The sequence below is a fragment of the Anolis sagrei genome, chromosome 2 (genome assembly GCF_037176765.1).
Source record: "Anolis sagrei isolate rAnoSag1 chromosome 2, rAnoSag1.mat, whole genome shotgun sequence".
Taxonomy (NCBI): Eukaryota; Metazoa; Chordata; class Lepidosauria; order Squamata; family Dactyloidae; genus Anolis; species Anolis sagrei.
The window spans coordinates 177,263,374-177,535,121 of NC_090022.1; the positions used below are offsets into that span (position 1 = coordinate 177,263,374).

At 43.1% G+C, this 271,748-nt stretch overlaps 2 protein-coding genes and 1 pseudogene across 9 annotated transcripts; 1 reads left to right on the forward strand and 2 right to left on the reverse strand.

The window, feature by feature from the left end:
• Positions 1-5,433: 5,433 nt before the first annotated feature.
• On the forward strand, positions 5,434-215,529 carry ATP2B3 (ATPase plasma membrane Ca2+ transporting 3). Of its 8 annotated transcripts, XM_060763174.2 has the most exons (24): positions 5,434-5,762; positions 78,390-78,554; positions 80,482-80,776; positions 125,396-125,593; positions 126,629-126,886; positions 127,445-127,570; positions 128,863-128,988; positions 144,543-144,581; positions 148,412-148,453; positions 156,008-156,172; positions 159,205-159,419; positions 163,176-163,418; positions 165,217-165,458; positions 169,029-169,263; positions 172,498-172,677; positions 174,029-174,116; positions 174,400-174,506; positions 178,085-178,276; positions 183,987-184,200; positions 184,363-184,574; positions 186,491-186,598; positions 188,396-188,578; positions 198,023-198,176; positions 214,456-214,567. In XM_060763174.2, exons 3-24 carry the CDS (start codon positions 80,572-80,574, stop codon positions 214,479-214,481), a joined length of 3,558 nt encoding a protein of 1,185 aa, XP_060619157.2. In that variant the 5' UTR covers positions 5,434-5,762; positions 78,390-78,554; positions 80,482-80,571; the 3' UTR covers positions 214,482-214,567. The 8 variants fall into 8 exon arrangements, with proteins under 8 accessions (XP_060619157.2, XP_060619152.2, XP_060619160.2 ...); XM_060763169.2 differs by lacking the exon at positions 198,023-198,176 and having other exon boundaries at positions 5,435-5,762; positions 214,456-215,529; XM_060763177.2 differs by lacking the exon at positions 144,543-144,581 and having other exon boundaries at positions 5,435-5,762; positions 198,023-198,136; positions 214,456-215,529.
• LOC132769522 (U2 spliceosomal RNA) lies at positions 120,812-120,941 on the reverse strand (annotated as a pseudogene).
• Positions 215,530-226,568: 11,039 nt separating the features above from the next.
• On the reverse strand, positions 226,569-233,768 carry CCNQ (cyclin Q). Its single transcript, XM_067464201.1, has 5 exons — positions 233,655-233,768; positions 231,838-232,021; positions 231,044-231,176; positions 229,787-230,014; positions 226,569-228,585 (listed from the first exon to the last, which is right to left on the reverse strand). Exons 1-5 carry the CDS (start codon positions 233,740-233,742, stop codon positions 228,496-228,498), a joined length of 723 nt encoding a protein of 240 aa, XP_067320302.1. The 5' UTR covers positions 233,743-233,768; the 3' UTR covers positions 226,569-228,495.
• Positions 233,769-271,748: the final 37,980 nt, after the last annotated feature.

The following is a 271,748-nucleotide window of genomic DNA, read 5'->3' on the forward strand; positions in this document are numbered from 1 at the left end:
TTCTTGAGTTCAGAGTAGAGCAAATGCTTTGGGAGACGATGGTCAGGCATCTGGACAACGTAGCCAGTCCAGCGGAGTTGATGGCGGAGGACCATCACTTCAATGCTGCTGGTCTTTGCTTCTTCCAGCATGCTGACATTTGTCCACTCGCCTTCCCAAGAGATTTGCAGGATTTTTCGGAAGCAGCGCTGATGGAATCGTTCCAGGAGTTGCATGTGACGTCTGTAGACTGTCCATGTCTCGCAAGAGTATAGCAAGGTTGGGAGGACACTAGCTTTATAAACAAGCACCTTGGTATCCCTACGGATGTCCCGGTCCTCAAACACTCTCTGCTTCATTCGGAAAAACGTTGCACTCGCAGAGCTCAGGCAATGTTGTATTTCGGTGTCAATGTTGACTTTGGTGGAGAGGTAACTGCCAAGGTAGCAGAAATGGTCAACATTTTCTAATGTTACACCATTAAGCTGTATTTCTGGCATTGGAGAGAGATTGGCTGCTGACTGCAGGAAGAGCACTTTGGTTTTCTCAATGTTTAATGACAGGCTGAACTTCTCGTAAGCTTCTGTGAAGGTGTTTAGAGTGGCTTGTAGGTCTTCTTCTGAATGTGCACAGATGACATTGTCATCAGCATACTGGAGTTCTATAACAGATGTTGTTGTAACCTTGGTTTTGGCTTTCAGTCTGCTGAGGTTAAATAGCTTGCCATCTGTCAGATAGATGATTTCCACTTCGGTGGGAAGCTTCCCATCAACAAGATGAAGTATCATAGCGATGAAGATGGAAAATAAAGTTGGGGCAATAACACATCCCTGTTTGACACCTGATTCCACCTTAAATGGGTCACTTTGGGAGCCATTGCTGTCTAGTTGCCATCAGAGTAAGGTGCATGCTTTTTTCTTCCCTACATACACATTGGTAACCCTTTCTTCTTGGCTTGGACTGTCTAGTCCTGTCCCTCCTGCTAGAAAAGGTTTGAGGAAACCAGTATGCTCCCTACCAGCTGGGAACATTGAAGAGCGGAAACCAAAAGACATCAATTATTCACGGTGTGAGTGAGTGCTGCTGACTGTGGGCTCTTGGAGGGGGGATCGTGCTTGCCTTGCCAGCTGGCCAATGATGCCCATTAACTGATAGCTTTGCTCAGAAGCACCTTCTTGGCACGGCCAAAAAATTAATAATAAATCATTATGCTTTCGGGATTTGGGGAAGCACTCCTGTTTGAGCTTTAGCCAACCTTTGGTGGGAGAGCCTGTATAGCTGCCCTCTGTCTACCTATCAGATCTGTTTATATCACAAGTTGTTTGCTAGGACAGCGGATTCAAGCCGATGACATGCAGGTGATTAGGAAGAGTGCCTATTTTTCTAATAGGACAGCCCAGCACCTACCTGTATGTCATTGTTTGTGGAAGCTGGCTGTATACCACCCATCTGTCCCAAATTGGCAGAGACAGTCCTGATTGACCCTCGGTCCTCTCTTTTTTTTAAATCCGATTTCAAAATGTTCTGGTTTTTTCTCTCCTTCCTCTCTATTCTCAGCTTCAGTTGTGCAGTCATATAGTGCATTCTAAACTGTAGAATTAATGCAGATTGACATTGGGTTGCTGTGAGTTTTTCTGGACTGTATGGCCATGTTCCAGAAGCATTCTCTCCTGAGGTTTCACCCACATCTATGGCAGGCAACCTCAGAGGTTGTGTGGAAGGGTCCTGAAAGGTGCTACAGTGGCAGATATCAGAGTAGGGCCTCTTCAGTGATGGCCCCAAGCAGGTCCATAGCCAGGATTTTGATTCATGGGCTGAGTTTGATTTCTTTGGGGTGGGGGGCTGAGGATCTACCCAATAAACCTTTTGTATCCTTATTCCAATTGTGCCGTCACACCCAGACACTATAAAGTTAAAACTAAGATGTGCTTCTCTCTTTTCCAGGTCAATTGCGGGTGCCTTACTTAGAAGCTTAGAATTCCCAGCAACTGAGGCCAGTCCAGATTTGAGCATCAAACAGAATATTTATTTCTCAAAGTCCTTGACAGACTTGGCACAGCTTGATGAAATTACAAACACAAACAGTCAACTTGTGAAACCATATAGATGTTCTTTCCTTCCCTTTTCCTTCAGCTGCTGAGTTAACTTTCCCCAATGGTAGAAAAATCCTGGGATCTTTTACCCTAACCATGAGCTGCTATCTTTTAGAAAGAACAGGTCTTCCACTATCCAAGCTTAAGGTTAGTTTGGGGATGAAGTAATGGAGCCTCTCCCAATGGCAGAGAAATCCTGAGATATTCTCTGCCCCAGCGCTGAGCTGCTATCTTTTAGAAAGAGCAGGTCTTCCTCTATCTGAGCTCAGCACCAGTTTCAAAGACAAGAGGGTAACCGTACTCACGATGGCCTGTTCGAGCTGCCTAGCTTGACCACAAGCACATCTGAGGCTTTTTCTATACTGAAGAAAGCAGGAGAGCTTCTCCAAAATGGAGATCTCATCCCCAGGAAAAAAGGGCGGTCTCTGGACCAAAGAGATACTTTTTTAAGCCAATAGCTGCAAAAGGCTTGCAGGCTGGCTTCCAGCCTCTGTTAATGTTTGACTATTAGGGTGCTGCTAAGACTGTAGCAACCCTGGGGGAAATGCAAAGGGATGCTATTTCAAGCAACTAAGGGGCAATGCAAACCAAGCTCCATTAAGACGGAACACCAATAGTCCCATGCATATGGGAAATATTGAGCATGGTGATCAGATCATGATATGAATAAACATAACGGTTTAAATAATGTACCAGTAAGGGCTTCTTGCAGACCATCCTGAGAATTTGGGGGGGGGGTGAAGCCCCCTCCAGCTCCCCCCTCCCTCCAGCTACATGCTTGGCCCCAAGTTTATCAAGTCATGCCCCTTAAAACCCATGTGTTGTTATCATAGCAGTCACTTCCATCATCTTCATTATAATAATAATAATATTACAAAAATTAACTTTTCCTCTGTGTTTTATCAGTTGCTCAACTTTGTATTAATCCACCATGAACTGCATCAGCCATAGCCTTCTAGAAGAGTTCCACAGCTATTAATGATAAGTACAATTAACTACACAATACTGTGTAGCCAGACCTGTTGTTTGTGCCAATGAGCAGAGGTGGCCCTAGGTAATTTTCAATGGTAAGCAAACAGTATTTTGCCCCCGCCCCCCAAAACCAATCACTGATAAATATTTTCTGTTCGTCGTGGGAGTTCTGTGTGCCATATTTGGTTCAATTCCATCATTGGTGGAGTTCAGAATGCTCTTTGATTGTAGGTGAACTATACATCCCAGTAACTACAACTCACATATGTCAAGGTCTGTTTTCCCCCAAGACCGCCTCAAGAGCACCCCTGGGCAAAATCAACTATACTGCAAATACTTACTTTGCGTAATGGGTTGAGCCGCCCCTGCCAGTGAGATACCACTACCAAGAATATGACCAAACATCTTAATTTTACTGCCTTTTTGGGGAGACCGGGGAGATATGTTAAATTGCCAGAAGACTGTAATAAGCAGCAGATCAAACATAATTTGCTTTAATGGGCCACAAAATATCATATTTCCCTGAAATTAAAACCAAGAATTATATTAATTTTGGTTCCAAAAGACATATTAGGGCTTATTTTCAGGAGATGTCTTATTTTTTCATGTACATTTAAAAGGAATCTCATGTACATTTAAAGGGAATAATAAATGGATAAATGTAGATTGTGACAACTAAAGACTTATGAAAAGGGAGTGGCAACAAAAATGATGTTGCCTGTTTGTGTCTGCTTCTCCCACTCGGGACATTCCATAGATATATCTTAAAAACCTTGAATGAAGGAAGTTCTACCACATTCCGAAGCAGTATATTCCCATGTAGCTTTTACCATCAAGTTCTTCCTAATAGTTAGGTGGGACCTTTTTCTCCTGCAATTTGAATCAGTTGCTCCCTGTCCTTGTCACCAGGGCAGCAGAAAACAAGCTTGCCCCTTCCTTAATATGACATCATTTCAAATATTTTAAGGCTTCTTTGATCGCCTTCCTCTGGAAACCCCCCCCTCCTCTGGAAACCTCTGGAAACTTCCCAACTTGGCAATATCCTTCTTGAATTGCAGTGCCCAGAACTGGATGGGATATATTGAGCATGATGATCAGATCATGATATGAATAAACATAATAGTTTAAATAATGCACCAGTAAGGCTTTCTTGCGGACCACCATGAGAATTTCGGCCTGGTAATCTTTCCTATTGCTGTATTTCGAAGGCTTTCATGGCCGGAATCACTGGGTTGTTGTAGGTTTTTTCAGGCTGCATGGCCATGGTCTAGAGCAGGGGTCCACAAACATTTTAGACCGAGGGCCAGGTCACAGTCCCTCAAATTATAAACGAATTATAATTTGGAAAAAAATGAATGAATTCCTATGCACACTGCACATATCTTATTTGTAGTGCAAAAAAAAAAAAACAACCTTAAAAACAATACAATAATTAAAACGAACAATTTTAACAAATATACACTTATTAGTATTTCAATGGGAAGTGTGGGTCTGCTTTTGGCTGATGAGATAGGATTGTTGTTGTTATTGTTGTGTGCTTTCAAGTCGTTTCAGACTTAGGTTGACCCCAAGCGAGGGCCGGGTAAATGACCTTGGAGGGCCGCATCCGGCCCCCGGGCCTTAGTTTGAGGACCCCTGGTCTAGAGGCATTCTCTCCTGACATTTCCCCTGCACTTTGGCAAGCATCCTCAGAGGTAATGAGTTCCTATTGCTGCTTTATTGCCCTGTCCCGAAAGCTTGGTCCCACAGCCATGTTTTTACCATCCTTCTAAAGAACAGGAGGGAGGGGGTCAATCTGATTTCACCAGGGAGGGAGTTCTATAGGTGAGGGGCAACCACCAAGAAGGCCCTGTCTCTCGTCCTCACCATTGCGCCTGTGACAGCGGCGGGAGGGAGAGCCGGACCTCTTAATATCTGCGATGGTTCATAGGGGGAGATGCATTTGGACAGGTAAATTGGGCCAGTGTCGTTTAGGGCTTTATAGGCCAAAGCCAGCACTTGAATACTGCAAGTGGCTTCTGGTTCTGCAGTTTCTCAAGTCACTCCTGACACGACAAAAAAAAAAGTACTGAATTGTGCCTGGTAGCAAACTGGCAGCCAATGGAGCTGGCGTAACATGGGAGTTGTGTGCTCCCTGTATGCCGCCCCAGTTATTAATCTTGTGATGGAGAGAGGGAGAGAAAGAGGTGCCTTGGAACGTACCATCACGCAGGCTAAAGGGAGGGGGGAGATGGAGTTGGGTTGGACGCGACCATCCCTCTGCAGGGGCCCATGGGGAGAGCGGGGGACCATGGAACCAAGGAGGCGTTGCGAAGGAGGGGAGGGGGGGGGAGTTGCGTGATGGGCTGGATGGGGCCGAGCTTTCCCATTGGCTCCCGCTTCCCTCCTCCTCCCTCTGCTGAGATTTGCAGCTGGACCAGCGAGCCTTCTCCATCCTTTGCAGGATGTAGCCGCTGCGATGCCATCCGCAGCAGCAGCAGCATCCCCGGCGCTGTAGACCACTGGCTCCCCTCCCGCCCTTGCCCTGCCCCCCTTTTCCTTGGGGATAAGAAGACAAGGCAGTAGTTGGGGGGCCAATTAGGCCGAAGGAGCCCCCTTCCCCGCCCCCTCATCCAGATCCAGGCCCAGAGAGAGAGAGAAAGGGGGAGAAGCTGGCAATTCTTTCTCCTCACGCGTCATCTCGGATTCCCTCACCTCCGTCTCTTCTACCATGGCCTGGTGAGTGCCTGCTTCCCCTTTTTTCCTCTTTTTTTGGGGTGAGGCTGGGATGAAAGTCCAAAGATTTGAGAGACGGGGAAAAGGGCACGGTTTCCTTTCCCTCCCTAAGGGAGAGAATTCATCACAGACTGGGATCCGGACGGGGCTTGCTTTGGTCATCTTGGAAGGGATTTGGAGGAGGAGGAGGAGGAGGAAGCAGGGGAAGGGCAGGATGCATTCCTCAGGAGCTCGATTCCACATTCAGCGGGTGCAGAGAAGCAAAAGGAAGACGGAGGGAAGAGAAGAAAGACAATATGTGTGTGATTTTGGTTTGGGGGAACCCCCTTTCCTTCTAATAGACCCATTTTGCACCTTGCAACGTTTGCCTGCCGGCATCTCAAGGTGACAGCGACGCGCGAGATGGGAGGGAGGGAGGACTGGAGGGCGCGCGCGCGCAAAGGAGCGGTGCGCGTGCGGGAAAGAGAGAGGGCGCGCGTGCGTGAATGAGGAGAGGGCGCGCGTGGCGGAAAGGGAGACCGCGCGCGCCTCTAGTTCTCTCTCTCTCTGTGTAGTGCTGCGCGCGCGCCTCTAGTTCTCTCTCTCTCTGTAGTGTTGCGCGCTCGCCTCTATTTCTCTCTCTCTCTCTCAGTGTAGTGTTGCGCGCGCCTCTATTTCTCTCTCTCTCTCTCTAGTGTTGCGCGCGCCTCTATTTCTCTCTCTCTCTGTAGTGTTGCGCGCGCGGCTCTATTTCTCTCTCTCTCTAGTGTTGCGCGCGCCTCTATTTCTCTCTCTCTCTGTAGTGTTGCGCACGCGCCTGTTTCTATCTTTCTCTCTGTAGTGTTGCGCGCGCGCCTCTATTTCTCTCTCTCTCTGTAGTGTTGCGCGCGCGCCTCTATTCTCTCTCTCTATATATAGTGTTGCGCGCGCGCCTCTATTTCTCTCTCTCCGAAGTGTTGCGCGCGCGCCTCTCTCTCTCTCAGTGTAGTGTTGCGCGCGCGCCTCTGTTTCTCTCTCTCTCTCTCTCTCAGGAGGGAGCGCCAGTGACGTCCTAGCGCCAACCACCCAAAAAGGGGTCTCCCCCTTCAAACCCCCCGCCCCACTGCAGAGCCCTCTTTACCTGCATTGAGCGGGGAGGAAGGGAGGAGAGACATCTTCTGACAGCTCCTCGCCCTCCCTCCTATCCCCATAGGGTTTCCTCCTCCTCTTCCTCCTCCTCCTCTTCCTCCTCCTCTTCTTCCCCCTCCCTCTTTTTTTTTCTTTGAAGGCTATGCGGGCGCGAGGAAGAGGGCGCGAGGACGGAAGGAAAGGTGAACGGAGGGAGGGAGGGAGCCGAGGAGGAACAACTCCCCCACTCTCTCTCTCTCTCTCTCCCTCCCTGCGCCTAGCCTGCCTAGGAAGCCTCCTCTGCCCCTTTGCTTTTCCTCGCTGCGTCGGCGGCCCAAGGGCACCCGCTTTGGCGCATTGCTCGGGATGGCAAGGCGAGGCGAGGCGCGTTCCGGCACTCGCCTCCTCTTTTTTTTTTTTTTCTATCCAAGGCAACTGCAGGGGAGGGGGCGGGATCCACAGGCTGCCGAGGGGAGGGGGCGGCCTGCCTCTGCCCGCCCCTGATTGGCCGCCCGCGCTTGATTGGCAGCTCGAGGGCGGGGGCAGAGCCAGACTCGGCCCCAAGAGGGAAAGGCGTCCAAGCGGGACCTGTGTAAGGAGGAAGCATAGAATCATAGAGTTGGAAGAGACCTCATGGACCATCCAGTCCAAGAAGCAGGAAAATTGCATTCAAAGTACCCCCACAGATGGGCATCCAACCTCTGTTTAAAAGCCTCCAAAGAAAGAGCCTCCACCACACTCTGGGGCAGAGAGTTCCACTGCTGAACGGCTCTCATACTCAGGAAGTTCTTCCTAATGTTCAGATGGAATCGCCTTTCTTGTAGTCTGAAGCCATTGCTTCGCGTCCTAGTCTCCTGGGCAGCAGAAAACAAGCGTGCTCTCTCCAGAGACTCACAATCAAAAACATTGCATTTTAAAAATACAAATATACAATAGTAAAACAGTATCATTATATTGTCGAAGGCTTTCATGGCTGGAATCACTAGGTTCTTGTAGGTTTTTTCAGGCTATAGGGCCATGTTCTAGAGGCATTTCTCCTGACGTTTCACCTGCATCTATGGCAAGCATCCTCAGAGGTAGTGAGGTCTGTTGGAAGTAGGAAAAAGGGTTTATATATAGATGCACAACCTCTGAGGATGCTTGCCATAGATGCAGGCGAAACGTCAGGAGAAATGCCTCTAGAACATGGCCCTATAGCCCGAAAAAACCTACAAGAACCTAGTATCATTATATATTATCAGTAGTAATTGCATTTAATATATTGCAAGTCGCTCCTGCCATGAAAAATATATATTAGTAATTACTCTGTTAAAATATTATAATTATAATTATATTGTACTAGTTGTACCTGCCACGCATTGCTGTGGCCAACCTTCCCTCCCTCTTTCTGTCCTTTCTTTCTCTCCTTCCTTCCTTCCTTCCTTTTCTTCCTCCTCCCTCCCTTCTCTCCTTTTCTTTCCCTTCCCCTTTCTCTCCTTTCTTCCTTCTCTATCTATTCTTGGACTTCATCTCTCGATCTACCTACCATCCTATCTATCTCTCTCTAATCCATCTATCTGGAGGATTGCTGGGAGTTACAGTCCAGGAATAGGAAATTGGAAATATGCAGGGATTGGGATGCTCTCAAAGAGAACCAAGGAAAAGAAAGCTTGCAGCTTGGAAGCAGAGTGTTTGGAGCATCCTCCTCTCCTAAAAGGCCTGGTCTAGCGAATGCTGGGAGCTGTAGTCTGAAAGAGATATACTATTGTGTGTTTCGTTTGCCGGGGGAGTCGTTTTGCGCATGCGCTTTAGCATCTTTTTGCTTTTCTGGGTTTTTAAGTCCCTTTGTGTTTTTCAGTATGTTTATGAGTGATAGTTACTCGTTGGCCTGATACGTATATTGTGCCCAAATTTGGTGTCAATTCGTCCAGTGGTTTTTGAGTTATGTTAATCCCACAAACAAACATTAAATTTTTATTTATATAGATTATTGGGTTGTTGTAGGTTTTTCCGGGCTATATGGCCATGATCTGGAGGCAATTTTTCTCCTGACGTTTCGCCTGCATCTATGGCAAACATCCTCAGAGGTAGTGAGGTGTGTTGGAAGTAGGAAAAATTGGTTTATATATCTGTGGAATGACCAGGGTGAGACAAAGGACTTTTGTCTGCTGGAGCTAGATGTGAATGTTTCAGCTGATCACCTTGATTAGCATTCAATGGCTTGGAAGTGCCCGGGGGGAATCCCTTGTTGAGAGTGATTTTATGTGCCTGTTTGTTTCCCCTCTGTTGCTTTGCTGTTGTAATTTTTGAGTCCTTTAATACTGGTAGCCAGATTTTGTTCATTTTCATGGTTTCTTCCTTTCTGTTGAAATTGTCCACATGGTTGTAGATTTCAATGGCTTCTCTGTGTAGTCTGACATGGTTGTTGTTTGATTGGTCCAGCATTTCTGTGTTCTCAAATAATATGCTGTGTCCAGGTTGGTTCATCAGGTGCTCTGCTATGGCTGACTTCTGTAGTTGAAGTAGTCTGCAGTGCCTTTCGTGTTCCATGATTCATGTTTGGGCAATGCTGTGTTTGGTGGTCCCTATATAGACTTGTCCACAGCTGCATGGTACATGGTAGACTCCTGCAGAGGTGAGAGGATCCCTCTTGTCCTTTGCTGAACGTAGCATTTGTTGGATTTTCTTGGTGGGTCTGTAAGTGGTTTGTATGTTGTGCTTCCTCATCAGTTTCCCTATGCGGTCAGTGGTTACCTTGATGTATGGCAAGAACACTTTTCCTCTGGGTGGATCTTTGTCTTTACTATTGTGGCTTGTTCTTGGTCTTGCAGCTCTTCTGATGTCTGAGGTGGAGTACCCATTGGCCTGTAGAGCCCAGTTTAGGTGGTTCCGTTCATCTTGGAGAAGGTGGGGTTCGCAGATTCTTTTTGCACGGTCTTGAATGCTAATCAGGGTGATCAGCTGAAACATTCACATCTAGCCCCAGCAGACAAAAGTCCTTTGTCTCACCCTGGTCATTCCACAGGTATATAAACCCATTTTCCTACTTCCAACAGACCTCATTACCTCTGAGGATGCTTGCCATAGACGCAGACGAAACGTCAGGAGAAAAATTGCCTCCAGAACATGGCCATATAGCCCGGAAAAACCTACAACAACCCAGTGATTCCGGCCATGAAAGCCTTCGACAATATATAGATTATTATTAGGAAAGTAAAGCTAAAGGTTTCCCCTTGACATTAAGTCAGTCATGTCCAATTCTGAGGGTTGGTGCTCATCTCCATTTCTAAGCCAAAGAGCCGGCATTGTCCATAGACACCAACAAAGTCAAGTGGCCAGCATGACTGCATGGAGCGCCTTACCTTCCTGCAGAAGTGGTATTTATTTATCTACTCACATTTGAATCATTTCAAACTGCTAGGTTGGCAGAAGCTGAGGCTAACAGTGAGAGTTAACCCCTCTTCCCAGATTCAAACCGCTAACCTTTCGGTCAGCAAGTTTAGCAGCTCAACGGTTTAACCTGCTGTGCCACTAGGGGCCCATTATTAGTAGTAATAATGGGCCCCCATTGTATATACAATGTATATACATATAAATTGTATATGTATACACAATATATTGTATTATTAGCATAGCACAATATTAGTATTATATATTACTATACTGTATTATACCACTATACTGCAATATTATTAGTAATACAGTATTACATGTAATATATAATATACAATTACTATATTATTATATATTTTTATATTGTAAATTTTATTATACCACTATATATAATACACTACCAGTATATAATACTATTAGTATTATATAATATATTTTATGGCAGTGTAGACTGAGATCATCCAGTTCAAAGCAGATACTGTAAATTATCTGCCTTGATATTCTGGGTTATATGGCTGTGTGGAAGGATTCTGAGACACAGGGTTCCACTGCTGAACAGCTCTTACAGTCAGGAAGTTGTGATGTTGAATGCTTTCATGGCCGGAATCACTGGGTTGCTGTTTTTCAGGCTGTATGGCCATGTTCCAGTAGCATTCTCTCCTGACATTTCCCCTGCATCTGTGACAAGTGTCAGATGCAGGTGAAACGTCAGGAGAAAATGCTACCGGAGCAAGGCCATAGAGTTCAAAAAAACTTACAGCAAACCCAGTTAGGTATTTTTCCCTAATGTTCAGGTGGATTCTCCTATCCTATCATTTGAACCCATTGCTCCATTGAGTCCTAGTTTCAAGGGCAGCAGAAAAACAAGTTTGCTCCCTCTTCCTTATGACATCCTTTCACATATTTATATATGGCTATCATGTCTGCTCTCAACTTTCTCTTCTGGTTGCCAGAAAAGTGATGGTCTTTTCCTTCCCTGGCCTTCCATCGGTGTCTCTGCGGTGCTAAAAGTTCTTGTAATGATGTGATGATAAGCAGGGGCTGAGATGTTTGTTTGTATGTTTGTTTGTTAATCGAGACCTGCCAAAACCATGGAAAGTGACACTATCTATCTCTATAGGTCTGTTTATTGATCAGTTCACTGTCCATATCTATATCTATCTATAGTCATAAAAGTCAACGTTTGTATCTATGTTTGTATTTTCCAAGATGGCCCCAACTTTCAGAGAGCACTGTAGTTCCTGCCAACAACTAACCTGGACCAAATTTGGCACACAGACTCCTCATGACCCCCTTTAACTTCTGATCAGATTTTGGGAGGGTAGGGGGAGGACGCTGGTTGATTTTTGTGTGTGTCAAAAGTGATTTGAGAAACCACCGGAGTCCACAGTAGTGCAATGGGTCAAACCTTTGTGCCGGCAGGACTGCTGACTGACAGTTCAGCGGTTCAAATCCAGGGAGAGCAGGTTGAGCTTCCTCTGTCAGTTCCAGCTCCCCATGCAGGGATATGAGAGAAGCCTCCTGCAAGGATGATAAAACATCAAATATCCGAGCGGCCCCTGGGCAGCGTCCTTGGAGAGGGCCAATCCTCTCATACCAGAAGCGACATTGGATGATGAGAATTGCAGTACCTTCACCTACATCCAGAAACTACATCAGCCATGGATCTGGACCAAATTTGACACAAAGATACCCCATGACCCAGTTTAAGTCCTGGTCATGTTTTTTGGGGGAAGGACCCTGTATGATGGAAGTTGCAGAACCTTCACCTACATCCAGACACCAGTGCAAACCTCATCAGCCATGGAACTGCACCAAACTTGACATACAGATCCATCACCCACTTTACGTCTTGGTGGGGTTTAGGGGGATAGACCATGGATGATGGGATTTGCAATATCTTTACCCTCATCCAGAGACTAATGCAACCCTCATCAGCCATTCATATCGACCCATTTCTAATGAGTCCATAACATCCAAAACCAAACAATGCCTTTTTTTCAAATATTCCAGGCATCACTGGGAACCAAAACTAGTCAAAAATAAAAGAAAAATACACAGACAAATAGGCACTAATCGCTATCCTAAAACTCCTGTTAAAAGTTAACTAAAATAAATCAAAATTCAGTGGACTGATCAAACGTGAACTACATGTGACTTATTTTACATTACGCCACATGGTTGACACAAGCTTTTATACATTGAATCTAGCCTGGTTGGAGAATGTATCCCTCCAAATGTTGTTGACTGACTAATCACGGAAATGTTGGGAATAGTAATTCATCTATACCTGGGAGGTTAAAGAAGTCACATCCCGAGGAAAGAGATCTCACTCAGTCTCTCTCTCTCTCTCTTGCTTCTTTTGTTAATGTTGCAACGTATATGGCTTTATTTCCTTATAAGAACTTTCCTTCATGTTTCCATGCAAACCAAGTATGTTCCTCCATCTCTACCCACTCACAGTGAGTTGGTACGTCTAACAAAATTTCCTTAGGTTTTTATCTCCAGCTATTTTGAATGTTCCTTAAGTTTTAAAAATATTTATGATGGTTTCTCTCTTCACATGGTGTCATTGCTCATATTATAAAATTCTGTCATGTGTGATGCTACCCTACAAATCTATACAACAAAATCCATAGAAGAGTACTTTTATTTGGGCAACCAAAATGCAAGTATTTGAAACTCCACTGGCTTCTTCATCAAGCCAAAGATTTTTATAAATGATACAGGAGAAGAAAAGTGGCAACGTCATCGAATCATAGGTCTACATTTGTAGAGTGATAGGTCTACATTTTGTATCAGATGTTGTTTCTGTTGTAGTCTAGTTGTTCTGGAGGGATTTCAATGCAGTCAGAGGCCATTCCCCTTCTTGGCTATTTTGGGCACAAAAGACAGGCAATAAAAGTCCAGCCCCATTAGCAACAGAAATATAATTTCCCTTCCTGTGCAAAGCTAACTGCTTCTTTCTTAGGCAGAAAACATTTCATTTCTGGAGAAGTACCTGTATTGTTATATCTAGAAACCCTTTTAGGTGCTGTGTAGAGTGTGGTCCAAATGAAAGAGTCTTTGGGCCCTTCCACACAGCCATATAACCTGGAATATTGTGCAGGTACAGCTGTACCAGGAGCTCCAATTTTGTTTGCTTTGTATTGAATGTTTGTTGTAGTCCTAAGTTTCAGGGACTCTGCAGATAGGTGGCTTCTTTTGGCTGCAATCATAGGGCAAGCTACCTGTCAATTATCGTTAGGTTCCCTAGTCCCGCCCCCTTTTTGGGTTTTGGGTGGAATAGGAGCCATTTTGGGCCAGTCCACACAGAGAAGCCTTTCATGCAGGACATAAAACCAGGAGCTCCTGTAGAAAGCTTCATCTTCTATGGCTTGGCCGGGAGATATACAGCCTTACAGCTCCTTTGCTGAGGGAATCCAGTCTCACAGCACTTCAGCCAGCCATCACTGAAACCTGAACTCCTTCTTTTCCCCCTGGAAGTCTACAAAGCTCTGCTTGGTAAGGGTCACTCGCGGAAGCCAGAAGCAGTTGGTATCGGGTGTAGGGGGCTCCACGCCAACAGAGGCAAAGACAGACTGCCCAGATTTGAAGTTAAGGATTTCCCCATTAGTTACAATACAGTTATGAAGATAGTGCCTGTTCCCAGTGGACAAGACTGAGAGAGCCAATAGACTATTAAGAAAGCCTTGAAGTACCTGTTTGATTTCAATAATAAAGAACTTTGTTGAACCTTTGAGCAATCTAAAGACTCTGTTTTAAGGAAATCCAAAGGCCTTTAATCTGAGGCAGCCCCGGCGTCCTGTTGGGCACACAGAATTTATGTCCTGTCTACAGTCTTATGTACAGGCCTAGCGTGCGACAGCACAGTAGAAGACGAAGCTTTCTACAGGAGCTCCTGCATGAAAGGCTTTTCTAATCCCACAATATCTGATTTGAACTGGATTATCTGAGTCCACACTGCCATATATTCCAGTTCACAGCAGATAATGTGGGATTTTATTCCGCTGTGTGGAATATGTCTTTGCCTTTGGTGGAGGTAAAAACCTATCCATTAACCTCTTCTTAAAGAGTGACCCACTCTGTGATGTCTTCGATAGTAATCAGTTTTCTCCTTGTCTTTAAGAATCAGGACAAGGCAATTGTTTGGAAAGAAAAACAGCTCCATTCTGACTGGAATTGACTGTGTCATTAAAGTCCAACATATCTAGAGGGTACCTGGATAGAAAAAACTGCTCAAATGTAAATAGATTTTTAAGGAGATGTTCGATTTGATGTCCTCCAGGAATTTTCTGTGCCTGTTATTGTGTTTGGCAATATAGAAACCATGGTTAGCTCCAGTAACTAAGCACCCACCCACATCTTCTCACTCTCTCCTTATATAACCCTGTATTAAGTAACCTGCTCATGTATTTCCCACTCATTTTGATTCTTGATGCCACCCATGCCATGTTTCTCCCATTATCATCTCTGGACCCTAAACCATGAAATGAAGCCCCCTTTACCTGCTCCCACTACAAAAAGCGAAGAATGGTTGTTTGGGATTGACCCCCAAGATGCAGTTTTCAGATTTGTGGGGTGAGTCGGCTGTCAGCAAAAATGTACCTGGTTGCTAATACATGCTATTGCATGAATTTAATCAGCCAATGGCTTATTTCAAAATCATTCATTGTTATTTTGATGTGCCCTCTCATCATCTTAGTGCAGCTCTTAAAACATTTTGAGTTGCTTTATATGTGTGTAACATAAGGAGAATCTCAGCCCTTTAAAATACATTATACCAAATGGATTTGCACATTTGGCATGCATTCAACCATTTTAATGTTTGTAATGGTGTGTTGAATTTCATGAGACTGATCAGAAGAACAAGCATTCCTGAACAGTATGCCCAGAAATGTGATGAAAGAGATGCCTTCTGATCCTAAATGACATAATGGTCATGTCTTTGTTGTCACCAAATTCCCTTAGTCAGATGGCATCATAATCCAGTGGTTCTCAGTCTGTGGGTCCCCAGAAGTTTTGGCCTTCAACTCCCAGAAATCCTAACAACTGATAAACTGACTGGGGATTTCTGGGAGTTGTAGGCCAAAACACCCAGCGACCCACAGGTTGAGAACCACTGTAATCTCTCTTCTTCTTATTTGATTTGTACAGTCTTCCTGATCTAGACACCGTTACATTCCAGATTTAGGTGTAGGTATGGGGAAGAGATGTCTGTTTTGCTACTGACTGCATAATTCAATCTCAAGATGACACTCCTCCATGAAACTTTTTTTCTGCTTAGACAACAGAGGTAGAATGATGGGATGGGGAATTTCAATTATTTATTTATTTATTTACAGTATTTATATTCCGCCCTTCTCACCCCGCAGGGGACTCAGGGCAGATTACAATGTATATATATATGGCAAACATTCAATGCCAAAGACACACAACAGATATAGACAGACAGTCAGAGGCTATTTGACTTTTTCTGGCCGCCAAGGGAGCTGTCCATCTGTGACACTTATGAAGTACTTCCGCATTCCCCGCATGCTTTGCTGGAGTCTTTTTTATGGCCTCCTAAATTAGTTAAATTAGCCTCCCCACACATAGGTGGTACCTAATTTTCCTACTTGACAGATGCAACTGTCTTTCGGGTTGCAAAGGTCAACAACAAGCTACACAATTGGTTGGAAGCTCACTCCGACCTGCGCTGGCTTCGAACTCATATGACTTTTTGGTCAGAAGTGATCTTAATGCAGCTGACACTCAGCCAGCTGCGCCACAGTCCCGGTGCAATGGTATTTCAGTGATCTTCCTGACCACTGTTCCAATTTGTGTTACAATTATACTCATTTCTGCAGACCAGTATATTAATTTATACTGAAAATATACAGTAGGCCTTTGGGATCTGCTGGGTTTTGATACCACGGTGGATGCCATAATCTATGGATGTTTAAGTCCCATGGTATCCCTTGACAAAATATATAAAACAACAAAATTGAGGGGTTTTTTTTAAAGGGGAAAAAACACTTTGGGGGTAGAGGGAAGATTTTCAAGCTGCGGATATTTCACCTGTAGATACAAAAGGCCAACTGTATTCTTCATCGATGCCTGCCCTATCCTTCGCCAGGATGTGGTAGCATCTTTGGGCAGCAATGGCGGCCTCACAGCCTCGTCCTCTTTGCTAATTTCCACATTTGGAGCTCAGAGCTGTGATATATGCTCTGTCTTGCGCCCATGAAATTAGCCAGCATCTCTCAGGTGTGACATGGTTCCACTGATAGTCCAGTCAATTTCTGTACATGCAATGGAAGGGGCTTCATCTTTTTCCTTTGGCTGAGAATGTAAAATCTCTTAGGCTGGACTTATTCTCCCTGAGGTGTGTGAGAGAGGGCTAAAGTGATTCTCTGTTAATGGCCTAAGGGCAGTTAGCCAGGCTGGGACTGACAAAGAGTATGAAGATTCTGGATTGACTAGGCATTGCGTACGTGCTTCTCATACCTTTCTGTTCCCAAAACGCCTCTGAAGCCTGAATGTATGCATATTGAGTTAGTTCAATAGGGCCAGCCCCAGAAAACCATACCTTGATTACCCAATCTTTTACAACTAAGGTCCTGAATCTTCTCCTTTCTTTAAAAATGTATTGCAGTAAATCCCCCACCCCTTCCCTTCTACGTTTTTTTTTTTTTTTTTTTTTTGCTCACTTGGGCTTATGTATATCTTACCTCCGTTCCCTACTTGCTCATACTTCTCAGATTTCCCACATGGTCAAGAAAAAAAAATTTCCATAAATAAGGTATATAGTTATCTGCTTTAAAAGACAATTGCTCGTATGATGCAAATATGTTACTTTCTGGTCTTTTGCCTACATCCAGGCCTATAGCCGGGGGGTGGGGGTTAGGGGTTCACCCCCCCCCCCGAAAATTTTCAGGTTAAAAAAAAAACCTGGTTTACTCATGAATTTTAACTGGTTAACCAAATTCCCATGCTAAGTCTATGAGACACAAAAAATTAAGAGTCCCTCCAGAACTGCAAGCACTATCTCAGGCAAATATTGACAATTTATTCACACTGTCATTACTTGCAGCAACAGCCGATGTAGTGAAGCAACCAAGTTAGGGTGTGTGTGTTGAATGCTCTCATTAAGGAAGCCAGACTTGGTGGAGGTGGTTGACAGGGACGGAGCTGCAAGCTATTGAAGGCTGCTCTGCCCCCTGCTGTGCTTTTTGCTTCAGCGTGAGCTAGGAGGCAGGTTTCAACCCCCCCCCCCTGAAATTTTCAACCCCCCCCCCCCCCCGAATTATTTTTCTGGCTATGGCCCTGCCTACATCTGTCCAAAAGTTGCTCCATTGAACCCTCCCTTAAGATTCTGGGCTCGGTTTTCTCCCTGTTGTTTCTGGCCTTACATTTCAAAAGTAGCCATGTCCCATTCTGGTTCTATTCCAGTTTTGTTGTTCATTGCCATCAAATCATGTTTGACTTTTGGTAAACCTATGAATGAGAGACTTCCAAATCACACTGTCCTGCAAATTCGGGGACATATCTTCTTGATTGCATCTATCCGTCTTAGGCAATCCCTTGTAGTCCGAGGACAGGGGCGGTTCAACCCATTACGCAAAGTAAGCATTTGCAGTATATTTGATTTTGCCCAGGGGTGCTCTTGAGGTGCTCTTGGGGGAAAATAGACCTTATGCAAGTTGTAGTTACTGGGATGTATAGTTCACCTACAATCAAAGAGCATTCTGAACTTCACCAATGATGGAATTGAACCAAATATGGCACACAGAACTCCCACGATGAACAGAAAATATATATCAGTGATTGGTTTGGGGGGGGGGGGGGACCAAAATACTGTTTGCTTACCATTGAAAAGTACCTAGGGCCGCCTCTGTCTGAGGATGATGGTCCTCCGAGTGTAGTATCCTGGCGGTGTGTCCGTAGGTGACTGTGGAGCTCTATTCTTAATCTGCATCTTCTCCCACAGTGAGGGCATCGGTTTCCAGGTGGAAGGTGGTCCCAGTCGCGGTTGGCTTGACGCACCTTCCTCTTGGCACGCTTCTCCCTTTTGCCCTCCATTTGCCCTCAAATTCTGCAGCACTGATTGTCACAGCTGACCTCCAACTGGAGCCCTCAAGGGCCCGGGCTTCCCCGTTTTCAGTGTCTATGCCAGAAGTTTTAAGGTTGGCTTTCAGCCCGTCTGTAATACCATCTTTTCCTACTGGCTTCTACTTGAGTACTGATTGTCCTAGTATTATCTGGCAGAGTTGGTTGAAATCTTGAAAATAGCTTTTCATCTTTTCTTTTCCCCTCCAAAATTGTCCTCTCTTTTCCCTCCATGCTGTTAGGATATATGTGGTTTTATCCAAACATGTCCTAATTGAGACTGGAAACGAGCATTGCAAGGTACTTAAGGACAAGGTGTCCTCAAGATCAACAATCCTCATTTTCAGTCACAGAGGGGAGTAGCATAATGCAGCAGTAGGCAATATGATTCGTGGAGAGTATGACGCGTCCAGGTTGGTCAGACTTGAAATATCTATATACAACCTAGTCAACTGAACTCCTGGTGGCAGGCAACACACTAGCAGCTACTGTAGTGCATATTTATCTGAACAAATGCTTGCCAGGCAAGAAAACATGATTGCAATGTTTGTGTTTATACCCTCCAACAGTTCACAAATGAAAACTGGGACATGTTCAAGATGGCAAAGAGTATTATTATTAATGAGGAAAAACAGACGAACTAGGAGAGGTTTGCTTTTGCCTGAGCCTCCTGGAGGCAAGACTTTGCCTACTTTTTCCCGCTCTCTCATGCTGAGTTTAAAAACTACAAATTATTTTTGCCCTTTGAATTCCATCTGCATCAATCAAAATAAGATGAGGACAAAGGAGAAAAAGGAGAAGGGGGAAAGAAAAACTGGAACATTTTGAAAGCAGCTGGAAAATTTGAACAAAAGAGGATTTATTTGGACTGTGCTTCCCAAATTGGAATCGTTAGAGGGTTTGATGTAAACTTGTGTTTTTGTACTTTCGGAAGGGGATAGATGGACTGGAGGCTGAAAAGGAGGCATAAGGAATCCTTCCCATCCAATGCCGATATGTCAACCTTTTCTAATTGTGTGTCCTCCATATATAGTTAATTGCTTCCCAGTATACTCTGCTATCATGAGTCATGCCAGCTGGCAATGCTGGGGGCTGTAGTATTACACATCTGGACACATCTGTAGACTCTTCTAAGGTATCTATTTAGTCTCTTCTAACTGGATGCATTTCCCTCCCCTTCTCGGTATAGGTGCATCTCTTGGTCATCATGGTTTAAATAGGCCTCAGAGCCCCTCTCCAGTACTGTTTGATATACCCATCCACTCCCATTGTTATTTCCGCAATATGAAATGGATCTCCAGCCACTTTTGATTTTGTTCCTTTGGTTTCTGGTATGCACAATCCCAGTAAACCCTTGATGCATTCATCAGAAATGCAACTTGTTGTTAGGCACTAGATCAGGGGTCCTCAAACAGAGGGCCAGGTCACAGTCCCTTAAACTGTTGGAGGGCTGGATTATAATTTGGAAAAAAAATGAATGAATTCCTATGCATATCTTATTATCTTATTCGTAGTTCGAAAAACACTTAAAAACAATGCAATAATTAAAATGAAGAACAATTTTAACAAATATAAATTTATTAGTATTTCAATGGGGTGTGGGTTTGCTTTTGGCCGATGAGATAAGATTGTTGTTGTGTGCTTTCAAGTTGTTTCAGACTTAGGTTGACCCTGAGCGAAGGCTTGGTAAATGACCTTGAAGGGCCGTATCCGGCCCCCGGGCCATAGTTTGAGGACCCCTGCACTAGATCTTACCTGGTCTTGGAAGCCAAGCTGGGTCAGACCTGTTAGCACGTAAATGGGAGTCTGCCAATTCAGACCATGTGCCGTAGGCTATATTTCAGGGGAAGGAAGTGATGAAGCCACCTCTGAGCTGTCTTTTCCTAAGAATACTCTATGTAATTTATAAGGTCATAGTGAACAGGCAACTTGGAGGTATTTACACATGTACACCTCCATCCCTTCAGCCTGTCCATGTGCATATTTTCTATCTATCCATTCCTTCCTCTGTGGGAAATAGGTAGAGAGGAAGGCACACAGCCGTGTTCTCCACCAGCAGCTACATTTTTAAGTCTGTAACAGTAAATAAAATAATTCTCTTATCAGAAGCAAGCAAATATTGTGGGATAGTTCAAAATACTCACTAGTAGACCTGCCTATTTTTATATTATTATGTAAGTGAAAGTATTCCATTGTCGGTTGGGGTGGGGCAATTAATCCAGCCTAATTGTAATGATGCTCAGTTAATCTGACTGATTAATTCTATCTGGGAAGGATTTTTCACCATGATCAAAATCATCTGAGATTAAGAGACTGGAAATACATTTCCATATAACAAAGGTAGTGTGTGCTCTTTGTGTTGCTCTTGCCCCACAGTCCTCAAAAACAGTACACTGAAAAGCTGAATATCTGATCACTGTAAAAATGCAAATTAATTTCTATTATTCTGCCTGTCTTCTCCTCTTTGTCCTTAGCCATAGGGAAGAGCCATGTCGGACACTCTGACTTGCAACCCCTTAACATCTTACGCAATAGTTTCTCTATCTCCTGGGCAGATTTAACCAAACATTGCCATCACTCATAATATTTATTTGTTTTCATAAGGGCTGGAAACTTTTTCTTCATGTATTCATGGAAGTTGGGAGCCCTAGGAAGCTAAATGCTGCAGTTGCCAATGCCTTGTGTTTATGGTCCTCAAACCACTTCCATGGGTCTAAAACTTGTTAGCCTTTGTCATAGCATGTGGCTTAAATCACATATCTCTTTGTTATCAGAGAATATATCTGGTTACTCAGTGTGGTTTTTGATTTTTCATCATTTTCAATTTATGGTGAACCTAATGTGAACCTATCAGGGTTTTCTTGATAATATTTGTTTGGGGGGGGGGGGGGGTCAGGCATGCATGAAGGTACTTCAGCATATTGTTTTTGCTTTGCTTCTCTTCAGCTCACCATCATCCCAATCATCAGGTTTAGACTTTGGGTGAGTCTATTTTGGACCAGAAATGTGAATTTAATAGTCCCTAGGTCCACTTCATCCCAGTAGACTCAAATCAAGGAAGAGCTTTATGAGAACTACCACTCCTCTTGGCGTCCCCCCAACAACAGCAAGGGTGTCCCTCTGGGCAGCTAAACCAGGAAATCCCAATTGGATGGCCCTCCACAAGGGTCTTCCTCCAGGGGCAAACCAAGAATGGGCAACTTGGAAGTCCCAGAACAGACTCGGAAGTAGAGTGGGCAGATCAAAAGACAACCTGGCAAAATAGCACTAACTAAAAGAATCCTCCACCTTGTGCGACTGTGGAGTACAACAGACAGTTCTGCATCTGTATGCTTGTCCACAATATCCTGCCTCATGTACAAAGGAAGAGGTGTTGAAGGCTACAGACAATGTGGTTGCTGTGGCCCGTTTTTGGACAAAATATTTTTAGCTACTTGTGCTCCTTTTTAAATAAATTTTATACTAATTTTTCACAATGTTTTTGATACGAAATAAATAAAACATCATCTTTCACCTACCTTTCACAATGGGCAGGTCAAGTTGTAGATTAATGTGCCTAGATTGTGGCCTTCTAGATATTGTTGAATTTTAATTCCCATTTAATTCCCATTTTAATTCCCAGGCTCTAGCTAGCCTGGCAGATGCATGATAACAACATCTGAAAAGCCACATGTCTGCTATCCCTGATGTAAAGAGTTAAAATGTGGTTCCTGGAAAGATTGAAAACAAGACCATTCCAATAAACTTTACTTCCAGACTGTCTGCCGAGACATGCTTTAACACAGGCAATGGGGACTACAGTACCCACTACTCTGAGCATAGCAGGCTGTTGGTTGTCTGTGAGGGCCAGGCATGTAGCTGGGGGGGGGGGGGCTTGGGGGCTTCAGCCCCCCCCCCCCCGAAATTCTGACAGTGGTCCGCGAGAAGGCCTTACTGGTACATTATTTAAACTATTACGTTTATTCATATCATGATCTGATCACCATGCTCAATATATCCCATATGCATGGGGGTATTGGGGTAACGATACAAAAGGTTTGCTAGGGTAGACCCTCTTTCACTCAGACTCAGCCCCCCCGAAACAAACCCAGCCCCCCCCCCCCCCCCCCGAAACAAAATCCTGGCTACGGGCCTGGTGAGGGCCATAGGCTTTGTCCTAGAACAGCGGTTCTCAACCTGGGGGTTGCGACCCCTAGGGGGGTCGCCTTGCCATTTCGGAGGGGTCGCGAGGCCTCGCGCAAAGCCTGCCTCGCCTGCCTCGCTCTCTCGCCATCCGGTTGTTTGGGTTAACAATGCTCTCCAGATGTAGGTGAACTACATCTCCCCTAAATCACTGTCAATTCTTCCCAAACCCCTCCAGTATTTTTTGTTTGACATGGGAGTTCTGTGTGGAGGTCTCAGTGGTCTGTGGAAGTCAGCGCTGAATTGGTTGAAGGTACTGCAAATCCCATCATCTGTTTTCCATACTCCCCCAAACATATTTTTTTCTGATTAATCATTATGTTGAATTTGTAACAATGAAAACGCATCCTTCATATCAGATATTTACATTACAATTTGTAACAGTAGCAAAATTACAATTAAAAAGGAGCAATGAATATAATTTTATGGTTGGGGGTCACAGCAACATGAGGAACCATATGTAGGGGTCCCAGTGTTAGAAAGGTTGAGAACCACTGTCCTAGAAGAAGGAAATGGGAAGGAAAGGATCAAGATAAGTCATTATGCTGTGCCACTTTAGCGTCTGGCACCTGAAGTGGCGGTCCCTTCTGCCGCATGATGAGGTTGACCCTGATTCATACCAAATTTGGCCTTTAGACTGCTGAACGTTGTGGGAGGGGCAACTGTCAGAGCAGAGCAGAGGTCACTGCAGGCCAAGCTCTAAACTGAGAAACCTGCTCAAAGGAGGTTGAGAAAGCAAAGTGGGGGCTGGCAGCAGGATGGGAAAGCTTATGTGGAGGAAGCAAAAAAGGCACAGAAAGAGAGGGGGTGGGGGAATTGACAAGCAGAGAAGCCTGGAGCAAGACTGGCAACATGTAAAAGCAAGATCAGAGGCTGACTGGTGACCAGAAATGTTTCTGAATTGGGAGGATGAGTCAAGGGTATGCCCGAGGTTGTTGCTGTTGGTAGAGCAATGCTGGGACTTGGTTGGGGAAGGATTGCTGTGGGGAGAATCTAGTGGGTGATCTCATATGGGTCAACCATCTATGGGCAGTAGTTTCCAGACCACAGAGAAGTTAATACCAGCAGTTTTGACATCTGTACAGCCATTCTTTAAAAACTGTTCACTTCCCAGTGCTTGGAAACGTTTATTTTTGGACCACTACTCCATCTATTTTAATGGCTGTAATCTAAACTTTCAGAAAGTCTGGTTGCTCCCATTTTCATTTGGGGCTGATCACCATCAATTGTGACAGAATCTGAATGTGGACTGTGGATAATCCATTCCTCCATTTTTAATATGCCTTCTTTCCCTCTCCTTCTCTCAGGCTGCTTGTTTAGAGCTTGCCAGGGGTTGGTGCATTACCAATGGGGTTTGGTCTCCCTCCTTCATCTGCTTTGGCCTCACGCAGCCAACCCAGCATTCTGCTCTCAACAATTCATACATTATTTAGGCAGCCCATGGCAATTTCAATCAAGAACAATCAAGGGGACAATGAGGAATAACTCCTTGCCCTGGCAACATTGCAGACAGAATTGACGGGCAAAGACAAGATATAACATTGCTGGGGGGTGGGATGGAGAGAATGGGGACAAGATACTCTCTTGGGCAGAAGCTGGTGGTGTCAAGTGCAGATTTGCTGCCCCTGAGTCCCGAAAGCAGTTTTCAATTAAAAACAAACAAACAAAAGAAAAACAAACCTCAATTACTTTTTTAAACATTAATAAGGCAATCAATGGATGGATTAAGTGCAGGAAGGTGCGTTCTTTTGTGGCTGTTGTTCTGCATGCCATCAAATGGTTTCCGACTTCTGGCGACCCTAAGGTGACCCTGTCATGTAGGTTTCTGGGGATGAGTGTATGTAACTTGCCCAAGGTCACCGACTAGGTTTCATGGCAGAGCAAAGAATTGAAAACTAGTGACCACAGTCATAATCCAACATTGAAACATTAGACCATGCTGGTTATGCATGTGTATGTGTGTGTATGTATGTGTATATAAGCATAAACATCACATCCAGAATTGTGAAGCCGCAATTAAAAACCATGACTGCGCTAACTGGCATGGCATTGAAATGCAGTAAAATTAGAAGGTGTTGTAAAAAAATATTTCTTGTTATTTTTTGCCTTCAAGTCATTTCCTATCTATGGTCTAGTTAGTGGCAATCTGAACATTAGGAAGAACTTTCTGACTGTGAGAGCTGTTCAGCACTCTGCCCCAGAGTGTGGAGGAGGCTCCTTCTTTGGAGGCTTTTAAACAGAGGCTGGATGGCCATCTGTCAGGGGTGCTTTGAATGCAGATTTCCTGCTTCTTGGGAGGGGGTTGGACTGGATGGCCCACAAGGTCTCTTCCAACTCTATGATTCTATGATTCTAAGGTGAAATATCATGGAGTTTTCTTAGCAAGATCTGTTGAGAAATTTGTCCTCACCTTCCCTTGAGGTGGAGAGAGTGTGACTTGCCCAGGGTGACCCAGTGGATTTTATGGCTGAGTGCAGATTTGAACTCTGATCTCTAAAGTCATAGTCTACCAGTCATCCACTACCAGGAATCCTTTTTACTGCAGTTTTTCTTTTACAGCCACCAAGGATGACATAAGTTGCTTGTGGGATTCTCTGATTCATATACCAAATGTCCATGGATGTCATTGGGTTTGTTGACCTGGGTGTGGGGTGGTTCTGTGTGCTTCAGTGCTTCAAAATGTCTTGAAGGTGATTGTCAATTCATTTGTGAAGTTATGAGTAAGTCAGGTCTTCCTGTAGAGGGAAAGGAGTGCTCTGTTCATGTGGCACAACTTCCTTTCCCTTCTTTCATGGTTTGGAAATTCTGAACAGAATCATTAAATCACTGGCAAAAGTGTACAGGAACCTGCGCACTTATTATATGGGAACAATATCTGATTTGCCACTAACTACACCCAACCCAGAGCCAGAGCTTCTGAAGAAGTATGCTCAGGGGCATCTGATGACTTGGGCTGGCAAGAGTGGAAAAGACTAAACCAGGGGTCCTCAAACTAAGGCCCAGGGGCCGGATACAGACCTCCAAAGTCATTTACCCGGTCCTTGCACAGGGTCAACCTAAGTCTGAAATGACTTCAACGCAAACAACAACAACAATCCTATCTCTTCAGCCAAAAGCGGGCTCACACTTCCCACTGAAATACTATTAGGTTTATATTTGTTAAAATTGTTCTTCATTTTAATTATTGTATTGTTTTTAAGTGGGGTTTTTTTTGCACTTCAAATGCTTTTAATGCTTTGCATCTTCTTGTGGAAAGAAGGAAAAGAGTATAAGTAAACATAATAATAATAATAATAATAATAATAATAATAATAAGGTGTCCTATGTGTGGTTGCCTCCATGCATGTCTCAGGAGAGGGGTTGTTGTTGTTGTTGTTCATTCATTCAGTTGTTTTCAAGTCTTCATGACCTCATGGACCAGCTTACGCCAGAGCTCCCTGTTGGCTGTCATCACCCCCAGCTCCTTCAAGGTCAATCCAGTCACTTCAAGGATGCCATCCATCCATCTTGTCCTTGGTCGGCCTCTCTTCCTTTTTCCTTCAATTTTCTCCATCATCATTGTCTTCTCTAAGGTTTCCTTTCTTCTCATGATGTGGCCAAAGTACTTCATCTTTGCCTCTACTATCCTCCTCTCCAATGAGCAGTCAGGATCTATTTCCTGAAGTATGGACTGGTTGGATCTTCTGGTGGTCCAAGGCACAGGAGAGGGGTGGGTGAGTTTAAATTAATGTGACTGTTCAATAAACTGGCCACTTTTATCCTGGGGCTAAGTTTTCTAATTGGAGAGCTTGCTTTGTACTGTTCTGTATCAGCCTCTGGCAGGCCCGTAGCCAGGATTTCGTTTCGGGGGGGGGGGGGGGGGTTAATTTTTTTCAGGGGGGGTTTGGGGGGGTGAGTTTTTTTGGGGGGGGCTGAGTCTGAGTGAAAGAGGGTCTAGCCTAGCAAACCTTTTGTATCATTACCCCAATACCCTCATGCATATGGGATATATTGAGTATGGTTATCAGATCATAGTATGAATAAACATAACAGTTTAAATAATGCACCAGTAAGGCCTTTTCGCGAACCACCATGAGAATTTCGGGGGGGGGGAGGCTGAAGCCCCCCGAGCCCCCCCCCCCCCCCGGCTACATGCCTGGCCTCTGGGGTACTGATAAGCTGAGAAGATCCACAGCCTCTTATAGGCTCAAGGGAAGGTATGCCTATGGGTGTTGTGTCTATCTGTCTGTGAGCTTGCTAGCAGCGTCACTTGACTCCCCAAATGCATTTGTTGCAGTTGTGCCATTGATCGACCAGCCCTTGGAGTGTATCTTAAGTCAGCGTATGTTGGAAACCCCCAAGAGGATATGTAGCTATAACTGCTGGTTGTTGTTGTTGTTTAGTATACCTTCATGTCATTTCCAACTTATGGCAACCCTAAAGCCGTAAGACTAACATACTGTTTCTGGGGCAGTGAGAGTATGACTCTTCCAGGGACATCTAGAGGGTTTTCCATGGTTGAATGTGGAACCAAGTTCTGTTTTTCAGAATCACACTCCAACAATCAATCACTATACTATGTTGGGTCTGCTATGTTTAAAGCTAGACTTTGTTTAAATTCTTAGACATCTGTAATAAAACTGAAATTAATTATAATATAATTAAACCCTAAGTGCCAGAGGTTGGTTTATCATTTTAGTGGTTATGGGTGGAACGTTGGAAGGCAGAAGTGCAGTAAAAAAGGGTACAGACCTTGTGTGTGAGGGAATATGGAAGGCAAGGTCTTTCACCCTACATAGTTGTAGTACTGCAGTCTCTCTTTAAATACTATTGCAACATGGGGTCCTAGGATTGGGAGTGGAGGGAGGAACTTTTCAGAATCTTTGCCTGTTAGCTCAGGTCAATTGGCTAATGTCAGGATTCCATAGGATGCACCCATGGCAGTTAAAGTGGAGGAGCCCCCAGTGGCGCAGTGTATTAAACCTCTGTGCCGGCAGGACTGAAGACAAACAGGTCGCAGCTTCGAATCCAGAGAGAGCATGGATGAGCTCCCTCTATCAGCTCCAGCTCCTCATGCAGGGATATGAGAGAAGCCTCCCACAAGGAGGTAACACATCAAAAACATCTGGGCATCCCCTGAGCAACATCCTTGCAGACGGCCAGTTTTCTAACACCAGAAGCGACTTACAATTTCTCAAGTCGCTCCTGACACAACAAAAAAAGTTAAAGTGGAATCATAGTGCTATAACTGTATCATATGAAAGGTCCCGGTGGGGCAGGGGATGGAAGAGTGAAACGGTCTCAGTGATGCAACTAGGCTTTGATTGTATTGTGCCAGAATGGAGAGAGGGCAGAGGTAGGTCTTTAGACAATTATGTGCTTTATTCCATTTATTTTGAAATGTGGTGAGTCATCTCCACTACGTAAAGAGGTTGTCCTGCTCATTCTGCTGAGTGGAGCCCTGGACATCTGCCCCCAAAAGTCCTGTCCTGATGGCACCATGGAGGAAGAGGCTGGTCTGCCACCGAGCATGCCAATCTTGTTTAAAAGCTACAGCCTAACGCCTAATTTATACTTGATATCAGTAGAACAAAAAGTTCTTCCAGATATTCTTGGTCTTGTGCCCCAGGCCTCCTCCTTTATCCATGGTGTCTTCTGCATTGGCCCTTTATAGCGCTGTTCCCATGTGAAAAGGTTATTTATTTATTTCTCGTGTCAGGGCAGCCAGTCAATTATATTACATTTCTAACAGAACAAAGCAAACAAACAGAGAAAATACAAAATGTGTGAGTTTGGTAGTTGATTAAATGTCCTTTGACCAGTATCTGGCCACTTGGAGTGCTTCTGGTGTTGCTGCAAGGAGGTCCTCTCTTGTGCATGTGGCAGGGCTCAGGTTGCATTGCAGCAGGTGGTCTGTGGTTTGCTCCTCTCCGCACTCGCATGTCGAGGATTCCACTTTGTAGCTCCATTTCTGAAGGTTGGCTCTGCATCTTGTGGTGCCAGAGCGCAGTCTGTTCAGCGCCTTCCAAGTCGGCCAGTCTTCTGTGTGCCCAGGGGGGAGTCTCTCATTTGGTATCAGCCATTGATTGAGGTTCTGGGTTTGAGCCTGCCACTTTTGGACTCTTGCTTGCTGAGGCATTCCAGCGAGTGTCTCTGTAGATCTTAGAAAACTATGTCTAGATTTAAGTCGTTGATGTGCTGGCTGATACCCAAACAGGGGATGAGCTGGAGATGTCTCTGCCTTAGTCCTTTCACTATTGGCTGCCACTTCCCGGCGGATGTCAGGTGGTGCGATACCGGCTAGACAGTGTAATTTCTCCAGTGGTGTAGGGTGCAGACACCCTGTGATAAAACGGCATGTCTCATTAAGAGCCACATCCACTGTTTTAGCATGGTGAGATGTGTTCCACACTGGGCATGCATACTCAGCAGCGGAGTAGCACAGCGCAAGGGCAGATGTCTTCACTGTATCTGGTTGTGATCCCCAGGTTGTGCCAGTCAGCTTTCGTATTATATTGTTTCTAGCACCCACGTTTTGCTTGATGTTCAGGCAATGCTTCTTGTAGGTAAGAGCACGGTCCAGAGTGACTCCCAGGTATTTGGGTGCGCTGCAATGCTCCATTGGGATTCCTTCCCAGGTGATCTTTAGAGCTCGGGATGCTTCTCTGTTCTTGAGATGAAAGGCACATGTCTGTGTTTTAGATGGGTTGGGATGGGATGTGAAAAGGTAGAACAACATAAGCAAGGCAAAACCAGGAACAAGGTTTCCTCCACTCCATGTATGAATAAAGAGGAAAGCAGTAGCAACAGAGAGGCGCATTTCAATGGGGAATTTGTGTAATGTCTATTGCTATTCCCTAATTGTGCCTAATGGGAAACAATCAAGGAGGATGAGTCTACAAACATATCATTGCTGGGGACCTATGCTAAACAGGCCTTCTTTCAGAGTAAATGTATAAGAGGACCTTAGCCACTACTGGTTAAAATTAGAATTAGTGGCATTAATTCTAATCTGCATATAACTGAGGGAAAGCTGTGCCTGAGCAATACTAAAGAATTCTCATGTGTCTCCTGCAGCTGATGTTCCCTTTCTGTTAGTGAATCCATCTTGTACTATTTGTGTTCCTATGTCAATATGTCTGTGTGAGAAATCTTGGAAGGAGTAATTTTTAAAACCAGGTGTAAGACTGCTTTTATGTTCGGATTACAGCTGTGCAGAAAAAGCAATAACAAGCATTTAGTGTCATGTGTGAAAACACCTTTAGCGATGAAATAAACAACCATGGATTAAATATGATGCTGTTATAGCAAGTCGTTCGGTTGAGGAGAAGCCCAGCAGAATGATAAAACAGTTCTTTAGTGATGTATTTTCTCCTTAACGGGAAAAAAACATCACTATAAAATTTGATGAAAAGCACAGCCTGAAACACTTTGGGACTAACAGCCTTGTTCTATAAACGATTATTTTTTAGTTATATCCCATTGGGCTCATACTTAGAAATAGCAGCAGTTGGTGGCTCCCCTGTTAGTTGAGTAGTCAATCCTCTCCACAATTTAGGGTGCATCTACTACACTGTAGGATTAATGTAGTGTGACACCACTTTAACTGCCATCTGTGAGATCCTGAGAGCTATCATCTTAGAACAGTGGTTCTCAACCTTCCAAATGCCGCGACCCCTTCATATAGTTCCTCATGTTTTGGTAACCCCCAACCATAAAATTATTTTCGTTGCTACTTCATAACTGTAATTTTGCTACTGTTATAAATCATAATATAAATATCTGATATGCAGGATGTATTTTCATTCACTGGACCAAATTTGGCACAAATATCTGATACGCCCACATCTGAATACTGGTGGGATTGGGGGGTAGATTTTGTCATTTAGGAGTTAAGGTTGCTGGGATTTATAGTTCATTTACAATCAAAAAGCATTCTGAACCCCCATGACCAACAGAAAATACTGGAAGGGTTTGGTGGGCATTGACCTTGAATTTTGGAGTTGTAGTTCACCTACATCCAGAGAGCACAGTGGACTCAAACAATGATAGATCTGGACCAAACTTGGCAAGAATACTCAATATGCCCAAAAGCGAACACTGGTGTAGTTGGAGGAAAATAAACCTTGAATTTGGGAATTGTAGTTGCTGGGATTTATAGCTCACCTACAATCAAAGAGCATTCTGAACCCCACCAACGATAGAATTGGGCCAAAATTCCCACACAGAATCCGTATGACTAACAGAAAATACTGTGTTTTGATGGTCTTTGGCGACCCCTCTGGCACCCCCTCACGACCCCCTCAGGGGTCCCGATCCCCAGGTTGAGAAATGCTGTCTTAGAAGGTCATTAGCCTTTTCTGCCAAAGAATGTTGGTGCCTCACCAAACTACAAATTCCATGAATCCATAGCACGGAGTCAGTGCAGTTACAGCAGAATCAATTCCATTCTTCAGTGTAGCTGGTTCCTTAGGATGAACCTTCAGGAGCTACCTGAGCTATCCAAGGTGCTGAACTATTTGGAGGACAGATAAAATTTTGGAATGGATTCCTAGCCATACTGAATCCATTATAACTCACCCACCACCACCACCAATGAAATTTACCAACAGCCTTCAAATTTCTAGCATTGCAGAGAGAGAGAGAGAGAGAGAGAGAGAGAGAGAGAGAGAGAGAGAACAACCTAGAAATCTTAGATGTATTCTGACTGCATAGGATAGTACCATGGGCAGAAGGCGGCAATGTCCTCATATCCTTCCCATCCATTCCTCTGGAGTCTAAACTCTAAATATTCAACTGAACTTTTAATCAATGCTAGAAAGGTGAGTTTATTGTTACCTGCCTTCATATTTACTTCAACATATGGTAACCCCATGAATGAGATACCTCCAAGTCACCCTATCATCAACAACCCTGCTCAGGTCCTGCAGATTCAGGGCATCCATGGCTACCTTAACAGAGTTGATTCACATGTAAGGCAGTTTTATTCCTTTCCTACTGCCTTCCACTTTCTCAAGCATTATTGTCTTTTGTAGTGGGATTCATGAGAGAACCTCTTCAGCCACATTGGAGCTGCGATTCAGGAGGTTTTGGTAGTGTTCTTTCCAATGTAGTGCAATTGATTTTTGGTCCTTCAGGAGTTTGGTTCCATCTGATGAGCATAGAGGCTGTATGCTGTGGTTTCTTGGTCCATAGATGACCTTTGTGGCTTTGAAAAATCCCTGAGCATCATGGGTATCTGCCAGGTGTTGAATTTTTCCAGCCTTCTTTGTCCACCAAATGTTCTTGAGTTCTCTTGTCCTTATTTGGACCTCCGCTTTTGCACTGGCATAGATCTTTTTCTTAGCAGCACAGTTGATGTTTCTCTGCCATGTTTGGAAGGCTTTCCTTTTCTTGTCAATTAGCTGTTGGATCTCGCTGTCATTTTCATCAAACCAATCTTGATGTTTTTTGGTTTGATATCCTATAGTTTCTTCACAGGCTTGGATGATGGAGGTCTGCTGTTATTTCAATGCTCCTCAACATTTTTGGGGTGTTCTGTGGGTAGATGGTCCTTGAGTGCTGTTTGGAGATGGGCTCATTTGGAGGGCTCCTGAAGGGCTTGGGTGTTCATTTTGCACCTTGTCTTTCTTCCTTGGAGTCTGCGCTCCAAGGGGGACATCTTTTGTAGTGACCCACCTCTTGTCATGATACAGTCAAAGTATGACAATCTCAGGTTAGTCATCTTGGGTTCTGGGGGAAGTTCAAGACCCCCTTTATCAACCTTTTAGCAGTCAGTGGTACCTATAGAACTCATCTACAGCACTACATCTCAAATAAGTTGATTTTCTTCACTGTCCAACCTTCATAACTATGCATAGAAATGGGAAATGTAATAGGATAAATAATCATAACTTTAATATTCAGTGATATATCTTTACATGTCTGGATCATACCTAGTTGCTTCATAGATGTCCTAGTCTTCTTCTGATTTCTTGATTGCAGTCTCCACTCTGATTAATGATTGGGGCAAAGAATGGAAAATACTGAACCAATTCAATCTCTTCACCATCGACTTCAAAGTTATATGAATCACCTGTGGTTATTATTTTTCTTAATGTTCAACTCTCCCTTTACACTTTCTTCCTTAACTTTCGCTATCAGTTGTCCCAAGTCTTTGCTATTTTCTGCAAATAGAATGAGGGATGGAGGAGAATTGGGGCACTAGAATCATCTTGTCCTCCTTTATAGCTACACCCATGTTATCAGGATTCAAATAAATGCTGGCACGCTGCCTAAAGCCTGGTGAAGAGTGAAGGAGATGGAAACCTAGAATGTCTTTGGCTAGATGGCAAAAATAGGGTTGGTCCCAGTTAGGCAAGATGCCAGATTCTGCTTGATTTTAAAAACTAAGACTCATCACTGGTAGTCCTTTGATGGGAAACTACCAATGAATATCGGGGACTATAGGCTATATTTCAGAGAAAGAAACTGGCGAAACCACTTCCTTGCCTGAGAAAACCCAATGGAATTCATGGGGTTGCCATTAATTAGCAGGTGATATGGAAGCACACATACAACTTGTGCGCCACCTGCGCCCGTACCTTGGGAAGTCAGACTTGGCCATAGTGGTCCATGCTCTTGTTAAATCTAGGATAGACTACTGCAATGCACTCTATGTGGGGTTGCCTTTGAAGACTGCTCAGAAGTTTCAAATAGTCCAACAAGAGGCAGCCAGGTTAATAACTGGGGCGGCATACAGGGAGCATACAACTCCCATGTTACGCCAGCTCCACTGGCTGCCTGTTTGCTACCGAGCACAATTCAAAGTGCTGGCTTTGGTCTATAAAGCCCTAAACGGCCCAATTTACCTGTCTGAACGCATCTCCCCCTATGAACCATTGTGGAGATAAAGATCCTCTGGGGAGGCCCTGTTTTCTGTCCCACCATTGTCACAGGCACGATTGGTGGGGATGAGAGACAGGGCCTTCTCGGTGATTGCTCCCCGACTATGGAACTCCCTTCCTGGTGAGATCAGGTCGACCCCCTCCCTCCTGTTCTTTAGAAGGATGGTAAAAACTTGGCTGTGGGACCAAGCTTTTGGGACAGGGCAATAAAGCAGCAATGGGAAAGGTGACCAGGCTAATTAGATTTGACGCAGATGACTAGGACGGTTTTAAATGGTGTATTTTAATATTGAGATAAATGTTTTTAATGTTTATATATACATTAGGGCTGGGCGGTTTCGTTTCGTAATTTCATAATTCGTTAAAAATTCGTTATTTTTTTATAACGAAGCGATAACGAACCATTCAGGAGCAACTAAAAAACGAAATGAATTTTTAAATTTGTTTCGTAATTGTTTCGAATTTGTTTTGTATTTGTTTCATTATCGTTTTGAAATCGTTTCGTTATTATTTCCGCATGTCTGGGGCAAGTTTTATAGCTGTTGTTTGTTTAATCAGTGAAAAAAAAGAGATAAATATCACACCAACAGTCAACAACAGAGGGAGAGGGAAGCTTCAGAAGTCCCCCCTGTCCCATTTGGAGGTTTTTTAGCGTATTTCGCGGTCGCGTCCGCCATTAACGAATCGATTTGTAATTGTTTCGTAATTGTTTCGTAATTGTTTCATATTGTTTTGTAATTTACGAAATTTCGTAAATATCGAACTTTTTTAAAGAAAAATTTCGGAATTCTTTTAAAAAACGAAACGCAAAAAACCCCTAAAAACGAATTGATTTTAGAAACAATTTTTTCCGTGGTTGCCCTGCCCTAATATACATGTATGAATTTGTGTCCCAGCATTGAATGTTGCCGTATATATGCTGTGCTCCACCCTGACTCCCCTACGGGGTGAGAAGGGCGGAATATAAATGTTTTAAATAAATAAATACAATATACTTTACTTGAATCTGCTCTTGAACAATGTCAAACAAAGTCATAGTCATTTTAATCTGGATCAGTATGCAGAGCAGTGGCATAACACCTTTGAGACTAACTGAGAGAAAACAATTGGCAGCATACGTTTTTATATATTAGTTCTATTTCACATTAGATGCAGGTGCCCAGTAGGTGCAGATAGTGCAAAATATGGCAGCCAGACTGTTATCTAATGTGTGGTTTAGAGACCCTAGGCTTTCAGTCTTGTACTGAATGTAATAGCTTGCAGTTTGTTCAAGAGCTCAATTTAAGTTGTGGTTTCTGACCTACAGAGCTCAAAACGGCTTGGGGCTGGTATACCGAAAGACCACTTCCTTTCCTATAAGCCTGCCTTGCATCTGAGACTCTCAACAGAGATCATGTGGCTTATCCATCTCTCCCAAAAGACTAGTTGCATAGTACTTCAGACAAGCCTTCTCTCTAGTGCAATGGTCCTCAACCTTCGGGTTCCCAGATGTTTTGGCTTACAATTCCCAGAAATCCCAGCCAGTTTACCAGCTGTTAGGATTTCTGGGAGTTGAAGGCCAAAACATTTGGGGGACCCACAGGTTGAGAACCACTGCTCTAGTGGCACCTCAGATGTGGAAATCTCTGCTGAGGAAACCAGGCTGTCCAGATGTTGGATTGACATTTGTAACTTATTTTCATTGGGTGGTTATTGAAACTGGTTTTTGAAAATCCTTTCAAATCTATTTTTTAACAAATATTTTAAAGAACACAGAAGCATATTATTTGAGAACAAAGAAATGCTGGACCACACCAACAACCACCATGTCAGACTAGACAGAGAAGCCACTGAAATCCACAAGCATGTGGACAATTTCAACAGAAAGGAGGAGACCATGAAAATGAACAAAATCTGGCTGCCAGTATTAAAAAACTCTAAAATTACGACAGCAAAACAGCAGAGAGGAAACAACCAGGCACATCTTAACACCTCTCAACAAAAGATTCCCCCAGGCTCAGCCAGGCCTTCTAATGCTAATGAAGGTGGTCAGTCGAAACATTCACACCTAGCTCCAGCAGAGAAGAGCTCTTTACCCCACCCCAGTTATTCCACAGATATATAAACCCATTTTCCTAATTCCAACAGACCTCACTACCTCTGAGGATGCTTCCCATAGATGCAGGCGAAACGTCAGTAGAAAATGCCTCTAGAACATGGCCATATAGCCCAAAAAAACCCACAAGAACCTAGTGATTCCAGCTATGAAAGCCTTCGACAATACAAATATTTTAAAATTATCGTGCTTTTTAGGGATACAAAATGAAAAGGCAAATACATTTAATAAAAAAGTTACACAAAACCTTTTTTTATAAATGTGCCTTCATATGTATGTGTGCGTTGTATTGTATATAACAGCTTACTCAAATGCCATACCAAAGGAAAACATTAAAACCCTCTTAAAGTTAATATATGTTATAGCTGATTCCTGGCCTTCTGCTATTTTTCTGTAATCTTTTATATGCCTTTAATATGCTGTCGGTTTTATTAAGTGAATCATCTCTGTTATTTAATAACACTAATGGATACAGCTCAGTGGGAATTTTCCCCTGCACTAGTCCCACTGGCAAAACTGTGTGCTGCTGTGCTCGCTCCATCCATTTCAAGGTGATTTACCAGTCATATCTGAGTTACGTGGAAAGCAAATTTTACAACTTTGTGAGCAACAAACCAACATTTTGACAAATTTAAATAGCAACCTTGTAAGTAACATTCTGGTTACTTTACATATTTAGACAGAATGTTTTGTAGCAGGTTTCCTATGAGGCGGGTGAGGTGGTAGTCCTTTGTGATATTATACATTTTTCTCAGGAGGAGGCGGTGGTTCACAGTATCATAGGCTGCTGACCTAATGTAATACAAGACAAGGTTAAACTTTGTAATACAGGTTAAACTTTGTAAAACTTTGTAGCTTTGTAATACAAGACAAGGTTAAAGTGATATTTGCACTCATCATTTTTTGTGATTTGCTTCACATAGCACACAGTTTGCAGTAAAGATCTGGAAAAGCATTGAAGTAACCCAAGGACCATGGTGCTTGTGGCAGTCCACATGTTGCTGGATTCCAGCTCTCATAAGCACTAGACTAGGAGTGTGGTTTAACATCTGGATGGCCACAACTTCCCCACCTATAATCGATAGAGCTGAGCCTCTGTATGCTGAAGCAGTATACCCACAGAGTCAATGACAGAGAGAAACAGGGGAGCATTCGTACAATTAAAGCTTGTGTGTCAGCTGCGCCCGTACCTTGGGAAGTCTGACTTGGCCACGGTAGTCCATGCTCTCGTTACATCCTGTATAGACTACTGCAACGCTCTCTACGTGGGGTTGCCTTTGAAGACTATCCGGAAGCTCCAACTGGTCCAACGGACAACAGCTAACTGGAGCGGCTCTCAGGGAACATACAACCCCCCTGTTGCACCAGCTCCACTGGCTGCCAGTTTGCTACCGGGCACAATTCAAAGTGCTGGTTTTAACCTTTAAAGCCCTAAACGCTTCTGGCTCAACTTACCTGTCCAAACGTATCTGCCCTTACAAACCATCTAGAACTCTGAGATTGTCCAGAGAGGCTCTGCTCTCAGTCCCGCCTTCGTCACAGGTACGTCTGGCGGGGACGAGAGACAGGGCCTTCTCTGCAGTGGCCCCCCAGCTATGGAACACCCTCCCTAGAGAGATGAGATCTACTCCTTCCCTTTTAACATTTCGGAAGCAAGTCAAAACGTGGCTGTTTGAGCAGGCATTCACAAACACAGAGTAACAGATATGGATAAATGATATAGGAACTCGATGATTGACGATGGAATTGGACAATGCTTTACAATAAGGAGACGCTAATGATGTTATTTTTATTGCTTTTGTGGTTTATGTAATTGTAAGGTTTTTAATTGTGTTGTGATACTATGTATACTGTTGTTTTTTTAAACCGCCTTGAGTCGCCAATATGGCTGAGAAAGGCGGTATACAAATACAGGAAATAAATAAATAAATAAATAAATAAATAAATCAGAGGATATAGTGACCTGGAAGCATTTATTTGGCTATCACTGGAATTGTAAAGCTGAATTAGGTGGGCCTTCATTCGCTTATAAGATCCAAGGGGAGATACTATTTACCAGCCATAGGATGCCACTGCCCCTCATGCCCCCATAATAAGCTTCTTTCAATCTACCCCTCAGATCTCATTCTTTGCTATGGGTTCTGTGCCAAGCTGGGTAACGTGGCAGAGCTGGAAACAGGCGGCTCCACAGCCCATTGCTTGGCAACGGATGGTAAAAATAGCTCTGGCTTTGGAGGAATCTGGTTCTCCTGACACTGCTGGTTAGGAGAGCCAGTCCTAGGCAGCGGGGCAAAAAAAGATGCTCAGTACCAAAGCAGGTCTTTCTAGTCTGTGCCATGTTGCTGTCACGTTTAAATTAGTTGGCCTTGGGCTCCCCTGCCCATGGATTTGATTATGTTTTCTTGGAAAGTCTCTCCCCTCCGCCTCCACCCCGCCACACACTCATCGACAACTCATCACCAATAATCCGTTCCGCAGCTGAGCATACAGAGATTCTTCCAAGGAGTTAATTGTTTTCCTGTTGCCTGGTCCTTGCAATGATCTATGGATCGGAAGCCATGTCCAATAATGGCTTGAGACAGAGGATTAAAAATGAGGCATCTGATTCTCTTGCTGTTTTTTTCTTTTACTTCTTCCTCTTCTCCTCTCTCTCTTCTTTAATTTGATTTATACTCTGCCCTTCCGCATAAGAGCTCAGACACTTTATAATACCATGCCAGGAAACACCACCAGAACAAATCTACCATTTTCCCCAATTCAGGCTAAGATGACAGAGCAAGTGGAGAAACCTGTACCTTCTAACCACTCATCCCTGTCAAATCCCAGATGAATTTCTGAGGGTTTTTTCTATGTGTGTGTTGCCTTCAAGTCACATCTTGATTTATGAATTTCATAGATTTTTCTTAGGTAAGGACTACCCATAGGTGATTTTGCCAGTTCCTTTCTCTGAAATATAGCCTGTGGTGCCTGGTATTCATTTATGGTCTTCTATCCAACCAGGACTGACCCTGCTTAGCTTCCAAGATCAGGTGGGATCTGGTGCATTAGGGTGTTTAAGAAAGTTTCTACTAGGAAACATTCAACCCACCTAGAATTTGACATTGGCTGGTAAAAGGAGAAAAATTCCATGCAACTCTGGTCTTTCTGTCTCCCTCTCCCTCTTTCCCTGGAGCTGGTTTACCTTCTTTCCTCATTTTCTCCTCATGGCTTCTTTTCTTTCTCCATCTTCTTCCAGAGGACCAAGGTAAAACAAAAATAGTATCCTAAAATTGCAGAATATATTATGCTCACAAAATGAAATTGTGCAAATGGGTTCCATATGTACACTTGTATAGGCTGCAGAATTCATCCTTATATCAATACTAGCCATCCCCTGCCACGCATTGCTGTGGCCCACTCTGCTGATCACGGGGTTCTGTGTGGGAAGTTTGCCCAATTGGTGGGGTTCAGAATGCTCTGTGATTGTAGGTGAACTACAAATCTCAGCAACTACAACTACCAAATGTCAAGATTTTTCTGTTGGTCATGGGAGAACTGTGTGCCAAGTTTGGTTCAATTCCATCGTTGGTGGGGTTCAGAATGCTCTTTGATTGTAGGTGAACTATAAATCTCAACAACTCCCAAATGACAAAATCATTTTTTGAGTGAAAGACATACATTGGGTTGTTAGGTATCTTGTGTCCAAATTTGGTGTCCATTTGTCCAGTGGTTTTTGAGTTCTGTTAATCCCACAAACGAACATTACATTTTTATTTATATAGACTAGCTGTCCCCTGCCCCACATTGCTCTGGCCAAGTCTGGTGATCTGGAGAATAAAGTCATGAGAAAGTGTTGGTTTCTAATATAAGTAATTTCTTTATGCTTGTGGGTAAACGGTATTTCTTGTTGTTTCTTTGCCAGTGTTGATGTTGAGATTGTCTGCTTTGCCTACTCTGGAACATGCAACATATCATTGTCCTTCTTCAGGGGTACCTTTCAAATCTATGATACTGTATGTGTTTGTGAATCATATATATCTATCTATATCTATGACTGGATGACTATTTGTCAGGAGGGCTTTAATTATGTTTTCTTGCCCTGGTGAAGTTGGACTGGATGGCCTTCTATTGATCGTGGGGGTTCTGTGCGGGAAGTCTGCCCCAATTCTGTCATTGGTGGGGTTCAGAATGCTCTGTGATTATAGGTGAACTATAAATCCCAGCAACTACAACTCCCAAATGTCAAGATTCTATTTTCCCCAAACTCCACCAGTGTTCACATTTGGGCATATTGAGTATTCTTGTAGAGTTTGGTCCAGATCCATCATTGTTTGAGTCCACAGTGATCTCTGGATGTAGGTGAACTACAACTCCAAAACCAAAGGACACTGCCCACCAAACCCTTCCAGTATTTTCTGTTGGTCATGTGAGAACTGCGTGCCAAGTTTGGTTCAATTCCATCGTTGGTGGAGTTCAGAATGCTTTTTGATTGTAGGTGAACTATAAATCCTAGCAACTACAACTCCCAAATGACAACTACAACTCCCTTTGAGTGAAGGACATACATTGGGTTGTTAGGTGTCTTGTGTTCAAATTTGATGTCAATTCTTCCAGTGGTTTTTGAGTTCTGTTAATCCCACAAACGAACATTACATTTTTATTTATATAGATTAGCAGAATTCTATCCACTTCAGTGTCTTCACAAGGAGGGAGATCTGGATGTCCTCCAGACTTATTACTCTGCTTACTTTAAGGTTAGGAGTGCATACTGAATCTGGAATCTCAGTAAACAGGTCACTGACGTTTGAAACAGAGTAAATCCCAATGATATAGAACTGCTTTCCCTAATCCAGTGTCCTCCAGATAAACTGCCATTCCTATCATGCCTAGTCAAGCAATGGTCATGCCTGTTGGGATGATGGGCATGGCACTCCAGCTTTTCTTGAGCATACAGGCAGAGGAATGTGGGGGTTCAAGGGGGTGGTTTGGTTGGATTGTGAAAGTCTGTATCATTTCCCAGTTACTCACTTGTTTTCTTGCCTCCCCCCACCCACCTTGCCTTGCCCTCAGGGACCTCACTGGGGCACCAGAGCCAATGCATTAAGCTTCTCTGGACTCCCCCCAAAAATCTGCTCTCAATCTAACAAGCAGCTAATAGCTCCATTAAAAGCCAGACCTGGAGTTCACATCAGCCTTCCCAGCACCTGCTGGAACTGCTCAAAGCCTGAGTTATGACCAAATGGGGAGAGATATTTGGATCACATAGTCTCCCCATTCCAAACTCTTACTTGGAAAGACATGGAGGCAGTTGCACCAGTCAATAGAGTAGATATATCTCAGTTCAGAAAGTGGCAATTGGGTGGAGAGTGGCAGGTGGTTTCGGCTGGCAAGAAGAAAAAATGAATGGCAAGCAGGTAGGATGTCTTGTATTCAGGATAGGAAAGACAGGGAGCAATGCTGAGTGACAGGGCCAACTTATACAGTACAGTCTCGCTTATCCAACGTAAATGGGCCGGCAGAATGTTGGATGAGCGAAAATCTTGGATAATAAGGAGGGATTCAGGAAAAGGCTATTAAACATCAAATTGTTTTATGATTTTACAAATTAAGCACCAAAACATCATGTTTTACAACAAATCGACAAAAAAAGTGTTTCAATACACAGTACTTACTTGCTTACTTAGGCGATCCCTCATTGTCCCAGTAGGATAATCCTCCAGGGTGGGTCCATAGGTGACTATGGAGCCTTATTCTTGTTTTTTTCAATAATACTGTAAATTGTGCTTTGTTTCATGTTATGTTTTTTGGCACTTTGTGCCATCTGTAAGCTGCCCTGATTCCCTTTGGGGAGATGGTGGCGGGATACGAGAATAAAATTGTTATTATTATTTGAAGCACAGCAAGATTACTATACAGCAAACAATATCACAATGCTGGTTGTTGTTTTGGATCACACGTCGGACACTTCCCAAATGTGATATATCCGTGAATAATGCATGCAGATCTGAGTAGTTGACCTTTTTGCAGCTGACAGATGGTAATTTTGTCAGAGCCAATTGTGTTCAAGTGCAGGCCAAGGTCTTTAGGCACTGAACCCAGAGTGCCGATCATGACTGGGACCACCTTGACTGGCTTGTTCCAGAGTCTTTGCAGTTCGATCTTTAAATTCTTGTATTATGTCAACTTTTCCAATTGTTTCTATTCAATCCTGCTGTCACCTGGGGTTGCAACAATGACGATCCATATTTGGTTTTTTTACACGATTGTGAGGTCAGGAGTATTGTGCTCCAAAACTCTGCCAGTCTGAATTCAGAAGTTCCAGAGTAGTTTGTTGTGTTCATTTTCTGTAACCTTTCCAGGCTTGTGATCCCACCAGTTCTTTGTCACAGGCAGATGGTATTTTTTGCACAATGAGTCATCTGAGCAACGGTGTTATGTCTCTGCTTGTAGTCTGTCTGCACAAACTTCTTGCAACAGCTGAGGAAGTGATCTATTGTTTCATCTGCTTCCTTGCAGAGTCTACACTTGGGATCTGTTGTCGACTTTTCAGTTTTAGCTTTGATGGCATTTGTTCTAATGGCTTGTTCTTGGGCTGCCAGAATCAAGCTCTCATCTTTTTTCAAAGTTACATTTATTATTATTATTATTATTATTATTATTATTATTATTATTATTGAGGCAGTGGAGAGCAGTAGCAGTTGGTGGTGTCCATGCTAAAATCCCTCTGGGTTTTAGTCTGAACCTTAATAGAGATTTTCAAGAGATTTCCAAGATTATGAACCAGTTTTCAGCACCTTGGAGAGGTCCTGTAGAATTCAGGATGAAATCCAAGAAGATTCAGCACTCAAATAATAATAATAATAATAATAATCATCATCATCATCATCATGGAAGCCACACCTGGAATATTGTGTCCAATTCTGGGCACCACAATTGAAGAGAGATATTGACAAGCTGGAATGTGTCCAGAGGAGGGCAACTAAAACGATCAAGGGTCTGAAGAACAAGCCCTATGAGGAGCGGCTTAAAGAGCTGGGCATGTTTAGCCTGAAGAAGAGAAGGCTGAGAGGAGACATGATGAGGACCATGTATAAATACGTGAGAAGAAGTCACAGGGAGGAGGGAGAAAGCTTGTTTTTTGCTGCCCTGGAGACTAGGACATGGAACAACGGCTTCAAACTACAAGAAAGGAGATGCCACATGAACATTAGGAAGAACTTCCTGAGTGTGAGAGCCGTTCAGCAGTGGAACTCTCTGCCCCGGAGTGTGGTGGAGGCTCCTTCTTTGGAAGCTTTTAAGCAGAGGCTGTATAGCCATCTGTCAGGGGTGCTTTGAATGCAATTTTCCTGCTTCTTGGTAGGGGGTTGGACTGGATGGCCCATGAGGTCTCTTCCAACTCCATGATTCTAAGTTTAAGTCTCTGTTGTACTTAAGATCCTCCAGGTGTTGCTGGACAAGCCCTTTTCATGTACTTGCAGATTTGTCATGAGCCCAAGAAGCTTCCTTAAGTTTCAAGCTGAGGATGCTAGTAGCAAGCTATATATTTTCCTGCCTCCTATTGTAGTGGGGTTTTGTTTCTGTTTTGGAACTACCGGGGGTATTGTGGAGTGGGGAGAGAAGGAGACTCTCATTAATATTTTACAGGCAACCTCACTGCAGCTTCCACTTACTGCTCCAGTTCTGGCAGGAGGTAGAAGACAGATAGCGAGAAAGAGAACACAAACCAGAGCAATCAGAAGCCAAAAATGAAAATTGAAAACCTGCAAATGGTGGAAGACAATCAAGAAGTGCAGAACTGAGAGCTGGGAGATAATCTGATGACATTCTGGGAGCTAATCGGAGGACAGCAGTGGGGTGGACGTCCTCCTTCCTGAAATTTTGCTCTGGAAAAACAATGAGAGTTTCTCCCTTTTCTGGGGCAGTAATGAGGAACCTGCAGCCCTTGTGCTCAGAACTGGCCCAGAACACGTTCTTGCCTAAGGCAGGCAGAAAACAGTGTGTGGCATCCGGGTAATCACAATACCAGTAAAGGAGCCCAATCAAATTATTTTGGTACCTGAACAAGAAAATCCCATCAGCAGCAATTCCTGTTCCTGGCAGTAGAAAACAAAACCCAATATAACAATACATTAACAAGGAAAAAAATTGGCTGACTTTTCTTAATGCCCAAAACCTGCCTCCTGAGCTGGCTCCCTCGCCCTGCCCAATGTTCCCCCAACTTCTCTCCAGAAGCTGTCAATTGAGATCCCTGGCAAGAATGGCCCCTCTCTGTCTGATATGGCACCAGCTGGGAAAGGAGAGAGCTGTGAAGGCAGAAGTGAGACTGCGAAGAAGAGAATCATAGACCCATAGAGTTGGAAGAGACCTCGTCCAACCAACTACCAAGAAGAAGGAAAATTAGATTCAAAGCACCCCCGACAGATGGCTATCCAGCCTCTGTTTAAAAGCTTCCAAAGAAGGAGCCTCTACCACACTCCGGGGCAGAGAGTTCCACTGCTGAACAGCTCTCACACTCAGGAAGTTCTTCCTGATGTTCAGATGGAATCTCTGTTCTTGTAGTTTGAAGCTTTTGCTCCGCGTCCTAGTCTCCAGGGCAACAGAAAACAAGCTTTCTCCCTCCTCCCTATGACTTTCTCTCACATATTTATACATGGTTATCATGTCTCCTCTTAGCCTTCTCTTCTGCAGGCTAAACATGCCCAGCTCTTTAAGCCGCTCCTCATAGGGCTTGTTCTCCAGACCCTTGATAATTTTAGTCGCCCTCTTCTGGACACATTCCAGCTTGTCAATATCTCACTTCAATTGTGGTGCAAGAATTGTACACAGTAGGGCTGGGCGGTTTTGTTTCGTAATTTCGTAATTCGTTAAAAATTTGTTATTTTTTTGATAACGAAGCGATATTGAACCATTCAGGAGCATCTTAAAAATGAAACGAATTTTTTAATTCGTTTCATAATTGCTTCGTATTCGTTTCGAAATCGTTTCGAAATTGTTTCGTTATTATTTCCGCATGTCTGGGGCAAGTTTTATAGCTGTTGTTTGCTTAATCAGTGAAAAAAAATTATAAATATCACACCAACAGTCAACAACAGAGGGAGAGGAAAGCTTCAAAAGTTCCCCCTGTCCCATATGGAGGTTTTTTAGCGTATTGCGCGGTCGCGTCCGCCATTAACGAATTGATTCGTATTCATTTCGTATTCATTTCGTATTGTTTCGTAATTTTACGAAATTTCATAAATATCGAACTTTTTTAAAGAAAAAATTCGGAATTCTTTTAAATATCGAAACACAAAAAACCCCAAAAAACGAATCGAGTTTAGAAACAAATTTTTCCGTGGTTGCCCAGCCCTAGTACACAGTATTCCAGGTGTGGTCTAACCAAGACCATCTTCTAGGGCAGTGGTTCTCAACCTGGGGTCCCCAGATGTTTTTGGCCTACAACTCCCAGAAATCCCAGCCAGTTTACCAGCTGTTAGGATTTCTGGGAGTTGAAGGCCAAAAACATCTGGGGACCCCAGGTTGAGAACCACTGTTCTAGGGCAAGATCTAGAACTCTACATCATCATCCTCCCTTTTACATTATCAGCCTGCCTCCGACCGAGTCAATCTATTGATTGATTGCAAGGGACTTCTCTAGAGCTTAAGAAATTACCATTTGCATGAGACTCAGCTGAAACATTGGAGGTGCAGAAGGCTGGGGAGGAAGGCCTTACTTAGTTCAGGGCCACCTTTGGCACCCTGAACTATCTCCTGCATTGCAGAATGAAACACCCCAAAATCACTCACATATAGAATCCTTACATTTGCCAGATTCCCATTTACTTGGTCACCTTGCTTGGCCCTTTTTCTTTGGGGGACTAAACTCTAAATGCTCGGATTATAATAAATACTTGATTATTGTGTCAAAATACATTATTTTACCACACCTGCCTCCAAGAGATTTCAGAATTGGCCACTGGCCTACTTTAGAGAAGACCTTCCTGCCTGTGAGGCTCTCTTAGAAGACAATAATCTCTTTGAAGCTAACCTTTGAGCCACCATAGTCTCTGGTGAGGAATGTTAAGTCTAATACCATCCTGAGAATGGCAAGGTTCCTATTTGAAGGGCTGCCTACAATCAGTTTTAACACAAAGATCCAAAAGCAGGGAGGAAAACATGGATGTAGTGTTTCTAAGGTTTGGGCACTTCAGAGCACTGTCGTTTACCTCCTCTGATATATCAATGCATTGGTTTGGTCTCCCTAGCTATGCCCAGCTGAGGTTGCTGAGCGATGTGTTATAGCATCTCCAAGTTAATATAACAGCGTTTGTGGAGGCATTATGTATCAGTATATCTAGTGGCCTCTGTTCATATCTTTGCTAATGGATTAGAATTTGTGAATCTATTTCCAGACAGCTGTATCTCAATATATAACAAAACAATGAATTGGAATAAGCTCACAAAATTACTGTCTTAGGTGGTTCATAGAGAGAGATACATTCAGACAGGTAAACTGGGCCAGAACCATTAAGGGTTTTATAGGCTAAAGCCAGCACTTTGAATTGTGCTCGGAAGCTAATAGGCAGACCTTGGAGCTGGCATAGCAAGGCCGTTGTGTGCTCTCAATACCCTGCAGCCATAAGCAACCTGGCTACCGAGCCTTGGACTAACTGAAGCTTCCATACAGTCTTCAGAGGCAACCCAACATAGACTGCGTTGCAGTAATCTATTCAGGATGTAACCAAAGCGTGGACCACTGTGGCCAAGTCCAACCTCCCAAGATACAGGCACAGTCCGCAGTCCGCACACAAGTTTTAATTGTCCGAAAGCTCCCTGGGGTTCCAGGCTTAGCGATGAGTCCAGGACCACTCCCAAACTGTGAACCTGCACTTCAGGGGGAGTGTAACCCCATTGAGTACAGGCTGCTACCCTGTTCGGCCTTCTGACTGACCAGCAGGACCTCCAATGGTTCATTCCAAAAGCAACAGGCAACCATAGTTCCTGAGGTTGGTCATTCTACTGCATTGATTTCACTTGAAGTAATAAATGTTCAAGTTTCCTTGATGTCAGTTGTCTTGCATGGAAACTTGTCTGAGCTAACTAGGGATAGCTCAAAACATTTAGAATCAGAGCAACAAATTACTTGCAAATGTGAATTACTTGCACACACAGAGACACATACACCTCTCACAGTCAAAGAGCATCATACCCCAAACCAGCTATTTTATATGGGCCCAAAAGACACAAATCCCAAGCACCTCTCATTGGTTGTTGATAAAGCGGTCACTAACCACATCCGCCCTTTCTTGACTTATCAAGTCTGCTTCCCCTACAAAGGCTAGTTGGAAGAAGGCAAAGCTTTAAGATCAAATCATGCAGAGACCCAATAGGAAGGCTTAGATGTGGATTAATGCTTTGCATACACAGTAGTCACATTTATCACTAACGATGAACACTTCACTCATATAGCAATGGCATGTACGGTTCCGGCCCAGTTTACCTGTCCGAACGTATTCTCCCCTATGAACTATCAAGGACATTAAGATCTTCCGGAGAGGCCCTCCTCTCGGCCCCACCACCTTCACAAGCACGTTTGGTGGGAATGAGATACGGGGCCTTCTCTGTGCTGGCCCCTCGGCTATGGAACTCTCTCCCGAGCCAGATTAGATCTGCCCCCTCCCTCTTGTCCTTCAGGAGGCTAATGAAATCCTAGTTATGGAACGAAGCATTCCCAGAATAATGGCTGAGACTGGTTACAGACCAAAGTGAGTGACCACATATGCGGACTGAGTTGAACATGATTTTACCTTGGCGATTTGGTATATATGTATTTTATCTATATGTATTTTAATCTTGTATCATTGTATGATGTTTTAACTTGTATTAGTAGCATTGAATCCTTGCTGTAAACCGGTCTGAGTCCCTCAACGGAGGTGAGAAGATCGGGATATAAAAGTTTTAAATAAATAAATAAATGTATTCATACTCAGGTTTGATTAGGAGGGTAGTCATTTGGCCTGGCTTTCACTTTGAGATATGAGCAGTGTTTTGAGTTAAGAGGAAGCACCAGAGGGAGAACTAGCGCAAGAGTACAGGGCTTTAGGGCTTCAAGTGAGCAGCCTCTGTGCTTCATGCTCTTGTCCACTTTGGGAGGTTGCCATCCACTTTGCTCTTGTCTTCTTTCAGGAATTTTGGGTTGGTTTTTATTCCTGATATGTTTGGCTTCATGAAGAGAGTGAGGGAGAGAGAGCAAGAGTGGGAAGGAAGCTGGAATGAGTAGAATATGTAGAAAATGATGCTTCTGCCTCTTCACTTTGTGCTTCTTTGCCACAACTTTGTGCTTCTAATTCTACCATATGATCTTTATTTTTATTGTTCCATGTGAATGTGCATTTATACATTATTTGTTATTTATAAAGTAAATTTTCTTATTTAAAAACATGTAACGAAAGTGGAGGTTTTTTTTTCAGAGGGCCAGAAAGAATTAATACCTGGGTTGTTGTAGGTTTTTTAGGGCTATATGGCCATGGTCTAGAGGCATTCTCTCCTGACATTTCGCCTGCATCTATGGCAAGCATCCTCAGAGGTAGTGAGGTCTGTTGGAACTAGGAAAAAGGAATAACCAGGGTGAGACAAAGGACTCTTGTCTGTTGTAGGTTTTTTCGGGCTATATGGCCATGGTCTAGAGGCATTCTTTCCTAACATTTCGCCTGCATCTATGGCAAGCATCCTCAGAGGGAGTGAGGTCTGTTGGAACTAGGAAAAAGGAATGACCAGGGTGAGACAAAGGACTCTTTGTCTGCTGAAGCTAGGTGTGAATGTTTCCACTGACCACCTTGATTAGCATACAATGGCCTGACAGTGCCTGGAGCAAACTTTTGTTGAGAGGTGATTAGATGCCCTTGTTTGTTTCCTCTCTGTTGTTCTGCTGTTGCAAGAATTAATAGCATTTCAATGGGAACATTTGCTTTTTGAGATAAGAGTGTTTTGAGTTAAGAGCTCAGTCACGGAACGAGTTAAACTCTTATGTCGAGGCATCACTGTATCTTGCTAACACTTCTAAATGCCTTGGCTCCTTTCTATTGAATACTCAGAGTGGGTTTACAATTTCCTTCCTCTGAAATGATGTGGAACAATATGAAATACTCAAACAAATAAACCCTATTTTGAACGTGGTGCAAAGAGAGACTGTCTTGCACCCTGTCCAAACCACTCACTATCCCTTGTCAGCTGCCAAACACTGAGTCCAATGTGACTGTGGAAAGAAAAGGACAGGGAGGTGACCGGCCAGTCCAGAATGCTTCTTGTGCTGCTGCAGTCTGTTAGAGACAGAGAAGCACAAGGACAAGATCGTCATTCAGTTTCCTCCCCCTTGCAAAATGCAGCAGAAACAAGAGGCAGTCCACACTGCCGGGTCACCTCCATCCTCTCTCCTTCTTCTCTATGGCATAGCAATGTCCCAAGGAGCTTTGCCACTCCTGGGGGAAGAAAGTATTGATCTACATTCATGGAGCTCTGCACACACCACCTGGGGTCATGGCTATGGGAATTTCGGCACATAATTTACCCAATGACATCTTACATGAAAGAGATTTTATGGCTGTTTCGCCTTTACTCGGAGTGTCTCCAGTATCGAGATATCCCTTTGTTTAGTAAGGATGAATGAATAATATTGCAATTTTATCAATGATTATTTTCCTATAACAAAATCACCAAAATATTTTCAAATATTACTTGTGTACTTCCTCGGTGTTTGTAGCAGCGATGATGTCTGGCTGTTACATAACCATGCACTTTCAGATTTGTCCGTGGTTTCTCTGTTATATTATTTACATCTTGTTTTTTTCCTTTACTGAGCTTTTCTCTACTTTCTCACTTTACCCTGTGAGGTGGATTCAGCTGAGAGAGACTGACCCAAGGTAACTCATTGAGTTGGATGGTTCAGTTATGGCTAGAAAATTGATATTCCATGTCTTATTCCATCACCCAAAGTTGAATCCTCCTCATATTTTGGACTTTGTCTCCCCAAATCCTTGGCCATTGCTAAGATGGCTGAATTTTGAGAATTGCGGTCAGTGATGAAAACCAGGACATTTGTGGACAAGTCTCATCAGAACATAAGAAAGAGGGCAAAAGATAATAATAATAATAATAATAATAATAATAATAATTTTATTTATACCCCGCCACCATCTCCCCGAGGGGACTTGGAGCGGCTTACATGAGGCCAAGCACGACAATACATCAAAAAACAAAAAGCAATAAGCAAATAAAACAATACAATTAATATAAATCACATATAAACAATAACACACAAGGATTTGAAAATTTATGGCCAGGCCAAATGTAATAATGTATTGTCGAAGGCTTTCATGGCCGGAATCACTGGGTTGTTGTAGGTTTTTCCGGGCTATATGGCCATGTTCTAGAGGCATTTTCTCCTGACGTTTCGCCTGCATCTGTGGCAAGCATCCTTAGAGGTAGTGAGGTCTGTTGGAAGTAGGAACTTCCAACAGATATATAAACCCATTTTCCTACTTCCAACAGACCTCACTACCTCTGAGGATGCTTGCCATAGATGCAGGCAAAACGTCAGGAGAAAATGCCTCTAGAACATGGCCATATAGCCCGGAAAAACCTACAACAACCCACCAAATGTAATAGTATAAAATTTAAAAAAATAAACGCTGGGCATGAACAGAGGTAGGAAGAACACACAATATAGGAGAAGATGCAGCAGTTTACATTTGTCTAAGACAGTGGTTCTCAACCTTCCTAATGCTGCAACCCCTTAATACAGCTTTTCATGTTCTGGTGACCCCCAACCATAAAATTATTTTCGTTGCTACTTCTTAACTGTCATTTTGCTACTGTTATGTATAGTAATTTAAATATCATATATGCAGGATGTATTTTCATTCATTGGACCAAATTTGGCACAAATCGCCGATATGCCCAAATTTGAATACTGGTGATGTTACGGTTGGATTGATTTTGTCATTTGGGAGTTGTAGTTGCTGGGATTTATAGTTCACCTACATTCAAAGAACATTTCAACTCCACCAATGATGGAATTGAACCAAACTTGGCACACAGAACTCCCATGACCAACAGAAAATACTGGAAGGGTTTGGTGCGCATTGACCTTGGGTTTTGGAGTTGTAGTTCACCTATATCCAGAGAGCACTGTGGACTCAAACAATGATTGATCTTGACCAAACTTGGCATGAATACGCAATATGCCCAAATATGAACACTGGTAGAGTTGGGGGAAAATAATTTAAATATCAGATATTCAGGATGTATTTTCATTCATTGGACCAAATTTGGCACAAATAGCTAATATACCCAAATTTGAATACTGGTGGTTTTGCGGGGTGAATTGATTTTGTCATTTGGGAGTTGTAGTCACTGGGATTTATAGTTCACCTACATTCAAAGAGCATTTTCAACTCCACCAATGAAGGAATTGAACCAAACTTGGCACACAGAACTCCCATGACCAACAGAAAATACTGGAAGGGTTTGGTGCGCATTGACCTTGGGTTTTGGAGTTGTAGTTCACCTATATCCAGAGAGCACTGTGGACTCAAACAATGATCGATCTTGACCAAACTTGGCATGAATACGCAGTGTGCCCAAATGTGAACACTGGTGGAGTTTGGGAAAAATAGATCTTGACATTTAAAAAATTGTAGTTGCTGGAATTTATAGTTCTCCTACAACCCTGAACTCCACCAACAATGGAATAGGGCAAAACTTCCCACCCAGAACCCCCAGAACCAACAGAAAATGATGTGTATTGTTGAAGGCTTTCATGGCTGGAATCACTGGATTGTAGTAGGTTTTTTTGGGCTATATGGCCATGTTCTAGAGGCATTCTCTCCTGACGTTTTTCCTGCATCTATGGCAAGCATCCTCAGAGGTAGTGCCTCTAGAACATGGCCATATAGCCCGAAAAAACCTACTACAACCCAGAAAATAATGTGGGTTGTGAGTTTTCCGAGCTGTGTTTTCTGATGTTCTTCAGTGACCCTTCTGACACCCCCTCATGACCCTCCCCGGAGTCCTGACCCCCAGGTCGAGAAACACTGGTCTAAGACAACTGGGAAAGGCAAGCTTCCACTTCCCCTCTTCTGTTACTCACTACTTCTGTAAATGTAACAAAGTATTTGAGTGGAAATAAGTTGAGGACAAAGGGAGAAAGTGGGAGGAGATAAATGGAGGGATTTGAAAAGTAGAAGAAGTGATGAATTATGGAAACTTCCCCTACTAAATTGGGATATTGTGAGGTTACACTCCAGCACTCTAATCACTACTCCATGATAGCTTTAATTTCAGCATGTTGTCTGAATAAGGCAGTGTGAAACAGGCTGCTTTCTTGACTTGCCTGTTTGATTTTGATGGGTTGTGACTGGAGCCACATTGCTTTGGGAGGGGGCATCTTGGATGGGAAAAGGCCATTGCCAGTGAGCAGCAGCCGGAGGGAGAGGGAAGACATGGCCATAGTACATCATAAAACAGAAGCAATGGGAGACTGGGGGAGTTCGTGCTCTGAGGTTGTGCAGCTGAGCCCTGGGTTGGTGTGGTGGGTGCATGAGTGGGATACGGAGCCAGCTTAGGTCTTGGTTCAGATCGTCACACAGATTTCAAGCTCCCTTGGGGACCTACTTGTCAGGGTTGTTGCACAAATAGCATTGCAGGAGAGAGGAAACATGTATGCCGTCCTGGCTACTTTAGACGAAATATGTGTTGTAGTTATAATCTATATAAATAAAAATGTAATGTTCATTTGTGGGATTAACATAACTAAAAAAACCACTGGATGAATTGACACCAAATTTGGACACAATACAAGTATCAGGCCAACGAGTGATCATCACTCATAAAAACAGTGAAAAACACAACAGAAGGGACTTAAAAGCCAAAAAAAATACATTACAACACATGCGCAAAATGATATATATGCAAATACACATATATACACAAATATATATACACACAAAACACATATACACAGACTGGGCCACAGCAATGCGTGGCAGGGGATGGCTAGTACACTGATAAACAGAAAGAAAAATGGATGGAAAAGATATAAATGACTCCATTGTCTTACTTTGCTTCATTGGAGGGCTGTCCTTCTTTCCGAGACATCTGGCATGGTTGTAAATATGTAAAATGGCTTTTTTAATGTGTGTTTAACTGTTTTAATGTCTTGATTGGATTGTTGTTTAAAGCTTTCTTTAATGTTAGCACTGCAGCTTGTTTTAGCTATTCCATTTTCACCTACAATGTAAACCGCTTTGGGTCCTATGTTGAAGTGGTGTGCCTTCAAGTCATTTCCGACCTATGGTGACCCAAGACGATCCTATCATGGAGTTTTCTTGGCACAATCTCTTTAGAGGAAGTTCGTGATTGCATCCCCGGGGGCTGAGAAAGTATAGAATCATAGCGTTGGAAGAGACCTCATGGGCCATCCAGTCCAACCCCCTTCCAAGAAGCAGAAAATTGCATTCAAAGCACCCCTGACAGATGGCCATCCAGCCTCTGTTTAAAAGCTTCCAAAGAAGGAACCTCCACCATACTCCGGGGCAGAGAGTTCCACTGCTGAACGGCTCTCACAGTCAGGAAGTTCTTCCTCATGTTCAGAAGGAATCTCCTTTCTTGTAGTATGATTTCACCATGATCACCCAGTGGGTTTCATGACTGAGTGAGGATTTGAACCCCAGTGTCTATTTATGTATGTATTTATTTATGATATTTATATGCCACCTTTCTCACTCCGAAGGGGACTCAGAGTGGCTTACAAGGTATATGTTACATACAATATATTATATTATTAGCATAGTACAATATCAGCATTAAACATTGCTATATTGCACCATACCACTATATCGTAATATTATTAGTAATATTACATGCAATATAATATAATAATGTTTATTGATCAAATGACTACACCATGCTGGTTCCTATATTGATGCAAAATTAGGATATAAATGAAATCAATCAATCAGTGATAACACCTTTTCTGAGGATGATCATTATCATATAGACTCCAGAATGTCACAATCCTAAATGCAGGCTTTGAGTCACTGTTTGGAGCTTTCTGCCTGCAGTTTACTTCAGATAAGAAATTGTCTGCAGAGAGTCTCCCTATCAGTTCTCCCTCCTTCTCTCCCTCCTTCTCTCTCTCTCTCTCTCTCTCTCTCTCTCACACACACACACATTAATAGGTACACAGACACATACCCTTGAAGCCAATTTAGACCCTCAGGAGTCTTGGCTAGATTCTTGAGGTTTTCCCTTTCACATAATTATCATCACGAGCATTTTAGGAGGAGAGCACCAAGGAATCATAGGAACAGAATAGCAGAATTTCCTGCTGGCTGCCGCTAATTATGGGGAAAGCTGCCCGGGAGTGCAGTGGTTATGGAACAGGAGGCTCAGCAGGGGACAGATTCCCAGCGGACTTCTCCAGGCACCATCTGGAGCCGACTTTGGCATGTCCTTTCTGTCCCTGGGTACATAGGACTACCGCCCTATCATCCCAGGATGTGTGTGTGTGTGTGGATGGATGGATGGATGATGGGATTGTAGTCCAAGACATCTGGGGGCTAATTCAATCAGCGAAACTAGGAAGGGGAGAAGCAAATATCTTTTTGAAGAATGGGTTGTTGTAGGTTTTTCCGGGCTATATGGCCATGTTCTAGAGGCATTTTCTCCTGACGTTTCGCCTGCATCTATGGCAAGCATCCTCAGAGGTAGTGAGGTCTGTTGGAACTAGGAAAAAGGGTTTATATATCTGTGGAATGACCAGGGTGGGGCAAAGGACTCTTGTCTGCTGGAGCTAGGTGTGAATGTTTCAACTGGCCACCTTGATTAGCATTTGATGGCTTGTGATGATTATAATCTGATTTTATTTCACAACATTGCAAAAGTGCACCTTGTAGCAATCTTCTTATTTCACTCCAATCTCCCAAGACTTGTGTGTGTGTGTGGCATCTTTCAACCAAAAATGATGATTGGAAGTGATGGTGTGACTCACAGAGCTGAAAAAATTAGCATGTACAGGCTTACTTTGAGTTTAAAAGCTGTCTCCAAAGCAAAATAATATCCAGGCAGAAGTTGAGGTTATATCAAGTAGACAGACAACTGTATTTTCTTTGAAGACTGAACAGAGGGATTTCAACCTTTTCCAGATCGTGGAAATGTTGTTATCTATATATATATAAATGCTCTGTGCATAATGAGTACCTTAAAAACAAAAGAACCAATGAATGAAATCACACCAAATTTGGCAACAAAACATTTCACTACACAAGGAGTGACCATCACTCAAAAAATACTGTTTTTTTTTCATTTGGGAGTTGTAATTGCTGGGATTTATAGTTCACCTACAATCAAAGAGCATTCTGAACTCCACCAATGATGGAATTGAACCAAATTTGGCACACATAACTCCCATGACCAACAGAAAATACTGGAAGGATTTGTTGTGCATTGACCTTGAGTTTGGGAGTTGTAGTTCACCTATACCCAGAGAGCACTGTAGACTCAAACAGTGATGGGTCTGGACCAAACTTGGCACAAGCACTCAATATGCCCAAATATGAACACAGATGGAGTTTGGGGAAATAGACCTTGACATTTGGGAGTTGTAGTCACTGGGATTCACAGTTCACCTACAATCAAAGAGTAGTCTGAACCCCATGGCAAATTTCCCACACAGAACACCCATGACCAACAGGCAATACTTAAGGCTATCCAATCCAACTCCCTTCATCAGGGCAAGAAAATGTAATCAAAGTCCTCCTGACAAAGAGCCATCCAGGAATAGAGATAGATAGATAGATAGATAGATAGATAGATAGATAGATAGACAGACAGACAGACAGACAGACAGACAGACAGAGAGAGAGAGAGAGAGAGAGAGATAGATAGATGATTCACAGAGAGAGAGAGAGATAGTATCATAGATTTGAAAGGGACCCTTAAAGAAGGACAATGCATGTTCCAGGGTGGGCAAACCAGACAATCTCCCCATCAACACTGACAAAGAAACAGCAAGAAATGCTGTTTACCCACAAGCATAAAGAAATTACATATATTAGAAACCAACACTTTCTCATTACTTTATTTTCCAGATCAACAGACTGGGCCACAACAACGTGTGGCAGGGGACAGCTAGTAGTTACTAAAACTCTTACTGTGTTCTAGTTAGACATATACATTGGGAGTGGTAGTTTTAAAAAGCCTTTTTGAAGTTCTGCCTTAGACATGTGTGCATACATAGTGCCTAGGTCCACTGTTTAAAACAATGTGAGCATTTTGTTTGCGTTAATTCAAAATAATGTTGTGTTTCTGTGTGGCAGGAAGCAGTTGGAAAAGATGGCCCTTGTGGTCTCTTCCAACTCTATGATTCTAATCATTCTCCTAAGGAATAATAATAATAATAATAATAATTTATTTATACCCCACCACCAGGCCCGTAGCCAGGATTTCATTTCGGGGGGGGGGGGCTAAAAAATTTTCAGGGGGGGTTTCGGGGGGGGGCCTGAGTTTCGGGGGGGGGCTGAGTCTGAGTGAAAGAGGGTCTACGCTAGCAAACCTTTTGTATCATTACCCCAATACCCCCATGCATATGCGATATATTGAGTATGGTGATCAGATCTTGATATGAATAAACATAACAGTTTAAATAATGCACCAGTAAGGCCTTTTCGCGAACTACCATGAGAATTTCGGGGGGGGGGGGCTGAAGCCCCCCGAACCCCCCCCCCCCGGCTACATGCCTGCCCACCACCATCTTCCCAAAGGGACTCAGAGTGGCTTACATGAGGCCAAGTCCAACAACACATCAGTAAAAACAACAAAACAATAAGCAAATAAACAATACAATTAATATAACTTTCATATAGACAACACGCAGCGATTTAAAAACCTATGGCCCAAAACACAGAGGAAGAGAATGGGCAAGAATGCCATGAAAGAGACATATGCTTTGACCGTGGGTATCATTGGCATTAAGGGCAGAAATAGAGTAACAATCGGTCTGGCAGATGGTCACACTCAGGTGTGTCTGGTGATCTGAGAACAAAGGAAGCAAGCACAGGGTGAGAGGGGAACTCACATAGGTCTCATCCGGAAGGTAGTGTTAAGGGTTCTGGCTAATGTTTCTCTTTTGTTTGCTTACTAATGTTTTATCTGTTGATAGCAGACATGTTCTTGGTAGCTGGGAACCACTTTCCTTTTAGAAGAATATAATGTCTTCTTGGAGTTAGGGAAGTGACTTGTAACTTTTCTTCTCAATCACGCTTTCCTAGCATGGTTCCCTCCACCAGCATTTTGGATTATAACACCCGTCATTTCTGAACATTAGACATGCTTAATGTGCCTGAAGAATGTTTTTAATATGGAGACCCTAATGATATATGTTTTAATTGTTTCTGTTATGGTTTTATATTATTTGATTGTTTTTTATTGTATTGCAATTGTACTTTATGGTCTTGTACCGCCCTGAGTCACCTGTGGGCAGGTAAATAAATAAATAATAAATTGTTGGCCAGAGCATATGGAATGAACCATATCAAGAAAGGCTACATGCTATGTGTTGAGAGGGGGGACAGGGAAGGGGAAGTGTGATTTTTTGGCCTTAAGGCCTTCTCGTGGACCATCCTGAGAATTTGGGGGGGGGGGTGAAGCCCCTCAAGCCCCCCCCCCCCTCCTTGGCTACGGGCCAGGTACCATCAGTGAACCCAAATGTACAAACTTGGGAGTCACTGATATCAATCTGTCCCTTTGGATGTGGTGAAATACTTGTCAAAAATCACAATATTTTGTTTGCAGTTTGAATGGAATACGGAGGGAGAAAGAAATACAAGATATAGTCATGGTGGTCCATGCTCTGGTTACATCCTGAATAGATTACTGCAACGCACTCTACGTGGGGCTGCCTTTGAAGACAGTTCGGAAACTTCAGTTAGTTCAACAGGCGGCAGCCAGATTACTAACTGGGGCAGCATACAGGGAGAATACCACCCCACTGTTATGCTAGCTCCACTGGCTGCCGGTCCATCTCCGAGCCCAATTCAAAGTGATGGTTTTGACCTATAAAGCTCTATACCGTTCGGCCCCAGCTTACTTGTCCAAACACATCTGCCCTTACGTCCCATCTTGCAATTTAAGATCATCCGGGGAGGCCCTGCTCTCGCTCTCATCAACAGTGCAAATGCGGCTGGTGGGGACGAGGAACAGGGCCTTCTCGGCTGTGGCCCCCCGCCTATGGAACACACTTCCAAAGGAGGTAAGATCTGCTCCCTCGCTCCTGATCTTTAGAAAAAAATTAAAATCATGGTTCTGTAACCAGGCCTTCGGACAATAGATGTATGCAGTTTTTAGTGGGACAAGGACTGGAACAGCGACTCGACTGATGGGATTGTTTTATGGTTTTAATAACTGTTTTGATATTTGATGATGTACTGTTTTTAATATGATTTATGTTTAAAGTGTGGTTTTACTGTTGTAGTTGTAAGGCAGTGAATTTTTGTCATTATCTATGTGTAAACTGCTTTGAGTCCCCCTCGGGGTGAGAAAAGCGGTATATAAATCCTGTAAACAAGGAAATAAATAAGTAGGCTGAAAGGTCACAACTCGGGATTAAATTCAGGGTCATTTGGTTGGAATCTGAGACAACAGAGGGAAAATCTGAGATAGGCTTGCCATGTGTGTCGCATATCCCTAACATCTCACAGATATGTGCGACCAAAGAACATTAGAGTATGATTTGGACCTTATCCCATGAGCGGTGGAAAGTGGGGGGGGGGGGCATCTTCCTGTTGAGGTCCATCTTCTGGGATGTCCAGCCACCCAAAGTCCTTCCCCCATTGAGGCCTGTCTTTCCCCCATTTTCTCTCAACTCCTCAAAGCACATTCTGGGCTGTGTTTCCATGCCCCACCTGAAGTGACCTTACATCATGTGATGGCATTGGTTGGATTTCCATGGGACTCCGGAGCACATGGAAACGGTCCAGAATCCATGGGACAATATCCTAAGATTCCTGAGGAAGAATAGACAAGCTATTTAGTCCCACACTGTTCCTATATCTCAGATTGTCTGGCAGTGGAGACTCATATAATGCAGTTTAAAGCAGACAATCTGGGATGAGATCCTGGGATATAGGGCAGTGTAGAAAGGACCTTACTATTCTTCAAGTCTTCTGGGAAGGGCATGATTCTGCCCTCTCTTATCTTCTCTCCCAGTGAATTGAGTACGAATTGCTTTGACAGTCTGAACACCGTTTGCAACAACCAAAGTAAGGTGAAGAAAAAGGGAGAAAGTGGGAGAAGGAAAGAGAAAATTAGCTGAATGTGGAATGGCAGTAGATCAATCGAGGTGTCACTTGTAAACTACCATGGTTGGAGGGTAAGGAATTGGTTGTCTCCATTTATTTTCTGTTTGTCAATAGTTTTGTACAGACTAACTAGTTTTAGCAGACTCTCGGCTAAACATTTCAAGTGCTTGGGAAAATGAGGAATGAGTAGCTATCTGTTGTAATAGTTCAAGGCTGGGGAAAAGACTCAATCTTCCTCTTATGGAAGTCCCTCTCAGATGAATGGTTGAGTTCCCATAAGGCTGCTTTTAAGAGGCCATCAAAACAAATTTGCACTCTCTGAATTTACTAAAACAGTATTACAGTCTTTTGTTTTCCAATGGATATTTGAAATTGTATTGATTTAGTTTATGATTGCATTGTTTAAATTTAAAGATGAGTCTATATATATTTTTCATACCAGAAGCCTAGCATCAGAGAGGCTCAGGCATACCCTTCAACATTTCCTAGATGAAAACTGGGATATGTGTAGCTACAAAACATCATCATTTGATCAAGATGGCAAAAGTTATTAATGAGGGGAAAAAAACAAGTTGGGAAAGACTGAAGCAATTTTCTTTTCCTGGAACTTTCAAGGAAGGGCAGTATTCTGTCCCTTCCTCTCCCTTTCCTTCTGCTGAATTGAGTGCAAACTTTAAACTTGGAGTATACAAACTGAAATAAGATGAGAACGAAAAGGGGAAAGTGAAAAGTTGGGGAAGGACTTAGCACTGTTAGCTCAATACAGCTTCTTCCTCTGGAGCTCTGCAACCTGAGCTTGAAGAACAGGGAGAGGAAAACAGCTGCTTCAAGGGTGTATCTTGAAGGAGAGACTCAGAATGTTACTTTTTATATAAGGCCCTTTCTACACTGCCTTATAAAATCCAGATTATCTGTTTTGAACTGGATTATATGGCAGTGTAGACTCATATAATCCAATTCAAAGCAGATAATGTGGATTATCATTTTTGGTAATCTGGATTATATATAGAAGGGGCCTAAGGCTATTTAACATGATTGATTAAGCCACTTTTGCATATCTGTGTTGGTTTTCTTACCTGAGGATGTGGGAAGATATACCGTATACTCTGGCGTATAAGACTACTTTTTAACCCAAGAAAATCTTCTCAAAAGTCAGGGGTCGTCTTATACGCAGGAGTTGTCTTATACACGGGAGTAGTGTTATACACGGGAGTAGTCTTATACACGGGGGTCATCTTATACGCTGGAGTCGCTGTATGCGTGGGAGTCATCTTATATGCAGGAGTAGTCTTATACACCGGGAGTCGTCTTATAGAGCGGGTGCTGAAACTTTCAATCCGTATTGGAGAATCTGTGGTTGCTGCATATTGTGTGTGTGTGTGTGGGGGGGGGGGGGCTAAAAATGGCAGTGGCCCCATCCCTGCCATATGCAGCGACTGTATGAAAGCATTAAGGGCGATGCTGTACAAGTATGGTAGAAGAAAATCCATTTATCAGGATTTGTGGACTTAATGCGGTCCCAATGGTGAGGTGAAGGGGTGCCTCACCGGGAAGGTGTAAGTGAAGGGTGTCCGGGGCGCCCGAGGTATGGAAAAAAAAAGAGAGAGTGGGTCTGTGCCCAGAAAAACACAACTCTTTTACCTGTCTGGCCCGACCTTGTATCCTATTACCGTACCTCCTCCTCTGCCTTCAGATCTCGCTTCTGAAGACTGCAGTAAAGCAGTGCAGGTGCGCATGTGTGAGATCTGAGAGGCAGAGAAGGAGGTACAGTAATAAGAAAATTACCAAATTGAAATCAAATCTGATGTTTTTAAAATTTTATTTGGTGTGTGTTGGAAGAGGGGTAGTCTTATATGGCGAGTAGATCCCAAACTCTATATTTTAGCTGGAAAAGTTGGGGGTTGTCTTATATGCCGGAATATACAGTACTTGCAGACAGGCGCGTAGCCAGGATTTTGATTCAGGGTGTGCTGAGTTTGATTCGGGGTGGGGTGGGGTGGGGTGAGGATCTACCCTAGCAAACTTTTTGTATTGTTATCCCAATACCCCCATGCATATGGGATATATTGAGCATGGTGATCAGATCATGATATGAATAAACATAATAGTTCAAATAATGTACCAGTGGTGGCGCAGTGGGTTAAAGCACTGAGCTGCTGAGCTGGTTGATTGAATGATCGCAGGTTCGATTCCGGGGAGCGGCGTGAGCTTCCGCTGTCAGCCCTAGCTTCTGCCAACCTAGCAGTTCGAAAACATGCAAATGTGAGTAGATCAATAGGTACCACTCTGGCGGGAAGGTAACGGCACTCCATGTAGTCATGCCGGCCACATGACCATGGAGGTGTCTACGGACAACGCTGGCTCTTCGGCTTAGAAATGGAGATGAGCACCACACCCCAGAGTCAGACATGACTGGACTTAATGTCAGGGGACTACCTTTACCTTTACTAAGGCCTTCTTGCAGACCACCCTGAGAATTTGGGGGTGGGGGGCGGAGGTCTGAAGCCCCTTAAGCCCCCCCCCCCATCCCCCCTCCCCTGGCTACATGCCTACTTGCAGGCTGTACAAGCTTGTTGCCCTGCTGAAAGAAAAGATGCAAGGCCTTGAGATCTGGAAACCCATTAGGAGGAGACTATTTTTATAGAATAGGTTTTCCTGCAAGTATAATAAACAGGAGATGCCTTTAGGGAAGAGGACAATTTTCAAAGGCAAAAGGCAAACACTTGGAAGAATGTGACACACAGAAGAGGACTATCAGAACGATGCTGGAGCTATCCGCTCATTTCCAACCACTCCCCTTGATCAGTGATTCTGAAGCACAGCAACAGATCTAATTAAGCATGGAGGTGACCCTCAAGGGTTCTGTGGATGGAAAGGCTCCTTCTAGTTTCTCGGAGAAAAAAATGTATCATCGTGGTGAGTGATTGCATGCTGAGAGGAACAGAAGGGAAGAGGCAACAATCGAATATCTTGGACCTGATCCTAATTAACAGAGAAAGAAGTAGTGTGATCCTTAGGTGGGAATGGTACCGTCCTCTTGTGATTTATTATAGAAAGGAAAGGAGAAGCCACATGTAGCCAAACCGGTAGAGCTACATCATCTTATTGTGCACCATTGTGCCTATTCCTCTCAGCAAGGAATCACCTACTGAGTGAGATCACATGTTCAGAAATGCTCAAAGGGAAGGGACAATGATGGATGGGCATTTCTTTGAGGTATGTTATTGAAGACATCGTTGCAAACAATTCAAATGATGAAAGAAGTGGGATGTGCGATGACTTTTCATATGAACTCAGATGTAAAATGACAAGAAATGGAAAGGGGGAGTCATCATCAAAGCAGAGTACAAACAAACAGCAGTTTTTAGAGAAGGAAAGTCACAAAAGGCAAAGCACTCTACTTTTAGCTGTCATGATAATAAGGACTCCTGACTCCAACCACCAAGTGGCAGAGGCTTAGTTTACTTCAACTTTGTTGTTGTTGTTGTTGTTCATTTGTTCAGTCATTTCCGACTCTTTGTGACCTCATGGATCAGCCCACACCAGAGCTCCCTGTTGGCCGCCACCACCCCCAGCTCCATCAAGGTCAATCCAGTCACTTCAAGGATGCCATCCATCCATCTTGCCCTTGGTTGGCCCCTCTTCCTTTTTCCTTCAATTTTCTCCAGCAACATTGTCTTCTCCAAGCTTTCCTTTCTTCTCATGATGTGGCCAAAGTACTTCACTACTATCCTTCCCTTCAATGAGCAGTCAGGCTTTATTTCCTGAAGTATGGACTGGTTGGATCTTCTGGCGGTCCAAGGCACTCTCAGAACCTTCCTCCAGCACCACAGTTCAAAATAATCTATCTTCCTTCGCTCAGCCTTCCTTATGGTCCAGCTCTCACATCTGTAGGTGACTATGGGGAATACCATTGCTTTAACTATGCGGATCTTTGTTGCCAGTGTGATGTCTCTACTCTTCACTATTTTATTGAGATTGGACATTGCTCTCCTCCCAAGAAGTAAGTGTCTCCTGATCTCCTGGCTGCAGTCTGCGTCTGCAGTAATCTTTGCACCTAGAAATACAAAGTCTGTCACTGCCTCCACGGTTTCTCCCTCTATTTCTCAGTTATCAATCATTCTTGTTGCCACAATCTTGGTTTTTTTATGTTTAACTTCAACTTTACCCACAACATAAAAATCAAGCAGGGATGTTACAGGTTATTGTGTTACTTTGAAAAAAGCACTCCATGGACCGTTCCTGGGAAAAATTGAGAGTCAAATTGACAAAGAAAAAACATGGCTGTGGCTCACAAATGGAACTTTGAAAAAGGAGACAAAGGAGGGCCTGATTCTGGCAGCCCAAGAACAAGCCATTTGAATCAATGCCACCAAAGCCAGAATTGAAAAGTTAACAACAGATCCCAAGTGTAGATTCTGCAAGGAAGCAGATGAAATCATAGATCACATCCTCAGCTGCTGTAAGAACAGACTACAAGCAGAGGCACAAAACACCGTCGCTCAGATGATTCATTGGAAGTTGTGCCACAAATACTATCTGCCTGTGGGATCACAAGCTGGAAAAAGTTACAGAAAATGAACACGTCAAGCTATTCTGGGACTTCTGGATTCAAACAGAAAGAGTTTTGGAGCACAATACTCCTGACATCATGATCGTGTTAAAAAACAAAGTATGATTTGTCGATATTGCAATCCCAGGTGACAGCAGGATTGAAGAGAAACTACTGGAAAAGCTGACACGATATGAAGACTTATTATTATTATTATTATTGCAGGGTTTTTTTGGGGCAACATTTGGGGGGGGGGGGTTGGGGGGGGTGTCTGCCCTAGCCTTCTTTTGAGGAACCACACTTTTCACTCTGTCAGCATCACATAGATTTTGACCAGTGTTGTAGATATTGCCAGGGCCCTTCCACACATCCATATAACCCAGAATATCAAGGCAGAAAATCCCACAATATCTGCTTTGAACTGGGTAATCTGCGTCTACACTGCCATATATTCCAGTTCAAAGCAGATAATGTGGGATTTTATTGAGCTGTGTGGAAAGTGCCGCTGTTTCTCCCATTTCACCAACATAGAGTTAAAGTGATATTCACCAAAACCATTCCTTTAGGGCAGGGGTCCTCAAACCTTTAAGCCCAGGGGACAGTTCATGGTCCCTCAAAATGTTGGGGGGGGGGGGGCAGGCATGTAGCCGGGGGGGGGGGGGAGGCTTGAGGGGTTTCAGCCCCCCCCCAGAAATTCTCATGGTGGTTCACGAAAAGGCCTTAATGGTGCATTATTTAAACTGTTATGTTTATTCATATCATGATCTGATCACCATACTCAATATATCCCATATGCATGGGGGTATTGGGGTAACGATACAAAAGGTTTGCTAGGGTAGACCCTCTTTCACTCAGACTCAGCCCCCCCCCGAAACAAACTCAGCCCCCCCCCAAATCGAAATCCTGGCTACGGGCCGGGGGGGGGGGGCTATAGTTTTTAAAACATGAATGAGTTCCTATGCACATGGCACATATCTTATTTGTAGTGCAAAAAAAAAACATGAAAGAAAAATACAATATTGAAAATGAAGATCAGATTTAACCAACATAAACTTAACAGTATTTCAATGGGAATTGTGTGCCTGCTTTTGGCTGATGAGACAGTCAAGTCAGTTATGCTTGTTGTTGTGTATCTTCAGCTTGTTGCAGACTGAGGTTGAACCTAAGTCTAAAGTTAGGATGGAAGCCATGTAAATGATCTTGGAGGGATGTATTTGGCCCATGGGCTGTAGTTTGAAGATTCCTTTCCTTAGGGTGAAATAACACTATCCTTTCCCCCCATTCAGCTTTTTTTAAATATTATTTGAAAGGGCAATGCAAGCTCAAGTGGTGGGAAAGGAAGGAAGGTCACTGGTGAAGAAAAACAGCTGGCAGGGTAAGAACTCAGAATGTTACCTGCAATTTTGATCAACATCTACTTGGAGCTCTGTTGGATTTCAGAGGTCACAAATGAGGCACATGACAGGAGGCTTTAAGGGCATGCTGGGACTAAGTGGTTACTAGTGTGGCTTGTTGGATTCCAATGACCCAGTTGAGTTTCCTGGGCTCTGCTGTGCTGCTGAGTAGCCCTTGGCAACTCCTTTTCTGCTCGGATCAACTGAGAGGCAGAGACAGACGATGACAAAGCTGACCTTTGTCTCCCAGTGACAAAGGCAACTTTTTTTTTACCAAGGTGCTTTTAATCTTGAACTATGCTATTCTTAGAAAAGCACCAGGCAGGAGCATGAAAGGGAATGGACACCACCTCTCTTTCGAGAAGAACAACCTCAGGGAGGACATCTTAACAAAATGTGGATTTACAGCATAAAAATCCATCTTTGGGCCCTTCTACATAGCTGTATAAAATCCACATTGAACTGGTTTATATGCCAGTGTGGATAATCCAGTTCAAAGCAGATATTGTGGATTATCTGCCCTTATATTCTGAGTTATATAGTGTGTGGAAGGGCCCTAAGTGAGCTCAAGCAATCCCAATCTCAGTTTTCTCTTCTTCACAGCCCATGCATACTTCCTGGAGGAATTTATTTATTTGGAGTATTCTTACGCTGTTCTTTAGCTATAAAGACTCTCAGGGCGACTTACAAATTGATAATTTGACAGTTGCCTCCTCTTGGTGTACAATCTAAAGAAGATAGGACACACAAGGGAAAAGAGGGGAGGGAGATTTAGTCCAATATATAGTGTCTATTTGTCTCTCCTTCCAGGGCAATGGCAATTGGTATGGAGGGACGACTTAGCTTGGTTGGAACCGTGACTGCCTATTCCTCTTTCCCTGTAAGAGCAGGGCAATGGCATTTGGGATGGAAGGAGAGCCTGCCATCTACTTCTTCACCTAGACATCATGGAGCCCTGCTTCTGAGGCTAAGGCAGTGGGAATTGCAATAATAATAATAATAATAATAATAATAATAATAATAATAATACTTTATTTGTACCCCGCTACCATCTCCCCATCGGACTCGATGCAGCTTAAGTGAGGCCAAGCGCAAAATACATCAAACAACATCAATAACACAACATTAATAAACAATCAAATAAATACAAATCATATACATCACATAAAAAAACAACTATCAATAGTGACATATAAACAGTTTTAAAATGGCTGGGCCAATGTAATAAATTAAAATTGAAAATATGCTGACGTGAACAGGTAAAAATTATAACTGGATAGGATAGAGAGAGAAAGGATGATGTACAAACAGGGAATAGCACAATTGACCCAAAACAATTTTCCGCCTGTAGTGAGTTGGACTTCTGCCACCAATCAGATGAGTTTTAGAGTTTTTGGTAGCATCATGCTCAACAGTTACTACCAAAGTAAAGAGATGGCACTTCCTGGCACAGAGTCAGAAAGTTATCTACCCACCTCTTCAAAGCATTAGACTACAGTTCAAGGTAATTTTTACTTGTTTTGTCTTTATTTGTTTCAGGTAGCATTATTGCATTATTGCCCATGCTCTGTTTCATTTTCTTGCTTTCAACCTACTGCTCTAAATCATTAAGAGCATCTTTAAAGGTTGAATAATGTCCTCTGCAAAGGCTGTGACTCCTACACTTTTCTGATCATTTGAAAACGAAGGCAAACTTCCTTCCTTTCTCGCCATTAAAAAGGCTGGGCACTCAACAGAACATCACTTGTTGTCTTCCGTCAGCAATAGATTGTTCTGTCAGCAATTGGCTGTAGACTTACGGTTTCCAAGGAAAGTGATACAAAATAGATTTGTTTTGCTGGACAAAACAACAACCAGAGCAGGAATGTGCAATAAAAGGTATCTGTTTACTTGTTTTGTATCTCTACACAGTCTGGCATTGAGCCGTGCTGTTGGTACTCATTAGATGCAACTTTCCATCAGATGTTGCTTACGCTTTACGGGTGTGCTTTCTTTTCACAATGGCAGTGATCTTTTTTCCATGACAGGAGTGACTTGAGAAACTGCAAGTCACTTCTGGTGTTACAGAATTGAAGAAGAAGAAGAACTTTATTTTTCTACCCTGCCTCCATCTCCCCAAAGGGATTCGGGACGGCTTAAATGGGGCCCAAGCCCAAGGCAGAATACAATAAAAAACAAAGCAATAACAATTAAGACAGCATAAAACAGCGTAAAACAACATAACAATAATAGCTAGCAAGAACAATAACAGCAGACTAATTTTGGAGGGGAGGAAAACCACTACGTGAACTGGTTAAAGGATAAGGTGGTTTAGTAAGGTGGATAACAATGTATAACAGCATAGGAAATATCATGGAAATAGAGCAAATTAACAGGATCAGTTAATATAATTTTTTTTGTCGTGTCAGGAGAATCCTGTTGTGAGATAATTGGCCGTCTGCAAGGACGTTGCCCAGGGGACGCCCGGATGATTTTGATGTTTTATCATCCTTGTGGGAGGCTTCTCTCATGTCCTCGCATGAGGAGCTGGAGCTGATAGAGGGAGCTCATCTGCCTCTCCCTGGATTCGAACCTGTGACCTGTCCTGCCAGCACAGGGATTTAACCCACTGCGCCATCGGGACATCAGATTGAATGTAGGATTGAATGTAATAATATAGGACATTGAATGACAATTCAAGTCATGATACAGGCCATTTGTCATAGGCGTCATTAATCGAAAGCACGATGGAACATCCACATCTTTAATTCCTTACAGAATGTGGCTAGGGAGGGTGCCAGCCTAATCTCCCTGGGGAGGGAGTTCCAGAGACGGGGAGCCACCACCGAGAATGCCCTCTCTCTCGTCCCCACCAACCGTGCCTGAGATGGGGGTGGGAGCGAGAGAAGAGCATCCCCGGAAGATCTTAAGGACCACATGGGGTCGTAAGGGAGGAGGCGGTCACACAGATAGGCAGGTCCTGAACCATTTAGAGCTTTATAGCTGATAACCTGCATCTTGTATTGGGACCGGACACTTATCGGCAGCCAGTGGAGCTGTTTAAACAGGAGGGTTGACCGCTCTCTGTAACTTGCTCTAGTTAACAATCTGGCTGCCAATCTTTGCACCAGCTGTAGTTTCCGAACCGTCTTCAAGGGCAGCCCTATGTAGAGTGCATTACAGTAGTCTAATCTTGAGGTAACTAAGGCATGGGCCACCATGGTCAAATCAAACTTCTCGAGGTACGGTCGCAGCTGGTGCAAAGGCCCTCCCGGCCACTGCCGACACCTGAGCATCAAGCGTCAGTGTTGAATCCAGGAGGACCCCCAGACTGCAGATCTGTGTGTTCAGGGGGAGTGTAAAGGTCTCCCACCCTAAACCCCGTTCGGCCGAGCGACTGACCTGGAGGACCTCTGTCTTGTCAGGATTCAATTTCAACCTGTTAGCCCTCATCCAGCCCATCACAGCGGCCAGGCACTGGTCCAGCACCCGAGGGGCTTCCTTGGATGTTGGTGGAAAGGAGTAGTAGAGTTGGTCATCTGCAAGGACATTGCCCAGGGGATGTTTTTTGTTTATGAGTTTCATTTTATTGTTTTGTATTGCTGTTGTTGTTTTTGCTGATGTATTGTGGGCTCGGCCTCAGGTAAGCCGCACCAAGTCCCTTGGGGAGATGGTAGCGGGGTACAAATAAAGTTTTATTATTATTATACCTGGATGTTTTGATGTTTTACCATCCTTGTGGGTGGCTTCTCTCATGTCCCCACATGGAGAGCTAGAGCTGACAGAGGGAGCTCATCTGCACTCTCCCCAGATTCGAACCTCCAACCTGTCAGTCTTCAGTCCTGTTGGTACAAGCCAATCCTATAATTCCTTTGTTAAAATTTGGGCAACAACAAATATACCTCCCCCTCCCCACACACACACACACACCCAATCCCAAATTAATTATATTCGGCTGTAGTAAGTGATTTAAATACTCTAAAAGTGCCAGATCTTGTCTGATCTTGGATGCTAAGCAGGGTCAGCCTTGGTTAGTACTTGAATACGAGGCCACCAATACATACCAAGTGTTGTGTTCCTTCACTAAGAAAAACCTATGGAATTCTGGGGTCTCGATAAGTCATCGGAAGACTTGAAAGCACATTCACAGAAGCATGCTGAAGTTCTTAAAAACCTCTCATTCTTTTTGGCTTCTTGGAATGAGCCATAAGCTGATCATGATGATCAAATAATAATTACTACAATATAAAACCTATTATGCTCCCGCCCACCACCCTCAGTTGTGATGAACACTGAATGTACTATCTTTAAATGATTTCTTTTAAAAGTTGACTGCTTCTGAAGCTAATCCTTGAAACCTGTGGCTTGGAAGATGGCTGTTGACAAGCTTTGTCTACGGGTCTTTTGGTTCCTAGTGACTCATTTACTGAGTGCTGGGAGAAAAAGAGAGAGAGAGAGGCATATGTGCCCATGAGCAATTGCTGGTTTTTTTTTAGTCTTTGGCAGAAATGGCATCCGTAGGGGCCAAGCCTTGCATGTTTCTTAGCAACGATGGGAGGTGTTCCCACCCACCCGTTTGGGTCTGAGCTGCCTGAAAAGGCCTTGCTTAAAGATTAAAACTCCCAAATAGTCCTGTTTATGGAGAGGAAAAAGCAAGAGAAGGGAGGAAAGGTCCAAATGCAAGTATTTATTTATTTATTTATTTATTTCGGGTACTTTTACCCTGCCCTTCTCAACCCCCGAGGGGGGACTCAGGGCAGCTTACAAAAAGGCGCAATTCGATGCCTATACAAATTACACATAATGTACAAAACCATAGTTAAAACAATTATCACAGTTAAAACAATCAAAACAATCAATATACAACACATCATATAAAAACTATTCACATGCTCAGCATTCGTCTTTCAGAGTTCAAGATTCCATTCCATTAGTCCATTCCTGTCCATTGTCAAAGTCCTTTCTTTATCTGCCCGATTGTCCGAATGCCTGGTCCTAAATCCATGTTTTCAGTTTTTTCCTAAAGGAAAGGAGTGATGTCGCTGATCTAATTTCCCCGGTGAGCGAATTCCACAGGTGGGGGGCCACCACCGAGAAGGCCCTGCTCCTCGTCCCCGCCAACCTCACTTGTGATAGAGGCAGGGTCGAGAGCAGGACCTCCCCAGAAGATCTTAGACTCCGGGGTGGGACGTAGAGGGAGATCCTTTTGGACAGATACACTTGTACAGTAGGTCAAAACCAGCACTTTGAATTGTGCTCGGAACTGGATCGGCAGCCAGTGGAGCTGACACAACAGGGGGGTGGTGTGCTCCCTGTATGACGCTCCGGTGAGCAGTCTGGCTGCCTCTCGCTGGACTAGTTGGAGTTTCCGAACAGGCAACCCCACGTAGAGTGTGTTACAGTAATCTAATCGGGATGTAACAAGAGCGTGGACCACCGTAGCCAGATCCGACTTCCCAAGGTATGGGCGCAGCTGGCGCACAAGTTTTAATTGTGCAAAAGCTCTCCCGGCCACCGCCGAGACCTGGGATTCCAGGCTCAGCGATGAGTCCAGGATCATTCCCAAATTGTGCAAGTACGACTCAAATTGTGCAAGCTGATAGTAATCTCAAATTTGTGCACCTCGATGGCCTGAGTTCTGTGAGGAGTAACACTGGTTTTACAGTCTAACAACAGCAGCTGCATTTATAGGTTTCCTTTTATTATTAATAATGCATATTTGTATTGGATAATTGTAGAGATGTATACAGAGCTATGCAGGGGCAACTAAAGCCCCATGTTCTTGCCAATGGCCACTTTATTCAGCCACTCCTCGACTCATATATCCTTCAAAGGTGTTTCACAGTCACATGAACTATAAGCTCACTTTGAGATTCTCAGGCAGTCAAATTGAACACACTTCTGTCATGCTCCTCTTTCTGGGGAGCATCAGCAGTAACTGCAGGGCCCTGTGCATGGGCTTAGAATCTTTTCAGGTGGCCTCTAAATAAAGCCCCTGTTACACTCTTATTTATTTATTTATTTATTTATTTATTTATTCACAGCTTTTATATTCCACCCTTCTCACCCCGCAGGGGACTCAGGGTGGATTACAGTGTACACATATGTGGCAAACATTTAATGCCAATTTTGACATACAAACATATACAGACATACACAGAGGCTATTTAACCTTTTCTGGCCACCAGGGGAGCGGTCGCTTTCATCGTCCATCTGCGACACTGATGAAGCACTTCCGCATTCCCTGCATGCTTCCCCGCTGGAATGCTTTGCTGGAGTCTTCTTTATGGCCTCATAAATCAGTTAATTTAGCCTCCCCACACTTTAAGGTGGTACCTTATTTTCCTACTTGACAGATGCAACTGTCTTTCGGGTAGACAACAGGTTACACACAATTGGTTGAAAACCCACTCCAACCGGGCTGGCTTCGAACTCATGGCCTTTTTTTTGGTGAGAGTGATCTTAGTGCAGCTGACACTCAGCCAGCTTTTAAACACAGGCTGGATGGCCATCTGTCGGGGGTGCTTTGGATGCAATTTTCCTGCTTCTTGGCAGGGGTTGGACTGGATGGCCCATGAGGTCTCTTCCAACTCTATGATTCTATGATTCTAAGTTGCCTGTTGATTTATACAAACTAATTTCATAGTGTTTTCTTTGGTGACTTTTCCAACTGTGAAATATAGATGGTAGCATTTTGTATTTGTTCATGTTAAACAATAAGGTACCAGATGCTCTTGGGCACTGGAATCTAAGCAGGTTCATTTTTGGATGGAAGGCTGCCAAGGCTGTAGGCTATATTTCAAAGCCACCTCTGAGTCGTCTTACCTCAAAAAATCCTATTAAATCCATAGGGTTGCCATAAGTCAACAGGTGACTTGAAGACATACATGCGTATGTGCACACACACAGAGTATATTAACCCCTCTCCCTCTGCCCCCCCCCCCCAAAAAAAACCTTTGAAAATATGAAATGCTGCTCCTGAGGTCCTTCTGGGGTTTGGGGAGGCCCTAGAGTTGCTTTGTGGCTGCAAAGTCAAAGTGCTGTTCCCTAAACTGCAAACCCTAGGATTCCATAGGCATAAGATAAGAGGGCTAGGATTGTGTAGTACGAAAAGGCCCCCGGAGGCAATTTCTTTGAGGAAGAATGTATTTTTATTCCATTTTATATTCCCCGTGGGTTTCAGAGGCTTTGATAGCTGTTCCTCATTGCGGCACCACTGCTGGCTGCTCGTCGGCTACAAAAGGGAACATCTTCCTGCACCAGCCTTTGCAGATCAAAAAATGAAACCAACACAGATGAGAACACTTCTGACAGATTCTCACTGAGTTCAGGGTTCTCCTTCCTAAAAATGAAAGAAGAGTATTGTGCCACGGAGTTGTCAGAACACAACACAGCAGGGATGCAAAAGACAGGGAAGATTTTGTAGCTGCTAATAAGTACATACTCCTCCTCTCCTCCCTCTCCCATTCTCCTCCTCACCTTCCTCTTCCTTCTCCATATTCTCCTCCTCCTCCCCTTTCTCTCTTCCTCTTCTCCTTCTCTCCTTTCTTTTTTAATTCTTCTCTTTCTCTTCTTTTTCATTTTTCCTCCTCTCACTCCTCTTCATTTCCTGCCTTCCTCCTCTTCCCTCCATCACTCTCTCTCCTCCTCCTTCTCATTTCTGTCCTTCCACCCCCTCCTTTTCCTTCCTTACATCTTTCCCCTCCTCTTTTTCTCTTTTTCCTTCTCTTCTTCCTTTCTCCTCCTCTCCCATACTTCTTGCTCTCCTCTTCCTTCTTTGTTTAATTTATTTATTTATTTATTTATTATTCAAACTTATATGCCGACACTCCCCTAGGGCTCGGAGCGGCTTACAAGAACAGACTAAAATCTAAAACAGTGGTTCTCAACCTGTGGGTCCCCAGGTGTTTTACCAGCTGTTAGGATTTCTGGGAGTTGAAGGCCAAAAACATCTGGGGACCCCAGGTTGAGAACCACTGATCTGAAACAATTTAAAAAAACAGCAATATCAAAGATCAAAAGCCTGTTGAAACAAATATGTCTTACATGCCCTGCGGAACGCTGATAAGTCCCGCAAGGCACAGACTTCAGGTGGCAGAGTGATGGTGCCACTGCTGTAAAGGCTCTGCATCTGGTTGCTGTTAGACACAAGGTCTTAAAACTAGGAACTTCCAATAAATCTTGGTCCTCAGAACGAAGGGATCTCTGGGGTTGAGGCGGTCCCTCAGGTACATCGGCCCCAGACCATATAAGGCCTTAAAGGTAAGTACCATCACTTTGAAAGTGATCCAGTGCTCAATTGGTAACCAATGCAGCTGCAGTAAGATTGGTGTTATGTGGCATCTCATTGGAGCTCTTGCAAGAAGCCAAGCAGCTGCATTTTGTACCAACTTGAGCTTCCGGATCACCGACAGAGGAAAGCCAATGTAGATGGCATTACAGTAGTCCAGTCTTGAGATGATCGTGGCCTGGATCACCGTAGCTAGGTCATCCCTGGACAGATAGGGGGCCAGCCGTCTAGCCTGCCATAGATGAAAAAAGGCGGTTCTGCTAACTGCAGAGACCTGAGCCTCCATCATCAGCAGAGGGTCCAAAAGGACTCCGACTCTTTACCAACAATGACGGGCATAGTGCCTCGCCATCCAGGGTAGGCAGCTGGATACCCCCACTGCCTGGTCGACCCAGCCATAGGATCTCCATCTTTGCTGGATTCACCCTCAATCTGCTGGCATGCAGACATCCAGTAATGGCCTCAAGGCACTGATGAAAATTATTGGGTACAGAGTCCGGTCGGCCTTCCATCTTCAACACAAGCTGAGTGTCATCAGCGTACTGGTAACACTCAAGCCCAAAACCTCGAACCAGCTGAGCAAGATGTTAAACAACATCTATATGCAACCACTTTACTGGTCATTGATGAGGTCCAACTTAGTCATCTAGCAAAATCAAGGAATATGGCATTTTATGGGCCAGGCCATTGGCAGGGTACATACTAGGACAGTGGTTCTCAACCTTCCTAATGCCGCAACCCCTTAATACAGTTCCTCATGTTGTGGTGACCTCCAACCATAACCCTAACATTATGAATCGTCATGTAAATAATGATCTGCAGGATGTACTTTCATTCAGTGGAGCAAATTTGGCACAAATACCTGGTATGCCCAAATTTAAATACTGATGGGGTTGGCGGGGGGATTGATTTTGTCATTTGGGAGTTGTAGTTGCTGGGATTTATATTTCACCTACAATCAAAGAGCATTCTGAACCCCACCAACAATGGAATTGAACCAAAGTTGGCACACAGAACTCCCATGACAAACAGAAAATACTGGAAGGGTTGGTGGCCATTGACCTTGTGTTTGGGAGTTGTAGTTCACCTATATCTAGAGAGCACTGTGGGCTCAAACAATGATGGATCTGGACCAAACTTGGCACGGATACTCAATATGTCCAAATGTGAAAATTGATGGGGTTTGGGGAAAATAGACTTTGACATTTGGGAGTTGTACTTGCTGGGATTTATAGCTGACCTACAATCAAGGAGCGTTCTGAACCCCACCAATGATAGAATTGGGCCAAACTTCCCACACAGAACCCCCATGACCAACAGAAAATACTGTGTTTTCTGATGGTCTTTGGCGACCCCTCTGACACACCTTCGTGACCCCCCCCCCCCAGGGGTCCCGACCCCCAGGTTGAGAAACACTGTACTAGGACCTGTTTTTTGGGGAGGATAATCTCCCTCTGCATCATAGCGTCTTGCTTGGGGGGGGGGGGGGAGAGGCTGGCATCCTTCTCTCGCTGACATGACAGCTGAAGAGAAATGTTCCAAACCATGAGATGAAGATCTGTGTCCTCCTACTTATTTTCGAAGGCCGCCTTCAGAAAGCATGAGATGATGGCACATACCGTAGGCAAAAGGCTGCCAGCGCAAAAGGCCACCTATTTCAAAGGAATCCCAGGAGGTGGTGAGTTGGGCATTTCACCACTTGTCAGTGATGTGAGTAGCACCCACAGAGAAGAGAGCCAGTCAAGAAAGCCAGTAGCCCACTTAACTGTTTCTGCTTGAAGTTCTGTAGCGGGAGCAATCTTGCTTTGGGCTAAGGAAAGACTTTCAGGACCCTGGTCAGCTCCCTCCTCAATCCAGTGCCTTGTTTCGGGCCTCCCTTGTTATTTTCTAGGCCTGTGCAATCAATGAGAATAATGTTCAATAATCATTATGAAATTAGGGGGTGGGGTGGGAGATAATCATTTCTAAAGTATTTCTGAAATTGGGTGGGCTCCGTATTGTAACTATAACGAGTTAACTATTTTTTCGTTACCTTTTGTTAATTATGCCATTGGAGAAAGCAAGTTCCATATAATGAACGTTTCTGTATCTGTGAGGCAACAGAGGTAGAGGATATTACACATGTACTGTTTAGTTGTATTTTGTACAACAATGAGAGAAATCAATACCTCGGACCATTCATTATACAGAAGACTCACTGGGATCACCATATCAAAACTACATTCTTAATGGCTGGCCAGAATGCTAAGATAACACACCAAACAGCCCTTTTTCTTCATAAAGCAACGCAACTGAAAACTGCGTATCTGGAGGAGATTGGGGTAAACTGTAGGGGTGACGCAGATATCTGAAGTGTCTTGGGATTGTGCAATAGCTCGTCTATCTTAACTTTTGTTTTAACCTTTGTTTTTAATTTTTGTGGTTTGAAATTTTACCTTGGCATTTTAATGATGATATTTTTAATTATCTTTTAACTTAATCAAGTCTGAATGCATGTTAGTTCACTATTATGGGAGTCTTAGGATAGTGATTATTGTTTATTTGTGTACGTTTCTGTTTTTGTTTTCAGTGTTGATATGGTCAGTGGACTAATCAATAAACTTTGCTTTGCTTTGCCGTTGGAGAAAATTCAGGAGTGGCTCTCTCCCTCATTGATAGAGCTATTGGCATGAAACTTGCTACAATCATAAAGCACATTTACCACCATTAGCCCATCAAGTTTCAGAATGTTTTCCTAATCCATAGATTTTGAGGAATTTTCAAAATTTTAAAAAACTACAAGAGCTATCTCATTGAATCGCTCTCTCTATATGACACAAAACACAGCATATTAACCAATAGAAGTTCAATATAGGGATTTCTTCCCAGCCCATGCACAGATTGACTTACTAGTATTGCAGTATCATCCAGTCCTTCTTGTTGCAGATTCAACCATTTATGGAACTCTGGCTAGATGCTGCTATGGAGGGAAACACCTCTCCCCTCTCCTGATTGGGGCTTTCTGATGCTGACGAGAATTCTGGGAAATGTAGTTTAGGGAAGGACCTTTTGAATTCTCGGCCATAGGGCTCATCGCCTTCCCAAACTACATTTCCCAGAGTTCTGAGCTCTCTCAGTCTTTCCCAGCTCACTCAGCTTGTTCCACCTGCCACTTTCATCTCCTCATGGTGAGAGGCAGCCAATCTCTTCTTAATTTAAAGAAGGATGGCAGTCTTTTTGGCTTGACCTTACTTACGCTGGAAATGAAACTAGCTTTGAGAGGCTTCCAAGCATTACAGAATTCAAACAAAAAAGTATTGGGTGAGTTTTGATTCTTACGTTTTTGCCCCCCCCCCCCCCAATTTTGTAATATCTGTTTGTATATACAAAACTTATGAATTCGACACAACTAATTATTTAAAAACAAAGTTTTACACCCCCCTGGTAATTACCATAATACCAAGTCTTAGTAATCACTTACATCTTCAGAACTGACCAAGAACAATGCTTTCCTAATTCTTGCTAATTTGGTTTACAGCTCTGTCTATATCAAGGCATCTATCCTGCTGGTTTTATTGTAACACTAGCCGTCCCCTGCCACGCGTTGCTGTGGCCCAGTCTGGTGATCTGGAAAATAAAGTAATGAGAAAGTTTTGGTTTCTAATATATGTAATTTCTTTATGCTTGTGGGTAAACAGTATTTTATTATGTTTTCTTGCCCTGATGAAGGGAGTTGGACTGGATGGCCTTAAATATTTTCTATTGGTCATGGAGGTTCAGTGTGGGAAGGTTGCCCCAATTCTATTGTTCATGGGGTTCAGAATGTTCTTTGATTGGAGGTGAACTATATATTATTTATTTATTTATTTATTTACAGTAACTACAACTCCCAAATGTCAAGGTCTATTTCCCCCAAGCTCCATTTGTATTCCTAGTTGGGCACATGGAATATTCGTGCCAAGTTTGGTCATGATCCATCATTGTTTGAGTCCACAATGCTCTCTGGATGTAGGTGTACTACAACTACCAAACTCAAGGTCAATGCCCCCCAAACCCTTCCAGTGTTTTCTGTTGATCATGGGAGTCCTGTGTGCCATGTTTGGTTCAATTCCATCATTGGTGGAGTTCAGAATGCTCTTTGGTTGTAGGTTAACTATAAACCCCAGCAACTACAATTCCCAAATGACAAAATCAACTTTTAAGTGGTAGTCACTCCTTGGGTTGGTAGGTGTCTTGTGGCCAAATTTGGCAGCAATTCATCCAGTGGTTTTTGAGTTATGTTAATCCCACAAGCAAACATTACATTTTTATTTATATAGATATTGAAATTTGCTTGATTTTTTCCTACATGTGTTAGAAAAAAATTGTATGAATCCCATATCTGCAGGGATATGTTTGCAGACTTTGCATGGATATGTGAAAACACAGATAATAGGAAAACCTACAGAAATGTTGTACTTCTGGTCCAAGAACACCACAGAATTGTGCTTGCAGATCTAGCACATCCCTGGAGAACATACTTTGTTGAACATAGATAACTGAAACTGCGGAAATGGGTTATGTGGTTGGGCAGAGTAAAACAAAACCTATATACAGCCAGATCATCACAATTTGAGGATTCCTGTGAAGAAGGGGATTGGTGGGAAGGAATGGGAGTGGATGCAAACTAGAGATTGGTATTTGTACTGAGATTTTGGAAAATGAAATAGAGTTAAGGCCATCGGAGACAGGGCAACGCTCTGAAACCGGTTACTTCCAACATAAATAGATAGATGCAGCAATGTGATTTTTTTCCACTTTCACTCACTCCTGTTGCTTTTTCTGACAGATTTCCTTTCTGCAGTGGCAACAACATACATTGTGCCAGGCTCTGACTAAGAGCAGTGAATGGGGAAAGAATTCATAGAGTCTATTTAACCAAACTGTTACATAATAAATCTTATTTTATGTGTATACATCTCACTGACTGTTTCGTGTAAGAACCAGTAAAGAGAACTGGTCATGTTTAACCACATTAAGGACACTAATGTGGTCACTTGCCTGGAATAGTAATGATTTGAGAACTATCAGATGAAGGGAGGGATCTTAATGATAAACATACAAGATGAGAGACAGCTCTAGAGCCGGAACTATAGGACCAACTTGGAAGGGAGGGACCAGGAGTGGGGAGAAGAAGAAAACAGATTAGGTTCTTGTGGGTTTTTTCGGGCTATAGAGCCATGTTCTAGAGGCATTAATGCCTCTAGAACATGGCTCTATAGCCCGAAAAAACCCACAAGAACCTAGTGATTCCAGCCATGAAAGCCTTCGACAATACAGAAAACAGATTAATTGATTGGTTGAAAGATTTAGTTACTTCCAACATAAATAGATGGATGCAGCAATGTTCTTCCTTTTTTCCATTTTCACTCAACCTGTTGCTTTTTCTGACAGGTTTCCTTTCTGCAGTGGTAACAACATACATTGTGCCAGGCTCTGACTAGGACTTCTTCTCTGCCTCTTCCATGGCTTGGTCCCCTGGCTGGCCTCTATAACACCTTCTGGCCCCTTGCCTGGGGCTCCCTAGAATGAATACTGGACACATCTGGGACTGAGTAGGTAAGTGGAAAGGATGCGCCATTAAAGACACAGGGGGATTGGGTGTTTTACAATGCATTTTATTGTATTTAATAAATATTGTACTTAAGCTGTATTTTTAACCTAGCACACACAATGCTGCTTTAAGTGGGGGTTTTGTTTGGGGGGGGGGGTTGTATTTGCTTTGTTTTAAATTGATTAAAGTGTGTGAGTGTTAGCTGACGAGTCCCCTCAGGGAGGAAGGAGGGATATATAAATAAATAAAAATGTAATGTTCGTTTGTGGGATTAACATAACTCAAAAACCACTGGACGAATTGACAGCAAATTTGGACACAATACACCTATCAGGCCAACAGGTAACCATCACTCATAAAAACACTGAAAAACACAGCAGAAGAGACTTTAAAAGCAAAAAAACAAAATGACAGCTCCCAGCATCCCCTAGACCAGGCCCGTAGCCAGGATTTCGTTTCGGGGGGGGGGGCTTGGGGGGGCTGAGTTTCGGGGGGGGGGGCTGAGTCTGTGTGAAAGAGGGTCTAGCCTAGCAAACCTTTAGTATCATTACCCCAATACCCTCATGCATATGGGATATATTGAGTATGGTGATCAGATCATGATATGAATAAACATAACAGTTTAAATAATGCACCAGTAAGGCCTTTTCGCGAACCACCGTGAGAATTTCGGGGGGGCTGAAGCCCCCCGAGCCCCCCCCCCCCGGCTACATGCCTGCCCTAGACCAGGCCCTTTAGGGGAGGAGGATGCTCCAAATGCACTGCTTCCAAGCTGCAAACTTGCTTCTCATTGGATTTCTTTGAGAGCATCCCAATCCATACATATTTCCTATTTTCTATTCCTGGACTGCAACTCCCAGAAGTCTAGAAATAGATTGATCTATTTGCCAACTATCTACCTCTATCTAATCTATCTATCTTATCTATCTGCAACTTCAGATAGATAAGACAGATAGATTAGATAGAGGTAGATAGTTTGTAAATAGATCAATCAGGAGGGCTCCTGGGAGTTATGGTCCAAGAAAAGGTAGAGAAGAAAGAAAGGAGAGAAAGAAAAAAGGAGGGGAAGGAAGGGAGGGGAAAGAAGGAAAGAGGTAGAGAAGGAAGGAAGGAAGGAGAGAAGGAAAGAAAAAAGGGAAGAAAGGAGAGAAGGAAAGGAGAGGAAGAGGGAGCAATGTTGGCCACAGCAACCTGTGGCGGGCACAGCTAGTCTATATAAATAAAAATGTAGTGTTCAATGTACTGTCGAAGGCTTTCATGGCTGGAATCACTAGGTTCTTGTGGGTTATTTCGGGCTATAGGGCCATGTTCTAGAGGCATTTCTCCTGACGTTTCGCCTGCATCTATGGCAAGCATCCTCAGAGGTTGTGAGGTCTGTTGGAATTAGGACGATGGGTTTATATACCTGTAGAATGGCTGGGGTGGGGCAAGGAGCTCTTCCCTGCTGGAGCTACGTGTGAATGTTTCAACTGATCACCTTCATTAGTATTTGAAGGCCTGGCTGAGCCTGGGAAATTAAGATGTGCCTGGTTGTTTCCTCTCTGCTGTTTTGCTGTTGTAATTTTAGAGTTTTTAAATGTAGTGTTCATTTGTAGGATTAACATAACTCAAAAACCACTGGACGAATTGACACCAAATTTGGACACAATACACCTATCAGGCCAATAAGTGACCATCACTCATCAAAACACTGAAAAACACAGCAGAAGACACTTAAAAAGCCAAAAAACAAAATTTACCTTACAACGCATGCACAGAACCACATATATATAAGCAAACACACATATACACACATATAAACACACATAAAATACATATACACAGACTGGGCCAAAGCAACACATGGCAGGGGGCAGCTAGTAAATAATGTAAATAATAATAATAATAATAATAATAATAATCAATCTGTACTTTTTTCCATTTTCCTCTCAGCAGGTTTCTCCTGTCTACCCCACTGACCTAGCCAAAGTCCACTTGCTATTCTCTGCATCTTGCCCAGCCCAGCTGTGGCTCACCATCACCATGGGAGACATGGCAAACAGCTCGGTGGAATTCTACCCTAAAAACCAACGGCGAGAGCTGAACCATGCTGGTGGCTTTGGCTGCACCCTGGCGGAACTCCGCTCCCTCATGGAGCTGCGTGGAGCCGAGGCTATCCAGAAAGTCCAGGAGACCTACTCTGATGTCAACGGGCTCTGCAGAAGGCTCAAGACCTCTCCCACCGAAGGTACCAGATTTGTGGGTGTTGTTGCAGAATAGAGTCAGATTCCCATATGCAAAAGAGATACATTCATTTGTGGGTAAATCAGGGCTGAGGACCTCATGGCTCTTGCAGTGTCATTGGATTACAGTTCCAATCATGCTGGCTGGGACTGATGAGAACTGTCGGCCAAGAACATCCTGTAGCCAGCCCTGAATGGGGTGGACTATTATGCCACCTCTGAGAGATGAGGACAGAAATCAAGGAGTTTCTAGAGTTTCAAACTATTCTATCTCCTTCTGAACAAGTCCCAATAGCATTTTGGTCTGTACAATTACAAGTGATGAAATTGACCTCAAAAAAGTCATGTGCCAATTTTTAATTATTTATTACTACATTTATATACCGCCCCTCTCAACCCAAGGGCATATAAAGGTTTTGCAACAGAATCAGAAGGTGGTCTGTAAAACTTTACATACAAGTAGTGTCATTTGGTAGCGGGAGAATTGGATTTGAATGATCCAAAGAGATTTCTAGTATGGAGAAATGAGGAAATAAATCGTCCAGATTCTACAAGTTCTACAGTAGAATAAGCAGTCAGTAAAGTTTACTAGTGAGTAGTTGATATCTCTCATGGCAAGATTTCTGAGCCAGTTGGTTAGTTGAAACGACACTGCATTCAAAATTGACCCGCTCTGTGCAGATGTAAAGTTAAAAATAAATACTAAGATTTAAATATAAATAAATATATCTTACCATAGTGAAAAGACTACTCGTATCACAGGGTTTAAATTTTCCATTCTGATTCTGTTGCATTTTAGTAGCACAGAGGGTTATTTTTCCTGATTATGATTTGATAGTTGTCGAATCAGACTTGGATTTCCGAAAATGGTTTGTGACCCTAAAAAATGTGTGGATGCCAAATACAAACACATTTCTCAAAGGAGCATATGGAATTGAATTTACTGCAGTAGACCATGTATGCATGCGTGACTGACTTGTCATGACATTCAAGAGCAATGATAGAGCTGTGCCGGAGATATAATGGGTCATTGCAACGGCCTTTCTAGTCCAACACTCTGAACTAGAATATAGTTGGGGGTTTCTATATGAATGGGTTTTTCAATCTGCTGTTGATCTAGACCAGAGGTCCTCAGACTTTTCAAGCCGAGGGTCAGTTCATGGTCCTTCAGACTGTTGAGAGGCTGGACTATAGTTTGAAAAAAACATGAATTGGAATGCACACTTGTGCAAAAAAGTGAAAGAATAATACAATATTTAAAATGAAGAATAGTTTTAATCCACGTAAACCTCTTAGTATTTCAGTGGGAAGTGTGGGCCTGCTTTTGGTGGGTAGTCAAGTTAATTGGGATTGTATTGTTGAAGGCATTCATGGCCAGATTCACTGAGTTGTTGTAGGTTTTATTCGGGCTAGATGGCCATGTTCTAGAGGCATTCTCTCCCGACGTTTCACCTGCATCTATGGCAAGCATCCTCTGAGGATGCTTGCCATAGATACAGGCGAAACGTCAGGAGAGAATGCCTCTAAGAACATGGCCATCTAGCCCGAAAAACCTACAACAACCCATTAATTAGGATTGTTGTTGTTGTGTGCCTTCAGATTGTTTCAGAGTGAAGATTACTCTCATTCTAAAGTTTAGGGTGGGGGTCAGGCAAATTATCTGGGTCAAATCCTGCCCATGGGCCTTAGTTTGACGACCCTTGGTCTGGACTTTAAAGAAGAAGCCCAGGGTGCTAATGAATGTTTTGGTCATTTTTCTAATATAAACATGGCATTTTTCTTGGCAGGATTTGTTAAGAGGGGGTTACCATTCTTGAGAGTCTGATCTTCCCAATAGTTCTCATGACTGAGTGGAGATTATAACACTTGTCTCCCAAAATCCTTCTCCAACATTTGAACAACTGTACTATGTTGGTTCTCATCTGAGGTGCCTATTTGAGGATTCCAGTATGTTGACAGTTTATACTAAAGTCTGTACAAGACACACAACCATCTCTCTTCATGTTATAATGATCAATAGCCCTGCTCAGGTAGTCCAGAGTCAGGGCAGCTATGGTTTCCTTGATTGAGTCTATCCATCTCGGACGCCATCTTTCTCTTTTCGTATTGCCTTCCACTTTAACAAACATGATTGTCTTTTCTGGTGAGTTATCTCTTCTCAAGATAAAGTCAAAGTGCAACACTTTCTGGTTAGTCATCTTGGCTTCTAGAGATAATTCAGGCTTGATTTGCGCTCCGATGTTTTGCTTTGGTGTTTTTAGTCATCTATGCTAGAAGTTTGGAATCCCCCGTGGCACAGTGGGTTAAAGCACTGAGCTGCTGAACTTGTTGACCAAAAGGTTGCAGGTTCAAATCCAAAGAGTGGTGTGAGCTTCCTCTGTCAGCAAAGCTTCTGCCAACCTAGCAGTTCGAAAGCATGCAAATGTGAATAGATCAAGAGATACCGCTTCGGTGGGAAGCTAACGGCGCTCCATGCAGTCATGCTGGCCAAATGACCTAGGAGGTGTCTACAGACAATGCCAGCTCTTTGGCTTAGAAATGGAGATGAGCACCACACCCCAGAGTCGGACATGACTGGACTTAATGTCAGGGGGAAACCTTTACCCTTACCTGTGCTAGAAGTTAATTTTCTTTCTCTCCGCTTTCTTTACTGTCTAGCTTTCAGAGTTGAACATAGAAAGGATAATTGCGATATCAAACAAAACATTAACTTTAGTGACATATCCTCATTTTTATCATATCCAGTTCCTTCATAGTTGCTCCTTCAAGCCCTAGTGTTCTGATTTCCTGGCTGCAGTTTCCAATCTGATGAATAACTGAGTCATTGTTTAATAGAGAGAAAGATCTATAATTCTTAGAATCACATCTTGATTTTCTTTAGGTATTGAAATTATATTTGCATTATACCGAATATCTGCAAGTATCTGGTGGCACAGTGGGTTAAAGCACAGAGCTGCTGAACTTGTTGACCAAAAGGTCACAGGTTCGAATCCGGGGAGTGGTATAAGCTCCTGCTGTCAGCCCCAGCTTCTGCCAACCTAGCGGTTCGAAAACACGCAAGAGTAGATCAATAGGTACCGCTCCGGTGGGAAGGTAACAGTGCTCCATGAAGTCATGTTGGCCACATGACCTTGGAGGTGTCTACAGACAACACAGGCTCTTTGGCTTAGAAATGGAGCTCTGCTAAAAAAATTCTTTCAGTAATGTGTCATTCTGTCTTCAGTAAAATGGCTCGTCCTGTTTGATAAAGATGCTGAATTCTGATTTTTAAAAGGATTTGGTGGAACTCCCAGTTTCTCAATTCTGTTACATAATGACTTAGCTATCAAAAATGTATTCATTCTGGAAAATGATTTATTTTCCTTGAAAAAAATATATTCCTTTGCCTCTCTCCATTTAAATCTCCAGACATCTTGTAGCTCCAAATTATTCACAATTTTTAAAAAAATCTTGTAAGTTTTCCTTAGTCACTTTTTCCTCTTTTCTACCAGTTTGAAGGAAGATACTCCCATTTTAATTCACAATAAATATCTAATTACCAGAAGAATATTTGGGGGGTCTGTTGGAGGCTGGGCGGGTGGGGTTTGTATGTCTGGGGTGATGTCCGAGGTGGGTGAGGGATGTCTTGTCTGATTGAGACTGGTGTGAATGTTGCACTTGCCCACCTTGATTAGCATTGAATGACCTTACAGCTTCGAGGCCTGGCTGCTTCCTTCCTGGGGAGTCCTTTGTTGGGAGGTGTTTGTTGTCGTGTCAGGAGTGACCCGAGGAACTGCAAGTCGCTTCTGGTGTGAGGGAATTGGCCGTCTGCAAGGACGTTGCCCAGGGGACATCCAGATGATTTGATGTTTTATCATCCTTGTGGGAGGCTTCTCTCATGTCCCCGCATGAGGAGCTGGAGCTGATAGAGGGAGCTCATCTGCCTCTCCCCGGATTCGAACCTGCGACCTGTCTGTCTTCAGTCCTGCCAGCACAGGAGTTTAACCCACAGTGCCACCGGGGGCTCCTGGGAGATGTTAGATGGCCCTGATTGAGAAACATTCTCTCCTGACGTTTTGCCCACATCTATGTCTCCTCTGCTATTCTAATAATATAATATAATATAAATATAATATAATATAATATAATATAATATAATATAATATAATATAATATAATATATTGTATATACCTTTAATATTTATAATATTATAATGTAATGCAATATAATAATAATATGATATTATAATTATATATTTGTATTACATGTAATATTACGATATAGTGTTATGGTGCAATAAAGCAATGTTTAATGCTGATATTGTACTATGCTAATAATATAATATATTGTATGTAATATATACCTTGTAAGCTGCTCTGAGTCCCCTTTGGGGTGAGAAGGGCGGCATATAAATGTCATAAATAAATAATACTATTTCCAATAGATTTTTAAAAAATGTTAGCCTTATTATCTCTAGGACAGTGGTTCTCAACCTGTGGTTCCCCAAATGTTTTGGCCTTCAACTCCCAAAAATTCTATATTTTATAAAGAAGTCGTTGGCATTCTGGATCATATTTAAATCAATGTTTCCCTGGGTTGTTGTAGATTTTTTCAGGCTATATGGCCATGTTCTAGAGGCATTATCTCCTGACATTTCGCCTGCATCTATGGCAAGCATCCTCAGAGGTAGTGAGGTCTGTTGGAACTAGGAAAATGGGTTTATATATCTGTGGAAAGACCAGGGTGGGACAAAGAACTCTTGTCTGTTGGAGCTAGGTGTGAATGTTTCAACTGGCCACCTTGATTAGCATTGGATGGCCTGGCAGTGCCTGGAGCAATCTTTTGTTGAGAGGTGTTTAGATGTCCCTGATTGTTTTCCCTCTGCTGTTTTGCTGTTTAATTTTAGAGTTTTTAAATACTGGTAGCCAAATTTTGTTCATTTTCATGGTCTCCTCCTTTCTGTTGAAATTGTCCACATGCTTGTGGATTTCAATGGCTTCTCTGTGTAGTCTGACATGGTGGTTGTTCATATTCATACATGTTTCCCTGTTTGAATATGAAATGATGTCTGTGGCATTTCATTTTATTAGTGAAACAACATAATACTTTCTCTTCTGCAAAATCCGTATTGGTATGTTTTTGAAGACGACCACTACATTTTCATGTAGTTTTATTCTGTTAGGGTAATGTCATTGCAAAACTTGACCGCACACTTTTTGGGTTTTTCTTTACAAAGTAAATAATCACATTCTTGGGTAAATTCTTCTCTCTGACTATCCAATGAATCCAAACCATAGACTTTATCCAACTCCCATTAAAGCAGTGTTTCTCAACCTGGGGGTCGGGACCCCTGAGGGGTGTCAGAGGGGTGTCAGAGGGGTCGCCAAAGACCATCAGAAAACATAGTATTTTCTGATGGTCATGGGGATTCCATATAGGAAGTTTGAGCCAATTTTATCATTGGTGGAGTTTAGAATGTTCTTTGATTGTAATGAACTATAAATCCCAGCAACTACAACTCCCAAATGTCAAGGTCTATTTTCCGCGAACTTCACCAGTGTTCACATTTGGGCATATTGAGTATTCATGCCAAGTTTGATCCAGATCCATCATTTTTTGAGTCCACAGTGCTTTCTGGATGTAGGTGAACTACAACTCTAAATCCCAAGGTCAATGCCCACCAAACCCTTCCAGTATTTTCTGTTGGTCATGGAAGTTCTGTGTGCCAAGTTTGATTCAAGTCAATTGTTGGTGGAGTTCAGAATGCTCTTTGAATGTAGGTGAACTATAAATCCCAGCAACTACAACTCCCAAATGTCAAGGTCTATTTTCCCCGAACTTCACCAGTGTTCACATTTGGGCATATTGGGTATTTGTGCCAAATTTGGTCCAGTGAATGAGAATACATCCTGCATATCAGATATTTACATAATGATTCATAACAGTAGCAAAATTACAATTATGAAGTGGCAACGAAAATAATTTAATGGCTGGGGGTCACCACCACATGAGGAACTGTATTAAGGGGTCGCAAGATTAGGAACGTTGAGAACCACTGCATTAAAGTCTTATTTCTGTCTCTCCAAAAGGTGCCATTTTTCTTAGACATATTTATTATTCTGTTGTCCCTTTGAATACCCTGCGTTTTGAGATCCAGTAGAGCCATTGCATCTAGATTTAATTTCTGGTCCATGCTTAATTTTTCAATGATTTCTTCTAATCTTTGTTTTTTTATCTTCCAATCATAATTTTTCATTCATCTGTTTCAACTCCATAGCCATCTGGGTTTTATTTCCTGATTCTGCCTTGAGATCTTGTTTAAATTTATTCCTCAAATTGCCTCTTCAAATCAGGCTTCATCTGATTCATTTCCACTCTCATTTGTGTTATCTCTTCTAGAATCGCATAATTTGATTCAGTCATTTTACTTGGTTGATCCAGTGAAGCTCATCCAGCCCCTTACACATTAGCTCATTGCACATTTGTTTGTGGTGTAGTCCCTGAAGTCATTGTGACCGCTGTCAGAATAGAGTCAATAGAGTGAAAATCTTCTTGACCACTGAATGTCTCTGCTTGGTGTTACCATAGTCTTTGCTGTTGTTCATTCATTCAGTCAGTTCTGACTCTTTTGTGATCTCATGGACCAGCCCACGCCAAAGCTCCCTGTCAGCCGTCACCACCCCCAACTCTTTCAAGGTCAGTCTAATCACTTTAAGAATGCCATCCATCCATCTTGCCCTTGGTCGGCCCCACTTCCTTTTTCCTTCCATTTTCCCCAGCATCATTGTCTTCTCTAAGCTTTCCTGTTTTCTCATGATGTGGCCAAAGTACTTCATCTTTGCCTCTAATATCCTTCCCTCCAATGAGCAGTCAGGCTTTATTTCTTGAAGTATGGACTGGTTGGATCTTCTGGCGGTCCAAGGCACTCTCAGCACTTTCCTCCAGCACCACAGTTCAAAAGCATCTATCTTCCTTCGCTCAGCCTTCCCTAAGGTCCAGCTCTCACATCCGTAGGTGACTATGGGGAATACCATTGCTTTGACTATGTGGATCTTCGTTGGCAGCGTGATGTCTCTACTCTTCACTATTTTATCGAGATTGATCATTGATCTCCTCCCAAGAAGTAAGCGTCTCCTAATTTCCTGGCTGCAGTCTACGTCTGCAGTAATCTTTGCACCTAGAAATACAAAGTCTGTCACGGCCTCCATGTTTTCTCCCTCTATTTCCCAGTTATCAATCATTCTTGTTGCCATAATCTTGTTTTTTTTTTATGTTTAGCTGCAACCCAGATTTTGTGCTTTCTTCTTTCACCTTGATTAGAAGGCTCCTCAGCTCCTCCTGACTTTTAGCCATCAAAGTGGTGTCATCTGCATATCTAAGGTTGTTAATGTTTCTTCCAGCAATTTTCACCCCAGCTTTACATTCATCAAGCCCCGCACATCGCATGATGTGTTCTGCATACAAGTTGAATAGGTTGGGTGAGAGTATACAACTCTGCTGTACGCCTTTCCCAATCTTGAACCAGTCTGTTGTTCCGTGGTCAGTTCTGACTGTTGCTACTTGGTCCTTGTACAGATTCCTCAGGAGAGAGACAAGGTGATTTGGTATGCCCATCCCACCAAGAACTTTTCATAATTTATTATGATCCACACAGTCAAAGGCTTTAGAATAGTCAATAAAACAGAAATAGATGTTTTTCTGAAACCCTGCCTTTCTCCATTATCCAAGGGATATTGGCAGTTTATCTTTACATATTCTTTACATATTATTTACATAGTCTTTACAGTTCTCCAATTCTAAATGTATATTACTTTCATTTCACTGTTTCCCACCGGCTCGGCAAGTGATGTACTATTTTTTTCCATTTATAGAAGTATCTGCCATGGAATTTAAATGGTCCCATCCGTTGGAAAGATTCCTTAATGTCACTCCCCCATATTTATATTAAGAAAGTTAAAAAAAGTTGGATGTGCATTGTTAAAATTCAGAATGTGGCCGAGCTTGATATTCCTTCCTGGTCCCCTCTGTTCCACTTGGAACCTGGAAACACAGCTGTGTGTCTAAGTGTGGGATTGTTAGCCGCCGAGTCCCCATGAGGAGAAAGGTGGGGTATAGATAAAGTTAATAATAGTAATAAATAATAATAATCATCCAAGCTTCTCACACCAAGATGGCAATTTGCAGCAACTGATGGCCTTCTAGACCACCAATAGAGCTTTTATCTATTTCATATCACAAGCATTGCAAAAATTAGTACAAAACTGATAAATAGAAGGAGCACAAGTGGCTAAATATCTTTTGACCAAAAACGGGCAACAGCGACCGCATTGTCTGTAGCCTCCAACAATTTTTCCACTGGGTTGTTGTAGGTTTTTTTGGGCTATATGGCCATGTTTTAAAGGCATTCTCTCCTGATGTTTCACCTGCATCTATGGCAAGCATCCTCAGAGGTAGTGAGGTGACCTCACTACCTCTGAGGATGCTTGCCATAGATGCAGGCAAAACGTCAGGAGAGAATGCCTCTAGACTCTATGAGGATGCCTCTATGAGGATGCTTCCTCATAGATGCCATAGATGCAGGCAAAACGTCAGGAGAAAATGCCTCTAGACCATGGTCATATAGCCCGAAAAAACCTACAACAACCCAGTGATTCTGACCATGAAAGCCTTCGACAATTTTTCCACTTCCGCAATTTTTCCACTTGTCCATATTGTGGACAAGCATACAGATGCGGAGTTGTCTGTTCTGCTCCACAGTTTCACAAAGTGGAGAATTCTTTTTGGTAGTGCCGTTTTGCCAGGTTGTCTTTTGACTCCATTTCTGAGTCTGTTCAGGGACTTCCAAGTTGCCTGCTCTTGATTTCCCCCTGGAAGCAGAACCTTGTGCGGGCCATCCAGTTGGGATTTCCTGCCGAGAGGAATACTTTTGCTGTTGGTGGGGGGACATTAAGAGGAGTGGTGGTTCTCATGAAGCTTTTCCTTGATTTGAGTCTACTGGGAGGAAGCTGATAGCTGTGCAGTGGATGGCTTTCACGGTGTTCAACCTTATTTCTCTCACAGTCACACATCACATAGAACAGGGGTCCTCAAACTAAGGCCCGGGGGCCAGATACGGCCCTCCAAGGTCATTTACCCGGCCCTTGCTCAGGTTCAATCTAAGTCCGAAAGCACACAACAACAATCCTATCTCATCAGCCAAAAGCAGGCCCACACTTATATACTAAATACTAATAAGTTTATATTTGTTAAAATTGTTCTTCATTTTAATTATTGTATTGTTTTAAGCGTTTTTTGCACTACAAATAAGACATGTGTAGTGTGCATAGGAATTCATTTATGTGTTTTTAAAATTATAATCCAGCCCTCCAACAGTTTGAGGGACTGTGACCTGGCCCTCTGTTTAAAAAGTTTGTGAACCCCTGACATAGAACCAATAGATCTGCCAAGAGGTGATTCAATGCAGTTCCATTTCAATCTGAAGTCAATGGTCATCATTCCTGTTTTCTTATTCAGATGTAAATCTGCCTGTGCACTTTCTTCCTTGACTTTCTTCAATAACTGTCCCAAATCTCCCCCCAACACCACCACCACCCTCATTGCTACCTCACTCATTCCATGAGACAAGTGAAAGAAGAATAAGGCTATAATTCGGTGGTTATTCATCATGGCTAGATGCAATCCCCATATATATCTGTATTCTAGTTGCTGGCAACAACAGAATGAGGGCACTTTCACACTGATTTCTTGCTTGTGTGGGCTTCCTATTGAAACATCTGATTCACCACAAATTGCTCAGCTCAGACTGCATTCGATTTCATCCATCAACACTTTGGTTAGAGTCTTGCAGGCCTCTGTCTGCGTTTGTGGAAAATCATTATCTGTGTATGAGGATCTGCTTAAGTCATTGCCCAGTTGTAGACTGATGGACATGTCTACATGACAATTTAAGGATCTAATCATAATGGATGATATTGTTGTTGTAGTAGTTGTTGTTGCTCCTGCCACTGCATTTGCAATTCAGAGGTAAAGATTGGTGACTGTCTGCTGGAGGCATAAACAGAAATGGATTCATGTTTTGTAGAGTTCTGGTTCAGATTTCTAGATGCATTATTCCTGCTGCTAGACAGGCAGATATAATAGGGCCAGGGCCAAGATACTGTCCAAAACACAGTTTGAGTGTATAAAATGAAGTGGCAGACATTTCAGCAGATACACTTGGAAAGAAGCTATCTTGAACTTTGGGAGACGGTGGTCGGGCATCGGTCCAGCGGAGTTTATGGCGGAGGACCATCGCTTCAGTGCTGGTGGTCTTTGCTTCTTATGACGGTTGCTTGATATCAGAAGTTGATGCACACAGGCATGAACAAACACTTTTTGATTGCATACTTGGTACAATGTTTTCTGCAAACAAAGGTTTCTGAACCACAATTTTTTTTTTTTGCAAGATGGCTTGAAGTGTGAAAAATTCACTGGCAATTAACTATCTTTTTATGGGATATCCGAATGTGTCAAAACTTCCTTTTTCATTGGGAATGAGAAAAATTGGAACTGTTCTTTATACAGGTATCTCAAATGGAAAGGGATAAATTGTTGGTGCTGCTCATGCATTTAAATGGAAATATGCATTCGGAGCCCCCGGTGGTGCAATGGGTTAATAATAATAATGATAATGATAATAATAATAATAATACTTTATTTATACCCCCAAAGGGGACTTGGGGCGGCTTACCACGCCCATCAATACAATAAACACAGTATTACACAAAAACATAACAAAACCAAAAAAAAAACATAAAGTACAAAAACCAGTATAAAGCACTGAGCTGTTGAACTTACTGACCGAAAGGTTGCAGGTTTGAATTCAGGGAGTGGCGTGAGCTCCTGCTGTTAGCCCCAGCTTCTGCCAACCTAACAGTTTGAAAACATGCAAATGTTAGTAGATCAATAGGTACCGTTCCGGTGGGAAGGTAACAGCGCTCCATGAAGTCATGCTAGCCACATGACCTTGGAGGTGTGTGCCGTCGCGCCTGGGGGCTATTATTCTTAATGAAGGAGGGATGGACGTGGCATCTTTTCCCCAGGGGATTGTTTCTTGCCCTCCTATAGGAAATTGGAACTCCCCAAAACCCAAAACGCTGTAAATAACTCAAAATATTATTGATCACAAAGTTATTTCTTTAAAGCAATGAGCTGGAAACTTCAGAGGGGTGAAGGAAAATATACGTTACAATCTCAATTAGTCCTGGGTCCAAGATGTTTTGAAGCTGAAAAGCCTCACCAAGTTTCCTCTTTCCTCAATGGCTGTGACTGCCGGAGCAAACCACAACCCCAGTTCAGATGGCCTATGTTTTAAAGACTCAGGATCTTCCTTTGGTGCCAAAAGAACCGGTTTGAAGGCGCTTGAGACTTCCAACGTCGTTCAGGTTGGTCTGAATATGAAGCACAAGTCTCAAGGGTAAAAAACCTCAGAACTGGTGCTGAGAGGTAATTTAAATCAGGGTCTTTTAGAGTCAAGTCTCGTACGTCCATCTGGTAGAAACTCTGATGGCAGAATGAAAAGAAAGGAAGCACTCCCCTCCTGCAGGAAGAGGTGGAGCCAAACAGTACTGATTGACAGCTATAAGTAACCAATCCATCCAACTATACATAAGCAGGGTAAAAAGGCAGGATTAAGCATGATAAAACAGTTTAAATCTTGCAACTAACAGTTCTATACATAGGTGGCGCCACTCGCGCCGTCACAAGGTGTCTACGGACAACGCTGGCTCTTCGGCTTAGAAATGGAGATGAGCACCAACCCCCAGAGTCGGACACAACTGGACTGAATGTCAGAGGAAAACCTTTACCTATTCATTCTGATAAATGCTGAGTTTACATTCACATTGCTGTTGAAAAAAACTTCTAATGTTGGTTTTAGAGACAGCAATTCCAAAATCTTTTTAAAAACTTTGAAAAAATTGCAGCCCCTAAAATTCCAAAGTATCAAACCATGCTCGGGTCACAGGAGAGTGGTACAATCTTTGTCCCTTTCATACTATACATTTATGGTTTCACTGTAACTGTCATGAACAATATCATGTGAAATGTGAAATCCTGGAATTTATAGTCTATTTTCTGTCAAGAGCTCTAGTGGTTCACCAATTACAAGTCCTTGGATTTCACTGGATGCATGACAATTGGATTTTTGTGCTATAATAATATGGCATGAAGGGGGAACAGGTCCTGTGCATGATTTACTCAAAAATGAATCCCACTATGTTCAGTGGAACTTACTTCCTCAGAAGTATGTTTATGCTTGCAGCTGAAGAGAGCTAAGAGGAAAACTGACTCAGATTTTCCAGTTGCATACTACTGCAAATGGATTTCAGATAGATTCATTGCAGTCTATATTAGCCTTTGGTGTCTTATCTTTGTTCCCTTTTACAAGGCAAAAACTGGGAATTATGCTGGTTGTTTGATATCAGAGGTTGATGCACACAGGCACGAACAAAACCTTAGAAGGCCAACTGAGTTGGGTTTAGTGACCCATGAAAGATATCTGGCCCAGCCTTACTACCGGCAGTTTGACCCAATGTTTAGTATTCTTTCCTGAGTGTTGAACAAGCCAGTCTCATTTCTGAGGCTTAGTTCATCAAAGACGGAAAATGACAATGCAGGCAAAGAGTTTAAGCTTTGTACTGACCTTGTCTGATCCTCTGTGCCTTTCAATAGTCCTGTTTAAAGGCTCTGATGTCAGAAACTGATTTTTCCTGCTTCTCAGAAACTGATTTTTCCTGCTTCATCATCTGCCCAGTTCTGGCTCTGTGTCAAGTGACAAGGAAAGAGAGAAGAATAAATAAGAGGGGAAGAAACCAATGTTCTTAATATTATTATTACTATTATTATTTATTGTCGAAGGCTTTCATGGCTGGAATCACTAGGTTCTTGTGGGTTTTTTCGGGCTATAGGGCCATGTTCTAGAGGCATTTCTCCTGACGTTTCGCCTGCATCTATGGCAAGCATCCTCAGAGGTAGTGAGGTCTGTTGGAAATATATAAACCCATTGTCCTATTTCCAACAGACCTCACTACCTCTGAGGATGCTTGCCATAGATGCCCGAAAAAACCCACAAGAACCTACTATTATTATTAGTGGAGCCTCCAGTGGCGCAGTGGGTTAAACTGCTGAGCTGCTAAACTTGTTGACCAAAAGGTTGCAGGTTCGAATCCGGGGAGCGGCGTGAGCAGAGGCGGTCCTAGGTAATTTTCAACGGTAAGCAAAACAGTATTTTGGCGTGTCCCCCCCCCCCCCCAACCAATCACTGATATATATTTTCTGTTCGTCATGGGAGTTCTGTGTGCCATATTTGGTTCAATTCCATCATTGGTGAAGTTCAGAATGCTCTTTGATTGTAGGTGAACTATACATCCCAGTAACTACAACTCATTTGGTATCAGCCATTGATTGAGGTTCTGGGTTTGAGCCTGCCACTTTTGGACTCTCGTTTGCTGAGGTGTTCCAGCGAGTATCCTTGTAGATCTTAGAAAACTATTTCTTGATTTTAAGGCGTTGGCGTGCTGGCTGATACCCAAACAGGGGGTGGGTGGGCCAGAGATGTCACTGCCTTAGTCCTTTGACTATTGGCTGCTACTCCCTGGCAGATGTCAGTTGGTGCAATACTGGGTAAACAGTTTAATTTCTCCAGTGGGAACCACTGGTCTGTTATATCATCAAAGGCATAGAGGGGGAGGGGGTATTGTTGTACATATTCTTTAGTATAGGAAGGAAGTGAAGTAAATAAAAGTTTCCAACTATGACATCTTCTCTAACAAGTGTAAGAGATTATCCTTCAGGATCCACATTGATTTCATTTATTTTCTTATCATGTCCCCGCTTTTCTTCTCTTCCAACTCTGCATAATATTTCTTCTCCTTATTTTATCTATCAACTAATTTCTACCCTTGATGACAGTCAACTATCCACATGCCTTAAAATTAATTTCTTTTGTTATTACATTATTAATTTACATGTAAATATTTATTTTAATTATCTATCATTCACGTAGGACCTACTCATAATAAATCTTCTTATATAAATGTACTATGTATGTATCTATAGTATCACCCTTCTTGAAGTTACACACTTTTCTACTTTAACTCGGAAGTATTATAACATCCATTTTCTAAAACTTTTTTTGTTCTTACAAGTTACATAGTTTATACACATATATTGTTTCATAATACTTTTAGTTCTCAAATCCTACTGACGTCATCTTCTTCTGTTTTTTATAAAAATCCATAAAAGGTTTCTATTCTTCTTGCAGTTTTTGTGTATTATTTTGTTGTAGAATTAAACTTCATTTGTCAATTTAAACCATTTCAATTTTTTTTGTAATCCATTCATCTTGTGTTGGTGCTAGACGAGTTTGATTTAGCCAGTGCATGAATGCTGGGTTTTTTGAAGACTGTTCGGAAACTTCAATTAGTCCAACGGGCGGCAGCCAGATTACTCACCGGAGCATCATACAGGGAGCATACCACCCCTCTGTTATGTCAGCTCCACTGGCTGCCGATCCAGTTTCGAGCACAATTCAAAGTGCTGGTTTTCACCTACAAAACCCTATACGGCTCCGGCCCAGCGTACCTGTCCGAACGTATTGCCTTCTATGTCCCATCTCAGAGTTTAAGATCTTCTGGGGAGGCCCTGCTCTCGGCCCCATCTTTATCACAAGTGAGACTGGCAGGGACGAGGGACAGGGTCTTCTCGGTGGTGGCCCCTCGCCTGTGGAATGTGCTCCCTGGGGAAATTAGGTCATCAACACCCCTCCTCTCTTTTAGAAGGAAGCTAAAGACTTGGATATGGGACCAGGCCTTTGGATAAGCTGGCAGATGGATAAAAGACAATGACGACCAGAGTAGGAAAGGACAATGACAATGCTGGATGGATTATGGATTTATGAATTGACGAACATTGACCACAAGATGATTTTATTGCTGCTGTTGTTTTAATTTGACTGTTTTAATTAGTTATAACTGTCGTCGTTATATTGTAAATTGTATATTGTATTTTGCGAATTGTTGGGAATCGAATTGTGCCTTTTGTAAGCCGCCCTGAGGGGGTTGAGAAGGGTGGGGTAAAAGCACTCCAAATAATAAATAAATAAATAAATTTTGGGGAAAGGATACATAGTTATAACTACAGGGATATGTTTATAAAAAGCACACATTTGCTGAAACACTGCACACCCAAAAATAATAGATCATTATTTTGGTGTCACCCCCTTGAATGATATCACCCTTTGCAGTCTGCATTCCCTCCTCACATCTCTGTTTGACACCACTTTGGAGCCCCCAGTGGTGCAGTGGGTTAAAGCTCTGAGCTGCTGAGTTTGTTGACCAAAAGGTCGCAGGTTCGATTCCAGGGAGCAGCGTGAGCTTCCGCTGTCAGCCCTAGCTTCTGCCAACCTAGCAGTTCAAAAACATGCAAATGTGAGTAGATCAATAGGTACCACTCCGGCGGAAAGGTAACGGCGCTCCATGCAGTCATATGATGGCCACATGACCTTGGAGGTGTCTACGGACAACAATGGCTCTTTGGCTTAGAAATGGAGATGAGCACCACACCCCAGAGTCAGACATGACTGGACTTAATGTCAGGGGACAATCTTTAACTTACCTACCTGACACCACTTTAGTTGCCACGGCTTCATGCTGGGATTGTAGTTTTACAAAGCCCTTAGCCTTCTCTGTCAAAGAGTACTGGGGCCTCACGACATTATAAATCCCAGGATACCATTGCATTGAGTCATGGCAGTTGAAGTGGCATCGACTGCATTGATTTTAAAGCATAGATGTACCCTAGTAGAGTAGCAACACGGAGGAAGCCATAAAGTACAGCTAGCTCTGTCCTTCAGCATCTTCCCACACCCCTATGTTGCTCCCCAGCATCTGCCACCTTGAATGAGAACTTTGTCCTGTCTAATGCTAGGACCTAATGTCACGAAGCAGCTAACTAACCACATGGTTGAAGGCAGTCTTGCTGCTCCATCTCCAGCTGAGTGAAACCTGTGTGCAGCAGTGCTGGATTTAACTGTGCAGTAGGTTGCTGCAGACACCACCACCTTGCCATAAGGCTGCAGTCACCTATCAGCTGCCAGTTTCAAAAAAAAGGAGAAAAGGATCAGACTTGCAGAGAACACCAGCAATAACACAAAGGTCAAAGAGGGAGAGCCGCAGCATAACACATTTATTTACTAAAGGTGATTTTCTACCGTGTTTTTCAGCAAGACAAGGTTCTCAGAGCTTCTTACAGAAATAGTTACAGAGGCCCTGCCACCAGTGCTATACTCACAGAAGACAGACCACAAGTAAGAGTTGGGATGAAGGGAGAAGAAAACATGATGGCTGCAAATGATTCAGTCGCCAATATGGATGGAAATATACCTGGAATTCCTTTGGGTTATACCAGCCTCTCTAAGCCTATCTGTCCTTGCTCATTAATATTATTTGCTGTGTTGACTGCATTGATCTGATGTTGTTGACCAACATCTCTGAAATCGTGGAGAGTATGGCCATCTAGATCTGTTTTTTTACTGGCATTTTGACTTGTGTAATCCCCTTCCCCCCACTTTTTTCCTACTATTCTCTTTCCTTTTTGCTGTCTGTGGTTTTTTGTGTGTCAGGAGTGACGTGTGAAACTTCAAGTTGTTTCTGTTGTGAGAGAATTGTCCGTCTGCAAGGATGGTGCCCAGGGGATGCCCAGATGGTTTGGTGTTTTACCATCCTTGGCTTCTCTCATGTCCCTGCATGGTGAGCTGGAGCTGACAAAGGGAGCTCAACCTGCTCTCCCAGGATTCAAACCATTGAACCGTTGGCCAGTAATCCTGTCAGCACAAGTGTTTAACCCACTGCGCCACCGGGGGCTTCTTAGGGCCTCTGTGATAGCATCTTAGAAGCTTTTGTGGTGAAAGGGCCACCAAGTTGGGTGTGCTTCTTCATTCATCCAGCTCTTTAGGCTGAGAAAAGTCATCTTTAAAAGCCATTTAGGGAATCTATATGTGCATGCACACAGAGATGCACAGGGAGCCCCAAATCTATATAAATAAAAATGTAATGTTCATTTGTGGGATTAACATAACTCAAAACCACTGGATGAATTGACACCAAATTTGGACACAATACACCTATCAGACCAATATTTATATTTATTTATCGTGTTAGGAGCAACCAGACAGTTGTATTACATTCTTAACAAAACAAACAAACAGACAGACAGACAGACAGACAGACAGAGAAAACACAAAGTTTGCAACCTTGGTAGTTGATTAAATGTCTTTTGACCAGTATCTGGCCACTTGGAGTGCCTCTGATGTTGCCGCAAGAAGGTCCTCCATTGTGCATGTAGCAGGGCTCAGGTTGCATTGCAGCAGGTGGTCAGTGGTTTGCTCTTCACCACACTCACATGTCGTGGATTCCACTTTGTAGCCTCATTTCTTAAGATTGGCTCTGCATCTCGTTGTTCCAGAGCGCAGTCTGTTCAGCGCATTCCAAGTCTCCCAGTTTTCTGTGTGCCCAGGGGGGAGTCTCTCATTTGGTATCAGCCATTGATTGAGGTTCTGGGTTTGAGCTTGCCACCTTTGGACTCTCACTTGCTGGGGTGTTCCAGCGAGTGTCTCTGTAGATCTTAGAAAACTATTTCTAGATTTAAGTCATTCATGTGTTGGCTGATACCCAAACAGGGGATGAGCTGGAGATGTCTCCGCCTTGGTCCTTTCATGATTGGCTGCTACTTCCCGGCGGATGTCAGGTGGTGCAATAACGGCTAGACAGTGTAATTTCTCCAGTGGTGTAGGGTGCAGACACTCCGTGATGATGCGGCTTGTTTCATTAAGAGCCACATCCACTGTTTTAGCATGGTGAGATGTGTTCCACACTGGGCATGCATACTCAGCAGCAGAGTAGCATAGCGCAAGGGCAGATGTCTTCACTGTGTCTGGTTGTGATCCCCAGGTTGTGCCAATCAGCTTTCGTATGATATTGTTTCTAGCACCCACTTTTTGCTTGATATTCAGGCAGTGCTTCTTGTAGGTCAGAGAACGGTCCAGAGTGACTCCCAGGTATTTGGGTGCGCTGCAATGCTCCAGTGGGATTCCTTCACAGGTAATCCACACAGCTCGGGATGCTTGTCTGTTCTTAAGGTGAAAAACACATGTCTGTGTTTTAGATGGATAAGGGATAAGCTGGTTTTCCCTGTAATAGGCAGTAAGAGCACCTAGAGCTCAATGGTTCAGATCAAGAGCAGCAAGAAAGCCAGGCTCAAACCCAGAACCTCAATCAATGGCTGATACCAAATGAGAGACTCCCCTCTGGGCACACAGAAAACTGGACGACTTGGAAGGTGCTGAATAGACTGCGCCAGGGGTCCTCAAACTTTTTAAACCGGGGGCCAGTTTACTGTCCCTCAGACCGATGGAGGGCCGGATTATAGTTTTTTTAAAAAAAAATCAATTAAAAAATTCCTATGCACATTGCACATATCTTATTTTGCTGTGTGGAAGGACCCTTAGAGGGGGTTCTTTCTAGCCCTCTTTAGGCAGTAATTCCAGGAGCAGAGAATGGGAAATCTTCCTATTTCTAGTATGAACAAAATCTAAAATTATAACTGTAAATAAATAACAACACTCAAACACAGGGGAACTCCAGACAAGAAACAATCAGGGCCAGCTAATCACCTCTCAACAAAGGATTCTCCCTAAAAACTGTCAGGCTATGAAATGGCAATCAAGATGGCCAATTGAAACATTCATACCTACCTCCAACAGACAAGAGTTCTTTCTCCCACCCTGGATCTTCCAAGATTTTCCTGGTTAAAGGTTTTCCTCTGACATGAAGTCCAGTCCTGTCTGACTCTGGGGTGTGGTGCTCATCTGGATTTCTAAGTCGAAGAGCCAGGCTTGTCTGTAGACACCTCCAAGGTCATGTGGCCAGCATGACTGCATGGAGCACCAGGGCAGCCTCCCTTGGACAGCGTGAGCCTGCCAAGGGAGGAGCAGGCCCGCGCGGCTTACTTGCGAGTAAAGCACCTCGCGAGGTGCTTTACGTGCAAGTAGACCACACGGAGCAGCTTCCCTTGGCTGGGTCAGGCTGTCCATCAGGCCCGATGGACAGCGTGAGCCTGCCAAGGGAGGAGCAGGCCCGCGCGGCTTACTTGCGAGTAAGGGAGGCTGCTCCGCGTGGTCTACTTGCGTGTAAAGCGCCTCGCGAGGTGCTTTACGCGCAAGTAGACCACGCGGAGCAGCCTCCCTTGGCTGGCTCAGGCTCCCTTGCCTGGCTCAGGCCCGATGCACAGCGCGAGCCTGCCAAGGGAGGAGCAGGCCCGCGCGGCTTACTTGCGAGTAAAGCACCTCGCGAGGTGCTTTACGTGCAAGTAGACCACGCGGAGCAGCCTCCCTTGGCTGGGTCAGGCTGTCCATCAGGCCCGATGGAAAGCGTGAGCCTGCCAAGGGAGGAGCAGGCCCGCGCGGCTTACTTGCGAGTAAAGCACCTCGCGAGGTGCTTTACGTGCAAGTAGACCACGCGGAGCAGCCTCCCTTGGCTGGGTCAGGCTGTCCATCAGGCCCGATGGAAAGCGTGAGCCTGCCAAGGGAGGAGCAGGCCCGCGCGGCTTACTTGCGAGGAAGGGAGGCTGCTCCGCGTGGTCTACTTGCGTGTAAAGCGCCTCGCGAGGTGCTTTACGCGCAAGTAGACCACGCGGAGCAGCCTCCCTTGGCTGGCTCAGGCTTTCCATCAGGCCCGATGGACAACGTGAGCCTGCCAAGGGAGGCTGCTCCGCGTGGTCTACTTGCGCGTAAAGCACCTCGCGAGGTGCTTTACGAGCGAGTAGACCATGCGGAGCAGCCTCCCTTGCCTGGCTCGTGCTGTCCATCGAGCCTAACAGATAGCGTGAGCCAGCCAAAGGAGGGGCACTGTGTGGGGGGGGGGGGGGCGCTCCTCCTCCGCGGGCCGGATCAGGGCCCTTGGCGGGCCGGAAGTGGCCCGCGGGCCGTAGTTTGGGGACCCCTGGACTGCGCTCTGGCACCATGAGATGCAGAGCCAATCTTAAAAAATAGGGCTACAAAGTGGAATCCACAACATGCGAATATGGAGAATAGCAAACTACAGACCATCTGCTGCGATGCAACCTGAGCCCTGCTACATGCACAATGGAGGACCTTCTTATAGTAACACCAGAGGCACTCCAAGTGGCCAGCTACTGGTCAAAGGACATTTAATCAACTACCAAGCTTGCAAACGTTTGGCTTGCTCCTGACATGGTAGATAAAGAAATAAAAAATCTGCAAACTTTGTGTTTGTTTGTTTGTTAAAAATCCAATACAACTGTTTGGCTTGCTCCTGACTTGGTAGATAAATAAATAAAAAATCTGAACCCTTCCAGGGCTTAATGAATGCCCAGAATTCTTAGTCTCACACTCCTCCTGAGATATGTTTGATGACCAAGGTTTAGCAAAGTGAATCACTGATGAAGAAAAGACTGTCCTGAGTATTCTCCACATTCTTTGTGAATTGCCAACATCAGCCTGTAGGCACATCTGCAACTTCAAAAGACATGTCTTAGGGCCTAAATACTCCAAAGGCACCAGATTCCATCTCATCTTGGAAGCTCGACTCTGCTTAAGACTTGGATAGGAGACTGTGTTTCAGAGGAAGGAAGTTGCAAACCCCCCTCTGAGTATTCCTAGCCTAAGAAAAATCTATGAAATGAATGGGGCCGCCATACATTGACAGGCGACTTGAATGTGCACATACACATTAGGACAGTGTTTCTCAACCTGGGGTCGGGACCCCTGGAGGGGTCGCAAAGGGGTGTCAGAGGGGTTACCAAAGACCACCAGGAAACACAGTATTTTCTGTTGGTCATGGAGGTTCTGTGTGGGAAGTTTGGCCCAATTCAATCATTGGTAGGGTTCAGAATGCTCTTTGATTGTAGGTTAACTATAAATCCCAGCAATTACAACTCCCAAATGTCAAGGTCTGTTTTCCCCAAACTCCACCAGTGTTTACATTTGGGCAAGACCTTTAACGCCTTGCATGGTCTGGGGCTGATGTACCTGAGGGACCGCCTCACCCCCTACCAACCCCAGAGATCCCTCCATTCTGAGGACCAAGATTTGTTGGAAATTCCCAATGCCAAGACCTTGCGTCTAACAGCAACCAGACACAGAGCCTTTACAGCAGTGGCACCATCACGCTGGAATACTCTGCCACCTGAAGTCCGTGCCTTGCGGGACTTATCAGCTTTCCGCAGGGCATGTAAGGCATATCTGTTTCGACGGGCCTTTGATCCTTGATATTGCTGTTTTTAAACTGTTTTAAATTGTTTTTAAATTGTGTTAGATTTTAGCCTGTTTTTGTAAGCCGCTCCGAGCCCTCGGGGAGTGGCAGCATATAAGTTTGAATAATAAATAAATAAATAATATTGAGAATTCGTGCCAAGTTTGGTCCAGATCCATCATTGTTTGAGTCCACAGTGCTCTCTTGATGTAGGTGAACTATAACTCCCAAACTCAAGTCAATGCCCACCAAACCCTTCCAGTATTTTCTGTGGGTCATGGGAGTTCTGTGTGCCATGTTTGATTCAATTCCATCGTTGGTGGAGTTCAGAATGCTCTTTGATTGTAGGTGAATCCCAGAAACTACAACTCCCACAGGACAAAATCAATACCCTCCCCCAATCCCACCAGTATTCAAATTTGGGTGTATTGGGCCAAATTTGGTCCAGTGTATGAAAATACATCCGGAAATCAGATATTTATAATACTATTCATAACAGCGGCAAAATGACAGTTATGAAGTAGCAATGAAACTAATTTTATGGTTGGGGGTCACCATAACATGAGGAAGCGTATTAAGGGGTCGTGGCATTAGGAAGGTTGAGAATCACTGCGCTAGAAGGTGGATAAGTCCCAGCAAAATCAATCTTCTTTTTTTGGGAAATTGGCCACAGGAGCTATTACTGTCCTTAATTGCCACCATGGGTTCAGATCCTGAGATACAGTGCTTGCTTTCCTGCTACTGCTTTCAGAAAAATGAGAGGAAACCAGAACTTGCTCTGCTGTCCTCTGCTCTGCTTCTCGCCTCCTTCATTCCTCTTCTCCCAGCAAGGATTCTTCCTTCCAAGACTATGAGGAGGCAGTGGTGCACAGCCCATCCCCAGAGCAGATTCCAGCCAGACCTGTTCTGCCTTTTGCCTTTCTCAATCTCTCTCTTTGCTGCTTTCCCCTTGAATTGCCCTTGAGGTTGCCGCAGCCGCAGCAGCACCAGCAGCCGGGACTGGCTCTCTTTGCTGCAGGGAGCTGCAGGCTCCTTTCCCATCACACAGAGAGGAGAAGGGAGGGGGACGCTGGCAAATGATGAGGGGGCAGCAGGCGCCTGCAGAGGGAACAGGGAAGGCCAATGGATGGAGAAGGGACAAAGGAGCAATGGCGGGAGGGGGGAGCAGGAGAAGGAGACTCGCCACAGTGCAGCCAAAATGCAGAGACTATCAGACTGCCATTCAGCAAACCCACATGCAGTGAAAAGATTCTGATTTCCTTTAATTGTCAGTTGGAGGATGGAGCTTTGAATCAATCTCTCAATGCTACACAACAAGGTGCACCTGCCTGCAGTCCCCTCTGCTATGTGTCATCTATGGAGCTATGGCAACTACATGGATTTCATATGATTTTCTTATGCAAGGAATACTCCAAAGCGGTTTGGTTTGGCCTGTTCCTTCTCTGGATGAGGACTCCCAAAGGATGGAAGCACGGTTAGATGGTTCCTAACCCTGACACTTGAAGGGACACATGGGCTGCTTTAGGAATGCACTTGGATTCATAGGTGACCCTTGAAACAAAAATGGCTTCAGCAGCTTCAAACTCATAATTTGGCCCACCCACTGTGTTTTATTTTCCATTATGTTAATTTGTACTGTTTATTTTACTTGATTGGTTTATTTATTTTATTGTGATGTTATTTTGTTGTTTATATTTTATGTTGCTGTAATGTATCACTGGGCTTGGCCTCATGTAAGCTGCTCCAAGTCCCCTTTCGGGAGATGGTGGTGGGGTAGAAAAATAAAGTTCTTCTTCTTCTTCTTCCTCTTCTTCTTTTATTATTATTATTATTAACCTTTATTTATACCCTGCTAACATCTCCCGAAGGACTCGGTGTGGCTTACAGAGGCCAAGGCCAAATACAACAGAAAAACAACCGCATAACAAATACAACAATAAATAAACTCATAAAACAAAGCAATAAACATTAACTAATAAATAGACATTAAACAATAACACCACGACGCAATTAAAAACTATGGCCGGGCCAAGTGTAATAATTTAAAATTTTAAAAACTGCTGGACAGGTGAAATGGGAGTGTTTGGCAATAGGTGCGGTATGCAAACAATCTTAAATCTCTGGTAAAGTGCATTGGGACACAGTGCTTGGAGTTTCCTATTCTGGGAAGGCACACTGGAACAACCACGTCTTCAAGCTCTTCCTAAAGACTGCCAACGTTGGGGCATTGTCGGATGTCCTTAGGGAGAGAGTTCCAGAGTCGAGGGGCCACCACAGAGAAGGCCCTGTTCCTCGTCCCCACCAATCGTGCTTGCGATGCAGGTGGGATCGTGAGTAGGGTCGCTCCAGATGATCGAAGAGATCGTGTGGGTTCGTATACAGAGATGCGATCACACGGGTAGGCGGGTCCCAAACCGTTTAGGGCTTTATAGGTAAGCACCTGTACTTTGTTCATCCGGAGAGGCCCTGCTCTTGATTCCACCTGCGTCGCAGGTGCGTTTGGTGGGGACGTGAGACAGGACCTTTTCTGTGGTGGCCCCCCGACTCTGGAACACCCTCCCCAAAGATCTTAGACAGGCCCCTACATTGGCAGTCTTTAGAAAGAACTTGAAGACCTGGCTGTTCCGATGTGCCTTCCCAGAATAGGAAAACTCCAATAACAAGTCCCAGAAGCACTTTATTAGAATTAAGATTGCTGCACACTGGACTTACCCTATTATCCTTACATATCACCTGTCACATCAGCACTTTTAATTCTGTACCCATTACTTGGGCCAGGCCCAGTTTTATTGTGTCTTGGTGTATTGTTCATTGCTTGTTGTTTAATATTGCTTTAATTGTTTTTAATTTGCTTTAGGTTTTGTATTGCTATGTTGTGTTTTGAGACCTTGGCATTTGTAAGCCACATCGAGTCCTTCGGGAGATGCTAGCAGGGTACAAATAAAGATAATAATAAATAATAATAATAATAATAATAATAATAATATAAATAAAGTTTATTATTACTAGCAATCCCCTGCCATGCATTGCTGTGGCCCAGTCTGTGTATATGTGTTTCGTGAGTGTATATTTGTGTGTATATGTGTATATGTGTCTCTGTGTATATATGTGGTTTTGTGCATGAATTGTAATATATGGGTGTGTTTTTTTTTACTTTTTAAGTCTCTTCCACTGTATTTTTCAGGGTGTTTATGAGTGATGGTCACTCATTGGCCTGAAAGGTGTCTTGTGTCCAAATTTGGTGTCAATTCGTCTAGTGGTTTTTCAGTTATGTTAATCCCACAAATGAACATTACATTTTTATTTATATAGACTAGCTGTCCCCTGCCACGTGTTGCTGTGGCCCACATGGGGGTTCTGTGTGGGAGGTTTGGCCCAATTCTGCCATTGGTGCGGTTCAGAATGCTCTGTGATTGTAGGTGAACTACAAATCCCAGCTCCTACAACTCCCAAATGTCAATATTCTATTTTCCCCAAACTCCATCTGTGTTCATATTTGGGCGTATTGAGTGTTTGTGCCAAGTTTGGCCCAGATCCATCATTGTTTGAGTCCACAGTGCTCTCTGGATGTAGGTGAACTACAACTCCAAAACCAAAGGACACTGCCCACCAAACCCTTCCAGTATTTTCTGTTGGTCATGGGAGATCTGTGTGCCAAGTTTGGCTCAATTCCATCGTTGATGGGGTTCAGAATGCTCTTTGAATGTAATGTTCGTTTGTGGGATAAACAGAACTCAATTGGTCGAATTGCCACCAAATTTGGACACAAAACACCTAACAACGCAATGTATGACCTACACTCAAAAAAATGATTTTGTCATTTGGGAGTTGTAGTTGCTGGGATTTATAGTTCACCTGCAATCAAAGAGCATTCTGAACCCCACCAACGATGGAATTGAACCAAACTTGGCACACAGTTCTCCCATGACCAACAGAAAGTCTTGGAAGGGTTTGGTAGGCAGTGTCCTTTGGTTTTGGAGTTGTAGTTCACCAATATCCAGAGATCACTGTGGACTCAAACAATGATGGATCTGGACCAAACTCTACATGAATACTCAGTATCCCCAAATGTGAACACTGGTGGAGTTTGAGGAAAATAGAATCTTGACATTTGGGAGTTGTAGTTGCTGGGATTTATAGTTCACCTACAATCACCGACCATTCTGAACCCCACCAACAATAGAATTGGGCCAGAACCCCCATGTGGGCCACAGCAACGCATAGTAGGGGACGGCTAGTAATACAATAAATTTTATACACCAAAAAACCCCCACTTAAACCTTAAATGATTTCAGAATAACCATGAGATCATATCTTCCCATATCATACTAGAGCTCAGCAGAGGGGCCCCTTCTTTCTACCCCTCTAATGTAATGCTACCCCTCTATTCTGCTTTGGTTAGACCACACCTGGAATATTGTGTCCAATTCTGGGCACCACAATTCAAGAGAGATATTGACAAGCTGGAATGTGTCCAGAGGAGGGCGACTAAAATGATCAAGGGTCTGGAGAACAAGCCCTATGAGGAGCGGCTTAAGGAGCTGGGCATGTTTAGTCTGAAGAAGAGAAGGCTGAGAGGAGATATGATAGCCATGTATAAATATGTGAGAGGAAGTCACAGGGAGGAGGGAGCAAGCTTGTTTTCTGTTTCCCTGGAGACTAGGACATGGAACAATGGCTTCAAACTACAAGAAAGGAGATTCCATCTGAACATGAGGAAGAACTTCCTGACTGTGAGAGCCGTTCAGCAGTGGAACTCTCTGCCCCGGAGTGTGGTGGAGGCTCCTTCTTTGGAAGCTTTTAAACAGAGGCTGGATGGCCATCTGTCAGGGGTGATTTGAATGCAATATTCCTGCTTCTTGGCAGGGGGTCGGACTGGATGGCCCATGAGTTCTCTTCCAACTCTTTGATTCTATGATTCTATGATTCTATTTGTTTATAGGACAAGTGTATTGAGGATCTGAAAGCCAGCATAGTGCAATTGTTTGAATGCTGGACTACATTCTAGGGATCAGGGTTTGAATCTCTGTTCAGCCATGGAAACTCACTGGCTGGCCTTGATCAAGTAATAGTCTCCCAGAGGAAGACAAAGACACAACAACTCTTGAGCAAATCTTGCCAAGAAAATCCCATGATTTGGTCGCCTTGGGATCCCCATAAGTCTTGAAGTCACACGATTTGAAAGCACACAATAATAACAATTAATCATCTATAAATGGGAAGGACTTTGTGTTGTCTTTGAAAGGCCTCTAGTGGGAGGTATATCTGGAGTCAATGTTCACCCTTTTCGCCACTGGATTGAAACTTTCTTATTTTCCCAAGCAGTTTATATTCAAATGTCTGTTATCTCTTTGCCTCTTGCCATTTAGACATTTTCTGGCCAAAATACCTTTTCAATTGGCTTTTCTTACACATGAACACAGTGGGGGAAAAGAAGGGAAGAAACAATTGATTTAGGAATGGGATGAAATTGAGCAAACACAATCAAACACATCACCCCCTCTTTTCTAGGCAAATTAGTCCTTCCTCATGTATTTCCTGGTTGTTTTTTCTGAGGAATGAGGGGGCTATTCAACATCATATCTAGTTAATAGCCCCTGGAACATTTCATGTTACGGGAACTACTATTTATGAGAGATATTCCAGTAACTCCACTTTACAAAGGATGTAAATACAGACTAATACAAAGGATGTTGAAATAATAGCTGGCCTTCTGTTAAAGACTGATTCAGGCATAAGTTGTGCTAGGCACAAAAAATATTATTTTCTACAGTATAAAACAGACATATTTTGCAGATGGCAGTGTATGTGGGATTGCATATGTGTGACTGTTCTGCATGCATCTGCACATTAAAATAAAGAAAGTAACATATGAGTGTGTATTTCATGCATGTATTGCCTTTGTGCATTGGGCCTTCAATTGCATCCTGGGTTACCAGCCATGTTCCTTGACTGTTGGTCCATATAACTTGTGTTATATTAATATTCAGTATAACAACAACAACAACAATAACAACAACACTTTATTTGTACCCCGTACCATCTCCCCAAGGGACTCAGTGTGGCTTACATGAGGCCGAGCCCAAACACAACAATACAAGCAATAATCACAACAATACAAGCAATTAAAATAAAACATAGATGATAAACATATAACATTATCATTATCAATAAGACAACATACAATTAAAAACTATGGGAAGGCCAAATGTAAAAATTAAATTTGGAAAATTGGAAATAGTGCTGAAGCATGGACGGAAAGGTGATAGCGGTGTTTGTGGAAGACATATGAGCAGACCTAAAAATATAAAGTGCTTTGGAGGGACAAAGTGCTATGGGATCATTATTCCGGGAAGGCACACTGGAACAACCATGTCTTCAAGCTCCTCCTAAAGACTGCCAGGGTTGAGGCCTGCCTGGTGTCCTTAGGGAGTGAGTTCCAGAGTCGAGGGGCCACCACCGAAAAGGCCCTCTCTCGCGTCCCACCAACCGTGCCTGCGATGCTGGTGGGATCGAGAGCAGGGCCTCTCTAGATGAACGAAGAGATCGTGTGGGTTTCTACACAGAGATGCGGTCACGCAGATAGGCGGGTCCCAAACCGTTCAGGGCTTTGAAGATAAGAACCTGCACCTTGAATTGGGTCCGGTAGATGAATGGCAGCCAGTGGAGCTCCTTGAACAGGAGGGTTGACCGCTCCCTGTAAGGAGCCCCAGTTAGCAACTTGGCTGCCGCTCGTTGGATCATCTGAAATTTCCGGGCCATTTTCAAGGGCAGCCCCATGTAGAGTGCATGGCAGTAATCCAGACTTACTATCCTTACTATCCAGACTTACTATCGTTATAGATAGTAAGTCTGCCAACAATTATTTATGCTACATTGAAGTGATACAGGATCCCAGGCAAGGCGTGTGAAATGCTTTGGACACATATCTGTATGAATTCATGTTGATGGTGATGGTAAGGCACAATCCTCAACTTGGATATTTAAGAATAGGTTCTACTATATTCAATTCTACTCACTTCTTGATAAGCATTATGTTAGTATTACAGTTTTACCATCTACGATATTAAGATCGTCTGGGGAGGCCCTGCTTTTGACTCCACCTGCATCACAAATACATTTGACAGGGACGACAGACAGGGCCTTCTCAGTGGGGGCCCCTTGACTATGAACACCCTTCCTAGGGACATCAGATCGCCCCCCGTCCCTTTTAACATTCTGAAAAAAAGTCAAAACCTGGCTGTTTGAGCAAGCATTTGAAAAGTCAGTGTAACAGACATAGGATTATGGAACAATTGGATTATGAGATCGGATTATGTTTTTATCTAGGAGATGAAAATGATTTGTTTTACTAACTTGTTATGATATGTAATATGATATATCAATGTTTTTAAATGTTTTAAGTGTTTTTATAATGTTGTTGGGCATTGAATTGTTGCCTTGTGATGCTCCTCAAGTCACCTGCAGACTGAGAGGGGCGGTATATAAATATAGAAAATAAATAAATAAATAAATAATACAGTAGTGGGCCATGGTTGCTTTTTGGAACATGTGCCACATTTTATGGATTTGCCCAATTCCAAGATGAAGGGACACAAAATGAGAGGGGAACATATAGTTGGAAGAGACCACAAGGGCCATCCAGTCCTATCCCATTCTGCCACGCAGGAACACACAATCAAAGCCCCTCTCAGTCTGCGACCAGATTGTTACTGGAGCAAGTTACAGAGAACGGTCAACCCTCCTGTTTAAACAGCTCCATTAGCTGCCGATAAGTTTCCGGTCCCAACACAAGGTGTAGGTTATCACCTATAAAGCTCTACACGGTTTAGGACCTGCCTATCTGCGTAACCGCCTCCTCCCTTATGAGCCCACGCAGTCCTTAAGATCTTCCGGGGATGCTCTTCTCTCACTCCCGCCCCTCAGGCACAGTTGGTGGGGACAAGAGAGAGGGCATTCTCGGTGGTGGCCCCCCGTCTCTGGAACTCCCTCCCCAGGGAGATTAGGCTGGCACCCTCCCTTGCCACATTCCGTAAGGAATTAAAGACGTGCATGTTTTGACGTGCTTTTGACTGACAACTCCTTTGACAAATGCCCTGTATCATGACTTAATTGTCATTCAATCTGATGTCCTATATTATATTAACTGATGCTGTTAATTTGCTCTGTTTCCATGATTTTTCCTATGCCGTTATACATTGTCATCTACCTTACTAAACCAATTTATCCTTTAACTAGTTCACGTCGTGGTTTTTCTCCTCCCTCCAAAATTAGTCTGCTGTTATTGTTGTTGCTAGCTATTTTTGTTATGTTGTTTTATGCTGCTTTAGGCTGTTTTAATTGTTATTGCTTTATTTTAATTGTATTCTGCCTGGGCTTGGGCCCCATGTAAGCCACCCCGAGTCCCTTCGGGGATATGGAGGCAGGGTAGAAAAATAAAGTTTCTCTTCTTCTTCCTCTCCTCCTCCTCCTCCTCCTCCTCCTCTTCTTCTCCTTCTTCTTCTCCTCCTCCTCTTCTTCTCCTTCTTCTTCTTCTTCCTCTCCTCCTCCTCCTCTTCTTCTCCTTCTTCTTCTTCCTCTCCTCCTCCTCCTCCTCCTCTTCTTCTTCCTCTCCTCCTCCTCCTCCTCCTCCTCTTCTCCTTCTTCTTCTCCTCCTCCTCTTCTTCTCCTTCTTCTTCTTCTTCCTCTCCTCCTCCTCCTCTTCTTCTCCTTCTTCTTCTTCCTCTCCTCCTCCTCCTCCTCCTCTTCTTCTTCCTCTCCTCCTCCTCCTCCTCCTCTTCTCCTTCTTCTTCTTCTTCTTCCTCTCCTCCTCCTCTTCTTCTTCTTCTCCTCCTCCTCTTCTTCTTCTTCTCCTTCTTCTTCTTCTTCCTCTCCTCCTCCTCCTCCTCCTCCTCCTCCTCCTCCTCCTCCTCTTCTTCTTCTTCTTCTTCTTCTTCTTCTTCTTCTTCTTCTTCTTCTTCTTCTTCTTCTTCTTCTTCTCTGACATCCAGCCTCTGTTTAAAAACCTCCAAAGAAGGAGGCAAGAGTTTTGACAATGTTCCTCCACAAGTAACAGGATATGGGCAACAAACTGAGCGGTAAAGCTTGCAAGGCCACAGCCTTCCCTTTCTGTGTTGTTTTATATGTTTTTAATTGTATTGTATGACTACCAGGGCATCAAATCGCTGCCAATTTGTAAGCTGCCTTGAATCACCTTCGGACTGAGAAAGGTGGGATAAAAATATTGTAAATAAATAAAATAATTAATAAATAGTGAGATATATTGTATAACTATGGCAATTATTTCTCAATCTGAAACTGTACACATAAAGCAGTACCAGTGGCAGCTGATGGTTTCCCTGTCAGTGGAGCAGTTAATTCAGGTTTCAAGCTTCAAGGGAGCTCTCCAAGGTGCTGAATGCTATTCCTCACTATTTCTAGTAGCTTCAAGTAGCTCCCTTGAGCCTAGCTAAGCATGGAATGGGTTCACCATTCCACAGACATGGAAGCAATGGCTAAATAGCACATTTAATTTTTATGCAAAACCTTGCCCCTTCTGTGTCTTTGTCCTCCTCATATTTATTATTATGGATTTCTTCTTTTCTGGAGATACATTTGTACCCATTGTAATGATGCAGCCCCATTTGTCTTTTTGACAAATACATCAGACATAGTGATACATCTGAGGAGGTGGCAGCAAAATGGCTATCTGTAAATCTCTGTATAGTGTATCAGCAGAAATGTGTTATGTTCTAGTATAATATCCTCATATTTAGATATGACCGTAAAGCTTTTTTTTTTTTTTTTTGGATGAACTTGCAGGCACTGTATCAATATATTATCTACGTCACTTAAGCTCTATTCTGATTTTCTCTTTGAGCCTTCTAATCTGTGCATCCTCTGGTTGGAGCCATCATTATTCCCCAGTGATAATGATGCTTGAATCACATGGCTTCATCTGCAAGCACATGCTGTTGTGCTTGTTGCTGCTGAGTTGTCATTGTTGTTGTTTTGTAGGGCCTCATCACATTGAGGTCACTAAATCGGTCAATAACAGGGGAATTTGCCATTGACTGTGACGATTCCAGCAGGAGGTGTTGGGAACCCATCACCTAATGCTCTGCATCATCTGCATCACCCCGACCTCATCCCATGGGGGAAGCATTGCTACCCAGCTTCCTCCCATTGTTCTACCCTTACAACAGTTCAACCTCACTTCAGGCAGACAGCCCCACTGGAAGTAAATCTACATCATGTGATGGGATTCAGCAGGCTCCATACCTGAAATGAGGTCAAACTGTCATAAGATGAGCAATTTTGCCCATCTGATGAGGTCAGTAGTCACTGATTGTGTTAATATTTTAGCTACAATATCGTGGCCTGGCATGGGAGATGTTCTTTGTGGGTGAGACCATGAGTCACTGCACTGGATGACACCAACCCTAGTGATGCCACTGCCAGGGCACAATGTCCTTATGCAGTAATTCCCTCACAGCCACTTGAGTGTTTATGGGAAGGTTCCAGATACAGACGATGCAACAATGCAAGACGTAGCCCACCAAGGTTAGGAATGGGGAATAATACCTACTCCCTCCTTTGCTCAGATTTTGGCTGTTGTCTCTGCACTGCATCACCAAGTTGATCTTCTTGAGAATTCACCTTTTATGTTTCCTTTGTGTCTAAAATTGATATACATGGAGGGATTTGGGCAATATGGTTCTGGTTAATACCTTAAAAGACACCCAGTCCTGATTGATCTTGGAAGCTAATCAAGGTCAGTCCTGGATAATACTTAGATTATCTGCCAAAAAATACCTGGTGCTGTAGGCTGTTTTTCAGAAAAAGGAACAGAAGTTATCTGTGTGTGTTGGGGTTCAGCCTGTGTGTGAACCTGAACCTGAACCTGATTCTCTGATTGTATTCCCTGATGCCATTGTAGATGTCAATGTGAATTCTGAGGCCAATTTAGATGATGATGGTTTGAGTAGTGAAAATCCTACAGCCTTGGAAAGTGAAAGTCAAAATTCCCATGAGAACATGCATTCCGAGCCGAGCGGAGAAGTTTCACTCCCTTTTCCTCCCAGCCTTAGTTCTCCAGAGAATCTGACACCTGGTCTGCCTAATGAGGATAGGCGGGGGCAGATTTGGCAGAGCCGGGGAGAAGCACAAAGTTTACGTAGGTCAGCCAGATTGAGAGAAATGCAAACAAAAATGTCAGGCATTTCTTGCAATAGATTTCTCGGCCTTAAGTATGCCTGGCCTGAATGCAGCTTCAGACCAAGATTCATGTGCTAGCTTTTGCAGGTCTCCTGATTCAAGTGGCCTTGTTCCTCGGAGGGTTTCTAGTTGTTCCAAGTACGGTTAGTGGATTGCTAACAGGTTCCAGGATTCAGCAGTTTTGCTGTGGGTTTTATGATCTTGTTTATGGACATTTCTTGTTGCTGATTTTTACTGTGACTTTTTACCTTTGCATTTTCCTCTATTTTGTATTCATCTTTCATCAGTAAAAAAAGGATTGTTTTTCTAGAGTCAAGTGTGGTGGATGGTTGTCTGAGGGTCCAGTTTCCTGCTCTGGGTTGCAACAGTGTGACCATACAGGAGGAGTAGCATCTTGAATGACCACACTGGATGACATGGGAGTGGCATCTTGAATGACCACACTGGGTGACATGAGCCCTAGGGAGTCACTCGGCACAACCACAGCCCTGCTAAAGCATTTTTATGAATCATGTGCTTAATGTCAGATCTAGCTATAGCCATGGTCGCTTTTGCATTGTGGGGAGGGGAGAACAGAGGCAAAAGACCTGGAAAGGCATTCAGTATAAATCCACCTCGGCACTTAAGAGTTTAAGATCACCTGGGGAGGTCCTGTTCTCAACCCGCCTTCTTCGCAGGCACAACTGGCAGGATGAGAGACAGGGCCTTTTCAGTGGTGACCCCTCAGCTGTGGAACTCCCTCCCTAGGAATATTTGGTCAGCCCCTCCCTCCTGACCTTCTGCAAGGAAGTGAAAACATGGCTCTTTGATCAAGCCTTTGGAGATCTTTTGTAATAGATAAATACGGGATTATGTGCAATTGAATATTGAAACAACTGAGTATGACTGGATAACAAGGCTAACAGTGAAGGTATTGTTTTTATGTATTTATGGGTTGGTATCACTATATTATCTTTTAAAACCCTCCTGCTTAGATACATTCTACCTCTGTTCACGCCCACTGTTTATTTAAAAAAAAATATTTTATTACATCTGGCCTGGCCATAAGGTTTTAAATTCTCTGTGTTATTGTTTATATGTGAGTTATATTAATTGTACTGTTTTATTTGCTTGCTGTTTTGTTTTTACTGGTGTGTTGTTGGGCTTGGTCTCATGTAAGCCCCGAGTCCCCTTGGGGAGGTGGTGGCGAGGTATAAATAAAGTTTTTATTATTATGTATTGTTGAAGGCTTTCATGGCTGGAATCACTAGGTTGTTGTAGGTTTTTTCGGGCTATGTGGCCATGTTCTAGAGGCATTTTCTTCTGACGTTTCACCTGCATCTTTGGCAAGCATCCTCAGAGGTAGTGAGGTCTATTGGAACTAGGAAACTGGGTTTATATATCTGTGGAATGACCAGGGTGGGGCAAGTAACTCTTGTCTGCTGGAGCTAGTTGTGAAGGTTTCAACTGACCACCTTGATTAGCATTTGATGGCCTGGCTGTGCCTGGGGTAATCTTTTGTTGAGAGGTGATTAGATGTGCCTGATTGTTTCCCCTCTGCTGTTTTGCTGTTGTAATTTTAGAGTTTTTTAATACTGGTAGCCAGATTTTGTTCATTTTCATGGTCTCCTCCTTTTTGTTGAAATTGTCCACATGCTTGTGGATTTCAATGGCTCAGGATAGCGGGGAAGACGGTTCCAAGGTGTCTTCTCAGCTGTCTGTTTTCCACCTCTTTCTAGTCAATGTTACAAATTCTGTTGCTGAAAATGCAACAAAGATTATGGACGAATTCTATCGACAAATTCTATCCCATTGTATGCAGACTTTAATTTAACATATTCTACTATTGTTTACTGCACTTGAGTGGGAAGCTTGGCCCTCTGTTTGTCTTAAACCTACTCTTGGTTCTGTATCTTTTGGAGCATCTTAACATCTCCAAACGTTAGTTAGTAATAATGTCCTCCCCCTTCTTTTAAAAAAACTCCATCTACTAATTGCTGCATAGCACGTATGTATTTGAAAGTCACAGAAACAGTTCAGGCATTTTTCCCATAATCTGTTGGCAGCCTTAGAGCGAAGCAAGAGAACCGCTTGAACAGAATGTGGGAATTTGCTCTTTAAAAGTAATTCATTATGTAACTCATAACAAAGACATTAATAACTGATTCATTGCCAAAGGTGCTTCCAAAAAACCTGTTGTATTGCTCATTCCATGAATCATTGCTGGATGATTAGAGTATTTTAAAAAGCTCACTGAGATTGATAAAACCATAGCATAAAACATGAAGAATTCCACCTCAAATTCCTCAAAAAAGCCATTTAAAATACTCATAAAAAGAAAACAGAGAGACATAATCTTTACACCAAAATTAAGATGGTTCTTACTTTCTAGGTTAGCTATGAAAGGAAATGTCATATGCAAAAAAAGTAATGTTACCGGCAACAATATTATTAGTTGTTTGTTACTCATTTTTACAACAGATCAATCCTAGAGTAAATCAGGTCGGTTCTCTCCTTAAAATACAAGCTAACTTGTATATCAAGAGCCCCCGGTGGCGCAGTGGGTTAAACCCCTGTGCCGGCAGGACTGAAGACCGACAGGTCGCAGGTTCGAATCCAGGGAGAGGTGGATGAGCTCCCTCTATCAGCTCCAGCTCCTCATGCGGGGACATGAGAGAAACCACCCACAAGGATGATAAAAACATCAAATCATCCAGGCGTCCCCTGGGCAACGTCCTTGCAGACAGTCAATTCTCTCACACCAGAAGCGACTTGTAGTTTCTCAAGTCGCTCTTGACACGGCAAAAAAAAAATCAAGAGAAGACATAACCCAGTAGAAAAAAATAGTAATGCTCATTGCTCGGTAAGGTAGAAAGTATAAGGGAAAAGAAAAAGGTCATATTGGAGATGTGTGGACTTAGGGCCCTTCCACACAGTCATATAACCCAGAATATCAAGGCAAAAATCCCATGATATCTGCTTTGAACTGGAATGTATGACAATGTGGACTCAGATAACCCACGACTTTTCCACACAGCCCTATATAGCAGAATATCAAGGCAAAAAATCCCACAATACCTGCTTTGAACTGGGTCCACACTCAGATAATGTGGGATTTTCTGTGATGATATTCTGGGATATAAGGCTGTGTGGAAGTGCCTCCAGTTGAAAGGAGATATTGTAGGATTTTCTGCCTTGATATTCTGGGGGCCCTTCCACACAGCCCTATATCCCAGAATATCAAGGCAGGAAATCCCACATTATCTGAGTGTAGAATCAGATAACCCACTTCAAAGCAGATATTGTGGGATTTTCTGCCTTGATGTTCTGAGATGCAGGGCTGTGTGGAAGGGCCTTCAACCAAGAAAGTTGCAACCCTGAGTCTGCAAGGTCTGAGCAGAGCTATTGATAGCAGGGGAAGTTAAAGTCAGTTTTAAGGCAATGTCAGCACACTGTTCCAATGCTCTGTGTGGGAACTATGAAGTGTTTTGGTAACATATGGATAATTTTGCCCTGTTCGATAGAGCATCATGGATATCAACAAAGTATTTGCTGTCTAAAATATTGTCCTTCTTTTATTGTAAACTGTATAGACTTCTATAGGTTTAAAATTAGAGCCATAGGGGCTTGCAACTTGGATCTTTAAATAATAATAATAATAATAACAATAACAATAACAATAACAATAACAACAATAATAATAGTCTTTATTTATACCCCACCACCATCTCCCCAATAGGGACTTGGAGCGGCTTACATGGGACCAAGCCCGAACGACATATTACAGCAAAATAAAACCAAAACATAAACAACAAGCAGCAAGCAACATCATCAAAATTACATAAGAAAAAAACATATGAATACGGTAACAAAATAACATTACAATAAAAACAATCACAGTAACAGTGGGTGGGCCACATGTACAGAATAAAATGTTAAAAACTCTAATGAGATAAAAATAGGAGCAAGTAATTTGCAGGGACATAATGACATAATGGATGAGATTCTAATTATTTGATGCAGTTCTGTGCTATAGGGGTTTATTTTCCAAGAAGAGCTAACCTCTCAGTTTCATTTTTTTTTTCAGGATATCCATTTGCTTTTGACCCACTGATAATTTTTGTGTGTTAACTAAACAGCACTTGGTAGAAATAAAAATAACACTATGTAACAAAATTGAAAAAAAAATCTGTTCCTGGTTTAAAAGTGTTATTTCCTGTTTAATTTTGTGGCACTTATTTTGAAAGTAGTTGTTATATGCCAGAAACTTTGTTTATGTGGCTGCCATAAACAATGTGGAATTGGTTGAGACTCTATGTCAGGGGTCCACAAACTTTTTAAACAGAGGACCAGGTCACAGTCCCTCAAACTGTTGGAGGGCTGGATTATAATTTGAAAAAAACACGAGTAAATGTGTAGTGCAAAAAACACTTAAAACAATACAAAAATTAAAATGAAGAACAATTTTAACAAATATAAACTTATTAGTATTTCAATGGGAAGCGTGGGCCTGCTTTTGGCTGATGAGATAGGATTGTTGTTGTTGTGAGCTTTCAAGTTGCTTCAGACTTAGGTTGACCCTGAGCAAGGGCCGGGTAAATGCCCTTGGAGGGTCGTATCCGGCCCCCGGGCCTTAGTAGCCAAATGTTCTGAAAGATGTCCAGCAGAAACAAAGTTTTTGCAGTTTAATCAACTGTTTCCATGTTTTTATGACAGAACCAATTAGGAAATGACATTTATAACTCAGGAACAAAAATAGTGTTACTTCTCCAGGAAGTATGCAAAGAATGAGGAAGCGACAGCTCCCCTGATGGCCAGAAGCTGGAAAGTTAATAGCCTCTGAGTGTCTGTATAGAGGAATAGAGGTTAGAAAATTATGTTTTGAGGGGCACTGTTCCCAGAACTCCCCAATGAGCACTTTCACTGTGTAAGCTAGTTGGGAGTACTATGAAGATTATGGTCCAAAAGACTAACGTTTCCATTCTCTGACATAAAGCAGTAATGGTTTCTGTTGTGGAGAAAATAAGGGCACCTAGTTAGATGGACAAACACATTAGTAAGGCAGTAGAAAAAGATGATGACCACCTTGCAGGTGGATTGACTCAATCAAGGAAGCCATCTTTCTGAAAGTACAAGATTTGAGCAGAACTGTTGATGTTAGGGCAACTTGGAGGTCTCTCATTCATGGGGTTGCCATAAGTCAAAGTTGACATTGTCACAGTTAATGACTACAAAGTTAGATGGAGGAACAGGTGTGGGGGAAGCCGTGATCTGCTCACCTCACCCATGGCCAGCTGGGGAGGGAATTTGATAGCAGCCCCTGGCTTGTGATTCCAGCTGGCTGCCTGGGTCTTTGACATTTTTAATATTTAACAAAGCCTTCCTACCCTGAGTCCAGGGCCAAGCAAAGGAAGAGAAGGCACCTATGGTGCCAGCCTTGGGGCTCTTTCATCTCATGGAGCCATGGGATCCAGGCCTGTGGTGATGGCCTCCTCTTTCACTGCAGGGGCTGAGGCTTTGAAATGTCTCTAGAATACAAAGGTACACCAGGACATTTACTTCATCACAATGCACTGGACCTTGTTGTTACACCTTTTACAGAGAATGTGTGGGGTGGATTCCTCTGGGTGTATTGAGTGTAGAAATGTTGTGTATTGTCATTATCCAAGGACCCTTGCCTCAGAAAGCCCTTTCTTCTTATTCCATAGGGTTTAAGTCTCTTCACCACTAACTCTAAATGATTAAAGTAGCCTTAGACCCAACAGTGGTCATCTGTAAAGCCATATGTAGGTTCCAAGGTTGCTTTTGTGACCCTCACTCTGTTCAGATCCCTTGGGCCACACATTTCTCTTGGGCCACACAGGGACAGAGAATAGCAACTTAATTCTATGGTAAGAAGAGGACAGTTTAAAAAAAATCATTTTATGAAAGAACCTGCATCTGTGGCATTTCAGCCATATAGAACATTATGCATATTTTGTTTGATTGATGTTTATATACCAAAGTGGGATCGCAATATTTACAACCACTTCTCGTTAGAACAACCAATTGGGATCTAAATGCCAAACTGTCCTATTTTCTTTCTGGAGAGATTTTAAACTCAGGGCCCTTCCATATCTATATAAATAAAAATGTAATGTTCGTTTGTGGGATTTTACATAACTCAAAAACCCCTGGACAAATTGAAATCAAATTTGAACACAAGATACCTATCAGGCCAACGAGTGACTACCACTGAAAAAAATCAATTTTGTCATTTGGGAGTTGTAGTTGCTGGGATTTATAGTTTACTTACAATCAAAGAGCATTCTGAACTTCACCAATTGTTGTGTCAGGAATGACTTGAGAAACTGCAAGTTGCTTCTGGTCGTATGTAAGGACGTTGCCCAGGGGATGCCTGGATGTTTTGATGTTTTATCATCCTTGTGGGAGGCTTCTCTCATGTCCCCGCATGATGAGCTGGAGCTGATAGAGGGAGCTCATACGCACTCTCCCCGGATTGAACCTGCAAACTTCACCAATGATGGAATTGAACCAAACATGGCACACAAAACTCCCATGACCAACAGAAAACACTAGAAGGTTTTGGTGGGCATTGACCTTGAGTTTGGGAGTTGTAGTTCACCTCCATCCAGAAAGCACTGTGGACTCAGACAATGATGGATCTGGACAAAACTTCACACGAATATTCCATATGACCAAATATGAACACAGATGGAGTTTGGGGGAAATAGACCTTGACATTTGGGAGTTATAGTTACTGGGATTTATAGTTCACCTACAATCAAAGAGCATGTTGAACCCCACCAACGACAGAATTGGGGCAAACTTCCCACACAGAACCCCCATACTTAAGGTCATCCAGTCCAACTCCCTTCACCAGGACAAGAAAACGTAATCAAAGCCTTCCTGACAAACAGCCATTCAGCCATAGATATAGATATATATGATTCACACACACACAGAGATATAGTATCCTAGATTTGAAAGGGACCCCTAAAGTAGGACAATGATATGTTGCCTGTTACAGAGTAGGCAAACCAGATAATCCTTACATTAACACTGACAAAGAAACAGCAAGAAATACTATTTATCCACAATCAGAAAGAAATTATATATATTAGAAACCAACATTTTCACATTACTTTATTTTCCAGATCACCAGACTGGGCCACAGCAACGTGGGGCAGGGGATGGCTAGTAGTACTATATCCCAAGATATCAAGGCAGAAAAATCCCTCACTATCTGAGTGTGGACTATGGGCTCTTCCACACAGCCCTATATCCCAGAATATCAAGATGGAAAATCCCACAATATCTTCTTTAAACTGGTTTATCGGAGTTCACACACAGATAATGTGAGATTTTCTAACTTGATATTCTGGGATATAGGGCTGTGTGGAAGGGCCATATGTAAAAGTAAGCAAAAATTACTTGGAGCAAAATATGTCTTCCTTTTTCTAAGCTCTCACATAAACTTTGAGACTACAACTCCTTGGTGCAGTGTGGATCAAAAGGCTATCAACATATATGAGAGGACATGCCCTTAAGAATATAAGACTCATGACACTTGTGGAAGAGGATGTTAATTGCCCATGGAGAATAAACATTGCTGCAAAATAATTAAGCATTACAGACACAGTTCTTATTCAAAGCTGGTAAGAAGCGATACTACACTTGATCTTAGCCTAAAGGCCAAGAAGCGATCACTTATAGAGTGGCTAAGTTTTGAGGGGCAGCTATAAAAACAAAGAAGCATTTGTGGATGATTTTAGCAGATAAAACTTTAACTTACTCATGTTATTATCCATGGACTTCCTGCTTTTAATATTTGAATCTTTGCTTTTAATGTCGACACTTTTAAAAAAACAACAACAACAACTCTGTTTTGAACAGTGTAAACTCAGATAATCCAGTTTGATCGCCATCTTGAAGCCAGGCAAAGATAGTAATGATCCAAAAAGCTATAGACCATTGTTCCATTGTGTCCTAGTGTCCAGGGAAGCAGAAAACAAGCTTTCTCCCTCCTCCTTATGACTTCCTCTCACATATTTATACATGACCATCATGTCTCCTTTCAGCCTTCTCTTCTGCAGGCTAAACATGCCCAGCTCTTTAAGCCACTCCTCATAGGGCTTGTTCTCCAGACCCTTAATCATTTTTGGGGTGTTCTATGGGTAGATGGTTCTTGAGTGCTGTTTAGAGATGAGCTCATTTGGAGGGCTCCTGAAGGGCTTGGGTGTTCATTTTGCGCCTTGTCTTTCTTCCTTGGAGTCTGTGCTTGGGTGCGATCTTGATAGCCATCGTGAATTGGATTAGCCTGTGGTCTGTTCAGCAGTTGTCAGCATCTGTCATGGCTCTTGTGACAAGCATGTCAAGACAACCCTTGTTCATATAAATAAGTTGTGGAGAAGAGCATAAGAAATTGATCTTGGTTTTTTGGTGGAAGAACGTGTTGGTGATGACAAAGTTGTCCTCCACCCATTTAGTGAGAAGCAGGATGCCGTTCAAGTTGCTCTTTCCAACCCCATAGGCACTTAGGATGGTTGCCTGTTGGTTTTTGGCAAGTTTAAAAAAAAATCTCTCTCTCTCTCTCTCTCTCTATATATATATATCAGTGGTTCTCAATGTTCCTATTGCCACGACCCCTTAATAGAGTTCCTCATGTTGTGGTGACCCCCAACCATAAAATCATTTTCATTGCTACTTCATAACTGTCATTTTGCTACTGATATCAATTGTAATGTAAATATCTGATGTATTTTCATTTAATGGACCAAATTTGGCACAAATACTCAATACACCCAAGTTTGAATACTGGTGGGATGGGGGATTCATTTTGTCATTTGGGAGTTGTAGTTGCTGGGATTTATAGTTCACCTACAATCAAAGAGCCTTCTGAACTCCACCAACGATGGAATTGAACCAAATTTGGCACACAGAACTCCCATGACCAACAGAAAACACTAGAAGGGTTTGGTGGGACCTTGAGTTTGGGAGTTGTAGTTCACCTACGTCCAGGCAGAGCACTGTGGACTTAAACGATGATGGATATAACTTGGCATGGATACTCAATATGCCCAAATGTGAACAGTAGTAGAGCTTGGGGAAGATAGACATTGACACTTGTGAGTTGTAGTTACTGGGATGTATAGTTAACCCACAATCAAAGAGCATTCTGAACCCCACCTGTGACAGAATTGGGCCAAACTTCCCACACAGAACCCCCATGACCAACAGAAAATACTGTGTTTTCTGATGGTTTTTGGCGACCCCTCTGACACCCCCTCGCAACCCCTCCAGAGGTCCTGATCCCCAGGTTGAGAAACACTGCTCTCTCTCTCTCTCTCTCTCTCTCTCTCTCTCTATATATATATATAAGCTCTCTTCTAAAGGATTAAGGAGCACCTATGTTTTAGCATATCATCAGAACATAAGGTGCAGATAATATGGGTTTGAATCACCACCATGACTGCTAGGTATTGCAATTAAGCCATTCCAGCTCACTTTCTGTTTATGTTCTGTCTTTCCAAAGAGTTCAAAGTGGCGGATTCTTACAACAAACTTGAAAGGCAAGGATAGAATCAAAGTCGCCCACTGAGCTTCAGCACAGAGTGAGAATTGGGGGGTCTCCTCAGTCCAGTGGTTCCCAACCAGTGGTACACGGACCACCAGTGGTCCGCAAGAAATAAAATATGGTCTGCAAAACATTTAGAATTTTAAACCTTTATTCATTTTAATGAATCCGTTGCTATGTGGGCAGCACCGCTGAGTAGGACATCAGGTGGGAGGGCAAGTGATTGACGTCACATATTACATATTCATGCCACCCAGCATCAGTCAGTCACATGCCTTTTTTTTTCTTGCTTGTCTGTGTCAGTGATTCTGTTTTGCTGTTTAATGATTTGACGGCTCCAGTAGTTTTACTGACCGTGAGTTCTCAATATTCATGTAAATATTGACTTTTTTATACTAAAATTTCTTATGCTCTTCTCCACAACTTATTTATGCAAACAAGGGTTTTCTTCTTTGCTGGTTATTAAAAACAAGTTCAGGAATCTGGGTTGTTGTAGGTTTTTTCAGGCTATATGGCCATGTTCTAGAGGCATTCTCTCCTGACGTTTCGCCTGCATCTATGGCAAGCATCCTCACTCAACGTCAGGAGAGAATGCCTCTAGAACATGGCCATATAGCCCGAAAAAACATTCAGGAATCGATTGAAAGTAAGTGATGATATGCATGATATGCATGTAGCTTTGAGCAATAATATTAGTCCCAGGATTACCCAATTTATAAAGAAGACGCAAGCTCAAAAATCACATTGATGCAAATCAAATGTAATTTTCTTTATTTTATTTTATTTATTTATGGCATTTCTACCCCATCTTTCTCTACCCCGGAGGGGACTCAAGGCGGTTTACAAGTAGGCAGCCACATGAAACCAGTTATATTAAAAATGCTCTTTTTATGTTATAATAGTACTCTTCATTTTACTATTAAGTTTAACGAATATGTTAAAAGATTTGATTAAAGTTTATTTTTAGATTAACACTGTTAATCTAAACCAGGGGTCCTCAAACTAAGGCCCAAGGGCCGAATACGGCCCTCCAAGGTCATTTACCTGGCCCTCGCTCAGGGTCAACCAAAGTCTGAAATGACTTGGAAGCACACAACAACAACAGCAACAACAACAACAACAATCCTATCTCATCAGCCAAAAGCAGGCCCACACTTCCCATTGAAATACTAGTAACTTTATATTTGTTAAAATTGTTCTTCATTTTAATTATTGTATTGTTTTCAAGTGTTTTTTACACTACAAATAAGATATGTGCAGTGTGCATAGGAATTCAGTGATTTTTTTTTCAAATAATAATCCGGCCCTCCAACAGTTTGCGGGTCTGTGACCTGGCCCTCTGTTTATAAAGTTTGTGGACCCCTGATCTAAACCCTTGTGGTCCCTGCTAACAAGAAAAAAGTCAAAATGGTCCTTGGTCAAAAAAAATGTTGGGAACCACTGCCTTAGTCAATCACTGCATCAAGATAAATCAGAGAAAAATAACACAACAAGGAAAAGAAATCTAATGTAAACCAAAAAGGAAAAAAAATGTGGACTGGCTGTTATAAAGATTAAGGGTGAACTAATTCAGATGTTTTGGGACTGCATTTTCCATCAACCCTCACTATCCTTGTGCTAGATTGTCTATCTAGCACAGCCTTCAGTTGAATTTATGGTGACCCCATGAATTCAATAGAAGTTTCCCAGGCAAGGAATATTCAGAGGTACTTTTCCCAGTTCCTTCCTCTGAGGGCCCTTCCACACAGCCATATAACTCAGAATATCAAGGCAAATGATCCACAATGGTGGCGCAGTGGGTTAAACCACTGTGCCGGCAGGACTGAAGACCAACAGGTTGCAGGTTCAAATCCGGGGAGAGGCGGATGAGCTCCCTCTATCAGCTCCAGCTCCTCATGCAGGGACATGAGAGAAGCCTCCCACAAGGATGATAGAAACATCAAATCATTTGAGCGTCCTCTGGGCAACATCCTTGCAGACGGCCAATTCTCTCACACCAGAAGCGACATGCAGTTTCTCAAGTCGCTCCTGACATGACAAAAAAATTTCCACAATATCTGCTTTGAACTGGATTATCTGAGTCCACGTGGCTGTATAATCCAGTTCAATGTGGATTTTATTCAGCTGTGTGGAAAGGGCCTGAAATGTAGTCCACAGCACTGGTAATCATTGGCGGTCTCCTATCGAGGTGCTGAAAAGGGCTGATGCATCTTCAGGCCATGAAGGGCCCTTCTACACCACCATATTTTTCAGATCATCTAAGCAAATAATCAACATTCTCTGCTTTGAACTGGATTATCTGAGTTTACACTGTTCAAAGCGGATAATCTGAATTTTATATGGCAGTGTAGGAGGGACGGTAGTCTCACAAAAAAACATAGTCCTCTTGTATCTGCTATCATGCACACTTCTTTGTTCTTCTGGTACATTTCATTTAAACTTCATGCACAATTTTGATGAATGTCAGAATAGATAAGAAGGAAAGGATTTGTGGTAAGCTGGACAGTTTCTTATAGTGGTGAAATTCGTCTTGTCTCCTGATGGCAACTTGGTCTTTCTCTTGCTCTCTCTCTTCTTTCTCCAGGTCTATCAGACAACACAGCTGACCTGGAAAAGAGAAGACAGATCTACGGACAGAACTTCATCCCCCCAAAGAAGCCCAAGACCTTCCTACAGTTAGTATGGGAGGCCCTGCAGGATGTGACACTGATCATTTTGGAAATGGCTGCCATCATCTCCCTGGGGTTGTCTTTTTATGCCCCTCCAGGCGAAGAGAGTGAAAGTGAGACATGGCTCTAATATATTGTGGCATTAACTCTGTATTTTGAAATTTACCAGTAGCTGCTGCATTTCCCACCCTTGGCTTAAACTCAAGTCATTAAGTTTTCCCAGTTTTTTGTGGTAAAATTACATAACTCGGTTTATATTCAGGTCAGCTTATGCTTATATATACTTATATATGGTAAGTCAGAACAGGTCCACTTTTTAAGCATAACTCCAACCACATTTTTTTTAGTTTTGGATAGCATAGGGAAGGGCTGACATCCCTGTAATGTTTATTTTGCTGTTCAGAAAGAGTTCATACCACTTTCTGTCCCTTTGATGACTGGATTTTGAAAAATCTGGATTGTAGTGAAAATAAGGATTGGTAATAAAGCTTCAGTAAGACACCTTTTCCCATGATAACTCTTACAGAAATGAATTTCCTTTCCAAGGAGTAGATGTTTCTCCAACCTCCTATTGTCTCACCTCTGTTTGTATCTAGGAGTCAGATGTGTCAGATATTTGTAACTTGGGGACTTGGGGTATAGGATTAGAAAATAGTCTTGCAAAAGCAAAACATTGTGAACTTACTTATTTGGATTTGCAGCTCTTATAATCCCCTCTCCATTATAGGCACTGTTATGCAGAATGGCAGTTCTGTGAGTTGTAACCCAATAACGTAACTTTCTGATCTCTAGTCTGAAGAGTTGTATGACATTGTACACGTGTATTAAACAGCCACCTTAATGATTTTCTGACTCTTAAGAAAAAAATGAGTATAATGGCCTGCTGAAGCCATTAATAATTGAACAGGTTGGTTATATGGGGATCTGTGGCTTCAGCGTGCCATTCTGTGGAAGACAGCTTGGAAGTAAGCTGAAAGCTAATGAGTTGCCCCAATCCAGGACTTTTCTAATGTGTTGAACTACAAGACTTTATCCTCCTGAGTCAGTTTGTCTGTTGGATTAGCAAGGGCTGAGTGATGATCTGATCTTGTTGATATGGAGGAAACCCATTGTCCAACATTGTCTTTTTTCTTTCCCTTGTTTCCCAGACTGTGGGAATGTACAAGCTGGTGGAGAAGATGAGGGCGAATCTGAAGCGGGCTGGATTGAGGGTGCTGCCATCTTACTCTCGGTGATTTGTGTAGTTCTCGTTACGGCCTTCAATGATTGGAGCAAGGAAAAGCAATTCCGAGGTCTGCAGAGCCGCATAGAACAGGAGCAGAAATTCACCGTTATCCGTAACGGGCAACAGGTTCAGATTCCTGTGGCTGAACTGGTTGTAGGGGACATTGCCCAAATCAAATATGGTAAGAGACAAGAAAAGGGGTAGGTTATTGGCTGAGAGCTTGCTGAAGCCATGGCTTACTACAGGGAAATTGCTGAACAATCATTGGGGACAAGGAATTTCCATTGTCAAAGCTTTCACCATGAAAGCAACATCTAGAGTGAGAAAATGAGAGAGGATCACCTTGGTAGCTGCTCCCAGGCTCTGGAACTCCCTTAAAAAGTCAGCTGATACTCTCTTCTTGACCCTATGATCCTAGACAAGGTTGCTAAGGATGTCAAGGATATGAGATTGGTCTTTACACCTGCCAAAGTTTCCCACCCTTGTAATAACTAAGGTACTAGGTTGGGTTCATGGAATGTCTCCTGAGAAGTGAGCTCTGCTGACTCCTATGGGACTGAATCCTCCTGTAAGGTCCAACCAGAGTTTACTCATTCAGTCAGCTATGTAATGACTCGCCTTTTGACAAATGATTCAGCCAATTTTCTCTAGGGCAGAACAAGCCTGACTGCCCCTAGATAGGTATGCATTGAGATTTTTTCCCTCTAACCTGTTTCTCTCTTACTTCCCCTCCCCAAAGGTGACCTGCTTCCTGCTGATGGGGTGTTAATCCAGGGGAATGATCTCAAGATTGATGAGAGCTCCTTGACGGGAGAGTCAGATCACGTTCGTAAATCTGTGGAGAAGGATCCCATGTTGCTGTCAGGTGAGGGACACAAGAGTGAAATCTGCACATCCTGAAAGCCAGTAAGCCCCAGGAAGTTGATTAAATCACTTGCTTATAGATTCCAAATAATAACAAATGTCCCAGCGCTATGGAAATCTATTGCCATATTAATAAGTCTGTGCAGAACCCCTGTGAGAAGGCTGTAGATCTACCCTGCATGGGGGCTTTGCAAAGGATCCTGGTACATATTTGAAAAATGCACGTTCATATGTGATGTTGCCCACAAAAACTGAGTGAAGTGTTGAGTGAAATTGTTTCTGGGAATTATGGCCATGTTCTAGCAGCATACAGCCTGGAAACTACACAACACTCCAGTGATTCTGGCCTTCGACAATACATTGTCCTATGACTGAATCCTGTAAAGAAGAGACATGTCAGGCAAGCTGTCATCACTGAAAAGGATCAGCCCAACCATTAGTTAGAGTGAGGCACAGAACACAAAGCAACTGTCCAGTGATTCCTACTGAGCCCTTCAACATTTCCCAAACTTGAAGGTCAGAGTTTGTGTAGCATGTGGCCTTTTGGGCAGACCCTAAACTCATCTGCCATTCACAGGGATGGTGAATGATAACATCTTATTCGCTATATAGGAGCCCCCTGTGGCACAATGGGTTAAACCCCTGTGCCGGCAGGACTGAAGACCAACAAGTCGCAGGTTCGAATCCGGGGAGAGCGCGGATGAGCCCCCTCTATCAGCTCCAGCTCCTCATGCGGGGACATGAGAGAAGCCTCCTACGAGGATGATAAAACATCAAATCATCCGGCGTCCCCTGGGCAACGTCCTTGCAGACGGCCAATTCTCTCACACCAGAAGCGATTTGCAGTTTCTCAAGTCGCTCCTGACACGACCAAAAAAATTGCTATGTGGAAACATGATTCAACTGCTAGCCTTTGCAACGTCTGTATATGTAATGGTGAGGGCTTCCATTTTGCTTCAGGTACAAAAATTTCTTGGGTAGTCCTCAAAGCCCCTGATAAACTACTGAAGGAAGCTTGGGGTTCCATGGGACGGATCCTGAAAGGTTTTGCTATTAAAAGGGTCATGACCAATCCTGTTGCCTTTTTGGCAAGGTACACTCATCAAGCCTCTTGGGCCTCATCTATATCTAGATAGACTTTAGAGTAATGACAATCTACCTTATGCCCATCCCAGCCTACAGAATCTGGAAACAAATCTAAGGGAGATGACCCTCCTCCTCCTGACTCGGTTTCCAACTAGCAGGAATGTCGCTTCCACATATGCCCTTCTGACTCTCCTTTGGATTTCCCAGGTACCCATGTCATGGAAGGCTCTGGGCGGATGGTCATCTCAGCTGTCGGGGTCAACTCCCAGACTGGGATTATCTTCACTTTGCTGGGTGCTGGTGGGGAAGAGGAAGAGAAGAAGGATAAGAAAGGTAAGGCCTTACCTCTGGGCTAGGTAAGCTCCATCATACATCAAGTATCTTTTGTGCCACATTTCATGCCATATCTGCCATTTTATTTGCCAAAGGAAGGTCCATATAGTCAACTTCATTTGCGTCCATCTCTCCATTAGCAATGTTTTTGGAACAGGCAACCTTCTGGCTTATCATGATGGTGTTAATCTACAGACACAGTCATGATCCGAAGTCCTAAAGCCATCTCCTTCTAGTCAATGGAGCCTATTTCACCCTTAGTTCCCCATGAGCAAGTGCTTTTCTTTCAAGCTTCTGATTCTTCATCTCATCCAGAAAGATGCCACTCAGATCCATCCATACACCTTCATCTCTCCTGAACCTATTGGAAAGGAAGCTTTGACACACTGATAGAATTTGTGGGCTATAGATTTGGAACTCATGCTGCTTGTTAGGTCTTGAATAGTGTATTGGCCAGGGATTCTCCAAATGGTGAAGAGCAGACTCAACCTCTCTAGACCTTGCAGGTGATGTAAAATGCATGCCTTAAAACCGCTGTTACTCTGGACCACGTAGCTTTCTTGCTGGGAATGGGGAATATGGGGTCTTGAACATGTTGGACTAAAATTGCCACATACCCTTGATGACATAGCCAATCATAAGTTATCATGGGAGGTGTAATACAGTCCTATTTGGAAGGCCACACACTTTCTATCCCCGGCTTACTGGCATTTCTGCTCACCTTGTGCCTCTCTCCACCCTTACTGCTTTCTCTGGCTTCTGCATCTCTGAAACCACTGGCTTGTAAGTGTTGTAGACCTTGTTCACTTTCTTGCTGTGGTCCATTCTTACTCCTCTTGCCTGGGATATGATCCTCTCTTTAGTTTGCACACCCAGATGACAAGTCTCCCTTTGTCAGGAGCTGCCTCTTGACCTGCTGCAATGCTCACATTGTCCTCTGGATCTAGACCCCTTGAATGAATCTAAAGGGTTGCAAGGCTGTGGATAGCTGATGGAGGCTGTTGTGAAAATATTTTTTCACACCCCTGCCCCCCTCCACTCAATTGTTGGTCTGTGACAGATTGGCATGGTGAGTAGTTTACCACCAGTAGGTTTCCAACATCTATTAATTTAGATTTTGTGCAGCATTATCATTTTTGTTGAAACTCACTGATTTTTATGATGGATGTAAAAATCAATTGATAAACATTACTACATCAATTGTCTCAACCTTGGAGGAAGGCAATGGCAACCCCTTAGGAATCCTGCCAAGAAAATCCAGGAATAGGATCAATTTGCAGTGGCAAATTGTGGCAAGTTCTTGGTGGTATGGGCATACCAAATCACCTTGTCTCTCTCTTGAGGAATCTGTATAAGGACCAAGTAGCAACAGTAAGAACTGACCATGGAACAACAGACTGGTTCAAGATTGGGAAAGGTGTACGGCAGGATTGTATCCTCTCACGCAACCTATTCAACTTGTATGCAGAACACACCATGCGATGTGCGGGGCTTGACGAATGCAAGGCTGGGGTGAAAATTGCTGGAAGAAACATTAACAACCTTAGATATGCAGATGACACCACTTTGATGGCCGAAAGTGAGGAGGAGCTGAGGAGCCTTCTAATCAAGGTGAAAGAAAAAAGCACAAAAGCTGGATTGCAGCTAAACATAAAAAAACCCCAAGATTATGGCAACAAGAATGATTGGCAACTGGGAAATAGAGGGAGAAAACGTGGAGGCAGTGACAGACTTTGTATTTCTAGGTGCAAAGATTACTGCAGACACAGACTGCAGCCAGGAAATCAGGAGACGCTTACTTCTTGGGAGGAGAGCAATGTCCAATCTCGACAAAATAGTAAAGAGTGGAGACATCACACTGTCACCGAAGATCTGCATAGTTAAAGCAATGGTATTCCCCATAGTCACCTATGGATGTGAGAGCTGGACCAGAGGGAAGGCTGAGCAAAGGAAGATAGATGCTTTTGAACTGTGGTGCTGGAGGAAAGTTCTGAGAGTGCCTTGGACTGCGAGAAGATCCAACCAGTCCATAAAGGTAAAGGTAGTCCCCTGACATTAAGTCCAGTCATGTCTGACTCTGGGGTGTGGTGCTCATCTCCATTTCTAAGCCGAAGAGCCAGCGTTGTCCGTAGACACCTCCAAGGTCATGTGGCTGGCATGACTGCATGCCAGTCCATACTTCAGGAAATAAAGCCTGACTGCTCATTGGAGGGAAGGATAATAGAGGCCAAGATGAAGTACTTTGGCCATATCATGAGAAGACAGGAAAGCTTAGAGAAGACAATAATGTTGGGGAAAATGGAAGGAAAAAGGAAGAGGGGCCGACCAAGGGCAAGGTGGATGGATTGGATCCTTGAAGTGACTGGCTTGACCTTGAAGGAGCTGGGGGTGATGACGGCCGACAGGGAGCTCTGGTGTGGGCTGGTCCATGAAGTCACAAAGAGTTGGAAACGACTGAACGAATGAACAACAAAACTCTGCAGTGGTTTGAAGGGACACAGCAACTATTGAGAAAGACAGAAACATGTGCACAACATTTTTCCTACTTCCAAGAGACCTCACTACCTCTGAGGATGCTTGCCATAGATGCAGGCGAAACGTCAGGAGAAAAATTGTCTCCAGAACATGACCATATACCCCGGAAAAACCTACAACAACCCATGTGCACAATAGTTGGGTCTCATGCCCCCTTTTGCATCAACCCCGTTTGTGGATCTTATCTCCTCTCTGTAAGGGTAACTATCCCAAGACATATCTTCACCCAGCACCTGACTAAGGATTGGAAAAATTATGGGCTATTTTTGGGCCAGTAGCTCCCATAGCTGGGGGATTCTGGGATTTGCAATCTCAAAAAGGAGCTACTTCAAGCACTCTACATAACAAAGTTGCCCATTGGATATTTTTTTCCAGCTAGATGAGAGATTCTGATCCATAAACAGCAAGCCCTTGCAGCTGGGAAAACCTCAAAATGACCCAGTTATGTGGTGGGGATGATGGGAGCGGTGTTGATCACATTGCATTTTCCCACACAATTCCACATGATCCTGTAGGAAAGGGTGCTTATTCCTTAAGAAAAAGCCATTTGATTGGTGGCGCCTGCTCATGTGACGGGATCACTGAGATGTTCTCTTGGCTAACTGACTCCCACACAGGGATAACTGACTCCCCCGCAGCAGAGATAATGTCTAAAGGGCATAACAGTGTAATTGCATTTCATTCGGTGCTTTTGGCTCAATATTGTGGAAGCTTGACTCAGCCTGCAGAATTATGGCTCATCATTTTTCGAGTCTGACTCAGAAACAAAGCTGGTCATGACTGTGGCATTTGACTCTGTAGCGGTTGGGTCTTCCGTGCAACAGGAGTTCAGGCGATTAACCGCCTCTACTCACATAAGCTGTAGCGACGCTGCTAAAACATTGTTCATAGTTCAGAAAGGTACCCAGTTTTTCAAAGAAACATAACCACAAGGCAAAATCTTTTCACGCTTTCAAATCACGCCCCTGCTCCATTGCTTTCTGATAACAACCAATGATTTGGTAGTAGCAGAGGTGGTTGCATCCAAAATTCATCCTGACCCACAATTATTCCTTTTTTTTAAAGCCTACCACCACCATTGAATTCTGATCTATGGAAATGATTGACATGAGCCACATATTTATTTATTTATTTAAAACATTTATATTCCGCCCTTCTCACCCCACAGGGTGAGCCTCCGGTGGCGCAGTGGGTTAATCCCCTGTGCCGGCAGGACTGAACACCGACAGGTCACAGGTTCGAACCCGGGGAGAGTGCGGATGAGCTTCCTCTATCAGCTCCAGCTCCTCATGCGGGGACATGAGAGAAGCCTCCCACAAGGATGATAAAACATCAAAACATCCGGGCGTCCCCTGGGCAACGTCCTTGCAGACGGCCAATTCTTTCACACCAGAATCGACTTGCAGTTTCTCAAGTTGCTCCTGACACGACAAAAAAACAAAAAAAAAAGCCAGATGGCCAGAACTGAGCAAAGACTCCAAGATACCGACGTGGGAAAGCCTATATATACCTCTTTCTGTGTGCAATTGTCAGCCTTGTTAGTGTTTAACAGCATGGAGTATTTGCCATATATGTGTTCTGTGATCCACTCTGAGTCCCCTTCAGGGTGAGAAAGACAGAATATAAATACTGTAAACAAACAAACAAACTTGTGGGGAAAGGTGTTCACAGCAGACCTAACTTCACACCAGGGCTTTAAAGCAGGCATTTCTGCCACCTGCAAAATTCTAGGAAATGTAGTTTGGCAAGACCTGTGTAGTTGGTAAGTCAAAAGTCCCCACCCTAAACTACATTTCCCAGAATTCTGCATGTGGCACAAATGCAAGGCTGCATGTTTTAAAGCCCTGTTATGATAATGTCAAATGTTGGAAGTTTGTTTGGGTAAAGACATCTGCAGTTGTGGTGAGACCACATAATAGGCCCTGCTCCTTATTCATACCAAGCTGATCTTAATTAAATATGTGCCAGAGCATAACAAAACTGATCTTAACTCAGTGTTCCATATGAGTAGCAAACCTCTTTCTAGATAATTTAGTCCGAGTCAGTCTTCCTCAATCTAGAGAAAATTTCAGATGCCATAATCTGTAGGAAACACAGCACAGAAATGTGAGTTGACCACCTTGATTCAACCAATTTCATGTTTCTTACTAACATTAATACAGGTTGAGTATCTCTTATCTAGTATTCCAAAATCCAAAATACTCCAAAATTTAAACTTGTTCAGATGGGTACCTAAAATAGTGATGTCATTGCTTTCTGTTGCCTCCTTGTGCACAAAACTCATTTTATTCATAAAATTGTTTAAAATATCATGTTTTAAAATTACCTTCTGGCTATGTATATCAGATGTATATATATGAAACATATATGATTTTTATGTTTAGATTTGGGTACCATCTCCAAGCTATCTCATTATATGTATACAGATATTCCAAAATCTAATTTTGGTCTCAAAGATTTTGGATAAGGGATACACAACTTGTAGATAACTTCCATAGATAGATTCATCTTCAGTGGTTTGTGACCGAGCAGCATCACAGTGAAGACATTCCTAATGGACTCTACATTGTAATGAACTAACATTCTGTTGAGATTAATTTCACAATTCAGCAGCAGATCAGTTGCACAACTTCAGCGCTTTCCAGTAGCTTCTTCCTGCACAGTATTTTCAGTCAGCTGCTCCCACAAACTCTTTTACAGGCACTTGAGCACATGCCCGGCCATTGTCAGTTTTACTATTGTTTTCCCCTCCAATCTAGATGACACTACAAACTTACCACAGCACACGGTTATATCTTGTCTTTGTAGACAGGTTCTTTTAATCAATTACATAGAGCCTTCGACGAACAGCATCACAGCACAAGGAGAGAGAATACACTGTACATGACTTCCTTATCTACAATTCTATACAATTACACATAGCAATCTCTGATTGGTTCCCAACTCATTAACTTAACTCAGACCCAGGATTACATCATTCACAATCACCTGGACTAGGCCAGAACACATTCCCCAAATGATTCCCTATATACAGTTAATGCATGACTCAGCATTTCCAATAGAAGCCCATTAGTCGTGCATGATTCAGCTATATTACATTACAATCTATTGTAAAACCTGACACATTCAACCAATATAGCCTATAGTCCACATATTGAGTTTAAGCTTACCACGTGTGGCAACTCATTTAGACTCAGCAAATTAAACTTGCACGTTTCCCAGTAGCATGAAAAATGTATATTGTCTCTCAGCTCCATAACTAAGGGTGTGTCCATGGGGATCCCATTGTTCCATTCCATGCTTCATTCCTAACTTTAACCCTAACCAACTTTCCCTCATTTCTTTCATTTATTTACACCATCAACATTCAAAGATTTTTGCTTCTGACTCCTGATATGTGCATGTAAAAGTTTGCTGGAAATTTTGGTAGCATCTGCACCGCTGTGCCAAAAAACATTCATCCTTTTTTGCCTTTTCCCTGGCATGAATTTAGAGGGAAAGCCATTCATGGTGTAGAAACCAATGAGCCCAAATGGGGGGAAAAGCTGTGGATATGGAGAAAATACAGTATATTGGCAAGTACCTGTGACATTGTCAACCTGCACTGGGGCAATTTGTATGTGGAGGGTTAACAGATCTGCTTTTTGAAATAAGGGGATAAATGTCTTTGAGAATAAATACCTGCATGATATTTATGAAAAACCATTTGCAAAGCCATAGATTGTGTGGCGGTGCCAATGGTGAGTATGAGATTATGATAATTCAGGACATTTTGGTGGGGAAAACAGGGGAAAACAGCCTTGGTGATAAGCATGCCATTCACATAGGGCCTATCCTCAACATATGCTTTGCCTGGAATACAAATGCAGTTTGTTTTGCTGATGCGAGTCCCTTCTCTGAGCTCCACCACGTTCTTGCGCTCTTGCCTTTTTGCTACTAAGTAAACACATTTTTTAATTTTATTTTAGCATATGACATTTGGTTGCTGCTTTTATGAACTTAAGTCAACAGCATTGCCCATATTTTCCTTCAACTTTATTGAACATTTAATCTGCTGCTGTGCTGTCCTAGTTTTTATTTATATTCCTTAATACTTAATTTCTTTATAGTTTATCTTATTGGGCTGGTATCTACAGCCACCTCAAACTAATGGTTGGAAAGACAGGGTGGAATGTGTGAAACTCAAATGTTCGTACAGAAATACAATCACCAATCTACATAAATAAAAATGTAATGTTCGTTTGTGGGATTAACATAACTCAAAAACCACTGGACGAATTGCCACCAAATTTGGCCACAAGACACCTACTAACCCAAGGAGTGACCATCACTCAAAAAAATTGATTTTGTCATTTGGGAGTGGTAGTTGCTGGGATTTATAGTTCAACTATAATCAAAGAGTATTCTGAACTCAACCAATGATGGAATTGAACCAAATGTGGCACATAGGACTCCCATGACCAACATAAAACACTAGAAGGGTTTGGTGGGCATTAATCTTGAGTTTGGGAATTGTAGTTCACCTACATCCAGAGCGCACTGTGGACACAAACTATGATGGATCTGGACCAAACTTGGCATGAATATTCCATATGCCCAGATATGAACACAGATGGAGTTTGGGGGAAATAGACCTTGACAATTGGGATTTATAGTTCACCTACAATCAAAGAGCATTCTGAACCCCACCAACGACAGAATTGGGGCAAACTTCCCACACAGAATCCCCATGGCCAACAGAAAATACTTAAAGCCATCCAGTCCAACTCCCTTCACCAGGGCAAGAAATCGTAATCAAAGGCCTCCTGACAAAGAGCCATCCAGCCATAGATATATATATGATTCACACACAGAGAAATATAGTATAATAGATTTGAAAGAAGGACAATTATATATTGCATGTTCCAGAGTAGACAAACCAAACAATCTCCACATCAACACTGACAAAGAAACAGCAAGAAATACTGTTTGCCCACAAGCATAAAGAGATTACATATATTTTAAACCAAAACTTTCTCATTACTTTATTTTCCACATCACCAAACTGGGCCACAGCAATGCGTGGCAGGGGATGGCTAGTATTCTGTATTGCTACTTAATTACATATGTGTAACTAAGTAGCATCTCCTAGCCAGATCTTTCTCAGTCTCCCAGCGAAGCCCATCTTAAGAATCAGCAGCCAGAATTGATGAAGGAGATCTGTTTAACTGCTGACTGAGATACAAGGAGGATGCTGTTTCCAGGATACTTACCACCAGCAACAAAGCTGCCATAACAATGGTTAGAGGGGTCTTGCTTTGATTGTTGCAGCCTTGCTTGTTGGTGAGGAGGGGATGAAAACATATCTTCCTTGCACCCCAATCAACAGCTGAACAGATCATCCTTGCTCAATGCAACCTCTGGCTTTTCAGGTAGACTGAGAGAGCATTTACAGTGTGGCAATAATGCTATGATTGTGGTTATTTAGTTCTACTGAATATAGATCAGGTGCAGATCTGTTACTCTAGGGCCATGTCTACACAGTGAGTTCACATAATACATAAGCCAGATGCACAAGCAGACCCACTGCGTCTAGCTGTTAACCAGCATCAAGGAAGCATGGGATTGATGTTGGTGAGGTGGACAGCTGGATCAGGCTGGATCTGATCTGTTCAGTTTTCCACACTGGCACCACTGCTTTGCCGCTAGCAAGCAGCTCTTTTCCAGAGGCTCACTGGTGACATTGCATTTCTGCTGAAGTCATGTCGGGCAACAAATCACATGATCAGAAATGTGCCAGTAAGCCTCTGGGAGATGACTGCTTACTGGTGCTGAGGTAGAAGTAGTTGTGATGCTATGTGAACAGCCAAAGGGATCCTAGGGTTTGATCGGAGCAGCTCCGGAGCCCTTTAAACTGGAGTTTCCAGTGATTGCAAGCATGCTCTAAGTTATGAATTCATAACTACAATACAGAACGCTAGGTCATGTCTGTATGGCAGTTTGAAACCTTGTGCACTGTGACTCAATGATACCAGATTTACAGTTCTACACTGTATTTCCTCTTGATGGAATTGTTGACTTGGTTTATATAATAATAATAATAATAATAATAATAATAATAATAATAACAACACTTTATTTATACCCCGCTACCATCTCCCCAAGGGACCCGGTGAGGCTTACATGAGGCTGAGCCCAAAATACAACAATACAAGCAATAACAATAACAATACAGGCAAATTAAAAACAACAAAACAATAACACAAGCATTATCAATAAGACAACACACTTTAAAATCTATGGGTAGGCCAAATGTAATTAAAATTAAAAGATTAAAAAATAATGCTGGACATGGGCAAAAAAGTGATGGGGCGGTTTGTGGGAACATACGAGCAGACCTAAAACAATATAAAGTGCTTTGGAGGACAAAGTGCTATGGGATCATTATTCTGGGAAGGCACACTGGAACAACCACGTCTTCAAGCTCCTCTTAAAGACTGCCAAAGTTGGGGCATGCCTGATGTCCTTAGGGAGTGAGTTCCAGAGTCGAGGGGCGACCACCGAAAAGGCCCTCTCTCTCGTCCCCACCAATCGTGCTTGTGATGCAGGTGGGAGCGTGAGCAGGGCCTCTCCAGATGATCGAAGAGATCATGTGGGTTCGTATACAGAGATGCGGTCATGAAGGTACTGAAGTAATGCAGCTTCACTCATTCCTCCACAAGCACCCCAATAATAATAATAATAATAATAATAATAATAATAATAATAATCTTTATGTATACCCCGCCACCATCTCCCCAATGGGGACTCAGAGCGGCTTACATGGGGCCAAGCCTGGACAACATGTTACATCAAAATAAAACCAAAACATAAACAACAAACAACATCATCAAAATTACATAGGAAAAAAAGATATGAATACAGTAACAAAATAGCATTACATTTTATTTAGGATTTATTTATCAAAAAATATTTATATCCCAATATTTACTATGGATGTGCAAGGTGGTGTGAAGACAAAGAAATAAAGGTTTGATCAATTTCCAAATTAAAACAATAAAATAGGTAAAGCAGGATGAAAAATCCTGAAAATAATCCCACTTCTTTCCCCCAAAGTGAATTTAGTAAGCAAATGACCTTGTCAAGGACAACAAAGAAGCTGGGAGCTGGGATTGTCAAGTCATTTATTTGAACTCTCTTGATGACCCGGGGGGGGGGGCAGTATAACACTCTTATTATACCATCATAATAACACACTTTTTGGAGCAGCATATGGCCACTGCAGGGGGGCAGAAGAGCAAGCTTGTCTTTATTGACAGAGAAACCTTGCCTCCTGTCTCTTAAGTAGCTTGGAGGCTGCAGGTACCTGCCCCACAGATTTGGAGGTCATCATTTATTGACCTGTCAAGGGTCAACAGTACTTCCTTTCTATACTGTCTCACCTTAGCAGATGAAAACCAGGATATGTGGCCAAGTAATATCAGAGTCTGGTCTAAATAGCAAACATTGGAATCACAGAGTTGGAAGAGACCTCATGGGCCATCCAGTCGAACCCCCTGCCAAGAAGCAGGAAAATCACATTCAAAGCACCCCCGAAAGACAGCCATCCAGCCTCTGTTTAAAAGCTTCCAAAGAAGGAGCCTCCACCACACTCCGGGGCAGAGAGTTCTACTGCTGAACGGCTCTCACAGTCAGGAAGTTCTTCATAATGTTCAGATTGAATCTCCTTTCTTGTAGTTTGAAGCCATTGTTCTGCGTCCTAGTCTCCAGGGAAGCAGAAAACAACCTTGCTCCCTCCCCCCTATAACATATTTATACATGGCTATCATGTCTCCTCTCAGCCTTCTCTTCTTCAGGCTAAACATGCCCAGCTCTTTAAGCCACTCCTCATAGGGCTTGTTCTCCAGACCCTTGATCATTTTAGTCACCCTCCTCTGGACACATTCCAGAGGACACATTAATATGTTTGCTTTCAGCTGAGTCTACAGAGAAGAGGAAGATTCTACCTGCTTCTCTTTACCCTTCTGAAATCTTCTTGTAACTCTTCTCTGTTTGCAACAATTAAAATGAATCAAGAAGAAAGAGAGAAAGGGGGAAGAGGAGAGAAGATCAAAGAGTGGATCAAAATAGGATTAAGTAGGGCTGTTCCTACAAAATTGGGACAGTTGGCTTATTGGATCAGCCAGAACCTGCTCCTAGTGTTTGCCTGTTTCTTCATTGGTTTCTATAGTAGTTCTTTGGGTGTTGTTGTTTTTTTGGTAGTGGTTTGCCTCTATGATGGAGGAGGAAGAGTTAATGAAGAGGAAATGGCTGGGAAGGAAAGTTTAAACCTCCCGTGCTTTGGTCTCAATAGTCTTGATTCAGTTTTGGCTCTGCATGCGATTTTTTAAAAGTAAAGAAGAAACCGGGCTGTATTGCCATGTGCTTCTGGAATATGGTCATACTGCCTGGAAAACTCACAGTAACCCAGTGATTCTAGCCATGAAAGCCTTCAACAACAAATCAAACTTAAATTACTTTGCACAGTATGTGTGCACCTTAGAATCATAGAGTTGGAAGAGACCTCATGGGCCATTCAGTCCAACCCCCTGCCTAAAAGCAGGAATATTGCATTCAAAGCACCCCTGACAGATGGCCATCCAGCCTCTGTTAAAAAGCTTCCAAAGAAGGAGCCTCCACAACACTCCAGGGCAGAGAGTTCCACTGCTGAACAGTTCTCACAGTCAAGAAGTTCTTCCTCATGTTCAGATGGAATCTCCTTTATTGTAGTTTGAAGCCATTGTTCTGTGTCATTTATTTATTTTATTTATTTACAGCTTTTATATCCCTCCTTCTCACCCTGCAGGGGACTCAGGGCGGATTACGGTGTACACATATATGGCAAACATTCAATGCCAATTTTTGACATACAACCTTATACAGACATACTCAGAGGCTATTTAACTTTTTCTGGCTGCCAGGGGAGCTGTCGCTTTCATTGTCCATCTGCGACGCTGATGAAGCACTTCCGCATTCCCTGCATGCTTCCCCGCAGGAATGCTTTGCTGGAGTCTTCTTTATGGCCTCATAAATCAGTTAATTTAGCCTCCCCACACTTTTTTTAAAGGTGGTACCTAATTTTCCTACTTGACAGATGCAACTGTCTTTCAGGTTGCAAAGGTCGACAACAGGCTACACACAATTGGTTGGAAACCCACTCCAACCCGGGCTGGCTTCGAACTCATGACCTTTTGGTCAGAGTGATCTTAATGCAGCCAGCTGCGCCACAATCCCGTCATAGGCTCCAGGGAAGCAGAAAACAATCTTGCTCCCTCCTCCCTGTGACTTCCTCTCGCATATCATATCACCTCTCAGCCTTCTCTTCTTCAGGCTAAACATGCCCAGCTCTTTAAGCCACTCTTCATAGGGCTTGTTCTCCAGACCCTTGATCATTTTAGTCGCCCTCCTCTGGACACATTCTAGCTTGTCAATATCTCTCTTCAATTGGGGTGCCCAGAATTAGACACCTTAATCCAGAGTGATTTATTTATGCTTCCCAACAGATCTTCCATCCAAGTAGTAGTGACATCCATAAAACCTCAAAACAGTCTATGTAGAATGTCAAAATATAATGTCAAAAGAGCATATAGTATGCTAATTAACAAAATCCCGAGTATATAGCTCAATTCAGTGGCCCAAAACAAAATCAAAAGGAGCAACCGCTCTCAAATGTAACAGTTCCAGGTCTAAACAAGGGTACCACTGTATATAGGCTTAAGGGATACATACAATGAGGTAAATCATACACAAAGTAAGCATAGAGTCATGAGGCTATATTGAAGATGGAGCACCACTCTCAAAAATCTTCATGGAATAAATCCAAATTAAGTCCAGTGAAAATGGAGCACTGCTTCTCAAAATAAGTCTCTGTAGGAGAAGTCCGAATGGCATTCAACAGGGGTGCCCGGGTATTTTTGTACCCTGTTTCGGGGAAAGAGATCCCCTTCTTCAGGAGTTGAAGTAATCAGCAACTCTAGACTCTTATCTATAACAAGATATAACATAACATAGAGTAACAAGTATTCTCCAGCAAAATTACAGAAGTAAAAATAATCCATACAACAAACATGTATACTCACATCATGCCAGATAGCATTTACAACAAATGACTCTGCTAGTAGTACATTCACACTGCGAGTACTTCTGTAGGTTCATCCACAGGTTTATAAAGGGTAATTTGAAACTTAAAGGAAACAGCTAAAATTAAGTGACTCATTAAGTCCCTGAGGGGAAAAGGTTTTCAACTTAAAGGTCCAATACATTTCCCTTTGGGATAGTAGTTTTTCTAAGTCCATGTGGGGTTTTGGAATGATGCATTCCAGAGCACAAAATTTAAAGGAGTTAGGTGAATGTTTGTATTGTGTAAAGTGTGAATATAGGAGGGACTCAGTAGATAAACATTTTATTCTGGATTTATGTTCAGACATTCTAATTCTCAAAGGTCTGGTTGTTTTTCCAATATACCACAAACCACAGTTACATGTTAGAAGGTAGATAAGGTTACTGCTATTACAATTGGAAAAATGTTTGAGTGTGGTGCCCACTTTGTTCCTATAGTTGTGTACCTCCTTAGTTTTCCATGATTGCGGACAGCACTTACAGCGTCCACAGGGGTAATGGCCTCTCAAAGTGCTTTTAGGTGTAGTAGTAGTAGTAGTTAAATCTGTATGAATTAACAAGTCTCTTATGTTTTTAGTACGCCTATTACCAAAAATGGGTGGTTTTTGGCAACCTGGAATATCTTGGAGAAGATGCCAGTGTTTTCTGATGATTCTGGTAATCTGTTTGGAATAGTGCGATAGTTCTTGTGTCCAAATAATTTGATTTTTTATGGGTTTGGGGCATTCTTTCAGTAAGGTAGTCCTATCTATTTTATCAGCTTTGGTTAATGCTTTCCTTATTACATGTTTGGGGTAGCCTCTATTTCTGAACTCATGGCTTAAAGTGACACTTTCCTGAATAAACTGTTCCTTGGTGCTTGAGTTCCGTTTAAGTCTGAGGAGCTGTGAAAATGGAAGATTGGTTTTTAAACTAAAATGGTGGAAGCTGTTGTAATGAAGATAAGAATTTTTATCTGTGGGTTTTCTAAAGTTCTTGACTAAAAGTTTATTGTGATCTTTATAGACTGTGACATCCAGAAAATTAATATGTGCCAGGTTGAAATGGCTGGTGAACTTAATAGACGTATGTATGGTGTTGATCCAATTAGAGAAACCTACTGCGGCCTCGGTTGATTTAAATACCATGAATATGTCATCAATAAATCGTCCATAATATATAATATTGGTGTGATACATATTTGAAGATGAATTTAATAATACAGTGTTCTCTAAATTTGCCATAAATTTGCCTTATCTACCTTCTAACATGTAACTGTGGTTTGTGGTATATTGGAAAAACAACCAGACCTTTGAGAATTAGAATGTCTGAACATAAATCCAGAATAAAATGTTTATCTACTGAGTCCCTCCTATATTCACACTTTACACAATACAAACATTCACCTAACTCCTTTAAATTTTGTGCTCTGGAATGCATCATTCCAAAACCCCACATGGACTTAGAAAAACTACTATCCCAAAGGGAAATGTATTGGACCTTTAAGTTGAAAACCTTTTCCCCTCAGGGACTTAATGAGTCACTTAATTTTAGCTGTTTCCTTTAAGTTTCAAATTACCCTTTATAAACCTGTGGATGAACCTACAGAAGTACTCGCAGTGTGAATGTACTACTAGCAGAGTCATTTGTTGTAAATGCTATCTGGCATGATGTGAGTATACATGTTTGTTGTATGGATTATTTTTACTTCTGTAATTTTGCTGGAGAATACTTGTTACTCTATGTTATGTTATATCTTGTTATAGATAAGAGTCTAAAGTTGCTGATTACTTCAACTCCTGAAGAAGGGGATCTCTTTCCCCGAAACAGGGTACAAAAATACCCGGGCACCCCTGTTGAATGCCATTCGGACTTCTCCTACAGAGACTTATTTTGAGAAGCAGTGCTCCATTTTCACTGGACTTAATTTGGATTTATTCCATGAAGATTTTTGAGAGTGGTGCTCCATCTTCAATATAGCCTCATGACTCTATGCTTACTTTGTGTATGATTTACCTCATTGTATGTATCCCTTAAGCCTATATACAGTGGTACCCTTGTTTAGACCTGGAACTGTTACATTTGAGAGCGGTTGCTCCTTTTGATTTTGTTTTGGGCCACTGAATTGAGCTATATACTCGGGATTTTGTTAATTAGCATACTATATGCTCTTTTGACATTATATTTTGACATTCTACATAGACTGTTTTGTGTTTGTACTGATACCCTACAAGTACTCTGGGATATTGTATATCCATAAAACCTCCCCAACATTACCTAATTAATCTTATATGTAAAGGTATACAATTCCGTCTTGTTAAATTGCAGTATAACTTGGTTCTGCCCTAGCAGAAAGGTATTAATTGCAAGTAAATTGCTCTGCCAATGAGACATCTACGTCTTCTTCTGATATTTGTTTCTGCTACTACTGGGTTAGGTGAGTATTTTAGGGGAGAACACAAAGCTGTTGATTTATTTCCTCGCAGTAGCCTCCGTAATAGTGGTCCCTTTCACACTACACATAGAGTGGTATGATTCCACTCTAACTGTCATGAATCCTAGAGTTTGCCATTCAGGGAGGAGTCTTTAGGATTCTCATGTAAAGCGATACTTTGGAGTCTGTGGCTGAGCTACAAAGCCTGGGATTCAATAAGATGCAGTCAGGATTGTTACAGTGGAATCATAGCACTGTACTTGGGAAGTGTGAAAGCGTCCTGTCTCTGCACAGAGCACACTGGCTGGGCTTAATGGGGGCACAAGGGGGACACTCCAGTCATCTGATTAATGTTGTTTCTCTCTCCTCCCTGACCCTTCCCACACCTGACCCCTGCCTCATCTTCCTCCCCATGCTTGGTCCCAATCTCCTCTGTCCCATGGTCCCATCTCATGCTGGCTTCTCTTAGATGCCAAGGCAGAGGATTCTAGCACCAATGGCACAGGGGGTATGTGCAAAGGCCTGGGCTTCCCATGTACGCAAACAATAACCCACATATCAGATCACCTATGGAATCCACACTTGAGGTCTCTTTACACATCAACACTTCCTCCATCAGGATATGGACTAAAAAGAGTCTTGCAGAATCAGACCAAATATCCACTGACAGTATGGCATAAGGTTTAGGGTACTGGACTGAGACTTGGTGACCACGATGTCTAGTTCCTGCTGAGCCTTGGCACATACCTTGAGCCAGCCAGTCATTGTCTCTCAACCTGATCTATGCCACAGGGTTGTTGTTGTGAGGATACAGGAGGTGATGGTGGTAATGTACCTTGTCTTGTGGTCAACAAGGGAAAGATTAGAGTGCAAGTGTAACTGATAAAACAATCTATATAAATAAAAATGTAATGTTTGTTTGTGGGATTAACAGAATTCAAAGACCACTGGGGGAATTGACACCAAAATTGGACACAAGACACCTAACAACCCAAAGTATGTCCTTCACTCATAAAAACACTGAAAAACACAGCAGAAAGAACTTAAAAAGCCCCCAAATGCTAAATGACGAAAAGCCAAATGACAATACAGAAGAAAAGAAAGAAAGAGGGGGAGAAGGGTAGAAAAACAAGGAAGGAAGGAAGGAAGGAAGGAAGGAAGGAAGGAAGGAAGGAAGGGGGGAGGGAAAGAAAGAAAGAAGGAAAGGGAGAAAGAAGCATGGAAGCAAAGAGAGAAGGAAGGAAAGAGGTAAGGAAGGAAGGAGAGAAAGAGGGAGGAAAAGAAAAAGCGGGAAAGAAGGAAAGTTAGAGAAGGAAAGAAGGAGAGAAGGAAAGAAAAAGGGAAAGAAGGAAGAAAAGAGGGAGCGAAGGAAGGGGGAAGATGTAGAGAAAGAGGGAGGGAAGAAACGAAGGAAAGAGAGAAGGAAGAAAAGAGAGCAGAAGAGAAAGAAAAAGGGGAAGGAAGGAAATAGAGGAGGAAGGAAGAAGGGAAAGAAAGAGCTCAAAAACCGCTATACAAATTGCCACCAAAATTGGCCACAAGACACCTACTTACCCAAGGAGTGACCATCACTAAAAAAATTGATTTTGTCATTTGGGAGTTGTAGTTGCTGGGATTTATAGTTTACTTCCAATCAAAGAGCATTCTGAACTCCTCCAATGATGGAATTGAACCAAACATTGCACACAGGACTCCCATGACCAACAGAAAACACTAGAAGGGTTTGGTGGGCATTGACCTTGAGTTTGGGAGTTGTAGTTCACCTACATCTAGAGAGCACTGTAGACTCAAACAATGATGCATCTGGATCAAACTTGGCATGAATATTCCATATGCCGAAATATGAACACAGATGGAGTTTGGGGGAAATAGACCTTGACATTTGGGAGTTGTAGCTACTGGGATTTATAGTTCACCTACAATCAAAGAGCATGCTGAACCCCACCAGTGACACAACTGGGCCAAACTTCCCACACAGAACCCCCACACTTAAGGCCATCCAGTCCAACTCCCTTCACCGGGACAAGAAAACGTAATCAAAGCCTTCCTGACAAAGAGCCATCCAGCCATAGATATAGATAGATATATATGATTCACACAGAAAGAGATATAGTATCATAGATTTGAAAGGGACCCCTACAGAAGGACAATTATATGTTGCATGTTGCAGAGTAGGCAAACCAGACAATCTCCACATCAACACTGTCAAAGAAACAACAAGAAATACTGTTTACCCACAAGCATCCAGGTTATAATACAGCCCTTATATGAGCAAACCAAAGTGATCAATTTACTTAAAAAGTGAGTTCAGTACCTTGGAGAGTTCCTTTAAAGCCTACATTAAAATCTGGATTCACTGAGTCAGGGTCCTTCCATACAGCCAAATAACCCAGAATAGGCAAATAATCCACAATATCTCCTTTGAATGGGGTCCACACAGCTATATAATCCAATTCAGTGTGGATTTTATACAGCTGTGTGGAAGGGGCTTAACTGACATGTGAAGCATCAACTGGCACTGTACCAAAGGGAAACCCAAAAGCAAAACATGAAGGTAGCAAACTCAGAGGGATAGCACCTATCCAACTACATAACATACTTTCAAGGCCATCACATTCATCCTGGCAAAGTTTTAATTATTGCTGTTCTTTGATATATAATATGTCCTAAATAGGGAAAATGTGGAGCCCCTGGTGGTGCAGTGGATTAAATATCTGTGCTGGCAGGACTGAAGACCGACAGATCGCAGGTTCGAATCCGGGGAGAGCGTGGATGAGCTCCCTCTATCAGCTCCAGCTCCTCATGCTGGAAGATGAGAGGAGCCTCCCACAAGGATGAGAAAACATCAAAAACATCCGGCCATTCCCTGGGCAATGTCCTTGCAGACGGCCAATTCTCTCACACCAGAAGCGACTTGCAGTTTATCAAGTTGCTCCTGATATAAAAAAAAAGTTATTGTTACCCATCAGACAAGGAAAACAAGTAATCCCTTGCCTGCAGCTCCCACCATTCTTCACTCTTGCTATGCTAGCTAAGGAGGCTTCTGGGAGTCACTATCAAAAATAGCTAGATATGAAGGAGCTTCTTTGAGAGGAAAGCTACAGCTGTTGTGTGCATTTCTCTTTAAATAGCACTAGACCTCTTAATATTGATTGCTGTACTGACACATGCTTCATTTCCCATAGCCTCACTCATCTTATATGTTGAGTCTCCCTATGTGAATTTAGTACTTGAAATGAATTAGAGTAAGGTAAGATGCCATTCCCGTTCTTTACAGGATAAACTATATATGCTCAACAGATACAGTTTAGTCTGGTGCTCAAGGTGAAAGTAGACCATGAAAATGAACAAAATCTGGCTACCGGTATTAAAAAAAAAAAAACCTCTAAAATTACAACAGCACAACAACAGAGAGGAAACAAACAAGGACATCTAATCACCTCTCAACAAAAGTTTGCTCCAGGCACTCTCAGGCCATTATATGCTAATCAAGATGGTTAGTTGAAACATTCACACCTAGCTCCAGCAAACAAGAGTCCTTTGTCCCACCCTAGTCATTCCACAAATATATAAACCCTTTTTCCTAGTTCCAACAGACCTCACTGCCTCTGAGGATGCTTGCCATAGGCGAAACGTCAGGAGAGAATGCCTCTTGACCATGGCCATATAACCCGAAAAAACCTACAACAGCCCAGTGATTCCGGCCATGAAAGCCTTTGACAATACATTGAACCATCCTATTTCCTCAGGCCATGTTCACTTTTACCACTGTGCTGCACATCTCTGAGATATGTTGCTTATATGCCTTTAAACATCTGCGTTATCCCTTCCAATAAAATAGAATTTGGGAAGCTTCAGAATTCTGTGCTTAGCATGACCATTGGTGGCATTGCTTATGGTTTCCAAGTTCTGTGGCCACCCACACAACTTTTCCAAGTGCAAATATGATGCAAACAGTTCATATGTAAGATTCGCTAGCTACCAACCTAGGTCAGTCTTCTTCCAGCTTCATAGATGGTCTGACTTCATATTAGTCAAGCTTCCCCAACAACACATGTGTTGGATTACTAACCACACCTTCCCCAAAGGCTGTATTGTATGGATCCATTGGGAGTTGTAGCTCAATGCGTTTGAAGGGGAATCATGTTGAGGGAGGCTGACCTATGTCTTTCAGTCACTTCTTGGAAGGGACCTGTCTGTGGGGCAGGGAGGGATGGGACACCCTGGTCGTCAAGACCCATGCTCTCTCCATTGTGTTTGTGCATGTTTGTGCTGTGCTGGTGCCGTGTTGTTTGTTCTCAAGCGTCCTGTGTTTGTCGTTCCCTTCTTCTGTTTTAGGGAAGCAGCAGGATGGGGCTGTGGAGAATAATCAGAACAAAGGTAAAATAATAATAATAATAATAATAATAATAATAATAATAATAATAATGCTCTTCCAACCCCTCTTTTGAATATTTTGAGTTCTACATTTGGATGGCAAGGTAATAGCTGGCAGCAGAAAAGGTGGATCATCTTTAAGCCTCAACACTTTAGTTGCCAGTATTCTCAATTTAGCTGTAATTTGTAGGCATGGGCAATCCATGGTTCTAAATGGTTTAAAGTATATATATATATATATATATATATATATATATATATATATATAGGGTACTTCTACCCTGCCCTTCTCAACCCCCTAGGGGGGAGTCAGGGTGGCTTACAACCTGCACAACTCAATGCCAACAATTCAACAGATAAAATACATAACAACAATAACCACAAGTTAAAACATTCAATAACAACCAAAAGCCAATCTATTGGCCAATGTTCACCGAGTTCTAAAATCCGTAAGTCCATTCAGCATTACCATAGTCCTTTCCAAATTCTGGTCATCATTACCTTGTCAGTCTGCCAGATTACCCAAAGGCCTGGTCCCATATCCATGTTTTCAGCTTCCTTCTGAAGGAGAGGAGGGTGTTGATGACCTAATTTCCCTGGGGAGTGAGTTCCACAGGTGAGGGGCCACCACTGAGAAGGCCCTGTCCCTCGTCCCCACCAGCCTCACTTGTGATAGAGGCAGGGCCGAGAGCAGGGCCGAGAGCAGGGCCTCCCCAGAAGATCTTAAACTCCGAGGTGGGACATAGAAGGAGATACGTTCGGACAGGTACGCTGGGCCGGAGCCGTATAGGGTTTTATAGGTCAAAACTTACAAAACTAAAGTTCTGGCGGTGAAAACTAGAGGGCTCTGGTCCTTTGCTTTTAGAATGTTGCTAAAATTCTGGTGGTGAAAATTTCAGAACTCTAACAAAACTTTCAAAATGTCATTATAAATTGCAGTTCCTAATTAGTTCTATCATAAAAATCTCCAATAACGAAATAATAATGAAATTTTGGAAGTTTTGTTAGAGTTGTGAAATTTTCACCACCAGAACTTTAGCAACACTGTAGAAACAAAGCAAAAGCACCCCCTAGTATACCCCACCAGAACTTTACTTTTGTAATACTTTAGAACCATTTAGAACCATGGATTGCCCATGCCTAGTAATTTGTTTTACATTGTTCGGTTTAGAACGGGACTAGGTTTTCTCCATCTCAGGGCTTGGCCCTGATTCTCAGGTCTTGACTCCTCTTCTCCCAGCCTTGGGGTGAGAACACTGCCTTGAAAGATATGCATGTATCTATATTCTCATTATTTAGTCTTGGTGTATTGATTTTTGAATGGTGTACTTAATATAATTGTGATTGATGTTTAAAGTATAATATTTCGTTATGTCTTCAAGAGCTGCGTGGTGGGAAGGGCAAAATGTTCTGGTGATTTTACATTGCTGATATCACACAGGATCATCCCTCAGTCTCAGGTTTTCACTCTGAAATTTCAAGGTCTGGAATAATTCTTGTCTGGCAACCTCAATTTGGACTGTTATTTCTTGAAATATAAAAACTTCCAAATCTGCTGTTTGGCTATCAGGGCCAGTCACTCAAATGTTGCAAAAATTGCAAACTTGCAGGTTTTGCAGAATGCTTCATGGAAATGGAGTTCACTTGAAGCAAAGGCCTAAAAGAAGAAAGGAAGAAGGACGGAGAGACCCCAAATAGATACATATTGTGGTGATATATGAGGAAAAATTTCAATTTTAACATCAATTTCTCAAATTTTGCAGATTTCTTCATAGTTGGGCTGGAAAAAAAATACTTTCTAAAATGTAGATTTGGAGAGGATGATAAAATTGACAAAATTGTCTGTCTAAGGTCAGAACTCAGAATTCTATATTCTTTAACATCTGGGTTTGAACTTCTATATATCTGATCATTTCAGATATTGATTTAAGCTTTCCATCTCTCTCATTTTTCTCTTTAGTGCTAGCAGAGAAAACATGTTTCCTTTTCATGCTGGGAAGAGCTTTACTGTTAGAGACCCTAAATTGGGTCTTCTTAGGTCCACATCACGGGAACACGTAAAGAAGGAGACAGTCCCAAAAAAGATCAAAAAACAAGGTTTATTTTAGTTTCTCCATGAAGAAGACGGACAGCCTGGCAGCATACGCAGATACTACCCTTCAAGTGACTGCCGCGCCCCTCCTCTTTTTCTGCTGACTTTTATACTCAAGTAATAAGTCATGGAAAGTACTCTCTTTCCAGCCCCTCTCCCTTGACCTTTTGATGGAAAGTACCTTCTTGTACCTGCAGACTCTGCACTTAACCACAACCTTTGAACTTAACCACAACACAACTTTCGACCTCTACATGTCACATCTTGTTTCGTAAAAACGTTTTCTTCCCTGTTGCTCCTTTTCTACAGAGAAAGGATATGTTTCTCTTTTGCTGTTAATTTTATTCAAAGCCCCTTTTATTACCGATAGATAGATAGATAGATAGATAGATAGATAGATAGATAGATGAGAATTTGATGTCAAAAATTGACTATTAACACTTGAAGACTAACTGATTGAGACTGGAAGAAACTGAGGTTTAAAATATTTGAATGCAAGAGGCAATGATGTTGACAATATTTCCCCATCTATTTTTGTAACAAGATAGCCTCTGTTTAGCCTCAAGATAGCAATGGCAAGATGACTGTATTGGCTTCTGTTCGCTCTTGCAAATATCAGATTTCCCCTAGCGTTCTGGAACAAAGAAACAATGACTGACCCCATTTTTGAAGACACAAAGGCCAGTTGGCTGTTACTCAGATCGTTCTTAAGTGTAAGGTACAGTTTCCTGGCCAAGCGAAGAAATGAAGAGAAACACGATAGCCTTTCTATTTGTAAAATCAGGCTAATTTTGAGTAGTGTATACATTTTTAAAGCCAAACTGTGTAGTGTTAGCTAGTGTCTGGAAAGCATTGAACTCTCACAACACTAAGTTGCACTTCAGAAGGCTGTTTGTTTGTTTGTTTGTTTGTTTATGTGTATGTTTGAGGAGGAAGCAAGATGTTTTAGAGGTGGATCCTAAAATTGTAGCTTTCTGAATTAGGGGACAAAGTGGGTATAAGATCATGTCTACATTGGCTACTTGATCCAGGGCATTCCAGACTATTAGGCTCCAGCCCTGCCCTTTTGTGTACTTTCTGAAAACAGAGCTGCTGTCCTTCTTTGCTTCTTGCCACTCCAACTGACTTATTGGGTCCACCGTTTGCTTTACAAATGATTTTAGCCAGGGAAACACCATAATCTGCATATTCATCAATAGGGGGGGGGGGAATAAAACCATTGACAAGTTTCCAATTGTTTGAAGTCAAATAAAGTTTGACAGATTCAATCAACAGGAACTTGGGAAGTCAGCAGTCATGGAAGTTCCATTGATCTGGTGGGTCCTATCCTTGCAAAACTAGCAACTGGATTTAGATCAGGCATGGGCAAACTTTGGCCCTCCAAGTGTTTTGGACTTCAACTCCCACAGTTACAACAGCTGGTAAGGTGGGTGGGATTTCTGGGAGTTGAAGTTCAAAACACATGGAGGGCTGAAGTTTTCCCATGCCTAAATTAGATCAGTGTTGACAGCACTAAGGTCCAAAGAAGATGCTTTTCTTCTTTAGACAGCTATCAGGGTTTTTGATGCTTATGAATTTCCTTCCTTGGGAGAAATAAAAGGTAGATCATTTATTTATTTATTTATTTATTTACAGCATTTACATTGCGCCCTTCTCACCCCGCAGGGGACTCAGGGCGGATTACAATGTACACATATATGGCAAACATTCAATGCCAAAGACACACAACAGATATAGACAGACAGTCAGAGGTTATTTAACCTTTCTGGCCACCAGGGGAGCTGTCGCTTTCATCATCCATCTGTGACACTGATGAAGTACTTCTGCATTCCCTGCATGCTTTTGCTGGAGTGCTTTGCTGGAGTCTTTTTTATGGCCTCGTAAATTAGTTAAATTAGCCTCCCCACACATAGGTGGTACCTAATTTTCCTACTTGACAGATGCAACTGTCTTTTGGGTTGCAAAGGTCGACAACAAGCTACACAATTGGTCAGAAGCTCACTCTGACCTGGACTGCCTTCAAACTCATGACCTTTTGATCAGAAGTGATCTTAATGCAGCTGACACTCAGCCAGCTGCGCCACAGTCCCAATCATGCATGATTCATAAGAAATAACCACCTAATCCAAAACCAAGTGGGAGAGTGTTACAAAAGTCCAGAATTATTAGAGTGTTGGACATTTAGAACCAAAATATACATGGGTGTATGGTGTGTGCATATATATGTGTGTATACACCCATTTTTCTTGCATCGGCATATCAACTTATATATATATATATATATATATATATATATATATATATATATATGCAGATATAGCTTCTAAAAACTACTTTGTAAAAAGATCTACTCATTCATGTGTATAGGAATGGCATTTCCCTATGGTTATGGTTCCAAAATGTGTTTCCCCGGATGTTGTTAAGTTTCAGCTCTCAGAAAACATGGCCAAAGGGCTAGTGATTTTGGAAGTTGAATTCCCACAGCATTTGAGGCAGAAAAATTAGGGACCAGTCTCCATCATTTGGATTCTTAGATTTCAGGGTCTGGATACTCTCCTCCAATTCTCATAGTGAAAGGGAAGAAACTTAGGGCAAGAGTGTTAACTTTCAAAAATGTCTGTGTAATTATATATTCTTTGTTTGTTAAGTGTGGTATTATTGAAAGTGTATTTTAATGGTACATGTTGTGCAATTGTGGTTGATGCTTACTGCATCATGCTTAATGATGTCATCAGGCGTTGCCCTTCATAACATTGTGCTGAAACATGGCAAGGTCTCTGGTTTTGACTGTAATCTCAGGAACTCAGATGGGCATAATCTGGCACCCTAAGGGACCCTAAATTGCAAAGGCACTGAGATTTTTGTTGGAAATATCTCCTGTAAAGAAGATGATTATATGTTGATATATGGTGATTATATGTTTTTAATGTTTTGTATGGATTTTAATAATGTTGTTCTAAATGCTTTTAATTGTATTTTATGACTTCTATGGCATCGAATTTGTAAGCCGCCTTGAGTTGCCTTCGGGCTGAGAAAGGCAGGATAGAAAGATTGTGCAGGTACAACTGTACCAGGAGCTCCAATTTTGTTTGCTTTGCATTGAATGTTTGTTGTAGTCCTAAGTTTCAGGGACTCTGCAGATAGGTGGCTTCTTTTGGCTGCAATCATAGGGCAAGCCACCTGTCAATTATAGTTAGGTTCTCTGGTCCTGCCCCCTTTTGGGTTTTTGGGAGGGAATAGGAGCCAGTTTTGGGTTCAGTCCACACAGAGAAGCTTTCCATTCAGGTCATAATACCAAGAGCTCCTGTAGAAAGCTTCATCTTCTACGGCTTGGCTGGGGAGATATACAGCCTATAGCTTGGCCAGGGTTATACAGCCCACAGCTTGGCTGAGGATCATACAGCCTTACAGCTCCTTTGCTGAGGGACTTCAGTCAGCCATCACTGAAACCTGAACTCCTTTTTCCCTACAAAGTCTACAAAGCTCTGCTTGGTAAGGGTCACTCGTGGAAGCCAGACGCAGTTGGTACCGGGTGTAGGGGCTCCACGCCAACAGAGGCAAAGAAAGACTGCCCAGATTAGAAGTTAAGAATTTCCCCATTAGTTAAAATACCTGTCATGAAGATAGTTCCTGTTCCCTGTGGACAAGATTGAAAGAGCCTATAGACTCTTAAGAAAGCTTTAAAGTACCTGTTTGTTTTCATTAATAAAGAACTTTGTTGAACCTTTAAGCAATCTAAAGACTCTGTTTTAGGGAAATCCAAGGGCCTTTAATCTGAGGCAGCCCCGGTGTCCCGTTGGGCACACGGAATTTATGTCCTGTCTACAGTCTTATGCACAGGCCCAGCGTGCAACAGCACAAAGATTGTAAATAAATAAATGAACTCCATTTCAACTGATGGAGACCATGACAGTTAAACCAAGTTAAGCTTGTTCTGTGAACGTTTTTGAGGCAGAAGAGGAATTTATGTGAGATGAGTGTATGAGAATGACTGTATATTTCCTTGAATAACTGGCATATGCATATGTGAATTTGAGTTGGTGGAATGTTAGCATGGGACAATAGTGCCTTTCACACTACTTTGATTCTGCTTTATGTGCCATGGCTGCATCCTATGCAATTCTGATATTTGCATTTATAATTCTCAACCTTAAACTACATCCACCAAGATTTCAGAGGATGTAGCCATGGTGGTTAAACTGGAACCACGGTGCTTTAAGTAGAATCATAGAATCAAAGAGTTGGAAGAGACCTCATGGGCCATCCAGTCCAACACCCTGCCAAGAAGCAGGAATATTGCATTTAAATCACCCCTGACAGATGGCCATCCAGCCTCTGTTTAAAAGCTAGGAACCAGTTCAACTACCTACCAAGTAGGTAGTTGAAAACCCAGGGGTCCTCAAACCTTTTTAACAGAGGGCCAGGTCACAGTCCTTCAAACTGTTGGAGGGCCAGATTATAATTTGAAAAAAAAATGAATGAATTCCTATGAGCACTGCACATATCTTATCTGTGGTGCAAAAACACTTAAAAACAATACAATAATTAAAACTATAAACAATTTTAACAAATATAAACTTATTAGTATTTCAATGGGAAGTGTGGGCCTGCTTTTGGCTGATGAGATGAGATTGTTGTTGTTGTTGTTGTTGTTGTGTGCTTTCAAGTTGTTTCAGACTTAGGTTGACCCTGAGTGAGGGCCAGGTAAATGACCTTGGAGGGCCGTATCTGGCCTTAGTTTGAGGACCTCTGTGAAAAGCCCTAAGGAACAGTAAATCCTTTAAGAATTCCTGTTTTGTACCTATGCTGCCTCCTATTGGGCAGATCTGCAACTGATGCTCCAGGAATCCAGCTCTCTGGCTGGCTGTACCCTTCTATGAAGTAAATGATACTTTAAAGAGGCATTTACATCAGATACATTAAGGCCCCTTCCACACAGCTGTATAAAATCCACATTGAACTGGGTTACATGGCAGTGTGGACTCAGATAACCCAGATCAAAGCAGATATTGTGGATTATCTGCCCTGATATTCTGGGTTATATTCCGCTAAGGCAAAATCATTGGGTAGGATTCCTGACCTTTTTTTTCTGGTGCTTCTCTCATATCAGCTGAAGAGAGAAATTATGCAGCTGAAGTTTTTTAAGGTGTTCAGAGATGGATCACCAACTATAGTTTTATGCATCTGCATGCTTTAAAGTGGTAGAGGAGCAGAGACAGTCTAATGCAGTGGTTCTCAACCTGTGGGTCCCCAGATGTTTTGGCCTACAACTCCCAGAATTCCCAGCCAGTTTACCAGCTGTTAGGATTTCTGGAAGTTGAAGGCCAAAACGTCTGGGGACCCACAGGTTGAGAACCACTGGAATGAAACACAAGGAAGAGAGATCATGAGAGAGAACAATCAGACAGGTGGCACATCCATTTGGATTACAGGTAAATCAGTGTTTCTTCCCTATCTTTCTCCAGCCAAAAAGCAAGATGGGGCCGTGGCCATGGAAATGCAACCCCTGAAAAGTGCCGAAGGGGGTGAAATGGAAGAGCGGGAGAAGAAGAAAGCCAGCGTGCCCAAAAAAGAGAAGTCTGTCCTGCAGGGGAAGCTCACCAAACTGGCTGTCCAAATCGGAAAAGCAGGTAGGGTGGGAACACTGGACAACAGAGCACAGGAATGCTCTTGAGGGTGATGGAAGAGATTTGGTCCAGCTTCAGGGGAGGTGACATGCTGTAGACAGGACTGCCTATGGTAAGTGAAGAAAAAACTGCCCATACTTAATTGCATAATAGTCTCCATCGCATAATGGAGTCAAAGAATCATAGAATATAGAGTTGGAAGAGACCTCATGGGCCATCCAGGCCAACCCCCTGCCAAGAAGCAGGAATATTGCATTTAAATCACCCCTGACAGATGGCCATCCAGCCTCTGTTTAAAAGCTTCCAAAGGAGGAGCCTCCACCACACTCTGGAGCAGAGAGTTCCACTGCTGAACGGCTCTCACAGTCAGGAAGTTCTTCCTCATGTTCAGATGGAATCCCCTTTCTTGTAGTTTGAAGTCATTGTTCCGTGTCCTAGTCTCCAGGGAAGCAGAAAACAAGCTTGCTCCCTCCTCCCTGTGGCTTCCTCTCACATATTTATACATGGCTATCATATCTCCCCTCAGCCTTCTCTTCTTCAGGCTAAACATGCCCAGCTCCTTAAGCCGCTCCTCATAGGGCTTGTTCTCCAGACCCTTGATCATTTTAGTTGCCCTCCTCTGTCAATATCTTTCTTGAATTGTGGTGCCCAGAATTGGACACAATATTCCAGGTGTGGTCTTGCCCAGCCCCTTAAGCCGCTGCTCATAGGGCTTGTTCTCCAGACCCGTGATCATTTTAGTCACCCTCCTCTGGACACATTCCAGCTTGTCAATATCTCTCTTCAATTGTGGTGCCCAGAATTGGACACAATATTTCAGGTGTAGTCTAACCAAGGCAGAATAGAGGGGTAGCATGACTTCCCTAGATCTAGACACTATGCTCCTATTGATGCAGGCCAAAATCCCATTGGCTTTTTTGCCGCCACATCACATTGTTGGCTCATGTTTAACTTGTTGTCCACAAGATCTTTTCCACACCCCTTTTTGAGGAAGACAAAATTGGTGTTTTGCCTTTCCCCATGTAATAGTTGCACCCTTAGTTTACTCCGCTAGGTGAATGAATTAAGAGTCCAATTGCCTTTGGCACTACATGGCTTGACTCAACTGGGAGCCAAGTCAAGTCCTGCAGTGACAAGGAAAGGGGGCAGGTGAGCAGGCGGGGAATGAACCATCTGCAGCTACAGAGCCTTGTATTGCTTTGATAAGGCAAGATTCTGTGCCTTAAATGAGACAAGTGGGCAGGCAAGTGAACTCGCCCACTCACTTGCCTCTCTGAGCTACATCTCATAGCTTGGAAGGGAAAGGCTGGGAGGACTTGCTAGCCTTTCCCTTCTGAGCTGCTCTTTGAGGACATAAGTTCGAGTGGGTGTCCGCTCGCGCAGCTGCACCCCCAAAGTGGGCTTTTTTCACCATATAGTAGTTGCCACTACATCATAGATGAGCCCCTTTCTCTCCCGCCCTCAAAATGTAGGGGAGACTGACAATTATGCAATGAAATACAGTAAATGATTAAATTTATTTCTCTACTTTTAGAAAAAGCAAAAGCTGGGGTTTTTTTTTTTTTGTGTGTCAGGAGCAACTTGAGAAACTGCAAGTCACTTCTGGTGTGAGAGAATTGGCTGTCTGCAGTGGTATTACCCAGGCTGGGTGTTTGATGTTTTTACCATCTTTGTGGGAGGCTTCTCTCAGGTCCCCGCATTGGAAACTGGAGCTGACAGAGGGAGCTCAACCCAGTCTCCCCGGATTCGTACCACTGACCTGTCGATCGTACTGTGGAAAAATGAATCAGTGGATGATAGTGAATCATTTTGAAAAGAATGACATCTGTCAGAAACACCATAGATTCTCACTAGAAAATTTAGTAAAATCGTAGAAACCACAAGTAACACTCTTGCATTTACAGGGGTTATAACCTATATAAATAAAAATGTAATGTTCGTTTGTGGGATTAACAGAACTCAAAAATCAGTGGGTCAATTGACACCAAATATGGACATCATACACCTAATAATCCAATGTATGTCCTTCACTCAAAAAAGTTTGGTTTTGTCATTTGGGAGTTGTAGTTGCTGGGATTTATAGTTCAGCTATAATCAAAGAGCATTCCGAACTCCAGCAATTATGGTATTGAAGCAAACATGGCATACAGGACTCCCATGACCAACAGAAAACACTAGAAGGGTTTGGTGGGCATTGACCTTGAGTTTGGGAGTTGTAGTTCACGTACATCCAGAGAGCACTGTGGACTCAAACAATGATGGATCTGGACCAAACATGGCGCAAATGTTCTATATGCCCAAATATGAACACAGATGGAGTTTGGGGAAAATAGATCTTGACATTTGGGATTTGTAGTTACTGGGATTAATAGTTCACCTACAATCAAAGAGCATTCTGAATCCCACAAACAACAGAATTGGGGCAAATTTCCCACACAGAACCCCCATGACCAACAGAAAATACTTAAGGCCATCCAGTCCAACTCTCTTCACTAGGCCAAGAAAATGTAATCAGAGCCCTCTTGACAAAGAGCTATCCAGTCATAAATATTGATAGATATGATTCACATACAGAGAGAGATATAGTATCATAGATTTGAAAGGTACCCTTAAAGAAGGACTATGATATGTTGCATATTCCAGAGTAGGCAAACAAGACACTCTCCACATCAACACTGACAAAGAAACAAGAAAGACTGTTTAACCACAAGCATATATTAAATTACATATATTAGAAACCAACACTTTTTTATTACTTTATTTTCCAGATCACCAGACTAGGCCACAGCAACGCGTGGCAGGGGACGGCTAGTGTACTATAAATACACACAGCACATGACATAGCAATTTTTCCAGGCTGGAAACAGTGGTGGCATTTGGAGATCTAAACATTCCTTTCCCCTATCTTTCAATCTTAAATATTTGCATTGTATGATGCCTTTTGGGTTGGAGAATGGCACGCCTCATGTCTCAAAGAGTTCCCTTTCATCCCACCTGATTGACCATTCCCTCTCTTTTTCAATCTCTCTTGGCAGGGCTGGTGATGTCCGCCATCACTGTCATTATCCTGGTCCTATATTTTGTCATTGAGACATTTGTTATCGATGGGAAGACATGGTTGACAGAGTGCACCCCTGTCTATGTGCAGTATTTTGTCAAGTTCTTCATCATCGGAGTCACCGTCCTGGTCGTAGCCGTGCCTGAAGGCTTGCCGTTGGCTGTTACAATCTCTCTCGCCTATTCCGTCAAGGTTAGAACTGGTGGGCAAAAGAAGACTCTTCTCATATTGTCCTCCTTAAAATTTCTCTCTTTCATTCTATAAAGGCCATCACTGGCTCTATCATTAAATTTTATTTATTTATTGTGTCAGGAGCAAACCAAACAGTTGTATTGCATTTTTAACAAACAAACAAAACACAAAGTTTGCAAGCTTGGTCGTTGATTAAATGCCCTTTGACCAGTATCTGGCCACTTGGAGTACCTCTGGTGTTACTATAAGAAGGTCCTCCATTGTGCATGTAGCAGGGCTCAGGTTGCATTGCAGTAGGTGGTCTGTAGTTTGCTCTTCTCCACACTCACATGTCGTGGACTCCACTTTGTAGCCCCATTTCTTAAGGTTGGCTCTGCATCTCGTGGTGCCAGAGCACAGTCTGTTCAGCGCCTTCCAAGTCACCTAGTTTTCTGTTTGCCCAGGAGGGAGTCTCTCATTTGGTATCAGCCATTGATTGAGGTTCTGGGTTTGAGCCTGCCACTTTTGGACTCTCGCTTGCTGAGGTGTTCCAGCAAGTGTCTCTGTAGATCTTAGAAAAGATCTATCATTAAATACAATGGGAGAACTGCCTCAAGCAGTAGATATAAGGGGAGCCATAACAGCATCTCTACCTCCTGGTTTTCCTCCTTTGACCACTCTCCTCTTCTGGAGGCCAGAATTGTGCCACATTACTAGTCCTGCATCCCATAAAAAGCATGCCATCCTTGAGCAAAATAAAGCATTTTTCTTTGCCAGTACTGAAATAAGATACAGTGCCCACCCAGGTGGGAACCATCTTGTTCCCACCAAGACAGTATTGGCTCCATTTCAGATTACAAAGTGAAAGCAATAGGGATGGGTCATTTGTACTGTGATCTGTATTTGTGGGGTGAAAGGATAATGGGGAAGGGGCAAAGAAGTGACCCCAGTTAGTATGTTTCTCTAGCATGGGCTTAAACATAACAGTATTTAGGTTTCCTATGTGCCCTTCAGTCAGGGCTGAGGCCTATTTTTCCCAGCAAGGAAAAGTGAACAGATTGATAGGCAGTCTTATAAAGATGTCAGGAGCGACTTGAGAAACTGCAAGTCGCTTCTGGTGTGAAAGAATTGGCCGTCTGCAAGGACGTTGCCCAGGGGACACCTGGATGATTTGATGTTTTTGTCATCCTTGTGGGAGGCTTCTCTCATGTCCCCACATGAGGAGCTGTAGCTGATGGAGGGAGCTCATCTGCCTCTCCCCGGATTCGAACCTGTGACCTCTCGGTCTTCAGTCCTGCCGCCACAGGGGTTTAACCCACTGCGCCACCTGGGGCTCCTAGTCTTATAGAGATGAGTTGATTCATATGTGGTTGAGAAGTAGGTGGCCTGATCCTTAATGAGCATATGGGGCACTCTGAAGCAGGGTAGGACTGAGCAGGTACTCATGTTGGCAAAGTGAGGTAAGGCAAAAGAGATTCAGCATTGTGACCTGATGGGAAGAATTACTCAGCTCACCCATCTAACCAGGACAGGGTGGTCTTATAGGTCCTGGACTCCTTCATTGGTTGAAAGTCAGCTGACCAACATCAATCTCTGTGATTACATACTTGAACTCATGCCAGCCCTAAGGTCAAAGAGGCACCTCTGTTCCCTACACGTCTCTTCAATCTGTGGTCATCTAAGTCAGTGGTTCCCAACCTGTGGATCCCTAGATGTTTTTGCCTCCAGCTCCGAGAAATCCTGATAGCTGGTAAACTGGCCTGGGATTTCTGGGAGCTGTATGTCAAAACAGCTGGAGACCCACATGTTGAGAGCCCCTGCTCTAGGTATTTGGGTCTCCAACTCACAGAAGCCCTAACCAGCTTGTTCAGTGGTCAGGAATTCTGGAGCTGAAGTCCAAAGCACCTGAAGGACCACAGGTTGAAGAGGTCTGCTATACAGGACTTAGCACACAGGTGGGCAACTTGTGTCCCTTCTGATGTCATTGAACTGCAATTTCTTCAACCGTCTTATTACCTGGGCTGTCTAGCCGGTATTGCACCACCTGACATCCACCGGGAAGTATCAGCCAATAGTGAAAGGACCAAGGCAGTGACATCTCCAGCTCATCCCCTGTTTGGGTATCAGTCAACACGTCAACGACTTAAATCAAGACATACTTTTCTAAGATCTACAGAGACACTGGCTGGAACACCCCAGCAAGCGAGAGTCCAAAAGTGGCAGGCTCAAACCCAGAACCTCAATCAATGACTGATACCAAATGAGAGACTCCCTCCTGGGCACACAGAAAACTGGGCGACTTGGAAGGCGCTGAACAGACTGCGCTCTGGCACCACGAGATGCAGAGCCATCCTTAAGAAATGGGCTACAAAGTGGAATCCACGACATGTGAATGTGGAGAAGAGCAAACCACAGACCACCTGCTGAAATGCAACCTGAGCCCTGCTACATGCACAATGGAGGACCTCCTTGCAGCAACACCAGAGGCACTCCAAGTGGCCAGATACTGGTAAAAGGACATTTAATCAACTACCAAGCTTGCAAATTCTGTGTTTTGTCTGTTTGTTTTTGTTAAAAATGCAATACAATTGTCTAGTTGCTGATGACACAATAAATAAATAACCTGGGCTGTCTAGGTAGATATCTACATGTGCCAGAGATGGCAATGAAGACCCAAAGTGGAATACTCTGGATCAGCATTGTCGTGGATCGCATGACCAGCTACCAAACCACCTTGGGGGCTGGGTGGTGTCTCCACTGATTGGCAGTATCTGCACCCCCAAGCCGACCTGGTGACTATATTGTGTCTATACAGCCTAGCAGTACCAAAAAAAGTTTGGCATTGGCAGAGTGCCACCCCTATTTTGCTGAACACTACAATTTTTGTGCCCAGTGGGGACTGCAAAACTCTAGTCAATGAGGATACATTAGATGCCATCCCCTTTCCCAAGGCTGCCCAAGGCCAGGTGTAAAAATCTACAGCCACGTTCAGAATAAGAAGTGGCGCAATTGCTTACAGTGACCCAAAGTTTGATGTATCTGGTGGCTTTTTTTACAACATTGGGCAAGTCTGTGTTAAGCACACTTCTTCCATGTTAAGAAAAATTGATCTTGTTTATCACGTGGATGCCTACAGTCTATTCACGTCTGAACAGACTGGTCATTTGACCTGTTAGATGGGCCCTCTGACAATTAGAATACGAAATACAACAAAAATTATTTGTTTTCTACACTTAGAATCATAGAATCAAAGAGTTGGAAGAGACCTCATGGGCCGTCCAGTCCAACCCCCTGCCAAGAAGCAGGAATATTGCATTTAAATCACCTCTGACAGATGGCCATCCAGCCTCTGTTTAAAAGCTTCCAAAGAAGGAGCCTCCACCACACTCCGGGGCAGAGAGTTCCACTGCTGAACGGCTCTCACAGTCAGGAAGTTCTTCCTCGTGTTCAGATGGAATCTCCTCTCTTGTAGTTTGAAGCCATTGTTCCGCGTCCTAATCTCCAGGGAAGCAGAAAACAAGCTTGCTCCCTCCTCCCTGTGGCTTCCTCTCACATATTTATACATGGCTATCTAGCAGTCTGACTGACAGTCTGACTGACTGAAGACCCATACCATTGGCATTGCATTGAAAGTCCAAGTTAAACAGAGAGGGGCAATTGCTGGAGGCCCCAGGCATGGGTTTTCCTTATTATCCCATAAGGAGAAATCTAGTTGCGACTAAATGATTAGATGTCTCTCTCTCTCATGTACACAAATCTTTTTCATTTCAACCACAGAAAATGATGAAGGATAATAACCTGGTTCGACACCTGGATGCCTGTGAGACCATGGGCAATGCCACAGCCATCTGTTCGGACAAAACTGGCACCCTCACCACCAACCGTATGACTGTGGTGCAGTCCCATTTGGGTGATACACACTACAAAGAGATCCCTGACCCCAGCAACCTGACATCTAAGACACTGGACCTGCTGGTGCATGCCATTGCTATCAACAGTGCCTACACCACCAAGATACTAGTGAGTGGAGAACTACTATCTCTCTGTCTTGTTCTGGATTCTTCATGCTGTTGCAATCATGTTTAGATGGGCCAGAGCTATGATACTGCATGTAGCCACTGTCCCCATTCTGGTGGCCACTAGAAGTGGTTGATTTGAAGTCCCACCATATCCAACTGGCACAGCAATTGGCTATGTTGGCTGGATATGAAGGTTATAATTAATGACATAAAGACATCATTATTAGATTGTTGACCCATGGCTATTATTTTGCAAGGCCAACCCCAACCATTAGACAAAGTGAAGGAATTGACTAATGAAGCAGATGATGGGAGACAGCGGGGGGAGGGGGGGGCTTCCCAGTTTTTTGTCCCATTCCAACCTAGCCTGTTGCTTCACATATGGTAAAGCAGTGTTTCTCAATCTTGCTAATGCCGCGACCCCTTAATACCGTTCCTCATGAGGATGCTTGCCATAGATGCAGGCGAAACGTCAGGAGAAATGCCTCTAGAACATGACCATATAGCCCGAAAAAACCCACAAGAACTTATATTGGAATATCTCTGCTTAACGTAGCTTGATGCCAGTTCAAACATTTATTTATTTATTTATTTACAGTATTTCTATTCTGTTACACAGTGCGTGTTTTAACTCAATGTCCCAGTGCCCAAAACCCAGATGCAAAAACCCTCAGACTAATAGTCAAAGTGAACAGAAAAACTTTATTCCCTTTACTTTGCAGAGATGAAACAAAACTGGCATTGTTGCATATGAAAATCAGCAGTGCAACATATTTACACAGTCTTTGTCAGAAGCATAAAATAAAGCTTCTTCACAGCAAATGAGAAATAAACCTGAAGTAAAAAGCTATTTCACCATCAGCATCCCCTGCTGAAACTCCACGCTGGTGAAACAGAACTCCAGCAGCAGCTCACCAGAAGTCCAGCATCCACTACACTGTATTAAAAAAAACTCACTTATAGCCCCTTGGGCATGGCACAAGATTGATGCTTGACCTGCTTAGTCAGCCAAACAAGATAATGACAAACAATAAGATTTTTCTTCACATATATACTTGTGTCCTGCAAAGACTTACAGTAACATATTCCACCCTTTTCACCCCGCAGTACATATACATGGCAAACATTCAATGCCATAGACACACAACATATATAGACAGGCACACAGAGGCTATTTAACATTCCAGCTTTTCATGAGGGTATTCTGGCCACTAGGAGAGCTGTCGCTTCCATTTGTGACAATGATGGAGTACTTCCTCATTCTTTTTGCATGGTTGCTGGAGATTTTTATGGCATCGTAAATTAGGAAATTAAATTTAGGAAATTAAATTTCCTACTTGACAGATGCAACTGTCTTTCAGGCTGCAAAGGTCGACAGCAAGCTACACAATGGCTGGAAGCTCACTCCGACCTGGGCTGGCTTCGAACTCATGACCTTTCAGTCAGTAGTGATCTTAATGCAGCTGACTCCCAGCCAGCGGCACCACAGTCCCTGTTTTTTTCCCCAAATCCTGGGAATAACAGTTGAAAGACACTCACTGATGCTTTTCTGTTAGTGAGCTCCAACACACATCAGAAATAACCTCTGTTTTCAAAATTCCCTGCAGAGTGGAAGCAGTTATCAAAGCCAGTTTAAGTCTGCCATTTAGATATGCTTCAAGATTCAAATCTGAGTTTGTAAAATCTCATAGTTGTGGTTCGGCCTGTGGCAGACTTTGCCGGGGGAAATGGATGTGTTCTGGAGAACTAGAGAATGCTGTTCTTGTTTCTTATTCTTCCTTATCCTCTGCTTCCTTCAGCCTCCAGAAAAGGAAGGGGGTCTGCCACGTCAGGTGGGCAACAAGACAGAATGTGCGCTGCTGGGCTTTGTGCTTGACCTGCGACGAGACTACCAGCCCGTGCGTGAACAGATCCCTGAGGAGAAGCTGTATAAAGTGTACACCTTTAACTCCGTCCGCAAGTCCATGAGCACGGTCATCTGCATGCCCGATGGTGGCTACCGCCTATTCAGCAAAGGCGCTTCTGAGATCGTTCTCAAAAAGTGAGTCTGCTCTCCATCTTGTGAGGGAAAGAGAACTCGGTGCAGACAAGGACATCAGCCCCAGGATGTGCTGAGCTTTATTTACCTTGCAAAAAGGAAAAATCAAAAGCCTGGGTAAATAAGAAAGGTTTTCACCCAACGCTGTGGGTGTGGGGACACGTTTGACTTCTCCCTAGGAATGTGAATCCGTTTCCTTTTTGTTACATTTCTCAGAATCTCTACAAAGAAGGTTCCATATTTGGTTGCAAGCCATTTTTTTTTTCTTTTTGTGTGCAGTCGTTTGAGCATTGAACTAGGATTCAGGGAGACCAAATCCCCATTTAGCCTTGGAAACTCCCTAGATTACCTTTCTCAAATCATCCTCTCCTAACCTCAGAGGAAGATAATGGCAAACCTTCTCTGAAAAACTCTTGCCAATTATTATTATTATTATTATTATTATTATTATTATTTTTATTATTGTGAAGGTGCGCGTGGTAAAGCACCCACTTTCACCTAATCTATGAGGGAAGCCGACAACGATCAATATCAACCTAGGAGTTATTTTATAAAGGGACTGTTAATTACAGAAGGCTTTATTCACTTGATAGCATAGCGTTTACTTTCCTGGCTTGACTTTACTATTGTAGGCTGTTCAACTTAGGAGAAACTGTATCAGGCAAGGCTTGAGGAAAACAGTAACAAGTTTATTTCAACAGGAGTATAACAATGTATAACTGTTTCTTCACAAGAGGCTCAAATCTTGATGGTTACATTGGTAAAGTTTCATGAGTAATCTCAGGCACACACTTCAAAAGGTTTCACAGCAGGCAACAGGCTTAAACCCAGCCAAACCTTGATTCTTAATTCAGAATCAACAACCCCCTGTAGCAGGTCCTTCTCTGCAACCACTTTGGTCACCAATTGATTCCCTGAATCTCCACCAAGAGATTCAGTCTTTCCCTGAATCTCCACCTAGAGACTCAGTGCTCCCAGTAGCTCGCTGGCGTACTGACTCATTCCCTGAATTTCCACCTAGAGATTCAGTCCACCCAGTAGCTCACTGGCATACTGACTGACTCTTTTTTAAAACAGCTGCCCCTGAAGAGGCAGTTGGCTCCGCCCCTGTTGCTATGGCAACTCAGCTAACGCCCAGCCACCATCTCCAACAAAACATAATCTCCCATACTTACTATCCCTAAACCACTGTCCAAACTACACATAACCAAAGGAATAAAATTTACACATCGTCACAATTATTATTATTATTATTATCTTTATTTGTACCCCGCTAGCATCTCCCGAAGGACTCGATGCGGCTTACAAAGGCCAAGGCCACAATAAAACAACAATATAACAATTACATATAAACCAAAAGCAAATCAAAAACATTAAAGCAATAACAGTAAACAGTAAAAACAACACACCGTGACACAATAAAATTAAGCCGGGCAAATGTAATGGGTACAGATTAAAAAGTGCTGAGTATGCTGAGTGATATAAGGATTTTGGATAGGTGCAATGTGTGGACAATCTTAATCTCTAATAAAGTGCTTTTGGGACGTGTTGCTGGGGTTTCCTATTCTGGAAAGGCACACCGGAATAGCCAGGTCTTCAAGCTCTTCCTAAAGACTGCCAACGTTGGGGCTTGTCTGATGTCCTTGGGGAGAGAGTTCCAGAATCGGGGATTCGGGGGGGGGGGGCTACCACAGAGAAGGCCCTGTCCCTCGTCCCCACCAGCCGCGCTTGTGACGCAGGTGGGATCGTGAGCAGGGTCTCTCCGGATGAACGAAGAGAGTGTGCGGGCTCATATACGGAGATGCGGTCACACAGGTAGGCAGGTCCCAAACCGTTTAGGGCTTTGTAGGTGAGCACCTGCACCTTGAATTGGGACCGGAAAATGAACGGCAACCTCTCTCTGTAAGAAGCACCAATTAACATCCTGGCCGGTGCCCGTTGCACAAGGGCAGCCCCACCTAGAGCACATTACAGTAGTCTAATAAGCTCCCATGGTTGTCCTAACGTAGAAACAACTTGAAACCACCCAACAGCAAATGGAAATTTGTACATATTTTGGTGCAGATCATGTCAGAAGTGACTTGAGAACATACTGCAAGTCGCTTCTAGTGTGAGAGAGAGACTAGATGTTGCCCAGGGGATGCCTGCATGTGTTACCATCCTGCTGGGAGGCTTCTCTCATATCCCCGCAAGCTAGAGCTGATGGGTGGAAGCTCACCCCATCTCACGGATTCAAACTGGCAACCTTCAGGTTCAGCAGTTCAGCCAGCACAAAGAGTTTAACCCATTGCACCACCGCAGATGTCACCTTGCTTATTCAAATGGTTAAAGGCCAGAACACAGACAAAACCTGGGAAATGTTGAAATAGTAAACTCTGCATCACATTTTCACTTTTATTTGGATTTGTTTTCATTTGGTTTTATTTTACTTCATGTGTATTTTCAATCGGTTGAATTTTCAATTGGTTATGTTTTAATTCAGTTGTATTTCAAACTGGCTGAATTTCAGTTTGGTGTTGTTTTATACTTTAAATCAGTTCGGGGAGATGGTGGCAGGGTATAAATAAAGTTTTATTATTTTATTATTATTAATTTGTTTTTGCTTTAATTAAATCTGTTGAATTTTAATCCAGTTTTTATGTTAATAAAAAACAAAAGGGCAGACAATACATCAAATATTTTTCTGTTGTGCGTTAGAGCTCACTAACACAAAATTGTTGGTGAGCATTATGAATATAATTCAGAATTGTCAAAAATGGGTAGTTGAAAAGTGGGTTGTCAAAAATGGGGGAATGGGAATGCTTGTATGTTGTGTTATGTTATTTTATTTAACTGTGTATGATTTTACTTTATCGTCTTTGTACTCATATGTTGTATGTATTTTACCATGTTGTTATTGTGTTTTGGTTTTACTTTATTGTAATATGCTGTTGGGCTTGACCTCATGTAAGCAGCCCCGAGTCTCCATTGGGCAGATGGCGGCAGGGTATTAAATAAAGTTTATTATTGGGTTGTTGTAGGTTTTTTCGGGCTATATGGCCATGGTCTAGATGCATTCTCTCCTGACGTTTCGCCTGCATCTATGGCAAGCATCCTCAGCGGTAGTGAGGTCTGTTGGAACTAGGAAAATGGGGTTTATATATCTGTGGAATGACCAGGGTGAGACAAAGGAATCTTGTCTGCTGGAGATAGGTGTGAATGTTTCAGCTGACCACCTTGATTAGCATATAATGGCTTGACAGTGCCTAAAGCAAACTTTCGTTGAGAGGTGATTAGATGTCCTTGTTTGTTTCCTCTCTATTATTATTATTGTTGTTGTTGTTGTTGTTGTATGCACTTACCATGGACATTTTGATTCATTTTTCCACCAACTAAACCATGGGTTTACACATTTTTTCCCCAGGTAAACACATTACCAGACTAGCAGTAAGAAGATCTGAAGCTTGCAGTTTCCTCCCAGTGGCAGGAATGAGCGTGCAATGCAGGCCTTTTCATTAATAGTCTTGGAGACATTGAACCAGATACAATCATGATCAGTTAATGTGATTGTCTTTCCCACTGTCCTTTTCCCAGGTGCACAAACATCCTGAACAGCAATGGAGAACTGCGTGCGTTCCGGCCCCGGGACCGAGATGAAATGATCAAGAAGGTGATTGAACCCATGGCATGTGACGGCCTACGAACGATCTGTGTGGCTTACCGGGATTTCTCAGCTGGGAAGGAACCCGACTGGGACAACGAGAATGATATTGTGATAGACCTGACCTGCATTGCTGTGGTGGGAATCGAGGACCCTGTGCGGCCGGAGGTTGGTTGGTTTCATAGATATTTATGCTGCCTTTCTCCAAAGGAAAAAATAATACAAAAAATGCAAGTCATGAGTTCGAAGCCAGCCCGGATCGGAGTGAGCTTCTGACCAAATTGTGGAGCTTGCTGTCAACCTTTGCAGCCTGAAAGACAGTTGCATCTGTCAAGTAGGAAATTTAGATACCGTTTATACGGGGAGGCTAATTTACGACGCCATAAAAATCTCCAGCAAGCATGCAAAGAATGAGGACGTACTTCATCAGTGTCACAAATGGACAGTGAAGCGACAGCTCCCCTGGTGGCCAGAATACCCTCATGAAAAAACTGGAATGTTAAATAGCCTTTGTGTCTGTCTATATATGTTGTGTGTCTATGGCATTGAATATTTGCCATTATATGTACATTGCAATCCGCACTGAGTCCCCTGTGGGGTGAGAAGGGCAGAATATAAATACTGTAAATACATAAATAAAATAAAATAACTTGATTTTTTTTACAGCATTGGCATTAAGAGGATGGTGAAGGAAGGCTGGGAAAAGAGATACTTTCAGAGTTTGGTTACATCTGCAGTATACAGTTTGACCTAGGGGCCCTCAGTAGCACAGTGGGTTAAACCACTGAGCTGCTGAATTTGTTGAACGAAAGGTCAGTGGTTCGAATCCAGGGAGTGGGGTGAGCTCCCGGTTAGCCACAGCTTCTGCCGACCAAGCAGTTTGAAAACATGCAAATGTGAGTAGATCAATAGGTACCGCTCTGGCGGGAAGGTAATGGCACTCCATGCAGTCATGCTGGCCACATGACCTAGGAGGCATCTATGGACAACACCAAGTTTTCGGCTTAGAAATGGAGATAAGCACACCCTCCCCCCCCCCCCCCCCAGAGTCGGACTCAACTAAACTTAATGTCAAGGGGAAACCTTTACTTTATCTTTACAGTTTGACCAGGAAAGATTATGATTCTATGCTAGGTGATCCTGGCCCTGAAGTAGTGGCAAGTGCTTATGTATAATATAACACACAAGACAACAACAGCTATCTCCATTATCACTTATTGAGCATATGCAAAGACCAACGCAGAAGGAAAAGGGGAAATTTGGAAAGTAGCCTCTCTCATCAGTTGGTCTGTCAAAAACCATATATATAAGTTTTGTCACCAAAATGAAGATCACAAGGAAAGGAGAGGTTGTTGAAAGAAAGAAAGAAAGAAAGAAAGAAAGAAAGAAAGAAAGACTTCCCTAGATGAATTTGGGAATAAACTTTTGAGTGGTCTCTTGAAGATTCAAAACATTATTGTTTACTCATGCAAGTAAACAACCTGGTGGCTTCATTTCACATATGCATAATGGTAGTTTTAAGTAAAACGTGTGCTGAAATATAGTTGAACCACTTTGAGTCCCCTTTGGGGAGATAAAACAGGGTATAGATAAATATAGATAAAAATATAAATATAATAATAACAGTTTTTCTTTTTTGTGCTGTAGGATTCTGTCTCTATTCTTTCCATGTTATTTCCATCTCTGGTAACAAAGTAAATCCCAGGAACTAATCTACCTGGTTAACTGTGATATACTGGTGCAGAATTCAAGGAAGCTCTCAGTAATATTGTCGAAGACTTTCATGACTGGAATCACTGGGTTGTTGTAGGGTTTGGCTTTTTGTTTGTTTGTTTGTTTTTGCTATATGGCCATGTTCTAGAGGCATTCTCTCCTGACGTTTCGCCTGCATCTATGGCAAGCATCCTGGTTTATGCCAGAGCCTTGGAAGTTCAATTTTGAGGTCTTGATAGCGGCTGAGTTTTTCCTGTTGTTTTTCCTTAATGCGACTGTCACCCAGTATGGCAACATCAATAATCCAAACTTTTTTTCTTTTCCACAATTGTGATGTCTGGTGTTCCAAAACTTTGTTGTTATTATTGTTGTTATTATTATTATTATTATATTTTTACCTCCACTGAGGGGGATGGTGAGATTATCTACCTCTGGATTTTCTGTCTGAATTTTCTAATACCAAATGTATTGGCTTGGGACTCCAATATGTTGTTCTACGTGAGAAAGTAAAATGTCTCAGGGCAGCCCCAGGTTTCTGCTCCAAAGAGAATCATTCAAGCCATGGCCACATACACCACACATACAGTCCCAGTTCAGATCATGCTGTTAATATGAATTGGGTCTTTGTGGCAGTTTCCACCAAAAATCTTACTAGCTGCTATTTGATATGATTATTGGTGACAAATACTAGTCAATGGGAAACCTTTGTCCACAAAGCACGAAACCCAGATCTGTACTGGAAAAGTGAAGTTGGTATTCCTAGGAATAATAATAATAATAATAATAATAATAATAATAATAATACTTTATTTATTCCCCGCTACCATCTCCCAAGGGACTCGGTGTGGCTTACATGAGGCCGAGCCCACAACACATCAATACAAGCAATAACAACCACAATACAAAGCAAAATACAAATACTAATACAAAGCAATTAAAATAAGTCTCATACACAAATAGCATAAACATTGAACAATAGCACAAAACACATTTAAAATCTATGGCTGGGCCAAATGTAATTAAAGTTAAAAAATAATGCTGATAGAGGAGGTGGGGCATTGGTGGAAACATACAAGCAGTCCTAAATCAGTATAAAGTGCTTTTAGAGGACATAATGCCAAGGGTTCATTATTCTGGGAAGGCACACTGGAACAACCACGTTTTCAAGCTCTTCCTAAAGACTGCCAAAGTTGGGGCATGCCTGATGTCCTTAGGAAGTGAGTTCCAGAGTCGAGGGGCCACCACCGAGAAGGCCCTCTCTCTCCTCCCCACCAATCGCGCTTGCAAAGCAGGTGGGAGCGCGAGTAGGGCCTCTCCAGATGATTGAAGAGATCATGTGGGTTTGTACACAGAAATGCGGTCATACAGGTAGGCAGGTCCCAAACCGTTCAATGGTATGTTGGCTAATAATTTCATTGTATGGGTGTGGTGTCTAACAGGCTTATGATGGCAAAAAGTGCTTATATTCTGCTTGCTGATATCTTCAAATCGTATTTTCAATTTAAAAGGGCTGTATGCAAAAATGAACTCCAGTGACAGTTGATATTATTTTATTAACATGTTTCTATGGGTTTTCATGTTGTCCAGCTACACAGGAAGACAGATTATGATTCGGAAAGGCAGCTAAAAATGGATTACACAAACGGATTCTAACGAAAGCTCTGACTGTTCTTGTCTCCGGTCTTGCAGGTGCCAGAGGCCATCCGCAAATGCCAGCGTGCCGGCATCACTGTCCGCATGGTGACAGGAGACAACATCAACACTGCCCGGGCCATTGCGGCCAAATGTGGCATCATACAGCCGGGCGAGGACTTCCTGTGCTTGGAGGGGAAGGAGTTCAATCGGCGAATCCGCAATGAAAAGGGAGAGGTGACCTGATACATTATTTTAAATCTCTGGCTGCTCTTGTCATGTGAGAGCCAAGGGCACAATTTGGAATAGCATTTTTCTCTTTCTCCTGGGGCATCTTTTTTACTGTCAGGCATTTGGAGATCAATGGAGGGGGTTCTACTACATATATTTAGCTCTCACTTGTGTGCAGAGAAGACAGCATGATTGGTTCTAGCATAAAGAAGTGTGAGGCAGCTCTCCCAAGTACAGGCCGATGCGAAGGTGGAGGAGCTCCCGGGGGCACAATAGGTTAAACCCTTGTGCCGGCAGGACTGAAGGTCAGAGGTTCGAATCTCAAGTCGCTTCTGACATGGAAAAAAAAAGCTCTCTGCTGCCCTTAGGTATGGTAAATGATGTTGTTCCAAAACAAGCACTGAAGTAAGAGTCCTACAGCTATCTGGTCTTCCTTTGTACATTGAAAGGCAAGGGCAGAAGGAAACGTTATTTCTTTTTCCTCAAGCAGCAAAAGGCCTTCAATTTTGCCCGCAAAAACAACAACAAAACTTTGTTTATATACCGCTCTATCTCCCCGAGGGGACTCAGAGCAGTTTCCAAGCAACATCATCAATACATACAGAGCAAACAACATAAACGTAAAATTAACAAAGCAATATAAGCATGAAAAAATCACAATAGCTCATATATATTTAAAATAATCCTGCCTGTTCAAGGCAATTTAAAAAGGCCACACCGAGGCTAGTGCAAAAAGAGAATATAAACCCTGTGTTTAGGCCAAGTGGAATCTGACACACAAACACCGATATGCTGAAGTGATGGCATAATGGAGACAGGCTCAGAAATAACACAGTTTTTGTTCCTGGGTTATAAATGCCATTTCCTAATTGGTTTTATCATAAAAACATGGGAAAAGTTTATTAAATGGCAAAAGTTTTGTTTTTGCGGGTCTTCCTGCAGCATATTTTGCTATAGTTTTTCAACACCACTATTTAGATTGAGTCTAAACCAATTCAATCTAAATAGTGATGAAGTGTTCCAAACAATGTTAGCTCCAATTTTCTTCATGTGTTCCAAGGTTTTTGAACATCCCATCACATTAAACATTTACAGCAAAAAAATTTGTTGGCCCAGCAATGAGACCATTAATAACTAGGTGCCGTACAATGCACAACTGCAGTGTGAAACGTGCAACAGGAATGTTTACTGCACAACTGTAGAGCACAAGTGTGAAGCACAATTCTCAATGCATAAACATAATGTATGCACAAATGTATTTGTCATGAACCACAATGCCAACTGGTATAAGTCAGCATCCTTTATTCTGTTGCATTACCCAATCATTCTTTGTATTTTCTGCCTCCCTGTACTACAGATAGAACAGGAACGTTTGGATAAAATCTGGCCAAAATTGCGGGTCCTGGCTCGCTCATCACCCACGGACAAACACACCTTGGTGAAAGGTAAGAGGCTGCCATTCTCTTTGTCTTTAGTCAAGATAGGAGAGAGCAGAACTTGGAAAAGTTCTACTTCTCCACTGAATGTGGTGTATCCTGAGAAAAAAAGTGATATTTCCAAACTCTGAGGGTAGGGATGTGGGATTGTTGGGAAGTAAGCAAAGTCTGCAAAGCAGGTTATCTCTGAAAGCATCTCAGTACTGCAGATAAAAGTTCCCTAGTATGTATTTGGATGTATGTAACAGCCCACTTGCTACTGCTCCATAACTCAGATTTTTAACTTTTAAAGGCATCATTGACAGTACGATTGGGGAACAGCGCCAGGTGGTTGCTGTCACTGGTGATGGAACGAACGATGGACCAGCACTCAAGAAGGCCGATGTGGGGTTTGCAATGGTAAGAGAACTGAATTCCCTTCTTTGTGTCCAATGGAACGCTACATTCTAGGAACTTGTGTAAAGGCAAAAAGAATACAAGGTGCCCTTAGTATTTACTGATCCCGAAATCCATAGATGCTCCAGTCCCAGTATATATGCATAGTAAAATGGTCTCCTTTATATAAAATGGCAAACAAGCACTAGAGAGAGCCTAGAATTTGCTTAACGCTGCAAGGCTACAGTTGGGTTGGCCTTCACAGCAGCATGGGGCTTTGTGTGTGTCAAAGTCCAGGTTTGCTTTCTAGAGTGTTTTTTTTCCAAATATTTTTAAGCTGTGGTTGGTTGAATCCATAAAGGCAGAACCTGTGGATACAGATAGCCAACTGTACACATGAAACAGAAAAAGCTCATGGAATGTCCCTCATCTGTGGCTTGAACCCAACTATGCCTTGGCATCACAGATGAATGAAATGGCAGTTGCACACATGTGTGAATGGACACGCTATGCCTCAAGCATGTTATCACCTATTTTTTAAAGTAAATGTTTACAATTAGCTGTTTCTGTAAAGAATACTTGTCAATTTTCTAAGTATGACGAAGGGTACATCAATCCATCAAGGCAATATGTTCAATTGTGGATAGTTTGAATCACCCAGGGAAGTCATGCTATATTCTGCCTTGGTTAGACCACACCTGGAATATAGTGTCCAAGACTGGGCACCACAATTGAAGGGAGATGTTGACAAGCTAGAATGCGTCCAGAGGAGGGCAACTAAAATAATCAAGGGTATGGAGAACAAGTCCTATGAGGAGTGGCTTAAAAAGCTGGGCATGTTTAGCCTGAAGAAGAGAAGGCTGAGAGGAGACATGATGAGGGCCATGTATAAATATGTGAGAGGAAGTCATAGGGAGGAGGGAGCAATCCTAACTGTAAGAACTGTTCAGCAGTGGAACTCTCTGCCCTGGAGTTTGGTGGAGGCTCCTTCTTTGGAGGCTTTTAATCAGAGGCTGGATGGCCATCTGTCGGAGGTGCTTTGAATGTGATTTTCCTGCTTCTTGGCAGGGGGTTGGACTGGATGGCCCACGAGGTCTCTTTCAACTCTATGATTCTATGAGGGATAGCACATTGTTTTTATTTATCTTTGCTGGTGAGTGAAAAAAATGTTATTAACTTCAAGACAGTATTTGCTTTACAGTAGTAGCCTGGAACATAATCTACAGTATTAGTGAGATATTGCCCACATCGCATTAGCAATGTATTATCCAAAAGCCCAGTACTATTTACTAATGCAATATAGAAACATTAGAATAATGCTGACATTTTGACCATTTTACAAAACAGTTTTCAAGTACCCTAACTAAATGTCAGTCCCATTGAAATCTATGAGTCATACTAGCCACAATTCAGTGTATTTTTCTTTTCAATAATCAGGTTTCCAAAGTATTCCAGTTTTATTTACATTTATTTGAAGGGCACAAAGAATTTCATGAAAAAAGAGAGAGAAAGGATATAGAGACGAGCATGAAATACACAATCAGGTAGCTTTTGTATTTAGAAATTTAGAAATCTTGAATATAAAAAAATAGATTCATCACAAGCTTAAGAGATACAAACTTCATTCTTCTATTTTTCTCTGAGTTTGGTTACAGCTGAACTTCCCATTTCTCTAGACATTGAAAAGAAAACCTGGGTTGGACAATTTCATATCCACTAAATGTCTCAATTTAGCAGGGACTATCCTGATTAATTTTTTGTCACGACACTTTTCCAGCTGCTTTTGAGATGTTCCAGTTTCTTCCATCCACATTCCCCCTTAATCCTTGGTTTACTACAGCTACTGTAAAAGGAGGCCCCATCTACACTGCCATATAAAATACAGATTATATGCTTTGAATTGGATCATATGTAGACTCATATAATTCCATTCAAAGCCGATAATTTGGATTTTCTGCTTTGATAATCTGAATTATATGGCAGCGTAGATCCAGCCTGAGTCCAGAATGCCAAAGCACCCAATTAGCAGGAAAAGACAAGGCAGGAGTCTTGACTTCCCAGTAGACCTAGGCAGAAGCAAACAGCGACAGCCTCTCCTACCTTGTCTGTTCTTCTTCATTAATAGGTTTTACCATGTTGACAACACTATGATATTACTTGGCTAGATGTATCCCCATTTTCAACTTTGAAAAGTGGGAGAATATGCTCCCGGTATGTAATCCCGAATACTCTCACAAACCTGTCCTGGATCAATGAATGGATCTGCTACAAACATTTCAGTGGCAAATATAATCAGCTTTCTGAGTTGTCTATTTTTTCTGACAGAGGACTTTGAAGACAGAATTCGCACAGTCTCCAGCAGGAATCATCATAACATGAACTGATGACTTAACCCAATGGATCAAAATTGTATTATATTGCTGGGGAGGAGAAAGTAGAGCAGAGCTTTCCAAATATTTCATATTAATGATCTGCTTTTTACATATCCATTGTCTGGTGAGACTGTAATTCAGTTTTTCTCACAGCCCAGAGATTAAACCTATATCTTATAAGCACATACACTAATTGTAATAATGAAATGTTTGAGGGCACAACATATCTCATGAAAACCTATCATTTATGTACCGTATGTTCTGGCATATAAGACTACTTTTTAACCCAAGGAAATCTTCTCAAAAGTCAGGGGTCATCTTATACGCAGGAATCGTTTTATACGTGGGAGTAGTCTTATATACGGGAGTAGTCTTATATGCGGGAGTAGTCTTATACACTGGGAGTTGTCTTATAGAGCGGGTGCTGAAACTTCCAATACGGATTGGAGAATCTGTGGTTGCTGCATATTGTGAGGGGAGCTCAAAATAGCAGTGGCCGCGTCCCTGCCGTATGCAGTGACTGTATGAAAGCATTAAGGGCGATGCTGTACAAGTATGGTAGAAGAAAATCCATTCATCAGGATGCGTGGATTTAATGCGGTCCCAATGGTGAGGTGAAGGGGCGCCTCACCGGGAAGGTGTAAGTGAAGGGCAGAGCAAGCTGCAGGCATCTAGGGTGCCCGGGGTATGGAAAAAAGAGATAGAGTGGTTCTGGGCCCAGAAAAACACATCACTTTTACCTGTCTGGCCCACCCTTGTATCCTATTACCATACCTCCTCCTCTGCCTCTCAGATCTCGCTCCTGAAGACTGCAGTGAAGTGGTGCAGGTGCGCATGTGCGAGATCTGAGAGGCAGAGAAGGAGGTACAGTAATAGGAAAATTACCATATTGAAATCAAATCTGATGCTTTTAAAAATTTTATTTGGTGTGTGTTGGAAGACGGATAGTCTTATATGGCGAGTATATCCCAAACTCTATATTTTAACTGGAAAAGTTGGGGGTCGTCTTATAAGCCCAGTCGTCTTATATGCCAAAATATATGGTATATATTTGAATAAATGATTTATTTATCATTTCACATAGACTTAGAGATTTCTCTTTACATTAGGCGACACACCTACATACTGCAGCTGACATACTAACATGTTTAGACACACCATTTGGAAAGCTCTGAAGTAGAGGTTCCTCACTCAAAAGTACCCACCATGTTCTTTTGTGCCGTTAACCAGGGTATAGCCGGTACTGATGTGGCGAAGGAGGCCTCGGACATCATCCTAACAGATGACAACTTCTCCAGCATCGTCAAGGCAGTGATGTGGGGCCGCAACGTTTATGACAGCATCTCCAAATTTTTGCAGTTCCAGCTCACAGTTAATGTGGTGGCAGTCATTGTGGCCTTCACTGGTGCCTGCATCACACAGGTGTGTAAGCTTTCATGGATCATCTCCACGCCAAAGAAAGAGGGGCAATGTATGAAAGCTCATTTCCAGGCAAAAACAGGGCACTAGGCACAACTATCCAGCTCAGCTAACAATGCAGGTTGTGACAATCTGAATGCCTGAATTGCGTTTTGGCTGCAACTTACAAACACTTTAGTGGGGGCAGGGGTATCTATTAAGAATGTACAAATCTTCATTTGGAAATCATTACTCATATCTAACTTGTAAGTTTTGTATATACAAACAGATATTTAAAAACATGGGAGGGAGCTCCCATGCAAAAACATAAGAATCAAAACTTGCCAAAATACTTTTTTCATTTGAATTCTGTAATGCTCAGAAGTCAGTTAATTTTTTAGCACAAGTGAGGCAAAGCCAAAAAGGTTGCAATTCCTCTTTAAATTAAGCAGAGATAGACTGCCCATCGCCGTGAAGAGAGGAAAGCAGCAGGGCAGGACAAGCTGAGTGAGCTGGAAAAGAGACTGAGAGAGCACCGATTTCTGGGAAATGTAGTTTGGAGAGGTGAGGAGCCCTATGGCAGAGATTTCAAAAGGCTCTGTACTAAACTACATTTCCCAGAATTCTGCTCAGCATCAGAAAGCTCCAGTTAGGATAAGGGAGAGATTTGTCCCTACTAGCAGCAGCCAGAGATCCAATGAAGTGTTGATTCTGCAAAAAGGAGGACTGACTGATACTTCAGTACTAGTAAGTAAATCTGGGGTAGGCTGGGAAGAAATCCCTGAATTGAATATATATTGGTTAAAGATATTCATGAGGTAGCTGTTGTGGATTTTTTTAAAAAAAAACCTTTTGGTCAAAACTTTTTAAAATTCCCAAAAATCAGTAGATGTATGAATATTTCTGAAACTTGGGGTGGGGGGGGGGGAATGATCCCCTGTTACCTTGTGTCATTGCATAGAAAATTCATGGAGATAGCTCTTGTAGTTTTTTAAATGTTGTTTGTAAAAGCTTTGAAAATTCCCCAAATATCCATGGCTGAGTGAAACTTTCTGAAACTTGATGGGCTAACAGGGTTATATAATTGTAGCTAGTTTTGTGCTAATAGCTCTAACAATGAGGGAGAAAGCAACCCCTGAAGCTTCCTCAATTGGCACAATTACTGTACTTAACAAAAAGTAAAGAAAAAGTAGTTATAGTTACAATATGGACTCCATCCAATTTCTGAAACACTTTAAAAGTTATTTATTTATTTACTATATTTGTATACCACCCTTCTCAGCCCGCAGGCGACTCAAGGCAGTTTTTGGTATTTTTGGGATCCACTGGGGTTTGTTTCAGCAATCCCATGGATACCAAAATTTGTGACTGCTCAAATCTCATTATATACAACGGCATAGTAAATGAGGGTCCTTCTACTGTGATTCCTCCATTTTTGTGGGGGTTGGTGGAGCAGAACTCCCCCAAATGTGGGAAAATACAATCTATATATATACAATGGTTCCTGTCGTAATTAGTGGCTTAAAAACAAAAGAACTACTGGGCCAATACCCACCAAATTTGGCAACAAAACTCCTCACCATACAAGGTGTGACCATCAATAAAAAAAACAAAAGAAATAACTTACAAATCCTAAAAAAGGAGAAGATGCCACTAGGCATGCATACAGGGAGGGGGAGTGCGCGCGCTTGCACACACAGGGCAGCTCCACGGAAGAAGATAAGTAGAAATGAAAGGAAATGCAGGAAAGAGGTAAAGAAGGAAGGAGAAAAGGAAATAAAAAGTGAAAGAAGCAAGGAAACGGAAGGAAGAAATGAGACAAAGGAAGAAGTAGAGAAAGGGGGAGGGAAGGAAGGAAAGAAAGAGAGAAGGAAGGATGAAACCAAAGAGTGAAAGAAGGAATGAAAGAAACAGATAGAGAAGGAAGAAAGGAGAAAAAGGGGAAGGGAAAGAAAAAAAGGGGGGGGGAGGAATAGGTTGGTACCTCTCTTTCATAACAGTCCAGATATCTACCTCTACTTCGAAAATTCTTACTACAGGCCACAGCAACGCGTGGCAGGGAACAGCTAGTAAATATATATGTCCTTTTTTACAGATCAGGAATTTCTAAGTTTTCTAGTGGAAGCCGAGTCACTCTGGAGAATCACTCTAGGGCTTCCTAGAGAAAACATACAAATCAAATTGGCAAAAATTAAACCTACAAGTGCAAAGGGCTGACTATAAAATAACAAAATCCCAGATTGCTTTTTGTATAAAAAATATTTCCAACATTCCATGGTTGAATCTATGGATAAAGAATCAATGAACATGGAGGACCAACTGCATCTGCCTGGATGCAAGTGAACTAAATTCAAGGCTCATCCCATCTCCCATAATAGGTTAAAGAGAAAAATTAATCCCCTCATTTCACTTTAAGATTGCTGTCTTAATTTCCAAATGGGAACATAAATTCTATATATGTTTGAATGACAAACGGTGAGCAAATGTGGTTTGTACTTAATGCAAAACAATACTCTAGATCTCAGGACTTAGCGCAGAATAATCAGGGCCTGAGATAAACAAGTGACATCACTAGCATTGGTTTCACCCAGTGCGGTAACTCATGGTGTCACTCACATGGACCTCGTCCCTTTCCAAAACAAACCACAATATTGTCATGGAAATTCCAGGGGAAAAATGACAAAATCAGTAACTATAAAAAAGCCAGCAACAACAAAGACAACAGTGCGTGCTTTTAAAATATGAAGACAAAGCCACTCAATTTTAAACAGAGTTTTTGTTTGTTTGTTTTGATCTTTTGTAATGATAGTTTGCAGCTATATCTTGTTGCTTAACTTGAGAGCCACTTTTGACTCGTAGTCTGAAAGAAAGGCAACTTATTAATTATTTAATTAATTAATTAAAGCATCGTTATGTTTATCTATATGTTGACTCACAATTCAGCCATTCATTGAGTTCACTCTTCTTAAGATAATGAATAGTTAATATGTTTTCATAATGTTCTGAACAAGACACTTTTTTAACAAAAATATTGAATTCTTTCATCAAGCTGTTTGATTTCTTGGACATTTATTGCTATGGCTCTTCTGTTTTCTCAGTGTTAATGTTCTGGGACAGCCGCACCAGGAGCTCCAGCTTATCTTGCTATTTGTTGATTGCTGCATGTATTTTAAAGTTCTATGCCTTTGCAGTTAGATGGCTTTCCTTACTTTGCATTTATTGGATCTATGACCTGTCAATTATTATTAGGTTCCCTGGTCCCGCCCCCTTTTTGGGTTTTGGAGGGAATAGGAGCCATTTTGGGCCAGTCCACACAGAGAAGCCTTTCATTCGGGACATAAAACCAAGAGCTCCTGTAGAAAACTTCGTCTTCTACAGCTTGGCCGGGGATATACAGCCCCACAGCTTGGCCGGGGATATACAGCCCCATAACTTGGCCAGGGAGATGCAGTCTCAGCACAGCTCTTTTGCTGAGGATTATACACCCTTAGAGCTCCTTTGCTGAGGAAATCCGGTCCCACAGCACTTCAGCCAGCCATCACTGAAACCTGAACTCCTCCCTTTCCCCTGGAAGTCTACAAAGCTCTGCTTGGTAAGGATCACTCGTGGCAGCCAGAAGCAGTTGGTACCGGGTGTAGGGGCTCCACGCCAACAGAGGCAAAGACAGACTGCCCAGATAAGAGGTTAAGGATTTCCCCATTAGTTAAAATATAGTTATGAAGATAGTGCCAGTTCCCTGTGGACAAGATTGAGAGAGCCAATAGACTGTTAAGAAAGCCTTGAAGTACCTGTTTGATTTCAATAATAAAGAACTTTGTTGACCCTTTAAGCAATCTAAAGACTCTGTTTAAGGAAATCCAAAGGCCTTTAATCTGAGGCAGCCCTGGCATCCCGTTGAGCACACAGAATTTATGTCCTGTCTACAGTCTTATGTACAGGCCGAGCGTGCGACAGCACAGTTAACTATATATATTTGTTCTTTGTCAAGTTACATTATGAGAACATTTGGGGCAGGAAGGGAATAGAGGTTGGTAAACAAGGGACCTGAAACCAATTTATCATTGACTGCTTGATATGTGGAAGAGACAAACCAAGGATTTCCCTATTAACATGGTGGTGAGAGATGTTATATAAATGCTGAAGTCATCATGGGAGTATTTTTCAGTTCATGTAGGGGTACTGAAGGCCCTGGTCTTACCATTAGGAAGAGAGAAACAGTTGCCTCAAGCAATAGATGCCACAAAAGGGCAGCGATTGCTATTTACTTGGAAGTTCTTGTGTCTTCACTCAGAGAAGGAGAGAAGTGCTTGTATAGATTTATGCCTCGGGCCCAAAACTATCCTGGCTGTCTTTAGCTGCTATATATATTTGACAGTGAATGGACAGGGGCACACCATCCGCTGCTGCACCGCAGGCAACAAGGCATTTTTGACCAACCTGCAGTGTAGAAGTGGTATAGATCTCAGAGCAGGATACAGATAAAAATGGTAATTTGACTAAAATGTAAATTAAAATGCTTCCAAAAATTAAAAGTGAGTTAAAACAATTTATTTTTATTTATTGTGTCACTGCAACCAGTCGATTATATTACATTTTTAACAGAACAAAGCAAAAAGAATAGACAAAATACAGAATTGTGAGTTTGGTAGTTGATTAAATGTCCTTTGACCAGTATCTGGCCACTTGGAGTGCTTCTGGTGTTGCTGCAAGAAGGTCCTCCATTGTACATGTGGCAGGGCTCAGGTTGCATTGCAGCAGGTGGTCAATGGTTTCCTCCTTTCCACACTCGCATGTCGAGGAGTCCACTTTGTAGCCCCATTTCTCAAGGTTGGCTCTGCATCTCGTGGTGCCAGAGCGCAGTCTGTTCAGTGCCTTCCAAGTCGCCCAGTCCTCTGTGTGCCCAGTGGGGAGTCTCTCATTTGGTATCAGCCATTGGTTGAAGTTCTGGGTTTGAGCCTGCCACTTTTGGACTCTCACTTGCTGAGGTGTTCCGGCGAGTGTCTCTGTAGATCTTAAAAAACTATTTCTAGATCTTAGAAAACTATTTCTAGGGCAACGTCTTCGTAGACGGCTGATTCTCTCACCACAGAAGCGACCAGCATGCAAGCAAGCAAGCAAAACAATTAAACAAGCATGAAACAAATTAGTATATATGGCCTGATTGCTGCTGATGTACCAAATGTTCATAGGTCCGCAGCCAATAACCACGTTCAACTATGGAATTGGTGTATCCAGTGTCAGCCCAATATGGAAATAGATGTAAGGACTCCAAATATGCTATGTCCTGTACACAATGTCTAGGAACTCTGTCTGACCCTGTGTTCTTCATAATACTTGCATAGAAATTAGCAGTAACAGCCAAGAAAGTTAGTAAACAAGAGAGTTAAGGCAGGCTTTTCCATTAGACGAAGTGAATCTATTGCCTCCAGAAACAAATTTGGGCCGTCAGTAAGTGATATCTATAAATTATTATTAATGGACGAACAAGAACAAGTTTATTTGAAGAAAGTATGGGAAGCAGATTTGTCATGAATGACTTTTCAATGACTTTGAAGCATAGGTTCTTTTTATTGCAATTTCCAGTGTGAGAGGGTATATCGGATTACAGAAAACATTTAGACAAAGAATGACATACCGATTCTATGTTTATACATTTTGTTTGACAAATTTATAAATAAAAGTTTTTAAAAGGATCTTTTGATGCCCTAATATCGTCCCTCCACTTCCCTTCCAGGACTCTCCCCTGAAGGCCGTGCAAATGCTGTGGGTGAACCTGATTATGGACACTTTTGCCTCTCTTGCTCTTGCCACCGAACCCCCCACTGAGGCCCTGCTCCTGCGCAAGCCATATGGACGCAACAAACCCCTCATTTCCCGTACCATGATGAAGAACATTCTGGGCCATGCTGTGTACCAGCTCATTATCATCTTCACCCTCCTCTTTGTGGGTGGGTTTCCAATTACACTGCCCTGGAATTGGCAGGGCAGTCGGGGCACGAATCCATTGGCCCAATTCCACTCGGGTGGAGGGCAAGGTCTCTGGTTTACTGGGTCTGGTATTCCCTCCATGATGTGCTATTTTATACCACCACCCCCTTCCCCACCCACAGGCGAGGTTTTCTTTGACATCGACAGTGGTCGCAATGCCCCTCTGCACTCCCCGCCTTCGGAGCACTACACCATCATCTTCAACACCTTTGTCATGATGCAGCTCTTCAATGAGATCAACGCCCGCAAAATCCATGGCGAGCGCAACGTCTTTGATGGCATCTTTGGCAACCCCATCTTCTGCAGCATCGTCCTAGGCACTTTCGGCATCCAGGTACAGGCCTTGAGGAAATGCAGGCACAAAGTGGAACAGAGTGGGAACATGGAAGGGAAATTGGAGGAATATCTGGGTGGGAAAAGGTGGACATATATACATCTAAATGGGTGGGGCTCATGGCTAAGTGTCCGATTTCTGTTAAATGAGGCTCTATTTAATATTATTATAATAAGAATGGCTGCAGTATCAGACATAACTGTGACTACAGACTCTCACCATTGTAATTGTTAGGATTCAACATCTGATATCACCTTCCCAACCTATGTTTTTAGCCAAGAAGGGCCCCCAACCAAAGGAGTTATAAGGCACTGTAAGTGGTTGCCGAGAACTTATCTGCTCCACTTTTTTATTGCGGAGCACAGTGAGAATTGGTAGCTGGAGAGATGCCTTAGGATCCTGCCTCAACTGTTTGTCTTAAGGCAGGCATTGGCAAACTTTGGCCCTCCAGGTGTTTTGGACTTCAACTCCCACAATTCCTAACAGCCGTTAAGCTGGCTGGGATTTCTGGGAGTTGAAGTCCAAAATAATAATAATAATAATAATAATAATAATAATAATAATAATCTTTATTTATACCCCACCACCATCTCCCCAGTGGGGATTCGGAGCGGCTTACATGAGGCCAAGCCCGAACAACAAATTACAATAAAATAAAACCAAAATACAACTGAAAACGCAAACAGTAAACAACAACATCATAATAAAATAAAACATGTAAATACATAGCAATATAAAATTACAATAGACGCAATCACAATGACAATGGGCGGGCTACATGTAATGATTAAAAGAGAGACTAATTCAAACTAATTAAAACTCGGGCAAGATAAAAAAGAGACAGATTATTTGCGGAGGAGGGCTCATTATGGCAGGGGTTGTGGAATCAAGCTTTCCCACAGAGGGGGGATGACATATACTCCAATGACAGAACGTTGAGGCTAAGCAGTAGTATGGGATTGTATACCTATTCTCTAAAGGCGCAGCAGAAGAGCCAGGTTTTAAGGTCCTTTTTAAAGGTTTCTAGGGTAGGTACTTTCCTAATTTCTCCAGGTAGTGAGTTCCACCTGGAGGAACAAAACACCTGGAGGGCCAAAATTTTCCCATGCCTCTCTTAAGGAACCAAGAAAGTGCTGAAGCCATAGTTTCCCAGCTTTCAAATCTGCAGCAGCTCAGAAATACTTCAGATGGGGCATTCCTTGGCAGAAAAAGTAGGAATTGGTGGGGGGGGGTCACAATTATGTATGTGAATCCTGAAGGCTAGTCTAGTTTACAATTTTTTCCTTGCTGAAAAGGCTGCCATCCAAAATTGATACTAATCAAAGCATTAATACTTCTACTTTCATTGTCGCCATTAACACCACCACCATCATAACAGTCCTTTAATATGGCAGAATCGATAGTACTATTGATCTTACTGCCTTAACTTTTGGAAGGAGAGAAAAAAAGAAAGATTTCTCAGCAGCTGTTGGGAAAAATTGGGGAGGGTGCTAGCAGGCTTATTTGACAGTTCTGACTGAGACCACTTCATCTTCCCCACTGTGAAATCGAGCTCTGTATCCTCATGTATCCCTCAGATAACTGATCCGTCGTTGGTTTCACCTCTCCTCTCTCTCTTGTGCTTGATTCTTATGTATTATCCTAACATTTGTATGTGGTTCATCCTAATAGTAGACCTGTAACTCCCAAACTTTGATCCTCCAGATGTTTTGGATTTCAGCTCCCAGAATTCCTGATTGTTGGTTACATCAGCTAGAGCTTCTGGGAGTTGAATGCAAAACACCTACACAACCAAAGGTCAGGATCTTATGTGATAATATGGAAGATATGGCAGCTAGTTTCCATGGCCCATCCATTCCAGATAGCATGGGTACAACTGTTTCTCTCACTGAGTCTTTATTCCCTTCTCTCCACAGATAGTCATTGTACAGTTTGGAGGAAAGCCATTCAGCTGTTCTCCACTGAATGCACAGCAGTGGCTCTGGTGTCTATTTGTGGGCTTCGGGGAACTGGTCTGGGGACAGGTAAGAAAAGCCTTGTTCTCACTTACTCATTTTTAATCCCACCCACCTTCCCACTCCTTATGTGTCTTCTCTGTTTTACTACATATCTTGAAGGCAACAATGCAGTGTTTGTTTTTTAGGGTGTGCAAAGGGAATAAATGCATGTAAACATATTTGAGACTCTGTATTCTGGAGTGTTGTGTGGTTCCCAAGCTATATGGTCTGGAAACCACACAACACCCCAGTGATTCCAGCCATGAATGCCTTTGACAATACTCTGTATTCTCTTTCTCCTTCTAAAAAATCACTTTCAACACAAGACAGATGCCAAAATATACTAGAGATGCTTTCTCTCATGAACACTTGAATGACAGAATGGACAGCCAGTGAAACTAAAATGTCCTGACAACACATCACCTATTCTAATTGAAGGGCAGGATAGAAAAATGATAAAAATAATGCTCTTGAGCCAGAGTCAGGGCCATTACACAAGCAAAGATATCTGAAAATTTGCTTATTTTGCATTAGAATGACTATTTGCCAAAACCAGCTTTGCACAAAATTAGGATACCTATCGTGACACATTCTCAGAGGCACCCTGTAGAGAAGAGATCAACCTTTCCTGTCCCTTTCATCTTTCTTCCTTTTGCTCTGCCCATAGTCCCGACAAATAACTAACCATTGCAATGTCCTTTTTTACATGACACCCAACATGGGGTTTAAACAGCTAGAATTGCTTTTGAATATCAAAAGAATTACTGATACTGTTGAGAAATGTGCAAAACATTCAGATCCAAACACATTGACTGGTGTACTTTACCTTGAAAATATAACCAGTGACAGTGCTGTGTGATGCTCGGCGTGTTAGTCTAGAGCAGAGCTTCCAAAATATTTCCTGTTGGTGAAACACCTTTTAGAGATGCACCATTTTCTAACATGGTAATTCAGTATTACTAGCAAATGGGAGGTTAAACCAGTCCCTTGTAAGAGAAATGCACACATACATAAATAGTAAGATGAAATATATGCACAACATATATTCTCGTGAAAACCTTTCATTATATTTTTGAAGATATACAATTTCTTAACTAATAACATTCATTTCCTGTATTTCTCATTACATTTGTGTGACACACCTACACATTGCAGCCAACATACTAACATGTTGTGACACACAGTTTGGAAAATTTTAGATTAGAGTTTGGGAAATCCAATTGCAAATTTGCATTTATTTATTTATTTATTTATACAGCTTTTATATTCCGCCCTTCTCACCCCACAGGGGACTCAGGGTGGATTACAGTATACACATATATGGCAAACATTCAATGCCAATTGTTGACATACACAGAGGCTATTTAACTTTTTTCTGGCCGCCACGGGAGCTGTCACTTTCATCATCCATCTGGGACGCTGATGAAGCACTTCCACATTCCCCGCATGCTTCCCCGCTGGAATGCTTTGCTGGAGTCTTCTTTATGGCCTCATAAATCAGTTAATTTAGCCTCCCCACACTTTAAGGTGGTACCTAATTTTCCTACTTGAAAGATGCAACTGTCTTTCGGGTTGCAAAGGTCGACAACAGGCTACACAATGGTTGGAAACCCACTCCAACCCGGGCTGGCTTCGAACTCATGACCTTTTGGTCAGAGTGATCTTAATGCAGCTGACACTCAGCCAGCTGCGCCACAATCCCTAAGCCCAAACGTCACCAGATGACCATGAACCAGTTACTCTCGGTAGGCCTGTTCACATGTTCCTTGGTCCTATGGGGAAGAGGCTGAGATTTAGAACAGATGCTTCTGTTCCTTTCCCTAGGTCATTGCTACCATCCCCACCAGTCATCTGAAATGCTTGAAGGAGGCAGGTCATGGCCCTGGAAAGGATGAAATCACGGATGAGGAGTTGGCAGAGGATGAGGAGGAAATTGACCATGCTGAGCGGGAGCTGCGCCGTGGCCAGATCCTGTGGTTCCGGGGCCTCAACCGCATCCAGACCCAGGTATGGGACAACAAGGAGGAGCCTCTTCGCATCTGACTCCTCCCACCCGTGCTCCCCTCTTCCTCCCTCCCTTCCCCAGACCTTCCTTTGCTTTAGCAGTGACTTGAAGACAACCCCATTCATCTGGTTTCTCCTACCCCTTCCCAGGACATGGTGGTTTCACCCTGATGCTCATGCCTGGGGGAGAGAGAGAGAGACCCATAATGCCAGCTGAGGCATTTCATTCCCTCCCCCCATTTGCCTTGTTTCCGCAGAAAGAGTTAATGAATGCAGTGCTTGGATGCATGGACAGGAGCCGCCTATAGAAGCAGAAATGGGATGGCAAGCCTGTTCCTGGGCAAACTAGAAAGACCCAGGAAATGAAAAGTTAATCTGTGGCTGAGGTGGTGGTGGTGGTAGCAGTAGTCATTCTTTTTTGCAGTAATAGGACATCCTGATTCCTTCTCTGACAGATTGAAAGACGGTAACTTCTCTGAGGCCAACCACTGTGAATGTGGATATATTTACACTGCACAATGCAGTTTGATATGACTTTAATTGCTGTTGTTCCATCCTAAGGTAGCTTGGGATATATCTTCTGGTAGGGAGATCTCCTACCCACTCCTAAACTACAGCACGAAGCCTTCTATTAGAGCAGTGGTTCTCAACCTGTGGGTCCCCAGATGTTTTGGCCTTCAACTCCCAAAAATCCCAGCCAGTTTACCAGCTGTTAGGGTTGCTGGGAGTTGAAGGCCAAAACATCTGGGGACCACAGGTTGAGAATCACTGTATTAGAGAATTCTGAGTCACTCACTGAACTACAAACATCAGGATTTCACAGGAAAAAACCTTCTCAGTTGAGGTAGTATCAACATCCTCTGACAGTGTATTCTGAACACATCTTATAGCCAAAAAGAAATTCCGATCTGATCTTTCTAGTAGCACAAAGCCCATGTACTTCCTAAGCAGAGCTTCCTTCTTGCTGAGGTCTTGCCAGTATAGCTTGCTGTGTGCTGTCAAAATTTTCCATAGCATACAATGTTCTTCCATATATATATTCATCAGAGTATTTCAGATATCTGGCACTAGAGCTGAGGCACCAAACATAAGATCCTGCAATATAGTCACATTTTACATAATATCATTTGCATGCCCATTAGACCAAAAAAAGCAAGCTGTTGTATTACCAGCAAAGTGATCCACTGTTGCAAATTACTCCCATATGCCCTTTAAATCCCTACATCTGTGTTAAGATTAATTTCACAATTCAGCAGCAGATCAGTTGCACAACTTCAGCACTTTCCAGTAGCTTCTTCCTGCACAGTATTTTCAGTCTACTGCTCCCACAGCCTGCAGTCACTCGGGAACTCTTTTACAGACACTTGAGCACATGCCCGGCCATTGTCAGTTTTACTATTGTTTTCCCCCAGTCTAGATGACATTACAAACTTACCACAGCACACGGTTATATCTTGTCTTAGCAGACAGGTTCTTTTAATCAATTACATAGAGCCTTTGACGAACAGCATCACAGCACAAGGAGAGAGTATACACTCTACATGACTTCCTTATATACAATTCTATACAATTACACATAGCAATCTCTGATTGGTTCCCAACTCATTAACTTAACTCAGACCCAGGATTACATCATTCACAATCACCTGGACTAGGCCAGAACACATTCCCCAAATGAAGTGCTATATACAGTTAATGCATGACTCAGCATTTCCAATAGAAGCCTATTAGCAGTGCCTGACTCAGCTATATTACATTACAATACATTGTAAAACCTGACAATCTGTCTCAAATGTGCATGCGGAATCTGGGTCACAGAGGCAATTCGAGTCTGGGATAGCAGCTTAAATGATAGGCCCTCCTCCAGAATCATCTTTCTTTCCTTTGCAGAATTAACTATTATTATTATTAATAATAATAATAATAACAACAACAACAATAACTTTTTTCATCCCCGCCACCATCTCCCTAAAGGGACTCGGGGCAGCTTACAAGGGGAGAAGCCCAAAAATACAAGTTAAGACACACACAATAAAATAAAATGAGACAAAATAAAATCAACAACAACTTCAGAAAAACATTACAATCCCAAAATACCCTTTAAAAATAGTATAATGGCTGAAATATTAATATTAGGAAAATGAACATTGGGAAGGATGGTGGCTGTCTGGAAACAGAACAGGAGAAACGTGTTTTTGTCAGATTAAAATCTGAGGAACATGGAGAGTGTATCAAATTATTCAGATGCACTATGACAAATTTAGTGGATGAAGAATTTTGGTTTTTAACTATACATCTGTGCCAGAGAGGATCTTATAAATGAGAAGGAAAAAAACCTCTCTATAGATATGTCCATTTATGATGCCAATGCGGCCTGTCCAGACAGTACCTTTGTTGTGGTATCTACTGCAATAAAGGAGGGACTGTCCAGACAATGTTCTGGACATTCCTGAATTCATTTGCTACAAACCAGGAAAACCCTGGTTTGTAGTGAATTAATTAGACAGTGAATTTATTTCATGCCTTCTTGAAAGTCGCAGGATAAACCCACTACTTCCGGTGTCTGGATTGCAGTCCACACACCATTCCCACAGTTTCCTGGACTTAAATAAGACCGGTAAACTGTGGGAATACCCACCCTGCTCCCACGAAGTCCCCAAATCCCTTAGAAAAGTATTTATTTATGTATTTATTTAAAAGTTTTGTATACCGACCTTCTCACCTCTCTTGAGGGACTCAGACCGGTTTCCAACCATAATATCACATACAATCAATAAAACATCGTAATACATATTACAGTAAAACATTAAAACAGCAATTACAATCAATAACTATAATGGTCAGTCGTCACACTTAAACTGTTGCTCATCATCCTCCATCCATATCTCAGGGTGTTGGCTCACTCGTCGAATGCCTGTCTCCATAACCAAGTCTTCACCTGTTTCCTAAATGTCAGGATAGAAGGGGCGGTTCTGCTCTCCAGTGGGAGAGAGTTCCAGAGTCGAGGGGCCACCACCGAGAAGGCCCTGTCACTCGTCCCCACCAGACACGCTTGCGAGGCCGGTGGGACTGAGAGCAGGGCCTCTCCAGACGATCTTAATAATCTTGATGGTTCATAGGGGAGAATACATTTGGAGAGGTAAACAGGACCAGAGTCGTGTAAGTAGTGAAAACTTACCCGGCCTCCATTACAGGCTTCGAGCAGCTCTCCCATAGAAATGATGCACGAGGAGAGCTGCTCAAAACCTGTAATGGAGGCTGGATAAGTATATTTTACTTTTCTAAGGGGTCTGAGGGCTTTGGGGAGGTCTCCAGATGTTCTCATGGGCCAGTCCCACGAGAGCATCTAGTCACCCACCCCAGAAAGCTTGTGCTTTCTGGAGTGGGTGTAGACAGGCCCCCGGGAAAATCCACATTTTTAAAACATGAATTCTCCTGGGATAAAGGCCTGTCAGGATCTGTTATATGCAGCACCAAGGTTATAATCATGGACCTTGTTTGTCAGTTAGACAAATCCCAACTTTTCTAAAGCCGGATTTTCCATGTTCACCTCAAGAAAGATAAACCACGGTGATTAAATTCTGCAAGTGAAATTGTCATGGCCAGTTACAACGTGTGTCTTTTCTATAAACCAATCAAATGTGATTTATTAGGTACAACCTCCAACATGTATTCACAGTTATATAATACCGAGGTTATGAGAGATTGACAGAATGTAGATGAGAAGGAGTATCTAGAGTCAGAGGGAAAGAACAAGGCACTACAAAACATAGAATACAATCCTGTAACAGTCACCCTGCCAGTTAAGTTCAGGATGCTTTTATTTCCCTGAGTTTGGAAACCCATTTTCCAACTGGGGAAAAAAATGATGGAGAACGTTATTTCCATTTCTTCTGCAGTGACAGTTTTTGATGACTATGTCCTGCTACCACATCATTTCACTGCATCACATTTTCACTCTTAGCTTTCCAATCAGCTCTAGTTTATCAGTCTAGTATTTAACTTTTTTTAATTTATGCTACCATTTTTATCCACTTAATTTTTAAAACAACACATACACACAATAATATTTGAGTCAGAGATTTTACGTGCAGTTTATAAAATACATATGGCACTACAATTATTTGTTCATAGACCCTGTTTCAGTAGGATAGACACACACATACCTAAATCATAGAAGTATCAAGTTTAGAAGAGACCACAAGGACCATCCAGTTTAGCACCCTGACATGCAAGAATACGCAGTCAGAGTAGACTCATTGAGCTAATGGGATTTACTTACATGATAACTCAATCTTCAGGTTGATTGAAGGGTTCTGCTTTAGTTGGGACTAACCAACAGAAGGCTGTTGTTTAGTCCCATGGAGCACTATATCAACCAAAGGCTAACATGGAGCACTATATCAACCAAAGGGAAAAATATCAGTTCTGCTACTACATGTAGCTTCTAGCAGGAAATCAATACCTCTTTAGCTGTGGAAGCCTGGAAGCTGGATGTGCCCTCAGATAACTATTTTTCCCTTGTCAGGCTTATCTATACTTATGAAGGCCAGAAATCTATCTGTTTTCTTTTTAAAGAAAAATGTCAAGGCTAGGATTATCAGGAACCTGAAAGCTGCCCGAAAAATCAACTTGTGCAGTTTATGGTTTAACCACAACACACAAGGTCCCTGATTATAGCTGGGATGACAAAGTTGAGCAAAAGATCACCTGAAGGCAAGTTGTTCCACCTCTAGCCATTACAAGGCTTGCGTGCCAAGGACCTCAATAATAGAGGCATGATTCTGAGACACCCATGTCTAGCTTCTATGTTCTAACAATACATGCTTTCTGATTGCAGCCCTTCCCCACCCCACCCCTCCCTTCCCATTTCCTTAAATTGTCTGAAACAAGGGGGTGGGACATGTGCCTTGCAATTCTTCTTTTCCTTTAGCAAGTCAAACAAAGGTGGATTGTTTCTGCCTTGCAAATTGATGCTCTTGGATCAAAGAAGTTCTCAGGGTTGGAGCATGATGAGAAATAACCCCCCGGCATGTTACGTGTCCAAGGTGCTGCTGAATGGTTAACATGAGATGAATACAAACCCAGGAATCCCATCGTCCCGCCCTTCCCTTATTCCAGCTTGTTCTCACTTGAGCCATGGTAGGTTTTGATTCATCCCAGAGTGAAGAAGGTGCTCAGGTGCCCCATCCTCATCTGCAAAATGTGGGACTCCCAATTCTCTGTTTCTAACAAATCACAATATCCACCCCCCACCCCACAAGGGATGACGATCATCAGGGCTTTCAGGATAAATAATAATAATAATAAAACTTTTTTCTATCTCACCCTCTCTCCCTGGGTGGACTCATGGTAGTTGGATGGAGTGGAAAGCTAGAGCCCAAGCTCTTCCCATTTTTTAAAAAACAGAAGCGCTGCCTCTCCTCCCCAGCCTACTGAAGCTCCTCTGTTCCCTTGGAACGGGAAGCAAAGCATTGTGGCAACTGGCTACACAATGCTGGTTGTTGCTGTCTCATGAAATAAAGGCATCTTCCCAGTAGCCAACTAGGGGGAGAGGGGAGCGGGGAGCTTCCTGGGGTTCAGAATGCCTTGCACCCAAAGCCGACTGACATCCAAATGGAGACTTTCCTGCTTCCGGCTGCTCATCCCATTTGCACCAGCAAGAGATCATGAGCTTCAAACTGGTTTGTAGTTTTATTCCACTCTCTCTACTCCCACTCCTGTTTCAGTCCAGCTGGTTCATTTGATTCTAGAACTGATAAACATCCCATTGGATCCCGATCTCAAATGCATGGTCTTATCTACAAGCACAAAGGGAGGTGAGGGACACATGGCCAAGAAAATAACTTGCAAAAAGCCACCCTGATGTCCCACCTAGAACATGCATTTTGCTTTCTCCTTCCTGTGGGCCTTACTGATTTTGAGCTGGAGCCTGTTTGTTGCTGGTAGGTGTCATTGTGTTTAAATTATTGTGTCATTTATACTTGAGAGGCTTCCCCTAGGAGAGTATATTGAGATCCTTGATAAATGTGGCAATACAGTCAGCCCTCCACAAGTTTTAACTTTTGAGGATTTGATTATTCATGAATTTGATTAAGACTAGGAATCTCTAAATTATCTGACACAGCTTTATAGTCAACTTCTGCTGGCCTGGAATTCTAGAGAGAACACTTCTCTAAGCATTTGTAGGTAGAAGCTACAAATGCTTAGCAGAAGTTGACCATAGGATCATGCTAGAGGACCTACAGATTTCTCTAGAAGTACCATATTTTCTGGCATATAAGACTACTTTTTAACCCAAGAAAATCTTCTCAAAAGTCAGGGGGGTTGTCTTATACGTGGGAGTCGTCTTATACGCGGAAGTCATCTTATACACTGGAGTAGCCTTATGTGTGGGAGTCATCTTATATGAGAGAGTAGTCTTATACGCTGGGAGTCGTCTTATAGAGCGGGTGCTGAAGCTTCCAATCTGGATTGGAGAATCTGTGGTTGCTGCATATTGTGGGGGGAGCTCAAAAATGGCAGTGGCCGCGTCCCTGCCATATGCAGCAACTGTATGAAAGCATTAAGGGTGACGCTGTACAACTACGGTAGAAGAAAATCCATTCATCAGGATTCGTGGACTGAATGCAGTCCCGATGGTGAGGTCAAGGGGTGCCTCTCCCGGAAGGTGTAAGTGAAAGGCGGAGCAAGCTGCAGGCATCCGGGGCGCCCGGGGTATGGAAAAAAGAGATAGAGTGGCTCTGGGCCCAGAAAAACACAACTCTTTCACCTGTCTGGCCCGACCTTGTATCCTATTACCGTACCTCCTCCTCTGCCTCTCAGATCTCGCTCCTGAAGACTGCAGCGAAGTGGTGCGGGTGCGCATGTGCAAGAGGCAGAGAAGGAGGTACAGTAATAGGAAAACTACCATATTGAAATCAAATCTGATACTTTAAAAAAAATTATTTGGTGTGTGTTGGAAGAGAGGTAGTCTTATACGATGAGTATATCCCAAACTCTATATTTTAACTAGAACAGTTGGGGGTCGTCTTATACACCCAGTAATCTTATATGCCGGAAAATACGGTATTCTCTCAGGTTAAAAAAATTCAACTTCTGTTGTTATTGTTTTTCACCACTCCCTGTGAAAGTGGAGGACTTCCTGTAGAAATTCACATGTTGTATACGTTACGGCACTGAGAACGGCAGCTCTGAGTCAGATTCTTTACAGTTTATATTTGTGCAGTGTACAAGGGGTCTTATTAAAAGTGCCCTATATACTCATGTATATAGACATTTTTGTCAAACACCTGGGTTGAGCCAATATAAATACTATACCTTAACTCTATTTTTTTTTAAATCCCCTTCTCTGAGTTAAGTGGCCAAAGGCAAGATGTCAGGCCATTCAGAGAGAATGGTAAAGAAACACCAAGCTCATTCTACTCTCTCCACCATAATAACACTTCTGGCCTTTTTGAACACCTGGGCAAGGAAATGGTGGTTGTGGCGGTGGCCAGGAGCAGCTGGCTTCTTGGGTTAAGGATTGGTTCTTTCCCTCATCTGCAGAATCATCTTTGACTTTTCAATGGATCACATCAAAATCTACCATCTTGGTCTCAAAACCTGCCCTTGACTTATACATGAGTATATACTGTGGCTTTCTAATCTTTGTACAGTACAGTGATGAAATATCAGAAATATAATTTTGAGAGGGGGGAGCAGGTGAAATGAAAACATTGCCTCCAAATACGAATTCTGTCTCACTGTGAATTTTTCCTTCAGTCCCCAAGTTTCTAAAATGAAGCACTGAAAACCATTCACTCTTACATTTGCTGTGTTTGCATTCCCTTGGTAACTTCAACCATCCCTTTTCTTTGAAGTCACAAATGCTCAAGCGAAGCTTTTAAGAGTAGGAATTTGGGGACTGAGAAAGAATTTCATGGAAGAGTAGAATTCTTGTGGTGGGAGAGTAATAACTTTATTTACTTTCTCTTATAAATACATTCCTAGCAGAAGTTTCTGGTCTCAGCAAAGCTAGACAATATGATGGAATTATTTCTAGTCTTAGAGCAGTTTCCCATATAGCAGTGTTTCTCAAACTCTGCTCCTCCGGGTATTTTAGATTTCAGCTCCCAGAAATCCCAGCCATGTTAGAAATTGTGAGAGCTGAAGTCCAAAACATCTGGAGGAGCACAGTTTGAGAAACTTTGCCATAAAGCAGTGGTTCTCAACCTGAGGTTCCCCAGGTGTTTTGGCTTACAACTCCCAGAAATCCCAGCCAGTTTACCAGCTGTTAGGATTTCTGGGAGTTGAAGGCCAAAACATCTGGGGACCCACAGCTTGAGAAATTTTGCCATAAAGTGATTTGGTCTCAAATTCAAACATCATATAGACCACATATAAAATACTCCATCATTTAGAATTAAAGAATTGTAAAATGGAAGTGTTTCAGGGTGCTCATGGGTTCATGCTTAAAAAGTGAGTCTTCCACCCTTGCAAATTTGGTTAATTGCAGATTAAAATGTTCTGCCTGGAAATCTCTAGATCTCTAGTGGTTCTCAACCTGTGATCCCCAGATGTTTTTGGCCTCCAACTCCCAGAAATCCCAACAGCTGGTAAACTGGCTATGATTTCTGGGAGTTGTAGGTCAAAAACATCTGGGGACCCCAGGTTGAGAACCACTGCTCTAGATCTTCCAGTATGATCTGATTATTCATTTATTTTCTATCCAAATTATTGTATACATTAGTATAAAACTGTTAAAAAATAGAAGTAGTTTAAGCAGCTCCTTTTTTTCCCAAGAACGGGCAACAGCGACCACATTGTCTGTAGCTTCCAACAATTCTTCCTCTATACATGAGGCAAGGCATAGTGGACAAGCATATAGATGCGGAGTTGTCTGTTCTGCTCCACAGTCACACAAGGTGGAGGATTTTTTGAGATATGATCTGGTGGAAGTTGACCATAGTGTCATGGTGGAGAAACCATGCACATAAGGGATTCTGGACTTTGTTGTAACATTTCCAAGTTTGGCTGCTCATGCGCTTTTTGTTCTTGATGTTATTTTTTCTATCTTTCCATGCAAAGTTGTAGTATGGATCTACACAAAGTTCCATAGGCCACTGGTGCCTGGTACTGTGCTTTTCATGGGATGGTTCGCAGCTGTTTGTGTTGCCTTGCTGAATTCCGACTCCCATCCTGGGAAAAGGTGCCAAGGGTGAAACAGGGCCCTTACGTTTGACTGGTTGCCTCAATCTTCTGCTGGTGCAATGTTGCTCTTTCCATTAAAAAAACCCTTGCCATGGGGCCAGCTCCCACCAGCTGGCCCCTGGCACATAATGCTTCATAGCCTGTGGCAGGGAGCCCAATCCCCAGCATGGCCAATTCTGGCTGGCACACGCGGTTCTCCCTCGCAGCCACTGCCTGCTGCCATCCAAATTTTCTATCTCATTTTCTCTCCTGCAGATGGAAGTAGTTAGCACCTTCAAGAGAAGTGGCTCCTTTCAGGGGGCTGTCCGACGCCGCTCTTCCGTCCTCAGCCAACTGCACGATGTAACCAATATTTCTACTCCCACTCACGTAATTCTCTCCGCCGCAAATGCCAGCGCCGGTGCCGGGAGTGAGTCTTGATTTCCTCTTACTGCTTGTGGTTTGAAAACGAACAAAACAAAGACAAAAGAAAAAAAATCTTATTTCTGCCCTCCTCCAATATTCCCTTCCTTCTCTTCTATCCACCTTCCCACCCCACCAAGGCTTTGGTCCCTTGTTGCTGCAATCACTGTTGCAATATTATTTCTTTCAGTTTTTTTCTCTGTCCGGTCTCAGTCACGCCGGATTTACAACTTCTTATAAAGCCATACAAACTTTCCGCTTTGCCCCCTCCTTCTTTAGCCACCTGCACCCTTTCTCTCCTTGGTTTGCTCGTCTCTTTTGCCTTCTGTATCAGTAGCTGTTGGATTTTAATGGACTGGCATCAGATCCCCAGCTGGTGAAGTGGGGGCTGGCATGGGTGTGGGTATGTTTTTCCAAGGAAGGGAAAACGTAGCAAGGCGGTGCAATACCAGCTGGGGATCCAGCCTTTTTTCTCAGCCTAGCCACACATCTAAATGGTGATTGGTGTTTATTGTGGTGTTTGTTGTGTGTCACTCACTGTTGTGCACGTCAGAGATTCGCTGGGTGGGTGGGCAGATCCAGAAAAAGCATAAGATTTAGTGACAGACCAGGGCATGAAGCTTTGAGACACAACCTAATTGTTACATCACCATTCTGGGGTTAAATCTGAAGTTATCTGCTGGCAGCAAACAGGGTCGCTACTTTTGGTCTGGATTTGGAGAAAGGCAACACAAAAGGGGCAGCGGACCAATTGGTATAGTGGATGCTCTGTCTGCTCAGCATGACTTCATGCCCCTGGTTGCATCTGACGCAAGGATGATCTGGCAGATCAGACTTGTACCACTTCCTAACACCAGATGAAACTGATCCATCCCATCAAGCCCAGCACCTCTGCAACCAACATTGGAGGAAATGAAAGTTGCTCAAAAGTGGATGCTGGTGGAATCGTTGCCTTGTGCACCTTCACTTAATGGCTCCATGATTTCAAGTAGCATGTACCACCAACCCTTTGCATTGAAACCAGTGTGAAAACAGTTTGGTGCTAAGAAAATATTGCATAATTTTGCTCTGAACATGATGAGGATTGGTGCTTAAGATAGTTAGCTTAAGACTGGCATTTTAAGCACTGCCACATTAGAGGCAGACTCATAGAAAAGCCATCCGTTATCCCCAGAAAACATGGGAATTGGACTTCTGTAGAGAGGATGATTCACTAATTCAAGGACATGTCACCCTCCAGTAGCTGTTAGACCACCACTCCCATAATCCCTTGCCACTGATTGCTAAGACTGCTGGAAATTGTCGTTCAGCAACTTCTGGAGGATCACATCTTCCCTAGCCCTGCTCGAACAGAATGCTAAATATCCAGATCAAAGTATTCTTCCCAGATGGTTTGGAAGCATCCATGACCACCGAATAAATTGGTAAAATGGGCATTGACTTGCCCATATTCTGTGAACAGCTATTGTGGTGAAATTGATGTGACCCATTTCTGAATTTGTAATGTACGAGGGGTATTTCTTAAGTAAGTTCTGTTTTGTTGTAGACACTAGTAGTTCGCACGCATACCGCAACGAGCACGTGCATCGTGTACCGGCATGCCTTGGGAACAACTGTGCTCAGTTTCCGCTCTGTAGCTAACCTGTACGGTTCTGTTCTGTGCTTTAAAAATGTTTAAGACTATCAACTCACCCTCCGCATGTGAGGTTCGCTCGCTTCAACTGAAGCCACCAAATCGTCTGTAATCAAAGAAGGGTGACCGGAGCGGTCCTCATAATGGACGTTATCACGGCCATCTTTGAATTGTCATACCCACTTACGCACTTTGCTTTCACTCATAACAGTATCACCGTACACTTCACAAATCTGTCGATGAATTTCTGCAGCAGGCAGGTTCCTTGCTGGCAAAAACCGTATCACTGAGCGAACCTTACATGCGGAGGGTGAGTTGATAGTCTTAAACATTATTAAAGCACAGAACAGAACCGTACAGGTTAGCTACAGAGCAGAAACTGAGCACAGTTGTTCCCGAGGCATGTCGGTACACGACACACGCACTCGTTGCGGTATGCACGCGAACTACTAGTGTCTACAACAAAACGGACCTTACTTTAAAAAATACCCCTTGTAGATATCACATATGGAGTAGAGGAGATGAGAGAGCAACTCAGAATCATCTGAACATCCCAACCAAACATGCTTGGGGAGAATCAGATTGAGAAAAAAGATGGAACCTAGGAATGAGACTTTAAACACTAAACAGTTGGTTGGAAACATAGGACAAGTGGAAGGAAAGATTGGTGTAGTGGAATGAGACAGGGAAGGAAAGCCATTCCCTTTGCTCTGAAGCACAAGGTGAGAACCTGTCTCTTGGGAGCCCCTGCTGTGATGTCATGGACTCTTCTGTGTGTCACAGAAAAAGTCATAGTTTCCCTGCCCCTTTGATCCTTTCTCAGTCCACTTCCTGTGCCTTGTGCTCCCACCCCCCTTCAGAAACTATGTCATCCTTTCCTTGCCTTCTTGAAACAACTCCCTCTTAATTTCTCAATTTTTTGGGACACAACAACAACGAAAGATGCAAAGAGGTAGGTAAGCTCTGCATTCTCCAGCTTCCGGACTAGGTCCCAAGTTTCTTTGGCAAGTTGGTTTCTTTAGATGCTGATCTTGAGGCTATTTCAGCTGTTTGGGTTTGGGATTTTTTTCCTTTCCTTTTTTGTTCTGTTTTTGAATCAATCAAAATCATGTTGGCTGCTATGCCAGCATTGTGGTGTGGTAGATTCATGGTGCCTTTGGGATATCACATGCAATGGTCTTGCTTTTCAATGGGAGCACACCTTACAGTGTAAACCTTCGAGTATGGCCTTATAATCTTTGCTGCCGTTTTTAGCAGTTTCTCTCTCTCTCTCTCTCTCTCTCCTTTTTTTTTAAACGCTGCCTTTATATTAAACTCTCTTCCTCCCTTCCAGCAAGCTGCTGTCGCTCCTTGGGAAACTGACTTCCATTAATGGCCTTCGGTTTTTCCCTACTTCTTGCATCTTGGAAGTGCTGTGTCTGTTTTGGGTTTTTATTATTATTTCATTCTGATGATGATTTTAATTCTTTTTTTTTTTAGGAATCATGTTATGGATGGCAAGTGTTTGGGTTTCTTCACCTAAAATTTTCCAAAAGGGAATCATTTCAGGCTCACAGAATAAATTTGAAACAATGTATTGTCGAAGGCTTTCATGGCTGGAATCACTAGGTTCTTGTGGGTTTTTTCGGGCTATAGAGCCATGTTCTAGAGGCATTTCTCCTGACGTTTCGCCTGCATCTATGGCAAGCATCCTCAGAGGTAGTGAGACCTCACTACCTCTGAGGATGCTTGCCATAGATGCAGGCGAAACGTCAGGAGAAATGCCTCTAGAACATGGCTCTATAGCCCGAAAAAACCCACAAGAACCTAAATTTGAAACAGTTTGGGCACGCAAGAAAGAAAACCCAGACAGCACCTCCTTTCACCTTTTTCTCCACATATACATAGTGCAAATCCACCAAGACGTTCTGCCAAAGAACTTCATGGAAGTTTGTGTCCTACAAACTTTAGTAGCATCTGCCTAGCTTCTCAAAAGAAAGCCAGACAGAATTTTGTGAAACATCTTCTTTCAATGTACACAGAAGTGCTGGATACTTCCAAGTTTTTGTCCACTAGCCACCTACAGATGTAGGAACCTCCATAATTCCTCTGAGTTCTTGGAAGCCTATTCTTCCCCCTTGAAATTACAGTGCTTAGCATTTTTTATAGTCAGATGCTTCTCTAATTCCACATACACATGTACCGCTATCTGCCAGCCACGTAATAACTGTTGGGGGTGAGATACTGAAGCAACACAGTGAGTCCAAGGAGCTGGTGAGAAGGGAGCCATAGTGGAGATTTTACGCTGTATCTGACCATATAGGATTATGGCCTCAAAATTAAAAGTTATCTCTTAAAGGCCACTCTACTATAACAATCAGGAAAATCAAGGAGTGGTTATCAGTAAATTGAGGGATCTGTTTATAAATGGTATCTAGAAAGTGGCCATCCACACTGGATTAGTTACCATGGAGTTCTTAGGATATGATCAGATCAAGGGGCAACTCACAACTCTGCAAGCAACTGTTCACAGAGAAGAAAGTTTATATTTAGGAGAACTACTGATGCAAGGATAGGGAACGTTGGGCTGTCCAGGTTTCTTTTGGACTCCAGTTCCCAGAATATTTAATTAACAAGGTCAATGGTAGTGGAAGTTGTAGTTTATTGTTATGTGCCTTCAAGTTTCTGACATGATGGCCCTAAGGCAGTGGTTCTCATCCTTCCAAATGCCGCGACCCCTTCTTATAGTTCCTCATGTTTTGGTGACCCCCAACCATAAGATTATTTTCATTGCTACTTCATAACTGTAATTTTGCTACTGTTATAAATCATAATATAAATATCTGATATTCAGGATGTATTTTCATTCACTGGACCAAATTTGGCACAAATATCTGATATGCCCACATCTGAATACTGGTGGGATTGGGGGGAGGGGTAGATTTTGTCATTTCGGAGTTAAGGCTGCTGGGATTTATAGTTCACCTACAATCAAAAAGCATTCTGAACTCCCATGACCAACAGAAAAAACTGGAAGGGTTTGGTGAGCATTGACCTTGAGTTTTGGAGTTGTAGTTCACCTACTTCCAGAGAGCACGGTGGATTCAAACAATGATAGATCTGGACCAAACTTGGCAAGAATACTCAATATGCCCAAAAGTGAACACTGGTGGAGTTTGAGGAAAATAAACCTTGACATTTGGGAGTTGTAGTCAGAGTCGGCCCTAGGTAATTTTCAACGGTAAGCAAACAGTATTTTGCCCCCTCCCCCCAACCAATAACTGATATATATTTTATGTTCGTCGTGGGAGTTCTGTGTGCCATATTTGGTTCAATTCCATCATTGGTGGAGTTCAGAATGCTCTTTGATTGTAGGTGAACTATACATTCCAGTAACTACAACTCACATATGTCAAGGTCTATTTTCCCCCAAGAGTGCCTCAAGAGCGCCCCTGGGCAAAATCAACTATACTGCAAATGCTTACTTTGCATAATGGGTTGAGCCGTCCCTGGTTGTAGTTGCTGGGATTTATAGCTCACCTACAATCAAAGAGCATTCTGAACCCCACCAAGGATTCTGAACCCCACCAAACTTCCCACACAGAATCCCCATGACCTACAGAAAATACTGTGTTTTGATGGTCTTTGGCGACCCCTCTGGCACCCCCTCACAACCCGACCCCCAGGTTGAGAAACACTGCCCTAAGGCGTTTTCTCAGCAATAGTTATTCAGAGGTTTGCCTTTGCTTTCCTTTAAAGTAGTGGTTCTCAATGGTGGTTCCCCGGGTGTTTTGGCCTACATATCCCAGAAATCCCAGCCAGTTTACCAGCTGTTAGGATTTTTGGGAGTTGAAGGCCAAAACATCTGGGGACCCACATGTTGAGAACCACTGCTTTAAAGCTAAGGGAGTGCAACTTGCCTAAGGTCACCCAGTGGATTTCCATGGCCAAGCAGAGATTTCAACTAGACTCCTAATCCATTATTCACACTTCACCACACTGGGTCTCAAGTGGTCCTTACCAATGAAGCAGTTGTAGTTCAAAACTCCTGGAGGATCAAATGTCCCAGTTGTACCCAAAACAGAATCACACTGAAAACCAATCAAAGAGCAAACACATATATCAAATTTGCAGTTCTGGCTTCTTTCCCATATTTACTAGACCATTCAGAATCCTTTCTCACTGGAGCCTGAAATGAACTCCCTCTCTTTTTAGTCCCTTTCCTGTGCACTTTTCCTATACAAATACCCTTCCCCTGTTCTTTTCCCTTTGCAGCTGGCAAGAAGTCATGGATGGAGCCATCTCGCTGTCAGCTGGGGATTTCTTGTAGTGTTTTTAAAAAAATGAAAACAAAGAGTAAAGTTTGGAAAAAAAAATCTTTCCCTCCCCTCTCCTTGCTTCCAGATTCCTTTCCTCCCTTCACCCACCTTCATCCCATCACTGCTACTTTCCGCTTATTCATGGGAACTTTAGCATCACATGCAATTATCTGATGCAACTTGGCTTCCCAGAAAACCCCGTCACCATAATAAAGTAGGCAAGTAAGGAAAGAACCAACTCCAGCTATTTTTAGAATATATCTCAACAATAATTTCCTCTCTAGGCAAGATCAAGCTGTTCCATTGGCTGCTACTTTGAAGTCTCACAAAGAAGCACTTAGCATACTGGCTGTATCAGTAGTGTCCATTGTATGAGATGGCTGACCTTTGGAAAGCATACTTTGAAAACTCGTAGTTGGTCTCACCAAACATTTGGGAAACCTAACTCAAGGATGAGCGTAGATTAGAAATGCAGAACTCCCAGATTAGCTTGTGAAGTAAGATCCCCAACCAGAATCCAAGTAAAGCTCTGGGAAGTTGTCATTATGCATTTCCCTAAAGATTCAATCCGTTAGGAACACCATCATCAGGATCATGAAAAATGGAAACAGTGCAAATCTATGATTGTATTAATCACAAGACTGACACTCCCACCCTATATATCTTCTTACTAGGCATGTGCAATCCATGGTTCTAAAGTACTTACAAAACTAAAGTTCTGGTTTTGAAAACTAGGGGGCGCTGGTGCTTTGCTTCTACAGTGTTGCTAAAGTTCTGGTGGTGAAAATTTCAGAATTCTAACAAAACTTTCAAAATGTCATTATTGTTTCATTATTGGTCATTTTTATGACAACCTATTAGGATCTGACATTTATAATGAAATTTTGAAAGTTATGTTAGAGTTCTGAAAGTTTCACCACCAGAACTTAGATTAGCGTAGATTAAAAATGCAGAACTCCCAGATTAGCAAAATGATGTGCTTGTGAAGTAAGATCCCCAACCAGAATCCAAGTAAAGCTCTGGGAAGCTAAAACACCATAGAAGCAAAGCACCAGCGCCCCGTAGTTTTCACCACCAGAACTTTAGGTTTGTAAGTACTTTAGAACCATTTTTTTTGTCGTGTCAGGAGTGACTTGAGAAACTGCAAGTTGCTTCTGGTGTGAGAGAATTGGCCGTCTGCAAGGACATTGCCCAGGGGACGCCTGGATGATTTTTGATGGTTTTATCATCCTTGTAGGAGGCTTCTCCCATGTCCCCACATGAGGAGCTGGAGCTGATGGAGGGAGCTCATCCGCCTCTCCCCGGATTTGAACCTGTGACCTGTCGGTCTTCAGTCCTGCCGGCACAGGGGTTTAACCCACTGTACCATCGGGGGCTCCTTTTTAGAACGATTTAGAACCATGGATTGCACATGCCTACTGCTTACAATATTGAGATCAGTGGGAAATGCTGTAGCTTCTATGGATGGACACCACCTTGAGTCCCATACAGGACAAAAGGCAGGGCATGAAATAAATCATTTTATTACTGTGCTACTATTTATTACAGATTAGTTATCATTGATTAATTGTCATTTTAAAAGGGGGGATGTATGCAGTTGTATGGGTGAAAGCAGTGGCACACAGGCAGGAAGAATACCTTGTCATTGGAAAAGAGATAAATCCGCCTCCCCTTCTTAGTAAATAAGAAAGAAGTTGTATCATAAGCTTTCCTAGACTTCCTCAGATGTAGAAGATCCTGATATCACAGGCTAACATGGCTTTGTCTTTGAGTAATACTGTTCAATCTCTCTGTGTTTGTAATGGAAACATAGGAGGGGAGAGTGCCATTTCCTTCCCTGGCGTTTGCTTTCTTCTCCCTCCTCCCTCCAACCGTTTTTGGGAATTTAGTGCAGATGAATACGGAATAATGTATTTCTACGTTCCCTTGATGGCCAGAAAAGGTGCTCCCCTCCCTTAGCCCCATGCTTTTCCACCTCAACCTGCTGACTCATCCCTTTCCCCATCCTTTTTCTGTGTCTTAACATCCGCTTTTGGCCAGGGCAGGGGCAAGAGGGCAGCTCTGCGAGGCATGGATGGAGGCACCAGTGGCACCGCATGACTTCCTCATCAACCTCCTCTTTCCTCGTCTCCTCTCCCAAACAGCAAGGATGGGCCTCAATACTCGAAAGTTTACCGTACTGTTGCAAGAATGCATGGGGGTCTTTCTTCTTTTCTTTTCCTGAGGCTGAGATTGGAGGCATTTTTCACTGTTTGTTTGTGCTGTTTTGCTTTTCTGAAGTCACTGTCATTGCTGGGGTTGGAGGCCGGGAAGCATTTCTTGCCTTGCCTTTCTTTCAGCATGAGAGCAAGCCCTCCCCACTCATCTCTGCTTCCACCATCCACATCTTTTGCATTCCCTCAACCAGGCTTTTTGCTACGTGTGCTGGTGGCTGCAAACCATGTCCTGTCTTACTTTATCATCCACATGCTTTTTCCCAAGAGGTCAGCTTGCCACACTGAGTCCATGGCTTGGTTGGAAACTCAGCTCAATGGCACTGCCAGTTTCCTTGAAACCAGCAAGCAAACAGAAGCCATGCACACAGATAAATCTTTTTTGAAATCCTAGTTGTAGTTGATTCCTTTCTTCCTCCATCACACTCCCTGGCCAAAAAAAAGGTAGCATTCCTTTTTGAAATTCCAACCTTTCAAAAATCAGAAAATGCTGCAGTCGTGCCCAACTCTGAAGTCCTTCTACATTAACCAATTATAGTGTTAGCTATCCATCTTAATGGCCATGAGTGTATCCTATGGGATCCTCAAACTAAGGTGTGTTGTTATGTGCCTTTGGTTCAATTCGGAGCCTCCGGTGGCGCAGTGGGTTAAACTCCATGTCCAAGAAACACAGATATCCATGAACAATAACAAAATACAAGTTGCAAAGCATTATCAAAACAGAACTTTGTTAACATAAAGCATGTAAATACTCTGCACATGAATCACAAAACAAAACTGAATGTTACTTAGTTATTTTGTAGTCCTTGAGACAGTAAATTATCTTCAAATACTGTCTAAATTAAGTCCAAATGGTATCCAGTTCAAAATATAATACAAATGATGATATGACAAGGATCCCCGGGTTGAGGTTGTCTTGTTTCGGGGGACTTCCCCTTCTTCAGGGTTTGTCTTCTTTATGAAAGTGGGTGGTTCACACCATACATCCGCTATAAATGAGATGACGCTAGCCCTACAGTAAGGTCTTCAGTAGTGAGCCTTACTGTAGGGCCAGCGTCGTCCCTCTATCAGCTTTAGCTCCTCATACGGGGACATGAGAGAAGCCTCCCACAAGGATTATAAAACATCAAATCATCTGGGCGTCCCCTGGGCAACATCCTTGCAGATAGCCAATTCTCTCACACCAGAAGCGACTTGCAGTTTCTCAAGTCGCCCCTGACACGACAAAAAATAAATAAATATTGACTTAGCCTAAGATTGTATTGTCAGGCTTTAGTCGAAGAAGTTTGTTTTTTATGCTTAGAGAGTACATCTTGATCAAAGCCACTGGGCAGGTTTCCAGGATTGACTGTGATTGGCATGTTTATGCCTTCAAGTTGCAACCTCATGAATTTCATAGGGCATTTGTTGTCAAAAGATTTCATGGCCGGAATCATTGGGTGGCTGTGAGTTTTTCGGGCTGTATGGCCATGTTCCAGAAGCATTCTCTCCTGACATTTTGCCTGCATCTATGGCAGGCATCCTCAGAGGTTGTGAGGCCTGCTCCCTAGTTTCCAACAGGCCTCGCAACCTCTGAGGCTGTCTGCCATAGATGTTAGCGAAACATCAGGAGAGAATGCTTTTGGAACATGGCCATACAGCCCAGAAAACTCACAGCAACTCAGTGATTCCAGCCATGAAAGCTTTTGACAACAAATCCCCAATGAAATCCATGAGGTTGCAACTTGAAGGCACAAACATGCAACCCAGTTCATAGGGAATTGTTAGATAGGGAATATTCATATGATTTTTTGCCGGCTCCTTTCTCTGAAATATAGCCCACAGCACTGGGTAATTGTTGGCAGTCTTCCATCCATGTACTAAGCAGGAATGCTTAACTTCCAAAATCAGATGAGTTCTGGTGCCATTAGAGTATTTCATATTATTATTATTATTATTATTATGGAGCCCCCGGTGGCGCAGTGGGTTAAACCCCTGTGCCGGCAGGACTGAAGACCGACAGGTCACAGGTTCAAATCCGGGGAGAGGCGGATGAGCTCCCTCTATCAGCTCCAGCTCCTCATATGGGGACATGAGAGAAGCCTCCCACAAGGATGATAAAAACATCGAATCATCTGGGTGTCCCTTGGGCAACGTCCTTGCAGACAACCAATTCTCTCACACCAGAAGCGACTTACAGTTTCTCACGTCACTCCTGACACGACAAAAATTATTATTATTATTATTATTATTATTATTATTATTATATTTATTTTATACCCAGCTTTATCTCTCCTGCAGGAGACTCAAAGTGGCTTAACATAAAAACATCAGCATACAATTTAAAATATACAAATATGCAAATATTAAAACAGCATTAAAATAGCATTCGTATTCAAAACAATTGAGATGAAATCCATAAGGCTCTATCTTCAGACATTTCAGAGATGAAGACCAGGACATATGGTTAAGATGGTAAACATTATGATAGCCATGTATAAATATGTGAGAGGAAGCCACAGGGAGAAGGGAGCAAGCTTGTTTTCTGCTTCCCTGGAGACTAGGACGCAGAACAATGGCTTCAAACTACAAGAAAGGAGATTCCATCTGAACATGATGAAGAACTTCTTGACTGTGAGAGCCGTTCAGCAGTGGAACTCTCTGCCCCGGAGTGTGGTGGAGGCTCCTTCTTTGGAAGCTTTTAAACAGAGGCTGGATGGCCATCTGTCAGGGGTGATTTCTTGGCAGGGGGTTGGACTGGATGGCCCATGAGGTCTCTTCCAACTCTTTGATTCTATGATTCTATTGATAGCTATCTTGAATCACATCCTAGGAGAAAGGCAAGATATAAATTAAATAAACTAATTAAACAAATAAAAGGTATTAATGACTAGAAGAGGCAAACTAGTCTATTGGGAAGGTTACAATGCTTCTCCCTCCTTTCCTTCACCATGACCCTTTTTGAGTTGAGGACAAACTTTTCTCACTATGAACTCAGTATACAGTAGCTTTTTTTTTTTTTTTTTGGTCGTGTCAGGAGCGACTTGAGAAACTGCAAGTCGCTTCTGGTGTGAGAGAATTGGCCGTTTGCAAGGACGTTGCCCAGGGGATGCCTGGATGATTTGATGTTTTATCATCCTTATGGGAGGCTTCTCTCATGTCCCCGCATGAGGAGCTGGAGCTGATAGAGGGAGCTCATCCGCCTCTCCCCGGATTTGAACTTGCAACCTGTCGGCCTTCAGTCCTGTCAGCACAGGGGTTTAACCAACTGCGCCACCGGGGGCTTATACAGTACCTGAAGTAAGGCAAAGTCAAAGGAGAATATGGAAGGAGGCAGGAGAAATTGAGACACTGTCAAAGCAGCCACAAAAATTGGGTGACAGAGGATTGATCAGGATTCTCTCACAAATTGAGGCAGTTGGAGAGTATGGCTTTATATCCTGGTCTCCAGGAATCCCAGTCCAGCCATTGTACCATGCTGACTTCTTTATAGTTTTGGAAGGGACCAGAGTTCCTCCTCGGATAGCTTTGAGCAAATTACAAGCCCCGGGGTTCCATAGATTGCAGCCATGGCCACTGATATGGAGTTATACCACTATGCTTGTGCAATGTGAATGGACCCCTGGCCCACCAAGGTGAATGCAGCCCACATGTGATAACCGTGTCTTGCCTGATATTTGAAAACAACAAGCAAACATCAAAAGGAGGGAGGATGCTGCATTCAGCATGGTGGATCACAGCCTCACTTGAATTATATCATTGCAGCATGTTGGGCAGGTAAAAAGGATGTGTTTACAATTCCGATTTGAATCGTGAAGAATTGACACAAACAGGTAATCATTTCTGTATCCCACCTAGTCACCGACCTAGTCCTGAGTTTTAGAGCTAAACTAAGGATGTAAAATCATTATTTTCTTTTGTTTCTTAGGTTGTTTGTATGTTATTCTTGCCCTCCTCCCCAACTTAAAAAGGACCCTCCCGCCAGGAAGGAATTTGGGGGACCATGCACCTTTAGGTGGTATAAGATGGGATCTCTTAAGAGAGAGTGTTATTCCATCTCCCAGGTATTTTATTGATAGGTAAACCCAGATAAGTTGGACATTGGCTTGGATAAGTTCCTTCTGAGAAGAATAGATAAATGACATGAAAAGACATTCATAACTTTGAATGGTTGGATGATACTCTGGGTCCCACCATCCTTAGTTATGCCATTATCAAGTCTGGTGGATCTGTTCATAGATCTAGAATTAAACTACCAAAAATGGATTTAATGAGAAGCCAAATTAATTTGTAAGGGAGAAGCTCGTAGGGGACGGAATAGTGGAGACAGGCCTTCAGAAAGGTGGAGGGAACTACAATACGAGGACAACATTATAGGAGGAACAACAAGAAAGAAGTATATGGTCTCTCTCTAAAGGCACAACGGAAGAGTATAAAAGAGTATAAAAGAGCCATGTATAAATATGTGAGAGGAAGCCACAGGGAGGAGGGAGCAAGCTTGTTTTCTGCTTCCTTGGAGACTAGGACGCGGAACAATGGCTTCAAACTACAAGAGAGGAGATTCCATCTGAACATGAGGAAGAACTTTCTGACTGTGAGAGCCGTTCAGCAGTGGAACTCTCTGCGTTGGAGTGTGGTGGAGGCTCCTTCTTTGGAAGCTTTTAAACAGAGGCTGGATGGCCATCTGTCAGGGGTGATTTGAATGCAATATTCCTGCTTCTTGGCAGGGGGTTGGACTGGATGGCCCAGGAGGTCTCTTCCAACTCTTTGATTCTATGATTCTATGATTCTATAGGTTTTTAGATCCTTCTTGGCAAAGGAGAGTCTGATACGTTTAACCAGACCTGCTAAATGAAAAAGGTTTGGGGTTCCCACCTGTCTGAAACCAAAGATTATAGGCAGGACTCCTTTTTTGGCCATTTTCAATGCTAGAGCCATATTTCTGTCATTGCTGTGAATAAAAACGATGAGCACCGATTCTCCTGACAGAAAGTATGACAAACATCCACTCAAACCTGAACATTAGGAAGAACTTCCTGACTGTGAGAGCCATTCAGCAGTGGAACTCTCTGCCCCGGAGTGTGGTGGAGGCTCCTTCTTTGGAAGCTTTTAAACAGAGGCTGGATAGCCATCTGTCAGGGGTGCTTTGAATGCAATATTCCTGCTTCTTGGCAAGGGGTTGGACTGGATGGCCCACGAGGTCTCTTCCAACTCTAGGACTCTATGAAACCTTCCCCAGTGAAGATTAAATGAGAAGCCACAGTTCCTCACTTGTCATCTTCTCTCCATTCCTTTTCTCCATATTTTTATTGGCTAAACAAGATTGGAAGATCTCACCCAGCATTTCTGCCATTCATCGCATGCTTCTGAATTGTGTTTCGAGTTTGGTTTCATTTGTTTTCTTGTCTTTTCCTCCCAGGTCTGCTGCTCAGGTTGAGTATTCCCACCTCAGCTCTTTGAGAAAAGAGCTGATTTGGGGTGACCAAAGCATGGGATGGCATGGAGGGATTCAAATGCATGCATTTCCCTAGACTTGTTGCTCAGTTCTTCTGCTCGGGGCCTGCAGCCTATATCTCTTGTCCAGCTATTGTGTTTGGGGCACTTTTCAAGATGGATTATTCTTAATCCCTTTCCTGAGAAGTATGACACAAGGTACCCCCTTCTTCTCCACTGGGCATGGCCCTCCATGTGTTTTGGACTTCAAGTCCCACAATTCCTGGTCTCAGGCCCCCCTTCCTGGAGCCCCCGGTGGCGCAGTGGGTTAAACCCTTGTGCCAGCAGGACTGAAGACCGACAGGTCGCAGGTTCAAATCCGGAGAGAGGCGGATGAGCTCCCTCTATCAGCTCCAGCTCCTCATGCGGGGACATGAGAGAAGCCTCCCACAAGGATGATGAAAACATCAAAAATCATCCGGGCGTCCCCTGGGCAACGTCCTTGCAGATAGCCAATTTTCTCACACCAGAAGCGACTTGCAGTTTCTCAAGTCACTCCTGACATGACAAAAAAGGGAAAGGGCCTGAGACCAGGAATTGTGGAAGTTGAAGTCCAAAACACCCGGAGAGCCAACATTTGCCCATTCCTGTTCTACACCAATGAGGAATTATAAGCCACCAAAGAGCCATAACAGGAGCAAAATATCCTGGGAATCTGAAACCACAGAAGCACCGCAGGATCAGTTTTTCCCCGTATCAAGAGGAAAAGGCAGCAAAAAAAGCCATTCATTTATTTGTTGTGCCAGTTTCTCCAATTTGTTTTTGAAAGATGCAGCAGATCCATTCTTGCTCTTGAAACCAGAGTGGTAAGAATATTTTAAGATTTCCCTGAAAGTCAGGGGGAAATGGCTTGTGTCAAATCACCATCCAAAGAGGTATAATCATAAACAGAGAAGAAATGTAGAAAGAGGCCAATTTTAAAAGCCAATGTCCATCCAGATACCAACATGGAAGATCAGTTAGCACTCAGAGTTGGTAGGAAGTACTATTCCCCCAAATGGTCTCTGAAATGGAAAATTCCAGATTTTTCAAAAGGAATTACACAATTCGCCCTCTCCCTCCTAGTACTTTAAACTCATTTACTTAACACTCTGTTCCATACAGAGCTGCTAAACTGTTTATATCTAGTGTACGATATATCTGGCAACTAACACCACACCTCTCCATTCCATTTAACCATTCTCATTTCTCACCTTTCCCCCCATTTATGGCTCTGACTGTTTTATTTTTAATTCCTTGCTGGTGAGGACTCTTTTTGCACCCCTTCCCTTTCCCCCTTCAATCCCTTTGTTCATTAATATCTCCCATGAATCATTAAAATATCCAAAATATAACCAGGCCATGGGGAAAAAATAGGATATAAATAAAGTCCAAGCAAAGAAAAGTAGCATGGGCTTCCATTATCAGCGAGGAAGCAGAAGGTGGGCTAACATTGACTCAAGGGTCCTAGAACTATTTGATAAAGCAGCAGTTTAATGAAAGCCTAGGTTAGGATTCGTAACCTTTGGCTTGTCATAAACTGTGAAAGTTGGGTAAAAGCAGTGATTAGAGCAGGCATAGATGAAGTCTAGCTTTGATATCCAGTTAAAAGCACTTTGTGGATATTGCAGTCATGGATGCAAGACCAGTTTTAATCATAATTTGATTTATTTGGTATCTACTAGGACTGGGCAACCACGGAAAAATTTGTTTCTAAAATCGATTCGTTTTTTGGGTTTTTTTGCGTTTTGATATTTAAAAGAATTCCGAAATTTTTCTTTTAAAAAGTTCGATATTTACGAAATTTCGTAAATGTTAAAAAAATTACGAAACTTTAACGAAACAAATACGAAACAATAACGTTAATGGCGGACGCGACCGCGCAATACGCTAAAAAACCTCCAAATGGGACAGGGGGAACTTCTGAAGCTTCCCTCTCCCTCTGTTGTTGACTGTTGGTGTGATATTATAATTTTTTTTTCACTAATTAAACAAAAAACAACTATAAAACTTGCCCCAGACATGCGGAAATAATAACGAAACGACCTCAAACCGATAACGAAACGAATACATAACGAATCCGAAGCATTTACGAAACGAATTTAAAAATTCATTTCGTTTTTAAGTTGCTCCAGAATGGTTCGTTATCGCTTTGTTATAAAAAAAATAACGAATTTTTAACGAATTAACGAAACGAAACCGCCCAGCCCTAGTATCTACTGCTCTCTAATTGGACCTAGGGACACTTTAGCATTCTCACCCTTTTGAGGAAGCCATTCTGCTGTTATAAAGCCATTCTAATCTTGCATTGTCATAAACTCTTAGTTAGCAGGGCTGGGAACTAATTGACTAAAGCTACTTCAGAACCATGGACAGCTATTGATAGCAATTGACCTGTAGTGCCTTATTTCTCATGGCCTGGAATGTAATTGATTTATATCCCACTTTTCTCCCATATGGGACCCAGCAAAGTCCAAATTGAAATGAGGGAGAAAGTTAAATGATGGGACTACAAAGTCCTATCCTATTTCCTCAGCCATCGCTTTGACCAAGACAAGATGGCAAAGGGCAAGAATTTAGCAAGATCCGCTAACCCGGCTTCGCATGGGGCTCAGCAGCTGCGAGTCAAGCTCTCATTCTTTCTTTTTCTCTCTCCTCTCCTTCCTTCCTTCCTCTTGGCCTTCCCTGCAGATCCGCGTAGTGAAAGCATTCCGTAGCTCACTCTATGAAGGGCTGGAGAAGCCAGACACAAAGACCTCCATCCATAACTTCATGACGACGCCCGAGTTCTTGATCAACGACTACATCCACAACATCCCCCTCATTGACGATACAGATGTGGAGGAGAGCGAGGGTCCCCCGAGACGGCGCTTCCGGGCCAGCCCCCCACCGTCCCCCAACAAGAACAACAATGCCATCGACAGCGGCATCTACCTAAGCACCGATGTCAGCAAGACACCTACCTCCTCGTCCAGCCCAGTCAGTCCACTCCACAGCATGGAAACCTCCCTCTAACACAACCCCACCATGCAACCAGTCAACGTGACTTTGTGCACAGCAGGGAGAGTCCAGTTCCTCCTGGAAAGCCAGGACTAGCTAAGTGAGTCAGGAAGGAAAGCGGGCAGGAGATGGCCTTTCTCCTCTTGACGCTGGAGGCTTTTTCCTCTCTCAGTGGGGTAGAAATGGACACAGTTTCCGCCACTGGATGGCTCAGGCAAAGAAAGAAGAGAAACTGAGTGGATGCTATGAAAGGGATGAAGCGCACCGTGTGTGGGGAGGGAAGGGAGACAAGTTTTCTTCAGAGTCACCCAGGAAGGGTTTGGGCTGAGTTCCCGGAGGGTGTACAGGAAAAAAAAGAAAGAAAAGAAAACCACCCATTTCTCTAGTCTGTTCTTTGTTTCTCTTTGGACACAAAACACACTCACCAAACCCACGACGATGATTCCCCCATTTGGGGGTTTGCTTTGATTTCTTTCTGGGACCTCTTTTCAGTTTTGTTTTTTCCTTTCTCTCCAAAGTTTCAAACAGGAACTATATTTGCACCGGAAAAAGAACAAAAAAACAAACAAAAAAAAAGAGGAATAATCTCAACATCTATTATCCTAAATATATATATATGATACCAACTGACAGATGTATTAACGGACCTTCTGACCATAACGCATGCCTGTTATCAAACCCTTCTTTCTTCTTTCCCCTTCTTCCCTCCTTCCAATGGAATTTCAGCCTGGGGCAATTTTGTTTTTTAAAAAAATCATTGCTCGCTGTAGCTTGTATTTTATATCAGGGTTTGCCGGGAAAAGAGAAGGGGTTATTTCCTATTGGGGGTGGGGGAGACCTGAATGTGGGGCAGTGGCTGAATAACCTACGAGGCAGAAGCATTGTTGGGCACAGATGCAGAAATCAAGGCAGTTTTGTTGCAGCAGCCTTTTCAGACAATTGTCCAGAAACAATGGGACACCATCCCTCATATAAAAAGTGTTTCCTTGTCAGTGAAATGCTGAAATCCAAATGCTTCCTCTAGCTCGTAATTTGAACCAAACTTCCAAGAAATATCTGAGCCGGAGCATTTAGGGCAGTGGTTCTCAACCTGCGGGCGCCCAGATGTTTTGGCCTACAACTCCCAGAAATCCAAGCTGTTAGGATTTTGGGGAGTTGAAGGCCAAAACATCTGGGCACCCACAGGTTGAGAACCATTACACTAAATTGGTTGAGAACCACTCCCAGCTGTTAGGATTTCTGGGAGTTGAAGGCCAAAATGTCTGGAGACCCACAGGTTGAGAACCACTGCTTTAGAAGGAGGTTGGCATCAGAAGAAAGCTGTTCTATCTTAGGAGGGATTCTTTACACACTAAAAGAAGGAAACACATTTTCTGTTATTTGAGGTTACTCACTCAGACCGTTAGTCTATTCTCCATCAAGTAACCTGGGATCTGGCAAAAAGGTGTATTTCTCAGAATCCTATTTTTCACTTCCAAAATGGTCGTAAATGCTGGAATTTGAAAGCGAGAAGGCAGTGTTTGAAGAAGGCCCCCGGGCCATCCTTCCTATGGGAATTTTTCCGCCCTTTGACTTAATCACATCAATTTATACTCAACCAGATTCCAGAGTTCAATCATGTTACCACGCCTTCAAAATGCCCTTTTTTTGCACTTTTTGGGAGGATTCCTTCCTCCTGACTCAATCACGGTACATGAAGACTCTGGGCTGGGAGACACAAGGTTCTGGGAGGATAGCACCGACTCTCAAAGACCCCTTTTTTTACAGCTGATTTACCATTGCTATTTTTTTTTAGTCATATCTATTGTGAGCCTGCATATCCCAGTTCAGCCCCAGCAATTCCCACAAGCAGGAAACCTCCACTGAAGGCCCTGCGTAAGTAAGATGAGGCACCCATCTGAAGCAAGGAAGGGCAGAGTGGGAGAGGGTGGCATTGAATTAGTGGAGCACAACCTATTGGGATTTCTCCCGTACAAGTCTTACTGAGATGAGCAAATGCTGTTGGGCTTTTGTGCATTCCTGTAAAGTTAAACAGTCTATTGGGAGGATTTTCCGATCAAGGAGTGCATCCCATTTGTACTTCCTATCTCTTTCACCACAATAGACAAGGCAGTTTTGGAGACAGCAAAAAGTAGCGGCAGCTGAACTGGAGATGTTCCTGGCTCATGTTACACAGATCTACCAGTAGCGCCATGAAGCATGTGCTTTATTTATTTATTTATTTATTTATTTATTTATTTATTTATTTCTATCCCGCCCTTCTTCCAAGGATCTTAGGGTAGTTTGCAAGGAGTGATTCCATGTGATCCAACAGTTCTGTGAGAGAAAGCAAATACTTGATTTGCTATAGGACTCCAAATAAACTTCATGGTGGAATGAGGATCTTCCTAGTCGTTGAGTTTGATACTCCATCATAAGTAGCCCTCATATACGAGGATTGAATGAAAAGTAATGCCTCCACCTTCGTAACTCCTCAACAGATGGCAGTACTGGTATGCGGCAGGTACTGGCTTGTTCAGTAGACTCTCCTCTACAAGTCCATTTTGGCGGGGAGCCTTAGCATTGAACGGTTGTGTTGTTAAAGTGCGAAGTATGGAACCCTGCACAGATGGTCGGTCAATGCAACTTAAGCAATGTGCAGTCATTGGATTCTTGACAGCAGAAGGTGTCACCTCAACATCTTTAAACTTACTTGCCCCTGATGCACTCACATCAAAACAATCACAATAAACAGCTTGCATTCTCTGATAAATCTCCTTTGGGGTGACATCTTCTGCTGTCAAGAATTCAATGACTGCACATTACTGACAGTCTGCACTGGGTTCCATACTTCGCACTTTAAGAACACAACCGTTCAATGCTAAGGCTTCCCTCCAAAATGTAACTGTAGAGGAGACTCTACTGAACAAGCCTGTACCTGCCGCATACGAGTACTGCTGTCTGTTGAGGAGTTACGAAGGTGGAGGCATTACTTTTTATTCAACCCTCATATTTAAGACCCTTCAGTCTGATGCATATTAAGCCAGGGAAAGTGACATTGTAGGGACACATAGAGAGGTTGAGGCTTTTGGCCCAATGACAGGCCAGTGTTTTGGCGCAGGGTTACTACTTGGACAGGAAGAGTTTTGAAATCCTCTTAATTTCCAAGCATGGAGAATTGTTTCCATCCACCCAAAGTGGCTTTTATCAATCCCTCTGTCTTCAAGGGCAAGTCACCAAGTCGCATCAACCAAAAGTTGCATCAATTTTCTCATAAATAACCCTCAAGGAGTTCCAAAATATCAATGACACTCCACAGTGGTTGACATAGTGTAGGCCTCACTCAAGTCAAGACCTAGGATTAGGCACAGGCTCAAAGAACTGAACAGACAAAGCCATCAAGTTTTTAGAACAGTGATTCTTAAGGTCCTGATGTGGAAGGTTGAGTGTTTTCCCAATGTGCCAGGGAATCAATTACTATATATTGGAGCCCCCGGTGGCGCAGTGGGTTCAACCCCTGTGCCAGCAGGACTGAAGACGGACAGGTCGCAGTTTCGAATCCGGGGAGAGGCGGATGAGCTCCCTCTATCAGCTCCAGCTCCTCATGCGGGGACATGAGAGAAGCCTCCCACCGGGATGATAAAAACATCAAATCATCCAGGCGTCCCCTGGGCAACGTCCTTGCAGACGGCCAATTCTCTCACACCAGGAGTCACTCCTGACATGACAAAAAAAAACACCAAAAAAAGTTACTATATTTATGTCCTTTGGCTGAAATGGTCTCTTTCTTCCCTGGGAATTCTCCACAGATGGGCTGGCACAGGTCCATAGACTACTATGTTGAGGAACATTATGTTGAAGATTTTGGTAGTGTTTCCTTGCTCTCAAATGCAAGGCTACGGGGACGCAGCCAAAATTATTTCTGATTTTTTCACAGGTGACAATGAATTAGTAGATCCTATTGGTCCGAAGTGGGTAGGGCAAAAGTCAGGCAATAAGGGTGCGATTCTTATTCTGACTGCAGAGATGAGGCCACTTCAATTCCTGGTAGTCTCAGCTTTCTCCGTGTACTAAACCATGGCTAAAAGCCACCTTGCATGATTTCTGCGGAACACGCTCTGCATTTTCCTGGGGCAAACCTGCTTGAAAATACCAGCTGCAGCACTGTCAGAAAAGCCATCCCTTCTCCGGAAGGGCAAATGCCAAACCCATCTGTAAATCTTTTTGTCGCCATTGTTTCTTTCCAAGAAAAACAACAAAAAGGAAAAAAAGAGAGAGAAAAGTTTCTTTTTCCTCATCTTGAGTGTTTAAGGAAGAAAATAAAATCCCAAATCTGAAGAGTTTAGTTTTCAGGGAAAAGAGACGCGGGAAAGGGGTGGGGGGGCAAAGAAAACGTTTAGTCGCAGCCTGGGCTTCTCTTCATTCGATATTGTAGATACTATTGATAGAAACAAATATTATATATATATATTTAAAAATAACATTTGAACAAAAGCAAAAGTTCACTTTGCTGCTGTACAAACTCGCCAGCCATCTGCTATTTCACAGTGAATGGGAGGGCGGGAAGGACATTCACGCGAAGAGGGAGGGGGGAGAAATCTGCTCTTGTGGGGGACCTTTTTTTTCTACACCATAGTTTAAAAGGGAGAGGATGAAGGGTTTTTTTAAAGAAAAAAAATAATAAATGAGTTTAAAAAGTGCTTGTACATTTGTCCACGTGGAAGGGGCCCAGGGGCGGCTCAATCCATTACGCAAAGTAAGCATTTGCAGTATAGTTGATTTTGCCCAGGGGCGCTCTTGAGGCGCTCTTGGGGGACATATGCGAGTTATAGTTACTGGGATGCATAGTTCACCTACAATCAAAGAGCATTCTGAACTCCACCAATGATGGAATTGAACGAAATATGGCACACAGAACTCCCACGACGAACAGAAAATATATATCAGTGATTGGTTGGGGGGGGGGGCAAAATACTGTTTGCTTACCGTTGAAAATTTCCTAGCGTCGCCTCTGAAGGGGCCATCCCCGAATCACAATGGCAGCAAGCTAAAACTATCTGGCCCTACATAAGTTGAGCTCACCTTCCAACCAAAGACTGGACTACTCTCCAAACTGTATTAGCAACAAGATCTCCACATTAATATGTTCATCCACAGAATGTGCTGCCTTTATATAGATGGCTTAGGCAAGGGGTGCCTTGGAACCAAATGTTGCCCCCTTCTCGGTTTTTGCAGCTTGTAATCACCCAAGTTCATGAGATCCTTTGGTCCAAAATACACGGTGCAGAAGCATAACTTCCTTTTTTAAAATGCGTGCCATTCAGTTGGTTGAAGACGTAGTGGAACACTAGTGGTCTTGTTCAAGAGGCGGAAGTATACAGTTGTCCTGACACAGTTCAGTCGCCATCATGCGTTGGAACAGTGAGGAGCGTGCTTTTGCTGTTAAGACCTACTTTTTGAGCGGATTTGGAGTGGACGGCCCGCTCTCCAGATTTGTCCCCCTGTGATTTTTTTTCTATGGGGTTTTTTGAAATCCCGTGTTTATGTGAATCGTCCAAGGACCCTACAAGACTTGAAGACCAACATCCAGGAAGAAATTGCCAACATAACGCCTGCTATGCTGGCAAGAGTCATGAAAAACACCAGAAATCGGTTTACTCAGTGTATGGAGAATGGGGGACGTCACCTACCTAATTTGACCTTCAAAACTATGTAAAACAAAACTTTAGGGATGCGCCTACATTATAAAAAAAAATCTAATTCATACAATGGGTTTTATTAAGTTTTGGAAAAAGGAAGTTATGCTGCTGCACCCTGTACAAAGAAAATTGAATAGCTCTCTTGGAAGCCACCAGTCATAGCAATTTCCAATTTGAAGTATGGAACATTTTGGGAGCCCCCGGTGACACAGTAAGTTAAACCACTGATCTGCTGAATTTGCTGACCAAAAGGTCAGTAGTTCATATCCAGGTAGCGGGGTGAGCTCCTGCTGTTAGCCCCAGCTTCTGCCAACTTAGCAGTTTGTAAACATGCAAATGTGAGTAGATCAATAGGTACTGCTTCAGCAGAAAGGTAACAGTGCTCCATGCAGTCATGTTGGCCACATGACCTAGGAGACGTCTATGGACAAGGCCGGTTCTTCAGCTTAAAAATGGAAATGAACACCACCCCCCAGAGTCGGACATGACTAGACTTAATGTCAAGGGAAAACCTTTACCTTTATGGAACATTTTGGAAGGAACCCAAAACTGGAAATAGACTTCCAGCTTTCTAAGTTATTTTCATGGGCACAACAGTCCATCAAACTTGAATGTATTTGGGCAACACTGTGGAGATATTATATATATATATATATATCCAGTGTTGCCCAAATATCCCCAGGCTCTGCCAGCACCACACAACCCCCATACAGAAATCAGTGTTGCGCAATACACATCAATGACTGGGTGTTGAGCAAAATACAGTCACAATGCTATACAGGAGGTCCCTGAGTTACAAACATCCAATTTACAAACAACTCCTAGTTAACAACGGATCTGAGACAATATAAAGTGAGAAAAATCTACCCCTCGGAAGAGAAGTTCACTCCTGAAAGAGATATCATGGGGGAAAGGTGCCTCCACTGAAGCTTTCTCTCCAATCCTTGTTTCCACAGCAAGCCAAATTATTCAAAATCCAATTCTCACAGGGACGGAAATGGAGGTGAAATCTTCTGAACAGATCACAGACAGCAAAACAAATAGCACAGAGGTGTTAACCCTTCCTCATGCTATCCAAAGCTTATATTTATCCATCCATCCATCTATCTATCTCTGGAAATATACTTTAAAAAGTGCCTCTTCTGACTTACATATACATTCAACTTAAGAACAAACCTACAGAACCTATTTTGTTTATAACCTGGTGACTGCCTATATGCACATCTTTTCCACCCTTTCGCCATGGCAAAAAAATCCTCATGGCTTACATGTAATAGGATTCAATATACAATCACAAATTTAATGTGCATCACTGAATTGCAGTGCTATGCAAACCAATGAGGAAACACGTGAAATGCACTACTGCAATGTTCAATCCACATCTGCATGGGCAAGGTGTGATAACTCATGCAGGTGTGCATTGCTGTATTGCCTTACCAGCTGAACACGTGCAATGTCATTTCACATTCAATTCTGCTTTTACAACCTTCAGGTGAATATGAACATGACGACGTAGACCAGTGTTTCTCAACCTTCCTAATGCTGCGACCCCTTAATATTGCTCCTCATATTGTGGTGATCCCCAACCACAAAATTATTTTTGTTGCTTCTTCATAACTGCAATTTTGCTGCTGTAATGAAGCATAATGTAAATATCTGATATGGAGGGTGGATTTTCATTTACTGGACCAAATTTGGCACAAATACCAAAAATTGGGTTGCGGGGGGGTGAGACTGATTTTGTCATTTGGGAGTTATAGTTGCTGGGATTTATAATTAACTTACAATCAAAGAGCATTCTGAACTCCACCAATGATGGAACTGAACCAAACTTGGCACACAGAACTCCCATGACCAACAGAAAATCCTAGAAGGGTTTGGTTGGCATTGACCTTGAGTTTGGGAGTTCTATATCACCAACATCCAGAGAGCACCGTGAACTCGAACAATGATAGATCTGGAACAAACTTAGCACAAATACTGAATATTCCCAAATTTGAACACTGGTGGAGTTTGGGGGAAATGTACCTTGATATTTGGGAGTTGTAATTGCTGGGATTTATAGTTTACCTACAAAAGAGCATTCTGAATCCCACCAATGATAGAATTGGGTAAGACTTCCCACATAGAACCCCCATGCCTTGAAGGGACTCACTGGCATGAGCCTCCCTCCAACCTCGCACGCTCTCCCTTGCCCGCACATGCACACCACGCTGCTATGCGCTGATCACACCTGCTCTCCCCTCCCTGCATGGAATCTCAGAAACAGCTCTCCCCTTGGCTGAAAGGCCAGCCAATCATCCCAGATGAGAGCTTTTGGTGGGATGATTCACCCTCTATTTCCAAATAGGAAGAAAAGGACAGGCAGAGAAATCTTTAGCCTTTTCTGCCAAAGGGGGTCCTAAGACCATCAGAAATAATATGTTTTCTGGTGGTCTTTGGAGACCCCTCTGAAACCCTCTCCGGACCCCAGGTTGAGAAACACTGACGTAGACCAAAGTACAACCAAATGCACAAGTGCTCCTTATCCATGGGCTGGACATCAACAGAATGCCAGCTCTTGATTTTTTTTCCTGGGGACATTTTGGACAGATTATGCAATGCTGGATAATCCCATAGGCTCCTACACCTACCACAGGTAGCCCTACCATATAATAATAACAAACCTATGCCTCATTTGGCAGACTTTTATCAGAGATGATAGTAGCTTGGTGACAGAACCCATGTTGTGCCTGCCAAATTCTCCATGTTCAATCTCTGCCATCTCCAGAAGGACTGGGGAAAACAACTCATTAAAATCCTCACAACCTCTGAGGATGCCTGCCATAGATGCAGATGAAACATCAGGAGACAATGCTTCTAGAACATGGCCATACAGCCCAAAAAACCTACAACCACCTAGTGATTCCGGCCATGAATGCCTTCGACAATATATTAAAATCCAGTTATGCCACTGGCAGAATGGGAAACAATGAACTAGATGAGCTCGTGATCTCACTCAATGATGTTTGTATATCACACCAAGATGTGGTTTGATTTATTGGGATTTGCTGTGATATAGAAGTCTGCTGCTGCTAATAAGAGACTTTTTCTAATCAGTTACAAGCCACACTGTGAAACTGAGGTTTGCTGTGACTTGTTTAAACAATAGCTTCTTTTTATATCCAAAGCTTGTTCATGGCCTGAATCAGAAAATGACTAAAAGAGATGAAAGAAACAAACAAAAAAAATGAGGGTGGTAAGTCATGATTTACTGGGTTGTTGTATGTTTTTTCGGGCTATATGGCCATGTTCTAGAGGCATTCTCTCCTGATGCTTCGCCTGCATCTATGGCAAGCATCCTCAGAGGTAGTGAGGGTCATGATTTAGTTATTGATCTCTTATGCAAAAATATGACTAACACAGAGCCCCTGGTGGCGCAATGGGTTAAACCGCTGAGCTGCTGAACTTGCTAACCAAATGGTCACAGGTTTAAATCTAGGGAGCAGTGTGAGCTCCTGCATTTAGCCCCAGCTTCTGCCAACCTAGCCGTTCAAAAACATGCAAATGTGAGTAGATCAATAGGTACTGCTTCCACGGGAAGGTAACGGTGCTCCATGAAGTCATGGCAGCCACATGACCTAGGGGCATCTATGGACAATACTGGCTCTTCATCTTAGAAATGGAGATGAACACCAACCCCCAGAATCAGACACGACTGGACCTAATGTCAAGGGAAAACCTTTATCTTTACCTATGACTAACACAAACACTGATTATGAACATGTTCAGCGTTTTCATGTATCATACAGCCAAAACATCCATACCACAAGAGCCTCCACCACACTCCGGGGCAGAGAGTTCCACTGCTGAACGGCTCTCACAGTCAGGAAGTTCTTCCTCATGTTCAGATGGAATCTCCTCTCTTGTAGTTTGAAGCCATTGTTTCGCGTCCTAGTCTCCAGGGAAGCAAAAAATAATCTTACTCCCACCTCCCTGTGGCTTCCTTTCACATATTTATACATGGCTATCATATCTCCTCTCATCCTTCTCTTCTTCAGGCTAAACATGCCCAGATCCTTAAGCTGCTCCTCATAGGGCTTGTTCTCCAGACCTTTTATCATTTTAGTTGCTCTCCTCTGGACACATTCCAGCTTGTCAATATCGCTCTTGAATTGTGGTGCCCAGAATTGGACACAATATTCCAGGCGTGGTCTAACCAAGGCGGAATAGAGGGGTAGAATGACTTCCCTAGATCTCGACACTATGCTCCTATTGATGCAGGCCAAAATCCCATTGGCTTTTTTTGCCACCACATCACATTGTTGGCTCATGTTTAACTTGTTGTCCACGAGGACTCCAAGATCTTTTTCATACGTACTGCTCTGTCCCCATATCCTTAATCCCATGACAGAGTTCAGACAGGGAAATCGGTAGGAGAATGAGAAAGAAACATTTTTTTCTTTCTCCATCCAGTAATGTCTCTGTGTGTGCTGGAAGACATTTAACGTTTCCCTCCTTACTCACGATCACTCACTGAGGCACAAAGTGGGAAAGGGAATTGCCAGTGGGAGGGCAAGGTGGGTGGTAAGACTGACAGGTTAACAATAAAGGCTACTGATTGATAGAGGTTTATGCCTGCTGGGATGGAAATAAAATTACAGGGCAGCCCTTTTGTGACAATCTGAATTTGACATGACAGGCTTATTTTCTACTGCCCTGGAGACTAGGATTCAATGGGTTCAAATTCCAGGAAAGGAGATTCCACCTGAAAATTAGAATGACCTTCCTAACTGTCTCAAAGTGTAGCAGTAGCTCTTCTTTGGAGGCCTTGAAACAAAGGCTGGATGACCATCTGTCGAGGGCACTTTGTGCTTTTCCTGCATGGCAAGGGATTGGACTGGCTGGCCCTTGGGGTCCCTTACAACTCTATGTTGTTGTTCGTTCGCTCAGTCATTTCCAGCTCTTCGTGACCTCATGGACCAACCCATGCCAGAGCTCCCTGTTGGCCGTCACCACTACCAGCTCCTTCAAGGTCAATCCAGTCACTTCAAGGATGCCATCCATCTATCTTGCCCTTGGTCGGCCCCGCTTCTTTTTTCCTTCCATTTTCCCCAGCATCATTGTCTTCTCTACACTTTCCTTTCTTCTCATGATGTGGCCAAAGTACTTCATCTTGGCCTCTACTATCCTTCTCTCCAATGAGCAGTCGGGCTTTATTTCCTGAAGTATGGACTGGTTGGATCTTCTTGCGGTCCAAGGCACTCTCAGAACTTTCCTCCAGCACCACAGTTCAAAAGTATCTATCTTCCTTCACTCAGTGAATAATCATAGTATGTAAGGGACACTATTTTACTTGTTGCTGTTCATTCGTTCAGTCATTTCCGATTCTTCGTGACCTCATGGACCAGTCCATGCCAGAGCTCCCTGTCAGCCACCCTCAGTTCTTTCAAGGTCAATCCAGTCATGCCATCCATCCATCTTGCCCTTGGTCGGCACCTCTTCCTTTTTCCTTCCATTTTCCCCAGCATCATTGTCTTCTCTAAGCTTTCCTTTCTTCTCATGATGTGGCCAAAGTACTTCAACTTTGTCTCTACTATCCTTCCCTCCAATGAGCAGTCGGGCTTGATTTCCTGGAGGATGGACTGGTTGGATCTTCTGGCGTTCCAAGGCTCTCTCAGAACCTTCCTCCATCACCACAGTTCAAAAGCATCTATCTTCCTTCGCTCAGCCTTCCCTATGGTCCAGCTCTCACATCTGTAGGTTACTACGGGGAATACCATTGCTTTAACTATGCGGATCTTCGTTGCCAGTGTGATGTCTTTACTCTTCACTATTTTATCGAGATTGGACAACTCTATAGTTCTATGATTTTTTTTTCCATGTCAGGAGCAACTGACTCACTTCTGGTGTGAGAATTGGCCGTCTGCAAGGACGTTGTGCAGGGAACACCCGGATGTTTGATGTTTTACCATCCTTGTGGGAGGCTTCTCTCATGTCCCCGCATGGGAAGCTGGAGCTGACAGAGGGAACTCAACCTGCTCTCCCCAGATTAGAACAGCTGACCTGTCAGTCATCAGTCCTGCCAGCACAAAAGGTTTAACCCATTGTGCCATCGGGGGCTCCTATGAAATGAGAGGCTGTCAAGACAATTGGTGTCCACTTTATTTTGAGTAGGTGCAGCACTAACAGGATGACCCCAGAAAAGAATACTATGAATTAGAGCTGAATTATTTTGCAGACATACACAACTCCTTCAGATCCCTCCAATGACTTCCAAGGCACAAAGAAAACAACTTGGATTGCAATACTTTCCTTACGTTCCCTATGCCCCTTCTTCCCCTTCTTCCCCATGTGTACTTCATTTCTAGGTGTTCAAAACCTTCCTTCCTTTACCTGAGCCCTACATGCAAAAAACACAAGAGTGGTACCCAAATCAATCAAACCAAATGAGGGAATTGGGAAGCCAAAAGACATCTTGCAAGTGCATTTACAGTATAGAGTTAATGCAGTTTATCAACACATCAACTTCCATGGCTTTTTTTTTTTGGTCATGTCAGAGGCTACTTGAGAAACTGCAAGTCACTTCTGGTGTGAGAGAATTGGCCGTCTGTAAGGACGTTGCCCAGGGGACGCCTGGATGTTTTGATGTTTTTACCATCCTTGTGGGAGGCTTCTCTCATGTCCCCGCATGAGGAGCTGGAGCTGAGAGAGGGAGCTCATCCGCGCTCTCCCCGGATTCAAACCTACAACCTGTCGGTCTTCAGTCCTGCCGGCACAGGGGTTTCACCCACTGCGCCACCGGGGGCTCCTGCTTCCACAGCTGAATACTATGGAATCCTGGAAGTTGTAGTTTTACAATGCCTTTTAGCCTTCTCTGTCAAAAACTGCTGATGCTTTGCCAATCTATAAATCTCCAGATTCCACAGCACTATGCCACAGCAGTTAAAGGGGTATCAAACTGCATTAATTCTACAGTGCAGATGCACCCTAAGTTGGAGTGTGCCATTTTGCCTCGAGTCTTAAAAATGGGCCACAGAAAATGTTATGTCTGGCTCAACCGTCTCAATCCAGCACAGGAAATCTGTGCCCTCCAAATGCAACTCCCATGAGTTGCTGGCAAGGATGATGGGAGATGTTTTTCAACAGTATCTGGAGGGCTGCAAAGCTACCTGACTAAGCCTTTGACTCCACAGAACAAACAGACAAACAGATGGAGATAGAAACACACAGACTGGCTGATACACACACACACACATACCGCCAACCCTTCATAGGTATGAAAGAGGTATGAGTTCAGGAATTATATCTATTCACCTTGATACTCCCCTGATCGTGTCACATCACTGGAGTCAGAAAACATTTAAGAAGAAGAAACCGCACTCCAACACTCCAATATTTAGTAAAGAAATATTATCAGTGGTCTTGATCTGTGCCTTGAAAGCTCCTCCAGGATTTACTACAGTCCGACCTGGTTGTGTCGCACTCACAGCAGCATCAAGACCAGAAAAGCAGGGGCTGTGCTGAGGCTTTCGGGGATAGTCCAGGAAACAGAAGTTGGGGAAATAATCTGGAAGCACATTTCCCCTGTAACAAGTGTGAACCAAAAGATGCAAACAGGGCTACTATCCTTATTTCCTGTATCCTCCGATTCTGAATCCTGTATTACAAGTAGCTGGACAAGAAGTTTACTCTTGGCTTCAAAAGGAGGTTGCAAATGGACTAAGGATCAGAACTACCTCTGAGGATGCTTGCCATAGATGCAGGCAAAACGTCAGGCGAAAATGCCTCTAGACCATGGCCATATAGCCCGAAAAACCCTACAACAACCCAGTGATTCCGGCCATGAAAGCCTTCGACAATACATCAAACCAGGAATGTCCCACCTTCACCAAGGCATGGGCGCTAATCCAAACCTGATCCTAATCAGTTGGACAGCTCAAAGGGATGCAAGATACTGATCTGGTGCCAGTCTCTTCAGTTTTGAGTCAACTTGTTAGCATCTCAACCCCAGGTTGAAGACATCAGTTCAGCTGGGAACACTGAGCCACTTGGCTTTCTCTTTTTTGTGCATCTAGGCAATCTCGGCATCCAAAGTATAGATCTTGATCAAATCCAAGACAATCTGATCAATGATGCTCTTGGAGAGATCTTCGCTGAACACCTGAAAAAAGGCCAGGAAACATAGATGAAATAATAATAATAACAACAACAAATAACAAAGAACATTGACAAAATCACAATCTGTCAACTGCAAAAGTCCACCTTACTTTGATTTGCACGCATCATTCAAAAATACATCACAAAGTCCTAGACAGGAAGTGTTGGACTTATTATTTATTTATTTAAAACTGTTATATCCCGATCTTCTCAACCACTGTGGAGGGAGAGGAACTCAGACCGGCTTACAGCAAGGATTCAATGCTAATAGTACAATCTAAAAACATCATATAATAACCAGTTAAAATACATATCGATTAAAATTACAAATAAGCCAAATTGCCAAGATAAAATCATGTCCAACTCAGTCCGTATGTGTGGTCGATAACTTTGTTCTGTAGTCGGTTTCAACCATTACTCTGGGAATGCTTCCTTCCATAGCCAGGATTTCACCAGCCTCCTGAAGGACAGGAGGGAGGGGGCAGATCTGATCTCAATCGGGAGAGAGTTCCATAGCCGAGGGGCCACCACAGAAAAGGCCCTGTCTCTCATTCCCGTCAGATGCGATTGCGAAAGTGGCGGGACCAAGAACAAGGGCCCACCAGAAGATCTTAATTGTCTTGATGGTTCATAGGGGAGAATACATTTGGACAGGTAAACCGGGCCGGAACCGTATAGGGTTTTGTAGGCTAAAACCAGCACTTTGAATTGTGCTCAGAAGCTAATTGGCAGCCAGTGGAACTGGCGCAACAAACTCTTACTGATTCTACACCTTGTTGCTTTAAGAACATAAAAATGTGATCCATAACTTGGTTCGGCATAACATGATCATGTCTGATATATAAAGAATATTCTAAAGGTTCACACACTTTCCCCAGTCTTGGTGGAACTCAAGAGACAATATGGTTCCACTGCCATAGGAATTACATTTCCTTATATCCAAGCTGTGAATAAAGCATGCAGAAAGATCCCCCACAGGCACACTCAGGGCCCTTCCACACAGCCATATCCACCAGAATATCTGCTCTGAACTGGATTATCTGAGTCCACACTGCCATATAATCCAGTTAAACGTGGATTTTACACAGCTGTGTGGAAAGGGCCTCAGAGAACAACCAGGATCTGTTTGGGGACACATTAACCATTCTTATCCCAATTGGGGGCATCCTTGAACTTTGCTCCCCATATACCCCCCACTTTCTCACCTGCCACCAAGGCCGCTCAGCTTCACCTTCAGCTGGGACTTCAACCCCATAACACTGCAAAGCGAGGTAAAGGACAGTGACAGCAATGTGCTGGGGAGCATGCTGGAGGCACAAGGGCCCGTGATAGCTGTCCCGCAAAAGGGCCCACGCTGCCACTGCCACTGGAGTCCGGTCCCAACTGTGCCGGTTCATCCAGTGCTTCAGGGAGAGTAAGTAGTGGAGAAGGTACTGCAAGGAAGAGAACAGCAACAGTCAGGGATGGCTAAAAACAAAGATGAATTGGAGACAATTTATCAACAACATCTCTAGCATAAAGGCCATTGGGTTGTTGTGTGTTTTCCGGGCTGTATGGCCATGTTCCAGAAGCATTCTCTCCTGGCGTTTCACCTGCATCTATGGCAGGCATCCTCAGAGGTTGCGAGATTGACAGTGTTTACAATGGACTCTGTAGAAAATGTTTCATGTTCCATCTAAACTCCACTAAAAGGAAAAGCAATCTGTTTAGCAAGCCTTGTAAATGCTGATTTTTTAAATCAGCAAATGATTGATCTTTATATCTATTTTATATACCTATATACCTGGAATCATGTAAAAAAAATATTGAGAAGAAAGAGGTCGTGACTAGGAAAAGTTTAAGAAGGCTTAATCTAGACCAGGGGTCCTCAAACGTTTTAAACAGAGGGCCAGGTCACAGTCCCTCAAACTGCTGGAGAGCCGGATTATGATTTGGCAAAAATATGAATGAATTCCTATGCACACTGCACATATCTTACTTGCAGTGCAAAAAACATTTTAAAACAATACAATAATTAAAAGAACAATGTTAACAAATATAAGCTTATTAGTATTTAAATGGGGAGTGTGGGCCTGCTTTTGGCTGATGAGAGAGGATTGTTGTTGTTGTGTTCTTTTAAGTCTTTTCAGACTTAGGTTGACCCTGAGCGAGGGCCGGGTAGATGACCTTGGAGGGTCGTATCCGGCCCCTGGGCCTTAGTTTGAGGACCCCTGATCTAGACACTGGTGCTCAAATCCTCTGGATTTTTTGCACTTCATTTTCCAGACTGTATAATCAATACTCAGAATTCTGGGAGCTGAAGTGCAAAACATCTGGAGGACCAGAGGCTAAGAACCACTGATCTAAAGGACCATATGTTGCCCACCACTGCTCTGTATTGAAGGAAAAACTGCAGAAACCAAACCCTTTTCTTTCTAAATAATTTGTGCCACAAGTAGTACATTATGGTATTCAGTCTGAACCTTATGGGGGTGCTGGAAGGAGACACGGAAGCAGAGCATCCGTAGCATGAGCATCTCGCACTGGACAATGCTGTCCCTTAGCTCCCAGAAATGGGTGTCCAGCTCAAGGGGCTCACTCCGGGGGTGCAGGTACCTGTTGGGGAAAAAAAACAGAAGGCCAAAGGTTAGAAGGCGCTCTTCCCTATATTTCTTTGCCCTGGGATTTCTGGGAGTTGTAGACCAAAACACCTGGGGACCCACAGGTTGAGAACAACTGACCTAGAGCTTTGGAGAGCTTCTGTTCAACCATCTCAAAGCTCCCTGCTTGAGCAGTAATGGCACGATCATCAGCACAGATGAAACTCTCTGTCCCTTCTGGCAGTGGCTGGTCATTTGTGTAAATGTTGAATATTGATGGAGCAAGCACGCTCCCTTGAGGCAGGCCGTTCTTCTGTTTTCGCCATCTGCTTCTCTGGCCCAGAAATGACTAGAAGCGACTTGGAGCATGGTCTTTGGTGAACCCTCTGAAATCCCCTCACAACCCCCCAGGGGTCCCAACCCCCAAGTTGAGAAGCACTGCTCTACTACTCTGCCCTTGATGTCTTGTTGCTGTGTGCCTTCAAGTCACTTCTGATTTATCGCAACCCTAAGAGAAACCTGGGGCTGACTTTCCCAAGATCATTCAGTAGGTTTCCATGGCTGAGCAGAGAATCGAACACGGGTCTCCCGAGCCCAACACTCCTAGTCCACCCAGTTCAATATTCTTTCTCTTATATATACACACATTCACACAAAGACAACTTGCCCTTATTTACCTGTGGCTCACATTGATAATGTCTCTTGTTCGTAGGTGCTGCTCTTCTACCTTCCCGGCCAGGTAGAGGGCAGCCATGGCAACCAGGTAAGGATCATATGGCTCCAGAGGCACTTCCGTAAAGAACCGGTGATATATAGTACAAGCTGTGGCAATGGGAATGGAGCGCAAGCCCAGCTTCACACCTGTGGGCAAGAAGGAGATACAAAGACGAAGGAGGTTAAGCAAGGTGCAGGGAGTGTCACTTCTCTAAGCATCGCTAAGTCCTCTACCTCAACTCTACGGTCAATCTACTGGGAGGGATTTGACTGTGTCCCCCCACATAGTAGAATGGGGTTGGACTAGATGGCCCTTGGTCTCTCTTCCAGCTCTATGATTATATAGCTTCCAGTGAAACATGCCATGGATTTGTGCTAGAGGACCTAGGAAATGCCTAGAGAGAGAACATGCCATATTTTGTCAGGTAAATGAAACCACTAGGGCTGGGCGGTTTCTTTTCATTAATTCGTAATTCGTTAATAATTCGTTAATTTTTTAAATTACAAAACGATAACGAACCATTCTGGAGCAATTTTTAAAAAAAACGAATTTTTAAACACATTTTGTAAATGCTTCGTATTTTGTTATTGTATTCGTTTCGTTATTGTTCTGAGGTCGTTTCGTTATTATTTCCGCATGTCTGGGGCAAGTTTTATGGTTGTTTTTTGTTTAATTAGTGAAAAAAAATTATAATATCACACCAACAGTCAACAACAGAGGGAGAGGGAAGCTTCAGAAGTTTTTGGAGGTTTTTTAGCGTATTTCGCGGTCGCGTCCGCCATTAACGAATCAATTCGTTATTGTTTTGTAATTTTTTTTCACATTTACGAAATTTCGTAAATATCGAACTTTTTAAAAGGAAAATTTTGTAATTATTTTAAATAACGAAACGCAAAACCCCCCAAAAAACGAATCGATTTTAGAAACAAATTTTTCCGTTGTTACCCAGGCCTAGAAACCACAGATATTGGTTTTTTAATATCAGTAAATTTTAGTAAGTTAAATGCTGGTTTAATTTTCTTTGTGATGCCAGATTTACTATTTTTCCCCTTACGGCATGGGTTGTGATTACTCTATTCTATACCATGGACTTCCATACTCCTTAATTCAGGCTAGATCTACACTGGCCTAAGTATAATCCAGATTATCAAAGCAGATGATCCACATCATCTGCTTCGAGGTGGATTATATGGTTGGACACTGCCATATAACCCCATTCAAATGAGATAATCTGGATTTTATATGGTAGTGTAGATTCTAATTGAATCAGGAAGTCATGCAGGCACCACATGGTTTTGGACTACAGGTCCCATCAGTTCTAGCATAGCAAATGAGGAGGAATGCTGAGGGCTATACTCCAACAATATCTGAAGGGCTACATGGTTCTTACTCTACATTTAGAACAATGGGAGCTGAAATCCAACAACTTGCCTTCCCCCTCCCTACCGCACCCGCCATTGTCCCTCACAGATTTCGCCAAGTAACTATAGTGTATCTCCGTTCACATCAATGGCCCCTTCTACACTGCCATAGAATCCAGATTTTCCATCTGCATTGCTATGATACTTTACCTTGTTGATGGGAAGCTTCCCACCGCAGTTAGCACCGGGACTGTAGCACAGCTGTCTGAGTGTCAGAAGCATTAAGATCACTTCTGACCATAAGGCAGTGCAGAAGGAGTCTTACACAGGCCTCCTTCCTCACAGGAACAGTTACAATTGGGGCATTGCGGAACTCTGATCTACACCCAAACTAGGAAACCTAACACATTCTTCTCACCTGCCTCCATAATGAACCGGCAGACTTTGAAATGCGTTCTGGCATCTGCAGATACCGGACTAGCCTCTTCCAATGCTGGGGGCTCCATGAGTGTTGCAGAAGAGACCAAAGAGGCTGCATGAGGAAAAGAAAACATGCGGAGACTTATTTAGACCCCTTGTCCTCTTCACCAGAAAATGGAAAATGGAAGGAAAAAGGAAGAGGGGCCGATCAAGGGCAAGATGGATGGATGGTATCCTTGAAGTGACTGGATTGACCTTGAAGGAGCTGGGGGTGGGCTGGTCCATGAGGTCACGAAGAGTCAGAAATGACTGAATGAATAAACAACAACCTCTTCGCCAGCCGCCTAAGACAAGCTCAGCCCTTCCTCCTCCCTTCCTCGCCGAATTCACCTTGGCCACGTTGGCAAGGGATCATTTCCATGTTAGTGGATTGTGCAATCCACTCAAGGTTCTAGCCCAAACTTCCAAGGAGCCATTGAAGGTGCTGAACCCCATCATTACCTCAAGCACCTCCGGATCACTCCTTGAAAATCTGGATTAAAACCCAGCACAGAGCCAACTTTCTCTAGTGAAGTCATTACACAAGGCACCACCTCTAAGGCTTTGCAAGGCCTAGCAAGATTTACACGCCCCTTTATCCCAGAGGCCCCTTCATCCCAGAATTTGATCCCAGGACCCTTCCACACAGCCCTATATCCCAGAATATCAAGGCAGGAAATCCCACATTAACCGAGTGTGGACTCAGTGTGGGATTTTCTTCCTTGATATTCTGGGATATAGGGCTGCATGGATTTAGGACCCCCCAGATCATCTTCTTATCCTATATTATCTGGCAGAGGAGACTCAGGCCCCTTCTACACTGCCATATAAAATTCGGACTATCTGCTTTAAACTGGATTATAGGGCAGTGTAGATTTATGTAATCCAGCTCAAAGATTATCTGCTTTGATGAACCGGATTGTAAGCGGTCCCTTTAACCCTGCCATAGAAAACTCAGATTACCTGCTTTGAACTGGATTATATGGCAGTGTAGACTAATATAATCAATTTTAAAGAATGTAATGTGGATTATCTGCTTTGACACTCTGGATTTATGGCAATGATATATGCTTGCGAGACGTGGACAGTCTACAGATGTCACATGCAACTCCTGGAACGATTCCATCAGTGCTGCCTCCGGAAAATCCTGCAAATCTCTTGGGAAGACAAGCGGACAAATGTCAGCGTGTTGAAAGAAGCAAAGACCACCAGCACTGAAGCAATGGTCCTCCGCCAAAAACTGCGCTGAACCGGCCACGTTGTCCAGATGCCCAACCACCGTCTCCCAAAGCAGTTGCTCTACTCCAAAGTCAAGAATGGAAAACAGAATATTGGTGGGCAGGAAAAGAGATTTAAAGACGGGCTCAAAGCCAACCTTAAAAACTCTGGCATAGACACTGAGAACTGGGAAGCCCTGGCCTGTGAGTACTCCAGCTGGAAGTGAGCTGTGACCAGCAGTGCTGTGGAGTTTGAAGAGGCACGAATGGAGGGCGAAAAAGAAAAATGTGCCAAGAGGAAGGCGCATCAAGCCAACCCTGAATGGGACCGCTTTCCACCTGGAAACCAATGCCCTCACTGCAGGAGAAGATGCAGATCAAGAATAGGGCTCCACAGTTACCTACGGACCCACCGACAGAACCTTGGAGGACCATCATCCTCGGACTACGAGGGATCGCCTAATGGAATATCCCAGGGTCTGATCCCAGATTATCTCTTTATCCCAGATTATCTTGCAGTGTGGACTCATATAATCCAGTTTAGAGAAGATAATCTGGGATCAGATCTGGGGATATAGGGGCAGTGTAGAAGGGGCCTGAGGATGCATCTCCACTGTTTACTTAATGCAGTTTGAGACCACAAATTGCTGTGGTTCACTCCTATGAAGTCCTGGGAGCTGCACATGGCACTTTTTGGTAACGAAGCCGAAAGACTACCTATAATATCATGTAACAATTTTTTTTGGGGGGGGGGGATCTGTTTTCCTGGTATGAAAGCGTTATTTCTTGTTTAATTTCCCGTTTAATTATGCGGTACTTACCTTGAAAGTAGTTGCGCTAGTCCAGAAATGTCATTTTTGTGGTTGCCACAAACTATGTAGAATTAGTTGAGACTCTATGAGATATTCATTGAAAGACTATAGCAAAATGTGCGGCAGGATGTCCCACAAAAGCAACGTTTTAGAATCATAGAGTTGGAAGAGACCTCATGGGCCATCCAGTCCAACCCCTTCCCAAGAAGCAGGAACATTGCATTCAAAGCACCCCCGACAGATGGCCATCCAACCTATGTTTAAAAGCTTCCAAAGAAAGAGCCTCCACCACACTCCGGGGCAGAGAGTTCCACTGCTGAACAGCTCTCACAGTCAGGAAGTTCTTCCTCATGTTCAGATGGAATCTCCTTTCTTGTAGTTTGAAGCCATTGTTCTGCGTCCTAGTCCAGAAAACAAGTCCGCTCCCTCCTCCCTATGACTTCCTCTCACATATTTATACACGGCTATCATGTCTCCCCTCAGCCTTCTCCTCTTCAGGCTAAACATGCCCAGCTCTTTAAGCCACTCCTCATAGGGCTTGTTCTGCAGAACCTTGATCATTTTAGTCGCCCTCCTCTGCACACATTCCAGCTTGTCAATATCTCTCTTCAATTGTGGTGCCCAGAATTGGACACATTATTCCAGGTGTGGTCTAACCAAAGCAGAATGACATCCCTGGATCTAGACACTATTTGGTAGTTTAAGAAACTTTTCCTATTTTTTAATAATAGGACCAATTAGGAAATGATATTTACAACCCGGGAACTGACTATAACTCTCAGGATCCAATTGCATTGCGCCATGGGAGTTAAAGTGGAGTCGAACTGCGTTAATTCTACTGTCGAGATGCACCCTAAGAGACATCCAACCCCTCTCCCCAAAACCCACTCCTTCAACCCGGCTTCTCACCCCTTGGCCCCCTCTGCAGACCCAATCTGATGCAGCCAAGTAGGGAAAGCTTCCCTCCTCCAGGAAGAAGCAGCCCAGCAGCCAGGATGAGCAAAGGGGAAGCGAGTCCGCCCCTTCCCACGTGGCGCTTGTCACGTGAAGCGGGCCTGGCGAGGAAGTCGCTCCGCCTACTCCCCCCTCCGCCTTTTTTAACCCTGTTTTTCCTGAACGCGCATCTTTCAAAGGTCCAGAGGCCCCTTCCACACAGCCCTATATCCCAAGATATCATAGCATCCTAGAGTTGGAAGAGACCTCATGGGCCATCCAGTCCAACCCCCTGCCAAGAAGCAGGAAAATTGCATTCAAAGCACCCCCGACAGATGGCCATCCAGCCTCTGTTTAAAAGCTTCCAAAGAAGGAGCCTCTACCACACTCCGGGGCAGAGAGTTCCACTGCTGTCTCTCACAGCCAGGAAGTTCTTCCATACCAAAAACTTGCCACAATTTATTATGATCTACACCAGCGTTTCTCAACCTGGGGGTCTGTTGAGGGGTTGCGAGGGGGTGTCAGAGGGGTCACCAAAGGCCAACAGAAAACACAGTATTTACTGTTGGCCATAAGGGTTCTTTGTGGGAAGTTTGCATCAATTCTATTGTTGGTAGGATTCAGAATGCTCTTTGATTGCAGGTGAACTATAAATCCCAGCAACTACAACTCCCAAATGTCAGGGTCTGTTTCCTCCAAACTATACCAGTGTTCACATTTGGGCATGTTGAGTATTTGTGCAAAATTTGGTCCAGAGCCATCATTGTTTGAGTTCACGGTGCTCTCTGGATGTAGGTGAACTACAACTCCAAAACTCAAGGTCAATGCACACCAAAAGCTTCCAATATTTTCTGTTGGTCATGGGAGTTCTTTGTGCCAAGTTTGGTTTGATTACATTGTTGGTGGAGGTCAGAATGCTCTTTGATTGTAGGTGTACTATAAATCCCAGCAACTACAACTCCCAAATGTCAGGGTCTGTTTTCCCCAAACTCCACCAGTGTTCACATTTGGGCATATTGAGTATTTGTGCAAAGTTTGGTCCAGACCCATCATTGCTTGAGTTCACAGTGCTCTCTGGATGTAGGTGAACTACAACTCCAAAACTCAAGGTCAACACCCACCAAAAGCTTCCATTTTTTTCTGTTGGTCATGGGAGTTCTATGTGCCAAGTTTGGTTTGATTACATTGTTGGTGGAGGTCAGAATGCTCTTTGATTGTAGGTGAACTATAAATCCCAGCAACTACAACTCCCAAATGTCAGGGTTTGTTTTCCCCAAACTCCACCAGTGTTCACATTTGGGCATATTGAGTATTTGTGCAAAGTTTGGTCCAGGCCCATCATTGCTTGAGTTCACGGTGCTCTCTGGATGTAGGTGAACTACAACTCCAAAACTCAAGGTCATATTTTCTGTTGGTTATGGGAGTTCTGTGTTCCAATTTGGTTCAATTCCATCGTTGGTGGAGTTCTGAATGCATTTTGTATGTAAACTAAATCCCAGCAACTATAATTATATATATATATATATATATATATATATATAATATTTAATTTATATATATTATATAATTTATATATAATTTATATAGCAAAAAGAGGTAGGCGGGACGAGAGGGAAACAATTGATTCTTGAGAGGATTATGGAGGTAGGAAATGCCCATGCGGCCAGCGAGTCTTAGGGCCTGCGAGCCAGCCATTCCTATTGTCATTGAGTGGCTGCAATAAACATTGATGTTTGGCGATCCTGCCAAGATCCGGATTTCCTTCCATCTTCCCTTCTACCCTTTCACCCTTCCTTCCTTCTCTCTTTCCTCCCTCTCCCCTTTCTCCTTCCTTCCTTCCTTCCTTCCTTCCCATTTGTCTTTCTTTCCTTCTCTCTTTCCTTTATCCTTTCATCCCTTCCTTCCATCCTCTTCATCCCTTCCTTCCTCCTCTTTTCCTTCCTCCTTCCCTTCCTTTCATCCTTCCCTTCCACTGGTTCATCCCTCCTTCCTTCCCTCTTTCCTCCCTCCTTCTCTTTCTACCTCTTTCTCCTTCCATCCTTCCCTCCTCCCTCCCTCCCTTCCTTTCATCCTTCCTTCCTTCCTTCTCTCCTCTCTTTCCTTCCTCTTTATCTTCCTTCCTTGCATCACCGGGCAGCCCGTCCTCCTAGCAGGGAGTGCTAGCATGTGGCCCCCAAATTAGAAAGTTTGCCCATGCCTGGCCTAGGCGCAGGTTCCTTCCCAGTGGGAAGAATGGTACTTTGCCATGTGTGAACTCAAAAGCACTGCAGAATGTCTTCTGGAATAAGTGCCCACTAGAGGGCACTGGCCCAAAATTCAGCCAGATCCTTGATTGCCACTGCACTCCTCGATAGGCTTCATAGGGAGACCTGATTGAACACAGTGGGAATTCTCCTCAATAAACAGAATTGCGCTGCATGAGGAAGAGAGGAGGCAGTGGGATGCATAGACCTTAGATGTCCCCAGGCCTGAGCTACTGCAGCAGTCTCTCCGTCTTCCCTGTTTGCTGCTACCTCCCTGTCCCTCCACTTCCTTCTGTTTTTTCTCTTTAAATGTCATAATAAGGAGGAAGGTATTTGTTTTCTGCTGCACCAGAGACTAAGAGCCCTTTCAGACAGACCCTATATCCCAGGTTCTTATCCTAGGTTTTCTGCATTAAACTGGATGATATGAGTCCCCATCGCCAGATAATCTGGGATAAACAGAAAACCTGGGATCAGATCCTAGGACAGTGGTTCTCAACCTGGGGGTCGGGACCCCTGGAGGGGTTGCGAGGGGGTGTCAGAGGGGTCGCCAAAGACCATCACAGACAGTAGCTTCTGTTGGTCATGGGAGTTCTGTGTGGGAAGTTTAGCCTAATTCTATCGTTGGTGGGCTTCTGAATGCTCTTTGGTTGTAGGTGAACTATAAATCCCAGCAACTACAACTCCAAAATGTCAAGGTCTATTTTCCTCGAAATTACAATTATGAAGTAGCAATGAAAATAATTTAATGGCTGGGGGTAACCACAACATGAGGAACTGTGTTAAGGGGTCGCAGCATCAGGAACGTTGAGAACCACTGTCCTAGGATATAGTGCTTGTCTGGAAGGGTCCTAAGATCCCTTCTACACTGCTATATACAGTGTTCTCTCACTACTTTGCAGTTCACTTTTTGCGGACTCGATGTTTCGCAGTTTTTTTAAAAAAAATGGGTTTAAGATATACCGCACAAGTAGCAAGCAGAAAGACCCCACCAAAGTGTTCTGGATGCAGATCTGAGAGACCTTGCAAGGCCGAGCCGGTGGCAGTGGCTCAGCCTCCTTGCCCTCTTTACTTTCCTCCTCCTCTGCCTCGGTTCCTCCCTTCCTACCAGCAGGCCTGGCATGGGCACCATGGTTGCTGCTGCTCCAGAAGCAGCGGAAGAGGCACCTCATCACCACCTGGGCCTCTTGCCGCTGCTTGGACCCAGTGACGCCTCCGCCGCCTTCTCAATCACTCCAGAAGCGGTGCCTCCTCCGCCTGGACTATCCTCTTCTGGAGCAATTGAGGAGGCAGCGGAGGTGTTGTGGGGCCCAAGCGGCGGTAAGAGGCCCAGAGGGGAGAAGAGCAGATTGAGTGAGTGAGAGAGTGAGAGGGGAGGGGGCGTTCCTACTTTGCGGAATTTCACTTATTGCGGGTGGTCCTGGAATGTAACACCCGTGATAAGGGAGGGAACACTGTAATCCAGATTATCAAGTCAGACAATCCACATTATATGCTTTGAACACCCTTCCTGTGGACATCAGACTGGCTCCTTCCTTGTTGATATTCCGCAGGAAATAAATATTACTATTATTATACTAGCCGTCCCCTGCCACAGGTTGCTGTGGCCCAGTCTGTGTATATGCGTTTTGTGTGTGTATATATGTGTGTGCATATATTTGTGTATATGTGTTTATGCATCAATACACATGTGGTTATGCCGAAGCCCCCAGTGGCACAGTGGGTTAAACCGCTGAACTATAAAACTTGCTAACCGAAAGGTCGCAAGTTTGAATCCGGGGAGCAGCATAAGCTCCTGCTGTTAGCCTCAGCTTCTGCCAACCTAGCAATTTGAAAACATGCAAATGTGAGTAGATCAATAGGTACCTCTCTAGCGGAAAGGTAACGGTGCTCCATGCATTCATGCTGGTCACATGACTTTGGAGGTGTCTATGGACAACGCCGGCTCTTGGGCTGAGAAAAGAAGATGAGCACCAACAACCCACCCACACCACCGAGTCAGACGTGACTGGACTTAATGTCAAGGGGAACAATGTGGTTAAGTACATGCATTGTAGTGTATTATTATTATTTTTTTGGCTTCTTAAGTCTCTTCCGCTGCGTTTTTCAGTGTTTTTATGAGTGATGGTCACTCATTGGCCTGATAGGTGTACTGTGTCCAAATTTGGTGTCAATTCGCCTAGTGGTTTTTGAGTTATGTTAGTCCCACAAACAAACATTACATTTTTATTTATATAGACTAGCTGTCCCCTGCCACGCGATTCTGTAGCCCAGACTGTGTAGATGTGTTTTGTGTGTGTATATGTGCATATATGTGTGTTTGCGTATATATATATATGAGGTTTTGTGCATGTGTTGTTATGTTTATGTTTGTTGGTTGGCTTTTAAAGTCTTTTCTGCTGTGTTTTTCGGTGTTTTTATGAGTGATGGTCACTCATTGGCCTGATAGGTGCATTGTGTCCAAATTTGGTGTCAATTCGTCCAGTGGTTTTTGAGTTATGTTAATCCCACAAACGAACATTACATTTTTATTTATATAGATACTAGCCGTCCCGTGGCACGCATTGCTGTGGCCCACATGGGGTTCTGTGTAGGAGGTTTGGCCCAATTCTATCGTTGGTGGGGTTCAGAATGCTCTGTGATTGTAGGTGAACTATAAATCCCAGCAACTACAACTCCCAAATGTCAAGATTCTATTTTCCCCAAACTCTACCAGTGTTCACATTTGGACATATTGAGTATTCGTGTAGAGTTTGGTCCAAAGCCATCATTGTTTGAGTCCACAGTGATCTCTAGATATGAACTGTAACTCCAAAACCAAAGGACACTGCCCACCAAACCCTTCCAGTGCTTTCTGTTGGTCATGGGAAAACTGTGTGTCAAGTTTGGTTCAATTCCATAATTGGTGGGGTTCAGAATGTTATTTGATTGTAAGTGAACTATAAATACCAGCAACTACAACTCCCAAATGACAAAATCAATTTTTTTAGTGAAGGACATACATTGGGTTGTTAGGTGTCTTGTGTCCAAATTTGGTGTCAATTCGTCCAGTGGTTTTTGAGTTCTGTTAATCCCACAAACGAACATTACATTTTTATTTATATAGATGAATCTACACTGCCAGATAATCAAATTCAAAGTACATAATCTGTATTTTATATGGGAGTGTAGATGGGTCCTCAGGCTGCATTTACACTATAAAATGAATGCAATCCAACACCATAGCATGGCCCAATGCTATGGAATAATGGAGTTGTGGGTTGGTGAGGCAGCAGCATTCTTTGGCAGAGAAGACTAAAAACCTTGCAAAATTAAAACTCCCAGGAGACCATCGCAATGAACCATGGCAGTTGGTGTCAAACTGCATTAATTCTACAGTGTAGATACACCTTACGACACAGAGCCATGGATGCAAAATGTAGGAAAAGAGATCTTGCCTAAAAGTTAGGAGGAACTTCCTGATTATAAGAGCTGTTCAACACTGGAATACATTGCATTGGAGTGTAGTCTCCTTCTCTGGAGGCTTGTATACAGAAGCTGGATGGCCCTTGTGGTCTCTTCCAACTCTGTGAGTTGATGATTCTCTCCCTCCCATCTAATGCTTAATTTGTGAGGAGAAGGAGAAAATTCAAGCTGCCTTTCAGTAGCCCCTGCCAGAAGCCATGTTACGCCAAGTTGCAGGGATGTACACACCAGCCGTGAGCTGGCGCCTGCCCAGTTCCATTCTGCCGTACTCCATCAGTAATTAATACTTCCCGGCTTGTGCCGGGCACGACTGGCATTTGTCAGAACAATGCAACCTTGGCCAGTGTTTCACACACACTGCTTTGAGTCAGAAGAAATGGGGAGCAGCTAATAGTAATCTGGACATTCAGTCCTAGGGGGAATTCAGTTCCAGGGGGAAACATGGAGAATGCCCAAGGAAAGGAGTCCTGAATTTTGGACAATCGGCATGTGTGTCAAGAGAAAATGACCAAGGGATATGGCACCAGACAGGCTGTGCTGAGTGAATGCTGAAAAATGGAAAACGCATCACACCAAGAGCATCAGAGCTTCTTCTGTATATTAACAGACATCTATATGAAAGAGGCAAAAGACCATTTAAAGAGCTTGAAAATACCAAATAAATACTAAAATACTGAGGTGTTGTCTCCGATTTTTAAAAAATATTATTTTTTATCACTTTTTACAGGAATCACCGGAGAATTTTAGGTGCAATAGGCTCCATTTCAGATAACCGCATCTCGTATCTTCGTGAGCATATCTCGCTCCACGTACCAACCCGGGCCCTTCGTTCCTCAGGGGAGGTCCTCCTTTCGCCTCTACCAATCTCACAAGCTCGTCTTGTGGGCACAAGGGAGAGAGCCTTCTCTTCTGTGGCCCCCCGACTTTGGAACTCTTTACCTGGGGAGATCAGGAAAGCCCCTTCACTGGAAACATTTAAAAAGAACCTCAAAACCTGGCTTTTCCGCTGCGCCTTTGGCGAGTAGGTGCACAGCATGATATTTTACACCTCCTCAACGTTTTCGGCTAATGGAGTTCGTGCCCTCCAAATAGGATGTTCTGTCCCACAACTCTGTGTGTTTTATGAGTTCCACTTAAACGTCCTGTTCCTATTTTATCTCATCATAGTCTGTTAATTGTTTTTTATCTGGAATATGTGGCTCGCCCATTGTCATCACTATTGTGATTGTGTCTATTGGAATTTTTATATTATTTTATATTATTATTATTATTATTATTATTAATGTCATTTTGCTAATGTTGTTGTTTTCTGTTGTATATGCTTTGATTTTACTGCTGTATTTTGTTGTCCAGGCTTGGCCCCATGTAAGCCGCTCCAAGTCCCCATCGGTGAGATGGTGGCGGGGTACAAATAAAGTTTCTGATTATTATTTATTATGAAGGAACCAACAAAATTGCCTTGGAGTACCGTATAAATTTGAGTATAAGCTGACCCGAATATAAGCCGAGGCACCTAATTTTACCACCGAAAAAATATTGAGTCATGCATAAGCTGAGGATGGAAAATGCAGCAGCTACTGGTAAATTTCAAAATAAAAACAGATACCAATAAAATTACATTAATTGAGGCATCAGTAGGTTAAATGTTTTTGAATATTTACTGTATCTCAAAGAAAAACAGTAAACTACCTCTGTAAGTGGAAAAGTAGGGTCAACAAAAACAATATGGTATCAACTATGACATAATAATAATAATAATAATAATAATAATAATAATAATAACCATCTGCCAGCTGCAAAAGGCCACCTTTTGCATGCATTATTCGCCGATACATCACACAGTCCTAGACACTTGGGATGTGTCCAACGTGTGATCCAGTACAACAGCCAGCAGGAAATTGGGTGGGTTTGAAAGAAAGCCATACAAACAAGGAGGACATGAAATATATCTCCTTTCCCTCCTTTCCTCCCTTTTGACTGGAAGAGAAAACACACTGTCAAGGGAGGTGAAGAGGAGAAAAAATATATCATATATTGCAAGCAATGGCTGCCCAGCCTTGACCCCATTATAAGCCGGAGGAGGCTTTTTTCAGCTCAAAAAAGGGCTGGAATACTCAGCTTATCTTCGAGTATATACAATATTCCTTTCACCCAGAGGAAGATTTTCAAGGCAGCACTCTTGGCCTGAGATTCTTCTCCCACGCTCCAAAGACCTGAAAAAAGACCTATGCCTTGAAATTTGGCAACCTTAGCTCTGTCTAGGGCCAATAGGAGCTGTATTCCAATGCTGAAGGCCCCACAATCCCAAACCTAGTTTGTAGGCATGGTTAGGTTCGGTCGGAATCTTCTTAATTCAGAATAAATTTGGAAAGATTTGCTTTTTGAAGTGATTTCGAAGTTTTTAAGGAAACCAGAAGTCCCTTTTGCCCTTCCGAAGCTTTTTCCGCGATTTCTGTTACGAAGAAGTAAGTGAGTCGGAAATGATTCAGCTTTTCCCCGCTTCTGGTCCCTGGTCTCGGCTCAAGTCAGAGAAACCGTTTTAAACCAGAGTAAATGAATTTCCTCCCTTTCCTCTCCCCCCTCCCCATTTCTGTCTCAAGCTTGAGAAACCGTTTTAAACCAGAGTGTATGAATTTCCTCCCTTTCCTCTCCCCTCAATTCTGTCTCAAGCCTGGGAAGCCATTTTAAACCAGAGTGGATGAATTTCCTCCCTTTCCTGTCCCCCCGCTTTTGTCTCAAACCTGGGAAGCCGTTTTAAATCAGAATGGATGAATTTCCTCCCTTTCCTCTCCCCCCGCTTCTGTCTCAAACCTGGGAAGCTGTTTTAAATCAGACTGAATGAATTTCCTCCCTTTCCTCTTCCCCCGCTTCTGACTCAAGCCTGGGAAGCCATTTTAAACCAGAGTGGATGAATTTCCTCCCTTTCCTCTCCCCCTGCTTCTGTCTCAAGCCTGGGAAGCCATTTTAAACCAGAATGGATGAATTTCCTCCCTTTCCTCTCCCCTCGCTTCTGTCTCAAGCCTGGGAAGCCATTTTAAACCAGAGTGGATGAATTTCCTCCCTTTCCTCTCCCCCTGCTTCTGTCTCAAGCCCGGGAAGCCGGTTTAAACCAGATTGAATGAATTTCCTCCCATTCCTCTCCCCCCCCCCCCCCCCCCGCTTCTATCTCAAACCTGGGAAGCCATTTTAAACCAGAGTGGATGAATTTCCTCCCTTTCCTCTCTCCCTGCTTCTGTCTCAAGCCTGGGAAGCTGTTTTAAAGGTGAAGGGTGAATTCTCTCCCTTTGCTTCCCCCTTCTGGAGTAAAACAACTACTTTCAAACTAAAGACCACCCAATGAAACAGGAAATAACACTTTCAAACCATTAAGGAAGGATTCGGAAGTCTCGGAAGTTTCGAAACGTTTTGAACATTTTTTTCTGTGAAAATCGGAATTGACTTTAGAATCGTACCACCAGTGCCCCCTACATCTGAAACGGGTTTTGAATCATTTTTTTAAAAAATCAAACAAGCCTACTAGTTTGTATGCAGGTATTCTCCAATCATCTGTGAAATGACTGAGCAGGGAAGGACATGATTTAAAGCACAAAAGAGGGAGACTATATGGTTCTTATTCATGGCAACCTTAAGGTGAACCTATAACAGGACTTTCTGGGTCAGAGAGAGTGTAGCTAACCCAACGTCATCCAATCGGTTTTCATGACTTAGTGGGAATTCGAACCCTGGTCTCTAGAGTTGTACTGCAATGCTCAAACTGCTACACAACATTGGATGTCCTGATTGTGTTACATCTGCAGAGAAGCTGGCTAATGAGAGCAAGTGTTTGGGATATGCAGAATATGCAGCTTGCCAAAGAACCATGTAATTCAAAAGCTTGCTAAACTTCTGTGCTATAAAAGGTTTTCTTATGTTCCTGTGATTGCTGCCTGGAAAACGCAGGAGGCGTCTGGAACTGAAATAGCAGGAGGCAACGTAGGTGGGAACCGCTCAGAAGAGGAAAGCATGGCAGTGGAACGCTCATGATTTCCGCCCTTCCTTCCATCTGGTGAAAGAAGCCACAGCCCTGGAACTCTGTCCTATTCTATGCACAAATGTTTACTGTGAGATAATGCGCCCTCTGAAGAAACACAGTGACAGAGACACACATGCCCATCACTTCACACACAAAGGAAATAGCCATAGATGGTGCAAAAATGAAACACTTCTCGTTTCTGATTGCCTGTTTCCATGGTTTCCTTCACACGTGAGGCATCCGTTTGCAACTAGAAACATTTTTTTTCTCTGCTAGGTAGGGAACGAGAGACCCACGTAGGTTCAGATGATACCACTTAGTGAGAATTTATGCTGATTTCCAGCAGCTTTAAGGCCATGTGGCGGTGCGGGTTGGGAACAGGGCAGGCTTTGCCTGAGAATCAATCAGACCCATTAGGAGGAGGAGGCCAAAGAGCTCGCCTTTCAAACCTCTCCGGTTTCACATCTCCTTGAAGTCACCACGAGAGCATCAGGGGGAAGTGGGCAGAGTGCTCACTCAAGGCAGATTCCTCTGGGGGGCGGGGAGGGGGGGAGAGGCCAAGTCTCGAGGGCAGAAAGAGCAAGGCTGGGATGGGAAGAAGGAAGGAAGGAAGGAAGTCTCATGCCTTCGGCTTCATGCTGCCTCAGCCACCATGCCATCCAAACCTAGCCAACTTGTAGCATTCCGAGTGTTGTTTTGACTCCAGCTCCCATCCTCCACTTTTGCCTTTGCTGCAGCCTTCCCATTCCATCCAAGACTGGCTTACTTGGAGCACTCCAAGTGTTGGTTGGACCCCAGTTCACAAATTCTGCTTCTGATTTCACTACAATCTCAGCTGTCATGGTATTCTCTCTGTATACAACCCACATGATCTCTCCGATCATCTGGAGAGGCCCTGCTCATGCTCCCACCTGCATCGCAAGCGCAATTGGTGGGGACGAGAGAGAGGGCCTTTTCGGTGGTGGCCCCTCGACTCTGGAACTCACTCCCTAACGACATCAGGCATGCCCCAACTCTGGCAGTCTTTAAGAGGAGCTTGAAGACATGGTTGTTCCAGTGTGCCTTCCCAGAATAATGATCCCATAGCACTTTGTCCTCCAAAGCACTTTACATATTAGGTCTGCTTGTACGTTTTCCACAAACCGCCCCATCACTTTTTCACCCATGTCCAGCATTATTTTTTAATCTTTTAATTCCAATTACATTTGGCCTACCCATAGTTTTTAAAGTGTGTTGTCCTATTGATAATGCTTGTGTTATTGTTTTATTGTTTTGTTGTTTTTAAATTGCTTGTATTGTTATTGTTATTGCTTGTATTGTTGCATTTTGGGCTCGGCCTCATGTAAGCCGCACCAAGTCCCTTGGGGAGATGTTAGCGGGGTATAAATAAAGTATTATTATTATTATTATTATTATTATTATTATTATTCAAGCCCACCTGATTTGTAGCATTCTGCAAATTATTGGGTCTCCAGTTTGATTCATCCATCCACATTGAGTATGCTGGCTTTGCAATCCCATGAGTTGTTGTTAGCATTTCACTGTCTTACTCTCTGAAATCTCTGCCCACTCTACCATCCAGGTTTGGCCAACTAGTGGAGCTCTGGGTGTTGTTCGTAGTGTATTTCGTTGTCTTATTTTCTGACTTGGCTGCAGTCTCACAGTAAGCTGCTCAGACGTGACCAACTTAAAGGTCTTCTAGATTTTGTGATTTCAGCTCCACTAAAATCGGGGGTTCAGGGCCCAATGTGCCAACTTCCAAAGGACCAGATAAAACACAGGCGGGCTGAAGGCAAAACCAGAGGCTTTTTTCTCAATAATCAGAGAGGATGTCAGCTGAGTGCACTCCAAAGAACTGACATACCACAACTGCAAATACATAGACATATTTATTTATTTATTTATTTATCTACAGCTTTTATATTCTGCCCTTCTCACCCCGCAGGGGACTCAGGGCGGATTACAGTGTACACATATATGGCAAACATTCAATGCCAATTTTGACATACAAACATATACAGGCATAAACAGAGGCTAACTTTTTCTGGCCGCCAGGGGAGCTGTCGCTTTCATCGTCCATCTGCGACGCTGATGAAGCACTTCCGCATTCCCCGCATGCTTCCCCGCTGGAATGCTTTGCTAGAGTCTTCTTTATGGCCTCATAAATCAGTTAATTTAGCCTCCTCACACTTTAAGGTGGTACCTAATTTTCCTACTTGACAGATGCAACTGTCTTTCGGGTTGCAAAGGTCGACAACAGGCTACACACAATTGGTTGGAAACCCACTCCAACCCAGGCTGGCTTCGAACTCATGACCTTTTTGGTCAGAGTGATCTTAATGCAGCTGACACTCAGCCAGCTGCGCCACAATCCCGGTGCATTTTGCATTTTGACAGGTATTCAAAAATATTCGGCTCCTGATTGGTTTTAGAAAGTGTCCAGCTAGGGTTGCTTCAGGCCTCCATCTGGTGTCATCACTGGTTGTTCCTTGCTGTGGCAGGAAACTTTAATAAACTGTAATTGGATTATTTGGAAGACTGCGTCTATTTATTGATCTGCCCATGAGAGGGGTACAATTAGAAAGGAATGTGGTGGGACAATCAACAATTGGCTGAAGTACATCTTGATATTCCAGCTCTGGTTAATACAATGGGTGCCAGTCAAGATAAACAAAGGGGTGCTTAAGGTGTTGACCATTTCAGTAGATGTCTTAATAGTGGGTCCAGATTGGAGGTATAAAAGAGGAAATATTTCCAGAGATAACCCAGATCATTTCCCATAGCACTGAGCCATGACAATTAGAGTGGTGCCAAACTGCATTGATTCCACAATGTAGATGCTCCCTGAAATGATGTTTTGAAATGTCAGAATTTCAAGTGCTGCCTCAGAGTGTGTTGGAATCTCTTTCTCTGGAGGTTTCCGTCCTGGGCCCGGTCCTGTTCAACTTCTTTATTAATGACTTAGATGAAAGGTTAGAAGGCAGGATCATCAAGTTTGCAGATGACACCAAATTGGGAGGGATAGCCAATACTCCAGAGGACAGGAGCAGAATTCAAAACGATCTTGACAGATTAGAGAGATGGGCCAAAACTAACAAAATGAAATTCAATGATGACAAATGCAAGATACTCCACTTTGTCAGGAAAAACAAAATGCAAAGATACAGAAAGGGGGACAATGCCTGGTTCGAGAGCAGTACGTGCGAAAAAGACCTTGGAGTCCTTGTGGACAACAAGTTAAACATGAGCCAACAATGTGATGTGGCGGGAAAAAAAGCCAATGGGATTTTGGCCTGCATCAATAGGAGTCTAGTGTCTAGGTCCAGGGAAGTAATGCTACCCCTCTATTCTGCCTTGGTTAGACAACACCTGGAATATTGTGTCCAATTCTGGGCACCACAATTCAAGAGAGATATTGACAAACTGGAATGTGTCCAGAGGAGGGCGACTAACATGATCAAAGGTCTGGAGAACAAGCCCTATGAAGAGCGGCTTAAAGAGCTGGGCATGTTTAGCCTGAAGAAGAGAAGGCTGAGAGGAGACATGATAGCCATGTATAAATATGTGAGAGGAAGTCACAGGTATGAGGGAGCAAGCTTGTTTTCTGCTACCCTGGAGACTAGGACATGGAACAATGGCCTCAAACTACAAGAGAGGAGATTCCATCTGAACATGAAGAAAAACTTTCTACTGTGAGAGCCGTTCAGCAGTGGAACTCTCTGCCCCAGAGTGTGGTGGAGGCTTCTTCTTTGGAGGCTTTTAAACAGAGGCTGGATGGCCATCTGTCAGGGGTGCTTTGAATGCAATATTCCTGCTTCTTGGCAGGGGGTTGGACTGGACTTGGCAGGGGGTTGGACTCCAACTCTATGATTTTATGATTCTATGATTCTATGAGGCTGGATGGTCATATGTACGTAGGGCTTTGATCCTGTGTTTCTGCGTGGCAAGGGTTGGTCTGGGTGGCCTTTTGTATCTCTGCCAAATCTAGGATTCTATGAATTTTCTCTACAAGAATACATCTTTGCTCACCTCCATATGGCTTTAACCCCTGATGTCCATTTGAGGAAGGACAGTATTCCATTTCCAGCAACAAGCAAGGAGAGAAGTGGCAAGAAGAAACAGGAGTATTTTTCTAAGAGCTCTGTTCTGTGACCTCATTGCTTTCATTTGCCTTGAAACCTTGAAAAGCCTCTTAGAAACTTAGAAAGTGCAAGAGAGAGGAACAAGCAGAAAGAGATGCCCTTTGAGATCTTCAAGGTGAAGAGACTTGCAATACAATTCTGGCTTCTCAGAAGTCAGCGTTTGCTGGATTCAATGAGACTTTCATCCCCAAGTGCCTATGGATAGCTTGCTGCTTCAAAACTATGGCACGAATAACTGCTGGGATGCTACTGTGCTGACATCCAAGTGGTTTGTCTTCCCGAGAAGTTGCAAATTTTGGCATGGTCTGTAGTGCAGCCATCACAAGTACATAAGCTGTACTTATAAAATTAAACATATTAATAAAATATAAATTCATAGTGTCTCCTTGTTAAAACGTTGTCCGGTCTGAGCATGCTTGCCACAGATGCAAGCGAAACGCCAGGAGAGAATGCTTCTAGAACACGGCCATACAGCCCGAAAAACCTACAACAACCCAGTGATTCTGGCCATGAAAGTCTTCGACAATGCATTAAATAAGAAACTCTTGTGTCTTTAGTATTTTTCTCTGAAGAGGAAAAAAGCAAGAGGAGGAACTTGTTTTGAAAAACATTTCTAGTGACTGAAAATACTCTGAATGCAAGAAGAAGGACCCCGTTTTGGTCCAAAAGTCAATCGGAAGAAAGGTGAACGCCAAGGCAGGCAGCCCAAGACCTGAGTTGAGGAGGAGGTGGAGATGGAGAGAGTGCAAATGATACAAGGCAGGGGGAGTGTGGTTTAAAATTGCATTATGTCTGGCCTCCGAGATATTGATTTTTCTCCTTTTTCTATTTATAGCAGCCTCACTCAGTGTCAAATCTCTTCCAGCAGTCACAGGCTCCAACAGAAACCAGGCCAGTTTGTCTCCCAGAGAAGGCTGTGGCAAAGAAAGAAGGAATCAGACAATGGGAGGAGGGCAGCGTAGTTTCTGGGGCTGGCAGGAACACAAGGGTTGGTGTCATTATCACCATCACCACTACTGCTGCTACTAGTAGTAGCAGGACAACGACAAAATGAAGGCAACATTTTGCAGCATCCAGTGTTCTCTTTCTAGCCGCTTGCCTTCCTCTTTGCTGGACCATTGTGAGAGGCCTTAAAGCAGTGTTTCTCAACCTGGGGGTCGGGACCCCTGGGGGGGTCACGGGGGGGGGGGGTCAGAGTGGTCACCAAAGACAAACACAGTCTTTTCTGTTGGTCATGGGGGTTCTGTGTGGGAAGTTTGGCCCAATTCTATCATTGGTAGGGTTCAGAATGCTCTTTGATTGTAGGTGAACTATAAATCCCAGCAACTACAACTCCCAAATGTCAAGGTCTATTTTCCCCAAACTCCACCAGTGTTCACATTTGTACATATTGAGTATTTGTGCCAGGTTTGCTCCAGATCCATCATTGTTTGAGTCCACAGTGCTCTCTGGATATAGGTGAACTGAAACTTCAAAACTCAAGGTCCATGACCACCAAACCCTTCCAGTATTTTCTGTTGGTCATGGCAGTTCTGTTTGCCAAGTTTGGTTCAATTCCATCGTTGGTGGAGTTCAGAATGCTCTTTGATTGTAGGTGAACTATAAATCCCAGCACCTACAACTCCCAAATGACAAAATCAATCCCCGTCCAACCTCACCAGTATTCAAATTTGGGCGTATTGGGTATTGGTGCCAAATTTGGTCCAGTGAAAGAAAATACATTTTGTATATCAGATTCATTGCATATCAGTCATTACGATTCATAACAATAGTAATATTATAATTGTGAAGAAGCAACACAAATAATTTTATGGTTGGGGGTCACCACAACATGAGGAACTGTATTAAGGGGTCACAGCATTAGGAAGGTTGAGAACCACTGCCTTAAAGGAAAGGAGCTGTGGATTGGTCTTGACAAGTTAAACATGAGCCAACAATGTGATGTGGCGGCAAAAAAAGCCAATGGGATTTTGGCCTGCATCAATAGGAACATAGTGTCTAGATCTAAGGAAGTAATGCTACCCCTCTATTCTGCTTTGGTTAGACCACATCTGGAATATTGTGTCCAATTCTGGGCACCACAATTCAAGAGAGATATTGACAAGCTGGAATGTGTCCAGAGGAGGGCAACTAAAATGATCAAGGGTCTGGAGAACAAGCCCTATGAGGAGCGGCTTAGGGAACTGGGCATGTTTAGCCTGAAGAAGAGAAGGCTGAGAGGAGATATGATAGCCATGTATAAATATGTGAGAGGAAGCCACAGGGAGGAGGGAGCAAGCTTGTTTTCTGCTTCCTTGGAGACTAGGACGCGGAACAATGGCTTCAAACTACAAGAGAGGAGATTCCATCTGAACATGAGGAAGAACTTCCTGACTGTGAGAGCCGTTCAGCAGTGGAACTCTCTGCCCCGGAGTGTGGTGGAGGCTCCTTCTTTGGAAGCTTTTAAGCAGAGGCTGGATGGCCATCTGTCAGGGGTGATTTGAATGCAATATTCCTGCTTCTTGGCAGGGGGTTGGACTGGATGGCCCATGAGGTCTCTTCCAACTCTTTGATTCTATGATTCTATGATTCCCATTTGTGCCTTGTATGCTGGATCAAGTGGTCCTAGCATATGGCCAATGCTGCACATCAATTGGTGCCTTACATGCACAGATCACATGCGAGCGTTGTAGATGTGAAGCCTTGTGACTGACAAGTGAGCAGCAGAATTGTCAGGGGAGTTGTGGATGTGACACATTGGTTGCTACTGTCTCTCGCCCTCCATCCACTTCCAACATTCCATAAGTACAGTTGTAGTTCTGACTTTGCTGATGAAAGGGTCTATTATGCCAAAGTAAATGCAAATGCATAATAAGCATCTGGGAAAATTATTTATTGCTGTATTAGAGTGCTGGTCCAGGTAGGTAGTCCCAAAAACAAACTTTTCCCAGGCTCTGGTTACCACAGTAGGCCCTGTGGAAGCAGAACCATACATTCACTTTGCCAATAATATAGTACACTTTCCAAAGGTTTATTCGAGAAAAGAGTCAAATGCTTGCCCCAGGGAGCATACAATCGAGGTGCAATGCAAGCACACGTCACACTCTCCCAACTTCAAAAGAAAAAAAGACAAAGCCTTTGGGGAGATAGGGTGGTCTTGAGAAGACGGGCAGTCAAATGATAGTGTGCTGAAAGAAACAAAGACCACCAGCATTGAAGCTATGGTCCTCTGCCATCAGCTCTGTCAGAATGCCCAGTCACCATCTCCCAAAGCAGTTATTCTTCTCCGATCTCAAGAATGGAAAATGAAATGTTGGACAACAGGAAAAGAGATTTAAAGATGGGCTCAAAGCCAAAACTGTGGCATAGACACCGAGAACTGGTAAGCCCTGGCCCTTGAGCGCTGTAGCTGAGGTCAGCTGTGACCAGCAGTGCTGTAGAATTTGATGAGGCACAACTAGAGGGTGAAAGAGAGAAACGTGCCAAGAGGAAGTTGTGTCAAGCCAACCCCGACTGGGACAGCCTTCCACCTGGAAACCAATGCCCTCAATGCGGGAAAACATGCAGATCAAGAATAGGGCTCCACAGTCACCTACCGACCCACCGCCAGGACACTGCATTTGGAGGACAATCTTACTTGGACAACGAGGGATCGCCTAAGTAAGTAAGTAATATGAAACAACTTAGGAAATTGGTATCCCTTATATAAAATGGCAAAATCAAGGTTTGCTTTTTGGAATTATATATTCATATAATTGATAGTTGAATCTATGAATATGGCAAGTTGGCTTTTAAATCCATGCTTTACTTTTAAGCTGCCCAGCTAATTTCTGCTACTGAAAGCATGAATGGCCCCAGCTCTTTGATTCTAGCTGCAATTTTTCTCTTCCACTGGCCTTCCCACACTGTTTTGGTGAGTTTGGAGGATTCATCTTAATTGGGGGGGGGGGGGGGGGAGTTGATCTTGCCCACTTGAAGTCTACTCTCCTATTGTTCAGATTATGATGTCATGATATCTTTTCTTCACCTTAATATATTTCTGTTGAATGACTAACCATGGAGTATCGCTAAACTGAAGATGATGTCACTGCTTTTCTGTGATACAGGAACTGAATCAATAGACAGTATTATCTGCTCTCTTGATGCCCTTAAAGCCTCTAAACTCTCTGAGCCAAGGACCCTGTCCCTTTCTGCACCACCCTATGTTTTCCAGAGGAAGATTGTCTGGTTGCTGTTTACGTACCTCCAAAATCCACTGCTTTTCGAAGCCAAGACTCAATTTAGACCTACAGGAGGGAGAAATGTCTCACCAATTAGACTTTTCATGGCTCAGAGTCTGCTGTTCTCCTTTTTTTCCATTGCATATGTGTTCAAGAAGCATAGCTTCTGTTGTTATTGCTCACCTTCAAGTAGTTTCTGACTTATGTCAGCCCTAACGAGAACCAAGCAAAGGATGTTCTTAACAAGGCTTGTTCAGAGAAGATTTGGTATGTCCTGTTTCTGAAGCTGAGAGATTGTGACTTGCCAAGGTCACTCTGTGAGAGAGAATGCAAACCCTGGTCTGCAGTGATGGCCTAATGTTCAAAACACTACACCACTTTGTCTCTCTATCAGCAAGGTCAATGTAACCTAAAATGACTTGGATGCACACAACAACAAAACCTCCTCCTTATTATTATTATTATTATTATTATTATTATTAGGTAAAGGTAGTCCCCTGACATTACGTCCAGTCATGTCTGACTCTGGGGTGTGGTGCTCATCTCTATTTCTAAGCCGAAGAGCCAGCGTTGTCCGTAGACACCTCCAAAGTCATGTGGCCGGCATGACTGCATGGAGCGCCATTATTATTATTTACTTTTTATTACTTTGGCTATATAATCCAAAATGACTTTAACAGATTAGAGAACTGAGCCCAAATTAACAAAATGGATGTGGGCAGGGAGAAATGTAATGTACTAGCCAATAAAAATGCAATGCACAGATCTTACTTACTTACTTAGGCGATCCCTCGTACTCGAGGATGATGGTCCTCTAAGTTCGGTGTTCTGTTGGTGGGTCCGTAGGTGACTGTGTAGCCCTATTCTTGATCTGCATCTTCTCCCACAGTGAGGGCATCGGTTTCCAGGTGGAAGTCCCGTCGGGGTTGGCTTGATGTGCCTTCCTCTTGGCACATTTCTCTCTTTCGTCCTCTATTCGTGCCTCTTCACATTCTACAACACTGCTGGTCACAGCTGACCTCCAACTGGAGCGCTCAAGGGCCAGGGCTTCCCAGTTCTCAGTGTCTACGCCACAGTTTTTAAGGTTGGCTTTGAGCCCATCTTTTAATCTCTTTTCCTGCCTGCTCACATTCCGTTTTTCGTTCTTGAGTTTGGAATAGAGTAACTGCTTTGGGAGACGGTGGTCGGGCATCCGGACAACATGGCCGGTCCAGCGGAGTTGATGGTGGAGGACCATCGCTTCAATGCTGGTGGTCTTTGCTTCTTCCAGCATGCTGATGTTTGTCCGCCTGTCTTCCCAAGAGATTTGCAGGATTTTGCGGAGGCAGCGCTGATGGAATCGCTCCAGGAGTTGCATGTGACATCTGTAGACTGTCCACATCTCACAGGCGTATAGCAGGGTTGGGAGAACAATAGCTTTATAAACAAGCACCTTGATATGCCTACGGATGTCCTGGTCCTCAAACACTCTCTGGATGGTTAGACACTTGGCTTGAAAACAATACATGAGAAAGGGAGCTAGGAATCTTGGTAGACTACACGTTAAACATGAGTCAACAGTGGATGTGACAGCTCAAAAGGCCAATGTACACAGCCGCTACTTTTGTAGCTTGCTGGATTTTATAGTATCTTTTAAATTGATAGGGGTTTTATTGCTGTTTGAAGTATAATTGAGTCAATTTTATTGTTATTAGTGTTACCTTTTTGTATCTTGTTGTGTTTGTATTTTGTTGCACTATCGAGTGCATTCTGTGAGCCACCCCAAGTCCCTTTGGAGAGATGGTGGTGAGAAGCAAATCAAGTAATATTATTGATATTATTGATATTATTGATATTATTATTATTATTATTATTATTATTATTATTATTATTGATACACAACAAGTTTAGTACACAGCAAATAAGATCACTATGCTGGCTTTCTATTTCATAATAATAATAATAATAATAATAATAATAATAATCCTTTATTTATACCATCTCCCGCAGGACTCGGTGCGGCTTACAAGAGGCTGAGCCCAAATACATCATAAAACATAACAACAACAATACAACAAAGCATAACAAAGCAAAACAATACGATAATGACACGACGCAATTAAAAACCGGTGGCAGGGCCAAATGTAAGAATTAAAATTCTAAAATGCTGGGCATGTCCAGGGAAATAGGTTGGATATTTTTGAAAATAGGTGGGTGTGCAGATCAGACACTTTCGAGGTGTCTAGGACTGTGTGATGTATTGGCAAATAATGTGTGCAGATCCGAGTAGGGTGGCCTTTTGCAGCTGACAGATAGTAATTTTGTCAACACAGATTGTTTTTAAGTGCGGGCCAAGGTCTTTAGGCACTGTACCCAGTGTGTTGATCACCACTGGGACCACCTTGACCAGCTTGTTCCAAAATCTTTGCAGTTCAAATCCACATATTGTATAAGCTTTTCCAGTTGCTTCTCATCAATTCTGCTGTTGCCTGGGATTGCAACAGCGACAATCCATACTTTGTTTTTTTCCACGATTGTAAGGTCAGGAGTATTGTGCTTAAAAACTCTGTCAGTCTGAATTCAAAGTCCCAGAGAAGTTTGACATGTTCATTTTCTGTAACTTTTTCGAGCTTGTGATTCCACCAGTTCTTTGTCACAAGCAGATGATATTTTTTAATTATTAGTATTATTGGTATTAGTATTATTGTGTGATTCTAGGCTGCATCAACAGGAGTATAGTGCTGCTTTGATTAGATCAGATGAAATGCCCAGTTCTGGGCACCACAGTTCAAGAAGGATATTAATAATCTAGAAGATAACCAGAGAATGGTGACCAAAATGATCAGTTTTGAAAACCAAGCCCAATGAGGAACGGCTCAGAAAGTGTTTAGCTTAAAGAAAAGAAGGGTGAGAAGGGACCAGATAGCCATGTTTAAATATTTGAAAGGCTGTCCTGCTGCAAAGGGGGAAAACTTGTTTCTGCTGCTCTGGAGACTAGGACATGGAGTGTGTTGGCAGGGAAGTGCCAGGAGATTTGAATTTCTTTTTCTTGCACTGCTAACTTGTATGAATTTATTTAAGCCTTGCTTTTTGCAATCAGGTAGCTTCCCCAAGTTGCAGCCATAGGGCCAGTAACCTGGCAATCATTGTTAGTGTCTTTAGACCCGCCCCTTTTCCCAGTGTTTTGGAGGCAAAGGAGGACCTTTGTTCAGTCTCACTGTTTGAAGCCTAGCAGCAGGATGTGTGGGATTCTCTTTCCCACCTGCACAAAGGCTTCACTTCTCACAGTTCTTCCGGGGAAGTAAAGAAATTTCCACAGCCTTTGCTGGGGGAATACAGCCAGCCTTTGCTGGGGCAACAGGACAGTTCCTACAGCCTTCGTGGAGTAAAACTAAAGGACACCTTTCAGCTTGGCAGATCTACAGCAACCATTGGCTGGTAAGGGACCACTCGGGCTATCCATAAAGCAGCTTAGAGCCGGGAATAGGGGCCCTTACACCAACAAGGTAAAGAAAGATTGCCCGGGGAGGGGTCAGAAGATTTCCCTAAGGAAGACATGAACAGTTTACCACCAGTTGCCTGCCCTTGATAGCAGATTGAGGAAGCTACCGGTTTTCCAAGGTTATAAAGAATTTAATTCATTTGTTTGAAGATTTAAGCCCAAATAAATAACTTTGTTGAACTTATTTTGAGCCTCAATAGAACTTTGTGTTGGGAAATCTAAGGGGCCCTTCAGCTGAGGCACCCCGGCGTCCCGTTGGGCATACAGAAGGCACGTCCTGTAAACAGACATTATTTCAGGCCCAGCGTGCGACAGCATATGGAGCAATGGATTCAAATTATGTTGGGGGATGCTTCCACCTAAACATTAGGAAGAACTTCCTGATGTTAAGAGCTGTCCAGTAGTGAAATATGCTACTGCCTTAGAGTGTGTTAGAGACTCCTTTTCCAGAGGCTTTTAGGCAGAGAGTCGGGATGGCCATCTGTTGGGGTGCTTTGTTTGTATTTTCCTGCATGACAGAGGGTTGGACTGGGTGGCCATTGTATTTCCTCCAACCGTTGGATTCTAAAATTATATGGCCAGACAAAGAGAAGAGCATTTTGAGTGGGGTTGTGCGAAGAGCCTTCTCATCCATCTCTGACCTACATCCTCACCCCACCCCCCAATTCTGCTTTCTTCTCTGGTGCTCTTAAGGTCTGTCTCTGTCACCGCCTGATGACTCCAGGCTCTGGCCCAGCTTCGGGGAGAATACGGGAATCACACACTGGCATCTCTTGAGTGGGTAATGGAGAAAAAACAGGGCGAACCAGCCAAAGGATGAGATCATCTGTTTATAACGTAGGACTTCTTCCATTAAAGGGGGGAGGAGGAGGAGATGGGGAGGGGAAGCTTTCAAGGACTGATCACTGGCCTGTGAAGCTAGCCTTTTGTTTGTCAGGGTGATTCTTGCTGTCTCTCAGCTCCTTTTGTGTGTAAGGCTGATGTGCTCTCGGCACATCTCTTTTCTCCTCTCCTGTCTTTCAAAGGAGGTGATGTCATCTGGAGAGCAGGGAGAGAAAGGGACCAAGAGTGTGTGTGTGTGTGGGGGGGGGGGGGGGGTATCTATTGAGTATAAGGTTAAAATAGAAAAAAAACCCCTATCTAATTCCACATTTTAATTTTCCCACAGGGCATAGGGAAGATTGTCCCTATATAGGACATTAACCTTCTCGCACTGTTATGTCCCCAAAACGGGTATAGCTAGACCAAAGCGAGAGAAATTTGTTTTTGGGCACTTACGGCTGTTGCATGTCTTGATACCAATTCCAGTTTATGGTGCCTCTCTCACAAAGCTGTCTTGACAAAACTGAGTCAGAGAAGATGTAATGTCGAAGGCTTTCATGGCAGAGTCACTGGGTTGTTGTAGGTTTTTCGGGCTGTACGGCCATGTTCAGCAGAATAGGAAGGACAAGGGACCTCTTCCAGAAAATCAGAAACATTGGAGGTAAATTTCAGGCAAAAATTGGCATGATAAGAAACAAAGATGGCAGGGACCTAACAGAAGCTGAAGAGATCAAGAGAAGGTGGCGAGATTATACAGATGATCTGTATAGGAGGGATAATAATATCGAGGATAGTTTTGATGGTGTGGTGAGTGAATTTGAACCAGACATCCTGAGGAGTGAGGTTGAATGGGCCTTAAGAAGCATCGCTAACAACAAGGCAGCAGGAGACAACGGGATCCCAGCTGAACTGTTTAAAATCTTGAAAGATGATGCTGTCGAGGTGATGCATGCCATATGCCAGCAAATATGGAAAACACAAGAATGGCCATCAGACTGGAAAAAATCAACATATATCCCCATACCAAAAAAGGGAAATGCTAAAGACTGCTCAAACTTCCGTACAGTGGCCCTTATTTCTCATGCCAGTAAGGTAATGCTCAAGATCCTGCAAGGAAGACTCCAGCAATACATGGAGCGAGAGTGGCCAGATGTTCAAGCTGGGTTTAGAAATGGCAGAGGAACGAGAGACCAGATTGCCAATATCCGCTGGATAATGGAGAAAGGCAGGGAGTTTCAGGAAAACATCTATTTCTGTTTCATCTACTATTCTAAAGCCTTTACTGTGTGGATCATAATAAATTGTGGCAAGTTGTTGGTGGTATGGGCATCCCAAGCCACCTTGTCCCTCTCCTGAGGAATCTGTACAAGGACCAAGTAGCAACAGTTAGAACTGACCATGGAACAACAGACTGGTTCAAGATTGGGAAAGGCGTATGGCAGGATTGTATACTCTCCCCCCAACCTATTAAACCTCAAGCCCCATACAACATGCGATGTGCGGGGCTTGATGAATGCAAGGCTGGGGTGAAAATTGCTGGAAGAAACATTAACAATCTTAGATATGCAAATGACACCACTTTGATGGCCGAAAGCGAGGAGGAGCTGAGGAGCCATCTAATCAAGGTGAAAAAAGAAAGTGCAAAAGCTGGGTTGCAGTTAAACATAAAAAAAACCCAAGATTCAGGCAACAGGACTGATTGATAACTGGGAAAGAGAGAGAGAAAATGTGGAGGCAGTGACAGACTTTGTATTTCTATGTGCAAAGATTACTGCAGACACAGACTGCAGCCAGGAAATCAGGAGATGCTTACTTCTTGGGAGGAGAGCAATGGCCAATCTTGATAAAATAATGAAGAGTAGAGACATCACACTGGCAACAAAGATCCGCATAGTTAAAGCAATGGTATTCCCTATAGACACCCACGGATGTGAGACCTGGACCATAGGGAAGGCTGAGCGAAGGAAGATAGATGCTTTTGAACTGTGGTGTTGGAGGAAAGTTCTGAGAGTGCCTTGGACTGCGAGAAGATCCAACCAGTCCATCCTCCAGGAAATAAAGCCCGACTGCTCATTGGAGGGAAGGATATTAGAGGCCAAGATGAAGTACTTTGGCCACATCATGAGAAGACAGGAAAGCTTAGAGAAGACAATGATGCCGGGGAAAATGGAAGGAAAAAGGAAGAGGGGCCGTCCAAGGGCAAGATCAATGGATGGTATCCTTGAAGTGACTGGATTGACCTTGAAGGAGCTGGGGGTGGTGACGGCCGACAGGGAGCTCTGGCGTGGACTGGCCCATGAAGTCACGAAGAGTCGGAAACGACTGAACGAATGAACAACAACATGGCCATGTTCTAGAAGCATTCTCTCCTGATGTTTCACCTGCATCTGTGGCAAACATCCTCAGAGGTTGTGAGGTTTGTTGGAAACTAGGAAAATGGGTCATTACAACAGAAGCTTTGGCATCATCTTGATCATATTATCCTATCGCTTGGCCAGGTATGCCCTGGCTTCATCTGAGAATGTTTGGAAGGTATGCCAAAGCTTCTGTTGTAATGACTTCTGTTGTAATGACTTTTCAGATTCATAATGCTGTCAAATACATTGCTTTAAATTGCACCACATCATCTTGTGTGCAAAACCCCTTTATTAACACTGGCCGTTTTTTTAAAGTCATTTTAATCATGTTTTTACTGGACTGTGTCATTTTTTGTCCCATTTCACATTCTAATACCAACTAGGGAGGATGTCCTAAAACTATCAAAAATAGTTTTTTTTTAAAAAAAAAAAATACACCAGTACAGGCTTACCAATGCTTTGGGCGTGTTTTACAAACTGGTCAAGGAAATGGTCTCTAATTTGCAGAAGTGGCCTGATTGGGCTGCCCAACGGGAATGAATGGGGGCCTTTATCCACATGTGAGAGAAAAGAGGATGTTTGTGTTCATACTTTGGCTTGGGGTTTGCAAAGCTTGTGTGTCTGTCACTCTGTTTGTGTGTGTGTATGTGTGTATGAAAGAGAGAGAAAACGAGAGTGCATGGGGAGAAGAGGAGTAAATTGCACTCCTTTTTGCATGAACGCATTGGATCCTCATAAGGTGAGTGTGTTGCGGTGTTCCAGCTGTGGAGACACGCATACATGCTCCTAGGATTGAAACACAGCACAGGCAGAGAGGCATTGAGTTACTTGAGGCAAGGTGGCACAACACAGCCCTTTCCCCATTCTGTATATAGAAATTGATTTGGCTGGAATCTTAACTGGGTTTTAGTATGAACCAGGGGTGGCACAACCCATTACGCGAAGTAAGCCTTTGAACTATAGTTGATTTTGCCCAGGGGCGCTCTGGAGGCGCTCTTGGGGGGGGAAATAGACCTTGAGATATGCGAGTTGTAGTTACTGGGATGTATAGTTCACCTACAATCAAAGAGCATTCTGAACTCCACCAATGATGGAATTGAACCAAATATGGCACACAGAATTCCCACGACGAACAGAATATATATATCAGTGATTGATTGGGGGGGGGGGGGGCACCAAAATACTGTTTGCTTACCGTTGAAAATTACCTAGGGCCGCCTCTGGTATGAACATACCATAATTCATCATACCTGAGGATAGCAAGGGTGTGGGGTGGCCGGACAGGCCCTATAGACTTCTAAAACCTGAGTGCTATTCCACATCTGCAAACTGAGACTACAATCCTGATGGTGTTTAGCCCCTGTAATGCCAACATAAGTCATGATTGGGGTCTTTCATAAGGAAGCAGCCACTACAGCAGGGGGTCCACAAACTTTTTAAACAGATGACCAGGTCACAGTCCCGCAAACTATTGGAGGGCCGAATTATAATTTGAAAAAAAAAACATGAATGAATTCCTTTGCACACTGCACATATCTTATCTGTGCAGAAAACACTTTAAAACAATATAATTTTTTAAATTAGAATTTTATTAATTTTATATAGATTACAACAAAAGAGTGAGAACAATAAAGTATAGGAAAGTGAGGAAATGAAGAAAAGAAAGAAAAAAGAAGAAGAAGCAAAAAAGTATGCTAAAATCCCAAATAACCCCTAAAAAAACAACTACAAAAATACACAAAAAACACAAAAAAAAACCCAAAAAAAAATACTTCCATTCCATCTTCTTGGATCATATCTTCTTATTATTCAAAAATATAAAACAAGTTCAAAAAGAAATTGTCTCTCTTGTTTCTTATTTTCCCAAATTGTCCAGATATTCGTGGAGATTATCCCAATTTGTTCTTCTTCGTATCATACCTGTATTTTTCTTCAACAAAAAAGTCAATTCATCCAAGTCCTTTATTTCTCTGATTTTTTCCACCCATTCCTGTACGGGTGGTACTGAGTCATTCTTCCAATTCTAGCGGCGGTCGTCATATATTTTTAGTGTAATTATATTAGTGTGTATTAGTGATATGTTGATTTTTCGTCGTGCTTTATTGTAAACTGTCTTTTATATGTTGTACACCGCCGTGAGTCGCCCTAAAGGGCTGAGAACGGTGGTCAACAAATGCAGCAAATAAAAAAAAAAATATATGTAAAAAGTTTATCCTCTTGTTCCATCAGTTGTAGATCTAAATCTGTAAAACCTAACAAATAATACTCTGGTTTTCTTATGAATGTTCTTTTTAAAATCTTCTGTATCTCTTCATGAACTACCCTCCAAAACTTTACTGCTTCTTTGCAAGTACACCACATATGGTAGAAGGAGCCAACCTGTTCCAAGCATTTCCAACACTTATCAGAAACCGTTTTATACATTTTAGCCAATTGTTTCGGTGTGGTATACCATCTGTGGAACATTTTTATTCAATTTTCTTTTAAATCCATTGCGTATGTATATTTTAATTTTTTGTTCCACATCTGTTCCCACTCCCTCATTTGAATTGGTCTTCTTAAATTTTGAGCCCACTTTATCATACAGTTTTTAATCTGTTCTTTTTTCAGTCAGCCAGGTAAGTAATATGTTTTAAACAATATAATTAAAATGAAGAATGATTTTAACAAATATAAACTTATTAGTATTTCAATAGGAAGTGTGGGCCTGCTTTTGGCTGATGAGATAAGATTGTTGTTGTTGTTGTGTGCTTTCAAGTCGTTTCAGACTTAGGTTGATCCTGAGCGAGGGCCAGGTAAATGATCTTGGAGGGCCATATCCGGCCCTTGGACCTTAGTTTGAGGACCCCTGCACTACAGTGTTCCCTTGCTATTTTGCGGTTTGCTTTTAGCAGACTCGCTATTTCGTGGTTTTTCAATAAATATTAATTTAAAATATATATCGCAGTATTTTCGCTGTTTCGTGGGTTTTTGCCGCCGCTGCTCTCCGAGGCGTTTTTTACCTCCTTGATCCTCCCTCCCTTCCTCCAGCCTTGAAGGGTTTTTCCTTCCTTTCCTTCGCTCTTTCTCTCTCTTCATCCGGCAAAGAGAAAGGCGAGGAGGGCTTGCATCCTTTCCTTCCTTCCTTCGCAGCCACTGCACTGACAGGGAGGTGGGGAGGAGGGAGCTACGGGGGAGGGGGAGGAAGAGGAGTACTTGGTAAAACAGAAACAGGGTTTATTTTAAGTTTATAAAGACTTTTAAAAGTGTATAACTACTAAAATCTATAGAAATAAAAATGTAATGTCAGTTTGTGGTATTCACAGAACTCAAAAACCACTGGACGAATTGACACCAAATTTGGACACAAGACACCTAACAACCCAATGTATGTCCTTCACTAAAAAAATGACTTTGTCATTTGGGAGTTGTAGTTGCTGGGATTTATAGTTCACCTACAATCAAAGAGCATTCTGAACCCCACAAATGATGAAATTGAATAAAACGTGACACACAGTTCTCCCATGACTAACTGAACACACTGGAAGGTTCCACCAATGATGGAATTCAACCAAACGTGGCATACTAACTGAAAATACTGGGAGGGTTTGATGGGCAGTGTCCTTTGGTTTTGGAGTTGTAGATCACCTACATCCAAAGATCACTGTGGACTCAAACAATAATGGATCTGGACCAAACTCTACACAAATACTCAATATGCCCAATTGTGACCATTGGTGGAGTTTGGGGAAAATAGAATCTTGACATTTGGGAGTTGTAGTTCACCTACAATCACAGAGCATTCTGAACCCCACCAACGATAGAATTGGGCCAAACCTCCCACACAGAACCCCCATGACCACCAGAGTGGGCCACAGCAACGCGTGGCAGGGGACGGCTAGTAATGCATAAATATTAAAATAATATTAAAATAACTATAGCGTCCTTACTTCGTGGATTTTCACTTATTGCGGGTGGTCCTGGAACGTAACACCTGCGATAAGTGAGGGAACACTGTATTTCTTTGTATATTTAGCCCTCCACATTTGTGAGTTTTACTCGAGCAGGTTTGATTACTTGATTAATGTTTCTCTAGGAATTTCTAGGTCCTCTAGCATAACTCTATGGTCTATAATATTATGCTGGAGGACCTATAGATACTTTTGTGGTTCCTCTAGTGTGATTCTATGGAATGTTTCCAGAAGAGGTTGCACTGGAGAACCTTGATATTCTTAGAAAGGAGTTCTCTGGCATTGTTAAACTTGTGGGTTTTCCACTTTTGCAGTGAATTTGAAAGGCTGACGCTATAATACTTTGACAGCTCCAGAGACAACTCCATCTATATATATATATATGCTCTGTGCATAATGAGTACCTTAAAAACAAAAGAACCAATGAACGAAATCACACCAAATTTGGCAACAAAACGTCTCAGAACACTTTGTAGCCCATTTCTTAAGGTTGGCTCTGCACCTCGTGGTGCCAGAGCGCAGTCTGTTCAGCCCCTTCCAATTCGCCCAGTTTTCTATGTGCCCAGGAGGGAGTCTCTCATTTGGTATTAGCCATTGATTGAGGTTCTGGGTTTGAGCCTGCCACTTTTGGACTCTCGCTTGCTGGGGTGTTCCAGCGAGTGTCTCTGTAGATCTTAGAAGACTACTTCTTGATTTAAGTCGTTGAGCTGCTGGTTGATAAGGGAGAGGTGACTTAGTGTCATCTGGTATATATCATATAGGATAACCAGGGAAAGAAAAGCAGCCTTTGCTCCCTGAACCACCAGCATAAGGACATTGTTGAGCTTTACATTTTGCCAGTGGTCTAATGGGAGCTTGGCCTGAGCCAGATGCCTCCCTCTGTCTTATAATAGAAATCAGCCTAAAAGTACTATCTGTGTAATAGATAGATATATAGATACATAAGCAGCTGTACGCATGTATTGTGCTGACGTATTTGGTGGCAAAATGCTAAAACTATATACTATTATAAGAGAGCCAGTGACGTTCACTAGTTTGAGCATCAGACTATGGTTGTGGTGACTAGGGTTCGATTTTTGGCTTTGCCATGGAAACCAACTGGGTGACTTTGGCCATGTCCTGTTCAGTGGAAAGCAATGACAACTGTCTCCAAAACAAATCTGGCCAACAAAACCCCAGGATAGATTTGTCTTAGGGTCTCCAGAAATCCATAATGACCTAAAGGTACATAATAACAATATATGTTATTAATATTACACAATGGAAAATAGGTGGACGGCAGGCTCAGAGCTGCTTCTAAGCAGCCACGCAAGTAACTGTGTGGTTACGGTAATGCAATTTGTGTGGGGGAAATATGCAAGTTGTGAGCAAATGTAGGCGGACAGAGATGAGTAACTCCTGAAAGGTGGGGGGGGGGGCATCCTCAGATATGTGGCAGGTGTCAAAAGATTTAATACAATTGCATCTTTCAGAAAAAATAAACTCCCAGAAGAAAGATCATTTGATAAAAAGAAATTATTCCTGGTGGCCTTGGCCCTTGGTTTCAAAAACGATCATTTGCCATATAAATGAATGTAAAGAGTAAATACAACCAGATTTACTCCAGTGGATATCTTTCCTCATTACATTGCATTGCATTGTGATGTTTTATTTGTCCTCTAACCCACTAAAATAGATTGTGTTAGCAGAATTGTTAGTACTCAATGATGAACTCTGTTGTTAAATTCAAAGTTCATGATTACCAGGAAGCTATAGAGGGTTACAAATGCTGTGACCCCTTAGTACAGTTCCTCATGTTATGGTGACCCTCATATTTTTGTTGCTACTTCATAACTGTCATTTCGCTACTGTTATGAATCACAATGTAAATATCTGATATACAGGATGTATTCACTGGACCAAATTTGGCACAAATACCTGATACGCCCAAATTTGAATAATGTTGGAGTTGGGGGGGGGGGGGATTGATTTTGTTATTTGGGAGTTGTAGTTGCTGGGATTTATAGTTCACCTACAATCAAAGAGCATTCTGAAATCCACCAGCGATGGAATTGAACCAAACTTGGCACAAGAACAACTCCCATGACCAACAGAACATACTGGAAGGGTTTGGTGGGCATTGACCTTGAGTTTTGGAGTTGTAGTTCACCTACATCCAGAGAGCACTGAGGTCTCAAGTAATGATGGAGCTGGACTAAACTTGGCATGAATACTCAGTATACCCAAATGTGAACACTGGTGGAATTTGGGGGTAAATAGACCTTGACATTTGAGAGTTGTTGTTGCTGGGATTTATAGTTCACCTACAATCAAAGAGCATTCTGAACCTCACCAATGATAGAATTGGGCCAAACATCCCACACAGGAGTTGTTGTAGGTTTTTTCGGGCAGCGTTTCTCAGGACCCCTGGGGGGTGTCACGAGGAGGTGTAAGAGGGGTCACCAAAGACCATCAGAAAACATAGTATTTTATGTTGGTCATGGAGGTTCTGTGTGGGATGTATTGTCGAAGGCTTTCATGGCTGGAATCACTGGGTTGTTATAGGCTTTTTGGGGCTATATGGCCATGTTCTAGAGCAGTGATTCTCAACCTGGGGTCCCCAGATGTTTTTGGCCTTCAACTCCCAGAAATCCTAACAGCTGGTAAACTGGCTGGGATTTCTGGGAGTTGTAGGCCAGAAACATCTGGGGACCCCAGGTTGAGAACCACTGTTCTAGAGGCATTCTCTCCTGACGTTTCGCCTGCAACTACGGCAGACAGAGGTCCTCACAACCCTTGGGGATACTTGCCATAGATGCAGGCAAAACGTCAGGAGAGAATGCCTCAGAACATGGCCATATAGCCCAAAAAAACCTGTAACAACCCAAGGATTCCAGCCATGAAAGCCTTCGACAATACATCCCACACAGAACCTCCATGACCAAGATAAAATACTGTGTTCTCTGATGGTCTTTAGTGACCCCTCTGACACCCTCTCACGACACCCCCCAGGGGTCCCGACCTCCAGGTTGGGAAACGCTGCTGTAGATGCTACAGCAGGACTTGTGGGAAAGATTTTGAACTGTTAGGACAGAAGTGAGGAATATTGCAGTTGTTGGATTGAAATGCCCATCAAGCCTTCTGCAGGGAGGTTATGGGCAGCCCAATCCAGAAACATCAAGAAGGCTCCATGTTCTCCACTTATGAGGCCCCTTCCACACAGCTGAATAAAATCCCACATTATTTGCTTTGAACTGGAATATATGGCAGTGTGAACTCAGATAACCCAGCTCAAAGCCGATATTGTGGGATTTTTTGCCTTGATATTCTGGGCTATATCGCTGTGTGGAAGGGCCCTGAGTTAGGACATAATGAGTTATATTTTTCCTATGACTAGCTTGTATGTTCTTCCTCATTTGCTGTTTTGACCACAGTCTGATGATGCTTGGCTGCCTGGCCCTAGTAGTCAAACAATGTGACGGCCATTGCCAAATCTGGATCTAGAGTGAATTCTCCTTTCTCTCCCATAACATCAAAGGTCTAAGATGAATTGACAGTTGCCCGCCCATGCTTCTTGGACACTGGCCAACACGAGATTATCCACAAGGAGAGGAAGAAACAGAAAGTATTGATCAATCAATTCCATCATCCACTTTTTGCTATTGTTGGCCAGTGCTTTAGGAAGTTGTGTCCCTTGTCCGTCACAGTCCCTGTAAGAACAGTGCTATCTTGCTATTTGCCATGATTTGAATAAATATTAATAGAAAAAGGAACACCCACTCACAACCCAGAAACAGGAAAATCCACTTTTGGTTTAAACCCCCACTCTATTTTTATTCCGATAGAAAATGGATATGTTGCCAAGGAGATGAGAATCAGAGGAAGATGTGTGCATATGAGGGTGAGTGCATGTTTTCATAAAGGTATTCCTTGCCATTTGCGTTACCTACTTTGTTTGTCGTGCATCACTAACCAAATGCCTGCTACTCAGAGTGGCATTTAGAAAAGAGATGGCATTCTCCATGGCTGAAACATATTTGTTGGTGTTTTATGAAAAGTTGTGACACAAAATCAAGAAAAGCAAGGAAGAAGAATGTAAAACCCCATCCATCTTTGATTGGTTCACAGCTTGGGAGTGATCCTGGATTTATCGCTGATTCTGGAACCCCAGGTTTCGGCGGTGACCAGGAGAGCTTTTGCACAGTTAAAACTTGTGTGCCAGCTGCACCCGTATCTTGGGAGGTTAGACTTGGCCAAGGTGGTCTATGCACTGGTTACATCCCATATAGATTACTGCAACGCACTCTACATGGGATTGCCTCTGAAGACTTTTGGAAGCTCCACCTAGTCCAACGCTCGGCAGCCAGGTTGCTCACAGGAGCGGGGTACAGGGAGCGTACAACTTCCTTGTTGTGCCAGCTCCACTGGCTGCCTATTAGCTTCCGGACACAATTCAAAGTGCTGGCCTTGACCTATAAAACCCTAAATGGCTCTGGCCCAGCTTACCTGTCCGAACGTATCTCCCTCTATGAACCCCCAAGGACCTTAAGATTGTCTGGAGAGACCCTGCTCTCAGTCCCGCCACCAGCAATAATGTGACCCATACGTTCTTGTGAAATGCTGATTATGCTTGAAATTTCTCTCTGAGTGATGCGACGATTGTCCTGAATCAATCTGTCAAACTTTTGCTTGTGAAACTCCGTGGTTGCTGTCACAGGATGTCCAACTCTTTATTTGTCACACAAGTCAGATGTCTTTAAACTTACTCACCCAACGACGCATAGTATTCACATCAACACAAGTACCATAAACAGTTTGCATTCTCTGATTAATCTCCTTTGGGGTGACACCTTCTGCTGTCAAGAATTCAATGACTGCACATTACTTAAGCCGCATTGACCAACTGTCTGCGCAGGTTTCCATACTTTGCACTTAACAACACAACCGTTCAATGCTAAGGCTTCCCACCAAAATGGAACTGCAGAGGAGAATCTACTAAGCAAGCCAGTACCTGCCACATACCAGTACTGCCATCTTTTGAGGAGTTATGAGGGAGGAGGCATTACTTTTCATTCAACTCTCATACTTTCCTTATCATAAACTTACTTTTTGGTGATGGAGAAGTGGTTACCTGCTTCTATCTATGGTTGTTAAAGCTGGCCTGTTGAGAAAACTGGCAGGAAGAAAATCGTCTCATTTGAGATGTGATGTTGAAGCAGAGTTTCAGAAGGTAGCATTTCTATTGTCTTTCCATAAGTCACTATGTGACTTATGGAAAGACAATAGAAATGCTACCTTCTGTGCAGGAAATCTCTTTTCTGTATTAAATAAGCTGGAGGTCTTTTTGAGCAGCACATTTGTTTTCTGTATAGAAAATTATGTTTTCTACCCTGTGGTGCAGTGGGTTAAACCGCTGAGCTGCTGAACTTGCTGACCAAAAGGTTAGCAGCTTGAATCTGGGGAGTGGGGTAAGCTCCCGCTGTTAACCCCAGCTTCTGCCAAGTTCAAAAACATGCAAAAGTTAATAGATCAATAGGTAACGGGAAGGTAATGGCACTGCGTGCAGTGATGCTGGCCATATGACCTTGGAGGTGTCCGGACAACAGCAGCTCTTTGGTTTAGAAATGGAGATGAGCACAAACTCCTAGAGTTGAACATGACTACACTTAATGTCAAGGAGTAATCTTTACCTTTACCTACACACATTATTTATTTATTTATTTATTTACTTTGCTTATATACCGCTGTATCTCAAGCCCGAAGGCGACTCACAGCGGTTCACAAACAGTAAAAACAGTAGAAACAGCAGTGGTTCCATACAACATATAACAATTGACTTAACACATTATCCATAAATTACCAATGAGCAATTACAATGCACAATTATTACAAAAAACAACCGTACCCAATCTTCTCATCATCCAAGCGTAGTCCAGGTTCGTCGTCCATTGTTCCATTCCTATGTTCCATTACCAGATTGCACTAAATTACTCAAACGCCTGCACAAACATCCAGGTCTTCACCTTTTTGCGGAATACCATTAGAGATGGTGCTAGTCTAATGTCCGTGGGAAGGGCGTTCCACAGCCGAGGAGCCACCACCGAGAAGGCCCTATCTCTCGTCCCCGCCAGCCGAGCTTGAGAAGCAGGCGGGATCGAGAGCAGGGTCTCCCCGGAAGATCTCAAAGTCCTGGTGGGATTATAGGCAGAGATGCGGTCAGATAGGTAGCTTGGGCCGGAACCGTTTAGGGCTTTAAAGGCCAATGCCAGCACTTTGAATTCAGCCCGGTAGCAGATCGGTAGCCAGTGGAGTTGGCGCAACAGGGGGGTTGTATGCTCCCTGCGCTCCGTTCCTGTTAAAATCATGGCTGCCGAGCGTTGGACTAGTTGGAGCTTCCGAGCTGTCTTCAAAGGCAACCCCACGTAGAGAGTGTTGCAGTAG

Excerpts from the sequence above, each read along its gene's own strand:
- ATP2B3 (XM_060763177.2), top strand. The coding sequence starts at position 80,572 with ATGGGAGACATGGCAAACAGCTCGGTGGAATTCTACCCTAAAAACCAA. Across the intron at positions 125,594-126,628 it reads TCCAGGCGAAGAGAGTGAAA|ACTGTGGGAATGTACAAGCT; the intron begins GTGAGACATGGC and ends CTTGTTTCCCAG. Across the intron at positions 198,137-214,455 it reads ATATTTCTACTCCCACTCAC|ATCCGCGTAGTGAAAGCATT; the intron begins GTAATTCTCTCC and ends CCTTCCCTGCAG.
- CCNQ (XM_067464201.1), bottom strand. The coding sequence starts at position 233,742 with ATGGAGCCCCCAGCATTGGAAGAGGCTAGTCCGGTATCTGCAGATGCC. Across the intron at positions 232,022-233,654 it reads CCGGTTCATTATGGAGGCAG|GTGTGAAGCTGGGCTTGCGC; the intron begins GTGAGAAGAATG and ends TCTTGCCCACAG. Across the intron at positions 231,177-231,837 it reads ATTATCAATGTGAGCCACAG|GTACCTGCACCCCCGGAGTG; the intron begins GTAAATAAGGGC and ends TTTCCCCAACAG.